At 45.6% G+C, this 211,155-nt stretch overlaps 3 protein-coding genes and 4 pseudogenes across 7 annotated transcripts in view; all 7 read left to right on the top strand.

Moving 5' to 3' along the window:
- The first annotated feature begins 7,094 nt into the window (after positions 1 to 7,094).
- LOC311593867 (deoxyuridine 5'-triphosphate nucleotidohydrolase-like) lies at positions 7,095 to 7,818 on the top strand (annotated as a pseudogene). The gene has a single exon. The product of its transcript is annotated as a deoxyuridine 5'-triphosphate nucleotidohydrolase-like (transcript).
- Positions 7,819 to 25,217: 17,399 nt separating this feature from the next.
- On the top strand, positions 25,218 to 25,993 carry LOC311593821 (spliceosome-associated protein CWC15 homolog; annotated as a pseudogene). The gene is made up of 2 exons: positions 25,218 to 25,444; positions 25,521 to 25,993. The product of its transcript is annotated as a spliceosome-associated protein CWC15 homolog (transcript).
- An 8,199-nt stretch (positions 25,994 to 34,192) lies between these two features.
- Positions 34,193 to 149,364, top strand: SLC16A10 (solute carrier family 16 member 10). Its single transcript, XM_084775108.1, has 6 exons — positions 34,193 to 34,720; positions 102,287 to 102,431; positions 106,423 to 106,876; positions 127,931 to 128,074; positions 142,052 to 142,280; positions 143,077 to 149,364. The coding sequence occupies exons 1-6, from the start codon at positions 34,387 to 34,389 to the stop codon at positions 143,307 to 143,309; spliced, it is 1,539 nt and encodes a 512-aa protein (XP_084631234.1). The 5' UTR covers positions 34,193 to 34,386; the 3' UTR covers positions 143,310 to 149,364.
- Positions 63,323 to 65,240, top strand: LOC311593689 (large ribosomal subunit protein uL23-like; annotated as a pseudogene). Its single transcript has one exon. The product of its transcript is annotated as a large ribosomal subunit protein uL23-like (transcript).
- An 11,918-nt stretch (positions 149,365 to 161,282) lies between the features above and the next one.
- LOC311593683 (sodium-dependent glucose transporter 1A) lies at positions 161,283 to 180,633 on the top strand. Its single transcript, XM_084775111.1, has 4 exons — positions 161,283 to 161,586; positions 173,062 to 173,230; positions 174,300 to 174,416; positions 178,384 to 180,633. The coding sequence occupies exons 1-4, from the start codon at positions 161,536 to 161,538 to the stop codon at positions 179,376 to 179,378; spliced, it is 1,332 nt and encodes a 443-aa protein (XP_084631237.1). The 5' UTR covers positions 161,283 to 161,535; the 3' UTR covers positions 179,379 to 180,633.
- Positions 180,634 to 182,665: 2,032 nt separating this feature from the next.
- Positions 182,666 to 183,472, top strand: LOC311593822 (solute carrier family 25 member 3-like; annotated as a pseudogene). The gene has a single exon. The product of its transcript is annotated as a solute carrier family 25 member 3-like (transcript).
- An 11,089-nt stretch (positions 183,473 to 194,561) lies between these two features.
- LOC311594904 (sodium-dependent glucose transporter 1-like) overlaps positions 194,562 to 211,155 on the top strand; it is a 16,719-nt gene continuing 125 nt past the window's right edge. The window contains exons 1-4 of the mRNA XM_084777112.1: positions 194,562 to 194,891; positions 204,979 to 205,147; positions 207,143 to 207,259; positions 208,618 to 211,155. The exon at positions 208,618 to 211,155 is cut by the window's right edge and continues 125 nt beyond it. Of these exons, the coding sequence (XP_084633238.1) occupies positions 194,730 to 194,891; positions 204,979 to 205,147; positions 207,143 to 207,259; positions 208,618 to 209,624 (1,455 nt within the window). The 5' untranslated portion in view covers positions 194,562 to 194,729 and the 3' untranslated portion in view covers positions 209,625 to 211,155. The remainder of the gene's footprint in view (positions 194,892 to 204,978; positions 205,148 to 207,142; positions 207,260 to 208,617) is intronic.

Raw genomic sequence — 211,155 nt, forward strand, 5'->3', positions numbered from 1 at the left:
TGTGTGTGTGTGTGTGTGTGTGTACCAATAGAAAGATGTAACTTTTTAATTTAATTTAATTTTATTTGGATTTTTAAAAAAATTTATTTATTAGGTACAGTGCTTTGAGTGCATGTACACCTGTACGCCAGAAGAGGGCACCAGATCTCATCATAGATGGTTGTGAGCCACCATGTGGTTGCTGGGAATTGAACTCAGGACCTCTGGAAGAGCAGTCAGTGTTCTTAACCTCTGAGCTATCTCTCCAGCCCCTTACTTGGTTTTTTGAGATAGGGTTCCTCTGTGTATTCCTGGTTGTCCTAGACTCGCTTTGTAGACCAGACTGGCCTCAAAAATCACAAGAGATCTGCCTGCCTCTGCCTCCTGGAGTGCTGGGATTATAGGTGTGCGTGCTATTGTGCCTGGCTCAAAAATGAATTCTTGAAGCAATATTTTATCTTCTTTACTGGATCGCCGCAGGCAACTGTCTAGAAAAGGTTACCAGAAGAGGAGGAATGGCTCTGCGTGAGAAAAGAAGTGCTGTGTGGGTGGGGTCCAAGAAAGAAGATTTAGGAAGGATGCTACCCTCCACAGTGCTTTACCGTCACCACAGATGTTTGCAATTCGTGGGAGAATTGGTTGTTCCCGAGTAGCCACGCCTCCTTAAGGGTTTCTTCATCTAGCCTGTGCCCATTTCTTGGCTCACCCGTTCTTCTCCGTTCTTTCTGGTTGGCAGCTCCAAATGCCATCGTCACAGGCACTATCCGCTGGTGACTGTTTTGTTTTTTCACCTGCGGGTGTGTCTGCACCTGTGCCAGATGTCCTTAGTTGGCCTCTACCTCCCGCACTGTAGTCTCCGTCAGTGGGTTATAGCTCAGGGGCAGGGTGTGGGTGAATCCTGGACCACATCTCCAAGCGCTGAATAAACAAACAGAAACTGCCTTGTTGGTATCTGCTGGCGAGCCGCCAGGGACATCAAACAGTCTGAAGTGAGTGTGAAGGTTCCCTGCCAACCCCACTGCTCGCTTTGTCCTCCCCGGTCCCTGTAAATAGGGCTACCGCCCACCTCGCCATCCCACCTGGGATCTCTGTGTCCACACTGACTCCTTCCCCGCTCTCAGCCCCTCTCTCCCTCCTCCTGCTCTGGCAGCTCTGTCTTCCTCCCACTCTCCCCTCACCCTTCAGCCTCCCAGCCTTCAGTCTGATCTATCGCTTATAAGCAAACTCTGATCACGAAGCTGAAGAAGTTAAGCTGGAAACTTTCATTTCACCTCCACCGAGGATGCATTCACATAATAGCTACATTTCTTGTGTGGTAGGAAAGATTTTCCATGGTCAGTTCCTAGCCTGCCCGTTTGCTCCTCCTACCACCGCTCAAATCCTACTAGCTCTTTCTTTCTCTTTTCTTATTTTATTCCTTCCTTCCTTCCTTCCTTTCTCTCCCTCCAACTCTTCCTTCTCCTCTTCTTCAAAGATTTATTTATTTATTATGTATACAGTGTTCTGCCTCCATGTACACCTGCACACCAGAAGAAGACCACATTATAGGTGGCTGTGACCCATCATGTGGTTGCTGGGAATTGAATTCAGGACTTTTGGAAGAGCAGCCAGTGCTCTTAACTTCTGAGCCATCTCTCCCGCCCTTCTTCTTTCTTTGAGACAGGGTCTCACTCTGTAGCCCAGGCTTGCCTGGAATTTGCCATTTAGGCTGGCCTCAAACTCATAGAGATCCACCTGCTTCTGCCTCCGAAGTCCTGGGATTATAGGTTTGTGCCACCATACCCAGCAGCTTATTAATTCTCCTAAAATGCTCTTTATAGCTCCCTGCTTTTTCTTCCCCAGGCATTCTCTCCAAGTACCTCGTCTGTGAACTTTGTAGAGGCTTTGATTTTTAATCTTTCTCACTTCCCAAGAGCAAGGGCTTTATCTTCCTCTTTTTTAATATCCCAGACCCCCAACCCAACCCCTTGTATTGCCTACTTATTAGTAGGCACCCAATACATTGACTGACGAATGAAAGATGTACTTAAAGTTTACCATTATTATTTGCATAAGTGCACAAAACATGTATATAAATGCACATGCCTGGAGATCAGAGGACAACTTTGTGGAGTCAGTTTTCATCATCCACCTTTACGTGGATTTCAGGGACAAAATTCAGGTCACTGGGCTTTTGTAGTGAGCCTTTTACCATTGAGCCATCTGGTCAACCCTGAGTTGTGCATTTCTTCCGAACTCTTTCTGTGTTCTGCTATCTTCAGATACTGTCAGCAGAGTTCAGACTAGGCCCTTTCAAGAAGAGAGCTCTCCTCTCACCGTCTTCCCTGTTTCTCCCCATCCTTCCATCCCCCCCGCACCCCCCAGTTGGCAGGCCTGTGCTACGTGGGTGATGGTATGCATGATAAAATATCTAAGCCTTTGATTGGATTCTGTTCTTAATTTTCATCCTGGTCTTCGTAGAGTTTAATAAATAAGCATGCATTGTCTGTCTTCATTGGGCTGCAATTAGAGCAAGAAGATTCTATTACAGCTCCGAATCGCCTGAACAAACAGGGGGGAGGCGGGACGACAAAACTTTGTGGGAGGAAAATGCTTTTCAGGGGCTTGGAAGACGCTTGCTTGTCCTGATCTTCTGGCTTTGATCTTTTAAGACTCCATTAAACAAGGCATTAGCTTTAACAAGCTCTTGTGCCTGTGCCAAAGGTGTATGCCAAAAGGTCATATTAAGGAAAAGGCAATCACAGTAACAATAATAACCACTGCACATTGCTGTGAGGGTCAGACAACCCATCTGGAGACGGGTCTTCTCAGCAGGGACAAGGCAGGAGGAGCCATGGCTGTGACCAAAAGACAGGCAAGCAGACAACCTCTGAGCATGGTTAACCCACATTCCCAGAGTAACACCTTCTGCTGCTGCTGTAGCAATAGGGAAAGTGGGGACAGGAGAGATGGGAGCTGCTCCTGCAAACCTGTAACACGAGTGGATCAGAAGGCGCTGTTGGCTGAGATGTCAGAGTCTCTCTTCCTTACTTGTGGCACTTGGGATTGAACCCAGCTTTTCATATGTGCCTTCTACCACTAAAGAGTACCCTGGTCCCAAGAGGCCCCACTTCTAAGCACTCCCCACCTTACTAATGCACACACTCACCGCTGCAGGTGCACACTCTTTCTACGCACTCTGCATCTTCCCAGTGCACACGCTCATAGCCTCAGGCACACGCTCCTTCCTCTGAGCCTCCGTCCACTTCTGGTTCACTGCTGCAAACTCAGAGAGAAGCCTGTAACTAGGGGTTGAGGAGATGGCTCAGTGTATAAAGTACTTGCTGTGCAAGCCCAAGGACCCAAGTTCAGATCCCCAACACCCATCTAAAAAATTGGGTGCTGTGGCATGTGTCTATAACTCGGTGCTGGGGATTAGAGACAGTAGATCCCTGGGGCTTGCTGGTCAGTCAGCATAGCACACACACACACACACACACACAGAAAGAGAAAGAGAGAGAGAGTGAGAGAGAGAGAGAGAGACTATAATTATAGAATTATAATGTAGATGTCTGATTTGATTTAATATACCTGGATAGAAAATGAAAAATATAAAAGTAATATTTTTGAATCCATGGGTGGTGGTTTGAATAGGAATGGCTAGAAATGGTCCCCATGGGCTCATATATTTGAATGCTTGCTCATGAGGGAGCAGCAACACTACTTGACAGGGATTAGGAGTTGTGGCCTTGTGGGAGGAAGTGTGTTACTGGGGGTGGGCTTTGGAGTTTCAGAAACTTAATCCAGGCCCAGTGGCTGCCTCTTTTCCTTCTGGCTTTGTATCTGGATATAGAACTCTCGCTGGGTGTGGTGGCACATGCCTTTAATCTCAGCAGAGGCAGGTGGATTGCTGTGAGTGTGAGGACAGGCTGTTCTACAAAGTGAGTCTAGGATAACCAAGGCTACACAGAGAAACCTCGTCTTGAAAAAAAAAAGTCTCTTTCTCCACCATTCCTGCCTGCATCTCACCATGCTCCCCCTGCATCTCACCATGCTCCCCCTGCATCCCAACCAAGGGGCCAGAAACAACAGAAATTTATTTTCTTTCTTTTTCTTTTTTTTCTTTCTTTCTTTCTTTTTTTTTTTTTTTTTTGAGACAAGGTCTCTCTGTGTTAGCCTTGGCTGTCCTGGAGTCACTTTCTAGTCCAGGCTGGCCTCGAACTCACAGCGATCCTCCTGCCTCTGCCTCCCAAGTGCTGGGATTACAGGCGTGCGCCACCACGCCCGGCTCAGAAATGTATTTTCACAGTCCTGCACCCAGAAGCTCCAAAGCCAAGATGTCAGCTTAGAGAGAGAATTTTAGTCTAAGTCCTTTGTTAGTGTCAGGGGCCCCAGGCTATCCTTGATAGTCTTGGTCTATTTATTTTATTTTATTTTATTTTATTTTTGAGACAGAGTTTCTCTTGTAGTCTTAGCTGTATTCTTGGTTTTAGATGCCTTGATCTCTAATCTCTTTTTAAAAATTGCAATAAACACACATCTACTTTTATTTTTATTTTATTTCGAGACAGGGTTTCTCTTTGTAGCTTTGGCTGTCCTTGACTCACTTTGTAGACCAGGCTGGCCTAGAACTCACAGAGATCCACCTGCCTCTGCTTCCCGAGTGCTGGGATTAAAAGTGCACATCTACTTTTAAATGAAGATGAAAGGTGCTACATGTTCCCCATGGGATGTTAAATAACCACCTCTGTTTTTACATATCCTTCTCCCTTCCCCGCATCTGCGTGTTTTCCCCCTTATATAACATTTTCTTGATTATTTGGGAGTTTCACATGATGCCCCTGATCACATTCACTTTCCAGTCTTCCCAGGTCCACACCCCCTTCCTTGTGACCTCCCTAAAGAAAGGAAGAAGAAGAAGAAGAAGAAGAAGAAGAAGAAGAAGAAGAAGAAGAAGAAGGAGAAGAAGAAGAAGGAGAAGAAGAAGAAGGAGAAGAAAATTACCTAGTCCAATCTGTGTTCCCCATATACTCACGGGAACACGATCCAACTCCTGGTGGCCAGCTCCTTAAAGAAAACTGAGTCTTAAGCCGGGTGTGGTGGCGCACGCCTTTAATCCCAGCACTCGGGAGGCAGAGGCAGGCGGATTGCTGTGAGTTCGAGGCCAGCCTGGTCTACAAAGTGAGTCCAGGATGGCCAAGGCTACACAGAGAAACCCTGTCTCGAAAAACCAAAAAAAAAAAAAAAGAAAAAGAAAACTGAGTCTTTCCCCACCCACGCCCCTGCTGGAAGCCATCAACTGTGAAGAGATACATTGCAGGCTCCTGATCAAGACTCTAAGAGTTCTTTTTAATGGTTTCCTGTCTAGACTGTTTATTTTGGGGAATATGGTTGGGGTGGGGGGAGAGGTTGTCACAGAAGCCTTCTATGGTCCTTATTCTCAGCTGTGAGTCTGAAGTCACCAATACCATGGCAAAAGAAGCTTCCTTGTCCTTTACAGTCAGTGGCAGCTTGGATCGTGGACTTCCACACGACTTCCGGCATCTGCACAGTCCACAGACACCATCATGGCTTTCAGACATCAACCAGCCACAGATACCAAAGATGGCAGCACAGACTACGGACATCTATATGGCCTCCAGTGGCAGCATGGCCCACTGGCATCAACATGTCTTCAGGTAGCAGCACAGACCCCAGGGCATCTCTATGTTTTTAAAAGAATAGCGGCTGGGCGGTGGTGGCACACATCTTTAATCCCAGCACTCGGGAGGCAGAGGCAGGCGGATCTCCGTGAGTTCGAGGGCTAGCCTGGTCTACAAAGTGAGTCCAGGACAGCCAAGGCTACCCCGAACTCTCATGAGAGCAGACAGTAAAGAGAAGCTACTTAAGAGCTCAGTGCAGTGAGAGAGCGAGAGAGTTTGTGAAGTGGAGTCCAGAGACAGTTTTTTTTTCAAGCAGAGCCATTCAGTGAGAAGCAGAGAGAAGCCAGTTTGAATCAGTCAGCCTGGAGAGGAGTTTTGAGCCAGAACAACTGAGTTGAACCAGCCAGCCAGAGTTCAGAAAAAACTAGAAAAGAGCCAGTTATTCAGCAGTAACTCTTGGAGGCTAAAAACTTTCAAAGTGTAGGCTAACAAATGGAGGTTGGAATCTGAAGCCTTTGAGGTCCAGGCTTGCAGAAGATTAGATTATATGGGGGCTAGAAGCTTCCAGGCCCTAGGCCTAGGGTTAATTAGATAGAAACTCTCTGGGCTCAGCCCAAGCCATGTATTTGTGTAAGAAGCAGAAAGCAAGCTAAGCAGGTGCACTCCTTCAATCCCAGCACTTGGGAGGTGGAGGCAAGTGGATCTCTTACGAGTTCAAGACCAGCCTGGTCTACAGAGTGAGTTCCAGGACAGCCAGAGCTATACAAAGAAACCCTGCCTTGAGAAACCAAAAATAAATAAATAAACATGTACCATAGCACCCATATTTACATGGATTCTAGGGGGTCAGACTCAGATCTTCGTGTTTGCACAGTCAGCGCTTTACTTACTGAACCATCTCTACAGCCCAGGAAGGAAAGGGTCATTGTGGTGTTTCAGGGTGGAGAGTCCATCAAGACCGAGAAAGCACAGCAGAAGGAGTGGGAGGCAGCGGTCACCCCGTGGCCACAGGCAGGAAGTAGAGGGCAATGAACAGTGATGCTTAGCTTGTCCGTGATCCTGTGGCAAGATGGGAGGTGGGCCAGCTTACTGGTGTATGCCTGGTAACACACACACACACACACACACACACACACACACACACACACACACACACACATCTCTTTGGTTGTGAGCCTACCCTTTAATGGCTGAGCCATCTCTCCAGCCGTACAGATCCTATCTCAAACAAGGTAGAAAGCAAGGACCAGGGGTTGGGAGAGATGGCTCAGTGGTTAAGAGCACTGCCTGCTCTTCCAGAGCTCCTGAGTTCAATTCCCAGCAACCACATGGTGGCTCACAACCATCTATGCTGAAATCTGATGCCCCCTTTTTCTGGCCTGCAGGTGTACATGCAGCTAGAGCACTGATACACATTAAAAAAAAAAAGTCAGGTTTTTTTCGGCTTACCAGCTCCTGTGCTCCCAGCATTCCGCCTTCCTCCCTTTTGCTGCCATGCTCTGCTCGGAAGACGGAAGACGCTGCTCTGTGAGCAAGAGGGCTGGGCGGAGGATGGCGCCTCACTACGCGCTTCGCGCGGCTCTCGGAGCACGCCACGGTGCCCACTTGCGGATCCGCGCGTGCCGCAGGCTACGACCTGTACAGTGCCTGTGATTATACGATTCACCCATGGAAAGAGCCGTTGTGAAGACAGACATCCAGACAGCTGTTCCTTCTGGCTGCTACGGAAGAGTAGCCCCACGGTCCGGCTTGGCGGTAAAGCACTTTATAGATGTGGGAGCTGGTGTCATAGATGAAGATTATAGAGGAAACGTTGGTGTTGTGCTGTTTCATTTTGGAAAAGAGAAGTTTGAAGTTAAAAAAAAAAAGGTGATCGCGCAGCTCATTTGTGAACAGATTTTTTTTTAATCCAGACTTAGAAGAAGTTCAAGCACTGGATGACACTGAAAGGGGCTCAGAAGGTTTTGGCTCCACGGGAAAGAAATAAAAGTTTGCTTGAAGTAGTTTGCTATTTCAGTGCTGTAAACAGGTGCTTTCATTCTGGAAGCATTTCATGTTCTACGTGATGGGAGAAAGGAGCCCTGCAAGGATCACATCGGAACTACGTCGTCTCTGGTTGACGGTGCCTGAAAATCTGCATTGTGAGGATTGCATTGACATGTAGACGTGTAAAACTAAAAGGACAATTACATTTGTTGTTGTTGTTATATTCTTTAAATTATAGCCCTCAACTGGTTTGCTTTAAAAAAAAAAAGTCTACCAGTAAAGAGTCAGCCTGTGGATCAAATGTGGTCCTTGATGACAAAAAGAAAGAAAGAAAGAAAGAAAGAAAGAAAGAAAGAAAGAAAGAAAGAAAAGAAAAGAAAGAAAGGACTGGTATCCACATTTGGACATGTGTGCTCCATCTCTCTCTCTCTCTCTCTCTCTCTCTCTCTCTCCCTCTTCCTCCTCTTTCTCCTCCTCTGGAAATCAAAACCCTTCTTCCTTAAATAGTTTTCATCCGATATTTTCGTCAAATCAGCAAGACAAGTTACTAATCGCAGTCTCATCCCCACACCTTCTTCCCCTCTTGGGGACACGCCACCCTCATTGACTGTATTAGTCACCTTTCCTATTGCTTTAAAGAGACACTTGAGAGAAGCAATTCAAAGTCCTTGGCTCACAGCTGCGTCCTTCATGGAAGGGAGGCAGACCTCCTCAGAGGCTGTTGAAGCGCATTGCAGAATCCCTCCTGTACCGGTAGCCGGACCAAGATGCAGAGAGAATCACAACCCAGAATGGGGGTTAGTTTACCCTCCAGCACCTAGCCTTCAGTGATCCACTTTCTCCAGCCAGTTTAGATCACCTCCCTAAACCCTACCATGAGCTGGGACCCAAGCATTCAAAACAGGAGGCTGTGGGGTAGGGGTGGAGGGTCATTTCACACATGGCTGGCTTTTCCTATCAACCTTGACAGCACAGTGGCTGAACTTATTTTGAACTTATCTTTACCTCCCGTTCTCTGACTTCCAGTTGCTTTGTCTGCACTTTCTTTCCCTCCATGCGGACACACCGACTTCTGTCGCTTGCTGCTCCTGTCATTTGCTAAAGGAAACCACACTCCAGGAGGACAGAAGACCACAACAAAACCTGTTCCCGCAGCAGGCGCAAATCGGAGGAGAGCCTGGCGAAGCTTTAAGCTTTACCCGAGCTTTGTGGACCCACCCTCCTTAGGCTCAGGAACGGATTCCTCCCTTCACTGAGAAAACTGAGTGATGAAGCGTCAAGGATCGGAATAACACGCACACAACCTCATCTCTCTTCCATCACAAAGCCAGCCTACCTGCTCGCAGCTCCCTGTGGCGGCTTGCTCCCTCCGCTTGCTCCGTGCTCCCTTCGCTTACTTGAATGCTTGCCATCCTGTGTTAAAACAAGTCCTGCTGTGACCCTGTTCCTTTTCAACTAATGCCGGTTTTTTTTCTTTTAGTAGCTAAACTGGGCCTTGGGGAGGGTGCCTGTAATCTCAGCACTCTGGAGGCAGAGGCAGGGGGCTCTTTAAAACTTGCTTGGGCTACTTGGTGAGAATTCATTCCTACCCTTCCACTCCCCCCCCTTCCACCTGTCCCCCCATCCCCCCACCCTCTCTCCCCAACCCCTCCCCCACCCCGTGGTCCACACTCTCTTTCCATTTTCCATTGTCTTAGTGTTTTCTGTTGCTGTGAAGAGACACCATGGCTGAGGCAACTCTTGTAAAGGAAAGCATTTAATTGGGATGGGGTTTACAGTTTCCGAGGTTAGTTAGTCGTCATCACAGTGGGAAGCAAGGCGGCAGGCAGGCAGAGGTTGCTGAGGGGTCTCTATCTGGATTGGATTGGCAGGAAGAGAGATAGGGAAGTCGGGTCTGGCTTGAGCAATCTGACACCTCAAAGCCCACCTCCAGTGACACACAAAGCCATTGGCCCTAATCCTTTCAAATAATGCCATCTATATGAGCCCATGGGGGGGGGGGGAGGCATTTCCATTCACGCCTCCACACCTATGCAGCAGCCACTTTCTTCATGGGGCAATCCAGACCCTTCAGGTGAACTCAGTTACTCTCTCCTCTATCTTCAATCCCAACTCTGTCTGTTCACTCAAGATGCCTGTCCTGGGCCGGGCAGTGGTGGCGCACGCCTTTAATCCCAGCACTTGGGAGGCAGAGGCAGGCGGATCGCTGTGAGTTCGAGGCCAGCCTGGTCTACAAAGCGAGTCTAGGGCAGCCAAGGCTACACAGAGAGACCCTGTCTCAAAAAAAAAAAAAAAAAAGATGCCTGTCCTGTTTGGCATTTCCATTATTTTCTACGCCAGGTTTGTAGTAGAATGAGGAGCAGGGTTTCTGACCTTCCACACCCCACCCCACCCCCAGCATTCTATTAATGTCTGCACTGTGTGTGACGACTGTGGAAAGCCAGCTGGTTCTGGGCCACACTGCATTCCACTCGGCCCTGCTGAGGTGTCTGTGCCCTCAGTGCAGCTGAAGCGCATGAGTGAACTACAAGGGCCTTGAGAGGCAGTGCAGTAATAACAAACAAACACGCTGTGGTCTCCCAGGGTCACGGCCTCCATGGCTGCTGTCAATGAACACCAGCAACTGGTGACAATTTGCCCAAGGTGACAGGGAGGTGAGAGAGGAGCTCTTCCAGTGGTAGCCGTGTTTCTTTGCTCACTTGAGACTAGCGTGGATACAAGATGCCATATGACCATGTGGGTTCCGATTCACGTGGAGTGTATGGGACCACAGTCAGAGGATGAGGGCCAGGACGTAACCCATCCACACCCATTCCGTTACCTCCTGTGTCTCCTCACACCCACCGTCAAGTCTCCTTTCTCATTTTCTGGGATACTGATTATTGAGTACCGTCAGGCCACAACAACTTATAGAAGAGTTTGTTCGGGCTTACAATTCCAGAGGGAAAAGAGTTTGTCATGAAGGGGAGGCGTGCAGTGGGCAGTAAGCACGGTGGCTGGAGAAAGATGGAGCTGGGAGGGCACATCCTTTACCATATGCCTGGAGAGAGAGAGAGAGAGAGAGAGAGTGAGAGTGTGTGTGTGTGTGTGTGTGTGTGTGTGAGAGAGAGAGAGAGAGAGAGAGAGAGAGAGAGAGAGAGACGGACAGACAGACAGACACAGAGAAACAGAGACAGAGAGACAGACAGAGAGAGACAGAGACAGAGATAGAGGGAGAGAGAGACAAAGACAGAGATAGACAGACAGAGAGACAGAGAGACAGAGAGAGGGAGAGACAGACAGAGAGAGAGAAAGACAGAGATACAGAGACAGGGAGAGGGAGAGAGACACAGAGAGACAGAGAGAGAGAGTGAGAGAGACAGAGAGAGAGAGGGAGAGAACAGATTGAAAGTAGGTAAAGGAAACAATGCAGGCTTCACTCTCAAAGCTGCACCCAGAGACACGCGTTCCCCCCCCCACTGACCCTCCCCAAACAGTGCCACTAGCTGGGGGCTAAATGTTGAAATGCCAGAGACCATGGAGTGCCTCTTTCTTTCCTTCCTTCTGTAAGGCTTTCTCTCTCAGCCAGCCTGGGAATATGACCCAGGCAAGCTTGGGAAAATGACCCAAAAAGAATTGAAGGCCAGCTCAGCTTCAGTTTCTGAGATCAAGGTGGCCAACTGAGATAAACAATTTCAACTAAGGTAAACAATTACCATCTGGAAACTCCCCAACACCCCTCCCTGCAATAGCCAATAACATTTAGACAATCACCCCTAGCGACCACCAGAGCCAACATAGGGCACGCAGCCCCTCTTAACCTTTGCGGTTTTAGCCTTTAAAAAAGTCTGTAACAGTGACTCTGGGTGTGCCTCCCTCCCTCCCGAGTGAGTGCTGAGGCCCCCTGACCCCTGTCAACAATAAACCTTGTGCTTTTGCATTAATACTGTGGTCCTCGAGTGGTTTCTCACGACGACCCCCGACTACCCGAGTGGACTCCTAGGGTCCAACACTTCTTACTCTCTTACATCCCCCCCCCCTTTTTAAATAAAAGAAAATTGAAGCCAGGCGTGGTGGCTCATGCCTATAATCCCAGCACTCGGGAGGCAGAGGCAGGTGGATCGCTGTGAGGCCAGACTGGTCTACAAAGCGGGTCCAGGACAGCCAAGGCTACACAGAGAGACCCTGTCTCAAAAAACCAAAAAAAAAAAAAAAAAAAAAAAGAAAGAAAGAAAGAAAGAAAGAAAGAAAATTGAATTATATAACCCACAGTGTTGAAGACTGACAGCCCAAGGCTGCATAAACTTTGATGACAAGTCTCCGATGAAGGACTTCTGTCTATGCCACAGCATGAATCACGGCATCACATAGCCGGCAAGAACAGCAGACTGTAGAAGTCACATAGCAAGACAAGCTATAGGCCAAGCAAGTACTGAGCTCCCGTGCCCCAGCTCACGTGGAAGCTCATTCTTTCTTCCAAAAATCGCAAGAACATGCCCAATTGTGATCCTTCCATGTGCCGATCACCTTCTACTAGATCTCACCTTTCAATATTCTTCTTTCTTCTCTCCTCTCTCTCTCTCTCTCTCTCTCTCTCTCTCTCTCTCTCTCTCTTTCTTTCTTTCTTTTTAAAAATGGTTTCTCGAGACAGGGTTTCTCTGTGTAACAGCTCTGGCTCTCCTGGAATTTGCTCTATAGACCAGGCTGGCCTTGAACTTATAGAGATCCACCTGCCTCTGCCTCCCAAGTGCTGGGATTAAAGGCGTGTGCCACCACTGCCTAGCCCTTTCTTTTTCTTTTTCTTTCTTTTTTTGAGACAGGGTCTCTCTATGTAGCTTTAGCTGTCCTGGACTCGCTTTGTAGACCAGGCTGGCCTTGAACACACAGCAATCCGCCTGCCTCTGCCACCCGAGTGCTGGGATTAAAGGCGTGCGCCACCACACCCGGCTTCTTCTTCTTCTTCTTCTTTTTTTTTTTTAAAGACAGGGTTTCTCTATGTAGCCCTGGCTGTCCTGGACTGGCTTTTTAGAATAGGCTGTCCTTGAACTCATAGAGATCCACCTGCCTCTGCCTCCCAAGTGCTAGGATTAAATAGCTGTGCCACCACACCCAGCAATATTCTTTTTTCCTAAATATAGTTTTTATTGAAAAAAAATTTATACAATATATTTTGATCATATTTCCCCTCCCACAACTCCTCCCAACTTCACACCCTTTCTTCCTTTCTCTCTTTAGAAAACAAATAGAGATGGGATGGAGAGATGGCTTAGGGCTAAAAGCACTGGTTGCTCTTGTAGAGGACCCAGGGTTCAATTCGCAGCATCCACATGGCAGCTCACAACTGGCTTTAACTCTAGTTCCCGAGGATCTGACACCCTCTTCTGGCCTTCTTGGGCACTGCATGCATATAGTGTTCACAGACACACATGCAGGGAAAACATCCATATACATAAAAAAATGATAAAAAGGGAACAAGTGGGCAAAGAATCACCAAACCAGAATTAAAAACAAAACACAAGAATATCTCTCTCTCTCTCTCTCTCTCTCTCTCTCTCTCTCTCTCTCTCTCTCTCTCTCTCTCTGTCTCTCTCACACACACAAACCCCATAAAAACACAATGAGAAAACCTTTCTTTTCTTTCTTTCTTTCTTTCTTTCTTTCTTTCTTTCTTTCTTTCTTTCTGGTTTTCGAGACAGGGTTTCACTGTGTAGCCTTGGCTCTTCTGCACTCAGTCTGTAGACCAGGCTGGCCTCCAGCTCGCAGAGATCCACCTGCCTCTGCCTCCCGAGTGCTGGGATTAAAGGCGTGCGCCACCACACCCCCAGCAAAAATCATTTCTTATTTAAGCCACTACAGACACTTACAACCTGCCAGGTCCTAAGGATCTGAGCAGCACTGCGTCGTAGCTGCATGCTCTGCCTACTTTGTATGGTCTCGATAACCCGGGCACACAGCCCTAGCATCCCATTTTACAGAGAAACGCACCGCCTGCGCTGCCCACACAACTAGCAAGCAGCAACACGCTTCCTCAGGCCCGCACAGTGCTCAGGTCCACGCTGAGAGCATTATCCCACATAGCCTTCCTCTCCCCAGCAAGGTCAGTGCGGCTCTTAGTTTTCAGGCATAGAGTTCTAATTCTTTCTCTCTTACGTGACTCACCAACTATCACAAAATACATGTGTGTGGGAGGAGGGCATTTAAGGGGAACCAGAGTGATTATAAAAGAGAGTGGGAGCTCCAAACTTTTGCTAGAGTCCATCTCTGTAGTGTCTGTAAGAATGTGCTGAGCGCCGGGCGGTGGTGGCACTCGCCTTTAATCCCAGCACTCGGAGGCAGAGGCAGGCGGATCGCTATGAGTTCGAGGCCAGCCTGGTCTACAAAGCGAGTCCAGGACAGCCAAGGCTACACAGAGAAACCCTATCTCAAAAAACAAAACAAAAAACAAACAAACAAACAAAAGAATGTGCTGAGTGGCGATGTCCACATTTCCAGCTCTCTGCCTCTGTAGGGACAATCCAGGGGCAGCTGGTACCAGTCCTCTCCCGACCTCTCTCCACTGTGGGCATTGTGGGAATGCTATGTCTGAGTGGTGCAGTGCTGTGCATGCGCTACACTTGGTAGAGCAATGTCTGATGCCAAAAGATGAGTAAGTGGGACAAGAGCGATGGATGACTCAGCAGCATTGAAATGATGACTCAAGAGCATTGGCCAAGCCTGGCATGGTGGCTGGTGGTGCTCGCCTTTAATCCCAGCACTCGGGAGGCAGAGTCAGGACAACCACTGTGAGTTCAAGATCAGCATGGTGTACAAAGTGAGTCCAGGACAGCCAAGGCTATCACACAGGGAACCCCTGTCTCAGAAAACTAAAAATCCCCAAGCCAAATCCTCCCCACCAACGACATTGGCTATTCTTACAGAGGACCTAGGTTTGGTTCCAAGCACACACGGCACATGGCAGTTCATGGCCTCTATAACACCTGTTCCAGGGGATCTGATACCCTCTTCTGGTCTTTTGGACAACACACACTGGGATATATATATATATATATATATATATATATATATTTTTTTTTCCAGGCAAAACATTCATATAAACAAAATAAAATGAATCTTAAAAAAAAATGAGCAAATGATTTTGGTAACTTTCACAGTTTTCAAGTCTGGGAACATGATCCAATAGCTCAGTGATACAGCAGTAGCCCAGTGTTAAGTCTCAGAATCAGGCGTGTGTGGCGCGCGCGCGCGCGCGTACACACACACACACACACACACACACACACACACACACACACACACACACACATACACACACACAGGTTCCTGTGAAGGTTTAATGTGACATTTCAGGCAAAACTTGAATAATCGTCAATAAAAAGGCGTGAAAATCATGAGCGAGCACAGGCAGGAAAGGACTTTTTTGTTTTGTTTTATTTGTCTATAGAGGTCTTTCAAAGTGATTCTCTGAAAAGTTTTAAGATCGGAATGATCTAAAACGTCCTTATAACTTTTTTTTTTTAAAGAGAAAAGTTTGAAACGATGGGAGCTGGGGGTGGCGTTCATCGGCGCAGAGCATGCTCAGTAGGCCTGAAGAGCAGAGCATGCTCAGTAGGGCCTGAAGCGCTGGCTTTGCTGCCAGCACGCACTCACTGCAAGAAGGCATTTCTGTCGAAAGCACTGAAGTATTTTTAGCAGGGTCTGGATGCAGTTCATTTCCTGAGTCTGCCTGCCAGTCTCCCGTAAGCACCAAAAGTGCATCAGCCTACCTTGTGGTATCCCCAGCTGCTCTCTAAGCGCCTCGGCTTGGTTGTAGATTTAAAGAGAAATCCTACCTAAATAGAGTTGTTTTTATTTTTATTTTACTTTTAATTTTTTTTTTCTTTCCCTTTTTTTCAGGGCTGAGGCCTGAACCCAGGGCCTTGCACTTGCTAGGCAATCTCTCTACCGCTGAGCTAAATCCCAAACCTTAAATAGCACTTTAATTACATTTAAAATTATCCTCTAACAGCCGCTAGGAGTGATGAACTTTAGATGATGGTCTACCTGCCAAACTCCACATCAAGACTTGTTTGGTTTTAAAAGAGGGGCAGGGAAGAGCCTAGACATCTTGTCGCCTCAGCCAGAGATTGCTCCTTCGCCAAACAGTCTGAGCGGAGGAGCGGAGGCCACCGGGGAGTTGTGGGGGAGGTAGAGTGTTGCTTCTGGCCACCGGCAGTATTGCTCTCCACAGGAGGAAGGCATGAGTAAGGGACTGCACAGCCTTTCCAGGCAACGAAAGTTAATGAGAGACACAGGGAAGATGTTTGACGGCGCAGATCCGAGGCTTTGTCGGGTCACTCATCCACTCTCTGCCTCGGCTATTAACGTAGTGTGTGCTGAGCAGGCAGATAACCTGAGGATGAGTCCTTTGGCCACGTGAGTCAGTGCTGTGAACTGGACTTGTGAACGGTCCAAGGCAACACGGTGTGGATTTGCCGACACTTACCACAGGGCAGCACGGAAGAAGGTGCTGGACAGTGACCACGGAGTGAGGGAACCAAAGAAGGCGAGGGGAGAGGGAGAACTGGAGTCCGAAACCTGCAGCAGGGGGAGTTGGTGCGACTGCAGAACACCCAACAACGGTTCTTGACTTGTCTAAAGAACTTCACGTTCCGGAGTCTTGTTTTTTCCCATAAGCATGTGACCTTGGATGACCTACCCCCATCCAGCTGCCTAGAGGGGTCGCAAGCATATCACCGGACCATGACTTTTGTCATGCCGTGGCCTGTAAAATTGGGATCCAGTCTAAAGTTTAAGAAAGAAGCTGGGGTTGAAGCCGTCTATTACTACTCAGTTGTAAATCTCTTCGTATCTCAAAGACAGAAACCAGATAACTCTGTTGAACAAACACTGTGTTTTCTGCGTAGGGATGTGGTCGCCTCACATGGGATCCGCTGGTTAAACTATAACCTTACATCTTGCGCCTCTGCGATCCACTCTTTCTCCTGCTGGCCTTCAGGAAGCTACAGGGACGATTTAGTGTTCGATTTGGAAACTAGTCAGGTTGTCAAGTTTTGGAAGTTATTAGTTTGGAAAGACTCTTAGTATAAATGTGCTAAACTTTCTCCCTCACATTTTAAAATCAAAACATGACTATTACTGAATGTCTTATGGCTTCTTTCTTTCTTTCTTTTTCCAAGACATGGTCTCTCTGTGTGGCCTTGGCTGTCCTGGACTCCTTTGTAGACCAGGCTGGCCTCGAACTCACAGAGATCTGTTGCCTCTGCCTCCCTGAGTGCTGGGATTGCAGTCGTGTGCCATATCGCTGTGAGGAAACACCATGACCAGAAGGACCCTGGGGAGGGAGGAATTTTGCTTATACTTCCACCTCACACACAGTTCATCCTCAAAGGCAGCCAGGGCAGGAGTTCAGGCAGGAACCTGGAAGCAGGATCTGACGCAGAGGCCATGGAGGAGTGCTGCTTCCTGGCTTGCCTCTTATGGCTTGTTCAGCCCATTTTAAAGCACCCAGGACCACCAGCCAAGGTTGTCCCCACCCATAATGGCTCTTGGACCCACTCCCATCAACCACAAAGTAAGAAAATGTCCTACAGGCTTGCCTGTCTCCCACCTGACCTGCTGAATGATTTCTCCTGAACGACTGTAGCTTGTGGTAAGTTGAAGCGAAAACTAACCAGGACAGTGGACATATAAATAAGAGTTTTTAAGGCTATTTGAGCATGGTCGAACTCCTGGTGGACAGCTCCCTAAAGAAAACTGAGTCCTTCCCTTTACTCATCCTTGCAGGAGGCCATCAACCCTGAAGAGCTACACTTCAGCACCCTTGTCACAAGCTTGATGAGTTCTGTTCGATGGCTTCCTGTCTTGAATGTTTCTTTTGCGGGTTGGGGATGGGGGAGAGAGGTGGTCACAGAAGCAGCACACATCATCTGAGACCCTGTCTCAAAAATAAAAAAATAAAAAAAGAAAGAAAGAAAGAAAAAGAAAAAGAAAAGCAACAGATGGCTGGTGCATAAAGGTGCCACAAAGACTGATGGCCTGAGTTCTGTCCCCTACACCCAGATAGTGGAAGGAAAAAAATGACTTCTATATATTGTCTGTTATGTGTTGTGACATGTATGTGCCTCCCTCAATAAATTAAATAATGGGGCCTGGGCGTGGTGGTGCATGCCTTTAATCCTAGCACTCAGGAGGGCGAGGCAGGCAGATGTCTGTGAGTTTGAGGCCAGCCTGGTCTACAAAGCAAGTCTAGGACAGCCAAGGCTACACAGGGAAACCCTGTCTCAAAAAACAAAAAACAAAAAAACAAAACAACAAAAAAACCCCACCCTTAAAAAAATAAATAAATGAGCAACAAAGGGAAAATGAATACTTTTGGGGGAATATATATATTCCTCCCCCCACCCATGGGGCAAAATATTTCTAATGGTAGATTAAGGGCAAGTTTCAGGGCCTTGAAAAGCTCAGGGAGTATTAGGAGTTGCACCAATTTTCAGTCATTGTAAAGAGAGAACAAAACAGGTTTACTTTTGGCCTTGGCATCAGCCAGAACTGAATTCAGGTGCTGGCTGTGGTTTCCTGTCATAGCTTGCTGGACCCCTTCACATCTCTCACCTGCGGTGAGGATGGGGCTGAAACCACACCCCGCTAAATTGTTTGCTGTGATAACAGAGCAGTCACTTCCTTTCTGTTGTTCACCCTGTGCTGCCTCCCAAACCACAGTGCTGCTGTGCTGTGTCCCTGTAACCCTTGTACTCTGAAGGTCGCAGGTGAGCCGGGCTTCCTGTGAGGTGCTTTCAAAGGGAGAGGGGATTAGGGATCTTCTGCACCAGGTTTCTGCTTTGTGGGGGAAAAAGAGAGAGAGAGAGAGAGAGAGAGAGAGAGAGAGAGAGAGAGAGAGAGAGAGAAATTCAGATCTTTGTGATATTTATTCTGAGGCAATACCCTTTGGTGCCTAAGATTGCAAATGCGTGGGTCTGCATCCATTGTAGCATAGCTGGTATAAACAAGGCCACATGGAAATAACCTCTGTGTGCCTAGCACTGGCTTGGTTGGATATAAGCTCTGCATATGCATCAAGGAGCATCATCGCCGACCACGGCAAAGTATGACGCCACGTGGGGAAACATTTTCAGCCAGGCTGTAAGCCTAACGCAGGCTTTCAAATCTTTCTTTCTTTCTTTCTTTCTTTCTTCCTTTCTTGTTTTTTTTTGTTTGTTTGTTTTGCTTTTCAAGACAGGGTTTCTCTGTTACCTTGGCTGTTCTGGACTCTCTTTGTAGAGCAGGCTGGCCTTGAACTCACAAAGATCTGCCTGCCTCTGCCTCCCGAGTGCTGGGCTTTAAAAGAGTGTATCACGCCCAGCTTTTTTTTTTTTTAAATTAATAGTGAACAGGGAGGGAAAAAAAAACTCTAAAAAAATATATATGGGTTCCAACAGTAGGATTTGAATAAAGTTAGCATTTCCTGCCCCTTTTCCCCCCAGTTTTTGTCATTCAACATCTCTGAGTTGTGAATACAGAGCAACTCAAGTATTTCGTTTGTTTGTTTGCTTTTGGGGGTGAAGAAGGGTTTATTTCATCTCACACTTACAGGTCACAATTCACCTTTGAGGGAGGCAGGGCAGGAGCTCAAGGGAGGGACCTGGAAGCCGGAACCATTGCGGAACACTGCTTGCTGGCTTGCTTTCTGGCTGGCTCACAGATTCACGCTTAGTTACTACAGCTCTGGACCGCTGCCTAGGAACAGTGCCACCCACAGTGGGCCAGGCCGTCTTGCATTAATTAACAATGAAGACTGTCCCTCACTGACAGGTCCACAGACCAACATCATAAAGATAGCTACTCAACCCAAATACCTTTCATGTGCTTGTAGACTGTGCCAAATTGATAGTTGGGCTTTTTTGTTTTTTTGTTTTTTTTTACATTTTTCTACTTTAATTGAAAATAGATTCTTTTCTCACATAATATATCTGGATTATTGTTTCCTCTGACTATAGTCCTCCCCCCAGTTCCTCCCTTCCTCTCTTCTCATCTGGATCCACTCCCTTTTGGTCTCTCACTAGACAAGAGTAAGCTTCTAATGGATAATAATAACATATCACAAAATAAAATATATCCTGTCAGAGTTGAATAAGACAAACAAATGGAACAAAAAGAGCCCAAGAGAAGCCACAAGAGTCAGCGACTCACTTGCTCACACACTCAGGAATCCCCTAAAAACACTATACTGGAGGCCGTCATATGTACGAAGAGGACCCGGTAGAGGACTGTGCGGGTCCTGTGCGTGCCGCCTCAGTCTCTGTGAGTTCACGTGTGTTAGCGCCTTGTCCTCCTGGTGTCCCCCGTCCCCTCTGGCTCTTACACTCTTTCTGCCTCCTCTTCTACAGGGTTCCCTGAGCTCTGAGAGGACAAATGTGATGGAGACGTCAAATTCGCGGCTGAGTGTTACAAGGTCTGTGACTCTGTGCATATTGTCTGGCTGTGGGTCTCTGTTTTTGTTCCCGTCTGCTGCAGGAGGAAGCTTCTGAGATGACGGCTGAGCGAGACCCTGACCTATAGTATATAGCAGAATGCCGTTAGGGCTCATTTAAAAAAGCTTTTTTAAAAAAAAAGATTCTTTGTGAATTTCACATCATGCAGCTCAATTCCACTCACCTTCCTGTCCCTTCATATCTGCCCTCTGCCCTCGCAACCTCTTCCCCAGAAGAAAACAATAAATAAATAAATAAATAAATAAATAAATAAATGTTTAAAAAAAGAAGCCTTGGTGTGTCACCACGGTATGTCACACAATATATCCGTTTGCCTAAACAGCTTTACTTGCAAATGTGCATTGCAATGAGTCACTGGACTGGTTCGAGGTCTCTGGCTTTAGCTACGCTATCAATACTGGATTCTCACCCAGGCTCCTCTCAGATGTCCTGTGGTGCCATTGAGATCCTGCAGGTCGTGCCATGGAGATTCTGCACATGCTCCAGGAGTTCACAGTTAGGATAGACATGCCGGATCTGGGACCAGATGGAAGCTGTGTTGGTCAGCCCACCAATTCTCCTGTGCTTTTGCCATCAGACCCAACTCTTCCGCTTTGCCCAGGTGATGGGTGGTGCCAGTTCTGCCTCCCTGTAGCAGCAGGTAAGGAGTTGACCTTTCTCTCTTGCACCCGTGCCATCAGGGCCAGCTCTCCAGCATTGCCCCGGGGAGGGACAGAGACAACCTTCCTGGACCCACACCACCAGGGCCAGCTCTACTGTGCAGCCCAGGCGAGGGGCGGGGCCTACTCTCCTGCGCGCTGTAGCTGGCGCCGGGTGGGGCCGTCTCTCCTGTCTGCTGCAGACCACCAGGGGCAGGGATGGGGGGAGCACTGCACAGCTGGTGAGTTTAAGATGTGACTACATTGAAACTCTTTGTAAAACAATGGGACATACTCCATAAAGAATGACTCTATAAATTGGGTGATGGTGGTGCACGTCTTTAATCCCAGCACTCGGAGGCAGAGGCAAGGGGATCGCTGTGAGTTCGAGGCCAGCCTGGTCTACAAAATGAGTCCAGGACAGCCAGGGATACACAGAGAAACCCTGTCTCGAAAAACCAGAAAAAAAAATGACTCTATAGACTGACTACGTGCAACATCTTTCACAAAGATGGGTTCTACAGATGGACAAACTCTTGATAAGAATCTGAGGGAGAATCCAATGTGCTCTCCAGTGGGTCGCACAGAGAGTACAAAATGTCACCAGGACATGGTTAACCATGTCCAGTCCCAGAGTTCTGGGCAGCTAACAGGTTATTCGTTCCTTCCTTTGAAGGAACAACCCTGCGTGTTTACCATTCTTGCTTCCCCCTAATGCTTATCTTGAGTGCAAGGACCTCGAGGCCTCCCACACTGTCTAGAAAAAAGATTAATTTTAATTTTTATGTGTATGAGTATTTTGCCTGTCTGCATATGCACCATGTATGCATGAGCGCCTGGTGCTCAAAGAAGATGCTGGATCCTTCCGGAAATGGACTTCCTGACAGTTGTGATCAGCCGTGTGGGTGCTGGGGGAACAAAGCCTAGTGCTCTAGGAGAACAGCCAGTGCTCTGAACCGTAGGGCCATCTCTCCAGGCTCCTTTACCCCACCAAGGCACTACGGTTTGTCATGCAAGTATGCTTGGCACAGAAGGGAAAATGTTTGCTGCTGTTTCTCTCTCTCCCTCCCTCCCTCCCTCCCCTCTTCCTCCACTGCTCTCTCCTTGTGGGTGGTGGAGAATCTTCTTGGTTTTTTTGGATTTTTTTTTTTTTTTGAGACAGGCTGTCCTGGGCTCACTTTGTAGACCAGGCTGGCCTTGAACTCACAGTCATCCACCCGCCTCTGCCTCCCTAGTGCTGGGATTTAAAGGCAAGCCCAGTTTGTTTGTTTTTCAAGACAGGGTTTTTCTGCGTAGCCTTGGCTGTCCTAGACTCGCTTTGTAGACCAGGCTGAGAATTCTCCCCAGTTGGCCTGCCTCTGACTCTCAAGGTATGCGCCACCATGACCCGGTGAGAATCTTCTTGAGATAACATCTCGCTATGTAGCCTAGCCTGGCCTCAGACTCAGTCTCCTAAGTGCTGGGTTTCCAGACTCCTGGCACCACTACTCCTGGAAGGGGCAGCTGCTTCTCCTCCTCCTCCTCCTCCCTCTCCTCTTCTTCCTCCTCCTTTTTTTCCTACTCATCTTTCTTCTTTTCCTCTTCCTCCTTTTTCTTCTTCTTTTCTTCCATCTCCTCTGCTTCTCCCTTCTCATTTCCCCAACCCCCTCTGAAAACACCTTTAACATCTTGTGGGCTTTCTGTCGTTCTTTTTTTTTTTTTTTTTTTTTTTTGAGACAGGGTTTCTCTGTGTAACAGTCCTGGCTGTCCTAGACTCACTTTTGTAGACCAGGCTGGCCTCGAACTCACAGCGATCCACCTAACTCTGCCTCCCGAGTTTTGGGATTAAAGGCGTGTGCCACCACTGCCCCGGCTTCTGCTGTTCTTAAATCTGCTGTGGAGCACTGTTTTGATCTGCACCTAGCCCAGGCCTCTTTGCTGACTGTGGTGTCTGGAGTTCACAGTTGGAGCTGATTTCTGTTGGTCTTCTGCTGTGGCTGTAACTCAAGCACACACAGAACGCCCATCAGGTGCCAGGGAGGAGCTGGGCTAGGTTCTGAAGAGACAGATGAACAAGACATACAAGGTGCTCTAGCACAGAGGGTACCATACTCCTGTGTGCAAGCTGTGGGGTTCTGGTTTCCATCCTTGGCTCTGGATCTCAAGTTTGGTGGTTTGAGAGTGATTGGAGAGGGGATGGAAGAGAACGAAGTATTGAGGGAAAATATTGTGAAGTTGAAAGGAAAAATAAGGTTGGGCGGTGGTGGCGTATGCCTTTAATCCCAGCACTTGGGAGGCAGAGGCAGGTGGATCGATGTGAGTTCGAGGCCAGACTGGTCTACAAAGTAAATCCAGGACAGCCAGGGCTATACAGAGAAACCCTGTCTTGAAAAATAAAACAAAACAAACAAACAAAACTAGACAGAGAAAAACAGATGCTGAAGAATAGTTTGGGGGCCTCATCCCTCTTCCAAGGTAGGCTCCTGTAAGCAAATGACTCCGCCATGGTCACACAAATGTGGAAACAGGAACTGGCAGAAACTGATTTTTCTCCATTCCCCTCCTCCTCCTCCCCTCCTTCCTCCCCCTCCCTCCTTCTTTCTTTTGTTCCTTCCTTTCCTCTTTCTTCTTCTGAGATGAGGTCTTGCTAAATGGCTCAGGTTGGCCTGGAACTTAGAATCCTCCCATTTCAGCTTCAAGTGCTAGGTTTACAGGCCTGCGTGTGACTAGGCTTGCCTCTGAGCTCATTTTGTGACACTTCTGTCATTAGAGCCAGGGCTCTTTTTGTGTAGTCTTGGCTGTCCTGGACTTACTTTGTAGACCTTGAACTCACAGCCATCCTCCTGCCTCTGCCTCCCAAGGGCTGGGATTAAAGGTGTGCGCTGCCACGCCTGGCGAGCTTGTGTCCTCTGTTGATGGAACAGGTCTGAGGTAGAGACATCGTAGAATCATAGGGCAGAAACATTTTCTGTGATTTTCCAGTCTTGCTAACCTGGGCTGGGGTCCTCTGAGAGCTCTTGATAGTAATAGACATACAGACATTTTCCTCTGTGAACAGAAAGCTCTGCATGAGCCACCAGAATATTCAAGTTGGCCCGGCAGTACATGAAATTATATTCAAAGACTGCAATGCAAGCTCTCAATTAGTTTCAAGTGAATTTGTTTTGACTGAATTACGCCCTGGTATGGGGGAAGTAATTAAGACTCAGGAACACAAAGAGCTGCCGACCAGACTCCTGGCCCATGTCGTTCTCCCTAGAGTGGAGGTGGCCAGAGTGCAGCCTGTGCAGTGTCCAGGGAGTCTGGGGCAGTCTCTGTCCTGGTCACCACAGCTCAAGGCTTTGGAAGCCTGGGAGAGCAGTCAGCCATAGGAGACCTGATTTACAGCATTTTGCTGCCAGACAGTTTAGATAAAAATCAAAGTATTTCCAGATACAAGTCACTAGTGGAAGTTGTTGGATAAGAACAAAGGAAATGTTGATGCTATTTCAACTAAAAGTGTAAAGCAGGGTTGTGGGGGATGGGTTCACGAATAAAGGCCCCTGAAGGGCTGATGCAGTGCTGGGGTTTGGATCTCTAGATTGCTTGAGAAACTCATAGCTTCAGGGAGAGACAGCCATTCCCAGGGCAAGCTGGCTAGTTATCCTAGCTGGAACTGTCAAGCTCTGCGTTCAGAGAGAGATTGACTCAGTAACTAAAGTGGAAAGCAACTGAAGAAGACATCTGTCATCAACTGCAGGCCTACACACACACACACACACACACACACACACCCAACCAAACAAAAAGAAATGTAAAAAAATGGGTAAATGTGTGCTTACAGTTAAAAACTTATCCATTTAAATCATAGGCTCTAAATAAGTTATAGAATATTTTGGATCTAATCTAAACTATTAAGTTGATTTTAGAAAAGAGCCAGCTTGTGATAATCATCTTAATTTTGTAAAACAGACTTTGCTGGAAATACTTGACTAGTTTTTAAAAATCTCTTAATTATAATCAAAGCACTGTACTTAAAAGTTTTTTTGGATGTATCAAAAATGTAATGTCATATAATGGTGGGATCCTATAACTACATAAAACAACATTGCTTTGTTGCTTAGCAGCAATTATCAGTTAGAAATTCTCATAGGAAAAAACTCATCCCCCTTAGACAAGAGCACAGAGCTATGGTTTCAACTCATCAGGCAGCTTTATGTTTCTCTCATTAATTTGAACCCATAATTTTAATTTGGAGGGGGTGGAGATATGGCTCAGCAGTTAAGAGCACTGTCTCCTCTTCCAGAGGTCTTGAGTTAAATTCCCAGCAACCATATGGTGGCTCACAACCATCTGTACTGGGATCTGATGCCCTTTTCTGGCTTGCAGGTGTACATGCAGCTAGAGCACACACACACACACACACACACACACACACACACACACACACACACTAAATCTTTTTTAAAAGAATCTTTTTGGTGCAGAGATTTCTGGGAGCTGAGGGTCGCATTGTTTTGTGGGTGAGCTTCCGAAGGTGCTGTGTCGGACCCACTGAAGAATAAAAGATGACAACAGCACCAGGCCAACGTTTGAACCCATAAGGGGTGGAAGACGAAAAGGAGAAGGGGATTCGAGGCCAGCTCTCAAAGCAGGATTCGAGCAGAGACCTTCCCTCGCACACCAAGATAAAATACAAACTACACAGGATGCCCCTGAAGAGGTTCGCAATCGTGAATTGAGAAGAGAGTTGGAAGAGAGAGAGAGGAAGGGGGAGAGGGAGAGGGAGAGGGAGAGGGAGAGGGAGAGGGAGAGGGAGAGGGAGAGAGGGAGAGAGAGAGAGAGATGCTGCTGCAAGGGGAAAAAAATAGGCAACTCAAGAACATACAACTTCCTCTTCAGTGTCAACGAAGCCTTGCTTAGAGCAGATTCCTGCTGCCAACCTTGGTGCCAATAATCTTCTCACAGAGGAAGAAGATGAGGACTTTGAAGAGGCGAGTGGTGATGGTGAGACTGTGGCTCTTCTTGCAGAGCGGAAGAGATCAAGAAGGAGAGAGCTGAAGAGCAGGCCAGGAAGGAACAGGAACAGAAAACAGAGGAAGAAAGAATTCGCATGGAGAACATTCTGAGTGGGGACCCTCTCCTTAATCTCACTGGCCCATCCCAGCCTCAGGCCAACTTCAAGGTTAAAAGAAGGTGGACGACGATGTTGTGTTTTAAGAACTGTGCAAAAGGTATAGAAGAAAGGCAAAACACTTGTAAACGATATACTTCGATCTGAATTTCACAAAAAGTTCATGGAAAAACATAGTAAGTAGTATAGTTTCATGTGCTTGATTAAAGACTGAAATGCTAAGAAGAAAAAAAGAATCCTTTAAGAAAAAAATTTTAATTTGGAATCAAAAGTCAATTTTTGTAGTGATACTATAAACTGTTTTAAAGGAGATGTACATTATTAGGTTGTTAACAACATGGCTGCTGTATTTCTCATGAATACATAATACATAATAATTTAAAAGGTTAAATGAGGAAACATGAGTGGTTCTGTAACAAACACTTTACCTCTATTGCTTTTTATGTTATCTGGTGTAACAAGATTGGGTCACTCCTGTAACTATAAAATAAGCACATCTGCACCTTTAATTACAGAGACTGGCAGTTTGACATCATCGTGCACCACATAGTGAGTTCCAAGCCATCCAGGATTACATAATGTGACCCTGTCTCAAAACAAAAACAAAAAACAAACAAACAAAACACATGTTGAGAACTATTTAGAATATTCCATCTGAAAATGTGGATTTTCTTCAGTATCATATAAATATGTATATATTGTCTTTGTATTTCTCTCTCTCTCTCTCTCTTTCTCTCTCTCTCTCTCCCTCTTTTCTCCCTAATTTTGTTTGAGATAGGGTCTCTCTATGTAGCCCTGGCAGTCCTGGAACTTGCTAAGTAGATCAGGCTGGCCTTGAACTCACAGAGATCTGCCTGCCTCTGCCTCCTGAGTGCTGGGCTTAAAGGTCTGCGCCACCACACCTGGTGTTAATTTCTTTTTTTAACCCTGGGGATAGGGTCCTGAGGGTCCTGGTGCAGCCTAGACTTTGTGCACCACCATCGAAATACATTTCCAGCCCAGTCCTGAGCTTCTTCAACTTATTCTTGAATTCCACTCAGTTTGTTTGAGCAGGTAACTGCTGTGGACTTACGTTTGTAAAGTTTTCAAGACGCTATCTGCCCTATCTGATAATTCCTGCTCTTGTTATAGGGGCTGGAGTGCCGCTCTGCCAACAGAAGGTTTCCATGAACAGAGTCTGCAAGCCTAGCAGAAAGGATCCATGAAGCCTTCAGAGTGATGACTCCCTTTGTAACGTTCAGCTTCCAAGATGAAGAGCTCATGATTTTGTTGTTGTTTTGTTTTTCGAGATAGGGTTTCTCTGTGTTGCCCTAGTTGTCCTAGACTCACTTTGTAGACCAGGCTGGCTTCGAACTCACAGTGATCTGCCTGCCTATGTCTCCTGAGTGCTGGGATTAAAGGCATGCACCACCATGCCTGGTCTATTTAACTTTTAAAAATATTTTATTTATTTATTTATTTATTTCATGTATGAGTGTTCTAACCTGCATGCCAGAAGAGAGCGTAGATGGTTGTGAGCCACCATGTGGGTTCTGGGAATTGAACTCAGGACCTCTGGAAGAGCAGACAGTGTTCTTATCTGATAAGCTATCTCTCTAGCCCAATGCTTTCCTTTTAGAGAGTTGTCATGGTCATGGTGTCTCTTAACAGCAATAAAATAGTGACTAAGACATTGATCAAGACTTTTCTTCAAAATAAAAAGGCCTTTAAAAATGCTGAAGATATAGTGTAGTACTTGCCTAGAATGTGTGAGGCCGTAGGTTCAAGCCTCACATTGGAAAAAAGAAGTTTTATCATTCAGAAACAGAGAAAAGGAGGCATGTAGAGGAATTTTAATCCAACAACATGGCTACTCTAGCTGGAATACAAAGATACCCTTAGCACACACTTTTAATCCCTCTGGCTGGAAAAGAAACACACCCTTAGTACACACCTTTAATCCCAAACAAAGGTAAAGTTAGTTTGTAGAAGGAAGCATCCATATTTGAAAGTAACATCTAATTGAGAGGCAGACAAAGTGATGAATCAGAGAAAGATTTGACAGACTATAGGAAATGCCCAACTCTCATGGGAACACACATGCGCACGCGCACACCCTCCCCCCCCACATACACACACAGGGAGAAAGAGAGACAGAGATGGAGAGAGAGAGAGAGAGAGAGAGAGAGAGAGAGAGAGAGAGAGAGAGAGAGAGAGAGAAAGAGACAGAGACAGAGAGACAGAGAGGCAGAAAGACAGAGAGAGAGAGAGACAGACAGAGAGGCACAGTTTTACCAGGACAGTTGTACAGAGAGAGAATGAACTAGACACAAGTGAAGATAGAACAAGTCAGAGAATGAGAAGGAGCCAGAAGACTAGAACAGATTGCTAGAGTAAGTTTGAGGCCAAGCTGAGAGAGCCAGACTGAATGAGTCAGCTTGGATAGGAGTTTGAGCCAGAACAGCTGAGTTGAACCAGCCAGCCAGAGTTCAGAAAGAACGAGAAAGGATGAGCTTATTCAGCAGTAAGTCCAAGAGGTTGAAAACATTGTAGGTCTATTTTAGATTGTACAGAGGCTAGAAGCTTCCAGGACTAGGCCTAGGTTAGCAGTAAACTTCCGAGACAACAGTTACTTCAGACCAATAAAAGATAGTTTAACAGAGGCAACTTGATGCTTTTATACTGCCATCAAGGCATATTTAGTTGTAAAGAACAGAAATTGATTAATAGGTCTGGCAGTCAGGAAAACCGAGACCGAGGAGCCAGCATCTAATGTGACTCTTCTTGTTTCATCCCGTGGCAGAGGACAGAAGCTCAAGCTAGCACAGGTCCATCCTTGCATCACCTAAGAGATGGAGATGGGAGGGGCATGAGTTACCCTGTTATCAGGAATCCTCCCCCACAATAGACATGAGCCATCACAGTCTAATCATTTCTTGAAGGCCCCACATCTCTGCATTCTTGAACAAAGAAAGGATGATGCTGATAACATATAAACTTTGGGAGACACCTCCGAACCATAGCGTGGGGTCATTTTGGAAACAGGGTCTCCAGAAAGTCCTGGACATGTTTATGCAGGGCCTGAAGTGAGGAGCAAGCCTTCAGGCTGCAGGGTAGGGTTTGAGGAGGCACAGGATAGAGGACCGATTGATGGGGGCACTCGGCTGGCAGCAAGGCTCGTTAGGAGAACATGACGGTCCATAACAATAGGACTGATCAGAGAACTTGCTTCTAGAATGAAAGAGGAGGGCTTAGTTGAACGGTCTTCTAGAGCTGGGGTTGACAGGATTGTATTTGGGGAGGCAGCAAAGAGGTATATGAAGGAGGCGCCTCATGGGTTTAGTTTGGACTTTAGGAAGTTGATAGGGGTTTACTAGAAGACGGGCAGGTTGAGGGGACTTTGGAAAGACACTAAGGAAGTAGAAACCGGTCTTGTTTCTGAAGAATAATTTTTTATTGTTGCACAAAATACTACACTTATCATTTATACAAACCAATGCTCAAGCACTCTGAGCATTTTTTTGTTTTGTTTTGCTTGAACCCAGGGCTCCACACAAGCAAAGTATATACTCTGCATTTCTAACCCATTCTGTGTATTTGTTTTATTTTTTATTTTTTGTCTTTGTGGAGTTAGATATTGAATGCAGGACTTGACAGGTGCTAGGCAAGTGCTCTCCAACTAATTAATTAAGTAATTTGATTAATTTTTAAGACAAGATCTTTCTTTAAAACAAATAAGTTATTTGTTTTTATTTTATGTGCATTGGCGTTTTGCCTGCATGTATGTCTGTGGGTGTCAGATCTTGGAGCTACAGACAGTTGTGAGCTGCCATGTAGGTACTGGGAATTGAACTTGGGTCCTCTGGAAGAGCAGTCAGTGTTCTTAACCTCTGAGCCATCTCTCCAGCCCAAAGTAGGATCTTTCCACATAGCTCTGGTTGTCCTAGAACTCTTGACCAGGCTGGCCTCTTCTTTCAAAACACTGTGAACAAAGGTATGCATCACCACACATGGCCCCTTATGCATGTGTTTTCAATCCAGGGAGTGTGTTTGTGTGTAAATTATGTAAAATCCCAGAACGTCAGGAGCATTCCTACCAAATAATCATCATTACAGTGCTATTATGAGTTGTATGACTTGTAGAGTGCATCACAGAAAAATTATCTTTTAGAATCTTTTCACTGGGCTATCGTGGTACACACCTTTAATTCCAATACTTGGGATGCAGAGGCAAGCGGATCTCTGTGAGTTCAAGGCCTTATGGTCCTGAATGAGGCAGAGAAGAGGCCAGGGCTGCACGGTCTTCTCAGAGGAAAGTCTCCATTGCTATCTCACAAGTCCTATTCTGGTTTATTCTCTGTTATGTGATAAACACGGTGACCAAAAGCAACTTGAAATAACAGTTTATTTCATCTTATAGCTTACAGTTCCTCATGAAGGTAAGTGAGGACAGGATCTCAAGGCAGGAACCCAGAGGCAGGAACTGAAGCAAGAGCCATTGAGGAGTGTGGCTCACTGGCTTGCTCAGGGTGGCTTGCTCAGCCTGCTTTCTTATATCCAGCACCACGTGCCCAGAGGTGGCCCTGCCCGCAGTGGCTTGGGACCTTCCACATCAATTCTTAATGAAGAAAATGCAACAAGTAATTGCCTACATGCTAATATGGTGGAGGAATTTTCTCTATTGAAATTTCCTTTTTCAGATGACCCTTGGTTTGTGACAAGTTGACAAAATAACCAGTGCAAGGCTATAAAAGTACTCCTTAATGTTTGCTCTGTTTCCCAACGGCATCACTAATTCTTAGAGTGAGAGTTAGACCTTCACTACATATGGTGATTTGAATAAGAATGGCACTTATAGGCTCATGTATTTGAATGCTTGGTTCAGGGAACAGAACTCTTTGAAAGGATTAGAAGGACTAGGAGGTGTGGCTTTGTTGGAGGAAGTATGCCACTGGAGGGCGGGCTTTCAGGTTTCAACAACCTATGCCAGGCCCAGGCTCGGTTTCTGGGCTTGCTGATTAAGATGTAGCTTTCAGCTACTGCCTCAGCACCATGTCTGCTTACGTGCCTATGATGATACTAGGATTAAGCTTTTTGAAACTATAAACAAGCCCTCAATTAAATGCATTATTTTATAAGAGTTTCCTTGGCCATAGTGTCTCTTCACAGGAATAGAATAGTGACCAAGACAGAAGTTGGCACCAAGAGAGGGGCACAGCTGTGACAGGCCTGACATCGTTGAAGAAATATAGACTTTGTGACTTTGTATTAGAAAACTGGTTGAATGCTTTAAGCAGGGCTTACTGGGCTATCTTTGTAGGAGCCTGGGACACCCTGCCGAGGGTGATATGAACTGTTGGGGTCCAGCTGAAGAAATTTAAGAGAGGAAAAACATTAGTAAATGGCTTATAGATGATTCATGTGATATTTTGACAAAGAATGTGGCTGCTTTTAGCCTTTGTTCTGTAAATCTGTCTGAGGCTAAACTAAAGAGTTTTGGATGGGCAGCCATGGTAGAGGTGAGTTTGAGAAGCCTAGTATTGAGTTTGTTGTGCGGTCATCAGCACTCACTCTCATGCAGCATGCAGGAGCAAGCTGGACAAAGAAAAATGTAAAATGTAGAGTTTGAAGAGAAAGGGAGCACCAGGAAGTATGCTGGAGCTAAAGGGAGCACCAGGAAGTATGCTGGAGCTAAGCCCTGTGTTCCAGGAGAGAGAAAGTGGAAAGAAAAAGCTAATGCTAAGTGGGATAGCGGAGTGGTGGGTGACCTAGGGGCCAGACCCCATCCAGTTTTGCTTCCAGTTTGTGAAAAGAAATGAAAGCTTAAGCGGTGAAGGAAGCTATCCCTAACAGGACGCTGGTGAAAATGTAAGTGAAGGAGGGGGCCAGGTTCCGGCCCCAGCAAGCAGCAGAACTTGGCAGCTTTGGCCACGTGGTTCTGGCTTTAGAGTCAGGGATATATGAAAGGACGTTGTAGAGTCTCATTCTGGGGCTAAGGAAAGTCACCGAGGCCAGGCGTGTGTCAGGGGTGTCCCTGCGTGGAGGCCCAGAGAGGCCATTGTGTGTTGGAGACCCTAGATGTTGAGAGATACCAGCATCATGGGTTATCTGCCAAGGAGAGCTGAGCAGCATGGAGCCAGAGAGAGAGAGAGAGAGAGAGAGAGAGAGAGAGAGAGAGAGACAGAGAGAGAGAGACAGAGAGAGAGAGAGACAGAGACAGAGACAGAGACAGAGAGACAGAGAGAGACAGAGACAGAGAGAGAGACAGAGAGACAGAGAGAGAGACAGAGAGACAGAGAGAGAGAGACAGAGAGAGACACAGAGAGAGAGAGAGAAGGGGGGAGGTTGTAGTCAACAAAGATGAAAGGAGTTGGCGCTCTGAAGAGCACTTTGACATCAGACATGGAGGTACAGAATTTGGGGTGTCCCCTGATGGCTTTCAGTGTTTCCTCACCGTGCCCCCTTCCTTCCCCTTTGGAATCCTATGTACATTTTGTGCCATTGTACGTTGGAAGTATGTGACCTGCTCTTTGAGTTGGATTTGACAGGGGTTCCAGTGAAGAGACTGCCGTGGGTCTCAGAAGAGACTTTGGACTGACTATTAAGCAGTGCTGAGACGGTGGTAGACTATGGGGCGTTTTACAGTCTGATGGGATGCGTGCATTGTGGTATGGTTACAAGCCTGTGGGGGCTGGCGCGTGGAATGTGGTGGTTTGAACAAGAATGGCCGCCGTAGGCTCATGTATTTGAAAGGATTAGGAAGTGTGTGTTACTGAGGTGGGCTTTGAGGTTTCTAAAGCCAGTGCCAGCCCCAGTCTCTTTTTCTGGGCCTGCGGATTAAGATGTGCTCTTAGCTAGGGCTCCAGCCTTACATCTGCTTACGTGCCACTGTGCTCTCTGCCCTGAAGATGATGGACTAAATCTTTGATACTGTAAGCAAGCCCCCAATTAAATGCTTTCTTTTTTAAGTTGCTCTGGTCAAGATGTCTCTTCACAACAATAGAATAGTGACTAGGACACCAAAGACAGCCTTTTGAGGCTAGTGTGCTATCTTAACTTTATCTCTAAAGCACCCCACATTTCAGCTATATTCCCAGATTCCTCATGAATACCCAGCTTCCATTTATTTATTTATTTATTTATTTATTCTTTTTCACTGACTGGAATACTCTTTCCTTGTCCTTGTCCACTGAAATCACGTGCTGATCCAGAGTTCAGCTCAGACTTATTTTCTGTAGACAGTGTGTATATATATATATATATATATATATATATATATATATATATATATATATATTTTTTTTTTTTTTCCTTTTGTTTTTTTGAGACAGGGCTTCTCTGTGTAGCCCTGGTTGTCCTGGAATTCACTCTGTAGACCAGGCTGGCCTCGAACTCACAGATATCCTTCTGCCTCTGCCTCCTGAGTGCTGGAATTAAGGGTGTGTGCCATCACTGTCTGGCTATATAGACACGATTCTTTAGTGTTTTTCAAGAACAGCTACTGGCCCTATTCCACTTGTGGTGTGCACTTATTTTAACACCATGGCACCTAACTTTGTATTTCCTGACTGTTTTACTTACTAGTTTAGGCCTGAGAGAAGCACAAATGTCATTATTGCAGTTACTGTGTAATCCACCACACTGGTAGGTACCTAAGTAACTAGCATATTTTGATTTTGGTTGGAGTGAGTAATTTAAATATCTGATAAATTAAGAGGATACATAGGCATGCCATGATTCAGGGGACCAGAGGAATTGTATATAAGTGCTGGTTCTTTGTTTAGTGTGAGAACAGCTTGTGTAGTTGAAAAGTATTGCTTTCTAGCTGCCCGTCAAAAATGTTTGTTAGTTGAAAAATTTATAATCACAGTCTGTCTTCCAAAAGTGAGCATCTTCAGTGTGCCAACTATTCAAAACGGTATATTCACGGAAGAGAACAGAATTGAAGTAATTAAACAAGGCCTCTGGTTCTTGAGTTGCCTTTTAAGTAGGTATGCGACATAAGGAATCTTCTATATTAAAATTAGCACCAAAAAGAAAACACACATGAAATCTAAAGAGTGTCAACTGTGACTCTTTGTTCCAGTAAGGCTAACTGACCCAGGGCGGCCAACTGGATCGATCACCCTCGTAGGTCACCCGTAGGAGGAGACACTCCCCAGAACTTGTAAGGTTAATACCGAGAGGAGGTGACCTACCCTGGTGATAGACATCGGGTAGCTCATTTGGCCTTGCGCCTTAAGCTCGCGCGCAGTCACTCCCCGCGGGTTGGTCCGGGGGGCGGAGCCCCCGCTCGCCGAGGCCCAATCATCTGTGGGCTCGGTTGGGAGGGGGTCTGGCCCTCCTCCGGCCACGCCCCTAGCCCGCGCGGGAGGGCGGGAGGGGCGCTTTTAAGAAGCGCCCGCTGGGGTGCGGACTCAGTCGGGCGCGAGGGGCCGCGGGTGTGTCGAGTCCTCCCGGCGCCTTGGGCAGACACCGCCGTGTGCGCCGCTTGCTCGCCGGCGGCTCCGGAGCCTTCACCTCGGCCTCCCTCCTCTGCCCGCGCGGCTCTCCCAGCCTCCGCGAGCCACCCCGCACCTTGCGCCCGCGAGCTCTCCCGGCGCCCGACGGGGCCGCCTCGGGCCATGGTGCCGTCCCAGGAGGAGCCCGCCGCCGAGCGGGAGGCGAGCGAGGCGCAGCCGCCGGGGTCCGCGCCCTCGGATGACGCCCCGCTGCCCGGCCCGGGACCCTCGGACGGCCCCGACGTATCCGCGGAGAAAGTGGAGGTGGAGCTGGTGAGGTCAACGGGCGAAGAACCCCCCGTGCCCCCCGATGGCGGCTGGGGCTGGTTGGTGATGCTGGCGGCCATGTGGTGCAACGGGTCGGTGTTTGGCATCCAGAACGCTTACGGGGTGCTCTTCGTGTCCATGCTGGACACCTTCGGGGCCAAGAACGATGAGAACATGGCCTTCAAGACAGGTGGGGCATTGCGGCGGGCCAGGGGTGGGGGGGGCGGCGCGGCGACATGCGGGGTGAGACCATATACCTTGGGAGCTCGGTGCGTTCTCCCGTGCGGGGAGGGTGTGTGCGGTGGGTCTGATCCGTTGCACTTGCAGCCTGCCCCTTGGGGCTTCCCTCTTCCGCCGCTCTTTGTGCGGCTCCAGAGGCAGGGACCGTGCCTGTGGAAGTTAAGTTGCAGAGCTGTACCTGCCGGAGGCTTGGGACTCCTCTCTTCTGCAGAGTGGGTGCCAAGAATCCACAGTAGTTTCCTCTTAATGTTGGAAAGCAAACGGAACGTTCCAGCACCAACAACATTGCATTACCATTTTTACAGTCTGTTTTGTGAGGTGGAGTGGTTATGTGCCTGCCGTGCCTCAGAAGAGAGAGAGAGAGAGAGAGAGAGAGAGAGAGAGAGAGAGAGAGAGAGAGAGAGAGAGAGAGAGAGAGAGTGAGAGTGTGTGTGTGTGTGTGTGTGTGTGTGTGTGTGTGTGTATTTGGGTAGATGCGGTGCGGCCCAGCGCGGGAGACTAGCAAGATGAAAAAGTATATCCCAAGGTCACAGGGAGTCCCAAAGGCAACCCATCAAAAGTAGTAGTCTGATGTCTCTCTGCACTCTGTACTAAATATAGGAAGCATAGGAGAAAGTTACCTGGGATGGTAAGAGGAAGATTAGGGGTTGCGCCTCTTGTTGACATTTTCCCCCCCTACGTTGTGGAAATAAATTGCAAAAGATGCAGACTCCGCATTTTCGTCATGCTTTTGCAGGACTTCTTGACTGATTACGCAAAAGCCAAATCTAGGATCCTGTGCATAACATCTCTTTCTTTCTTTCTTTCTTTCTTTTTATTATTTCATCTCATGCTGCAAGGCAGATGTTAATCAGCTCTGTTTCAGTGAGAAAACTGAGAGTCAGTGAAGTGTCTTAGTGAGGAACAGAATAGATAGGGCACGTCACCTGAGTTCCAGACTGATTCCCGTTGCTGAATCAAGCTACCACTGTCTTTTGGGAAACTTCTTAAGATTAATAATTTCTGTGCTTCTCTCTGCTCAGCCTAGCCTTGAACTCAAGGTCCTCTTGGCTCAGTTGGGATTAGAAGAAGATTCTTCACCATACGGGGCAATAATAGTCTTTCAAAACAACAACGGGGGCTCGATATGTAGTTCCTGGCTGGCCTAGAACTCAATATGCAGGCCAGGCTGTCCTCGAACTCACCACAGAGATCCGTTTTCCTCTGCCTTCTGAGCGATGGATTAAAGACATGTGCTTACCACAGCCTCACACAATAAATAGTCTTTCCTTTTTTAGTCTTTAGTTTTTTGTTTTAGAGTTTGTATTGCCTCGGCTTTTTTTTTTTTTTTTTTTTGGTGTGTGTGTGCACACACACACACACCAAAAAAATAAACAGGATTATAATTACAAATTGTAAGGTAAAGGTGGTGTGGAAGATTTTTAAATTGCTTTTTTCTTTCATTCTTTTCTTTAGTGCTAGGGATGGAACCCAGGACTTTGGGCATCCTGTTTGAGGTCTTTGGATGTGCTCGCTTGCCAGAGCAGCTATGTTCTGAATTAAAATTCCTGTTTCAAAAAACAAACAAATTCCAGTACAACACTAAAGCAGGACAGATAGGAGGACACTGCAATAGCAAACACAAATTATTTTGCACAGTCCTTGCTACTTCTGTGTTTACGAACTTCATGTATTCTATTTACAACCCTGAGACAGGCTTCTTTTTCAGATGTAGACATTTGGGCTCATGTGAATTTCAGCTGTGAGCAAGATTTCTACCTCAGGTTTGCTTGATGTTAGGAGTTAGGTTTTTGTTTTTGTTTTTGTTTTTTCCAAGACAGGGTCTCTCTGTGTAACAGCCTTGGCTGTCTTGGACTCATTTTGTAGATCAGGCTGGCCTTGAGCTCACAGAGACTCACCTGTCTCTGCTTCTTTGAGTGCTAGAATTAAAGGCCAGCTGAAATCTACTTTGAAAATGACATTCACACAAAATTCTGGTTAGACTGAACCATGCAGGGCAGCTCTTCCTGGCAGTGCCAAGAGGAGATTGCCTTGGGGTCATTTTCCTGAAGTGTATCTTGGTTTGTTCACTTGTTTTTTCTTTTTTCTTTTTTTTTTTGGAGAGAGGGTATCACTGTGTAGCTTTGGATGGGTCTCTGCCTCTGCCTCCAGAATGCCCCAGCTCTTCAAGACCAGACTTCTCGTGAGAGGGCTAGGTTCACTAGTGATAAAGGGCAAGATTTAACAGTAAACGCTGAGCTTTACTCCCACTAAAGTGTGCGTGAGTTCCACACCTGTTTGGATCTGCCCCGCCATCTTTCCCCCACCCCCTATGCTCCCTCTCTTTCTGTCAAGACAAGGTCTCACTGTGAAGTCTTGGTTGGCCTAAAGTCACTCTGCAGACCAGGATGGCCTTAGTTAGACTCACTGAGATCTCTGTCTCAGAGTTCTGGGACTAAAGGTACATACTACTCGGCCATATATATGCTTTTTTCTTCTTCTTTTTTTGTTTTGTTTTTATTTTTTGAGACAGGACTTCTCTGTGTATCCTTGACTGTCCTGATCAATTTGGGATTCAGCTAACTTCACGGAGATTTTACAACCAGAGAGAAAGGCAGAGAGACAGGCAGATTGCTGTGAGTTCGAAGCCAGCCAGGTCTACAAAGTGAGTCCAGCTCCCACCGTGGTATCTCAGATGCTGATGACATGATAGTGTCTCACACATCCTGACCTGTCAGAAGTTGTCTTGGTAGGTTAGAAGGAGTAACAGAGCTTGGCTGTGTTTTTCATTTCAGTTTTACCTGCTACCATGCGCAAGCTGTTGGCTGAGAGGAAGGGAATCAGACACTTTGGAAAAGACAATGGGTCCCACAACTAACTGGAGCGTTGCTTTCTGCTAGAATGTAACTTTGTTTTAATTCCCAGACTATGGAAAAGCACCCAGCTAGGTTTAGAGTTCTAGAGTTTTCTGTCTTCTCATGCAGTGCCATGGACAATCTTTGGGACCATTCCAGGGCAGTGACAAATATTTTAATGATGTGTTTGGTTGTCTTTTAAAAAGATCTATTAAAAACAGGTATATTTTTAGAATTCTCTTCTAGAATTCTGAAGTTTTTAGAATGCTAACCTTTTGAAGAAATTACTTCCCTTTTGAGCTGAAGGCTTGGTTTCTTTGAATAATTTCCCCAATATATTTTTTAAAACATATTAAAAATAGTGTGTGTGTGTGTGTGTGTGTGTGTGTGTGTGTGTGTGTGTGTGTATGTGTTTGTGTGAGGGTGTGCTCATGCCATGGTGTGTCTGTGGAGGTTGGAGTACAAACTTAGGTGTTGGTTCTCACTATCAGCTTTTACACAGGTCCCAGTGGCCCGAGCTCAGGTGTTCAGACTTGAGCAGCAAGTGATTTTACCCACCAGGCCATTTCCCTAGCCTCCAGATGTGCTCTCAAACTAACGGCCTTTCTTGGAAGTGGAGATCTGTGTTTAAGACTGAGAAGCACCACACACTATGCTTCTCTCTAGGGTATGTAAAAACGCAAGTCAACATTAATTAAAAAAAAAATCGACTGTCAAAAAGATGTGGAAGGAGAGGCTTTTTGTCCACAGCCTTTAACGTTACACCACTTTCCCTATATAGTAAAAGTACATTCTTTAGACGGCTATACCACAGAGTAGGAATTGGGTAGCATTTAGCAGTGGAAACGTGTTGCATCACCTCACCCCCCTCAGTCGCCTCTGAAACTACAAGACCTGTCAGTGTCAAACCCCAGGTTTTCACACTTACATTTCCATTGATAACCTACCGCAGAGTCTGGACTTTCCCTGTCAAACTTCACTGACTTGAACTGGCAGTGCACAGATTAACCAGAGAAAAAGCACATTTATTCGGCTATAGCTTCATTGTGACCTGGAAGCCTTCAGATGGCCGTCCAGAGTTAACTGCCCCATTTTCAGTCAGTCGTAGGATTGATGAAGCTTGGTCAACTGTGTACAAACGCTCATGAACAAGAGCGGTCTAATAGTAGCCGGCTGAAAGGGAAGCCTGCACGGACTGTCTGGCCAGAGGCTGCTCCGTTTTTCAGCTGCCGCGTTAGGGACCAAACAAAACAGGTGCAAGTGGTTCCTTCCAGGTAGCTCTTACTCAGGCCCTGTGTGTGTGGGGGGTGGTGGTGGTGGGGGGTCTTAGAGGGTTATTTTTAGCTTCCATGGCTGGCTTTGAGGAAAGGGGCCTTAATTGTTACCATCCGCCTGGGGATGCGAGGGAGCGAGTTCCAGTTGAAATAGTTTGCCTTAGGGGAAAGTGAGTGAGAGACAGGAAGGCAGGAGAGGGTCTGAGAGAAAGTGCTTTAAGGCTAGCTGCTTGGAGCTAATGTTCTAAGCCCTAGGGCTTCCGTGTAGGTTTGTGTTACACCTAAATTGCTGGGGATTTAGTCTGTCAAAGCCTTTGACTCTGGAAGTCAGGGTTAATCCTGTTGCTGTGATTTGCCTTTATCCTCCTCGAGAGGCTTGGTTGTCGAGGAAAGCTGCAGATACAACCAACAACGATGTTCCTCTCTTAAGGAAGTAAGTGATAACTTGCTCTGCTGAGGTGGTTACAGTAGATGATTGGCCTAGATTGTGCCCTATGCGTCTGTTACTGTAACAGCAATCATCTGAGGTAGAAAAGCTACGAAGGCTAACTCATGCCAACAGCTCATCTGGGCTACTAGCTAATAAGTCAGGAGAGCACTAAAGTGATTCGTGAAACTGGAAAATGGACCTTACAGTGTACACCTATAATCCTGGTGCTTGGAAGGTAAAGGCAGAAGGGCCACGTAGTGAGATCCTACCTTAAAAGAAAAAGGGGAAAAAAAAGGTACAGTCATTGGTTATTTCATTTCATTTCCTGCCATTTTAACTGCCATGTCAGTTAAAACTAAAAGCATGTCAGACTTTTTTTTTTTGGAGAAGTTTTGAGATATCCTTTATGATAAATTTGTTCTGGGCTTTTGTGTTCATAGCTTCGGTGCTGGAGATGAGGTCCAGGGCTGTTTACACGCTGGGCGAAGGCGCTTCCTCTGCTTACATCTCTAGCTCTGAGCTCTTGAGGTGACTTGCTGCATCTTTACATTTACCCGTCATGCTGCAGTTCCTCAAGGCCGAGTTTTGTGGTTATGTACTTGGCTTTTTCCGCCTATTCAGATGTTTCACAAACTCTGTGGCTCCAATTACTTTCTTGGGGCTGGCCTCGAACTCACAGCGATCCGCCTGCCTCTGCCTCCCGAGTGCTGGGATTAAAGGCCACCACTCCCGGCCTGGGGCCTTTATTTCTAAAGTTCAGATGAATGTTTATAATTTCTGGACAGTTCCATTTGGGTTCAACTGAACATTATACTCAGCTAGAGTGAATTTGCCTTTTAGCCAGTCCAGGCAGACTCCCCCATCTCCAGAAACATCACCACCCCCCCCCCCCCCACTGCAGACCCAGTCTTTACTGACCCTCTGCCCTTGTCTCTCTCCCTCCTTCCCTCCCTCCCCATTTCTTTCTTCTTGATCTTCTTGAGGCAGGGTCTCACTGTGTAGCCCTGGCTGGGTTATTATACACTGCGTAGAGTAGGCTTGTCCCACCTTCCTCTGCTTCCGTGCCTGGCTCACCTCTGCTCTCTTGTTGTTGGTGTTCCAGCTAAGCTGGTAGGCATGTACTTGTCCACATTACCTTTGTTCCTGTCCCTTCCTGTATACCACCCCTGTCCTCAGTTTGATTGTCAGTCCTTGTAAGATTATAGTGAAATGGTCGCTCCTTTCATTCTTTAGGCCCCAACACGGGAACTTTATGCAACAGCGGATCCATTTTAGGCACTTGGGATGATGGGAGCTATTGCATTTTGGCAATTTGAGACTAAACTCAAGTGAGTTATGAATTAAGCTTAAAGTGGAAGACAAAACTTGATTTTGCTGGGTGTGGTGGCACATGCCTGTAATCCCAGCAATCAGAAGGCAGAGGCAGGTGGATTGCTTGCTGTGAGTTCGAGACCAGCCTGGTCTATAAATCAAGTCCAGGACAACAGCCAAGGCTACACAGAAAAACCCCGATTCGAAAACCCAAAAAACCAAAAACCAAAAAACCCCCAAATAAACAACAACAACAACAACAAAACTTGATTTCAACCTATTCTAAGTTAATCTGCAATCTGTGAAAGGATTAAATTAATTATTCAATTTTTCTTTTTTGAGACAAGGTCTTGCTGTGTTCTGCCTCTGACTTCTGAGTGCTGGGATTGCAGGCATGCACCAAGTATAAAAGTCGCCATGCTTCACGTGTAAAAGGCACTTTAGAAATATCCATATTTACTTAAGTGGTAATTTGTATAGGCTTTTGCCATAAAGAGAAGGCTTTCATGTGTTGCCTTATTTTACATTTTCATTTATTTGGAGACAGGATCGTGTGGTGATGCCCAGGCTGATCTCAAACTCCTGGTCAAACGATCCTTCTGCCTCAGGTTCTTTCCTATCTGAACTGCACACACGTGTCACGTCATCTGGCTTATTTTTTGGAATGGCCCTGTCGTGTGTCAATACGTAGATAAGGAAACTGCAGCTTGCGGAGGTTAGGGTTGGACGGCATGAGAGCAAAGGGTTCACATCTCCTAAGCTGAGCTTAGCAGTGTCTTTTTACGTAGGGGCATTTTTAATACTTATATAACATTTGTTCTAAAGGTAAAACACCCTCCCCTCTTTTCCCCCTCAATACTGTTTTCTCCATATTTACTTATATTTTATCTAGCCCCTCAGCCATGTCTTCTGCTTAAGTATCAGAAGTGAAGTCATTTTTGGAAGAGGATTCCACTTCCAGTAATGATAGCTCAACCAGAAAACCGACCTCATATTCAAATTAAACAAACAAATCTCAGCAAAAACAAACTAAACCCCAAACATAACTGGAAAAGTCAGCTCACCAGAGCTCCAGGCACCTGCCTTGCCTGGCACCACCCACGCAGGAACTCTGGGTGGTGTTTTGTTTGGCAGGAATTCAGAATGGGCAACTCCAGTACACCCTAGAGTTGCACAGACCTACCTCACACAGGAGATTGCCTGCCAGAGCCTGCAGTGACAGAGGGAGGGAGAGCAGTGTCCCGGACGCTGCTGAATGTCCACGGTCACACTGCGTCTTCATTAACAGCCAAGCTAATTCCTCACCTTGCATAGGAAACCGAGGCAGGGGGCTGAGAAACCGAGGTGGAGATTGCCTTTTTTTCCAAGTCAGGAGTCTTTTTCATTTCGCCGGTCTTTGATTACCGAGATATTTGTGAGCTACTGGTTTGAAATAATGTATATGGACCATAGCAGTGTTTCCGCCCAACTTCCTTATTCCTTTTACTAAACGGAACAATCTCATGATCTTGACAGTGTCTGTACGAACCCTCAAAGGGTGAGCATCTCTAGTACTCAGAAGTCAAAGCCGTGGCTCTGTGTCACTCACCAGGCAAAGCTTTGCCAGGCTTTATTTTTACTTGTGTCATAGAAACAACTAGAATTCTTTAGTTTTTCTGTAATTACAAAGTTTTAATATTGAATGTACTTTTTATGCATCTCTGGAATTAAAAAAAAATTTTTTTTTTTTGAGACAGGGTTTCTCTGTGTCATCTTGGCTGTCCTGGACTTGCTTTGTAGACCAGGCTGGCCTGGAACTCACAGTGATTCTCCTGCCTCTGCCTTCTGAATGCTGGGATTACGGGCGTGCACCGCCACACCCCACGCCCATATCTGGTATTTTGATCTATTCATCCTATAGTCTGACTTGAGAATCATAGAGTGGACTCAACGCTAATTGGCAGGGCTGGGTATGAATCTCAGAGATACCCTATACTGTTTGCCCAGTGCGTGGGAAGCCCTGACACTCTGGGTTCCACCTCCAGCACCTCAGCAACAACAACTTAGTAAAAGTGTCGAGGTGTGCCTTAGATAGTTAGAGCTAAGTGAATGATAATTGGTTAAATTAATGTTAAAATTCAGGGAAATGAATCAAGCCTGGTAGTTCCCGCCATTAATCCCAGCACTCAAGAGACAGAGACAGGCTAGTTTGAGTTTGAGGCCAGCCTGTCTATGTAGGCAGTTCAGGCTAGCCTCTGCTACATTGCAAACTCAGGGCTACATCACGAGACCTGCCTTCTTCCCTCAAAGCTCAGGGAAATGTTCTAACATGGGTCGCCTTTCCTCTGGTGCCCCCCCCCCCCTTCCCCACAAGAGTAAATTGCTTCAACACTGTTCTGTAACAGTTCTGAAAGCTGAAAATTTATTTCGTTGCACACAGCAATGGGATTTAAATTCCAATTCTGTTACATCTTATAAAAATAGTCAACCAGGGGCTGGAGTGATGTGATGGCTCAGAGGTTAAGAGCACTCTTTGCTCTCCGCAGAGGGCCAGAGTTGCTAGCTAGCCCCTGCATGGCTGTCCACAACCGTCATGATTCTGGTCCCAGGGCGTCCCACGCTCTCTTCTGGCTTCTGCCCGCACTACATTCACTTGGTGCACAGACATACAGACGGACAAAGCACTCATACACTTAAAATCAAAATAAAGGTTGATTAAAAAAATTAAAAACAGAAAACTGTGGCAGAAGTGGTGGCTTGAGCCCAAATTCCCAGCACTCCAGGGGCTGAGGCAGAAGTACCATAGGTTCGAGGCCAACCTGGTCTACGTAGTGAGTTTCAGGCCAGCCAGGGCCATTTTAAGAAACTTCTTCTCAAAAAAAGAAAAGGTAAAGGAAACAAAATAGAAAACAAAAATAGAAAACCACTAGTTAAAGAATGAGTTTTCACTAGGCATGGTGGCACTGAGAGAGGCAGGCAGAGCTCTGTGAATGAATCCAGGACAGCCAAGGCTACACAGGGAAACCCTATCTTGAAAAACCAAACCAACCAACCAAACCAAAAACCGAGTTTTCTGCATAGATAAGTATTAATGCCTAGTCAAGCAAGGATTTTCTTTTCTTTTCTTTTCTTCCTCTCCTCCTGGAGGTTGAGCTCCTTGCCTAGAGCACCTGTCTCCACCACTGAGCCTGCCGCGGAGCCATAAGCCCTCAGTCCCAGGCAATGGCTTTTAATTGTAGAAATTTCTTTTTTTTTTAAAAAGATTTATTATTTGTTATGTTTATAATGTTTCGCCTGCGTGTACACCTCCACACCAGAAGATCTCAGTATAGGTGGTTGTGAGCCACCATGTGGTTGCTGGGAATTGAACTCAGGACCTTTGGAAGAGCAGTCAGTGCTCTTAACCTCTGAGCCATCTCTCCAGCCTCCAAGAAATTTCTTATCTGGTATATTATTTCTTATTTTTATTTATTTCGTTTTGACTTTTACTTAACTTCACGAGGGATTTCTAATGACAGCGCTTGGACGGCTTCACATTTGTCAGTGATTGCATAAGAAGGGTGGTCCACGAAGTTAATTGCTGTACAAGCGGTTCAGAGAGTTACTGTTGTCCCTAGGGAGATCTGTAACACCAGAAGTTTGGCAGTGGGTCTCCCAGCTCTGTGGTTATTAGTGACAGTAATAGTAAACTCACTATAAAATGTAGGAATGAATAAATGACAGTTCCCTAGAACTTTAGTCATGTAAGTATTATGTTTTCTTTCTTTCTGGAGAACTGTTCATTATGGAATAGATTGGAACTGTAATTTTATAGTTTTGGACTTTTGCTTTGTTTGTTTTTGAAACAGGGTCTTTCTATTTAGTCCTTGCAATCTTGAAATTCACTATGTACACGAGGCTGGCCTCAAACTCTCAGAAATCTTCCCGCCTCTACTTACTGAGTTCTGGGATTAAAGGTGTGTGTCACCATACCCAGCCTTAGGGACTAATTTTAAATTTGTCAATATCTTGATTTTGGATTAGAAGTGGGTATTTAATGTCATATACATAATTATTTTCTTGTATGTTTTTTAAACCAGAATTTCATGTAGCCCAGGCTGGCCTCCACTCCTTGTAGCTGTGGGTGCTGGGACCTGAACCCAGATCCTCTGCAAGAGCAGTAAGCTCTCAACCACTGAGGTATCTTTCCAGCACCAGCCATCTTTAGAAACTTTTGGGTTTAGGTTCTTAAAACTGTAAATAATAAGTTACAGATTAAGTTCCCTTCTGGGTTTATTTTTATTATTTATTTATTTGTGTGAGTGATCCCCAACTTTGGTGCTAGGGTCCAAATCCACTGTGCTTGCTACACAGTGCCTTGAGCTAAATTCCCAATCCCAGAAATATAGATTTAAAAAGAAGAACAAGTACACAAGAAGGAAGCTGTCGGTTTCTGTGCGTATTTTATTTTTTGTTGATCAGCACATTCTATTTACATAGCTATCTCTCTGTCTCAGAGGCCACCTACTTAATAGTTTCATTCAGTGTGGTACCACACTGGCCTACTCCGGGTTATCAAACCAGGCGCCTTGTGGTTGAGTTGCAGGCTGCGTTGTATAGTTTCCCTTGTTGTCTTTCCTCAGCTCTGTCAGCCTCCGTGTGTTGACAGGATCCTCCCTGGAGTTGAGGGTAGGGGTGGACGTTAACCATGCGGAGACTTGGCCCTGAAGGCGTCATGGTTTTTCCAGAAGGCATCCTGTCCTTCAGAAGCGGAAGTCAGCATGAGCCCTTGTGTCACTGCCCTCAATATCCCCTTTCTTCAGCCTCCTCTGGTCCCAGGCCGATGCTGTTGAAACATCTTTAATCAACTGCTTTGGGTGTGTGTATAATATGTGTCTCAATTGATTTTTTTTTTCTCCTCTTGAGAGATTATAAGGGGAGCGAGGATAACTATGCTGTTCATGCTATGGCAATAAAGCTGCAGGGTTTTCTGAGCTGATGGAAGGCTTCATGAAAGTGTACCTTTTTGGGCTGGAGAGATGGCTCAGTGGTTAAGAGCGCTGCCTCCTGAGTTCAATTCCCAGCAACCACATGGTGGCTCACAACCATCTATCATGTAAGCTGATACCCTCTTCTGCAAATAAAGCACTCATATGCAATAGATGAAATAAATAAATCTTTAAAAAAAAAAGAAAGTGTACGTTTTTTTTTAAAAGTGGCTAAAGATTTGGGTGACATAAATGTATGAAATAGGCTGTAAGGGTTGGTAGACGTTCTTCAGCAGAGTTAATAGATGAGGGCTCAGAGGCTAGTCTAGGGTGAATGTTTTCACGGAACTTTTCTATCAAGCCTTTGAGCCTCTGGATCCTGGGTCTTTCCTTTCCTTTCCTTTCCTTTCCTTTCCTTTCCTTTCCTTTCCTTTCTTTCCCTTCCTTCCTTCCTTCCTTCCTTCCTTCCTTCCTTTCTTTCTTTCCTTTTTTCTTTTTTGAGACAGGGTCTCACTATGTAGTTCTATGGCTAGCCTAGAACTTGCTATTTAGATAAGGCATGCCTCAAACTCACAAAGATCTGCCTGTTTTTGCCTCCGAGTGCTGGGGTTGAAGTCATGCACCACCATGCCCAACTAGGATCCCTAACTTTAAGGTTGACCACACTTGAGTTTTTATAAAGTTTGTGTCATTGGATTTGGTTGAGATACAAAGCAAGGTACCTAGTGGAGTCATAGAAGATGAAGCTGGTAACAAAAAGAATGTTGTAGCTAGAGAGTGGAAGATGAGGATGCTAACTTAGGGAGTTTGAATAGTGATGGACAGGCAGAGAGAGAGATATTGAGGGCTTCTGGAAAGAGTTTCTGAAGTGCTTTGGAAAGGTAACGGAATGCCAGAGATATAACTCAGCAAATAAAGGTGCTTGCCGCTGTTTAGTGGGAATTTTGGTTTCTGTAAAAGACACAGAAATATTATAAGAATATGTTTTCGTTTTAACCCAGGTGTGGGATATGGGGCTGCTTCAGATTGTCCACAGCAGTTGACTGTGATTTGCCTCATGCTCTAGAAGTGTCGTGATTTTTGCCAGTGGCAGATAGTTTCCATGAGCGTGTGACATTTGGAATTGTGGGGACTTTTCAGAGGGTATATAAATGCCAGGACCCCGAGAGGCGGGGTGGATTGTGGGTTGGTTGTTGGTTGCTGTTGGTTGCCGTTTGTTAAGTAATCATGCTCAAGGAAGAAACAAGAGGAAGAAATTGGATGTCCTGACAGTGAAAATCAAACTTGTCTCAAGGAGCTCAGTGACCCTAGTCAGCCGGAAGCTGTCCCCTCTATCCTTTTTTTCTCCCCTGTCTAGTGTTAGGGGGTTGAAAGGGTGGAAGAAAAGGGGTGGAAGAAAGAAGAACCAACAGAGTAGCCAAAGTCCGGCTACCCCACTCAAACTGACAACCTGAGTTTGATCCAGGTAACTTCACATGGTGGCAAAAGAGACCTAGCTACCACAAGCCCCCCCCCCCCACCATGCGCGTGCGCGCATACACACACACACACACACAGATACATTTTTAAAAAGATGGTTTGCATTTCAGAGGAAGGAAATGGGAGGGGCCCTATCTTTACAAAATCCATGACTAAAGAAAACTGGGTGAGATTTTGGGGGAGCAGCAGAAATGGGAACGATAGGAGAGTTAGATGTTTCTGAGATTCAACCGAGGGGAGTCTAGGAAATCATGGGTGCCGACGTGAAGAGGCGTTAGGCAAGTGTGGAGCTAGCGAGATGACTCATCAGCTAAAGGCGCTTGCTGCACAAGCTTGACCCGAGGTAAAGTCCCAGAACTGGCGTCAAAAAGCTGAGTGCAGTGGCATGCATGCGCAATCCCAGCACTTCTGTGGCAAGATACATGGACGCAGGAGACGTGACCAGAAGCTTGTCCACCAGCTGGGTGGAGGAGCCGCGTGGCGGAAACACAGGAGACCATGCTGCAACAAGTGAGAGTGACCCTTGGAAGGCCATCCTCTGACCTCTGCATGTGTGCTCAGGCACACGTATACCTGCATATACACTCAGTCACACACATGCAGACTGAAACTTTTAATACATTGTGTACATGTAGGAACTAATCAAAGAATAAAAATCTTTTTTTTCTAAAGATTTATTTATCTATTTATTATGTATACAGTGTTCTGCCTGCAGGTACACCTTCAGGCCAGAAGAGGGCATCACATCACATTACATTACATTATAGATGGCTGTGAGCCACCATGTGGTTGCTGGGGATTGAACTCGGGACCTTTGGAAGAGCAGGCGGCGCTCTTACCCACTGAGCCATCTCTCCAGCCCAAAGAATAAAAATCTTATTAAAAAAAAAAAACCCAAATACTTAACTTACTCAGCTAGAGTGTTGGGCCAGGATGTAGCGTCTGGGTAGAATGCTTGCCAGTGTGTATGAGGTCCTGGGATTGAATTTCTGGTACCTTAAACAGAAAAATGCCTCCTACCTACTCCAAACCAACTCAGAACTAAAGCCAAACCAGACTAGGAGTTTAGGCCATAGTTTGGTTGCCTCTAGAGTAGACAGTAGCCATGGTCTCTAGAAAAAGGTATAGTGCTGTAAAATCTACATTTCTTTGTATGTAACTTTCTTTTTGAGATTTAATTTTTAAGTGTGTGTGTGTGTGTGTCCAGGCCCATTCATGTCCACGTTGGAGGCCAAAGGCATAGGATTCTCTTGGAGCTAAAGCTTTGGGCAGTTGTAAGCCACCCAGCATGGGTCCTGGGAACTGAACTCAGGTCCCCTACAACAGTAGTAATTCATGTGAATCACTGAACCATCTCTCTAGCCCCATATGTACGTGTCTTAAAAAATTTAGTCAGGCATGTTGATGAACGTGCATAATTCCAGCATTTGGTAGAGAGAGCCAGTTTGAGCTCTGTGAATTCAAGACCAGCTTGATCAACATAGTGAGTTCAGGTTATATAGTGAGACTTTGTTTCAAAAAAAAATTTTTTTTTAGAGAAATATAAATGTTATGTGTAGAACTGTGTCTTAGTAATTTTTGAGCAGGGCCCCACAGTTTTATTCTGTACTGGAATCTCTAGATTGTGTCAGCCCTGAGCAGGACCAGGGGCACTGGGGCATGAGGAGGAACAGTTGTTGCCTTGGGAAGACTGGCTTGAATTTTTTTTTTTTTGTCCATGTTTTTTTGTTTGAGACAGAGTTTCTCTGTGTAGCACCCTTGGCTGCCTAGACCAGGCTGCACTTGAATCCACAGAGATCTGCCTGCTTCTGCCTCCCTTTTCTGGGCCACCACACCTGGTCCTTACCTGAATTATTGCCGAGTGGTATATTATTAAAGGGCCGAGGGCTTTAAGGAGGTGACGTCATAGATAACTGTGAATGAGGCTGGGCATGATGGCTTAAGCCTATAGCCCTAAAGCCTGAGGTTGAGACAAAAGAACAAAGCAAGGGAGTCATGAATCGGCAGTGTCTCAGCTGTGTTCAAGCTGGAGCTAAGCTGAGGCCAGCAGGAGAGCTTCGGGAGGAGCGTGCGTCTTCCAGGGGAGCACTACAGAACAGGAACCAGGGAATTCTGTCTTAGGCAGACATAGGAGTGCTCCTGTCTTAAAAAAACCAAAACAAAAAAGATCAAACAAACAAACAAACAAACAAACAAACAAACCCAACCCAAACCAAAACCCCAAAACAAAAAACCCAAACACGACTTATTTGTGCACATGCAGGTGCTGAAATTTGACCAGGAGAAGGGTGTAATTTTGTGGCACTCATTGGCTGAGAATGGAGCAGTCCTAACTAAAGTGACTGGTTGCTTGGCTACATACAAGTACACTTGACTTAGTTTCCTGTCAGGCAGCGAGCTGGAAGGCAAAGCAGATACAGACTCAGCACTTGGAGATGCTGGAGGAAGATGTGTCCACCACTTCTGTTCCTGAGCACATTGGCCCAGCGCCTGTCACTGGGTGGAGTGTGTTGACTCATGCTGTGTTGTAATCTCTTGGACTCAGGTCCTGGGTTGCTCTGTTGTGACTGACGCTCAACTGAAGGTGCTGGAAGTACAGTGACCCCGGAGGAAGAGCCACTCAAAGCAGGGGGTGGATGGAAGGGAACTGGAAGTTATGCAACCAGAGCATTTGCTTTTTTATTTTTTCAGTTTTTTTAAAAAAAATTAAATTTATATGCTCATAGGGTATCAAGTCTCTTCTTGGTAGCCTGCTATCCTTTCTCTGAGTGCCACCAGGTCTCCCCCTCCAGGGGACATGGTCAAATATGAGGCACCAGAGTACGTGTGAAAGTCATACCCCACTCTCCACTCAACTGTGGAGAATGTCCTGCCCATTGGCTAGATCTGGGTAGGGGTTTGAAGTTTATGGCCTGTATTGTCCTTGGCTGGTGCCATAGTTTGAGCGGGAGCCCTGGGCCCAAATCTGCCTATCATAATGTTCTTCTAGTAGATTTCTAGGACCCTGTGGATCCTTGTACTACAGGGGAAGGAAGTCCCCCTCAGGCACAGTCATAGGGCAGGGGAGTAAGGGGAAAGTGGGAGGGAGGGAAGAATGGGAGGTTACAAGGGATGTGATAACCATTGAGATGTAACAAGAATAAATTAATAATAAAAAATAAATAAATTAAATTCTTTCTACATATATGTGTCGATGTGCACATGCCATCGTGTGCATGTGGGGGACAGTGGACAACCCATGGGAGTTCTCTCCTTCCACCATGACGATTCCAGGGACTAAGCTCAGGTTTGGCCATTACCCACAAAGCCATTGTAGCACTTACCCCTGTCCTCGTTTTGTAAGCGATAACACCTCTTTCCCTTCAGTAACTGTTTTATCTTTTATTTTTGGTTGTGAGCCTAGCCTTTAATGGCTGAGCCATCTCTCCAGCCCCTGTTTTATCTTTTAATATCATTTCACATTAGTTACAAATTCCGTATGAAGGCAAATAGTGGCTTATGTCAGCATTTGTAACCCTCTGCTATTGTGCTTGCTGGGAGGAAGTCAATATCAAGTCAGTGTTCACGGGAAGGACAGTTAAGCATTTTTCTTCCCTTGAAGAGTTTGAGAAACAGAGGGCTGTGGCCTTCCTTTTTCACAATATATATTACATCTTTGGCTGGGAAATAAATACTGAGTTGTTTAAAACACACTAATTTTGGAAAAAAAATTTGGTAAAAATGTAATCTTTAATCAAATTAATCTGTCCTTTTCCTCCTAATTCATCATGATGGTGTTGGGTGTCTGGTGGCAACTGAGACTGGATAATGCAAAAATGTCAAAGCAATGTAATCCCCATTATTTACAGTCACTTAAAAGGATAAATTAATCACCAGGCACTAATCTTGGATGCTTACTCCATTGGCCTGGAAATATTCACTCCCCCCCCTTTTTTTTTGGGAAAACAAGTTGGTGCGTTAGTAGAGCTGTCAGAATTGATCAGCTTTTCTAAACCCAATAGTAAGTGACCAGAAGCCTTTCCCTTCCTGCCTCATAGGACGGCCATCCCTTTACTCTGGAAACTGGAGTGTTAGAACGCCTTTAATATCCAGCTTGTGGAGTAGCCAGAGCTCAGAGACTTACCTCTAGTTTAGGGATAACAAAGCTGCCTTCATGGTACAGACTGTAAAATGTACTTCTTGTTCTGTTTTTGTTTTTAAGAGAAGGCATCTCACTCTGTGGCTTTCACTGACCAAAAACTCAGCATGTAATTTAGGTTGGGTTCAAATTCTTGGCAATCATCCTGTCTCAGCTTCCCAAGTGCCGGGATTATAGACCTCTGCCACCCCTGCCGTTTTGATACTAATTCATCTGCCTATGTGTGCTTTGATAGAATGCTGGGAGTAAGGCAGGATTTAGGGGGGGGAGGCTCATTTACTGCTCACGAAGACGACCAGAGCTTGGGTCTCAGCACCCATATCAGGTGGCTCACCCACCACTGCCTAATGGAGGATCAAGCACCCCTTTCTGGACTTTCAGACTACCCACCTGCATTCACACATGCACATACAGCCTTCCCCACCCCCGCTCATAATTAAAACCAAATCTTAAACAAAACAAAACCAAACCAAAACAACCCAGGATTAGTAATTGTGTCTTGTTTCTAGTGAATTATTTGCATCATGATAAACCTAATACTACTTATGGAACTAATTCATCTTACACCAGAAATGTAAATTAAGATTTGAAAAGAAATGTAGATAAAAGTCTTAACTAGGAATCATTTTAGAAGTCTTAAGTTTTTTGTTTTTGTTTTTTTCGAGACAGGGTTTCTTTTGTAGTCCTGGCTGTCTGGGACTCGATCTGTAGATCAGGCTGGCCTCAAACGCACAGCGATCCGCCTGCCTCTGCCTCCTGAGTGCTGGGATTAAAGGCGTGCGCCAACCCGCCCAGTTTAGAAGTCTTAAGTTTTAAAGGTCAGCTTCATTGAGGGAGAATTTATGTTAAATAAGAGCCACTGATGTTAAGTGTTCGATTTGACTGACGGCTATCATTTTGCATCATAATCTAGAATTTCCCTGTCCCCCTTTGCACTCCTCTTCCCTTGCACTTTGGTTGTAGAAACCACTAATATCCTTCCTGTCAGTGTAGTGTTTACCTTCCCTGGACTGCCATATGTACATACATATGTAAGTGTAGCATCCAGTGTCTTCCTTTCTGTTTGGTTTTCCCCTCAACCAAGCTTCTGAGATTCTGAGATTCTCCTGAGTTGGGCAGCTATTAGCAGGTCTTACTTATGAGTATGCTACATTGAGTGACTGCATACGTTGCCTACACATGTTGAGTCATTTTGATTGTTTCTAGTTTTTGCCTCATGAGCAGCGCTGCTGCAAACATCCGTCTTTAAGTCTCTGAGTGGATATGTTTTTTATTTTATTCCGTATTTATCAATTTTAAATTTTCTAAGAGGATAATACTGTATTAATAAAAATCTATTAAATAAGACTGTGGGCCTTGGGGATGTAGCTTGTGGTAGAACATGGCCTCACGTGTGCAGGGCCGTGGCTGGGTTCAATCTCTGGCAACCAAGAACTTTTGGCTAAAGAAGGAAGTGAAAAAGTGGTCATAGATGAACTCGGAAAAGACTTTAAAAAGTGTTCGTGGATCCGGTAGCGATAATATCACTTTAGAGTTAACTACAGTTAATATTTCAAATCTTTAATTAAAAATGTTTTTACTGTTTGAGAATTTAATACCTGCAGATAATGTTTCGATCGAGTCCACGCCCCTCCTTTCTTCTCCTCAAATTCCTTCTTCTCCTGTCTTTCACAACACTTTTCTCTCCCAGCTTCTTCTTTTTTTTTTAAATCCAGCGAGTCCCCCTCATGCTGCGCGTACGTGCATGTATGTGGGGCCATCTTGTGGGACATGGGTTTCCTGGCCTCCAGGAGCGGCATCCCTGAAAACAGCAGACTCGTCCTCCTCTGCCAGCCACTGATCGCCAATGTTGTCTGTCCGCTGTGGTGCTGGGACTTGGGCTGACTTGATCTTTGCATGCAGTCACAGTTACCGTGAGTTCATGTGTGCAGTGGCCCCGCTCTGTCCAGTAAGTTCTGTTTTGCTGCAGACGTCCACTACCTCTGGCTCTTACAGTTGTGAAAATCAAGGGCTTTCTACACTCATCCTTGCTCCCAAGTAATGGCACGGAGACCTTTATATTCAGTAATAATAGCTTTAGGCCTCTCACTGGGCAGTTTCTCAGTTAGCTCAATCTAAACCAACCCGACTAATCCTGGCACTGGCCTACTTCCCAGCCATGTGGCCCATTATCTGTCATCATAGTCTCTCCCTGGCTGTTCCTGTTCTAACCATGTCCTCGTGGCAACTTTCTGTTTCCCACCTGGGACCCTTTCTGTCTCTCTGGGCCCTGGAAATCCTACCTTATCCTCTCCTGCCCAGCTATTGGCTGTTCAGCTCTTTATTAACCAACCAGAAGTGATGGAAAACAGTTTTTTTTTTTTACACAACATTGAGACCAGAGACGCTTCATAGAAATGACGGGGCGGGGGAGGAGGGGTAACAACATCAATATCAGGATTGTAACCATATCTCTGGGTACAGAAGAAATCAGCACTTGAATACACAGTGCACAGAAACATCCCCCAACATACAGTCTTTCCACATTTTCTTCTGCAATGATGCCTGCCTCTTGTGGGTAAGCAGTATGATTTAGGTGTCTCATTGAGAGCTGAATACTCCACAGCCTCTTACTCTTAGGTGCTGACCAGTTGTGGGTCTCTGTATTAACTGCCATCTACTGTAAAAAGAAGCTTCTCAGATGGTGGTCGAGCGTACACTAATGTATAGCTATAAAAATAAGAGCTTAGGGGGTAGCTTATTACTGTTTCCTTTAGCAGAATAATAGTGTTAGGTTCTCCCCTAGGGCCTGTGATCGAACTAGCCACAATTTCCCCCCTGTTAACTATACCAGACATGAGTTCCATTGTGTGAAGTGGGACTTAAATCCAACCAGAAAGTGCTTAGTTACTTCCATTCATATCGCTATTGCTCCAGTGGCCATGTCTTACCAGCTCGGTGAACATTTAGCTTGCAGTGTTCAGAGCTGAGTAAGACTATTTGGGAAAGATGCAACTTTCAGGTCTGTGCCATTTTGATTTGTCCATGTTCTGTCACCCACTATGTGGTGTCTTCAGCTATCGGGTCTTATCATCAAGTTCTGGAAGACAAGAACTGTGCTGTCTTAACTTTTCTATTGCTGCGATTAAACACCATGGCCAAAGCAAGTTCATGATGACAGAGTGAAGGCATGGTGTCGTAAACAAGCTGAGAACCCACACGTTGATCTGCAAGTAGGAAAAGAGAGACACACCGGGAATGGTGTGAGTCTTCAAAACCTCAAAGCCCACCCCCGGGAACAGCCTCCTCCAGCAAGCGCACAGCCCCCAGGTCTTCCCAGTTTCCCCATCTGAGTTCCAAGTATTTAAACGTGAGCCCCTGGGATCCATTCCTATGTAGGGGCAATAGCTTGCAGTGTTTGGAGTGGTCAACCATACCTAGCCACAGGCTTTTTATTTGTTAGCCTGTGTTTGGGACAGAGGCATTGTTTCTCCTGTTATAGGGTAACTCCATTTAATCCTTTTTTCATATGTGTATTTCTGTTTCAGGAAGCGGCTACGTTAGTAGGTTTCCAGATGGCATTTTCAGAGGTCTTTGGTGTTTATCCTTTCCCACGCACGCTGCTCTTTCCTACCCTCCTCTTCCCACCCTGTTAGCCCTTTCTGTTCCGTTTCTCCCCTGCCCCTCCAGGCCCTCTTCCCTTGAAATCCACCCCGGGGCCCCTTCCCGGAATCTCCACTTTCACATAAGCATCTAAAGAGTCAAAGATAAAATTTAAAGTCACATTTCTTTATTTATTTATTGTATGTGTATGCATGCTTGAGTGTAAACACATGGCTGCACAGGCTCACACATGTGTCATGGTGCATGTGTGGAGGCCACAGAACAATTTGCAGGAGTCAGTTCCTTCCATTAGGCAGCCTGGGCATTTGGATTCAGGTTGCCAGCCTTTGTAGCTTTGCCCCTTGAGCTTTCTCACTGGCCCCAGAGTTAATATTTTCCATGTCTTGATTTTTGAGACAGGGTCTCTCTGCATAGCTCTGGCTGTCCTGGAACTCACTATGTAAGTTAGACTGGCCTTGAACTCATAGAGGCCCACCTGCTTTTGTCTCCTGAGCGCTGGGATTAGAGATTTGTGCTACCGCACCTGGCATAGACTTCATATTTTTAAAAAAGACCCAAGGTCTGGAATTGGTGATGCAGGCCTATAAGCTGAGCTACTTGGGAAGTTGAGGCAGGAGGGTTGGAAGTCCAAGGCTACATAGCAAGACTGTCTAACAAAACAAAACAAAACAAAACAAAACAGAAAACAAGCAGAAACAGCAGGAGCCTGTAGGGAGGAAGAAGGTAGCATTGTGATGGGAATACGGTTTGTGAGGCTAGTGCAGCACGGCTGGAGGTGCGGGAGTCCGGAATCCGTCCGTCCTGGTGGGTGTTTGCAGGACCTGGAGAGGATGAAAAACCTTGAGCATATGCATTAGGCTTCCTGCTGCCGCGATGCCGACGGGAGGAGCCTTTACTTCTGGTTATAGAGCTGAGTTGAAGACAACGGCAAAGCATTGGCAGCTATGCAGTGCTAGAAGCAGGGTTGGGAATTCACGCAACTAGATGCACGCACGTGCAGGAGGACCAGTCTCTACTTCCTGCCTTCCCCTAAGCTGTGCTCAGCAAGCCCGCCAGACAGTGTGCCGCGTGCCGCCAGACAGTGTGCCGCGTGCCGCCAGGTGCCGCCGACAGAAGGTTCAAGAGACAAAGGCAAGCGGCTTCATGTCTCTGTTTTCATCTCTAGCGTGGCTTCTTCTCTCTGCCTATACGTTGTCACTGGAGACTTGGGCACACCTATGTATTTTAAGTTTTGGGTGATTAGACATGTAAAACCTTACATTTTTATCTTGATAAAAACTTTGTCACAAAACCTGCCATTTCAGTCATTTTAAGTGGCATTCGGTACATTTGCGTTGTGTGCACCTATCCTCGTCACCCTGAGCATTAATGTGGAGTGTCTCTGTGGCATCTCTCTTCTGCCCTTTGTGTCACTACAGATGCAATATGTTCTTTTACCCAGTAGAGCACTCATGAGTAGCGTTGAAACCGAGGCGTTGGTGACGGTGCTCATTAAGTTTAAGTTCCGGCAGGCACTATGCAGGGCACAGAATTATGCTGTGGCCGTGGGTTTATGGCTATTAAATTGTGGCACTGACTTTACAGCTGGGTATTGTGATTTTTGTCGCTGTCTTTTCTGTAGCTGTGGAGGTCCACAAGTGTGGAAGCCCTTATGTACAGCGTTTATGATGACGTCTGACATAGAGCATGGTGTGTGGTAGGCATGTGTGTGTGTGTGTGTGTGTGTGTGTGTGTGCAACCTTGTTGCCTTTCCTCAGAAGCCATCCACTTTGTTTTATGTGTCTTATTGTTTTCATTTTGTCTTTTTAGCCTTTGGTATTCGGTTTTTAGAGGCAGGGTTTCTCTGTGTAGCCTTCACTGTCCTAGACTTGCTTTGTAGACCAGGCTGGCCTCTAACTCAAAGAGATCCACCTGCCTCCATCTCCCTGAATGCTGGGATTACAAACATGCACAACTGTGCCTGGCTTTGTTGTATGTGTTTTAACAATATATTATTTTAAATTTAATTTCTGAGAATTTTATTCAAGTGTACAGTAGTTTTATCATGTTTAACCCCATTCCCCACTTTCCAGCTTCTCTGGGTCTCCCCATATCTCATTCCTACTTTCCTCTCTCTCTTTTTTAAAATTAACTCACTGAGTCCAATTACTGCTGCCTGTGTGTATGTGAGTGTGTGGCCATGCACTAGAGCTCGGTCAGCCTCCCAAGGGTCATACCCCTGATGAAAACCGCCTCCCCCTCTCCAGCAGCCATTAATGGTCAGTCTTCCATAGTTCGAAGTGGGGCCTCATGGAGGCCTCACGGGGCCTTTCTTCCATGCATGCTGAACGTTGACCGGGTTGGTCACATGCAGGTTTTGAGTAACAATCCCAGCTGCTGTGCCAAGGCCTGCCAAGCTCAGAAGGCACTGTGTTGCCGTAGTCCTCCTCCCGGGATCATATGAGGTGAAAATGTGAACTGGAGAATGCCTAGGCAGACGTCACTGCATCCCAATGTAAGATTTCCTTACGGTCTGCAAAGCAAGGGCAGAGCGAGTGTGGCTCACTTGCTAGGGTTTCTGCCTAGCATGCACAGAGCTATGAGTTTGGTCCCTAGTACCACGCAAACATAGAGGTGGTGGCACCTGCTTGTAATCCGAGTGCTTGGGGGCTGGCGACAGGAGGACCAGAAGTTCAAAGGCATCCTCAGCTACACAGCAAGTTCGAGGCCAGGCTGAGATACAGAAGACTGTGTCTTAGATGAAAAACTTTTAAAATAATGCAGTTAAAACAAGCAGCTTTGCCATGTTTCATAGACTGTAAAAGGTTGCTGATATGAAGATTCTGTTTTATGTACACTGACAAAGGGGCAGGACTGCCAAACTGTGATATAATATAACACTTGCTGTATATTGTAGATTTTAGGGACGCTGTGATGAGAAGTATGCATCTTAGAATAGAGGTATGTTATTAGTTCATTGGAATAAGTGCATAGAATCATGCATAAAATGGTATTTAGCCAACTCAAAATGTGGTTAGCTTCACGAAGGGAGAAGGGGGAATGATGAACGGGGCTGTACAAAGGACTTAAACCCTTTGTAAAGAATTTAAAGCAAATATGACTAAGTTAAGGTTTGACAGTCTGGGCCTCCCGAGTGCTGAGATTAAAGGCGTGCGCCACCATCACCCAGCCTGACCCTAATCGTCTACACCCATGAAAATGGAATATTTTGTATAGCCTCTTAATATCCTCCTAGCTTTTACACTGAGGTATTTAATAGATGTTGTTTGTTTATTATTGTTGTTTTATTTTATGTGTATGGGTGCACCAAATGAGTGCAGTCATTGTGGGGGCCAGAAGAGGATGTTGGGTCCCGTGGAACTGGAGTTATAGATGCAGCCACCATGTGGGTGCTGGGCCCTGGGTCCTGGTCCTCTGGAAGAGCAGCATGTTCTCTTAAAAGCAGAGTCATCTCTCTAGCCTCTTTGTTGTTGTTTTAAAGATAGGTCTTACTCCGTAGCCCAGGCTAGCTTGGAGGCTAGCCTCAAGGACACATCAGTCTTCCTGCCTCAGCTTCCCAAGTGCTGAGTATAGTCATGAATCACCACAACTGTACTTATTGTTAGTTAAAATGCTTGGCAAGAGCTACTTTAAAATATCAAATGCAGTCCCATCATTAGGCCCAGAATTGTGCTTCCTGGTATCTTGCCTAATGGAATGTAAGAAAGAAAAGGCTGACTGCCTAAAGTTGTTCACTACTCCATGACTTTAAAAAAAGTAAAACTCTTGAAATGCCTCCAATAGCAGAGCTGCTTAAATCCATGAAGTTCTACTGTATGTACTACGTTGTAACTGTAAATGATAAAGAGTTGCTATGGAGCACCATGGCAACACCAGATGGAGAAGAGCGGACTGTATCACATGACCAGAATTCTAAAAATGTGCATAAAAAGGGACCATAGAAAAATTTTAAAATAATGTATTGAGATGAAGGATTTCTCTCCTTACAATTTGTGGAAAATAATATATTTAGGTTTTTTTTTTTTGGGGGGGGGAGAGCCAGTTCTTTTAAAGATAAATTAGAATTTCTCCTTTTGAAAATGGCATTTGGTAGAGTAGAGGGTACTGGAAAACTAATGGTGACCCCTTTGACGTTAAAATGAAAGCAGTTTAAAACCAGAACTGCTTTATTTAGCAATACACACACTGACTATTTAATTTTGTCCTTTAGAACGGCCTCACACAATTGCTGGGAAGTTAGAATATTGAAGAGGATTGGTAAAAAAAGTGGGAGGATCAAAGCCAATGAGATTGGCTTATTCTTCTGCATTACCAAATAAACCAAGCTTTTGAACTGTATCTACTTTAGTCAATATTTGGGTATTTGCTTTGAAGCTATTTGTTTGCGATAATGCCATTAACATCCTGAACAGAGCCAAAGTCTGACCCTGAGATGGTAGAATCTTAACCAATCTTGTAATTTTTATAGCAATCGAACCCTCTGAGGACATGAAGTACCATTTCTTGAAACTTCTTGTTTTGAGTCTGGGTTCCTTGTTGATTTATAACTATCAAAACTCTATACATCCCACGCTTGATGCTGTCACCGTATCATCATCAGAGCTAGAGTGGAGCTGATGAGTTGAGAGAGAACAGGAAAAGGCAGCACACTGAAGAACTGCAGACCGTTGCCGTCTCACTGAACAGCCCAGCTCTTTCCTTTCTTAAAAAAAGATTTCTTTATTTATTATGTATACAATGTTCTGCTTGCATGTGTGCCTGCACACCAGAAGAGGGCACTTGATCTCATCATAGGTGGTTGTGAGCCACCGTGTGGTTGCTGGGAGTTGAACTCAGGTCCTTTGGAAGAGCAGACAGTGCTCTTAACCTCTGAGCCATCTCTCCAGCTCTTTCTGTAATGGGACTCATTAGTGACCTGTCTCTTAGGACTTCAGATCTACTTCCCTTCTGTTGCACTGCAAGGAGAGAAGAAAGAAAAAGGAGAGCACAGTCAAATAGTTTTCACGTTAGGGCCATTGTTTTTAGGTGTCATTACCAAGTTAAGTTGCAGAGGCCACCGTCCCAAACAAAAATACCTAAAAAACATGTGCAAACAGCTCCCCAAAGAAGAAATATAGCATATGAGATTATGTATAGTAGAATTAACTATAAGTAAGAAAATAAAAGTCTATTCTAAAGGTAAAAACATGTGCCTGTGGGGTTTATTTTCAGACTTCGGGCCTTGTAAAGCCTTTGCCTGATGCCCTACTCAGGTGATAGGAAGAGGAGAGGCAAAGCATGGCTTCATGCAGCTTGGCAGATGTAGATGCCTCTTGTGTTTTCCATGCCCTCCGTTGTCAAGGAGCATGCACGAGAAGGATGGTCTCGGGTAGTGTGTGGGCAGGTAGTGTTCAGGGTAGGTCTCAGCAGCTAAGCTCTCTCTCTTTTCCTGTCCCAGAAAAGCTGACTCACCTCTCACAGGGCCATGTCCTCACACCTGTTCAGAAGGGGCTGCAGGGCCCGGGCGATGGCTCAGCACTTAAGAGGACTTGTGGCTCATGTGGATGACCCAGGTTTGCTTCCCAGGACCCACATGGCAGCTCACAGTCATCTGGAATACCAGTTCCAGGAGATCTAACGGGCACACCCATGGTGCACATACATACATGTATGCGAAACATTCATACACACAAACTAAAAAGAAAGAAGTCTAATTAAAAAAAAAAAAAAGAAAGTACTTCAGGCCGCTGGGAGGTAAGTGAGAATAAGGCAGGACTGAAAGCCTGGAGGGGGTCTTCTCGTTGATGAAGACACAGAAATGACTTGGACATGCTTGTTGTCCCGGCCAGTGACGCCGAGGCTGAGGAGACTGTGTCAATGGGTTGCATGTCCACGGCAGCAGCTATAGTTTGGGTCTAAAGGTTTACATGGTTAAGGCTTGCTCCCTAGGGAGGCACGTTTAGCAGGTGATGGGACATGCTGCAGTTTGCAGCTCCCTGGAGACATGCCTGAGATGGGTACCGCGGGACCCTCATCTCATCATCCTCTTCCTCTGATGTGGTTCCTGGCCATCATGTAAGAAGCGTTGCCCTCCTGCCAGGGCATGCTGCTTCCTCCCTTTGCCACCTGATGCTCCTAGCTTCCATCCTCCCCCAAGTCTTTTTTCTGCTTTCATGTCTTACACAGGCATGCAAGTATGTTTCCTCACACAACAAACATGCGCATATCATCATGCTTACATACATATGCATGCACACATGTGCACACACAATATATAAATGGCTTCATATATCTCTATAAAATTTAGTATCCACACAGAGAAAATGTTAGATTTGTCCTTTTGAGTCTGCCTTATTTTGCTTAATATGATCTTCAGTTGCATCCTTTCTTCAAACAACAACCATAGTTTTGTTCTTCTTTATGGCGGACTAAAATCCTGTTGTATTTATATACCACATTTTCTTTATTCACTTGTCTATTGCTGGACATATGGGTGGATTCCCTAGCCTGCCTGTCATAAGTGCTGCTGCAGTAAATGCAGGTGTGCAAGCATTCTGTGGTACGTTGGTGTCCAGTCCTTAGGGGATACACCCAGAAATACTATAGCTGGGTTATATGGTACTTCTATGTAGTTTTCGGGTTTTTTTGAGGAACCTTTTCACAGTAGCTGGACCAATGCACACCCACCAGCTCTGTATAAGCCTTTCCACCCTCATCCTCACCGACATTTGTTGTTTTCTTTCCTTTTTATTGTTTATTTTGCTAATGAGTGCCATTCTGACTGGAGCTCGATGGAATTTCAGTGTAGTTTAAACTTGTGTTTCCTCAGTGGCTAAGGCTGTTCTTAGATATTTTTCCATATGTATTTGGCCATTTCTACTTCATCTTTTGAGACCTGGCTGTTCATTTGTAAGTTCATTTACTGACTGGGTTGTTTGGGTTTTGGTATTTCCTTTTTTGAGCCCTTAATATACAGATATTAATCTTTCATCAGATGCATAACTAACCCGTAGGCTGTTCCTTCATGAGATTGTTTCTTTTGCTTTGCAGACATCCTTTGGCCAGTCTGGGCACTATTTTCTGGCTGCTAGAGCTCTTGTCATACAGTTCTTTCCTGCGTTCGTGCTTTGCAGTGATGTTCACACACTTTTCCCCAAACGTTTCGGTTTCTGGTCTAGCAGTTGCAGCAGTGCGTGCCTTTAATCTAGTTCTTGGAAGAGTATTAGGATCTCGTCTTTCCGTCCTCGTTTACTTGACGCCCTAGTTGAGCAGCCTTCTCTGCTACATCCCACAAACAATGCTTGCTTAATGATATGTTGTTGACATCTTGAGAAAACATTTTCTAGGTTATTTTATTTTTGATATGTATGAGTGTCTTGCCTGCATGTTTGTGCCTGATGCCTGAGGAGGCCAGGAGAGGGTGTTAGATCCCCATAGGACTGGTGTTACAGAATGAGCCACTGTGTGGGTGCTGGGAGCCAGACCTCTGTCCTGGGAATCAGGGCAGCCAGTGCTCTTTAATCATTGACCCATCATCTTTCTGGCTCTGGTTCCTTTTCTTTCTGGTTTTCTTTTCTTTCTCTTTCTTCCTTTCTTCCTTTCTTCCTTCCTTCCTTCCTTCCTTCCTTCCTTCCTTTCTTTCTTTCTTTCTTTCTTTCTTTCTTTCTTTCTTTCTTTCTTTCCCAGACATGGTGGCGTGTGCCTTTAATCCTAGCACTTGGGGAGGCAGAGGCAGCAGATCTCTGTGAGTTTGAGGCCAGTCTGGTCTACAAAGTGAGTCCAGGACAGCCAAGGCTAACAAACCCTGTCTTGAAATACAAAACAAAGCAACAAAAAAGACATTCTGTTCTTTTATTTTTTTGGTAATTTTTATGTATATTGGTGTTTTGTGTGCATGGATATTTGAGTGAAGGTGTTAGATCTTGGAGTTACAGACAGTTGTGAGCTTCCATGTGGGAGCTGAGATTTGAACCTGGGTCTTCTGAAAGAGCTATTAGTGCTCTTAACTGCTGAGCCATCTCTCTAGCCCCCTCCTTGAAATTCTTAATCCTTATTTACTTTTTATTTATTTGTGTGTGTGTGTGTGTGTGTGTGTGTGTGTGTGTGTGTGTGTGTGTGTGTTTGGGGGCAGTGTAAGGGTGCAGCAGTGACTGCTGTGTGGGGCACAGGTTTCAGGAGTGTGGGCTTTTTCCTTCTACTATGTGGGTCTTGGGGATTGAACTCTGTCATCAGGCATATGTATCCACTGAAACTTCTTGCTCGCCTCACATCTTGACTCTTTTTGTTTGTTTGAGATGGGGTCTGGTTTGGAACTCACTATGCAGACCAGGCTGGCCTCGATCTCAGAAGTCCATGTACATTTTCTTCCCAAGAGTTGGGGTTAAATTCATGCCTGACAAAATTCTTTATATTTGATCTTGGTTTGTAATAAAGCCTAGTGGGACAATGGAGCCTGGACTGGTGGATTTGGACCTCAGTTCACACACCATTTGGTTCTCCACCTTAGGAAGTACTCTTGGTGTTGGCTTCTTGTTCCATGACACCAAAGGTCCTGTCTGGCTGCTTCCGTTTGTTTGTTTGTTTGTTTTTGAGACAGGGTTTCTCTGTGTAGCCTTGGCTGTCCTGGACTCACTTTGTAGACCAGGCTGGCCTCGAACTCACAGCAATCCACCTGCCTTTGCCTCCCGAGTGCTGGGATTACAGGCATGTGTACCACCACACTGTGCATTGTGTGCAAGTTTTGGCCTGATGAGTGATACTACCAGATGTACTGTATTTCAGCACATATGCCATATTCCTAGCATATGTGGCATTTTCTTCTAGAACCCTGCTTTAGTCTTAGCATTCTGTTTCCAAGTGAACATGTAACACTAGAATTCCTTTCTAGTCAGATCTGAGTTTCTTTCCTATCTTTGTGACTTTTGGCTTTTTGGTTTCTGATTCTGGGAGTCTATGAATCTTTTTGTTTGTTGTTGTTTGTTTGTTTTTGTTTTTGTTTTTGTATCTGTTTTGAGATAGGTTCTCACTATGTAGTTCCTGCTGTCCTGGAACTCACTGTCTATACCTGACTAGCCTCGAACTCAGAGAACAGTCTGCCTGAATCCCAAGTGCTGAGGTTAAAGGTGTATGCCACTATGCCAGGCTTCCCCACTCTCCCCCCGAAAAACTGTTAAAAGCCCCTATTGTTTGCTTTTGTCCTTGTTCTAGCTTTTTTGGTGGCTGTGATACAGCGTGAAGGGATCGCTCATATTATATCTGTAGCCAGGAGCTGAGAGCAATGGGTTTGTGTGCTGGGCTGAGCCCATGCCGTGCTGCCGCCCACATTTGGACAACTCCTCCACTTAATTAACTCAATCAAGACACTCCCCCACAGGCTAGTTAGCTCTAGACAGTTTTTTATTTGGATGCCCTTCTTAGGTGATTCTAGATTGTGTCAAGTTGACAATTTAAACCAACCATCAAAGGCCTCCTGTGTAATGGGGCCTTTGCTCATCCCTCTCATTGGGAGCCATTTTGTGTTGTGCCCTTACATGTCTTTAACCCCAGTAGCTTTTAATCTACTTCTTGGCATTCCTTAGCTGCTGCCCTGGATAGTTTTATGTCAACTTGATACAAGCTAGTCATCTGAGAGGAGGGAGCCTCAATTAAGAAAATTCCTTCACCTTTTTGCCAAGATGGCAGGGAAAGCGAAGAAGGAAACTCCTGCCCCTTCCAAAGCCAAAGCCAAAGCCAAAGCCAAAGCCAAAGCCAAAGCCAAAGCCAAAGCGAAGGCCTTGAAAGCTAAGAACGCAGTGCTGAAAGGCGTCCACAGCCACAAGAAGAAGATCTGCATGTCATCCACCTTCCGGCAGCCCAAGACCCTGCAGCCCGGAGGCAGCCCACATACCCTCGAAAGAGCGCACCCAGGAGAAACAAGCTTGACCACTATGCCATCATCAAATTCCCCTGACCACCAAGTCAGCCATGAAGAAAATAGAGGACAGCAACACACTAGTGTTCATTGCAGGTGTCAAGGCCAACACACACCAGATCCAGCAGTCTGTGAAGAAACTCTGTGACACCGATGTGGCCAAAGTCAACACCCTGACAAGGCCTGACAGAGAAGAAGGCGCATGTTCCGTTAGCTCCTGATTATGATGTCCTGGATGTTGCCAACAAGACTGCGATCATCTAAACTGAGGCCAGCTGGCTAAAAAAAGAAAAAAAAATAATGCCTTCATAAGATCAGCTGTAGGTGAGCCTATAGGGCATTTTCTTAATTAGTGATTGATGGGGGAGGGCCCAGCCAACTGTGGGTGGTGCCATCTCTGGGCTGCTGGGCCTGGGTTCTATAAGAAAACAGGTTGCTGAGCAAGCCAGTAAGCAGCACCCCTCCATGGCCTCTGCATCAGCTCCTGCCTCCAGGTTCCTGCCCTGTTTGAGTTCCTGTCCTGCCTTCCTGTGATGATGAACAGTGATATGAAAGCGTGAGCCAAATAAACCCTTTATTTCCCAGCTTGCTTTTTGGTCATGGTGTTTTGCCGCAGCAGCACAAACCCCAAGACAGCCGCATAGTCTAAGACAGATACGCTTTGGGATTTTAAAGATGGAACCCAGAGCCAGCAATGCAGTTCAGTGGTGAAGTACTCACCAAGGGTCTAATCTCCAGGACTGCAAAACACAAAGATGGTGGCTCAGCAAGTAAAGGTGCCTGCTGCCAAGTCTCGTGACCTTGGCTTCAATTCCCAGAACCCACGAGGCGGAAGGATACCGACCCTTAAAAGTTGTCCTCTGACTTCCTTACCTGTGCCTTGGCATGAACCCTCCTTCAAAGGAACCAACCAACAAATGCCAAAGTAAATAAGTGAACAAAGATGGAACCAGTAAGGCACTGTTACTCTGAAGGGAATAAAGATTGGGGCTGGGGCTGGGTCGTGGATCCCTCCCCAACCCCGCTCCACCCCCCCCACCCCCATCTCCCCCCCACCCCCCAGACAGGAGAAGCTTTAAAACTGTTTGGTCTGCCAGTGAGAACTCCTTTCTTCACAGCAGGCTGGCAAGAGAGGACTCCTGACTTTTAAAGCAGCTTGGTGTCCTCTAAAGTTGCCGGGGTACCACAGGCTCCTCTGGATGCAACCCTTTCTTTTATGCACACTAGCACCTGTTCTTTCCCGCATCAGCTCAGCTCAGCTTCTACTTCCCTAGAGAGAACTGGTGGCGTCTGTTTCAAGTGGTTCCATGTAGATGGCGTTTACCCTCAGTTTCCCCATCTTCACCCTGGGAGAGAGGTGCGCAGTGTAATCACTATTGTCGGTATTTACTCTGTTTTCCTCATTGCTAAGAACCACCGCATTTGGACAGTAAGCGTCCCCCACCCTGTTCAGCATAATGCCTCTACACTTGTCTTGCATGTTGCATTATTAACTTTCATCTTAGAAAGATCAGCTTGGTCTTGGAGCAAGTGTGATCTGGATCATATTACTTCCTGTGCATGTCTGTATTCTTAACGTACGCATATAAGCCACTCTGCCCTTCTGTCAGCATCCATCCCATCAGGCTGACAGCTGCCTTCTTCAATAGGCACTTTGCATTTGGTGTTCTTGCTTCTTTCCCTTGTCTGTCCTGCTTTCTCTGTCAGGAATGATTGTCTCACGCGTAACTGCATGGTAATCCTAACAGCAAGGCTCCTTCCACGCTTGGAAGTATAGTGAGTGTAAAAGAATCCTTTCCCTATCAACCGCTCATTGCTCTCCCCATCAATTATTGATTTACTTGTGTAATTCACATCCACTCTGAAGTGTGTGTTAGCCTAGCTCTAGATTTGCTCCCTTAGAAGGATCTCAGTCAGGTACCTGTGGCCTTTTCCCAAGCGTTACTTACTTAGCATCACCTACTTAGCATCACCGTGGAGGACCCATTGGCTGAGAGTTTTTGCTTGTTCTTTGGCCCATTACGGAGCCTCCAGCTGCTGTTGTCTGATTTGTGTTCACTCTGAGTCTGCAGCTGAGGGCCTGAAGGGACAGTGGCTGTGCGACTGATCCTCAACGCAGGTGCAGGGGCTTCCTCCGAACGGACGAACGGACGGACAGATGGACAGACACTCGCTGAATTGAAGTCCTTGTTCTTCATGCCGGCTTTTGTGAGCGTCTGCTCAGGTCTTTCTAACCTAAATGCCCTGCTGAAGGGAGTGGCCATGTTTAAAAGAAGACGAGGCGGGTTTATGTGATGGTACCTCAGGATGATGGGACTTTTAATTTCCTCCTTTAGTGAGTTTTCAGGAAGCCCCCAGGCACAGGTAGGAATGGCACTGGGCTCAGGTATTGAACTCCTGGGATTGCTGAGGGGCTGGGTGTAAAGTGAACCAACCTTCTGAAAGCCTGAAAAAGTAGCTTGCAGTCGGGTGAGCCCGTCATATCACGTGAGGGCCTTTAGCTGGCCGGAAGTCAGTAAGGTTCAGGAGAGGAGCAGGCCCTGTGTTTTCAGCTCTCACTGAGCACCACAGAATGCTTCTGTGTTGTGAAGTCCTCACAACTCTGTCTGGCTTAGGCTATTGAGTAGAAATGACAGAATAATACTTTTTGACGTAATCTTTAAAAAATACTTTATTTTGCTTTTCTGAGACAGAGTCTTGCTGTGTAGCCCTGTCTGGTGTTCTAACTTGCTGGGGATCAAACCCAGAGCTTCTTGCATGCTGAGAAAGCACTCTAAGCTCACGTAAAAAAAAAAATGAGCTAAGCTTGTTGTGTAGCCCAGGCTGCCCACAAATTCTTGCCCCGGCCTCTTGAGTCACAGTGTGCCTTCTTGGGTAGTCTTTAGTGTGATATAAAGACAAGTCTAAAATATGAAAGTAGAACATATTCTTTACAGACTTTCTATAGGAAAAAATGTTTATAAATTCTGCTTATCCACTGCTTTTACTCCTTCATCCATTAATAGCTATCAGGGTTCAAGTTCAGGCCACTGTACAGTGTGTGTTAGTAAGACTTTACACCAGGTGAAGTGGCTAAGCGTGCATTAAACATGGCTGTACCTCAACCTCAGGACAGTTGTGATGGAAAGGCAAACTACAGGTAGGAAAATATTTTCACCAGCAAAGGATTTTATTAAAATATCTTAAATTTTATCAATAAGGGCTGGAGAGATGGCTCAGAGGTTAAGAGCACTGACTGCTCTTCCAGAGGTCCTGAGTTCGATTCCCAGCAACCACATGGTGGCTCACAAGCATTTAATGCCCTCTTCTGGCCTGCAGGCATACATGCTGGCATAGCACTGTATACATAATAAATAAATAAATAAATAAATAAATAAACAAACACATCTTTTAAAAATGTTATCAACAAAATTAATTTAGTTTTTGGATTCAGTGACATTTTAATACATGAAGTTTTAGTACATACAAACTTACTTTAATTTGAAGGATATGTCATGCTTACATTTCTCCCAGAGAAGACAGGTGGAGCCGTGAGAAACATGAAGCCAGTCTGGCTGTACTCAGACACCGCTGTGTTTTGTGCTGTGTGCTTATGCATTTGAGATGCTTCTCGTAAATGTCAGTGTTACAATTACCAGTGCAGTACTTTAGGTCTGCAGCTGCAAACCACTCACTCAACTATTTCCTGTAGAACATCTCAGAACATGGCTTCTCTGGCAGCTGATCACATCCAAAGACCTTCTAGGTCTGTGTGATCCGGCTAGGATACAAACACGCCTTTCATCCAGGAGACAGAGGAAAACAGATCTGAGTTCAAGCCCAGTCTGGTATGGAGCAGGTTTCAGGTAAAGAAAAATGTAGGTTCAGGCCTGGTAGTACATGCCCTTAATCCCAAACAATGAAGGCAAAGTTAGTTGTAGAAGGAAGCACCTGTGTTTGAAAGTGATGTTTAATTGGGTGGCAGAAAAGGTGACAAATCAGAGAAAGACTGACAGAGTAGGATACGCCCAACTCTCACGAGAAGAGAGAGGGAAGGGAAACTACTTAAGGGGGTGGGGGGAGGCGGGAGAGGGAGAGAGAGGGAGGAGGTTTTACTGGGACAGTAATAGAGAGCCAGGTTGCAGAGAGAGATCTCAGGTGAAGACCAAATCAGCCAGAGAATGAGAGAGGAGCCAGAAGATTAGAAAAGAGTGCTAGAGTTAGTTTAAGGACAAGCAGAGCAATTCAGGGGCTGAGAGAGAAGTCAGATTGAATAAGTCAGCTGGGAGAAGAGTCTGCGCCAGAACAGCTGAGTTGAGCCAGCCGGCCCAGAGCTCCGTAAGAACAGGTATGGGTGAGCTCATTAAGCAGCAAGTCTCAGAGGCTGAAAACATTCTAGGCCTCAGCCACATTGTACAGAGGCTAGAAGCTTCCAGGACTAGGCTTAGGTTAGCAGGCAGAAGCAGTGAGCCTCTGAGCAAACAACTGAGACAGGAGAATAAAAGTTCCTTTTACAATTTCACTAAGAAGTAAAGTCTTAAAATGAAGGATTTGAAATTTTGAAGCTTGTACAAGTGATGGATGAGGAACAAGCAGGCTGACATCTGGATGTAGGGACCAGGTTGACTTTACCATCAGTAAGTAGTTCTTTGTGTTCGTGTGTGTGTGTGTGTGTGTGTGTGTGTGTGTGTGTGTGTGTGTGTGTGAGAGAGAGAGAGAGAGAGAGAGAGAGAGAGAGAGAGAGAGAGAGAGAGAGAGAGATATCTAGTTTTTAGCCCAGATGAGCCTTAAAGCTCTTAATTCTTTTGGCCTAGGCCCAAGTGCTGGGAACAGACATGTTCTTCCACTGTGTCTAGCGGTGTGTGTGTGCGTGTATGTGTGCGTGTGCGCACGCGCACTCATGTGTATGCTCATGGCCCCTGCCATGCTCTTAGTCCTTCTCCTCTCTCTCTTTTTTCTTCTTACAGGTTCTAAGCATGTAGCCCTTGCTGTCCTGAATTTTACTATGTAGACCAGGCTGGCCTCAAACTCACAGAGATCTGCCTGCCTCTGTCTTGCTAATGCTGGTGATAAAGGCACATGCTTCCACGCATGGTGGGTCTTCTTCTTCTTCTTCTTCTTCTTCTTCTTCTTCTTCTTCTTCTTCTTCTTCTTCTTCTTCTTCTTCTTCTTCTTCTTCTTTTTTAAGATTTATTTATTATTATGATACAGTGCTCTGTTTGCATGTACTCCGGCAAGCCAGAAGAGGGCGCCGTATCACATTACCGATGGTTGTGAGTCACCATGTGGTTGCTGGGAATTGAACTCAGGACCTTTGGAAGAGCAGGCAGCGCTCTTAACCACTGAACCATCTCTCCAGCCCCCAGGTCTTCTTTTTAGTGTATGCTGGTGCACTGGCTAACTGCTCCTTGTATGTTGGGCGTTTGCAGAGCCAGCTGAAGGGCAGGTGGGACGAGCAGACGTTAATTCAAGCTGCACTGTGTCGAGGAGTGTCAGATTCATGCTAGTACTCACAGCGTGCCAGAGATGGAGCATGAGATAATTCTGTTGGTTACCACATTTCTTCTTGACCTAGTTAGATTCATGTTAGGCAGTCTGTGGCTATTTTCGGATGTTGTAATACATCTACATAGTGCTTTCCAATTTGTTTTTACATATTTGCTTCTCATAATAAACCTGTTGAGTGAGATGACATGGTTGTTTTTGTTTCACATGAATAAACCAAACCAGGAAGCAGTATAACACTGTGGTCAAGAATACATGTTATATTTTATATGAATTATATGAACCAGACTAGAAGACCAGCTCTACCAAGTTTTTAACTTTGTTTTGCTTTTCTGCGACACAGGGTCTCATTAGCATAGGCAAGCCTCAAACTTCTATGCAGTTAAGGCCCACCTTGAACTCTTGATTTTTCCTGGATCTACCTCCTGGCTGCTGGGGGTTATGGGCATATGGGTACCACACTCCCCAGCCCAGTTCTACCAATTACTAGCTGTGTATCATTACAGCTGTCTCTCTCGTTCTCTGTCTCTGTTCTCTCTCTGTCTCTGTCTCTGTCTCTCTCTCTCTCTCTCTCTCTCTGTGTGTGTGTGTGTGTGTGTGTGTGTGTGTGTGTTTCTCTCCCTGTATCTCTCTCTCTGTCTGTCTTTCTGTGTTTCTCTCTCTGTATCTCTCTCTCTCTCTCTCTCTCTCTCTCTCTCTCTCTTTCTCTCTCTCTCCTTCCCCCTCTGTTTCTCTTTCTCTCTGTGCTTCTCTCTCTGTGTCTCTGTCTCTGTCTCTCTTTCTCTCTGGCACATGTGTAAAGGTCAGAAGACAATTTCCAAGAGTCAGTTTTCTCTAGCATGTTGGTCCTGTGGATTGAAATCAGGCTTGGTGCAAGCACCTTTATTTGTTGAGCCATCCTACTGTCTTATAACTTGTTTATTTTTTAATGTCTGTGTACTGTGTGTGTGTGTGTGTGCTGTACACAGAGGCCGGGAGAGTGCATCTGATGCACTGGGACTGCAGCTATGGATGGTGGAAAGCCACCATGTGGTGCTGGGAGCCAATCCTGGTCCTCTGCAACAGCAACAAGTGCTTTTAACTGCTGATGTGATCTGCCTCTCCAGTCCCCACACCCCGATTTTTGAGAAGAGTCTGTCATTGGAACCTAGGGCTTGCTGACTAGTCTAGGCCACTTGGCCAGTGGACTCCATGGGCCCGCTTGTTGCTTGGTTCTGCTTCCTCAGGGCTGAGGTTATAAGCACCTGCCAGCATGCCCAGTTCTCACCTGGGGCAGGCGCTTTACCAACTGAGCTGTCGCTCCAATCCCAGCACTGCTGGGCACTTTAGATGATGTGTTTAACGTAGTGGAAACAGACTTGCAAAATGGCTTAGCAGGAGCACAGGGTTTGATTCAAGGCATCCAGGCTCACAACCGCTTGCAAGTCTCGTTCTAGGGGATCTGACACTCTCATCTGGCTTCCTTACAAGCATAGGACATGTATGTGTGTGGTACGGAGACATACATGCAGGCCAAACACTCATACACACAAAAATAGTGGAAGCATGTAATAGGCACCCAACAAATAGTCATTTAATATTCATTTAAATATTTATTGAACTCAACAAAAGTTCAGAACTCCTATGTGCTAGCCGCCAGGAACACACAGAGATCTCGCATCTTAGCTGAGGTGTTCGAGACTATACTCGTTCGTGTTGTGTGACACAGCATGTGCAATGCAAAGTGCCCACATGCGTTCAGAGCCAAGCCTGCAAGAAATGCGGTAAGCACTGCATAACTCCTAGGGTTTGTCAAGCACCTGATTTCGAATTGAGTTTTGACCATTGCCTACGCAAAACCCTTTTCTTGTTCCCCTCCCCCCTTAACAGCCTGTACCCTGAGTTGCGTATCCCTGAGGGATTGTGAACTGCAGCTCAGGACGCCGTGCTCTGACAGAATTACATCTTAGTGGTAGAAATGGTGGTTGAGTTGCTAAGAATTTTATAGAGTGGCAAGGCATTTGAGAAGAGTACAGTGGAGTAGTACTTGAGAACGGTGTTGTCAACCAAGGCATCATTTCACAAGAAGTGACGTGTGACCTGAGACTTGAGGGGCCACATAATTACACAAAGCTTTGGGGGAGAGGTGAAGGCTGAGGTGTCGTCTGTCGTGGCGAGGTGTGGAGACCAGATGGTGGGGCTGAAGCTCGGTTCTCTTCTACGCGCTGCGTTTTGAACCAGGTGGTAGGCGATGCTCAAGTTGAGTAGACACTAGGCCGGAGCGGTGAAGGAAGCCGGAGGCGCATCTTTCTTGCTGTGACGGCTAGAGGCTTCTGTGTGCGGCAGGCCGGCGGCCAGCACAGGGCCCAGCACCCCTGCTTGTCTGCCTGTGCTCTAATCTGATAGTGGGGACGGATCATGGCTTCTCAGCAGTCATGCATGAAACAGCTTAGGTTTGGTATTATCCGAATGACTCTGTTCTAACTGCATAAAGTGGCCAGCGGTAAGGAGGCAAACGGACAGTATCTGAGCCTTGGGTACAAAGTAGGGGTTGGGTAGGAGGGGAGTAAAAGGAAAAAGCACGGGCGCTTAGTCCATGAAGACAGAGTTGCTGCCGACACCACGGCTCCTTCCAGTTGTCCCAGGCAGCTGCGGCTGGCCCATGCTGCTCTCCCCCTGACCACCAGGGGAATGCCGGCAGAATTGCTGCCAACACCTTTGCTCTGAGCTCTCAGACTCTTAGTTTCCTCATTTCCGCCCAAGGTAGATGTGACTGAGACACCTGTAAGAGCTATAAGAGCTCTAGCTCCTCAGAAGTTTGCTCCTTTAAATCACCCATGGGTTTAGATATTAGGGTTGATCAATTGGGCTTGTAATAAAATGTATAATTATTACAGTAACAAGAGTTTATTGAGTGCTTACTAAGAACTAGTTCCAAGCTCCTGTACTCCATTAGTCTATCATCCTTTCCCATTTTATTTTATTTTTATTATTATTATTTTTACCTTTCCCATTTTAACCATACGGAAAATGAGTTCTAGAGAGCGTAACCGATCTCCTTTAGGTCTGACAGTTGGTTGGTGATAGCAGCCTTCAAAACCATGTTTAAACACCCAGTAGAGACTATGTTCTTAACTGCCTCTTCACAGTCAGATAGTCAATAATTCTTATTGGCTAGTTAATGTTCTGATAAGGAGGGATGGTGCTTTTCCGTATAAAGAAGGAAACCCACTGGATGGAGTAACAGTGGGCTTATTTAAAGAAATAGAAGCCAGGCATACGGGTGTGCTCCAGCCCTGAACCCCAGAACTCGGGAGGTAGACGAAGAAAGATCAAAACTTCAGGGTCACCCTAGGCTACAGAGTGAGTTTGTGACCCGGGTTACATGAGGACATGAGACTCTGTATCAAAATAATGATGAGGGCTGGTGAGACTGTTTAGCAGGTGGAAGAAAGCTTGATTGGTGTACTGAGTTTAATTCCTAGAAGTAGAGATCTGGCTGGTATTTGTCCTTTGCCCTTCACATGCCTGCCATGCCATGTTTGTGTACACACACACACACACACACACACACAATAATAATAATAATAATAATAATAATAATAATAATAATAATAATAATAGATTTAAAACTTTAAAGGGTAACTTATTTTCCTTTTATGTATGAGTGCTTTACCTGTGTCTATGATAAGTGGACTGCATGCATGCCTGATGCCCACGAAGGCTAGGAGAGCGTGCCTGATCTTCTGGAACTGGAGTTAAGGGGATTTTATAAACGGCCAGGTTTGCTGGGAATTGAACCTCTGCAAGGATCTTCAGTGCTCTTAACAGTAGCCACTCTCTAGCCCCAAAAATGTATTTTTAAATCAATAATAAAGAAGAACTATAGAAGTCGATGCTGTAGCACTGTATATGCTATAGACACTGACGAGCCGTGTGTAGGCCACCGAAGTGCAGTGCGCTGGGGAGCCTGCTGATTTAGTGGAGAACTGTCCTTGTCTTTCTTATTGTAGTAGGAGGCTTTAAGATGACAACTGTGGTTACCTCTTCAGATTTACAGTAAAGATCTGTAAATTCAGAAGAATCTTAACTGACATCTTTAATACTCATTTCCGGTTCTCCTCTGTCTGTGTGCATCTAACGTTAGATAGATGCTCATGAGATACCTACTTATTTTCTGTTTAGCATTTTTCAAGATAACAGACTTTTGAGTTAAGCAGTCTCCAGTGAAAAGAAAAAGACTGAGCCATGCAAAGGTTGCAAGGCATTAATAGATTGGGGTGATGCTTACCAGGCAGCCCACGTCAGTTGTGCATCTGGCCTTGGAAGGAGCAGCTGTGTATTTGGACGCTGGAAAGTTCATCTTTCCAGACAGTCTGTCAGGCTTCCAAGAAAGTCAGAGGGAAATGGAAAAATACAGTGATTGAGAGCTCCTGTGAAACAAGCTGGCGGAGCTGGGAGACAAGAGGACGAGCAGCGCCCCTCATACGGTGTTTTAATTGTGGTTAAACTTTAACAAATATGCAGGGCCACACAGTTTGTCAGAATTATCACTAATTTGGTCTTTTTGATGATGACTTTATGGTTAATAATTTTATCAGGGTGCAAGAAAAATTCTTGACAAACAGTATTTTTTTGTGTGTATGTGTGTGTGCTAAAACTGTTACTCTATTTTTAAATTTATTTAACTAACTGAAGGTGGTTTTAAGGTTTCAATCAGGTCTGATTGGATACTGGCCATAAAGTATTCAAGCACTTGCATGCTATAACCCTCAGGATGAACTCTTACGTTCAGAAATGTCTCTGCTAGCTTCCTTTATCCAAATTGTCTGTAAGGGTTGTTTAGTTTTGAAAGTATGAGAGTGTGACACACACACACACACACACACACACACACACACACACACACACACACTCTACTTCCTCTCTGTGGACCCTGAAGGTTGCACTCAGGTGGCCAGGTGTCTAGTGCCTTTATCTGATGAGCCATCTTGCCTGGCTCCAATTCATTTTTTCTCTTAGGCCTTTGGTGTGATGAGGCAACTTTAGTGAAAAGCAGGAACAAAGAAATGTTAATTCTGCACAACACCAGTAAAAGTCAGGGTTTGTGTTGGTGTATGTGTATGTGCGTGTGTGTGGTTTGTGTGGTGTGTGTGTGTGTGTGTGTGGTTTGTGTGGTGTGTGTGTATGTGTGTGTGTGTGGTTTGTGTGGTGTGTGTGTATGTGTGTGTGTGTGTGTGTGTGGTGTGGGGGCTAAATCCCAGCACCTCATGCATGCCAGGCGAGCAAGCCTTCTCCTACATCTGCAGACTTCAAAGCAATTGTGGTTGCAATTTGTTTTTGCTTTTGTATTTTTGCTTTGATGCATTGTATTTGATTTTATTGAAATCATCTTGCACAATAAAACCTTGAGAAAAATAACTACAACTCTAAAATTAAGTTTTGTATTGAGTTAGGCATCATTACTACTTTAAGGAAACCTACATGGTTGGTGTTATGAATTGAAATATTTAATCCTGAGGCTCACCCATCACAGCAGAATCTGTAGTTAGCTTTTTTTTTTCCCCCGAGACAGGCTTTCTCTGTGTAGCTTGCTGTCCTGAACTTGATTTGTAGACCAGGCTGGCCTCGAACTCACAGAGATCCACCTGCCTCTGCTTCCTGAGTGCTGGGATTAAAGGCGGGTACCACCACCACCTGGCCTGTAGTTTGTTTTAGAACACTTGCTCCTGTAACACTTCCTTCCCCATTATAACCAAAACATGATTGAACTTTTAGGACTGTTTCATAAAAACAGGTCAGGGAAATGTGTTCTAAAGGAAAGGCTTCTCCCGAAGTCACAGCTGAGATTCCCAGGAAAGCAGGTCTCTGTTAAACCCATGGGCGTGACTTTTGTCTCTACAAAGAGCTTGTGGACATGGCCTCTGAGTGACAGCTGAGTCTTTGAATCGCTCTCCTCTGCCATTTCTTTTTTTTTTTTTTTTTTGGTGTTTGTATGTAAAAGTGCTTGGAGGAGTGGGGGATGACCCTTACGTGGAGAGAGGTGCTCCATATGTTGAGCTGCTGCATAGTCTGAGGTGTTAGTCTCACCTTGGGAAGGGTGCAGGTTAACCATGCAGAAAGGCTTGTGACTTGCTGCGCCTTCTTACTGGGAACCTCTGTCTTCCAGTGCATACAGACCACTTAGCTCTGGGTTCCACTTAGCTACATTCGCCTGCCATGTCTTCTCTGAATAGATCTGCCATGATAATTGACTGGCTCTTTCCCATCATGAGTATGTGTGGGTGTGCACACCTATACTTGTACATGGAGGCCAGAGAAGGACGTCCGGGTCTCTCACTAGGTCTCAATTCTCCTGTCCCTGCTCCACCTACCCCATAGCTGGGTTTACAGATACACATATGGCTGTACTTGGCTTTTACATGGGGTTGAATGCAGATCTTCAAGCCTGCACAGTAAATGCTGTTCTCACCTTGAGCTCCAACCCCAGCTCAAGAGTAGATAGGAATGTAAAGCAGCTGAGAACGTTAAGAACACTCCAGCTACTCTTTGCTGCTTTGTGGGTTCTTTTTCCCATTCTTCACTTGCTTTCACTAGATAAAGAAGAGTGAGGGGGGAGGGAGGGAGGGAGGGAGGGAGAGAGTGCCCCTTGACTCTAATTTCTTTCTTCTTGTTTCTTTGTTTATAACTGGTCTTTGCTACTTTGTGGGTTCTTTTTCCCACCCTTCATCTCTCCCTCCTCCCCCGTGTTCCACCCCCTATCTCTAAATAGGAGAGAAAGAAGGGAGGGAGGGAGAGAGAGAGAGAGATACATGAATCTACTTTCTTTTGTTTCTTCTTTGAGCACAGCTACTAACAAACTGCAACCACCCAACCCACCTACTGGGGTTCTAGCATCTATAGGCGCTCTGAAACGGTCCCAGAATTCCAGATGTCACACAATGGCAGACTGTATCTGCAGCTGACAAAACCACACCTGCGCTATAGCATGAGGCAAATCATAACCAGCTGATTTGAAGCAGTCCCACACCCCCACACCTGGCATTAAAATGAAAACATAGTTTTTTTTTTTTTTTAAGACAAGGTTTCTCTGTGTAGCCCTGGTTGTCCTGGAGCTCAGTGTGTTCCAGGCTGGCCTTGAACTCACAGCGACCCTCCTGACTTTTCTTCCCAAGTACTGGGGTTAAAGGCCTGTCTCACTGCTTAGCTCACAGATTCTTATATTATTTCTATGTTTTTGAAGAAACCCAAAATTCCAGAATTCTCACTACAGAACACCATCTAGTTTGTGGCTGTCTTGGCATCCTGACAGGGTTATTTACCAGTGGTGAGACCTTGAGCAAGTTACTTTCTCTCTGTACCTTGGTTTTCCTAGGCAAAGAGATACTGAGAATGCCTTCCTCCCAGGGTTATTCTAAGGATTAAAGGAATTTTCATTTGTAAAGCAGAACCTGCCTCATGGTAAAGCATAAGACAAACCAGATGCTTTTTTTTTCCTAATAATAAAAGTAATACATTGTTAAATATGTGTAGAATTCAGAATTGTTATTAGCAAGAATTTAGAATGAATGAACAGCCTTTGTGAGGGTGGCAGCAGTGTTTTGTGCAAAGAGATATGTCCGGGTTTTGAACCTTTAACTAGTTGTTTCATTCGTCAGGGTGGTTTGCTTAGGATAATTTTTTTTTCTAAATCCCTAGATCACTCTTCTGCCACTGATAGACCAATACATTTGGCCTATTTGGTAGTAAACCTGCAGAGAACCTTGTGCAGTTATTACTAACCAGCTCTGTGGCTGCTCCGTGGAGAATCGTTTAATCTTTGTGAACCTCTCTTATCTTGCCGCTGACATGTAGCTACTATTCCTCCTTTGCAGGCACCCATGTACGCAAATCCGGGGGCGGTGTGCCTGGCCCTTTGGGGTGTTTTTTGGAGTCTTTTCTGTTGGTTCACTTTAAGATCTGTTGCTGGAATGAAATTATTCTCTTCCTCTCCCTCTCTGGTTGCCTTGGGGAGGAAATCCAGGAATGTGTTCCAGGGTTTGCCTCAAGTCTCTGAAAAACTATGGGTAAGCAAAGTGAGTGTCCCTGCTGAACTTGGTCACAGGCTTGTTGGTTGCATGCTTGTAAAAACCAAGCCCATGTTAGGTGAGGCAGGGAGATTTCTCAGAAACAAAGCAAAAGGAAAAAAAAAAGAAAGAAAGAAAAAAAGGAATAATAATAATAATAATAATAATAATAATAATAATAATAATAATGAAAAAAAAAAGAAACAGCAAAGCAGAGTGAGCATACTTTCTGCTTTCCCACTTCAAGAATGATTATGAGCATTTTTTTTTAATCAAGAAAACATTGTGGGGCTGGAGGGATGGTTCAGCCTTTTAAAAATATTGATTGATTGACTGACTTGTTGATTGTGTATGAGTGTTTGTCATGCATGCATATATAAGACTTGGGTTCACAGCATCCACAGTGGGCAGCTCACTACTGCCTGTAACTCCAGCTCCAGAGAAATATAATACCACTGGCTTCCAGGCCATGTAGTTATGTGCATATACCGACACACGGACATGCATACATACATATAATTATAAATATAATATAATATATAATAAATATAAAGTATAAAATATAATGTAATATAATTATAAATAAAATGTAAGATATTTTCATGTCTGTGAAGGTACGTGAAGATAGTTATCCTATAAAATAAGGTATGCCAGTAGAGATGTATACACCTGTGTCAAAATACTTAAAGCTATTAATAAAAAGGTTTAAAATGTCAATTTGCATTTTGGACTTGGGGTCAGTAGTAAGAATGCCCTACAGAGCACGGACAAGGCCCTGGGTTCATTTTCTTAATACCACAAAACAATCAGAACCTGTTAAAATTTTTGTAACAAAATTAGAAAATATGTAAAAATTTAGTATATTAAGTAATTGAAATCAGTAAAATGTCAAAGATGGTAGAATTTAATTATATAATGTATTTTTGATTTTAGTATGCATATATATAGGTGAATAATAAAGATGATGTCTTGGAGGATGTCAAGTGACCCTTTCTCAGGGTCACTCAGATATTTACATTATAATTCATAACAGCAGCAAAATTACAATTATGAAGTAGCAACGAAAATAATGTTATGGTTGGGGTCACCACAACATGGGGAACTGTATTAAAAGGTGGCGTCATTAGGTAGGCTGAGGACCACTGTTTTTTTAACAGCCACCTGGTATGCTGCTGCTATGATGCTAGAGCCCTGAGTTCTAGCGCTTGGGAGGCAGAGACAGGCAAATCTCTATGAATTCCAGGTCAGCCTGGTCTACAATAGTGAGTTCTAGGCCAGCCAGGGCCTAGAACCCTGTCTAAAAGAATAGTGTTTAACCATTATTTTACTAAAACCACTAACCATGTCACTATAAAAATGGCATTTTGGTGTTCTAGTAACAGGACCTAGTTAGAGTAAAGATAAGTAGAAATAATCTATATTTAAAGTTAAAACCACAATGCCATTTATGTTAATTCTGGCAATAAAATGCTTAGGTATACACCTATGAAATTATCTGTAATATCTATATGAGGAAAACTGATGGACATTATCAGAGAGCCAAATAAAGGCAGAGATTTCCCCACAGTTGTGGGTAGGTTCAGCATCGTCTGCCTTAGCAGACACTGTGGCCAGTAGCTCTACACCCGGGAAGCAACACGAGCAAACGATGCACGTGCATTGTTGGAAAAGTAGAAACCGAACAGAGTGTCGTGTGTGCTTCCTAGGATGGCAGGGTCCCCAGCACTGCCAATGCTGGGGGGCCCTGGGACAGTGGGAGCTTCTCCTGGTGGGAGACATCGCTTGGGCAGAGAGTTTCTAGTGCTGCTTGGTCACGCTGAACATTTACCACCGCACAGCACCCTGCACAGTAGTGCTGCTTATAGCTTTACTCACAGCTGGCAGAAATGAAAGCAACCAGGATGGTTCAGTAGGTAAGTGAAGAAACAAACTATCATACATCCAAATAACAGAACAGTATCAAACACTACAGGAAGTAAGCTGTTGAGGGGCTGGGAGATGGCTCAGCCGTTGAGAGCGCTTGTTGCTCTGGGTCCAGAGGACCCAGGTTTGATTCTCAGCATCCACATGGCAGCTCGTAGTCATCGGTAACACTGGTCCCAAGTGATCCGATGCTCTCTTTTGGCTTTCATGGGCATTCAGACATGCACATGGTATGCAGACATGCGTACATGCAAACAAAACACCCAAACACACAAAACAAACATAGAACTATTTAAAAGAAATAAGTTGTTGTTGAGTTAGAAAGCACAGGGATACGCACGTAGTTTCCTGTGAGTGAAGTAAGATATGTTGGAAAGGCTTTATAGCCGGAGTCCCTCTGGACAGGCTGACCCTCCGGACAGCAGTGGACGGGTCAGTGGGTACTGGGATTGTAGTGGAGCTGAGTGAGCAGGAGCCAGAGGCTGTTGGTGCAGCCACGCTACTCATGTAGGGGACACGGATTTTCTCAAATCAATAGACTGCGCAATGCCTAAAGAAAAGCTTACCATAGGCTGTAGTCTTGAGATGATTATGACATGTCAGTGTAGGTTCATATTTGTAACAAATACACCATTTGTGTGGGAGATGGTGAAAATGGGGCGACAGTGCATTTGTGGAGACAGAAGGTATGTGAAAGAAAAGTGTTTGCTCTTTCTCTCAATTTGACTATGAAGGAAAAATTCTGAAAAGCTTGTGTTTAAAAGTGTTGTATTTAGCCAGGCGTGGTGGTGCACACCATTAATCCCAGTACTTGGGAGGCAGAGGCAGGTGGATCGCTGTGAGTTTGAGGCCAGCCTGGTCTACAAAGCGAGTCCAGGACAGCCAAGGCTACACAGAGAAACCCTGTCTCAAAAAACCAAAAAAAAAGAAAAAAAAAAAAGAAAAAAAAGTATTGTATTTGAGCTGGATGAGGTAGCACAGGCCTGTAATCCCAGCACTCAAGAGAGGCAGAGTCAGGCAGATTGCTGTGAGTTAGAGGCTAGCCTGGTCTACAAAGCGAGTCCAGGACAGCCCAGGCTACACAGAGACACCCTGCCTTGAAAAAAATGTTGTATTGGAAGCATAGTATCTGAATTTATTTATTTTTTATTTATTTATTTTTTATTTTAAAGATGGGGTCGGTCTCTGTGGCCCTGCCTGTCCTAGAACTAGCTCCATAGATGAGGCTGGCCTCAAACTCACAGAAATCCACCTGCCTCTGCCTCCTTAGTGCTGGGGTTAATGGCCTGTGCCTGGGCTTGAGGTATGGTTCAGCAATTATGAGCACTTGTTGCTCTTGTGGAAGCCTGGGGTTTGATTCTCAGTGACAACATGGCCCCCACCCATCTGTAACTCCAGTTCCAAGGGATCGCTCTCTTTTGCCCTTCATTTTCGGCAAGCACACACATGCTACACAGACATACATGCAGACAAAGCACTAATATACACAAAGTACATCTAGCTTTTTAAAAAAGATATTCAGCTCTGAATAATTTTTTATCAATGATATAAATTAGAGCAAAAATAAAAATGTGTATATATATACTCGTAGAGAATATATATGTACGCTCTATGAGTTCATATGTAAAAGTTCAAAAAATCCAAGGTAATCTACAGATCATCAGTTGCCTGCAGAGGGGCAGGAGGAAGTTGTATGACGGCAGGTTTACTGTTTTGATTGTGGCAGTGCTTGCCCAGGGCATATCATTGAACAGTTTATGTGCAGCTTACTGTGTAATCGTTGCATAAAACTATACAAACAAACCACATTTTGTTCTCAAAACATTTTTTTAAATATTGAAAATTAAGATGGGCAATTAAGCCAAGACTGCTCAGTGAGGTGAAAAAGTCTCCAAGTGATGTAACGAGGGGCGCTGGGACAACTAGAACAAAGACAGGACGAAGGACAGGTCAGACCTCAAGTGCATTAAGGACAAATTCAGGAGGTAAAGCTATACAAATATTATGGAAGAATATGTTTATGTACTGGTGACTTTGGACTAGGCAATGGTTTTTAGGATATGGCCTTGGAAGCTTAAGCAGGATTAAAATAGACAGTGCCTCATAAAGCCAAAAACTTCTGTGCCTCTAAGAACATCATTAAGAGAGTGAAGAGAAAAAGAAAAATTCTAAAAATAAAAATGAAAATGAAGAGAAAGCCAGTGAGATGGCTCAACGGGTAAAAGCACTTTTTATGAGAGCTTGATCACATCAGTCCGATCCCTGCAACGCATACAGCAGTGGAAAGGGAGAACCGATGCTGCATAGTTGTTCTCCGATTTCAGCGTGGGTACCACAGCATTCTGATGTACACACAGACACAGACACGTCCACACAGAGACATATAGAGACACATACACACACAGGGACACAGATGCACACACACACAGAGAAGGGGGGGGGAGAGAGAGAGAGGGAGAAGAGAGAGGGAGAGAGGGACAGGAGAGACAGGAGAGACAGACAGAGGAGAGAATTTTTTAAAAGTGAAGAGGATCCATAGACTGTGAAGAGTTTTGCAGGCCAGATGTGTTCAAGGACTAATTCGGAACATGAAAAGAATCATACAATTTAATGGTAAAACAATAACAGCCAAAGAGGAAGCAAAAGTCTTCAGTAGACATCTTCCCAAACAAGTGCTATAAATGTTCGCAAAACATATGAAAAGGTACATTAGTCATAACTAACATAATATTTCCATGCTACAATATGGGTAGGTCTTGAAAACATGATACTAACAGTAAAATTTCCCCTATCTCCAGGATCTCATCTTAATAGCACAATATAAGACATAGTTTAACATTAAAACTCTCAAATTCCCTAAAAATGTCACTGCTTTAATGGTGTCTGTAGAAAGAAAAACAAAGAGTAAGTTATAAACTTTCTTATTCAAAGAGCAAAGAACCAGGGCACAGTTACAGTCAGATCAAAGCAAACCCCCATATGCAACAGTGTAAATCAAACCCTGTAGCTCACAGGACCCAGCATCTGGGACTCACTCATGGTCTCCAGGCTCCAAGAAGCTTGGGTAGCCCTACTTCTCCACCTCTGCCCCCCACACCACGTCTTCTAAGATCAGAACTGTGCCACACCTGCTTTGGCACCATCCTTGGTAGGCATCCCGTGGTCCTGGAGTCTCTCCTGTAGCAGTGCCTTCTGGCCTCTCATGTACCAAGTCCCAGCTGCTCTGCATGACTTACGCCTTCATGCCTTCAAAAGCAGCACCATGCGGTCTCACGTCCACATTATTTGCCAAGCTTGATGTGCAGTCTCAGCTCCTACTAGACTACAGTTTCTGTGTGCTGACCCCCGAGGAACTATTTCCCAGAAGATTTTGTCTTCATGATACGGACCTCTTATTGATTGCCGCTTCTGTTGTCTCAGGTTTCAATTTCAAAGAGTCTCACCTGAAATATATCCCTGAGAGCCTTTGCTTCCTCACAAGCTAGGTCTCCACTGCCTGCATTTCTCTCAACAGTCTTATCTTTCAGGTTCCGTCAACAATAGCTTTTAAAGCTCTGAGCACTTCTAGCCCAAAGTTCCACATACTTTCCCCATCGCCCACCCCCGCCAAACCCCCAAACAAACAACAAAAATCAGCAATAACGTCCATCACAGCAGCGCCCCATGTTCCTGGCACTGATTTGTGTTCTAGTTTGCTTTCTCTTGTTATTATAAATATTATAAACTAGTACATCATCATCGAGGACAGCCAAGGCAGGAGCCAAAGCAGAGGCTTCAGAGGAAGGCTGCCCACGGCCTTGCTTGCCTTTCTGTTTTTTCAGCCTGCTTTTCTTACACAGCCCAGGACCACCTGTTCAGGGTAGCACTTCCTAGATGAATTGTGTTCTCCTGCATCAGTCATCCGTCAAGACACGCCCCAGGCCAGTCCAGGGATGGATGCAGTTCTTCAAATGAAGTTCCCTCTTCCCACCTGCGTCAAGTCGACACGCTTAGCCATCACAGTGGTCTTGGTGCCCTTTCTCTCAAGCTATTTTCCCTCCTCATTTACTCATCAGTTTACTTTGTCTTTTAAAAGATTATTTATTTTTACGTGTGTAGTTATTTTGTCTGCATCTGTGTCTGTGCACCACATGCACGCCTGGTGCTGGAGGAAGCCAGGCAAGGCTGTTGGGTTTCCCTGGAACTGAAGCTAACAACAGATAGTTGTGAGCTGTCTTGTGAGTGCTGGGCATCCAACCTGGGTCCTGGTTGGTAGGACCTGCAAGGTAGTAGGTGCTCTTAACTGCTGAGCCATCTTTCTAGCCCTAGCTTAATCTGTCTTAAGAAACAACTTTTAGGCTGGAGAGATGGCTCAGTGATTAAGAGCACTGGCTGCTCTTCCAGAGGACCCGGGTTCAATTCCCAGGACCCACATGGCAGCTCACACCTGCCTGTAACTCCAGTTCCAGGGGATCTGACACCCTCACACAGACATACACGCAGCCAAAACACCAATGCACGGGGGAAAAAAAAAAAAAAAGAAACAACTTTTATATTAGGTAAAAGATGGTTCTGATTTTATATCCACTCTCAAGGAAGAATTTGGCGGGAGAGGGGGGGAGGGAGGAGGCAGGGATGGCGAGCAGCTTGAACTCCAGTCTGCCTAGGTAGTTTATCTTGGCAGTTTAAATGTTCTCATCTCGTAGTTTCCGGCTATTCCGTGGTAGCTCCTGATAGCTTGCTTGTGAGAAAGAGTGCAGCTATCAGAGCGTAGCTGGTCAGCTGGTAATGCAGGGCAGGAGTGGTGGCTACTTGGGAGGCCAGCAATCCTGAGACATTTGCTTTACTAAGATAGAAATCTGTTAGATAGAAACTTGTCTGTGTGGGTTAAAAAGACTTAGTTAATAAGACTTGTTTGTACATGGCTATTTTAGGAGGAGACCCAGGAGTGTCTCCAAAGGTTTATTGTAACCTTGTATAGAAGGTGGGCTACTTCTGGTGGGGGTTGTGTGGATTCCAGTCCCGTGACTCCCTTGTCCCCTTTGGTGGCCTTGGACAAGTTATTTAATGCACGCTTTGCCTCCGTTTCATCATGAAGGTTAGAATACTTTGTATGGAGCTTGTGAGAGCTGGGGTTGGAGGTGATCCGGCTTTACAATCCTAGCACTTAGGCAAAGGCAGGAGAATCACACGTTTGAGGCCGCTTTGGTCATTTAAATGACTATGAAGCAGACGGGAAGTGAGACCCTGCCTCAAAAAAACCAAAGCCTTGGGGCTGCTGATGTAGCTTGGTGGTAGAGTGTTTGCTTTGCATGAACAGGGCCCCAGATCCCCAGAAGAGTGTTGTGAGGATTAAACACTTAGGAATAAATGCAAATACAAGTGCATAAAATGCTCTGAAGTAGTGCTTGGGGCGCGAGCCCTTGACAGATGTTACTTAGCTCTACGCTGGCATACAGAATGGACAGTGGTTTGAGATTAACAGGAAGTTTACCTTGGAATTTGTCCTGACCTACTTAAATTACTGTACTCAGGTAAACCCCTTTGAACGTAATCAACAGCCCTCACCAGTCTCTTGAAGGGGAGACTAGTGTAGCTGCCTCAAACAACGTCTCATTCTGTGTTTTGCCAAGCCCTGCAAGGTGTGATATTCCTTTTGAACTTTTGAAGCAGCACATGTGCCTGTGAGAGGGAGTACATGTGCCTGTGAGGGAACAGCAGGATGAGCCTTCATGCTTTCCTGAGATTCCACAAAGCAGTCTGTGAATACAGCCAGGCTCTTTCCCGGCAGTTCCTCGTGCTACTAGTTTAGCCTCGCAAATACTCTCATTTCTACGTACAGGAGCAACGTCTTTTGCCTTTCCGGGGTTCTGGCCACTTAGTGATTAAACGGTGATGCTGGCTCAGACCGAACAGCTACCAGCATGAGACTTTCGTCGTCCCCCACATCCACTCCCCCCAGGGGAAGCTATGCTCTGACTTGCCTTGAGGAATCTGTCTGTGCCTTGTATATCTGATCTACACATTCAGCCAGTTCCTAGGAGTTGCCATCACAGTTTCCAATCTTGAGACAGATTTTTATGACCCTTCGCAGTAGTCTCTGTGTGCTATTTGTTAGGCAGTTTTATTGCTGTGTTCCTGTGGTTTCCAAGACTTAGTCATGTACTTTGATTGGTTTCACTAACAGATTTCTTTATAAAATTAATTTTTATTTTAGTTAATATTGAGTATGTGTGCAAAAAAACCCCACAAAAGCTGTAAACACTTTTTTCAGTTGTCATCATGGACATCAGCATCTCTCTTTTCATTTTTAAGGAAGAGGCTGGTATAACAGTTAGAGGTGAGCTGGTCAGCTGCAAATCTTTCTTCCAGGCCTTGCCTAGTATGTTTACATTATAGATAAGAAGAGAACTTGGGCCTCCTGAGGACAGACCATGATGAAAAACAAGAGAAGCCCAGAGGGGCTGGTTAAACAGACACCCAAGGCACCAATAAACTAGGTCCTTTACCCCAGAGCTGTCACTGAGACTGTGGAGACAGTCCCTGCATTGGCACTGATGAGAAGCCTCCGGCTGGGTCAGAGGCCAATGAATGAGGGAGTTTTCATGTTACAGATCTCTTCTTGCGCAATATCAGGATGGTTGTTTTTAATTTGTTCTGTGGGCTTATGTTTGTGCTTTCCACAATATAACAGCTTACTGTGTTACTTTTTAAATTTTATAGCATCCCAAATTATAAATATGAGGTATCTTTTTCAGGAAAATTGTCTGTGTTACATTTCTCTGCTCTGTTGAAAGGAGTTCCTTCCAGCAAATAGTGGCCAAATCCAGCAACACCTTGAGATTGCTTCTGGCTTGTCTTCTGCCCCTAATAATCTGCTCAAGAATAGAGACATTCTCTGGTCTTGGTGACCACATCTGTAATCCTATCATTTGTAAGACAGGGACAGAGGCTTGGCACAGATTTAAGGCCACTCTGATCTATGTAGTTACTTCTGAGTCAACCAGGGTTACATAGTGAAATCTTGTCTCAAAACTAAACCAAACCAAACCAAACCAAACCAAAAAACAAAATGAGAAACTGGGGAGAAAGCTTAGTGCTTTTCTTTAAGACACAGGTTCAATTCTCAGTACTCACATGGTAACTAACAGCCGTTCCTAACTCCAGTTTCAGGGGATTTGATGTCTTTTTCTGGCCTCTGTGGACACCAGGCACACACATGGTGGTACACAGGTATACACGCAGACAAAACACCCTACACATTAAGTATATAAGGAGTTAATTAAAAACAGAGCAGCCCCCTTCAAAAACAACAAACACTCAAACCCCAGAAATTTATAAAATTTTCCATGATATAAAAAAATGTTAAAGAGAATTTAAAGGACAAGAGAGATGGCACTGCAGTTAAGAGCACTTACTGCTCTTACAGAAGACCCAGGTTCAGTTCCAGGCAGGCACTTGGTGGCTAACAACCATCTGTAACTCCAGTTCCAGAGAATCTTAACACTTTCTTCTGGCCACTGTAGGCATTTGAATGCATGTGATGCACAGGGATACATGCAAGGGAAACAACAGCACAGAAAAATGTTTAAAAAATTAAGAATTTAAAATTGTGTGTGTGTATGTGTATATATGTGTCTCTCTCTGTGTGTATATATTTGTGTGTGAGTCTGTGTATGTGCCTGTGAGTATGTATATATGTGACGTGAGTGTGTTTTGTTTGTATGTGTGAGTGTAGGCACGCACAACTTCAGCTGCTACTGTATTGTTATTCCTTAGGACTTTGTCTTGTTTTAGCCTGAAGCTTACCTACTGGACGAGGCTGAGTAGCCAGTGAACCCTAGGGATCCATCTGTGTCCACTTCTCCAGTACTGAGGTTATAAAAACTTGTGCTACCCCACCTGTCTCTTTACACTAGTCTGGGGATCTAACTCTGGCACTTTACCAACTAAAGATCTCAGCATTAAAATCATTTTCTCTATCTATCTATCTATCTATCTATGAATCTATCGATCTATTGATTGTCTGTCTGTCTCTGTCTCTGTCTCTGTCTCTGTCTCTGTCTCTCTCTCTCTCTCTCTCTCTCTCTCTCTCTCTCTCTCTCTCTCTCTGTGTGTGTGTGTGTGTGTGTGTGTGTGTGTGTGTGTGTGTGTGTGTGAACCAGACAGAGGGGGCTATCCAGTGTCCATCCTTTGTCTATAATTCTCTGCTTTAGTCCTCTGAGATAATCTGTCACTGAACCTGTGGCTAGACTGGCAGCCCCAAGCCCCGGGTATCTGGTCCCTATGCCTCTGCCCCTGTGCCCTCCTGCCCCACCCCTATCACCCATCATACTGGGCTTACAGTATGCCTTTTAGATGACGCTGGAGATTTGAACTCAGGTCCTCATGCTTGTGCAGCAGGTGCTCTTCCTCGTGGAACCTTCTCTTGAGCACTTGGCACACTTGTCCTCAGCTGCGCTTTAAAAGAGGAGTTTGCTTTATATTCAGCAGGGAGAGTAAGTTCTTTTGTTTTCAAACAAATTCCTCATCTTTCCTTTACCCCATTCCTGGATCTGCTTTTTCCTTTGTTCTTAGACCCTGCCTCCCACTGCCCATTGCCTTTCCCAGGCCCTTTACTGTCTGCTGTGTGTTTCTGCCTGCGGAATCTTCAGTTCTGCTGATACTTACATCCCTCATGCCCGTCCCTTCGGTGTCTCGCTGCTTCTGAATTGGGATCGCTGGTATTGTCATATGTGGTCCTCTGCTTTCCTCAAGCTTTCCATATGACTACTAGTTTTTTCTGCAAGACCAGAGTGAAGTTTCTCCAATGCCACCGAAGCAGGTCATTGCCAGGTTAACCAAGCATAGCTTTGCAATGACTCTGACCGTTTAAGGAACCATTTTCCAGACATTCGTTTTGCAGGTGCTGTTCCCTTCACATGGCATGCACATGCCTCTTCTTTCCTCCATTCTTTGCCCAAGAAACCCTGTTTATCCTTCAAGCTAGTTTGGATCCTGCCCAGAGGAGAATGTCTGCCTTCCCCTGCCTTCCCCTGCCTTCCCCTGCCTTCCCCTGCCTCCCCCTGCCTTCCCCTGCCTCCCCCTGCCTCCCCCTGCCTTCCCCTGCCTCCCCCTGCCTGCCCCTGCCTTCCCCTGCCTTCCCCTGCCTTCCCCTGCCTTCCCTGCCTGCCCCTGCCTGCCCCTGCCTGCCCCTGCCTCCCCCTGCCTCCCCCTGCCTGCCCCTGCCTCCCCTGCCTCCCCCTGCCTTCCCCTGCCTCCCCCTGCCTCCCCCTGCCTCCCCCTGCCTGCCCCTGCCTGCCCCTGCCTGCCCCTGCCTCCCCCTGCCTCCCCCTGCCTCCCCCTGCCTGCCCCTGCCTGCCCCTGCCTGCCCCTGCCTCCCCCTGCCTCCCCCTGCCTGCCCCTGCCTCCCCCTGCCTCCCCCTGCCTTCCCCTGCCTCCCCCTGCCTCCCCCTGCCTCCCCTGCCTCCCCTGCCTCCCCCTGCCTGCCCCTGCCTGCCCCTGCCTCCCCTGCCTCCCCCTGCCTCCCCTGCCTCCCCCTGCCTCCCCCTGCCTTCCCCTGCCTCCCCCTGCCTCCCCCTGCCTCCCCCTGCCTCCCCCTGCCTCCCCCTGCCTGCCCCTGCCTCCCCCTGACTTCCCCTGCCTCCCCCTGCCTGCCCCTGCCTCCCCCTGCCTGCCCCTGCCTCCCCCTGCCTCCCCCTGCCTCCCCCTGCCTCCCCCTGCCTCCCCCTGCCTTCCCCTGCCTCCCCCTGCCTGCCCCTGCCTCCCCCTGCCTGCCCCTGCCTCCCCCTGCCTTCCCCTGCCTTCCCCTGCCTTCCCACATCTAGAGCACACAGCCTTTCTACGAGGTCCCACGAAGCCCGCAGTTACCGCACGGCCCACTGTCTGGCTTTCTTGAATGGAGACTGACTCTTGAATGAGATTAGGCATTCAGGACCCCAGTGCCCAGCAGAGCCTGTGGCCCAAATGTTCCTTGCATGACCAACACTCTGTGTTCCCTTCCCATTCATAGCTGTACACTGAATTTACTGAATGCTGAATGTAATGCTCTTGCATTTTCACTTTTGAAGATTTTGTTTTTAATCAATTCAGCCTTCTGTTTATAATGGGGTTTGGAGTCTGATTTGCCAACCATGATATAATCTTTATTCTTAGCTTTTGTCCCTACATAGAATAGCACCTCTTTGTGGGCAGAGACTGGCATCTGTGTTATTCCCTCTGTTTTCAGATCTACACCAGTGCTGGCACAGTCACTCTTTACTTACTGAGTGAGTGAATGTGCTGCCTGAAAAATCTGGCGGGTGGAAGTTTTGTTATTTTTCAGCTTTTCTTGTTAGCTCCATCCAGTCCAACATCTTTACTAGACACAATTCAAAAGTTTTTCATGGCTACATGGGACTCTATTTTGTAATTCATACAACAGAATAAGGCTACATTGAAAAGTGCAAGGAAACCTTGTTTCATTATATGAGGGTTTCTTATGGTTGATCTCTTGTGTAAGTGTTCTCAGTTTTATGTGTAAGACATTTTTTGTGGCTTTGCAGAGCAAGTTGTTGGAGAGGAGGAAGAACACTGTAACTGTGGACAAAGGAAATAGATCTAGATTTAACCCTCTTTGGGAAAGGCATTAGGTATCCAGTAGTAACTTCCCTTTCAAAGACTGAAGAGATAGGATGGATATTTTTGTGTGCACATAGGATGTGAAGAATTAGCAGAGAGAGAGAGAGAGAGACACTCAAGGTATGGTGTAGCACTTAAAAAACTAAGATTTGAAGAGAAGTAATGAGTGCTCCCTCCCTCTCGTGTGTGTGTGTGTGTGTGTGTGTGTGTGTGTGTGCGCGCACGCGTGCGCATGTGCATATGTGTGTGTGTGATGAGTGTTGGAGAAGGGAGAACACTGAGGCAATTTAGCAGAACATTCTTGGAGTAAGCTGGTTCTGGTGTATTCCTTCACAGAAGGTGCTGTAAGCAGCTTTGTTGGGTCCTAACTAGCTACTTGAAAGCATTACTAAGTTGATCTTCCACATTTAAGGGGAGTAATTTTCTCTTTTAAAAAGTTATTTACACCTGGCGGTGGTGGTGCATGCCTTTAATCCCAGCACTCAGGAGGCAGAGGCAGGTGGATCGCTGTGAGTTCCAGGCCAACCTGGTCTACAAAGTTGAGTCCAGGACAGCCAGGGCTACACAGTGAAACCCTGTCTCGAAAAAACAAAAAACATTATTTACATATTCATTTGTTTACTGTTTTGTGTGCATGTGTGCACAGGAGCCATGGTGTGCAAAGCACAGCCTCTTTCCTTCCACCACACAGGACTCGGGGATTGAACTCGGGTTGTTAGGCCTGGCAACAGGCTCCTTTTACCCACTGAGCTATTTTCCTGGCCCAGAAGCTGTTTTTCTTGATGTTTGAGAATTTGCTGTATAAAGAAATTAACATTTAGGTGAAGAACAATGGAATATTTTTTCACTGTTTTGGAGAATGTTTTTCAATACATTTTATAAAAACTTAACCTGTTAACCACTTTCCCTCTATTGGTCATCGATCCTGTTATAATTTCAAAGATTAAAGAGATATAATAAGAAGATTATGTGCGTATTTATTTGTACCACTTTATAGTTGTCAGCTTAGGTGTGCTAACCAGAAGTTATAAAAGCTGCGCGGTTGTTTATAAGGAGTGAGGGACTGCACAGAGCTGGGCTTTGGGCCAGGCAGTCTCCGTGGCAAATCTAGAGTTCTCCACTTGAGTTGTTGCGCACGCTTCGGCGGATTGCTTAATCACTAAGCAGTGGCTACTTCCCTTGCAGCTGGTTAAGACTGAGTAGAGTGTTTGCACAGCGTCTGCCGCGTGGCAGGAGCTCACTAAATGTTAGTTTTCATCCTCCTTACAAAATCAGAGGGGTGTATGTGTGTGCTGTAAGTATCTTTTCAGAGTTCTGGTCGCTGTTAGCGACGGCTTTCATTCTCCATTTGGACCTTGTCCCATGGCAGCGGTTCCTGCACCTAAGAGGGAAACGTTTACCACAGGAAGAGAAGAAAGAGTGCAGCAGAGTAGGGCTTTGGAGAGTCTTCTGAGGAAACGATGTTCAGGCAAAGAACAATTTGTTGTTTCCTGTTTTGTAGAATAGTATCAAAGTTTTACAAGAACCTAGTGATATTTTTATATTTACTGCTTCCCCACTCACTATAAGGTCATCAATCTAGTTACTTTCTCAAAAATTAAAGAGCTATAGTAATAAGACTGTGTGTATTAATCTGTGTTAATGAGGATTCCACAGGGATCTGATGTGGTTTTCAGCATCAGAAAAAAAAAAAGATGTGGAATGTGATGTTCAAATAGGTGGAAATAACCCTTAGTATAAGCCATCGTAGCCACGTGGTTATGATAAGGCAACGACACAGAAATGGGATAAGAAGTAGAGCAGATATGGCCGCAGGTGAGAGCCAGTGAAAGTCAGTGCCTTCTCCTTAGCTTATAGCAAGTGCTGAGGACTGGGTGTTGTCCTTGTGCTAGAAGTAGCCGTACAGTTAGCATCAGGCTGCTGCTCCAGTCCCTGTCAATGAAAGCAGAGGCAGCAGCACCAAGGCGCTGGGTAATTGTACCTGAGGGCTTGGGCGCTCGGTAAGGATTCCATACCCAGAGTACGTGCACAGCTAAAAATGTTGTTTTGCTTTTTTTTCATGTGCTTTTTTATGTGAAAGTGTTAAGTCTGCATGTATGTATCATATCGTGTGCATGCTTGGTTCCCGGGAAAGTCAGGAGAGGACACCGGGTTCCCTGAAACTGGAGTTACAGATGATTGTGAGCCACTCACCATGCAAGTGCAGGGAGTCAACCTCAGGTCCTCCGCTAGAGCAACAAGGATGGTTTGTAACTGCCGTACCATCTTTCTATCACAGCTTTTCTTTTTAAAAAAATCATCTTGGCCGGCCGCGGTGGCACACGCCTTTAATCCCAGCACTCGGGAGGCAGAGGCAGGAGGATCGCTGTGAGTTTGAGGCCAGCCTGGTCTACAAAGTGAGTCCAGGACAGCCAAGGCTACACAGAGAGACCCTGTCTCGAAAAACCAAAACCAAAATCAAAATAAAAAAATTATCTTAAAATTTTTTCTATTTATGTGTATATATGTGTGCCTGTTTTCCTGGATTGCATGTCAAGTGTGCAATGACTGAAGAGGCCAGAAGGCATTGGATGACCTGGCGATGGAGTTACAGGTGACTGTCAGGTGCCCAGTGTGGCTGCTGGGAACTGAATCAAGGCACTCTGTGAGTGCAGCAAGTGCGCTTAGCTGCTGAGCCATCTTCCTAGCCCCTTAAAATTCACCTTTAAATATTACTGTTTTCAGTGAGACTTTTAAAAAAGAGGCAAATACATAAAATTATTGCTATTCCTGAGGAGGAGGCTACAGCACAGGAGAGACACAAAGTATGAGCCTCTCAATAGAGTTGTGGATAGCACTGTCCCGCGTGATGAGCATCCTGTTTTAGAACTGCACTGTCTCCGTCTTAATTAGAATGAAGTGGGACTATTGTGAGGTTGGTGTCCTGTACTGGGCATCGAATCATGACTTAACAACTGCCGAATGGAAGCAGGCAGAGGGAGTCAGCCTTCTACTGTAAACAGTAGTAAGGTTACAGCATTTGTTACCCTTAGAGGAATAAATCTTAATAAATGAGGTTTGCAGAAGACTAAACTGTATAGATCTAAGTGAAAAATTTCCCCAAAGACCAGCCTTTGTTTTTTGTAATGTTGTTATTTATTTATTTATTTATTTATTTATTTATTTATTTTTTGAGACAGGGTTTCTCTGTGTAGCTTTGGCTTTTCTGGATTAGCTTTATAGACTAGGCTGTTCTTGAACCCACGGCAGCCCGCCTGCCTCTGTCTCTGGAGTGCTGGGATTACAGGTGTGCGCCACCACGCCCAGTTAATGCTGCTAATTTCTAAGAGATATAGAGATGAACTGTAAAGGCTCAAGTGGGTAGAGGGTTGGTAGAGTGTGATTTATCTCTTTTTAAAACCCCAAACCTTAAGCTAGGTGTGGTGGTGCACACTTTTAATCCCAGAACTCAGCAGGCAGAGGCAGGTGGATATCTGTGAGTTCTGTGAGTTTGAGGCCAGCCTAGTCTACAAAGTGAGTCCAGGGCAGCGAGGACTACAAGGAAACCCTGTCTCGAAATGACAACAACAACAACACCCAGATCTTGTCATTTTTCATATTTTAAGGTAACATATGAAATATAAGTTCAGAAATCTATACTTAGAGCGATGTTGCTCTGGTCAAGACTTTCCAGCAGTGTAAATGGTTTTAAGTTAGCAGATGCTAATCCTTTAGCACCCCTCCCTCTGCCCTCATCAGACAAGGCTGTGAGCCATCATGCCCAACCATGAGCAATCTTGTCCATTTTACCTCAGTGAACTCTATAAATGTTATTTTTATGTGTGTGTAAGCCATGACCAAACACTATTGCAATTACAACTTCAGTTCACTTTAAAGCAGACTGTGGTACACATACCTTCGATCCCAGCTACTCCAGAGGGATTTTAAATTTGAAGCCTTTTTGGTCTACTTTGCAAGTTTAGGGCTGGGGTGGGTAAGTTAGCAAGAGCCTATGTCAAAATGCAAAAGGCCTGAGAATGTAGCTTGGTGAAACAGCACTCGCCCAAGCCCACACAAGGCCCCAGTTTCCATCTCCAACACTGCAACACGGCCATTGAGATTTGAATGAGGTCAGGATTACTTTGAAGTTCACTATTTCAAAGAGTCTTGATATTATGGACAAAGTAGTGTAGTTATTTATCTCAACACACAAATCACTTCTTTTACTTTTATAATCCTTCCCGTTCTCCCTCCCTCCCTCTTTCATCTTTCACTTTTCTTCTCTTCTTCCTCCTCCTTCTTCTCCCCTCCTCCCCCTCCTTCCCTCCTCCTCCTCCTCTTAGTCCCCCATCCTCTTCCCCTTCTTCCCCCTCCTCCCCCATCTCCCTCCTCCTCCCTTCATCTTCCTCCCCCTCCTCCCCATCTCCCTCCTCCTCCCTTCATCTTCCTCCCCCTCCTCCCCATCTTCCTCCTCCTCCTTCATCTTCCTCCTCCTCCTTCATCTTCCGCCTCCTCCTTCATCTTCCTCCTCCTCCTTCTAGACAAGGTCTCACTGTAAAGGTCTGGATTGGCATCAAATTTGCTATATGGCCCAGGCTGGCCCTTAACCTTACCGCTTCTGTCTTAGCTGCCTGATTGCTGGGAGTACAGGCATATGCCATCACACCTTCCTGACTTTCTGAGATGAAAAGTATGTTTCTGAGTTTTCACTGTTGGGATGAATGGTTCCAGTCAAGACAGGATGAAGTCTAGAGCAAGTCCTGTGATAATGGGGTTGGAAACACTGATGTTAATTCAAGGTTTACTCAGTGTAGCTGACGGTTACATATAGATGCATCGACATTTGATATAGTGCTAGACGCCTGCCATCCCAGCTGCTTGGAATGAGGTAGGAAGGTTCTGAGTGTGAGGCCAGTCTAGGCTACATAGCAAAACCTTGCCTCTACAATGTAAACAAATAATTCAAACTCAGACTTATAAAAGTGAGGACTATGTCAAAGAGTGACAGGGCCAAATGTAAGAGCCCTCAAAGAGTCAACAAGATTTAAATATAACCAAAACTGTATCACTGTTTTGAGCCTGTTACCAGTGTGAATACATATCTGAAGAAATGAATGTGGGTGAACACATTGATCTCCCACACGGAAGAATTCCAAAGTTTATGTAGCAGGTACTTTGCTCCCAAGGAGAGCTTAATTTTCACTCCTGCAGTGTGAGCTGTACTTAGTGACTTCTTTCTAAAAGTCCAGTATAACGAGGGGAAAGGAAGGCAACTTTACATTAGGGGACCCTGAAAACACTACTCACAGAGCTGCTCAAGGTGGTAAGTCATGGGGACTGTGTGCGGCTTCACGACTGTGCTGTTCCTTCGGAGCACTTGCTTCTCCACAACAGCCACATCTAGGGGCGTTCTACACACACCCGATACTCCCCAGAACTGCCAAGGTCCCAGGCAGACAGGTAGAGTCAGAAGGAGCCCAAGCACACATGTGCACTAATATAATGTGCTGTCCTAGACTGCATCCCAGAACAAAAAATGACATTAGGTAAGCCTAAAGAAATCTGAACAAGCCAGGCATGGTGGCACACATTTAATCCTAGCACCTAGGAGGCAGAAGCAGGCAGATCTCTTGTGAGTTTAAGAGCAGCGTGGTCTATAGGGTGAGTTCTGGGACAGTCAGGGCTTCACAGAGAAACCCTGTCTCAAAAAACCAAATAAATAAATAAATAAGAGAGAGAGAGAGAGAGAGAGAGAGAGAGAGAGAGAGAGAGAGAGAGAGAGAGAGAAGGAAGAAACAAAGAAAGAAACCAAAGGATACAATATCAGTATTGGCTCCTTAATGACTTGAAAATATCATACTAATGGAAGATGTTTTTTAAAAAAGAATCCAGATGCAGGATAGGACATGTGATTACAATCCGTACCTTCATTTTTATGTAAATATGAAACTTTTTAAAAAGACAGGCTCTATATAGTCCCGGCTGGCCTGGACCTTGCTATGTAGACTGGGCGGGCCTTGATTTCACAGAGATCCACCTCCCTCTGTGAAAGTAACATCTTTAAAATGTACAGATTGGTCTAATGCAGCAACTTTTCTACAATCCAGTGTCTCTCAGCTAATCTGACTCCTCCTTTCTGTTTATCACAGTACAATTGGATCTTTATGAATCCACACATAAACTAGATACTTACATTCCATACAAAATTAACAAAATGGCAGAACTCTCTCTTTTGAGACAGGGCCTCTCTACTATGTAGCTGAGGCTGTCCCAGCACTCGCTATGTAGACTAGGCTAGCCTCTGCAACGCTGGCATGGCTTGTGGCACCTGCTCTGCAGCCCCTGACCCTAGAGTGCTATTCTTTATTTTGTTGAGACAGAGCCTGTTTTGTGTTGCTCGGGTGAGTGCCAAACTAGCTGTGTAGCCCAGGATGATCTTGAAATAATGCTATCTTGTCTCTATCCACTGAGCACTAGAGTTAGAGGTGAGTGTCACCAGGCCTGGCTTACCGGGGATCGAATCCAGGGCCTGGTGCCTGACAGGCAAGCACTTTACCAGCTGAGCCCCAGTGCTTGAATTCTTTAGTTAGTATGTTGAAACTTTACAGAAAATGTGAGTTTCCAATAGCAAATAATTAATTCATCTGAAACTGTGATTTTTCTTAATTTTGATTAGATTACCCTAACTTCATCAATTGCTAATTATTGTTTTAACAAACAGTTAAAGAGTAGCCCATTGAAACTGCAGCAGAGGCACTAAGGTCCAGTAGTGTGGTCTCAGAAGTGACTGCTGGATTTGATAGGTGCTCAGGAGTTGGAGTGAGGCTTTAAAATAGCACTGGGAACTCTAAAACCCCTAGAAGGATTCCTGTCAGAAGGAACATTTTGGGAGCTTTCTTCAGAAGTTCATGTTGTGGCCTCTTCCCCTTATGCATGGCAGACACGGTAGAGTAGATGCTCTTGAACTTGCTGTCTATCGAGTCTCCAGGGCACCTCCATCCACTGGGGGCATTGAGGCCCGAGGCAGCCCCTGGAAACTCTCCAAGAGGGGCCCTGGAGAGATGGCTCTGTGGTTAAGAGGATGTGAACTTTTGATTCTCGGTACCACACAGCAGCTCCCTGTTTGTAACTCCAGCCCCAGGGTACCGTCCCTCTGGCCCCTTCCAGCACTGCGTGCACAGGGTGTACAAATATACACGCAGGCAAAATGCCCACACACATAAAATAAATAAATAAATATCCAGCAAGGAGAGAGCTATTGCTAGCTAGCAGCTCCCCACAGCAAGAGCAGTACAGGAAGTGGCCGGGTTGGGATTTGAGAGGACTTGTGTGTGCTTCCTACAGATCAGAGGAGGAGGTGAGAGGCAGCCCCACAGGTGTTCTGACTCCTGCCAAAATAGACTTCCTAGAAGGGTGGTCCAGCTCCAATAGTCCTGTGAGTGACAGCCCAAAAAGCTGCTGGTAGAGCTATAGCTAAAAGGAGCTCACAGGTAGGATTGGGAAGACATGCATCTGCGAGAAAGGCAGCTCCATTCACCGTCATCTCTCTGTTGCCACTGATGGCTGATGTCCTTGCTCTCTGTACCCAGCCTTGGCTCTCCCACACCCACCTTGGAGAGAGGGCTGGGAGAAATAGGGTGCAGCTGATCCCAAGTCTATCCTGCGTCTAGAAAACGTTCAGTTACTAAAGGAAGACTGGCTTGTTGGCTGGAGTGGAGTGGCTGCAGGCTTTCTGTTATTTAACATGGACAAAACCCACACAATCTGTTAGTGCTCATCCAGTGACAGAGGAAACTGTTTCCTCCACAGATAAATTTTAAGAAGATGATCAGGAAACGGTACATGATTATATCTTGCTGTTGGTGCTGTTTAGCATAGATCTTGTGAGATCACTCATTTCTTTAGCACAAAATTATGATTATTTAATGACTATTATGCCTACTTAATACTTCATTTTCAATTTCTGGCTTTCTTTGTATGTCTTCTTACAGAACCAGCAGGAAGGTATGATTTCTAATTTTCAAGATTTTTTTTCCCCTTGGGAGAAATAATATATTTTTAGAAAAATAAGACCATGTATAGTTTTACCAAAATCTATAGTAGTCAGGCTTTTGCAAAGGTTTTGTTGTGTTTGTGTTGTCTTTATTTTATCTTTTGGGGGCCAGAGTGTACGTTGATTCATGAACATTACATGTAATGTATGCTCTTAGATTTCTTGACGCGGTTTACTATTTGATGTTAGTACCTTGAGTGTAAAAGTGACTTTATCTAAGAATGGATGGCAGTGTTCTGTCCTGCTGGATTTTAATAGTGTATTGTTTTTTCATCTTACTTATTTATTTATTTTTGAGACATTGTCTCACTTTGTAGCCCTGGCTGGCCTGGAACTTACTTTGTAGATCAGGCTAGCCTCAAACTCTAGTGATCCTCCTGCTTCTGCCTTCTGAGTGCTGGGATTAAAGGTGAGCAGCACCATACCTATCCCAGTAGGTTGTTTTTCTTTCTTTCTTTTTTAAAAATCACCTGTAATCTTTTTTTTAAAAAAAGATTTATTTATTATTATGTATGCAACACTCTGCCTGCAAGTGCAGGCCGGAAGAGGGCATCAGATCACATTATAGATGGTTGTGAGCCACCATGTGGTTGCTGGGAATTTAACTCAGGACCTCTGGAAGAGCAGTCAGTGTTCTTAACCTCTGAGCCATCTCTCCAGCCTGTAAATTGTTTTTCAAGCATTGTATGTTAAGATTTTTTGAGTGGGATTACATTAGTACTATGAGTGTCTTATTTTTTTTTGAAGGACAGCGTCTTTGTAGCTCAAGCTGGACTTGAACTCGCAGTAGTCCTCCTGCCTCAGTCACCCAAGTGTTGGAATTACAGGTGAGCCATCACACCTAGCGAAAACCTTTTGTTCTAAACCACAAGTAATTAGCAGATGGCCATGACTGTCCATGTTTCATTAAAATCACATAAAACCTAGATAAAAATCACAGATATTTCCTCGAGAAAAACTATAAAAATTCAACCACAGTGTGTGTAAATGTATAAAATGCTGAATCAACTTTATATATGGCTTCCAACATTAAATCAATATTTATTTTACTTGAAGATGATGAAAATTTCTAAAAAAACATGAGTCAGGGTGTGTGTATGTATGTATGTGTGTATCTGTGTGTGTGTGTAATCCAACTAGTAGAGTCCTAAAAATTAGCATTCCCAAACTGATAAGTAAAAATAGCTTTGAGAAGTTGTCCCAAGAAGTACATAAAATCAACCCAAAACTTACACAGCTCACTCTCCCCTGCTGCCTGCAGACTGAGTTTCCAGCACCTTCTTCCCACTTGCTCTTCCCTCAGAGCCTCCACTAGCGGTTGCTCTGGGTTGGCTTAGCAGATAGGTGTTTTTCTTGGTACAAGTGCAGGCTGAGTGGAGCAGGTTTCCTTGGCCAACCACCCTGTGGTCCCCTGCTTAATTACTTTGGGTCCACCTTGCTCTTTGTTGTCTCTGCAGATGTTTTCTTCAGCATGCTGAAGTTGGTGCAGCAAAAATAAAGCAACAGGCTGGAGGGATGCCGCATGCCCAAGAGATCTTGTGCTCTTGTGGGGACTGAGTTTGATCCCAGCACCCAAAACATGTTTTAAGATAACAGTCTTTTTTTTTTTTTAATAAAGGAAGAAAATTAGAACTGTGACTATTTAAATATGTAATATATATACTTTCAGAACAATTTAGCCAGGTGGTGGTGGTGGTAATGCATGCCTTTAGTCCCAGAACATGGGAGGCAAAGGCAGGTGGATCTTTGAGTTCAAGGCCAGCCTGGTCTACAGAGGGCGTTCTATGACTGCCAGGGCTACAAAGAGAAACCCTGTGTCAGACCAAAAAAAAAAAAAAAAAAAAAAAAAAAGGTGAAGTTTAAACCTAGTGTTAAGAAAAGGGCTTTGCACAGGAGTTGGCCTCTGTGCCTCTGCTGAGGAGATGTAGACACACGCCAGGAGACTTGTGGAACTGAGTAGAGTAGAGAATACCTGTGTTCTTACCATTACCAAGGCTTTAACTTAGGAACTATGGTGCCAGGCACCGAGGTTCACTGACGTCTAGTCTGTTTCCAAAGCCAGCTCAGAAGGGACCTGGCCTCTCAGAGACAGTCTTGTCATAGGGCTTGCTGTACAGCCACATGCTTTTTGGGAAGACTTTCCGGGCTTGATGACAGATCACCCAGTTCTTAGACACACTGTTATGATTATTTGTACCTAATGATTTCTGCTCTTGTTTTGATTTTTATAGAGTCAGAACCAGAATCTATGGCTTCTGATTCCTTCTACCGCCCCCCGCCCCTTTTTAAGTTGTGGAAAACAACATACTTGTAGAGAAGAAAATAGAGCAGTATAGTTTTATAAATAATGATAAAGTAAGTACTCTGACGTTATCATCCGGGTCAGAAATGACCTATTACGTGTAAGTCATTTTCTCTAGGACAAAACCAAAAACCCCCAAGAACCTGAGCCCAGGTGTTACACAGGTGGTCACTTCTGAGCCCAGGTGTTACACAGGTGGTCACTTCTGAGCCCAGGTGTTACACAGGTGGTCACTTCTGAGCCCAGGTGTTACACAGGTGGTCACTTCTGAACTACTTGTTCCAAAATGAGCGAACTCTTTCTCCACTCAAGTTAATCACAGCCAGACACAGTGGCTCACATCTATAATTCTAGGAGACAGGAGAAGGTAGGTAAGTGTGAGGCCAGTTATTGCAGCATAATGGGTTCTAGGCCAGGAGGGGCTGCAGAATGAGATCCTGTCTTAAAATAAAGAAACATCCAAAAATAAAGAGTTATTATCACTATCCTCATTTCAGAGGTCACTTCTTTGCATTTTGACTTCCCTGGTATAAATTCATTAAATAAATAAATAAATAAATAAATGTGTGTGTGTAGGGGGGGGGTCGACTCAAACTCACTTTTCTTCTTCCATAGTGCTGGGACCATAGGTGTGCTTCCCCATGCCCAACTTGCTGTTTAGTTTAGTTTTTTTTTCTTTGTTTGTTTTTTTTCGAGACAAGGTTTCTCTGTGTAGCCTTGGCTGTCCTGGACTCACTTTGTAGACCAGGCTGGCCTCAAACTCACAGTGATCCACCTGCCTCTGTCTCCTGAGTGTTGGGATTAAAGGCAGGGTTTCTCTGTGTAGCCTTGGCTCTTCTGGACTTCGTAGATCAAGCTTGAATTTGGAGATCCGCCTGCCTCTGCACTCTGAGGGAATACCGGCCTGTGCTACTGTGCCTTGCTTTTTAATTTTTTTTTAATTTAATGAATTTTGTTTCATAGATTAGAAATTGATTAAAACTACAGATAGCAGTTAGCCAGAATGTTTAATTAATTTATAAGCACAGGCTTTTCAAGAATTCAGTTGAATACAGTTGCTCTATAAATCATTACTGGCCAAGCAGTTGTGCTGACCTTCAGGCGTGCTGCCGACTTACTGCAGTGTCCCTTGGTTGTCCGTGTGCACGGCTGCTCTTCCTCGCTGTGTGTTAGCCACTCCCTAAACACAGTCGGCGCTCGGTCACGCTCTCCGCTCTTCCTTCACAGCATGGGTTGGCTCGCTGTCCATGGGCATGATCTTCTTCTGCTGCCCCATCGTGAGCGTCTTCACAGACATGTTTGGTTGCCGGAAAACGGCTGTCGTGGGCGCTGCCGTGGGATTCATCGGGCTCCTGTCCAGTTCTTTCGTAAGGTAAGGATGTAGCTGATTCACATTGCTTGGAAGAGCTGTTAAACACCTTCCAGAGATGCCGGGCGTGGTGGCGCATGCCTTTAATCCTAGCACTTGGGAGGCAGAGGCAGGCGGATCGCTGTGAGTTCGAGGCCAGCCTGGTCTACCAAGTGAGTCCAGGACAGCCAAGGCTACACAGAGAGACCCTGTCTCTACAAACAACAAAAAACAAAAAAACCCAAACAAAGCAAAACAAAAAACACCTCCCAGAGACGTCACTGTTTACAAGGAAAACCCCCTTAAAATCTTCACATTCCATAGATCAGAATTGTCATTCACAGTATGCAAAAGGCTGACCGTTTAAATACATTTGCTTACAGTGTCCAATTTTAGAGGTCAGGATATACATGTTCACTGGAGCCAAGAAAAATGTGTCTCCTTTTATTTCAATCTATTTAATAAAACCCCTAAAGGAATCAAGTTGTGTCTGTGAGTTATCTAAAGCTATGGCTTCGGTGTAAAGTCACTGCAATCTTAGATCTAATGGGTTCAGTAAGTGATTTTGTTTGTTTCTTTGGTTTTTTGAGATAGGGTTTCTCTGTGTAGCCTTGGCTGTCCTTGACTCACTTTGTAGACCAGACTGGCCTGGAACTCACAGAGAGGGAGGGAGGGACAGGCCTATGAGGTAGAGAGCCTGTGGAGCCTGGTGCCCAGCTCAGGAGGAAACCACACAGACAAACACCAAGCATTTGTTTTTCAAACCCTTTGACTTGTAACCCAATTTGTCCCTCTTCCTCCATCTCTGTATCTCAGTGCAGGAGAAGCAATTCTTGAGACCACATTGACCTTTATATACATAATATCCTCACATGACCCAGTTTCATTGTTGGACCTGCTAGTCAGAGGCTGTCAGCCCATTGCAGAGTATCATGGAGAGAGCTGGTGTAAGTTACCAGCGAGAGGTCCGCTTTTCCTGTGAGTCCATGTCTGCTTTCTTAGGAAGCCTTCTAGCACACTGGTCACACCAGTGTCGTGGCTCTGAAGCCTTTGTGCATGATTAGAATCCGGTGTCTTACTGACTTAGACTTCAGTTAGATGTCAAACCTCAGCTGTCGCTGGTCTTTGCTACTTTGTGGGTTCTTTTTTTTCCCACCCTTTGTCCCTGCAGTTTCACCCCCTTAATGCTAGATAGGAGAGATACAAGGATAGAGGAATTAGGAAAATCCCTGAATCTACTTTCTTTCCTTTTGTTTCTTCTTTGACCACAGCTACTAACAAACCACAACCAACCTCCCTAAGCGACCAACAACCTATGGGTGTTCTAGCATTTATACACCCTCTGAAAAGTTCCCAGAATTTCAAATGGGACACAATTGCAGAAACTATCTGCATTTGCCAAAACCACACCTCTCCTAGAGAATGAGGCAAATCATAGTTAGTTGCCGTGGACAGTCCGAAGCAGCCCCATTAGCCCCACACATGGGATTAAAATGAAAATGCATTTTAAAAATATTTGTGTGTTTTTAAGGAAATCAAATTCCAAAATTGTCACTACTCAACCACTGAAACCAGCTGTTTGTCATGAGGACAGACATACGTGACAGAAGTTCTGTGGGGACAGTGGCACAGAGGCACCAGGAAAGATATGAAGCCAGTCTCATTAAGTGTATGAGATTTCCAGTCATGCTCAAAAGAGTGCTTCTGATTTACATTCGTGGCTATCTGGTTTTATCATCTCCATGGTGTGGAGTAACTACAGCACGTGATGTTTGTGATAATGATGTTATCAATACTATTTCTAATGTATGCGTATTGTGGGAGGCAGAGAAATGTATAATAGATTTTTATATTTTTTTTCTTTAAAATTCTTTAACATTTTTGAGTTTTCAAGAATTTGCAAGTGTTTGGAAAGCTGCTTATGTGGAAAGTTTGGTAGAGTGAAGCATCGTGGATGCGAGGCTAATCTCTGCCACAGTGAGAGACTTTGTCTAAAAAAAAAACACAGCAGGCAGCTCCCATCTCCAAGCAAGAAGAATGAAGCAGGGGCTGGAGAGATGCCTCAGTGATTAAGAGCATTGGCTATTCTTGTAGGAGACCTGGGTTCGATTCCAGCATCCACATGGTGGCCCATAACTGTCTGTAGCTCCAGTCCCGGGGAATCCAATGATTCCAGCATCCACATGGTGGTCCATAACTGTCTGTAGCTCCAGTCCCGGGGAACCCAATGATTCCAACATCCACATGGTAGCCCATAACTATCTGTAGCTCCGGTCCCAGGGAACCCAGTGATTCCAGCATCCACATGGTGGCCCATAACTGTCTGTAGCTCCGGTCCCAGGGAACCCAGTGATTCCAACATCCACATGGTGGCCCATAACTGTCTGTAGCTCCAGTCCCGGGGAATCCAATGATTCCAGGATCCACATGGTGGCTCACAATTGTCTGTAGTTCTGGTCCCAGGGAACCCAATGCCCACTTCTAGCTCCATAAACATCAGGCACACACATGGGACACAGATTTAGGCAAAGCATCTATACACATAAAATAAAATAATAGTTAAAATATAATTTTAAATGAATTATATCTGTACAATTCTTGCTGGGAATAGAGATAGAAATATTCCTTTAAGCAGACTGAGTAACTTGAACACACACACTTTCCCACCTGATTAATGTGTCTATTGAATCAAGAGTAGAGATTTGGTAAATAGTGGTCAGAGTGAAGTGAGATTGATCTGGGAAGGCCTAGAAGTAACTCTAGAAGGTGGTGCTGGTGCGAATTAGTCAAGGGTTAGGGCACCCAGAGGCTTGCCGACATGCCTTCGTTTGATGAGATCTGAGTCCCTTGTGATTACCTCAGCATATTAAGAGCTGAGCATTACTGTCCAAGATTTAATTATTAACCAGCTTTATCTATCTACTGATAAATAGCCTTTTGAATTGGACTTTGAAAAAAAGAAAGAAAGAAAGAGAGAGAAAAGGAACGTGACTTCTAACTTTTCTTTTAGTTCGTACCTCAATTCAAAGCACACAGCCCTTCCTAAGAGATGTAGTTATCTGATAAAAATAAGAATTCTTACATTCTTTATCATTCTTTTGAGACTTAAATAACAGGTTACTTTAAAAGCTTGCGGACTGAAATTACTGCTGAACACACTTAATTCAGTCTTAATGCAATCTGAATATGATTTCTTCTTCTCTTGCACAATGCTGGGAACGACGCAATACAGGGCAAAGGTTGGTTGACAGCCCTAGGGCCGTGGGGGGGGGGAGGGGAGCACAACTCTCCATGCAAAGGTTCCTGACATAGCACTGAGGAGGCAGCACCAGGCAGTCTTTCCTTAGACTACATTGCTTAGTAAGCACCTGGGAAAATGCCATAAAAATGAGTGTGCATAGTTAAGTTGTAATTTGACAGTACTATTGAACAAGATTTTATTGTCCCTTCCTGGCAGCTGCTGTCTTTATTTCTGAGCTGTGGAGAGCCTGGCTCTTACCCAGTGCTGTGTGTGGTTCACCAGAAACCCTTGGCAAGGAGAAGGGAACTATTTCACCAATGACCTTAATGTCCATTTTTCACACATTCAGATTAAACTAAAGTCTTTTACTGCTATATTCTTGATTTAGTAAGCCTTCCCCTCCCCCCTTTATTTTATTTTCTGAAAAAAAAATGTTGACAAAGTCTGATTTTGGCTAAGGGAGTCCCTTTTAAGATTTATTTTATTTTATTTTTTTACTTTATGTGTATGAGTGTTTAACTGCATGTATGTGCACCAAGTACATGCCTAGTGCCCACAGAGGCAAGAAGAGGCCATCAGATGCCCTGGGACTGGAGTTATGGTGGTTGTGAGCTGCCACGTGGGTGCTGGGAACCCAGTCCAGGGCCTCTGTGGGAGCAACAGATGCTCCTCACTGCTGAGCTGTCTCTCCAGACCCCCAATATGGTTTATTCTACCAAGCACCATAAAAAAGATTAAAGTGCCTTTCTGTCCTTTTCTTTTCTCTTTATGCAGCTCCATCGAACCTCTGTACCTCACCTATGGGATCATATTTGCCTGCGGCTGTTCCTTTGCCTACCAGCCTTCTCTGGTCATTTTGGGACACTACTTCAAGAAGCGCCTTGGACTAGTTAACGGCATCGTCACGGCTGGCAGCAGCGTCTTCACAATCTTGCTACCTTTGCTCTTAGGGAATCTGATCTGCAGTGTGGGCTTCTTTTACACGCTGCGAGTCCTCTGCATCTTCATGTTTGTGCTCTTTCTGGCTGGCTTTACTTACCGACCTCTTGTTCCCAGCGCCAAAGAGAAAGAGAGCGAGGGCAACAGGCCCTCCTTCTTTTCCAGGAGAAAATTTAGTCCTCCAAAAAAGATTTTCAATTTTGCCATCTTCAAGGTGACAGCCTATGCAGTGTGGGCTGCTGGGATACCGCTTGCCCTTTTTGGATACTTTGTGCCTTATGTCCACTTGGTGAGTATGCATCTTTGGCCCCATTTGTAATAAATATCATCAGGTCACACAGGGAGATGTAGATGAGCAAGACAGGTCAGGCTGAAGCCAGACAGTGCCCTGTTGTGACCCCAGACTGGGAATTAAAGGTGTTTCAAACAGGAATAGTTCCCCCACCAGACAATTAAACAACGGATCTGATGGTATGCTTCAGCATTTAAAAAATCAATTTACAAAAGCAGTTTTTATTTTATTTATTTTATTTATTTATTTGTTTATTTATTTATTTATTCATTCATTCATTCGTTTATTTATTTTTTGAGACAGTATTTCTCTGTGTAGCTTGGCTGTCCTGGGAATTGCTTTGTAGACCAGGTTTGCCTTGAGCTCACACTTCTGCCTCCCGAGTGCTGGGATTAAGGGCATGTGCCACCACGCCCAACTCAAAAACAGTTTTTAAAAGGGCGACTTAAATCTTGGAAGGAATTATATCAAGGTAAGATATTTGGGATGGGTAAGATGGCCTCGTGGAGAAAGGCCCTTGCTGAGAACCTGAAGGCCTGAGTGTGATGCCTGAAACCCCCACGGTGGGAGGAGCCCAGCGACTCCTGAGGGCTGGCCTCTCACCTCCACTGCAGCGCCTGTGAACCCCCTCCCCACCCCCACCCCTATGAATATTAATACTAATAAATGTGAACAAATGAATGCAGAAATTAAATGGTTAACAAAATGACAGTGACTGACACAAAAAAATGTGGGGTACTTCAGAGAAGTGTTTGAGAAATGATAGGGATATCCTAAAAGAGAGAAGAGCCTTACAGTTTTATGGGAAATTAGGATTTTTAAGTGCTCAAGCAGTTTATATTGTTTTCTTCAATGTCAAAATTCAGCCTAGCTGGGAGCAGTGGCGCACGCCTTTAATCCCAGCACTCGGGAGGCAGAGGCAGGCTGATCGCTGTGAGTTTGAGGCCAGCCTGGTCTACAAAGGGAGTCCAGGACAGCCAGGGATATACAGAGAAACCTTGTCTCAAAAAACCAAAAATAAAAATACACAAGCAAACATAAATAAATGAAAAATATAAAAACTCCCAACTTCTGCCTATTTATACTGAGACACTAATAAGCAGTGTCAAGGTATTTGCTCTTGGTAAAATGTATTCAAAGGTGCCTCTCTGTTCTTTTCTTCCTCTTCCTCCGCTTATTTTTCTTCTTTGCTGTTTGTGGTAGAAAATAAATACAGTTCAATGATAAACAAAACAACAAACAAAAACAAAAAAAGAGGCATTTGCTCTCCAGTTTTTCTTTTGTGTATGTATTAACTACATGGGTGGACTTTGGTCTTCTTTTTCTTTCTTTCTTTTTCCCTTATGCAGTTTGGCATATCTGCAATTTTTCTTTAGTTAAAAGTTTTGCTGAAAGTATCAGTGGCTCATACAATTGCTGAGCCTACAGGGTCAGCTAATAATGGCCCCACAAGTCCTTCATAGCCTCCTGTGCACAGTTTAGAAAGTACTGAGCCAAGGAAACTGTGATGTGCTGTCCTCTTGCCAGGGCAGTGGAGGAAGCAGCTGGGCCGGAGATGAAAAGGTGTGGGCAGGACTAGGGTGATCACCTGAGCAGTGTGGCATTCAGAGTAAGTAAAACCTGCTCTGTTGGGCCTTCCTCATCCTTTCATGTGTCTCTACAACCACTCAGTTTGTTTCTGTTGGAATATGGGTCTGTTGAGAAAGAGCCAGCTTTACCAACCTGCCTGTTGATAACATTCCTAATTACTTCCTAATAATCCCCATCACTTCCCGTCTTGACAATTCCGAGTTGGGTTTTGTTTGTTTGTCTGCTGTTTTGCTACGCTTCTCCCTACTCTACCCCTCACTTGAGCATGCCCAAGTCTTACTCTTTGATCCTTTTGATCTGTGTCCACTGGGAGTGTCGTCTAGTCTCCTGAGTTCAAGTAATACACATGTCAGCGACTCCAGCATCTCTAGGCCAGCCCCTTCATTGAATTTTCCCCAGAGCTATATGCCAAATGCTTGCTTTAGTCTCTCCATCTGCGTGACTCCTGCTGTTTCAGACGTAACACGAGCAACCACAAAGCCCTGACCTCAGTCCTCCAACTGTGCTCTGTCCCTTGCTGTCCTCATCTTAGGAGATAGCAATTCTGTCTTTGTAGAGAGTCACACCTCAAACCTTGAGTGTTCTTATCTTCCCCTCTTGTATATCACACCCTGATAGAGTCAGGAAACCCTGCTGGCTTGCCTTTCCGTGGATATCTGGAATCTGACCGCTTCTCACTGTCATCAGTACCAGCCCTCTAGTCCCGGTCACCTCTGTGTGGAGGTCAAAGGGCAACTTGGAGGAATTAGTTCTTCTCTCATGTGGGTTCCTCACATTGGACATGGCCTGTCATCCTTGGCTGCAAGCACCTTTCTGACTGAGCCACGGGGAATGATGGCCCCCTGCTTTTACTTGTTTCATCAATGTTTTCACCCACTTGTTGAGTTGATATGTGATGCACAGATCGATCTTACACTTTTATTGTTTTTAAACTGTATGGTCTGTTTCATAGGCCCTACAATGTCTCAATTCCTCTGTCATGGTTGCCAAGGTAATTAAGTTTGTATAAGGCAATAAGCTGCTGCCAGTTCTATTTTTGTTTTATAGGTCCTGGATTATATTTGTGTGCTGACATTAGCATGGCTGTGCTTTTCATAAGAGAATACTAACAGGAGCTTTGTGATTGGATCTTGGATGTTTATTACAGGAGAATTAAGTGCTTTTAATGTCCATGAAGGCAGCAGTTGCAGGATTAACATTCTTGTCCACTGTTTACTACCGAAGGGCCCCTGTTAATATGCTATACTTCCTACTTTCTGCAGCTAACTTTAGAGAGAGTTTATAAGAAGTTAATTCTGATGCAGCAGTTTAAATGAGGGATTTTTGATCAAAATTCTTTTAGCATTTTTGCCTACAGGGGATAGTTTTAGTATGCCTACAATTTATTCACATATTTTTCCCTTTTTTAATTAGAAATATACATCATGTGCAATCCTAAAAGGAAAAAAAAATCTAATGACCTTAAAGTGGCTTACAAGATTCTCCATGATCTGGCTTCTCCTGCCTCTAGAGACTCTCATGACTTGCCTGCCTTGCTCACTGAGGCCTGTGTCCACCTTCTCTCTATTTACACGTGCACAGGCAATAAACTGCCCAGAGTTCCATGGTAACCTGGCTACAAGTGAAGATTTCTCCCCCCCACCCAGCATTCCCAGAGTCCTCACACCTGCTCTTCTTCTTCTTTTTTTCTTTTTTTTATAGCACTTCATAGTTTCTAACCTATTTTAATAATTGCACATTTATATAATTTGCTGGGATATAAATCCCATGGAATTAGGCTCTTCTTCTGTTTGACACAAAGCAAATAGCACAGTGTCAAGCATACAAAAGGTGCTCAAATATTGGCTGGATGATGAGATATTTTATACGTAAGTCTAAAGGGACGCACTGAGAGTTATAGTCTTACCATTTTACTCTTTAATCTCCTCTACGTTCGTGCCGTAGTGATATTCATTCAGTACTAAACTCATAAGCTCAAACTCAGAAAACCTCAGAACAACAAGATAACTACCAGTGTTGTCAGTTCACAGGAGGGGAAAAAGTGATGCCCAGTGCTTGGATGTTCACTTCATACATCTATACTGAAACTACCAGATAAGTTAAGGCACTGCTGTCTCTATAGGAGCTGTGTCTTCATGACGTCTGGAAGGCTTAGAGTCTGTAAGAACTGTAGTATGGCAACAGATCAACATAGCTTGGGAGGTGTCAGTCTGGTGACTGATGACATGTCTAAAATGACAGTGACTTTGTAACTTTTCTTACTGCTGTGAACCAGTCCATCCTGAGTATGAAGATGACAATTTAGTTTCAGTTGCTGTCATCGTCTGTCATCATGCCACACTTTGAAGCTCAGCAGTCCAGTGCCTGTTTTCTTTGACTCAACACTGGTCATTGGGTTGAGTTGTTTTTAGACTTGAAATCACAAAAATCTTTATCAAGGATTTTACATGTTGCCTTGTACATTGAAAACCTGTACTATATTGTTCATTATTTATATTATAAAATGTTATGAGATAAGATCTTTCTTTTTTCTTTTTAAAAATTTATTATTATTTTTAATATTTTAATGTATTCATATTATATCTTAATTGTTAGCCCATCCCTTGTATCCTCCCATTCCTCCTCCCTCCCACTTTCCCCCTACTCCCCTCCCTTATGTCTGTGATTGAGGGGGACCTCCTCCCCCTGTATATGCTCATAGGGTATCAGGTCTCTTCTTGGTAGCCTGCTATCCTTCCTCTGAGTGCCACCAGGCCTCCCCATCAAGGGGACGTGATCAAAATTGGGGCACCAGAGTTCGCATGAAAGTCAGACCCCTCTCTCCACTCAACAGTGGAGAATGTCCTATCCATTGGCTAGATCTGGGCAGAGGTTCGAAGTGTACTGAACATATTGTCCTTGGCTGGTGTCATAGTTTGAGCAGGACCCCTGGACCCACATCTGCGTGTCATAATGTTCTTCATGTAGGTTTCTAGGACCCTCTGGATCCTTCTATTTCCCCATTCTCCCTTGCTTCTCTCACCTAACGTCCCAATAGGATGTCTTCCCCTTTGACCCACTTTCCTGGTATGTGAAGACTTTCATGGGACATGCCCCTTGGGCTAGTGTCTCGATGTAAGTGAGTATATACCATTTGACTCTTTTTGCTTCTGGGTGAACTCACCCATTATGATAATTTCTAGTTCAATCCATCTGCCCACAAATTTCAGGAATTCCTTGTTTTTAATAGCTGAGTACTATTCCATAGTGTAAATGTACCACAGTTTCTTAGTCCATTCTTCAACTGAGAGACACTTAGGCTGTTTCCATGTTCTGGCTATTATGAATAAGGTCGCTATGAACATGGTTGAGCATATGTCCCTGTTGTATGCTGGAGCATTTTCTGGGTATATTCCAAAGAGTGGACTAGCTGGGTCTTGAGGAAGCCCTATTCCCATTTTTCTGATAGACAAGATCTTTCTATGTAGCCCTGGGCTGGTTTCAGATTGTTTGTTTGTTGTTTGAGACAGGATCTTTCTATATAGTCCTGGCTCTCCTAGAACTCACTCTGTTGATCAGGCTAACTTTGAACTCACAGAGATCTGCCTGCCTTTGCCTCCCAAGTACTGGGATTAAATTTGTGTGCCATCACCCCTGACTCGGTTTAAAAATTTTAATCTTTCTAGTTCATCCTCCCAGATATGGGAGTTATAGGCACTAGTTGTTGTTTTGTAAAGAAAATTATGTGTTAATATAGATATGGCTTGGTTTTGTGGCAGATAGTTCCAAAAGAAACTCTGACCTGGTAGAGATATCCCGTTCATGTGCTGTGAGATTAATGATAGATCATTTGCCTGCTAACGTGGCAATTAAGTGGATTCCTAAGTCCACTTGTAATTGGGAATAAACAAGTTGTACTTTTAAACTAGAATCACCTTCCAGGGCAAAGAAGCCCATAAGTGGGGAGTGTAGTTCATCAAGAGCTACTTTTTCGATTTGGACAATGCCAGATGGCATCAGGGTGTCTCTCTCATGCCTATGGCATGCCTGGGACACTCGAGTGGCCAGCCCAGCAGCCCTTTTCACTCAGCTCCAGCAAGATCGTGTGATGCAGAGCCATGCAAGCAGGTAGAGCAAATAATCTTTCATTTTTTTTTCCCCTTGGCTTCCCTAAGAGGAGGCTCAGGTCAACTTTACGAAGAGTGGCTTGTGGTGGGCATTTTCATGAAACACATAGCAAGCCCAGTGAATGTGGCAGGTAACACAGAGCTGAGGAAGTACATCCGGAAAGCTGTGCTTTTTTTTCCCCCCCGCGGACATTCACTGAGTATGCTCAGAACTGAGATTTGAGCTGGGTATCAAACGCGGTAAAGCCCACGCTCACTCTGTGAGACAGTCTGGAGGTGCTCTTTCCAGACACACTCGGGTGACACCCTTTTTATTTGTCTTGCAGATTTCTTTTCACTCAAAACAGAACACTGGCAGTGGTCACCTAGCTGCCCTAGTGCCCAGTGCTTTGTTTGCAAGAAGAGAGAGGACTCTGAGGGGAACAGCTCTTGTCCTAAAACAACAGGAACAAGGGGACCCATGTGACCTTATTCCTAACCCTCAGATCTTCTATATGGGAAAATTAAGTCAATATAAAGTTACTTTTCCCAGCTGTCCCAAGCAGGATATGAACTACATAGTAATGTATGTTCAGTTTTGTTTTCTCCAATAAATATTAACCATAACAAAACAAAAATAGGCACACACACACAAATTTATAGTAAGAGACATAGCCTAAATTTGATTAACAGATAAGTATTGTAAGAAAGTAAATGGCCTCAGTTTAGAGCCACATGTGTATCTGAGGCCATTGGCCTGCAGCAAAGGGCCCCGCAGAGTTAGTGTGTTGGGAAGACAGCTGGTGTTCTCTCTTGCTAGTAAGTGATTTCATTAGTCTTTGGGTGGTGGAGAAGATTGTTTAAGCTGAGAATATGTTTATGCCAGTTTATCCTTATCTCCCAAGTTATAGGAATTTTTTTTTTTTACAAGTTCTTATGGTCAGCAATCTAATTCCAAGGAGTACAGAACAGAAGGAAAGGAGCCTTCCTAGGAATTAGAGCTGTGGCCAGTCTTTGACACCCAAAGAAAGTTTAAAAGCCTTTAACCACCCCCTCCCACCCCCCATCTATTTTCCACTGTATCTCTCTCTTCTGTCCCTATAATATCTTGCTATGCTGTCGCACTTGGCAGCTCACTTAAAAGCAAGGATTCACATTCCATCATAACACATTGGAAAAATGCTCAACTTGGAGGCATAAGCTGAAACATGGACAGTTACTCACTCCAGCTGTCTGCAGCCAGGTCAGTTGGACAGATTCTTGCCATGACGTGGCAGGAACAGCTGCAGGACCTAGGCTTCAGAGTACAGCTTAGTTAATTCTGCAAGTCCGTTCTCAGAGTCAGGCAAGGATTTGCTTTAAGCCAGCGGTGTCTTTAAACAGATGTAACATTGATTGATACTGGTTTTCCACATTTCTTTTTTAAGCCCTTGTTCTTATTAAGATTTGGTTTCCACCCTGCTGAAATGTATGCACGGCATCAGGGCAAACTGGGTTAGTTAGACAATGCTCTCAGGATTGCCACAGCCCAGAGCTAGGCTGGGTATTCTGAAGAGTGTGGTTTTTAAATGAAACACTTAAATACTTGCCAGAAATACATAGCAGTGATGTAGGAGGGCCATAGAACTGTACGCTGCTGCTGTGTAAGACAGGAAAAGGAATGAAGGCGCAGAAAGGTAAACTACTTGCCAAAAGTCTCATAGAAGTAATGGGACCAGATGTAATGTTTGTTCGGTTTTTAAATCTATTGGGGGGGGGGGGATAGAGCCTTATCATAGCCTACACTGTAAATGTGTGCATGTGGAAATGGGGCTGTCCTGGGTGAAGCTGTGCTTTCATCTTGCCTTGGCTAGCTCAGCCAGAACGGCCAGCGCTTCAGTGTTGTTGGTAGCAGTTGCCTTGTTCTTCTTTCCTGGGTATACTCAGAGCTCAGGCTGCTGTGTGGTAGATCTTCCCAGAGGACACAAGGCTCACAGTAAGACCCTTCAGTTGCTGCTTTGTTTGTTAGTCACTCGTGTGTGTGTGTGTGTGTGCGTGTGCGTGCGCGTGCGTGTGCGTGTGTGCGTGTGTGTGTGTTGCATGCTCGTGCATGTGCAGGTCAGAGGATAACTTTTGGAAGTTGTTTTTCTCTTCCACTGTAGCTTCTGGAGATCAAACTATGGTCATCAGGCAAGTACTTATAGCCACTCAGTCATTTTGCTGGCCAGGAGTGATTATAGTGAGGCTTCCCTTCTCCTTTTTCTGTCTTCTTTATTTTCCTTCTCCCTCCCCTCCCTCCCTCCCTCCATCCCTCCCCCCTTCTTCCCTTTCTTTCTTGTTTGTTTGTTTTGAGACAGAGTTTCACTATGTGTTCCTGGCTGTCTGCAACTGACTGTGTAGCCGAGCCTGGCCTCGAACTCATGGAGGTCCCCATGCCTCCCTTCAAATACTGGGATTAGGGTCGTGTGCCGCCATGCTTGGCTAGGCTTACGTTTTCTGCCTTCGCCCAGGTAGTAACCGTTTGTGAGGGAAGCCCCGCGACCGCCGCTTCTCTCACCGATGGACTTTGAGGACATGAAGCTCCGCTTTGCTCACAGGTTGCAAGATTCTGGCTACACTGGAATGGCTTTAAACTAGACTTAGGGTAGGTCTTTCATTCTGTCAGTGCCATTTGTCCTTGCCTAGGTGACTTGTTTTAATTACAGCTTAGTTAGACAGATTCGAGCACTCATGCACTGAGCAGAAGCAGAGTTCCTGGTGTGTGCCCGCAGCACTCCAGGTGTGTGGCTGGCTGTCAGGCATGATGGATACACTGTCTCTCACGGAGGTGGCTTTAGGATGGAACATTCTGTGTGTGGTGTTAGTGTCTGAAGCACTTGGGAAGCCTAGGACATAGAATTTCTGTAGCCGGTCTCTAAAGTCAGTGGTCAAAATTTTTTATTCAGCTTAATTTTTCCTGCTGTATTATATTAAAAACCTGAATGTTGAAATTTCAAACTCTTCCCCACTTTAGCTCTAGGATCTAAGCACTGTGCTCTTCTCCATATATGTGAACTCTTCCAAAAATACCCTTGTATTGCTCATTTCTTGTTGATTACTACATGACTGGCCTCTTGCTTCGTCCCTGCATTTTTCAGCGGTGCCGTCTTTGCTTTTCTAGCTTCCCTGACCCTGCACTTATTGCCCTTCAGATCTCAACATCTGCTGCAGTTTGGCTTTTCAGGTCAGTGCCAGTTTGCCTCCCCCTGCCCCTTAGCTTAACGACATGGGCAGCATCTGCCAGCGTGTTCTCCCGCTTGAGAAGAATAAGACTCCCGACTCCTTTGGGTACTGTGGCTGATTAGTGGAGAAGTTATGAATTCACAGAGCATTCATCAAAACAAGATAGGCTTGGGGCTTAAAAAAAAAAAAAAAGAGTATTTAAAAAAAAATAAAATACTGCCCAGTATAGGAACTTGGTAGGAAGGGGAGGTGTGATTAATTAGTGTGGAATCTAGGAGTAGATGCAAAATTAAAACAAACTTGCTGCATTCAGCAGGGCAGAACAAGTGTGTCATGTGCCCCAAATTCTGGTTGACCGAAATAAATACAGCAATTTCTGCAGTAGTTTTTAGACATAGTGCATGGTTTACTCTGCCATGATGTTACCCTAGGAAGTAGGTCCCAACCTCTAAATGACTTAAGGTTGGTCGGGGGGGGGGGGGGGGGGGGGAGGGGGAGGAATCTACAAGTGATTTAAAGTATCTAATTTTAACTTAACTCAAGACACTGGAGTAGTGTAGTAGTTTTGTTCAGTCCTTGAATCGTCTAGTCTATTTAATGTAAACATGAGAAAGGCTGGTTTAACTGATTTGTCTGCATAAATATACTGGGACTTTTGTGTGTAAGCGTCCATCAGGAATTGGGAAATAAGAGACAGGGAAGGAACATGGTTGTCCCTGCCATTAGGTCAGTCCCCTGGTGGTAGCTGCAGACCCCTGCCTAGCATATGCCTGGCACCGATTTTTTTAAAAAATAGATTTTCGGTTGAGCTTACACACAGGCTTGTTGCAGTGCTGTAATACAAGGCCTGTGCCTGTCTCTACTTAAGATGCCTTTACATTTAATAATACTCTATTTTCAGTTTTTCTTTACCCTTTGGTATGTAACCCATGCCCTCTCCCAGGGTTATTTTCTCTCCATTCTATAGAGGAAGAACTTAGTAAGATTTAGATTAGTTCCAAATTTAGAGCATTTTAAAGCTTTACAAACGGGACCCGTGGGATGGTTCAATGAGTAAAGGTGCTTGTCACACAAGGTAACGACCTGAGTTTGATTCCCAGACCACACACACAGGGGGACAGAGAGAAGTGACTTCAAAGTAGCACCGTGACCTCCACGTGTGTGCTGTAGCGCGTGCACCTACCCACACACAATGCACACAGCAACCATGATGAGTATATCTCTTTTTAAAAGGGTATATATATGCATGGCAAGAGACATATAGTCTTGCTCAAGTGAAGTACATGCCCTGGACCTCCCACCTTCTCCCAGCTGCGTCTAGAAGATCCGGGGTGACCACAGCCCAGCAAGGAGGCTAAGATGCCTTTGTTTCCCCCTTCTCTTACATGTTAATCTGCTTTACACATACTGGACTTTTCCCCATGATATTGTTGATCAAGATCTCAGCCTGCTCTGGGACTGTGTGGCAGGGGATGACCTTGAACTCCCAATCTTCCTGACTCTCTTACTCCTGGGCACTGAGATTACAGGTGCTGGGAATGGAACCCAAGGCCTCCTGCAGGCCAGGCAAGCACTCTACCAAGAGAATTGCATTCCCAGGCCTTAGACAAGGTTAAAAAAAAAAAAAAAGAAGTTGAACCTCTAACATTAGAGAAAAGATTTTCTTTTCTTTTCTTTTTTTTCCTTTTCTTTTCTTTCCTTTTCTTTCCTTTCCTTTTCTTTTCTTTTCTTTTCTTTATGACATGATGCTCAGTGAAATAAGACAGACACAAAAGGACAAATGCTCTCCATCCAGATGAAGTAGTCAACCCATAATGAGACGTAGAATGGTAATGTCCAGAGAACTAATGTCTAATTTTACTTAAAGTAGGAAAGCCTTAACTAAATAAGACTTTAATAAACTAATAATATTTATGAATCTTCTCATTCAAGGAGAAATAAAACTAACTTGGAGGGTTCATGTGATAATCTGGCATATTGATGTCACTGCCATGAGTAAAGTTAATGTTTCCCTGAATCCTAGAAACTTGGTAGTGAGCTCTGATTTCATCCTTTCCAATTTTCACACGAAGCCTGTCCTAGCTTCTAAACGCTAATTTCATCTGACCAATTTTTTGTTGTGTTTATTTCCTTTGGACCATTTTTCCAACTTTGTATGAATCTGCCATTGATTAAAGGTCCCATAACCATACCTGTTGGTTTATTTAGCCAGTAGAAGACTTTATCACCAGATAATAAAAATAAATTGAATAAAAATAATAACTTGAAAGAGCATATTCCTTTCCTCTCCCCTCTCTTAATAAGTGTGAAATGTAGAAACTTGTGATACCCCCACAGAGCCTGGGTCACCCCAGATCCCTCTCTACAACGTCTTCGTGGCTGTTTTGTATTCTTGGAGTAGTCTTCCTTAGAGCCTGGCTGTCCTCTGTGGCTGGGCTGGGTGCTATCTTGATAGTCATCATAGAGGCAGGCCCCTTCTTTCACAGACTAACGGTTGAAATTCACAGCCCATTGTGTTGTGTACACTAGCTAGGCACCGGGAAGGCAGGAGTGTGAATCTGATGGGCTGAGAATGGACACCAAGAAAGAAACTTTGCAGGATCAGAACTAGAGGTGGGTGGGATCAATGACTCTATAGATCAATAGATTACACAACTTCCATTATTCACAAGGACCTAGAAATTGTGGTTGTGTTTCCCCTCTGAGGTGGGCATGCTGCATAGCCCAGGCTGCCTAGATCCCACTGCCTGAGCCTCTGAGTGCAGGGACCACGGTGTGAGCGACCATACTCAGCTCAGAGTACTTGTCTCTTTGTCTTTGATAACTTCCAAAATATCTGGCATAAATGTTGACAGAGTAAACAATATCAGAGTACGTAAAAACTCTAGTCTGTTTTCCGTTTTAATGTGAAGTCTTTAAAAAAAAGAAAAAGGAAAAAAAAAGGTAAGCACCATCCACAGTCTGCCTTTTGAAAGAACTTGTTTATAACAATAAAATTACAAGTTGGGGAAATGCTTTAAGAAAAGATGCCATCTTCTTTAAAATTGTAAAATTCAAGGTGACTTAAAATCCCAGGTTTTTTATCATTTACCTTCCTGCTTCTGGGCATTTCAAATGCTAAGCAAGTAGTGGCCACCAAGCTACAGTTAAAGGCTATTTAACTAGCAACCTAAATCCAAATTGGTTTTGGTTAATAACTCAACCAGAGACATTTTACTAAATCTTGATAATATCTAAGTTATGCTGTAAATATATTTAGTTGTTTTTTTTTTAAACCTACAGGGAAAAAAATTTAAAGACTAGCAGGGGCGAACTAGCAAATGCTTTTAGAAGAATTTTTAGTTAGAAAGTGTTTTTCAGAATTAGACTTGAAAAACAACCAGTTTTTCTTTGCACCCATTGGTGCCTATTAAGTAATGTTTATTCCAGAAAGGTGGTTTTTTTTTTCTCCCCAGTTGTTTTTCCTGTCTTAATGGTGCTCTGTCATTATCAATACCATGGAAACCCATTTTAATGAAATGGAAAGAGTGGTTGTTCAAAAAACAAACAGCATCAGCAGTGATGCCTTCTGGAGTCCAGCAGGCCAAAGGTCAGCTTCCATCCCAGTGAGCTGCTGAGGAGGCAGAAAACAACTCCCTGGCAACCTAAAGATGTTAGTCCCTAATGTGCTAGCAGGCAGACGGCGTCCCCTCTCAGCACATCTGTGTGCTAAATCTCAAAGTACAGCTGGTCTGACGTAACAGACCAAAATGACATTTGGTGGCTTATCAGGTCCTCGGCTGTCTGTTCTGTCCACAAAGTTCTAGTTCAGTGATTGGTATAAAAGGTTTAATTTTATCAGCATAGGTTTCTGCACTTACTTAAACTCCCAGCGTTGCAGCCACTCCAGGTGCCTGGCTAGTAGGTAGTGCTCTTGTCAAACTTCCTTTAAACTTACTTTTAAATCTCCCCTTTTTAAAAAAGCAAAAACAAGTTTGTAAAAAAATAAATGCTAAGCTTGTTCCACTCAGGTTTCTGACAAGCCTGGAGTCAAAGGGTAGCGTGAAGTCTTGTGTTGTGACTAATCCCGAGATTAACTATTAACAACTCCAGCAGGCTGTCTATTCCCTTTCAAAGGTCCAAGTTCTGTTTTAAAGGGTCCAGGCTTTTTTCCCTTGACTATATCTGTTAAAGAAGTAGTGCAGGCTATAATCCCAGAACTCAAGAGGCAGAAGAATTCGAGTTTGAGGATAGCTTGGATCATACGGTAGAACCGTGCTTGCCACCCATGCCAAATTCATTTAAAAAAGAAGCTATATTTAAACCAAAATGTCTTCTAGAGTTAGAAGATGTGTTTTTAACATTTTAGGTGGTGATGCACATACTTATGATTCTTTTTTTTTTTTTTAGTTTAAAATGTGTTTATCTGTTAGGTTCATTTATTTTCTGTGTACATATGTTTTTCTTGCAAGTATGTCTATGCACCACTTGTATACCTGGTGGCTGAGAAGGCAGAAGAAGGCATCAAAAGATCCCCTGGGACTGGAGTTACTGATGGTTGTCAGCCACCATGTGGGTGCTGGGAGTGGAACCCAGGTCCTCTGCAAGAGCATCTCTTTAGCCCCTCGTTCTGGGTGTTAAGACCAGGACTCTATCCATGACTGGCCTGAAACTAAGTAGACAGTACTGGCCTTGACGTGGTAGCAGTTCTCCTGCTTCTGTCTCTCCCAAGTACTGAGATACAGGCGTGTGCCACCTGGCCCGGCAGGATGAGTGTATTTTTAGAAATTCCTCTCAACCACATGCAAACAAGAAGCAGCAGGCGCATGCTACTGGTCTCTGGTGTGGATAGCAGTGAGGAAAAAGGGGATTGCTCCAGGAAGTAGGGAGTTGAAGTCCGTATGAGTTCCGCAATCACCCAGACATTTGGCGTTTGTTAGCCCAGTTTTGGACATGCCATGCAAACTAGAGCTAAGAGTCCTCCCCCTACAAAGAATTTATTCTAGAAGTTAAGCCAGTGTGCGTGCTGACCCCGCTCTTTCCAGTTTGATGATGCGTATCTCAGGAGCAAGGACAGATACTGATAAAGGAACCAATCGCCACAGACATGGTAAACAGTGACAGGTGACCAAAATATTTTTTTCTTCCAGAGAACACAGTGAGCAGCTGGTGTGTTTGGAAGGTTCTGTCCTTTGTTGTGTTTTTCAAGGATTATTTTTTTCCTCTCACGCAGCCTGCAGTGTCCACTGGTGCTGGTCTTGTCATGTTTTCTTACCTCCCCATCCTGCCCTTTTTAACACTTCTTGGTGAGTCAGTTCACTTCAAGTCTACTGTCCAAATTGTTTTTGGTTTTCCTTGTTTATTCTTCCAACAATGTGTGGTCTAACTTACAGACACTAAAATTCTTCTCTCACATTCTTTGTGTGACATGTTATATAAATATTATATGGAAAATTGTAGGCAAAAGGCACTTAAGCCCGTGTGTGTGTGTGTGTGTGTGTGTGTGTGTGTGTGTGTGTGTGTGTGTGTGTGGTCATCAGTGATAGCTAGTGATCTTGTTTCATAGCCAAATAACACAAATGAAGAAACAGTAGGTAATCGTTTGAACCTTCTTGACCTGTGGCATTTGCGCTGTGCAGGTTTGGGCAGCTAATGGATTTTGCTGTAGCACCGCTGGGTTGTACAATGGCTTACCCATTTAGTCTTCTTTCGTGACCGAGCGTCTGAGAACCAAAGCATTCTGCTGTGTTTTCTCAGCACCTCTGTCCCGCGTGTCTTGCGTGTGACTTCCCTGCAGGAGAGGAGAAGGGAGGGCGCCACAGCAGAGGCTGTGCTAATGAGAGAACTGATTTTTCATGGGCTGCTTCCCTTGACCCCTTCAGGAAAAAAAATGGGGTCTATTTTGCCTTCAGTTGTCAATCGGAAAAATGTTTTCAGTTCCGAGAAGGAGCCACCATTTAGTCAAGTTGAAGATGGTTAGAGGAAGAGTGAAGTGAAGTACTTGGCCTTGTTGTCTCATGGATATAGAAGGAGCACACATTCTAGGATGTGAGCTCTTGCTTTCTTTGAATAGTAAGACAATAAATTTCATAGCACGTAAAAGCAGCATCTGTGGTCAGCAAAAGCGCTGTTGCGTGAATGGCGGAAGAATATTTTTATGAGCAGATGATGTGAGATGCTTCCAGAGGTATCTAGTTCTACGTTATGCTTGAGATCTCAATAAAAGACATGTCTCTCCCCTACTTATATATACAGACAGAGTCTAAAGCTGAAGCCCAGCATGGAGTGCAGCAGACGGCTCAGCGGATCAAGGCACTTGCCACCTAGCTTGATGACCTCAGTCCCGTGCTCCCCCCGCAACCCACATGGTAGAAGGAGAGAACTCACTAGTGAAACTTGTCCTGTGACCTCCACACAAATACTGTGTGGCTCCTGCCATACATACATACAATTAAATATACTATTATTATTATTATTATTACTACTACTACTACTACTACTACTATTATTTAAGGATTGGAAGTTTAATTGGAAGCTAGTCTGTTCCACATGGTGAGACCCTTAAAAGAAGATTTACTTACTGGTGTTACAGATTACCCCTGTTCTACCATTGAACTTACACCCCTTGCCCCCAATATAGTTAACTTTAAACAACTGATCTGAAAACAATATCCCTTGGATAAATACTAGACTCTAGTATTAGTTTTATGTTTGCTTAAGAAATGAGTTGAGTAAAATATGAAAGTATCTGTTCCATAATTTTCTGTCTCTGCCCACATGAGTATTAGAAATACGAGTTTGAGCCAGGCGTGGTGGTGCACGCCTTTAATCCCAGAACTGGGGAGGCAGAGCCAGGCCAATTGCTGTGAGCCTGAGGCCAGCCTGGTCTATAAAGCGAGTCCAGGACAGTCAAGGCTACACAGAGAAACCCTGTCTCAAAAAAAAAAAAAAAAAAAAAAAGAAAAAAAGAAAAAAAAAAAAAAGAAAAAAAGAAAAAGATACCAGTTTGACCCTATGCCATGATTTGTGTTAACCAGAGCACATGACAGTATGCAGAAGATGAGAGGGGACAGAATCTGTAAGTCAGACAGCAGCAGTTCTCCTTAGGTCAGGCCAAGGCTCCTTGGTACTGCTACCTCAGTGAGGAAGGACACAGACACAGGACATCACAGAGTAGCATCATCTGCATTGTACAGTCCTCACCGAATAACCAAAAATACTTTGCTGTTCTTGTGGGGCACATAGAGGGGGAGTTTTAAAAGTTTACAAATTTTATGTAGTAGTATCGTTTATCATTAAAGAACTAAGCTTCCAATTAAGGTATAATTTTAATTTCACCAATTTATTAAAAATATTATTGCATATTCATTGTACAAAATAGTGGGTTTTTATCATGACTGATCATGTGATCATATTTTGTATACTCTTAACATTTTCACACTCCCATTACCTTGCCTCTTTCCAAAAAAGATCTCAAATATTTAAATATTTTATCTTTTTATTCCTTATAAAGTTTGTAAAATAGATTGAGGGACGGTAAAAAACTCAAAGGAAGAGAGAAATTTATTAGGCTCCTATTCTTAGTTTCATCAAAATAATGACTGATAAATTTAGTCTTATGAATATTAAAGAATGTGTCTAGCCGGGCGTAGTGGTGCACGCCTTTAATCAGCACTCAGGGAGACAGAGGCAGGTCAATCACCGTGAGTTCGAGGCCAGCCTGGTCTACAGAGCGAGTCCAGGACAGCCAAGGCTACACAGAGAAGCCTTGTCCCGAAAAAAAAAAAAGAAAGAAAAGAAAAACAAAACAAAACAAAAAACCAAAAAGAATGTCTCTTTGAAAGCTATGGTAAGAGCTGGTGGCGTTGCTAGGCACAACACTTGCTTGCTGAGGCCTACTGAGGCCTTGGCTTTTCTCCTCAGCATGGGGTGGAGAAGGTAGATGCTCTGGGTGCTTTCTAAGTGTTCCTAAAGAAAGCCTGGGAACACACACCCCATCGTAGCACATCCAGGCTACACGGGCCATTTTCCTCCAGAATGAGATCCTCAGTTAGCTTTGTCTGAAAGTGCCTGGTCCCTTCATGTGCTTGCAACAAATGAGTTCTTCAAGAAACGCAACTCAAGCCACTTTGTCATTTAAGCTAGGGCAGTCTAAGTTATGTATAGTAAAATAAAAAGAAATAAAATGAGTTGTTATACAATTTTACTTAGCTATACAGCTGAAGTGTTTATTGTTTTAACAGGCACTCGGTAGTATGCTATTTCCCATGCCTTCTCTCTGATGGCTTCTGACTCTCTGCATGTTTGTACTCATAACATATCTCAGCTTACTCTTGCCATGATTCAATGCTCAGTTGCTCGGTACAGTGTAAGTATGGTCTATCTACAGGGGCAATTGGCTCGGGACAGTGTCAGTATGGTTTATCTACAGGGGCAGGTGGCTTAGTACAGTGTAAGCATGGTCTATCTACAGGGGCAATTGGCTCGGGACAGTGTCAGTATGGTCTATCTACAGGGGCAGGTGGCTCGGTACAGTGTAAGCATGGTCTATCTACAGGGGCAGTTGGCTCGGGAGAGTGTCAGTATGGTTTATCTACAGGGGCAGTTGGCTTGGGACAGTGTAAGCATGGTCTATCTACAGGGGCAGTTGGCTCAGGACAGTGTCAGTATGGTTTATCTACAGGGGCAGTTGGCTTGGGACAGTGTAAGCATGGTCTATCTACAGGGGCAGTTGGCTCGGGACAGTGTCAGTATGGTTTATCTACAGGGGCAGTTGGCTCGGGATAGTGTCAGTATGGTTTATCTACAGGGGCAGTTGGCTCGGGACAGTGTCAGTATGGTTTATCTACAGGGGCAGTTGGCTTGGGACAGTGTCAGTATGGTTTATCTACAGGGGCAGTTGGCTTGGGACAGTGTAAGCATGGTCTATCTACAGGGGCAGTTGGCTCGGGAGAGTGTCAGTATGGTCTATCTACAGGGGCAGTTGGCTCGGGACAGTGTGAGCATGGTTTATCTACAGGGGCAGTTGGCTTGGGACAGTGTAAGCATGGTCTATCTACAGGGGCAGTTGGCTCGGGACAGTGTGAGCATGGTTTATCTACAGGGGCAGTTGGCTCGGGACAGTGTGAGCATGGTTTATCTACAGGGGCAGTTGGCTCGGGACAGTGTAAGCATGGTATATCTACAGGGGCAATTGGCTTGGGACAGTGTAAGCATGGTCTATCTACAGGGGCAGTTGGCTCGGGACAGTGTGAGCATGGTTTATCTACAGGGGCAGTTGGCTCGGGACAGTGTGAGCATGGTTTATCTACAGGGGCAGTTGGCTCGGGACAGTGTAAGCATGGTCTATCTACAGGGGCAATTGGCTTGGGACAGTGTAAGCATGGTCTATCTACAGGGGCAGTTGGCTTGGTACAGTGTAAGCATGGTATATCTACAGGGGCAGTTGGCGCCGAGGCTACAGTAGAAAAGCAGAGGCCATTAAACTTTAGTCTAAAAGCTACAATCCCTGAGGGCTTGTAAGCTTTAAAATGTGAATTTAGGATGTTTAGGAATGGGGGTTCAAACAAGAAGCATGTTAGAAGGCTGCTATAGTGGGCCAGGGAAGGGCCAACAAGAGCCTAAACACAGGGACCACAGACCAAAGGAGGCATGTGTGAGTCACTTAGCCAGGACACCATTACCATTTGGGGGCAATCTGATGTGAGGAGAGGAGCTGGAGTAATCTAAGATGGGGTGATCTAAGATGCCATAGGTGAGCATGGTACTGTTAACCAAAATGCAGGAGGGCGGGGACAATTAAGGGGCGGGTGAATGCAGTCTGAGCTGTGTTGACTTTGAGGTGCCCTTGAAATAGGCACAAGGGTACTGCCTGGTTTAATGTGAAAAAGAGTGCTCAGAGAATTTAGCCAGGCTGGGTAGAAACGCGCCAAACTGAAGGCGCACAGGGGCAGTGCTAAGCAACAGCAAGAAATTAGAGAACCGAGGACACAGTGGAAGGGAAAGGACACAGCAGCGTGTGCAGTGGACATTGTGACAAAGCTGTCCTGCTGAGCTGGCTGCGATTATCCTGGAGATCAAAGCTGGCCTCCACAGCTTGCAGCATTGGGTCATACGGCATTCTAAGTTCAAGTTAGGTGCCAACTTCTGTGCACAAGATCCAGATTTCACATTTCTTCTAAGTTATTTATTTTTAGTAAAAGAAGGCTAGGAGGGAGAGTCGGCAGCACAGGCAGGAATGGTCCTCTGGGATGAGTGCCTTTTCCCATGTGCATCGTATTCACTGTTTGGAGGCTCTGTAGGCGTTTGAGCCAAGGATCAGTAGTTAATAAACATTCAAAGGTAAAGCAGTAACAGAATATGGAGAGCCTTAAATACCAGACGGAGTATAGAAAATAGGCTGTAACAGGCAACCTTTGAAGACAGGATTGGTGGGATTAAAATCCCATTTATGAAGGTTATTCTGAATCAGTGTAAATGAAAATGGAGAAGTTAGAAAAACTACCACATTTTTAATTAAAAGTTTAAATTATTGCTATATGTGTAGGTATTTTTGCCTGCGTGTATGTCTGTGCACTGCGTGCGTACCTACAGAGGCCAGAAGAGGCTGTCAGTCACCTAGGACTGGAGTTAGACACAGTTGTGAGCTGCCATGTGGGTGCTGGGAATTGAACCCACATCCTCTGGAAGAGCAGCCAGTGCTCTTACCTGCTGAGCCATTTCTCCAGCCCCAATTTTTAATGAAGAGAAATGAGATGATATAAAGATATATAACTGGGTTTAGAAAATGGAAAAAAGTTAAATGGAAGTGTCTTAAGCAGGGAGATGCCATCTAAAGAGCCCCCACTACATTAGTTACTTGGGCTGTTGAGCTTGGTGGGAAATTTGTTGCACTCTCCTGGAACTCCAGTGGATCTTGGCATATAAGGGACAGTGACTGCTAGAGTCATCATGGAAAAGTCAAGCAAAACATGCTTGCTAGGTATCTGGCCCAGACGTCACTAACAGACACTGTTCTACTAGACTTTAAGTGGAGAGAAAGATTCTTTTTTGTTGTTGTTGTTATTGAGACAAGGGCTCTCTATGTAGGCTTGGCTGTCCTGGACTCGCTTTGTAGACCAGGCTAGCCTTAAACTCACAGAGATCAGCCTGCCTCTGCCTCCCAAGTGCTGGGATTAAAGGTGTGCACCACCACGCCTGGCCCGAGAGAAAGGTTCTTTATCCTCCCCATCCCCCACCCTACACTCCAACTACTTCAAGATCCAAGAGGTCCTTCATAAAATGGGTGGCCAAAATTAGTATCTGATTATTAACCGTTTGCCAGCCATTCTTCTAAGGTGGTGTTAGTGTTGACCGAACCAAGGGCTTTACACATGCTGGGCAGGTGCTTTGGTGCATCCCTATGCTCTCTGTGAGATGTCTTAACCCTCATAACAGCCTTGAAATGGATACTGTTGCTATTTCCATTTTGTAGACAAACCTAGATCATAAAAAACAACTCAGCCTCAGGGCTCAATAGACCAGGACCAGTGTTTGGAACTGGCAGTCTGAGGGATTTAATTGTAAATTGTTTGTGTGTCTATATCTGTTGGCATGCCACACAGGAACCATACACTTACATGCAGGAAACTCTGGTAGAAAGTATTGCAAGGACATCAGTTTCTTTTCTGGTCCCCCAGAAGAAATAAAACCCCAAAGATGACCTTTAGCCATCTTCCAGGGGCCCGGGATACACCAGGTCTCCATTCTCCTTTGAGGACTGGCTCATTGTTAGTGTGTGCTGATCTGTTTACTGAAAAAAAAATAATTACAGTAAGAACTCGTCTTTTGAAATCTTGGTTTTCTGAGTCAAGGTCTTGCTACATGACCCAGGCTGTCCTGAACTGTACTGTGTAGCCCAGGCTGGCCTTGCATTCCCAATTGTGTACTAATCTGTCAAGAGCTGGGATTACAGGTGTGTGCCAACACACTCAGAAAAGCCACTCTTTTTATACAAGCTATCTCATGATGGGGTTTCTTTATATATCCTTCTAGAAAATTATCACAGGATATTCTTTTAAATATTTAAATTTAAATTTTGAAGTGGGATTGGAGTAGCATTGGTGGGGGGGGGGAATCAAAACACTTGGTGCATGTCTTCAACCTTGTGAGGTTTCCCTACCATATTCAGTGTGGTTTCCTTTTTCTTGACCTGCAGATGAACCATGTAAAGGAAAAATTTCAAGATGTAAACAATAAGGAGGTGTTGTTCATGTGCATTGGCATCACTTCGGGAGTTGGACGGCTTCTCTTTGGCCGCATTGCAGACTATGTGCCCGGTGTGAAGAAGGTTTACCTACAGGTACTGTCGGGCTCTCCTTCCCCTATAGATGGAGGTTTACCTACAGGTACTGTCGGGCTCTCCTTCCCCTATAGATGGAGGTTTACCTACAGGTACTGTCGGGCTCTCCTTCCCCTATAGATGGAGGTTTACCTGCAGGTATTCTCGGGCTCTTTTTCCCCTATAGATGGAGGTTTACCTGCATGGACTCTCGGGCTCTCCTTCCCCTATAGATGGAGGTTTACCTGCATGGACTCTCAGGCTCTCCTTCCCCTATAGATGGAGGTTTACCTGCATGGACTCTCGGGCTCTCCTTCCCCTATAGATGGAAGTTTACCTACAGGTACTGTCAGGCTCTCCTTCCCCTATAGATGGAGGTTTACTTGCATGGACTCTCGGGCTCTCCTTCCCCTATAGGTGGAGGTTTACCTGCATGGACTCTCGGGCTCTCCTTCCCCTATAGATGGAAGTTTACCTACAGGTACTGTCAGGCTCTCCTTCCCCTATAGGTGGAGGTTTACCTGCATGGACTCTCGGGCTCTCCTTCCCCTATAGATGGAGGTTTACCTGCATGGACTCTCGGGCTCTCCTTCTCCAGCAGACTTTTTCTTGTTCCTGTTGGTGCGCTTGTACTAAATGTACCTATATGAGTACACACTGTAAAGTGTGAAATATTGAAATAGACTCTGCAGACAGGTTTTCTTTTCATTTTTGTTTTTTGTGACAGGATTTCTCTCTGTAGCCCTTGCTTTCTTTGAACTCACTCTGTAGATCAGGTTGGCCTTGGACTCATAGATCTGCCTATTTCTGTCTCCCAAGTGCTGAACTTAAGGCATTTGCCACCACTACTGACTTGTAGACAGATTTTCACAGACAAAGTAATCTGTTATGACCTTGAATTTTAAATATTAGAGATTAACAGTCAAATAGCAATCTTTTCTGTTTTGTTAGGGAGCTCCACCAAACAAGAATATTTTTGCCTGTCGTGTCTCCTAAGACATTATTATTTTTGGTCTACTTTTCAGTTACGTGCGGATCTAATGTCATTTGTAATATTTTGTGAAATTTGGGTATATGTTTTTGACTTTTGAGGTGCTTTCTTGCAAATTGCCTAAGTATTATAGGGTGTGCTTAAACAGATCCTAATTTAAAGATTATTATTGATGACCAGCACACAGCAGAGTGTGTCCTTCAGTACAGTCCATGACACCCGGTTGGAAGCTAAAAGTCATGGGGGACAGGATAGTACAGTGTTACAGCACAGTGAGATAACAGTGCCCTGGGGATAGGATAGTACAGTATTACAGCACAGTGAGATAACAGTGTCCTGGGGACAGGATAGTACAGTATTACAGCACAGTGAGATAACAATGCCCTGGGGACAGGATAGTACAGTATTACAGCACAGTGAGATAACAATGCCCTGGGGGACAGGATAGTACAGTGTTACAGCACAGTGAGATAACAGTGCCCTGGGGACAGGATAGTACAGTATTACAGCACAGTGAGATAACAGTGCCCTGGGGACAGGATAGTACAGTATTACAGCACAGTGAGATAACAATGCCCTGGGGGACAGGATAGTACAGTGTTACAGCACAGTGAGATAACAATGCCCTGGGGACAGGATAGTACAGTATTACAGCACAGTGAGATAACAATGCCCTGGGGGACAGGATAGTACAGTGTTACAGCACAGTGAGATAACAGTGCCCTGGGGACAGGATAGTACAGTATTACAGCACAGTGAGATAACAGTGCCCTGGGGACAGGATAGTACAGTATTACAGCACAGTGAGATAACAGTGCCCTGGGGACAGGATAGTACAGTATTACAGCACAGTGAGATAACAGTGCCCTGGGGACAGGATAGTACAGTATTACAGCACAGTGAGATAACAGTGCCCTGGGGACAGGATAGTACAGTGTTACAGCACAGTGAGATAACAGTGCCCTGGGGACAGGATAGTACAGTATTACAGCACAGTGAGATGACAGTGCCCTGGGGGACAGGATAGTACAGTATTACAGCACAGTGAGATAACAGTGCCCTAGGGGACAGGATAGTACAGTATTACAGCACAGTGAGATGACAGTGCCCTGGGGGACAGGATAGTACAGTATTACAGCACAGTGAGATAACAATGCCCTGGGGGAAATCTAACTCACTAGTGAAGGTCTGAGGAGTATAAAGAGAGAAGAGCTAGTTAAAGACCTGGAATGTAACAGTGGTAGAGAGCTTGCCTTACTCCCACAAGGCCTTGGCCTTTTTCACCCCCAGCATCGCTAGAAAGTAGTTTTCTTTAAGTGGGTAGATAGACGGATAGACAGAGAGAGGCAGATAGAAGGAAGAAAGAGAAGAATGTCCCATGCAGGGAGAACACATGGACCACAGATGTGTATACATGTATGCCTGGGAAGCTGGATATTTGGGTGGCATAAAGGAAGAGCAGTCGAGGCTATAGCTGGAGGAAGGCCAGTTTAGAAAACATTTATGGGCATGAAACATGGTGAACTTCCATCAGCGTAAGTTCAAGGCCACAGCCTGCTCTACATAGCCTGCTCCAAGCCAGCCGGGGCACCCAGCAAGGCCCTACTTCAAAAAGCCGAGCCAAACAAACATAAAAATGAAAGGGGAGGAATTTTATTCTTTAGCCTATCTCAAGCCATTGAAGGGTTTTAGACAAGGGACTGACTGACATGGCTAGTGTTTGGTGAAGATCAGGCTGGCAGCTGGAAGGAAAGAATGGAGCGGAGGATGGGGCAAGAGCTGAGATAGTTACAGAAGGCCACACACTGAATGCTCCTCATATTTCACTGAGCTAAAATGTCTAGAATAGGCAGATCATTAAAAAGGTGAATTAATGGTCATTGGGGGTTGGGGAAAGGTGATGGTGAAAATAGTCTAAGCTAAGATATGAGCGGCAGTTTAACATAAGGCAGGTAGATTTTAAAGCATTAGTTAGAGGCAGTGGTGCTGGCTGGTGGTGCTCTTCACCTGCCAGAGGCTTAGGTTCCATATCTGGCGGGTCAGTCCAGGCTGTTTGCTTTCAGATGGGAACACGGGGGACCTCAAGGTCAAAGGTCCCGTTTCTCTAAGGAGCAGCTTAGCGTGCTCAGGGCAAGGCCCATGAGCTAGGTGGGGGGCTCCCGTTCTCACTGGGGGAGGTAGAAATGAGTTTTCCACAGGTGTTAGAGTTAGCTCTTTTAAAGTGAGATTGCTGGTGTCAGGCAGCAGTGTAAACTCAGGAGTTCCAAACGCCTGTGATGATAGCAAAAGTGTCACTGCCCTTTGTTAAGGTGCCATATGCTCAAAACTGGTTGGAAGGCAGGTCAGGTGAGACACAGGCCCTAGGGTGGGGGTTCCTTTGCCAGAGGTCAGCACCAATCTCAAGGCGATGGAGCAAGCTTCAGTGGCTGCCAAGGCAGCTCTGCCATCACTGGCAGTCAAGCCCCAGCATCCAGAAGTGATTCTTCCCCAGAATAAATAGTGAATTTCAGATGGTCCAGGTGGAGGAGTGAGAGAGCAAGCCAGCTTTTATTTGTGAATTTATAAGCCTTGAGCAGTGGGGAGGGGTTTGAGGGTGACTGTCTGATTCCATAGGGCTGGAAGAGGTGCCAGGGATACTTGATCTACATGTAACGAAACAGCCCTATCGTAAGAGGTTAAAGCAGGACTTAATTATCTTATGAGTGGGGGAGAATCTTCAGGCACCGCTAAAAGGTCATTGGTTGAAAGCCAAGACACAAAGGCATCTTATTAGTGTAGGATGGATGTCTCCAGGGATCCCCACATGCTTGCTGAACAGGTTACTTATCAGGAAATGGTTTGGCCTGTAATCTTTCCTGAGGGCTGAGTGATGTTCTTTAGGAGATCTAGGGTCTCCCAGATCAGGTAAAGAGGGGACCACTCTGAGAAAGGGAGTCTATCATTTCTATTTATTTATTTATTATGTATAGAGTTTTGCCTGCATGTATGTCTGTACACCAGAAGAGGGCACCAGATCTCATTATAGATGGTTGTGAGCCACCATGTGGATGTTGGGAATTGAACTCAGGACCTTTGGAAGAGCAGCCGGTGCTCTTAACTTCTGAGCCATCTCTCCAGGCCTGAGTCTATCATTTTTATACCGAGCTCAGAAGCAATCCGGGAACTCTAGACTTCAACGTTAAAAAGCAGGGTTCCACAGGCTGGAAACCACTGTTGTAGTCTGGGTAGGAAAAACCCAAAGCAAAGACATTGGGATCCAACAGCAAATCAGAGGCGCAGAGGACAGGTGCCCGATGGAGCCGTCATGCTGTCTGAGGTCTGCTGCCTGCCTAGTGGTGGGGGTGGTTTTACCATCTTGTGAGATCAATAATTCAGTAAGTCCAGGCAAGACAAGCTTTGTTTTTGCCACATTCATGTGTGGTGCTTACAAAGTAGCCAAGTTGAGCTTGGAGTTGGTGGGTGGGTAAGAGCATTGTGGGACTACTTGGGCCTTCTTGTGCTGCAAGGAGACTGAAAAGAAGTGACCAGGTTGGCAGAAATACCTGGGGATGGAGTGCTCCTGGGACATGAGTGGGTAGCAGTATCAGGAACTAGAGAAGTGACTGCAGTAAGTGGCCTTTGGAGACCACCCAGATGAGTCCATGGGGCTGTAGACAGCTATACCTAAAGGACAGAAGAGGAGAGCCAGAAAGATTTGGACATTAATTGTGAGACATAGCGTGAGCAGTCGCATTCCAGAGGTGAAGCTGGGAACGGGAAACTTCGTGGAATAGCTGCTTATCGCAGCTAAGACAGCTTCCGTCAGTTGGCTGTACGTCACGGCAGGCACCCACACACTGAGCACATTGAAAGCTAGGTGATGAATTGAGCACTCCTCATGCACCATCTCCAGTCCTTACCCCAGCCCTTCAAGGAAAGTACACTTCTTTGCTTCTGTTTATAGACGTGAACACTTAGGAACAGAGTCGGCCTCGCTGTGGGGTGCAAGCAGACAGTCACAGGCCAGAGCCTGTTACCCAGCTAGAAGGAGGTGGAGACAACTACTGGTCTTCCTCTCCTCCTCCCAGCAGTGCTGGGAGTAAAATGGAGCCCCTCACTCATATGTATGTACTCTTTTATAAAATGGAGAACCAAGCTGGGCATAGTGGTGCACACTTAAATCCCAGCACCCGGCAGGCAGAGGCAGACAGATCTCTGAGTTCAAGGCCAGCTTGGTCTGCAGAGTGAGTTCCTGGACAGCCATGGCTATGTAAGACCCCGTGTTCCATGCATGTACAACCCTCTTCCTAGGCATCCCCACTCCCGCTACGCACACACACTAGTGATCACTGCTGGGCATGGGAGCTCACACTGTGATCCAGTACTCATGAGGGAGGAATGCCACAGGCATGACGTCAGCCCGGGCTTCAGAGGGAGACCCTGCCGCAAACACAACAATGGGAGTATTTATGTATTTTATGATAATCATCCCGCCCTCCATAATACCTCATGGTAGGCACACTTACCTAGCAATTTGCTGACCTATTGGTTTTGCTTTCTAATGTCAAGGGGCCCTCTTCTGGACATCTGTTGTACTGAAGACTTGCATTTTGTTAAAATAACTCTTAATACTTCCCATGCTCTTAGATATTGGCCCAGGTAGACAGATACAAACAAGACAGGGTCCCTAGATTCCTAGAATGTGTGTGTGTGTGTGTGAGTGTGTGTGTGTGTGTGTGTGTGTGTGTGTGTGTGTGTGTGTAGGATGAGTAATAGGGAGGGAAGTAAAAGTAGGAGAGAAAGAGCACTTGCTGTTTGGGGCTTTTTTTTTTTTTTCTTCCTTGTTCTGTTCAATTTTCATAGGTTGAGGTAGTATTTTGTTATTTTTGAGTCAGGCCTTGCTATGTGGCCTTCTATTTACTGTGCAGCTCAGGCTAGCCTCATTTGCTTCAGACTTCACAGTGCTTGGATTACAGATGTGTACCAGCCTGACTGTGTGTGATGTCATCCTGATGACGAGGCGTCTGTGATCCAGTAGGTGACAAGTGGATGATTATTTCAAAGGAGACAGGGAAGAAGAACTATACTGTATCCAGGTTTGTTTGTTTGTTTTTTTTTTTTAAGTCTGTGAAGGGTTTCTTTCCCCCCTAATTTAGGGTTGGTGGCTGATTGGCACACAACTGTTGTGTAAACATGCTCAGATCTGCCTTGAACTTGTCTTGGCGCTGGAGGGCGAGGTAGAAGCCATCTTGGAAGTTCACCACCTTTATTACCTAGATAGGTCTCTCGCCTGCCTACCAGGGAATTTCTCTAACACCTATCCCTTGTATGGACGCCATGTCCATATGTGTGGACACAAATGCCCTGGGACTGTCGGGTGCACATTCTGGATGGAGTGCAGTGTAGGCTGAGGGTGAGAGAGATTGAAGAGAGCCACGAACTACTGTGTGCGTTTCTCCAAGGTGTGAATTGTTAGGAGAACACATTCATGGGCCTCATATGTAATTAGAAAACTTAAAACCGTGTTCTCTTCTGTTGAAACAGACTGAACTAACTGGTCAGTGCTGCTTATGCTGTTTTTCATTTTACTTATTACCAACATATTACATGAAGGTATGGACTTTACCAAATATTTTAAGATAATATTCAAATAATTAACTTTCCCCAGACCAAATAAAGGACCAGAGGCCCCAGAGTCTCCTCTAGACTGGCACTGCTGTGAATGTGGCCTGTTCTGTGGAGAAAGACATGTTCCCCTCACTCTCCCTCTCGTGTGAAAGACTTTAAAAGGACTGAAGGCCCTGATGGGTCAGCAAAACCCAGCCATTTGGTCATGAGGCCTCAGCAATTCCGTCTAGTTAGCCTAGGCTGGCCAAGATGGAGCTGCTTTCTCTCTTGGTGCCTGGCTGGAGGCTGTGTTAAATAAGTATACAAAGGGCAGCGTTTGAATGCAACTGTGCCCACTTATGTGCCTGTGCCCCAGAACACCTTATGCTTATGCAGGTGTCACAGAGCTTCCTCCTGAGTCCAGTACCCAAGCAGGATGGCCAGGGTTGTGCCTCCACCACTGTGCTTAGGAGAGCAGAAAAGGCTCGTGCAATGGCCCAAATTATTTACCTTTCAAACTGGGTTCCATATTGACAGATCATTATTTGATCTTTTATTTGTACTTGGTATTTATTTGAAAGTGGTGAGGAAGTACTGACACTCCTCTGTGGACCATCTGTCAAGGCTTGACATGTGCTTCCTGTGGCCCAGGTGTCCGAGCACATAAGGGACAAATATTTATTCCTCTCAGCAGTTACATTCTAACCAGCTTGGACATGCAATCTGGCAAGGGGCGTTGTTTCTCATCACTGTAGTTACTGATGATGCCTCAGAGAGAGTAAGGGTGCATTCTGGAGCCAAGCATGAGCCACCCTGGTTCTGGAATATAGTTTGGGTTACTCCAAATCCTGTGCTCCAAAGTGGCTGTGTTTGGTGAGGTTTTTACGGTAACAGAACTGTCTGAAATCCAGTCACTTTTCAGATGCATTGGAAACATTAGGCAGGTGGACTAAAGCAAAGTGAGAGAATAGAAGCTCCAGGCCTCAGGACCTGCCTGACGGCATTCTTAGCATTTGGTCAGTGGTACTGGTACCCAGAGGAGCATTTACCCAACAGCCACAAAGATGTTATCTCACATACGGAAGAGGGCAGGACGTAGCTACTAAAGGCCTAACAGTGGCCTAACGTCATCTGCCCCTGACTTGTAACATCCTAAATTCGCCAACATTGTTAAAGTTCTAGTAAGTTAGTCGGCCTTGAATGTTCTGAGGTATGGGGAGACGGCTTTTTCGCAAGAACTTTCCTTCAATACAAATAAGGTGAAAGAAACTAGGTATTTTTCGGAAATGCTTAAGGAATATCTGTGTGAATCGTATTAAGGACTTTAATCCTCAAAGGAAAGTTAAAAACATTATTTCATTAAATTAATAAATCTTATCTTTTTTCATTCTATATGCATGAATATTTTTTTCTACATGTATGTCTGTGCATCACATAGATGGCTGGTGCCTACAGAGGCCGGAGAGGGCATCAGAGTCCCTGAAACTGGACTTACACATTATTGTGAGCTGTCGTGTAGGCACTGGGACAGAACCCAGGTCCTCTGGAAGAGCAGCCAGTGTTCTTAACCACTGTGCTGTCTCTAAGTCAGTTTCAAGTTAATAAGGTAGGCGTATGAGTGCATGTCTGTATTCCTGTACTCAGAATTCTGGGGCAAGGGGATTTCATGTCTGAAGTCAGCCTGGGATGCATTGCTACACTGCCTCAAAAGAGCAGCAGCAGTAATGAATCTTGTCAAATAACTGAGAAAAAAAGAACATAAGTCAATACAATTTAACTTAGGTAAAGGTTAAGAGATGTCTCAGATATATAGAGATTTAAAAATCAGACAAACAAGCTGATGAAAGACAAAAAATATTTAAGAGGCAAAAAATAGAGAAATTGGGGAAACCACCAAAATTAAAGTGCCTGGATCTCATTATGCTACATTAAGTTTTCCATGAAAACATTTCTTATTAAGCAAAATTGAGTATGCCAGACACTGTACAGGATTGTCAAGTGCCAACTACTTATTAGCTGCCGATGTGCTAAGTTTAAATTCCAGAGCTGGTTTTCTTGACAGAAATTAGTATTGAACAGAATAGGAAGAGAAATAAGATGTGTATGTCTGTCCTTTCTATTGTAACTATGGTGAGGTGGCTGGAAATTTGGTCTATGATTTTACCAGTGAAAAGCATTGAGTTTGAAGCAGGCACGATAGTTCCTACCTATAACCCCCAGCACTCAGGAGATGGAGGGGAATGGTGAGGGCAGGGCCAGTGCAGGGCAGGGCAAGCGAGACAGACCAAAATTAATTAGGATAGTTTAACTTTCCTGGAGTTTGTTTGATTGCGACTGTTTCTAAGACTGTTCATATTTAGGCCAGGCAGTGGTGGCACATGCCTTTAATCCCAGCACTTGGGAGGCAGAGGCAGGTGGATCGATGTGAGTTCGAGGCCAGCCAGGTCTACAAAGTGAGTCCAGGACAGTCAAGGCTACACAGAGAAACCCTGTCTCAAAAAAACAAAACAAAAAACCAAAACAAAAACACTGCTCATGTTTATATTCTTTCACAGTTATGGACAGAGCAAAATATATCTATGGCTAAGAATAGTAGGCGTTGTCCACCGAGTCTGCTTCGTCTCCCAGTGCCTGCTGCTGCTGCGTCTTCTTGAGTAGAGACGAGAGGTTTTATTTAGCTCACCGTTCTGGAGACGGTGAAGTCCAGGAGTGTAACGTCAGCTCCTGGTGTCACTTCTCGGTACATCTTAATATAGCAGAGGCATCACATGGTGACAGAGCCTGGTTAATTTTTTTGATTAAAAAAAATCTCTACGTCTTCACCTACTTGCTACCTCCTAGACATTTTGATTGCATTTAGGCCTTTCTGTCTGAAGTATGAGAAGGCCTTTTGCTTGCTCTGGATCGTAGAGCTAGAGCCTGGCTGTGTTGGTTGGTTTTAAGTCAACTCGCTACTCTCGGTTGAGAAACTGCCCCTGTGGCGAGGCACACCTGACAGGAGGTGTCTTGACAGGTGATGTGGGCAGTGCCCCCGTGGGCGGGTGCTCGTGGGTCGTGTAAGCTGAGCAGGCCAGTGAGCAGCGCTCCTCTGTGGCTTCTGCTTCAGCTACTGCTCTCCTTGCTTTGAAGGGCACTGTGATAGGGAACTGTAAGCTGACATAAGTCCTCCCTTTCCAAGATGCTGTGGTCCATGACATAAGAGAAAGCACAACTAAGACGGACTGAGACAGACCTCCTCGGCCTGATTCCTTCAAGTCCAGTAATTACTCACTACTGTGAAATTACACACGTGTTTTCCTTGAGAAAAAAATATGATGATGATGATGATGATTATTATTATTAGTTTTTCGAGATAGGGTTTCTCTGTGTATCTTTGGCTGTCCTGAACTCGCTTTGTAGACCAGGCTGGCCTCACACTCACAGAGATCTACCTGCCTCTGCCTCCCAAGTGCTGGGATTAAAGGCGTGTGCCACCACCTCCCAGCTGATATTTCAAATTTTTAAAAACAGGAGAATAGAAGATTGTTTTCTTTCAGAAAGTTAGTATGGCGGTGGGTTTGGTGGTACACACTGTACTCTCAGCCCTTTGGAGGTGAAGGCAGGTAGACTGTGTTCAAGGCCAGCATGTGTATTCTCACTTGTCTGGTACCTGTCCTACCTTAGGTATACAATTATGGCAACATCAAGACTATACCATGGGATCTGCCACCATTCCCCTCCAAAGAGAAAATGTCAGTATGAAGTGGCAGATTTATTTTCCAACAGCAAGCTCGGAGTCTCAAGCCAGTCATAATGTTACTATAAAGCCATATTTTAGTGCTGAAGAAACATACTCAGCTATATGATACGACAGTGTCAGAGAAGTAACTAACCTGGACTGTAACTGTCTTTAAGTGCGTTTCTCACTGCTATGTTCTTGGGTAACTTACGGTAAAGGTATGAAAGCTGCTTTTCCAAAGGTCACTTTCAGTCATCGTTCTTCAGGGGACAGCTAGCCCCCGAGATTCTGTTCCTGCCTTCTCACCACACACTGCCAACCGCCACACCAGCTCCTCTCTCATGGCTGCAACTGCCCAAGTCAGGTCACTTACCAGCTGAACTCTCTCTGTCTGTCTGTCTGTCTGTCTGTCTGTCTGTCTGTCTGTCTGTCTCTCTCTCTCTCTCTCTCTCTCTCTCTCTCTCTCTCTCTCTCTCTCTGTCTCTGTCTCTCTCTCTGTCTGTCTGTCTCTCTCTCTCTGTCTCTCTCTCTCTCTGTCTCTCTCTCTCTCTCTCTCTGTCTCTGTCTCTGTGTCTCTGTCTCTCTCTGTCTCTCTGTCTCTGTCTCTGTCTCTCTCTCTCTGTCTCTCTGTCTCTGTCTCTCTCTCTCTCTCTTTCCCTCCCTCTCTCTCTCTCTCTCTCTCTCTCTCTCTCTCTCTTGAAACTGCCCTCCATGGATCCTGCTCCATTCTCAGGATGGGCATCCTTAGTGCCTTAAGGCTGTGAGCAGCTTCCCTGATATGCATAACCAAATTTGGTATGGTGACAATTTTTGTCAATTTGACACAGCCTAGAGTGGCCTGGGAAGAGGGAGCCTCAGGTGAGGGATTTCCTTTGTCAGATTGCTCTGTGAACATGTCTGTCGGCATTTTCTTGATTAATGATTGACGTGGGAGGCACTCTGGTGCTCCATATTTGACCACCTCCCCTTGGTGGGGAGCCCTGGTGGCACTCAAAGAAAGAATAAGCAGGCTACCAAGATGAGACTTCATAGCCTATGACCATATAGTGGGGGAGGAGGTCCCCCTCGGTCATAGACCTAGGGGAGGGGAATAGGATGAAAGTAGGAGGGAGGGAGGAATGGGAGGATACAAGTGATGGGATAACAATTGAGTTGTAATCTGAATAAATTAATAAAATTAAATTTTTTTAAAAAAGAAAAGAAAAGTAGCTAAGCAAGCCAGAGGGGAGCAAGCCAGAGAGCAGCATTCAGCCGTCCTCAGCTTTAGTTCCTGCCTCCAGATTCCCGCTGGAGCCCTTGCTTGGCTTCCCTTAATACAAGAAACCAGGCCCTCACTTTATAATAACAAATTTAAGAGGCGTCTAGTGAACATAAAGCCTAATGTACCATTCTGCAGAAAGGGACATTATAAAGGAAAGGCAAAGTGGCTGGTGTGCCGATGGGTGCAGGGCAGTGGCTCTTAGAGTTCCTGGTCTCTAGAACTCCCTGTTCTCCTTTTCCCATCAGCTGCCAGCTCAGGACACAAAGCCTTAGTTAGTGAATCTTCTGGGACACTGCCTTCAGCTTCCCAACTCTGAGAATTCCAAGACAAGCATGCAGGTGCTGGACCGAGAAGGCAGCACCTCTTGCTTTTCTGTGACTCCTTGATGAGCTCTAAATGCACGCATACTGAAAATAGACCAGAATGATCTGCTCCTCATACTGCTGATTGTTTCCTGGAGTACAAGCCAAATGAAGCCTTTGCTCCCTCCGGGTTGCTTTGGTCCTGGTGTTCATCACAGCAACAGAGAATCGAGGTTGGACAGCTGTATCCTCTAAGTGTGCCAGTAAGGGCCTACAGGAATCAGAAGTGACGACACAGTGATGCCCACGGCTTCTGTTTGCTTCTCATCTCTGTGTTGCCCCATTGTCACTGGAGGGCACCCCACAGGAACCTCTGTCCACTCTGAGCTGCTGTGCGTGTGGCGTGGGCCCAAGTTCTAGGCTAGTTCTGTCTGTGTGCCTCGGATGTGTTGACTTTTCCCAGCACTGCTGTCTTTGCAAATAAGACAAGGTAATGTTCTCACAGAGTGATGTGGCCAATGTAAACTGGTTAGGGTGGTGCCTGGAGCTTGGCAACCTATAGTGTGTGCATAAACTTCTGACCATCCACTCTCTGCTATGTGCAGGTGCCTTCTTCTGAGTGTCCACTCCCTGCTATGTGCAGGTGCCTTCTTCTGACTGTCCACTCCCTGCTATGTGCAGGTGCCTCCTTCTGAGTGTCCACTCCCTGCTATGTGCAGGTGCCTTCTTCTGACTGTCCACTCTCTGCTATGTGCAGGTGCCTTCTTCTGAGTGTCCACTCCCTGCTATGTGCAGGTGCCTCCTTCTGAGTGTCCACTCCCTGCTATGTGCAGGTGCCTTCTTCTGACTGTCCACTCTCTGCTATGTGCAGGTGCCTTCTTCTGACTGTCCACTCCCTGCTATGTGCAGGTGCCTTCTTCTGACTGTCCACTCCCTGCTATGTGCAGGTGCCTTCTTCTGACTGTCCACTCCCTGCTATGTGCAGGTGCCTTCTTCTGACTGTCCACTCCCTGCTATGTGCAGGTGCCTTCTTCTGACTGTCCACTCCCTGCTATGTGCAGGTGCCTCCTTCTGAGTGTTCACTCCCTGCTATGTGCAGGTGCCTCCTTCTGAGTGTCCACTCCCTGCTATGTGCAGGTGCCTCCTTCTGAGTGTCCACTCCCTGCTATGTGCAGGTGCCTCCTTCTGAGTGTCCACTCCCTGCTATGTGCAGGTGCCTTCTTCTGAGATTGTCCACTTGCTACTATGTACATGTCCCTTCTTCTGATTGGTTGTTCAGGCTTTCCCAAGGCCGAAGACAACTTCCAAGAATTGTTTCTTTCCTTTTCTCATGAGGTCCTGGGCCTGGAACTCAGGTTATCAGCCTTGGTGGCAAGAACTCATCCTGGCTGAGCCATCTCACTGGCTCTTTGTTTTATTTCTGAGCCCTCAGCATATAGCTCAGGCTGGCCTTAACCCATTGATTCTCCTGCTTCCATTTCTTGGAAATAAGAGTATAGGCGGCACACGCAGCCAGTTGGCCAGCTTTAGCTATTTCTTTACAGGTCACTAGTGTCGGCTCTCCCTATTTTCTGTGCCCACTGCACTTTACATATATGACTATGGCATCATCTAAATATTTCATTTGTACTTATTTATTTAATTGTCCTTTCCAGAACCTAAGAGAAAGAATTAAGCTTATTTGCTGCGTAAACCTCTATATAGCATAACGCTTACCAAACAGCAGGCAAAGTCAGGAGTTTGACTGAATTAATTACCTTAACCCTAAGATGTCTGGTGGCTGAAAATAAATATTCTGAACCTTAATGCTGAAGTGCCCAGATATAATATGTAGTATTTACCTATAAAGCATGATGGTGTCATGGGTTAAAAAATAATCAAGGACTTGAAGAATAAATGTGGGCCAACAGCACTGACCTCTAAAAGCTTTACAATATCTTGTCTAAATATTAAATATATGCATATATAATATATTTATAAACTAACGAGTGTGCAGGCTGGGAAGGAAAAATTACTATATAAAATGGTTACATTCTTGTTCCCTCGTGAAAGCAGTAAGGAACAACGAGAGGTGCTCAGACAAGTTGATTCTGTGTGGACTCAGGAGGAAGCAGCGTTAACGTGAAGTCTTGTGCCCTAGGTCCTCTCCTTTTTCTTCATTGGCCTGATGTCCATGATGATTCCGCTGTGCAGTGTCTTCGCGGCCCTCATTGCTGTCTGCCTCATCATGGGCCTCTTCGATGGATGCTTCATTTCCATCATGGCCCCCATTGCCTTTGAGTTAGTTGGTCCGCAGGATGCTTCCCAAGCGATTGGCTTTCTACTTGGATTCATGTCTGTACCCATGACCGTAGGTCCTCCTGTTGCAGGTAAATATAACAGTTCTATAGCCATTGTACTTATTCATGGCGCTTTCTACGCTGGATCCTAAGCCTCATTTATTTTTGTAATATATTTAAACCTCATTCATTTAACATTTAAAATGTTACATACTAATAGCCCATTGTATGCTTCTCCTCATTGTTTGTTTGTTTTGTGTTGTCTATTTGTTTGTTTTTCCAGACAAGAGCTTTTCTGTGTAGCCCCGGCTGTCCTAGAACTCATTCTGTATATTAGGCTGACCTCGACCTCAGAGATCCGCCTGCCTCGGCTTCCTGAGTGCTGGGATGAAAGCCACACGCCACCCGTCTTCTGGCTCCTTCTCAATTTTAAGAAGACTATCTATTGACAGTGGATTGAAAACGTTTGCTGGGGAGTATTCTTGGAGTCATAGCCTTTCATGTTTGGCAGTTCCTTGTTAAAGCTGAGTAAGATCAACTTGAGGTGTGGGTAGTTCAGAGAGCTTGGCTCTGCGTGATCCGCCCTCCTTCAGCTGAGACAAGAGCTGTTACACCATGTGTTTGAATATCCCGGGTAGCCTCTGATAGGCTTGGGAATGGCAAAGTCTAGTTGCAAATATTTTCCACAAGTGGTATTTTGGTACAACCTATATATTGTGTGGTAAAATTTAAAATAAGAGGTTTTCTTCTTCTTCTTCATCATCATCATCATATCTGAAAAGGTTTGCATTTCAAATCTGTCCTCTGAGCTGGGCCTGCTGTCACTGTGACTGATCTGAGAGCCAGACTTTCCTCTCTTTGTGACAGCTGCTGTCTCCGTTTCCAGGGTTCCTTCATGACAAACTGGGCTCCTACAACGAGGCCTTTTACCTCGCCGGCATCCCTCCCTTTCTTGGAGGCGTTGTGCTGTGTTTAATCCCGTGGATCCACAGTAAAAAGCAAAGAGAGATGAGGAAAGCCACCAGAGGGGAGAAGATGGAGAAAATGTTGGAGAACCAGAACTCTCTGCTGCCAGGCTCAACTGGGATCTTCAAAAAGGAATCTGACTCTATTATTTAATGCCATATATACCTCCACCTGGCTGGATTTGCTTTTGAACTTTAAGCCAGTTTTCCTTTTATATGAATTTCAAATTTCTTATTTTTTTAATCATCCTTGAAATAGCACAAATGGGAAATAATAACCTTTATGACCACAAGGACTATTTTCTCTCCCCACATAGCTTTGATATTTTTAGGAATCTGACAGAAGAGACTGTTACAGGCAAACATGCCTGAAAGCCAAACGTGAGCATTCAAAGCTCTCTCAGTAAGGAGCAGCCTTGGAAGCCTCAGCTGCTGTCAGCTGCAGCGTCCTAGGAGCCGCGCTGGGTGGGGGCAGCAGTTTGGTGCACACCGGAAGCATTTTGTTGGTTGCTTCAGTCTTCAGTTCCAGTTGCTTTCTAATGCATTTTGGAACTTTTTTTTTTGCAAAATTTAAGCCTGGATCCTAGATAATAAGAGGCCAACCTAAACCTCAAGTCTGTTAAATGATTTCAGCTATGAAATTCGGAGCTCCTGACGTGCTGCAGTGTCGAGGGACCTGCTGGGAGCAGATGCTACTGCATGCCCACAGAGGACGCGGGAGATGGCAAGTGTCCTCTCACAGGCAGCAGTCAGGCGTTGCTTCCACTGACCCTCGTTCCCTTTGGTTTGTAGTGTGTTTTACTCCCACAGCCGGAGACACCCCACATTTCTGATTTTGTGTAAACAATATAGTAAAGCAGAATGTATGGAAGAGATCCTGACAATTTGAACGCAGAGTTTTTCTGACTTCTGGATTTATTAGCACTGTATCTAGGCGTCTTATTGAGCATGTCACCAGCTGGTGGGATGGATACAGCTTGTAGGTAATGAAGAACTGTTCTATCCATTAGAAAAACATCTGATAGAAATAATTGCTTAAACTGACTTATGGAATGAATGATTTTAAAATGTTAAATATACTTATAGAAACCAACCCCTAAATTTTCAAAAAAAAATGCTTAGCAAAAATTTACATTTGTGTGTACAATGTTGTGCCAGTGACAGGGTTATATTGAGGGGCAGGGGCAGGGGCTTTCACTCTCCGGACGTCGTGGAGTTTACTTCACAAACTGAGAAGAAACTCCAATGTTACCAAGCGATAGAATCTCTCGATACATATTGTGTATGCACCTCTTCTGTGACTGGAAAATTAATGTATTTATTTGCCATGTGCTCTGTATTAATTCCCACCATTTCCCCCATTTGTGTCCAGACCGTTGAAAGCAAGCTGTTAGCTTTGAGGACCAAAAATTAAAAACCAAAGTTGGCCTGTGACCATTACTCACTTATTAAAACAGGAATACATTCTTATAGCTTTGAAATTATATTTTAGACCTTTAAAAGTTTGAGTTTAAAGTATATTTAAATCATTAACCTAGATAGATATTAAGTCATAGCTGAATGTAGCTTGCTGGTTCATATGAAAAGAATATTATTTTTCCCTCGACATTTCCAGGAGCTGTCTAATTCTTAGTTATCTGGAAGATGAAACTTAATCTTATTATCTCACTGCCTGGTTTTTCCCCTTCTATTGCTGTTAAAATGGCGGTCCTTCCTCTCTGCCCCTGTGGACAGATGGGGCTGCCTGGAGAGAGTGTACACTTGTTCTTGTTGGGAGGGAGGGCAGAGGGTGGGGCAGGCAGGGCTGTCAGTCGAAAGCCTGAAGCCTTTCTTCCTGGTAACAGCTCTCTTGCCTATCATCTTGGGAGAGGTCACAGCCTACATGCTAAGTGTACACTTTGTTTTAATGGGTTTAGGGTAATTGTAATTTATTTATTATTTATTTATTGTGAGATGGAGTCTAAGTACATCAGACTGGCCTTCAACTCTGTCCCGCGGCTTCAGGCTTGTGTCAGGATTGCAGGGGTGGGCTGCCATGAGTGGCTATAACTTTGATTTTTGAAGGCATAAGCTTACTGTGCTATATACACAGGTGTTTTCTTTGTTAAGACAGGGCCTCACTAAGTAGCCCAAGCTGGCCTGGAACTCATGATGTAGCCCAGGCTGGCCTCAAACTCACAGAGCTCTTTTAGGTTTTTTTTTTTTTTTGAGACAGTCATGTTGTGTGGCCCAGAAGCTGAGACGTCAGAGCCTCTGACTTCAGCTTCCTAAGTGGAGGAACCACAGGTGTGTGGCACCGTGCCCAGCTCCAGCCTACTAGTCTCAGTTGTTTTTCTGTCTTAAACTGAAGGGTCGACGGGCGTGGTGGCGCACACCTTTAAACCCAGCCCTCGGGAGGCAGAGGCAGGCAGATCGCTGTGAGTTCGAGGCCACCCTAGTCTACAAAGTGAGTCCAGGATAGCCAAGACTACACAGAGAAACCCTGCCTCAAAAAAACAAAAACAAAAACAAAAACAAAAACAAAAACAAAACCCCAAAAACTGAAGGGTCTTTGACAGTTTGTTTGCAAAAGGTTCTCTTTCAGGAGGAAAGATTTAATTTTAACCGTATTATCCTTTCTTGTTCTTTTCTTTCTTGTTTTAGACAAGGTTTTGCTCTACAGCCCCTGCTGGCCTGGAGCTCACTGTGTAGACCCTGCTGACCTTGAGCTCACAAAGACCTGCCAGCCTCGGCTGGGATTTAAACATTTAGAGAACAATTTGAAGCCTGCTGACAAAGTACATTAGTAAGCTTTCACTTATTCCTCCTCAGTTGCCTGATGTCATTTTTGTTAGTGCCTTAAAAAGCGAAGGCCCTGGAGAGTTGGCTCTGCAGCTAAGAGCGTTTTCTTGCTTTTAGAGAAGACCAGAGTTCAGTGTCCCCCAGTTACACGGTGGCTCACAACTGCCTGTAACTCCATTTCCAGGAGCCTCAACATCCTCTTCTGAGCTCCTGCATACACATGGCTCACATCCTTACACTCAGGCATATACACGCATACGTAAAAAGAAATATTTAAAAGTCAACAGAAACGTGCAACTGAGATCATTGAAGCTGTCATTATAAAACATTAGGGGTGAGGTTTATTGGTTTGGGGTTTTTAAAAAACAATTTAGGGTCTCGTTCAAGGGTGGCAGTCTATTTAACTGAGCTGTACCCTCACCATAGGGGTTAATATAGACATTGCTCTGCCTCTAATTTTACGGAGGGAGCAGCTCTAAAATGAAAATCTTACATTGTAAAGATTTTTAAAATGTTTGCCTTTCAAACTTGTTTTGTTTTTGAAACAGGGTCCCAGTGTGTCTACCAGGCTGGCCCAGGGCTTACAACCCTCTTGTCTCCGTCTCCTTCAGTGGTTTCTGGTTTGCCTGTTTGCTTTTGTTTTGTTTTGCTTGTGAGACAGGGTCACCATGTAGCCCTGGCTGTCCTAGAACTCACAATGTACACCGGGCTGGCCTCGAACTTACAAAGATCACCTGCCTCCGCCTCCTGACTGCTGGGATTGATGCTGTGCCCTACCACTCCTGGCCTCTGTCTCCCTGAGTGTTGAGATACAGTCATGTGGGGATAGCACGTAGGAGCGAGGTGCTGTTTCCTGAGATGTACAGGGACCATCACAATGCGTTCTGTCTTACAGAATTCTTTCACCTCGTCTAACAGTAGCATAGGCGGCAACCCACAAGTCTCTAACCTCATCTAAACACAGGTGCCTTTCAGTTTCAGTGAGTTCTGGAAGAGGAGTAGCTTGACAGCAGAGTCACAACGCAGCTTGTACGCTGTCGAGACTCTCAGCTCAAAATAATGTTGAGACACCGTGTTAGAACTGAGAAGCCAAGCAGGAGCCTGGGAAGGGTGGTTACTCTACAGTATGTAACCTTTCTCAGCGGCTATTGACAACTTTAAGTTATTTTTAAAGATTTTATTGTATTTATGTATATACATGTTTCTGCAGGTTCCCACAGAGGCCAGAATGGGCCACCGTAGCCCTTGGAGCCAGAGTTTCTGGCGTTTGTGAGTCGCTCCATGTGGGTGCTGGGATCTGAACTCTGGTCCCTCTGCTAGAGAAGTGAATGTTCTTTCTCTTGCCGAAACAAGGTCTCCCTATGTAGCCCTGGCTATTCTAGAAATCACTGTGTAGGCCAGGCTGGCCTCTAGCACAAGAAAGGTATTTGCCTATGCCTTTCTTGAGCTGGCATTTAAGGTGTGTGCCACCACACCTAGCTGCTGTAAGCACTCTTACCTGCTGAGCCATCTCTCAAGCCCCATTAAGTGTTTTGGATGTGTGTGAACATGTAAATGTTTCTACCAAGATCTTCCCTAATGGGTGAAGGTGACTTTCATAATATAGTCTGTACCCACAATGTTGTCTTGAGGACCTAGGGTTTATTAATAGTGTTGTATTTTGACTTCTCACAATGCTGGTGCCTCTAGTAAAAATTGCTATAAAGTTTCATATTCCTTTCAAAATGTTTTCAAGTAAACAGTGTGTGTGTGTGTGTGTTGGCTGCATGGATGTGTGTACCACATGCATACAGTGCTTGCAGAGCCAAGAGAAAATATCATATGCCCTTTGCAGGAATTGTGAGCCACCCTGTGAGTGCTGGGAAAAAAACTCGGGTCCTTTGCTAGAGCACTATAACTATCAAGACACCTATCCAGCCCCCCTGCCCCTCTTTTTTTCTTTTTAAATACACGTGACACAGTGGAAAATGTGTGTAAACAACAAAACCATACACGTATTTTGTACATGCATCTGAGAAATTTTGCCTCTGAAGCTATTGCTGGTTTTTGTTAACACTTAAGATTTAAGTTCTATTTACAAGAAAATGCTCGCCAAATTGTAATGAACATAGCCTCCCAAGAGAATAACTTTAAAGAAAATACCATCTCAGTGATTTCTAGCAAAGAGTGGGCCATTTAAAATTATTCATGGATTGAGGAGCTAGCACAGTGGTAAGGCGCTTACCCCGCATGCTCAAAGCCCCAGACTCACTTCAAGAAGTAAAAGTAAAAAGAAAAAAAAAAAAAAAGGCAAGTAATAGCTTTTAATTGGATTTGGCCAAGGAGATAGTTTGGTCATTTGAGCTATTTAACTGTTTTTCAGCCTAAAGTCTGTTCTCTGGAGTCATTGGTCTTAAAATTTGGGTGAGTTACTTGCCTAGTTTTTTTGTTTTGTAATTTGGAAAAAAAAATCTTATAACTATGATTGCTCATCTTTTAGATTTAACATAGACTAAAGCTGTCCACAAACCTCAGCACCGTCCTTGTGACAGCGTCAGACTCACCAAGGAGTGTGTGCAGGTCCCAGTCCACGTGCTCTGTAAGCAAGATTCAGACAACGGGACGTCATGGGGTTTAGTTCAGCCCTCCTTTCTTTCACAGACTTTGCCTCAACTATTTTTTATAAGAATGGTAAAAATAACTCATTACCACTGTTGCCTTTATACCTAGAAAGGCCATGTGCTCTCAGCTGACTCTGCTGGGCACAGGCTGATCATCATGAGTTCCGCGTGCTGGGGTCTTACTGGCTATATTTTGTAGTTCCTCCTGCGGCAGCCATGAAGGCACCGCGCCATGCTGGATACCTTTGCATCGTATCAGCTTCTTCCACCGGTCCATTTGAACTTGAAAGTTATAGCTACAACAGATTGAACTTTGCAGTATTAAGAAAAAGCCTGGGCGTTCTAAGTTAATCTTGGCATCTGGCCTTCTTGTTTACTTATTTTATCTTATGCTGATCTGAAAAAAAAATGTTTAATTATTTTGTATGTTTTGAAAGTTCAGACTCTCTTGGCAAAACCTAATATTCCAAATGCACCTATTGCTTCATGTGTGAGCCTTCTCCCTCCCTTCCTCCCCACACCTCTCTCTCCCTCCTACAGCGGGTGCCAGCCTACCCAATAGCTGTATAAATATAGCTGACTGTGTGAAAGGGTCCTGCTGGATTTGACCAGCGTGGGGATTTTCCTAGTTTTGAGAAATTGTTCCTTTTAGAATAATATAATTTATAATTGATTTTTTTTAAAAATGTGATTTATATATTTAATATATAGATAACCAAAACCTTTTAAATGAAGAGTGCTTTGTAATTTGGAGAATACAGTCCTTTTACTATGGGGAAATGTGATTTTCTCAGTAAATGCAATAAAATTTTTACCAAATTTCTGTAAGACCTTGTGATTGTGTTTATGGAATTCTGGGGCAGGGGAATTACTGAAATGAGCAGTTGCGTTGAAGAAAGGTAAAGTGTATGTGTGTTTTTATGCTGTGTCTCCCCAGTATGTTTTGCTATTGTCATTTCTCAGGGGAGGGAGGGATTGCCTTGACGTGCTCTAACAGTGCTGAGGGTACTCCCAGGCCTCACCTCCCACTGCCTATGCCCAGCCCCGGCAGTTACTTTGAATGTCTGGTTTTATTTCCGTGACTAGCATGTGGCCTTGTGGCTCAGTTCTGTACCTCTGAATTAGGCTTCCAGAACACCAAGCCTACCTGTTTCTTCTGGTTTCTGACCACTCCTTTCCTGTATCCTATTCATCCTCTGAATAGTGGAGTCACATCAGGACCTAACCTTGGACACACAGACTCCTTTGAGACAGTGTTGCTATTTTGAGACAGATGCTCCCTGAACTCATGCTGGGTCCTGCCTCAGTCTCCCAAGCAGCCAGATCACAACATGTGCCACCACGCCCAGCCAGACATCTCCTTTTTGAATACCTTCATATCCTCTTGGCCTCAGTTTCTGTTTGCTGGCATAGCCTCTCTTCCTTGACTTCCCCAGCCTTGTATTTTTCACATTGACTCAATAACAGAACTATCAAGAATAGTTTAATCTATGGCTGCCAGACTGAGCTCTTATGGTTGTGTCTTTCATTTTGTGGTGACTTTACAATTGTGTGGACTGAAAGCACCCACCTCGGCTGCCATATTTCTCTCACATCCACTAAAGGTACACCAGCAAGCCCTGTTGGCTCTGTCCCAAACATACCCAGAATTTCTCCCCTCCCCATGTGGAGGCAAGTCATAATGGATGTGCTTTGCTTCCCTATGGTCTGTTTGCTGCCTGGCAGCCAGAACGATCCAATTAAAATGTCAGATAAAGTCATCTTGGCCCAAAAATCATTCTCTGGTCCCTGTTTCCCCTTAGAGACCAAAGTCCTTGCAACATCCTCCCATCTTCTGTCTCCTGCCCTTTTCTCCTGCTCTCCCCTCCTGTTTCACGCTGGCCTCCTGTCTGGGAGGGGAGGGAGGGTCCTCCCACCAGGGAGCCTCCTGGATTCACCCTCATTCTTTGGATCTTTCCTCAAAAGTCTCCTCTGTGAAATTCTCAGTGAGCAACTCCTGACAAGTCACATTCCTTCCCGACTGAGTTTGTCTTTAGCAGTTGCCACCAGCATATTTTTATCTTTTTATTTACCTTTCCCACTAGACCGTTCAGTTCTCTAAGCCTAAAGCTTTTTGTCAGTTTTATCGTTTTTATCTGCAGTACTTTGAAAAGGACCTGGCACGAAATACGCACTTAACCGTTTGCTGGTATATGTCTCTCAACTTCTCCACGGGAGTTTGTTGGTTTTGTCTTGGTGTTTTTAAACATTTCCTGGGAAATAGCCACAGTGTGAGGGGTCAGGACCACAGAGAAGGTGGTGGCATGCCATTTCAGGGCCAAGACAGGATTGCTTCTCTCTACACAGGTTAGGGACAGGAAATATACTGTGTTAAGGAAAGTCGGAGCTAGGTCTCTCACTGTTGGAGAAAGAGGTTCATAAGGAAGGTGGAAGGCTAGAACCAACACTGTTGATGAGAATGGAGTCCTGTGCCTTTATTACCTGTGTTTCTGTGTCTGCACCAAGAGCCTGGAAACAGTGGCACTCCACAATACAGAAGCAAATAATATCCCTCCGTATTGAACCTAGTAACAGCAAGACTCAGGCTAGACTCTCAATAAATGGAAGGACTTCCCTGAATGTGGATAGGATCTTTCCTTTGTTACTCCTCTCTGGAGATGGCCCCGCAGATGCACCAAGAAGTGGGCTTTCCAAGCCTCATTGCCTGGTTGGTCTAATCAAGTAGGCAGGCAAGACTGACACAAGGCTGTCTACCGTAGGTGACTGTGTTGTGGGTGGTTGTCCTCTAGGCCTGCCTACCCATAAACGTGTCCAAAATTGGGCCCATTAACTTTCTGGCATGATGTAGGGGTGGGGAGCACAGTCTCAGAAGACCCCTGTACTCTCCTAGGAGCCATCCAAAGTTAGTGGTTCCTTGGACGCACCTTCCTCGGTGGTATAGCTGTTCGTAAGTGCTCCTGTAAGCCACCCATGTTCCTGTCACCATAAGCAGGCTAAAGTTGGGTAGATTCTTTGTTTTTGGTTTGTTGTTGGTGCCCTGTCTTGGGTAGGTAGATGTTTGTGCATCTAAGAGACACAACAATGAATTTGAGAGGAGTGTTTGCAAGGCCTTTGCTGTGGGTGAGACCACCTGTGCCTGAAGTTAGGCTGTCTGACTGAAGGTGCAGCTCCCACAAGGGAGACCCCTGTATGGCTGTTACTCCCCAGGTCGTGTTGTTGCCACAGCGGCAGTTGCAATTGCTCCTGCTATGGGTGAAAGACATAGGTGCCTGTCTTCTATGTGGTAAGACATAGCCAGCCTCTTTGATGAATGGGGCTAAAGAACGTATCAGTTTGTGAAAGTGTCACATATGGGGTGGGATTGTGAGTGAGCTATGTGACATCAGTCACATGATTTTTTTGTTTGTTTGTTTGTTTGTTTTTTGTTTTTCTGTTTTTCAGGCTAGATTTCTCTGTGTAGCCCTGGTTGTCCTGGAACTCAGTCTTTAGACAAGACTGGCCTGGAACCTGGAGATCCGCCTGCCTCTGCCTCCCGAGTGCTGGGATTAAAGGCGGCAGTCACACAGTTCTTGCTCTGGGCAGTAAGCCTTGGAACTGAGGCTGAGCTGCTTGCCCAGAAGGAACTTGTTTGTGCTCATAAGGGAAGAGTTGCCTCTGAACCGACAGAGGAAAACTAGAGAGGGAGGAGGGAGAGCGCTGGCGTGCTGTTTCTTATGGCTTGGGGGGCGTTAGAAAAAGAGTACAAATTAGATCTGCACTAACAGCCCTTCCTGGGATGCCAAGCCTTAGAAGCCATAGGAAGAACTGGACAGTGGGGAGGGAGGCTGCAGGGTCACGGTAACAGGGACGTTCCTCAGGACTGGCCTCTAACAGGAGGGGAAAGCCATGGTACAGCATGCCCCATAAGAATAGATCCAGACAGGAAACGATGGTAGGGAGTTTTCTACCAGCAAACTGCTTGAATTAGAAAATACTTGTGAGCAAGGAGTAAGAGCCACTCACAGCCTGGCTAATGAAGCTGACACAGGAGACAGACAGAACCAGTCCGAGTGCTGTGGACACAGACAATCAATATAACGACTTGAGACAAAGGCTACGTGTTAGAGGTAATATGAGGAAAATCAGGCAGATGCACTGGCTCATCTGAGCCATTAGAGGGCGTTGTTGACAGCTGAGATTCCCATGAACATGAGGGGCTGGAGGACATAGAGGGAAGGCAGTGTTAGAAACAGCGGGTTTTTGTTGTTGTTTTTTGGGTTTTTTTTTTTTTTTGTGTGTGTGTGTGTGTGTGTTTTGTTGTTGTTGTTGTTGTTGTTGTTGTTGTTGTTGTTGTTTTAACCAAAGGTGCCTAGGCTGCCAAGGCCCTATCCCCAACTGCATAAGATTTTCATACAAATGAGATCAAACTTTTTACTCTCCCGCACCTGATGAGACTCTTGTTTATGCGAAGGCTGTGCTGTGGTCCTAAACTTGATCATAGCAGTCACTCTCTTCCCGTTTTCCTTTGGAGCTGCTTTCCAAACTAGCCAATTGGGAATAGACCAGGTGGGGGTGGGGTGGGGGGGTGGGGGGTGGGGGGTGAGGAGGTGAAGGATGAACCTGAGCCAATAAGAAACCCCTAAGCTCCCTAAAACAATTCTTTTAAACAGAGGCCATCTTGGCTGTGGGTATTTCCTGTTTGCCCAGTTTCCCTTTTTACAAGAAGAAATTACCTTGCTATTGTTTTTTGTTGTTGTTTGTTTTCCAAGTGTTTCTTTGTGCAACCCCAATATTCTTTTTTTGTTTTTGTTTTTTGTTTTTGTTCTTTGAGAAAGGGTCTCTCTATGTATCCTAGGCTGTCCTGGGCTCACTTTGTAGACCAGGCTGGCCCCAAACTCACATCGATCCACCAGCCTCTGCCTCCCAAGTGCTGGGATTAAAGGCGTGCACCACCACGCCCAGCTTTTCCCAATATTCTTTTTCTAATAACAGGAATTCTGGGGAGAAGCAGGCATGCGTAAGCAGTGTTCATTGCTCGGTTTACTGCAAATGAGACTGCTTAAGGGTGGGGGAGGGGTGGGGTGGAGTGGGGGCAGGGTGGGGTGAGGGAGGGGTAGTTAAGAAAGAAGTTGGCTCAGCAGAGACCTAGGGGCTGGCACCAGCTTTGGTGGCAGCGCTGAGCCCCATGGTGGGATCTGATCTTTATGGAGCGGGAGAGGCTCTAGCAGATTTGGATGATTTAGACTGGTGTGGAAATTGGGTTCATAATGTGCTAAAGAAAAAGTAAAAGGGAACGGGAAAGGGAAAAAGGAAAAAGCAGGCGAAGGGCTTCAGTTACTATGAAGGAAAAAAAAATGAGATAAGATTTGTAATGACCTGGAGTCTCTGAATTCAGAGCTTCGGAGCCTGAGGGACTGGTTAAAGCCAGCACGAAAGTTCAGTGTGGAAATAAAGGATAGGGTTGTACAGTGGAGACACTAAGCACATCCCAGGGGCGGGCAGTGGAAATCGTTGGTGAGTCCAGGGTCCTCTCTGCAGCCATGTAGCCAGCGGCAGCAGCTGGCCACAGCTTGGGCCAAAGACTGCCAAACTCTGTATGGCATAGCAGGTGAAAGCATAGCCATGCTCCCTTCGGGCCCAGGGTGATCAGAGTAGAACAAGCCCAGCTCGCCCAAGCTTGCTGGAGATGGGAACACTTATGGAGGTCCTGTGGCAACCACCCAGATTGAAGAGGCAAGATGGATTGTGGAGAATGTGGGTTGTGGAGAGCTTTCTAAAACAGAGCTTCTAATTTGTGCTGCTGTGTCCAGCATTAGTCTTTATGTAATTTTTAATTTTCACGTATGTGACTCTGTTTACGTCATTTCTACCCCTCCCCCCTCCAGCTCTTCCCATGCCCACCCTCCCCCCACACCTCCCCCGCCCCCCGTGAATTCATGACTTCTTCTATAATTAGTATTATTGCATCCCAACATTAACTCTGAGGAAGCAATTGATACAAGCAATGGAATCTGCCATGTCGTGTTGGACCTTGCTGACATTTTTCTTATCTTTTTAGCTCCTGGCTCCTGAGAGCAAGTGGAATGGTGGTGGGCCTGCCACAGTCTTGTTCACCATTTTCATAAAGTTTTTAGTTCCTAGGTGATACACTGATAACCCCTGAGTACTTTGTTGACTTAGCAAAGCACTGGAAAGACATGCACAGATGGGAAACCAGCTCACAGTGTATGCACAAACCAAGCACAGCTGTGAACATCTTGACAACTACATGGTTGGCTAAGACACAGATGATACCCAACACGGGGGCGAGAATCCTCCAATAGCCAATGCCTGTTAATATAGAAACAACAGTGTTGGAAAGATGGTGCCCTGCAGGGCGGTGGTGGCACACACCTTTAATCCCAACACTTGGGAGGCAGAGGCAGGTGGATTTCTGTGAGTTCCAGGCTAGCCTGGTCTACAAAGTGAGTCCAAGGCAGCCAAGGCTGCACAGAGAAACCCTGTGTTGAAAAACCAGAAAGAAAGAAAGAAAGAAAGAAAGAAAGAAAGAAAGAAAGAAACAATGGTACCCTAAACCAGGCATGATGGTGAACACCTTCATCCCAGGACTCAAGGAGGCAGAGGCAAGTAGGTCTCTGAGTTTGTGGCCATCCTGGTCTACAAATCGAGTACATGACAGCCAAGGCTACACAGAGAAACCTGTCTCAGAAGAGAGGAGAGAGAAGGGGAGAGAGGGAGAGAGAGAGAGGAGAGAGAGATGGGGGGGGGCAGTGGGGGTGAGGGTGAGGGTGGGCTCCCAGAAGCTATAAGATTATTAAATGAAAATCCCAGTGCTATGGGATGGGGGATTGGCTACCTCCCTACAAGCTTTTGGCCAGAGGCTGCTTGCTGCTCCTGCTGCTGGTTGCCCACCAGAACTGCAACTTTACAGAACTGGACATTACCCAATTCCGCTATCGTCCATATAAGTCTATTAGACCTTCAAATTTGATGTCTTTTGATGAAGAGGGCAGATTTAGAGATAGCTATAGAAATAAACTTGGCAGGACTTGGTGATACATTGAGGAGACGGACAGAAGGAAGCATCAGGGTGGGGACAGCATGTGGTACCCACCTCAGGTGGGAAAAGGTTTGCAGAAGGTGAGATGAGCTTAGTTTGAGGCACAAAAGGTGAGTTACTGTGAAGCTTGATGTTCCTACAGAATAGCGGCCTGTGTTAGACCTCCGTACACAGGAGTGTGTGGCTTAGTTCCAGCAATCAAAGCTACTGCAGTGTAGACCTAGCCAATTTCTCCCACATCAGCTCCCATTCTGTTTTATACACCCTTTATTTCACTGTTTTCTGAAAGGCGCCTTTCCAAAGACCAGTTAAAGTAGCTGCCCTTACGTCATAGCTTCTGTCTTTCTCTCTAATGCAATGGTTACTAAGCTGTATAACCGGTCACTTAAGGCCAGCCTTCTCTATCGCCTGAAGCAGCAGCCCTGTACCTCTTCCTGGCGTGGCCTGGCCTGCAGACAGTGTCCTCACGTCTCTCTGTATATTTGCACTAGTTGTTGCTTTCTCTCACCATATTCTTCATTATGTATGAGCCACTTAACCTTCAAAAGCCCATTTGAAACATCACCTTCTCTAGAACATTCTAAAACCTTCCCAAGTGGAATTAGTCCCATCCTTTCAGTTGTCCTGGTGGCTCTTTACGTTGGCCTCAGCTCTACCTTAGCACATAACCCTGTAACCAATGATTGCACTAAGTGCTTATCCAGCCTCTGGGAGACCCTGGGTTTGATCTGCAGTCCTGCCAAAAAACAAAACAAAAACAACAACAACAACAAAAAACCAACTGACATATATGCTTCAATTAAAATAAGTCCCAGGCTACTCTCTCCCCAGAATGCCAGAATCTGGTTTTTTTACTTTTGCTTTTTGAGAAGCTTTTCTTCCATAGCCAGCACCGGCCTCAAATTCATGATTCTTTTGCCTCCGTCCCCCAAGTCCTGGGATCTGGCACAGGCCACTGAAGCCGAGCAGTTTTGAGGGCCTTGTTGTCAATCCTCACCTTGGTGTTCCAGAGACTTCCACTGAAAGTTTTAAGGCGGGCTTTAGACACCACGAGCTGGAAGAGTTGTTGTGACAGACTAATCGAGATCTGTGGAGGATGAGGACTAAGAAAGTGGAGGGTTGGGAACTGATGAGAAAAACTGGGAAGACAGGAATGCCAAGCAGCTGAAGCTGGAAAAGCGAGATGCGCCAAACGCGGAGAGGCTAACGTTCTCACGCTGGGAACCTACACGGGGGAGAACAGGAGGAGGATGGAATTGAGTGGTTACAATTTTTTTTTAATTAAAAAAAAAGTTGTTTGATGGCTTTTGTGTTGTTTATGTTTGTTTTTGTTTTTGTTTCCCATGACAGGGAAACCTTGTGTAACCTTGGCTGTCCTGGACTCACTTTGTAGACCAGGCTGGCCTCGAACTCACAAAGATCTGCCTCCCAGAGTGCTAGGATTATAGGCGTGTGCCACCATGCCTGGTTTGGTAGTTTTTCTTTTTCTCTTTTGTAAAATGGAAAGAGATGAACCAAAGCATTATGTGTTTTTTATTTAATTAATTTATTCAGATTACAACTAAATTGTTATCCCACCACTTGTATCCTCCCATTCCTCCCTCTCTCCTGCTTTCACTCTATTCCTCTCTCCTAGATCTATGACCGAGGGGGACCTCCTCCCCCTCTATATGGTCATAGGCTATCAAGTCTCATCTTGATATCCTGCAAAGCATTATGTTTTATGTTTATTTTCCCCAATTTGTGAGAAATTTATATACAGTTCATATTGTGTGGTTTTGGAAATGAGTCACTTGGGAGAAGAAAACTGACAATTAGTACCCAATTGTGAGCCCACCATGCTCCAAATGATAGTTCCAACCCTTATGGCCACAGAGAGTCCTGGTTAAAATCAGTGGGTCAGTTTCCTTAGGCCCTACTGGGTTATTCTGCCTCTTCCTGTGCTCTTTCCTGCCCCCCTCCCACCACCCTCGGAGCTGTAACCTGCAGCTTCCTTAGGTCCTCCTGGGCTATTGTGTCCCTCCTGCTCTCTTCCACCACTCTCACCTTGGAGCTGCCTGTAAATCCCACAGTTCCTCCGGGCTCTCGCAGCTTTTGTGACTCTGTCCTCAACCCATTCCTGAGGATGAGACCCTACTAATAGAGCTCAGTTTTCATCCTCACCTCTATGAAAGAAAGCCCTGGTGCCTTCAGCTTAGTCAGGCTAAGCTCCTGACCCTCACTGAGTGTGGTGCCCACCCACTGAACGGCTTAGTTCTCATTTGGTCCTCGATGAGTCCTGGGGATGCCCACGACTGTAGGCTACAGGGACATTTTCCTTCCCCCTTTCCCATCCATGATAACGGTGTCTTCCAGACCCTCTCATTTCCCCGTTGGGATGTCTCTTAGAAACCCTCCAGGCTCTACACCCAGAACTTGACCTGAAGGGCCCACATTTCTTTGAACAGGCTCTGGCCTCTGACTTCCTCTGTCTCTTCCTAAATCCAAGCTTATACAATACATAGGTGACCTTCTCCTTCGTAGTCCATGCCTGCAAATTAGCCAGGCAGACACCCCTACCGTATTAAACTTCCTGTCCAGCTGGGGATATAGGGCCTCACCCTCCAAGGTCCAGCTGTTGATCTGAGTTAAAAACTGAACCATACTTTGTAGGGATGGGTTCCTTGTGGGCAGGCTCTGGCTGCAGCTCAACTTCCTGGATGCAAATCAAAAAGGCTCGTGCCACCTACTACAGTTTTCTGCTCTCACCACCTACCTGTGCCATCTCCTAACACGCAAGGGTCTCCAACAGCACCCATCCAGAGTTTTCTCTCTCTTCAGGTAGCATAAAGTCGAGGGTGCTACACTTACCTTTTTCAGCCACGTCCACAGCCCAACATTTCAAACTGACTCAAGTTACTGACTTGACTCTCTTAAGGTTTGTACGGATCATTTGTCTCTGCTGGCTTCTGCCACATATCACATTTGTTCCAAGTTCTAGAATCTGCCTCCCCAGCAGCTCCCTCCCTCTGCCTGCCCTAACCATTTGTCTCTCCTCGCCTACTGGGGAAGGAGCCTTTCCCTGGCTCCCGGAGCCTGCTCCATTCCCCAGAGTCTCACCCTGTGGGCAACTCTCCAATTATTAAAACACTTGCTCTTCCCCCTCTATTGGAGCCAGGCTCCCTGTTTGCTGGCCTCCTCCCCCTGGGAGCTGCCTGCTCTTCTTCAGTCCCTCTGGGCCCCTGTGACCTTGTCTCTCATGTTTCCTGGCTCTGTCCTGGAAGTCTAACAGCTTCTCCATGCCCTCCTGGGATTCTTTGCCTGGCAGCTTTCAGCTTTGGAGCTTCTAGAAACTCCCTCAGCAGAGTTCATTGTGCGACCCCTTTCTCTCCCTCCACAGTCTCAGATTTTATTACAGCCTCACTCTATTACCACAAACAGCTTGGCCTCAGTACAGCTCAAATGGCCAAAATTGGCATGCTCAGTTTTCAATGATGGCAACTTCTGTCACTGCACAAACAAATGATTAAACAACAACAACAACAAAAACAAAAACCCTTTATATCCTAATTAAGGACCCACAACACCCCGGATGTGGTAAATGGTCCAAAGCTCCTCAAAGACCCTCACATCTCAAATATCCCTCACATTCTTTTAGATAATGTTGATCCCACTTCCTTGTCATACTGTTTCTTGTTTCAGACCTTAACCTCTGCATATCGGCTAGATTTACTAACGGCAGAGAGAGGGGGGGTCTTTGTCTCTTCCTTGGGGAGAAATGCTGCTTTTATGTTAGCCAAACGGGTAGAATAAAAGACAGGATCCGACAGCTTCAGAGGTAAAAAAAACAGCTCGATGCCTCTGGCCAGTGGACCGCTGAGAGGCCACTATGGAACCAGATACGACCCTTCTTAACCATGTTTCTTCTCCTTCGCTTAATCCGACTAATTGCACACTGCCTCATATAAACTTATCTAAATTTCTTCAACAACAGATACAAAAGATTTCTAATCTGACTTTTGTTTTGTTTTGATTTTGTTTTTGTTTTTGAGACAGGGTCTCTCTGTGTGGCCTTGGCTGTCCTGGACTTGTTTTGTAGAGCAGGTTGGCTTTGAACTCACAATAATCCACCTGCCTCTGCTCCCGAGTGCTGGGATTAAAGGCGTGTGCGGCTTTGCCTGGCTCTAGTCAGACTTTTAATCAGTTGTTACTACAGGATCACTGACCCTTAGCTATGGAGCCAGAGGCCTGCAATACCCAATTATACCCTGACAGCCAAGATCAGACTTGCCTCAAATCCCTCGATGCTGCAGATCACCAGGAAGTAGTTTCTGATAATTCTGTCCCCCATTCCAAGCTCCCCTTTCTAACACCCCCCATTGTTTATTAGTAATAAACAAAGATGGGGAACGTAGTCCCGAGCAGCACACCTCCCTCCTGCCTGCCCTGCACCTACTGTAAGGTACAGCCACAGGAGCTGTCAAAATGGCATCACCTGTCAAAACTGCACCCGCCTCCTCAGCCTACAGCTGTCAAGAGGTACTGCCACAGGAGTGGCTCCTCTTCTCTGGCCTCCCTGAGCAGCTCTGAAGCAATGGTGCCTCAGCCAAAGTCACCTGTGGCTGGGAAGGCCTTCCCATCCTAACCCATGGGCCTGATGAAGGGGAAAGGGGGTAAAAACAAAACAAAACAAAAACAAAAACAAAAAAAGCCAGGAGCTCCCCAAGGTCAGGACTTGAAATCCTATCAATCCTCACTCTGGAAATCTCTGCCCTGGAAAGCTCCTAAGACATCCTATAGAAGCCCTGTCCTTTGTTCAACTCCCTGCGGTCCCTCTCCAGGGAGCAGGGGCAACCAACCATGGATTTGTCCCTCCACACCCAGGACCCTCCCAAGAAATCTCTTTTATGAAATGTGCTGCTTGGTGCGACTCTCTCGTGGGAAGACTCCAAGAAGCACACGAAGAGAAAAAGGGAAGAAGCAAAGAAATGGAGGCGGGTTGAGGCTCCTGAGCTCCTCAGCTCAGCTGGGGGACACCCTCCCCTGGGAGCTGCAATGCCTCTGCCGTGAGGGGGCTCCCATTTCTCGGGATGTCCATCCATTGCGACACTGTCCCACCTCAGAGCTGTGTAGTTCCTGGGCTTCCGAGTCTCAGGACACCTTTTCATCAGAGTAGGAAGGCCAACGGCCTTTTCTTTCTACGCCTGGATTCTCTCTGGATACTCAGGCGGAGGTGAGAGAAGGGTATGGGCAGGATTGATAATGCTCCTGGAGCCTGGTATAAGGGCATCAGCAAGTGTCTGTCACTCGACCCAAGCGACTCCGCAAGATGGAGAGTGAGCATTCTTAGCGGCCCGCTGTGGCCAAAGTCGAAGTCCAGCCGCCTGAGGCCTTGATTCAGGACGGTCCCCGGAGACAGGTGATACAGCCAGGAAAGCTGAGGTGTGGACGCAGGACAGGGGTGGGCGCGCGTGTAAGGACGACCTTCCAGCCGGTGCTAGCCTGTTCTCTCGAGCATTAGCAGCACACCCGTTCTAGAGGCTGTTGCCAGGCTGCAGGAGCACTCGTTGAGCTCGGTTTCCTAGGCAACCACCGTGACTTCCGGTTTGGCTCTCGCTCTTGGTTGGCCAGAGGCCTGATTCCGTCACTCGAGTCAAGCGACTCCGCAAGATGGAGAGTGAGCATTCTCAGCGGCCCGCTGTGGCCAAGGTCGAAGTCCAGCCGCCCGAGGCCTTGATTCAGGACGGTCCACGGAGACAGGTGATACCAGGACAGACCTCGGAGCCTGGAGGAGCTGAAGCTCAGAGCCCCGGAGGGTCCATCCTCACCAAGAGCTCTCTGCAGCCGCCAAGCTGGAGTTGGACTTGAAGATCGGGGGTACCGAGCCGGTGGCTGCTGCACAGCGGCTCCACCAGGCGAAGACCCCGGCGGAGAGCGAGCCGGCCACGGTGGCCTCCCAGCGGAGCGGCCCGGCCGGGAACATGCTGCGCTGGTTCTCCACCGCTGTCCTGTACGCCGCCTTCCTAGGGCTGGTGAGAGCTGAGGCTGCACCCCTCCCAGGCTGGGCGCCAGCCTCCAGCAGGGGACCTAACCCTTTTCCAGCTGGACCGTCACCTTGGCTGCTTGCGCTGCCCGCATGTTCTGTGTGATCTTGGGCACTTTAGTTAGTCCGCCGCCGGGGCTTCGGTTTCATCAGCTAACACACTGGCACAATTCTAATCATGGAGATTCACTGTCAAGAACACGGTTGATTTTTGCCTAACATGCCCCCCCCCTTCAGCCTGACATTGTAGGATCCCCCTTAGAACTAGGGAGACAGTTTAGAGCCCACTGCGTCTTAACTATTACACAGAGAAATCTACTTGGGGGAAGGGGAACTTTCTCTTTCTGGTGGCTTGACTAAATTATGTCAACTGCTTGATTTTACAGGTAGGGAAATAATGACGAGAGAGAGAGAGAGAGAGAGAGAGAGAGAGAGAGAGAGAGAGAGAGAGAGAGAGAGAGACAGACAGACAGACAGACAGACAGACAGAGAGACAGACAGAGAGAGACGGGGGTGGGGGGAGAGACAGGGGGGGGGGGAGAGAGCACTTTTCTGGACCATACAGCAGGTGAGGCCAAGAACACCGCTTACTCTGCCCGCCACCCTCTTCAAATCAACGCCTCTGTTGCATAAGTCATTTTCACGGAGGAAAGCGCAAGGCTATTAAGTGCTTTTTGCAAAACCTTGAGCTTTCCCGCAATTCAGTATCTGTGGCAAACCACCCCATCCCCCAGCACTTCGTGGTTGTGATCCAGAGGAGTTGGGAGTGGGGGTCCCCTGGAGAGGGTCATTCACTCTGCGTTAGACGGAGCCACAATCATTTCTTATACTGTACTGATGGGGTGGATAACGAAATCACTGCAGGTGCTTACTGAGCACTCACTGGGCTGGGATGTGAGGCCTTTGAAGACTGGAAGTGTTTTTACTCTGCTCCTGGGAGCTACTTGCTGTGCACCTGTGCTCATTCTGGTATTTAGTCCTGGACCAATGCCGCCCGGTGCACACTTGCCTTTGAAGCAGAGTGGTGCAATTACAATCAGTAGTTCTTGAAATGTAAGTGAATTGAAAACTTTTATTTATGGGTCCAAGGAATTTACTCTAAAAGCCGGCTTTTCAGCCTTTAGGTCTTACTGCACCTATTAAAAAGACAAAGCTGGGAAGGTTCATTTTTGCTCTTTACACAAAGTAGTGTGGCAGGAACATCGGCGTCAGTGTCTATAGACAGAACAAGGAAGGCAAGGCAGGAGGAGCATTTTTATTGTAGCTCATTCACCACCGTTGCCTGGTCCTGGGCCATGGCAGTCCGGTGAACCGAGTGCTCGGTCCCTTTTTTCCACAATCTTCTCTCAGTTTGCAGTTTGTTGACATGTGCTGGTGGGTTACAGTGTCCCAGCCCAAGAAGCAGTGTTAGGCGCTTTTTATTCCCATTTGAACGGCTGCTTTGGTCCATTTGTGGAATTGAATATGTCAAGGACAGGTTGGTTTCTGTAGTTCCTTAGGTTTGCTTCATGTTTTTGTTATACAAGTTTCTATGGGTATATAAAATTATCCATGGCTCTGAGGTGATACAGTGTACCAGGGAGTCAGTTATGACGGCCACTAGGAGGACAGTGACAGAAAACTGAAATGGACCAAGGTAAAAAAAAAAATAGAATCCCCTATTGGTCTTTGTTGGTATGGTGGTGACTAAGGCTGTAACGATTGCCTGATGTAAAGCAGCATCTGAATTTGGTGTGGTGGTACACACCTGTAGGGAGTGAGGCAGAGGGTTAGGGATTCAGCAACATAGGGAGTTCTGGGCCAGCCTGGGCTACATGGGGCTTTACCTCAAAAACAAAACAAGAAAGGCATCCTTTGTTTTCCTGAAGAAACTTACTAACATAGTAAGGTCCGCAGACAGCACAGCCTCACCAAGATTGCATTTAGTCTGAAGTCCTGTGCACACTGGAGTTCAGAACAGTAAGAACCAGCCTGCAGCACGGCCAAGGAGACTGCAGTGCGTCTGTAAGTCCACAGTAAGATACGAAATTAAACTAGGGTGTAAATACCTCATAAAAGAAACTGGGGAGGGGAGAGTGTTAAGACAGGGTTCCTCTGTGTAGCCCTGGCTGTCCTGGACTCGCTTTGTAGACCAGGCTGGCCTTGAACTCACAGAGGTCTGACTGCCTCTGCCTCCCTGAGTGCTAGGATTAAAGGCGTGCGCCACTAGGAGTGGCTATAAAAGAAACTTTTAAAACTATTCATGGCAAGCTAAAAAGTAACACTTAAGTTTTAACAAATTTCAATACTACTGTGGTATTTTTTTTATCAGACTAGACTTTCAAATACTGTGCATTAATTGCAAATAACTACACTGTTCCCACCACCCCTGACCTCCACTCCCTGACCCCCCCCCCATACCCCCACACCCACATCAAGGTTGCCCAGCACTTTTATGTGGCTACAGAATTAAACCTTTAAGAGGTCAGAATGTACTCTACATATTACACTTTTGTGGTTTTTTTTTGCCTTTTGAGACAGGGTTTCTCTGTGTAGCCTTGGCTTAGACTCACTTTGTAGACCAGGCTGGCCTTGAACTCACAGCAATCTGCCTGCCTCTGCCCCTGAGTGCTGGGATCGCAAGTGTGTGCACTGTACCCAACTCATATTACATTTCCTTATGGGCCATGCTACTATCTTCCATGGCAAGATGCCAAAACTACTGGGTCATTCATTTTAAAGTCATTGACTAGTTGCTGGAGAGACAGCATGGTGCCCAGCTCCTGCAGAGGACCTCAGTTCTTTTCTTAGTAACCAGGTCAGACTGTTTATAACCGCAATAACTGTAGCTATGGAGTGGTCTGATGCCTTTGCCCTCTATGAGCACATCCCACCTTCACAGCACACACACATACACATAATTAAGGAAGAAAACAAATCTTAAAAAAAAAAAAAAAACAGGCAATTGATTCCTTGGAATTAGCAGTTAGAAAATCTTCCAAGATTTTGTAAGGGGTAATTCCTTAGTTTCAAGGTTATCTTCAAGAGGGAAAAAAACATATTACAAATTGACTACTTATGTGCCTTCGTGATCTCTTGATAACTAAGAAAAGTCTAAACAAATTATGAATCATGTTTCCTGCATTTAATAAAAAGCTAAAAGAAAAATTCTTTCTTTCTTTCTTTCTTTCTTTCTTTCTTTCTTTCTTTCTTTCTCTCTTTCCTCCTCCCCCCTTCTCCTCCTCCCCAGGCTGGTCTGTCCTCAATCTGTAGCTGATAATGACCTTAACCCCTGATCCTGCAGACCTCGGCTCCCAGTGCTGTGATGGCAGGTGTGTGCCGCATGTCCTGTTTGTGAAGTGCTGTGGACGAACACAGGCTTCAGTGAAAACTAGGCAAGCACTACCCATTGAACCACACACCCAGCCCCAAAGTTAAAAACCTCCAAACCGAGAACTAACACGCTAACCAAACGCTATTAACTTTGAGGCATTCGGATGCTTGCAGCTCTTCAGAACCTCCCCAGAAGCATGGCGAGTGAGCTATGCGTGGGCGCTCTGCTGAAATCTGTCCAGTGCTTTGTTTCCAACTGGTCCACCCTACACCACCCTTTGGATCATTTTTTAAAGAATGGCTGTGACGTTCTGACCTCCGTTCGGATGCCCCTTTGTTGGTCTTGGCTTCAGCACCACGGTTTTAAAGCCCCGCGTGTTTGTAAAATCCCCAGAGCTCCCAGCCGGCTGCTCATCCCCCACAGCAACAGGCGGCTCATCGGAGCACTGTCCAGCACCTTGCTGCTGAACCGCAGGCTGTCTAGAAGCTAAGCAGTCAAGAACGGAGAACACAGTATGCAAAGACCCGCCCTGCAGTACGGGTCACTCACCTCCACGCGTGCCCGAGCAAAGCTCTAAAGATGCTACACTAACAAGCCACAGTCACTCCATTGGTTCTAAGAGACAGGATCCAATTCCCTATGTCACTATTCCTGCAGGGAAATTCTCTGGAAAGGCATCTGAAATTCTAGCTTTTAGAATACTGTCTTTCAGTTTAGTTTGTGCGGGCGTGTTTGCAGCATGGCGTGTAGTCAGGGGACAGCTTCAGGGAGTCCATTAACTTCTTCCCAGAGACTGAATTCAGGCTGTCAGTTTTAGCAGCAGGTGCCTTTACCTGCTGAGCCATCTAGAAATAGCATCAGAAATCTCTTACATGAGGCCATTGCAGATTCCTTTAATTTACATGGCAAAAACCATACAATTAAGAGCCATTAGCTGCCAGGGTTGGGGGTGCACTCACAGGTGGATTGCTGTGAGTTCAAGGCCAGCCTGGTCTACAAAGTGAATCCAGGACAGCCAAGGCTACACAGAGAGACCTTGTCTCAAAAAAAAAAAAAAAAAAAAAGCCATTAGCACAGGACCAATGCTTTTCTGTATTATGCCATAGAGTCAGACTGTCACAGCGGCTGTAACTTATCCTGAAACTTCAATGCTTCAATAGCATGTGTGGGAAAATGTAACTTCTGTTCTTCTTTATCTCGCACAAACTTTACATTTTACAACCAGAATTCAGTTTTGGTGTGCCTTCAACAACTCCTTTATTCCAAATTCATCACAAGCAGTGTGAGCTGTAGGCAATCCATAGCAATGACGGAACACAATTTACCAGGATGGAAAAAGCCTCAGTAGTAGAGTGGGCAGAGAATGGACCATAGGCTCAGCAGTCAGGGAGCCATAGGCTCAGCAGTCAGTCAGGGGAGTCTTTTTTTTTTTTTTAAACAGGGTTTCTCCGGGTAGCCTTGGCTGTCCTAGACTCGCTTTGTAGACCAGGCTGGCCTCGAACTCACAGAGATACACCTGTTTCTGTTTCCCGAGTGCTGGGATTAAAGGCGTGTGCCACCACACCTGGCTGGGAGTCACTCTTATGAATCTGATTAGTTCCTTGCTGCTCTCCACTGGTGACCCAGAGGTCTCCATGTTTTTTTTCTCTTCAGTTTGTCTGGAAACTGGAGCCATATGATCTAAGACAACCACTTAATATAAGCACTTGAAACCTTGACAAGGCAAGCTTGACATCCACCATGCCCTCTGCCTGCAGACCAACGGAGTGCTCCCATGAAAACATCATGTGGTCCTTTCCCTGGGAAGTTTCCTTAACGTTTGCAGGAGCATGTCTAGAGAAACAGCAGGGTCATCATAGGGGTGCTAGGGCTAAGAACTGGACCTCCTGTGTCTTCACCCCCCACCCCCTCAGGGCATCTTTTCAGTTAGAGCCGCACTTTGTGCAGCAGTGAAAGCGAGGGAAAGGAGTTAGACACACCGTCCTGGTTTCCTTGTCACCATACCCCAGCCCCCAACACAGAGGGAGGAAGTCTGTAACACTGAATTTGTTCCCTTGGTTGTGTGTGAAACACTAATGTTCTCACTCATTCTTCAGAGCAGCTTCTCCCTCCTCTGAACCCCTGGAGCATCTAATTAACTGTAAAGTTCATCTTTCCCCAACTTAAGTGTTTGTCGCAACTGTCATATAACCAGGACTGCAGAGACCAGACACCAGGAACCCTGTTAGAAACGTCTTCCCTGGAAACTAACCTATTCTTACTACTTCAGGGCAGGTGCTAATTTTACATACTTTGGCCTCTGATTAGCGGAAGGTTTGGGAACTCTCAACGAGACCTACTCAGAAGGTGGAAAATAATCAGGCTAAAAACTACAAGATCCCGCCAAGCGAGCGGCTGAAGGTGGTAGCAAAGCTCTCCACAGACCCAGGAGATGAGTCCGTGGTAGTGGAAGAGTTTGAGCAGAACCCTGTTGGGCTTGTTCAGCCATCTGCAAGTTTATAGACCTAATCAAGGTCTGGTGACAAACATCTGTGGTCCTTTCGGCACACTGTGGGGTACAGCCTTCTAGCGGAATGGACCTTACTGTGCTGTATTGACATGAGTGGGCTTCTGCTTGAGCATGCAGAGGGAATTCTCAGCTCCTAGGAGTGTGCACGCAGGTGCCATCTGCAAATATCACTTGTTTTCTATTTTTTTATTTAAATTTCCTTTTGTCTATGTTTGCTTGCATGTATATATGGGCACCGCATTCATACCAGATGCCCATAGAGACCAGAAAAACTGGGCTTACAGAATATTGTGATCCACCACGTGGAATCCAGGTCCACGTCAGGCTCAGCAAGTGCTCTTAACTGCTCAGCCCTCTCTCCAGCCCCTTGTTTTCAACTTCCCCTGGTGACCAGGTTATTATAGTTGAAAAGGTCATGTTATCATTTCCAGGGAGCATAGGAAGCAAGGAGCAGAGCCGTCCGGCCTGTCCTTCGGCATGTGACAATGACTCACTGTTAACATGGAACAGCATTGGCAACAGTAATGTTTCCTGGTTTGGGAGCCCCTCGCTCACAACCCCAGCGTTGCTCTGGTAGGGTTTGCGACAGCATTAGTTTTTTTCTGTAAAAATACATCATGGTCCCAGATATTTCCCTCAAAGGAAATGGGAGGGACTGGGATACCAAGTATTAGAGAAAAAGGGGGCTGGGGATAGGTTTTAGCAATGACAGAGATCTCACCGATGATCTTAGGGAAGTCAGCTATAATTTATAATGGTGTCTGATGTCTGAAGAGACATGTCTCTGATCAGCTTTTCCTTAAGGTCTCCAGCACAGGCCCAATTTGAGCAGACAGGGACAGTCCCTTCCACTCAAGAGACACAGAGCCAAAACTGCAGGCCCGGAAGTTTGGCTGCGGAGAAAAGCTTGGAATAGTCCTCTCTAACAAAGAGTGGTGACTTCCAGTCTAAAAGATCCACTCTCCAGGTTCTAAATCATGGAAATTCTGGCTTGCGTGTCTTGGTGGGTGTGGTGGGCTTTTATCGTGGTATAGTTTGTGAGAGTGTAAGATCTGTGAGTCTCTATCACCAGGGGTGCAGTCCTTTTAAAAACAATTATTATCTATGTTATGTGGGCATCCCTGTGTGTGTTTGTGTGCACCACGGTGTGTGCAGGTGCCCATGGAGTCCAGAAGAGGGCGCCAGAGATCCCAGACCAGGAGTTACAGATGATAATGAGCCATATGATATGGGTGCTGGGAACTGAACCTAGGTCCTCTGCACAGGCAGCAAGCACTTAACCACTAAATCCTTGCAGTCCCTAGGGTGCAGCCTCGGAGTGATTCTTTCACAAGGGCTTGGTTGTTGTTGCTCTGGTAATACCCATGCCTGAGGCCATTTAGCTGGTTCAGGAGCTCGCCCTAATGCCACAGTGCAGTGAATGTTCCACAAGGAAAGCTTTTTTGGTTTGGCTTGGATTTGGGTTTCGGTTTTGGCTCTTTTCAAGACAGAGTTTCTCTGTGTAGCCTTTGCTGCCCTGGACTTGAACTCACAGAGATTCATCTGCCTCTGCCTCCCCACGTGCTGGGATTACAGGAGCGCTCATCCATTCCACACCCATCCCCCTCCCCCATCCCTGGCACTTTTTTTTTGAGACTGGTTTTCATGTAGCCCAGGCTGGCCTCAAACTCACTCTGTAGCTAAGAATGATATTGAATTTTTGATCCTCCTACCTCCATCTCTCAAACGCTAAGATTCTAGGCCTGTACTACCATACCCAGCTTATGAAAAGTAAAGTTTATATCACAGATATAGATATATATAGATATATATAGATATATATATAGATATATATCTGTGTGTATGTATATGTGTATGTATGTATGTATGTATGTATGTATGTATGTATGTATGTATACGTGGCACCTAATTATCACTGCTGTATAGCACCAGACGTTCTGTTTGGCAAAAGCCTCTGCACTGGAGAGTAAGCACTCTTAAGAGTCAAGGGAACACATCGTCCACACTGTTTAAAGCATGCTGCTTCTGGGATCATATCACTTAAAGGCCTTTATTATCTCAACCAAAATTAAGGGTTTGACAAACCAAGCACTGGGTAGAAGCCTTTTTTTTTTTTCATAACCATCTACAGATGTGTGCTTATGTTTTGGGTCATCTCAGCTCCTCCACGCTGAGCCTTGGAGCCCAGAGCTTTTGTTGCAAGCTTTAAAGACTCAGCGAGCCCCAGGCAGCCATCCAAGTCCCCCCCTGGGCCGGAGGTTGGCAATGGATTTCCATCCCCTTAAACACCAGCTTTGCTTTTCCACTTCAGGTGCCTAAAACTGTTCATTAAATAGATTATGGTGGGTAATTAGACTTGGATCAATCTTGTGGAGCTCATTCAGACAGCACAGCTTAATAATTTCACCACTGGCTACTTAGCATGAAAATCTGCCAAGTCATTTCCTTGGTACTTAATTCTCACTGCGCTTGATGCTGGGTTAAACATCAGCTTGATGTTTACGAGCCGCTGGGTTCTTCATTAGAAGCCTGAGAATTCCTACCCAGTCCAGTGAACGATCTTAAAGTCACAGAGACCCGTACTTGACAGAGCCGTGAATGTCCTTGAATGCCAGCCTGGTAGTGGCTTCATAAAGTACCACCCTAAACAACTGTAGCAACAAGACCGGCCTCAGGCAAAAACCTGATGAGAGTTAGAACAGTGATGCCCTTGGCAAGTTGGTCATGTCTGTCAGGTGCAGCTTTTATGCGGTGGATCCTGTCATGTTGCCCAAGTTGACCAAAACTCATGGTCGGCCTTGAGCCTCCTGCCAACCTCCTGGTCAGCTAGGACTACAGGCCACTGTGCCCAACTCATGTATATAACAATTAAAGACACCAATTAGGATTAAGATCGATGATGCTCTACCAGAACTGGTGTTTTTATGACTTACACAATTGCTGAGGCAATAACACATCCCTATAAAAATAACTAAAAAAATTATAGCATTACTTACTTTTTAGCAGTGTTTCCCATGTAATTTAACATAGCAAAGAAACCCAATTAATTTAATATATCTATTTTTGCAAAGCAAATTATCTCTTTGAGCTATTCTAACAACCTATCTGGAAAACCTGTAAATTAATTAATTTGTGGTCGAGAAGAGTATTTGGAGACTGGAGAGATGGTTCAGCAGTTAAGAGCACTGGCTGCTCTTCCAGAGGGCCTCGATTTGATTTTCACTATCCACACGGCCCCCCCATCTATGATACATGTTACACATCATAGTTACATGTATGTAACTCCAGTTCCAGGGGACCTAACACCCTCTTCTGGCCTCTGAGAGCACCAGAAATGCAAGTGGTGTACAGACATATAAGCAAGTAAAACACCCATGCACTTAAAATTTAACAGAAAAACATATATTTAATTAGGTTTGATTTGGGGAACTTCAGCAAAACTTCAAAGGTTTAAAGCACTTATTCAAGATCAGATCAGAGGTCATAGTAAACAACAATCCCCCTTTAATAAAAGTGACATTAGCATTACAAAGCCAGATGCAAGAAAAAAAAAAGAGGTAAGTGCACTATTGGGTTAATTTAGCTCTTTTACAGAGCCCTTGGTTTCTTCTTGTGAACAAAATCTTAGCAGTAAAGCAGGAGGAAACGGAAATCTTTTTTTTCCTAGCCCAACTTCTTCAAATTTAAAATAAAATCCTCCACAATATCTTTTTTTAATTGTTTTTTTCTTCTATATTTTTATTTATTATGTATAAAGCGCTCTGCCTGCATATATGCCTGCATGACAGCAGAGGGCACCAGATCTCATTCTAGATGGTCGTGAGCCACCATGTGGTTGCCGGGAATTGAACTCAGGAAGAGCAGACAGTGCTCTTAACCTCTGAGCCATCATCTCTCCAGACCCCTTCCACAATAGCTTATTAAGACTGAGCCATGCTGCCTGGAGAAGGCGGTTGTAATGCATAAGGCTAATACACTAGTATTAAAAGGAAAAGGGTGGGGGGGGCGACAGGTTAAGGAAACTGTATTTACTGTTTTAACAGATAGGACAAAATTGTGGTTTTGCAGTGTACGTCAGACGCTGATGCTCAGTTTTTAGAAAACTTTGTAAGTAGCTTCCTTCTAATCCTGCAAATATGGCCGCATGTCTGCAACCTCCCACAGAGTTCTTATCCGTTCGAGTTTTGCCACATTTCCTCTTCTTATTTTTGAACCAATCATGCTGCTTTAGTAGAACAAATATCTCCCTTTTCCCTTAAAAAAAGGGCACCAGCGTGCTTTGTAGGTTATCCTGACCAAAGCACGGTGTATCCTTCACGTACTCTTCTTGTTTTGACTAGTTTTAATGTCATACATTAATTAAACTTTAATTTTTAAATTATTTTTAATTGTGCCTATGTGTGTGCACATGTGGGCATGTGCAAGGGAGCGCAGGTGCCTGGGGGAGCTGGAGGTGTGCAGTCCCTCCAGAGCTGGAGTTTTAGGCAGCTGTGAGCTGCCCTCTGTGGGGGCTGGGACCAAATGTGGGGCCTTTGCAAATCTTAGACTCTGAGCTGTCTCTCCAACCTGCTCATGAATTAATTAGAATTTTTAACCTTCCTTTCTCACATTCTGTCCACCCCATATTTTGAGACGAGATCTCTCACCTGGCTTGGAAATCAACAACGAAGCTGGCTGGCCCGCAAGCCCAGCTCTGGAATTACAAACTGGAGTTATTAGACACAGCGTTTTTCTTTTCTTTAATCTTGTATTTACTTACTTACTTAAATATTTATTTATTTATTTATTTATTTATTTTATTGAGACAGGGTAGCCTTGGCTGCCCTGGAACTCACTTTGTAGACCAGGCTGGCCTCGAACCCAGAGATCCACCTGCCTCTGCCTCCCGAGTGCTGGGATTAAAGGCCTGCGCCACCACGCCCCGCCAGGCCCAGCTTTTTAACATGCGAATTCTGGAGCTCTAACTCCTACTCTCATGACTGCGAGGCAAGCCCTCTACCCCCTGAGCCCGGTTGTCCTAATTTTGAGGCATTGTCTCTCTGAATTACTCAGGCTAACCTGAACTCACGCTAGTCCAGGCAGGTCCTGAATTCTCTCCCGCCTTGTTTCAGCCTCTGGAGTTGCTAGGCTTGTAGACCTGCGCCTTTAGGCCAGGGTGAGGAAATACTTTCATTCTTAACATCTGCATAAAGTACATTTGAGAACATACAAAACTATTTCATGACTATGACATATAGAATAACACTTTAAGGAAAAATCTGTAAAAAAAAAAAAAAAGGAATTATGTAATTTTTATATTAGGAATGGAGGGCCGTACCTGTAAACCCAGAACTAACAAGGGTCAGGAGTTCAAGGTCATGCTTGGCTACACACCGAGTCTGAGGCCAGCGGGGGCTGCACAAAACTCTACCTCAAAATAGCTATAGTCATGTTTTAAAAATCAAAGGCTGCACATAGACAAAGCCCAGACAAAGCCCTAGCACTAATTGTATTGCCATTGTAGAGTTGTCTAAATTGCGGAACTTAAAAACAACCACTGTCCTTTCATCCCTTTTTTTGGCAGAACAATCTGTTACCACTCTTCTAAACACGATTTTGAATTATTATAACTAAAAAAGCTCCCGTGTTTTTAAATTTTTTAGGGGATGAGTGTTGCTATCCTGGGACCCACGTTTCAAGATCTGGCAGCGAACGTGAACAGAAACATCAGCAGCTTGTCGCTCATATTTGTGGGCCGCGCCACCGGCTTCTTGTGCGGCACCATGATCGGCGGGGTTCTCTTTGACCACATGAATCAGTTCTTCCTCTTGGGTGAGCAAACATTGTCCTTTGCTGCTCTGCACCTCACCTGACTTTACACCTTGGCTCTGTGTGGAAATCACACCCCACAGAATGCCTGACAACAGAAGTGGGTGGTCTCTCCTGGCATCTTACCTTGGCAGAGGGAGGGAGTCTGTACTGACCTCCCCCCTCCTCCAGGAAATCTGGGCAGCCCTCAGGGGGTGAGTGTTGGCAACCGCGCCCCCAGCAACGCTGCCCTTGACTTAGGCGCCACGCCACGCACATGCGCACTGATTGCCCGCGCATCTCTGCTCATCTGTGGTGAGACAGGGCTTCTGGGGCCACAGGGTCAGAATGAGTTGCTGCAACCCGGCCAGGCTCTGTGGATTCCGGACTGAACATGAAGGGGCAGGGGCTTGTAAGAGAAATGATGTAGACTACGTTTTTGTCCCTGTTGTCCGGTGTCACAGATGACACCCGGACTGTCCCTTCCACACCCTGAAAAGATGGCAAAGGTCTTAGCATAATTTTTCCAAGAAATTGACACAACTAAGAAACACTTAGATGACTAAGACACAAAGCAAGGAAATGATATTGTTGATGAATAAATAACTGGCTCTTCTTATATTTCCCTCCTTACTACCCAATACTAATTAAAGAATATTTAACCAGAAACTATTACAATAAAGCATTGTTTGTCCACATCTAAAAATTCTCTCAGATTCTTACATGTGATGAATAAGTAAATAATTTCTGGCCTGTCTCCTTTGCTATTAAACTTTGCTTTGCTATATAATTTATTATGATTAATAATAATAATATAATGCTGTTTAGTAATTTATATCTTACATTACAAAAGCCTTACAGAATTCACATGCTATTACATAACCACTGTAGAAGCTGCAATTGTGTTAATTCAGTCTTATTTTTATATTATTTTAGGTTTTTATGATCTTAAGGGATACAGTTTTTTTTGTAGCTTATTCTCATTTTTTTAATATGAAAGTTTATTTTTGCAGTGGGGCTCACACATGCTAGACAAGCTTTCTGCTCCTACATCCCCAGCTCCTACATCTGAGTCTGTCCCCTCTCTTCCCAGGCGTGTCTATGGTGGCGACAACAGTTGGCCTTTATTTCATCCCTTTCTGCAAGACAGCCGTCTTACTGATTGTCACCATGTCTGTCTTTGGGGCTTCCGTTGGCGTCGTGGACACAGGTGTGTGGAGCCTGCAGTGTTATCGCTAGGGGTGGGAACTCTACTAGAAATGTGCAGTGAAGAGTAGCAACTGCCCCTTGCATGCTTTTGAAATGACACAGACTTTCTGACTTGGTCACGGGGTTGCGCAGACGGACACCCTTGTAGCAGCTGACTTACAGGAGCTAAGCTGGGAAAGGCCCCCTTCTGTGGTGGACAGTGCAGGTGAAACACACTTTCATTTGGGGGGTTAAACTTTATCATTGTAAAGCAAAAGGAATTGATGGTTGAAAACAACATGAGCCATCATTCAGCTGAGGAAGCACAGAAGAGAGATACAGTTAAAATACACCCTGTTTTCTCAGCAAGGAGAAACATGAGCTCTGTGCTACTCTCTTTCTTTCCTACTAACTTCTCTTAGAAGTTCTAAGTCTCCAAAGGTATAGCCTTTCCATATGTCAAGATCTATTTGAAAACCTACTAAATCCCATACACAATGCGGTCTTTCCTTCAATTCTTGCTCTCTAGTTCTTTCTTGGGGTTCTTTTTCTTTTTCCTTTTGTTGAAAATAGATTGTTTTTCTCATATAATATATCCTGATAACACTTTGCCTTCCCTCTGCTCCTCCCAGTTCCTCCCTACCATCCCTCCTACCATCCCTCCCCACCATCCCTCCCTTCCATCCCTCCCTACCATCCCTTCCTCCCAGCCCTCCCTACAATCCCTCCCTTCCATCCCTCCCTTTCCATCCCTCCTACCATCCCTCCCTTCCATCCCTCCCTACCATCCCTCCCTTCCATCCCTCCCTACCATCCCTCCCTACCAGCCCTCCCTTCCATCCCTCCTACCATCCCTCCCCATCCCTCCCTCCCTTCCATCCCTCCCTTCCATCCCTCCCACCATCCCTCCCTTCATCCCTCCTACCATCCCTCCCCACCATCCCTCCCTTCCATCCCTCCCCACCATCCCTCCCCACCATCCCTCCCTTCCATCCCTCCCTTCCATCCCTCCCTACCATCCCTCCCTTCCATCCCTCCCTACCATCCCTCCCTACCATCCCTCCCTTCCATCCTCCTACCATCCCTCCCCACCATCCCTCCCTTCCATCCCTCCCTTCCATCCCTCCTACCATCCCTCCCCACCATCCCTCCCTTCCATCCCTCCCTTCCATCCCTCCCTTCCATCCCTCCCTTCCATCCCTCCCTACCATCCCTCCTACCATCCCTCCCTTCCATCCCTCCCTTCCATCCCTCCCTTCCATCCCTCCTACCTTCCCTCCCATCCATCCCTCCCTTCCATCCCTCCTACCATCCCTCCTTTCCATCCCTCCCTTCCATCCCTCCTACCATCCCTCCCTTCCATCCCTCCCTACCATCCCTCCCTACCATCCCTCCCTTCCATCCCTCCCTTCCATCCCTCCTACCATCCCTCCCTTCCATCCCTCCCTTCCATCCCTCCCTTCCATCCCTCCCTACCATCCCTCCCTTCCATCCCTCCCCACCATCCCTCCCCTCCATCCCTCCCTTCCCTTCCCTCCCCTCCATCCCTCCTTACCATCCCTCCCTTCCATCCCTCCCTTCCATCCCTCCCTTCCATCCCTCCCTACCATCCCTCCCTTCCATCCCTCCCTGCCATCCCTCCCCTCCTACATCCCTCCTACCATCCCTCCCTTCCATCCCTCCTACCATCCCTCCCGTCCATCCCTCCCTTCCATCCCTCCCCACCATCCCTCCCTTCCATCCCTCCCTTCCATCCCTCCCAACCTCCGACCTTCACTCCCATCCTCCTTCCCCACCACCCCCCCTTCCATCCCGCCCTGCCACCCTCCCCAACCTCCCATCCCGCCTACCAGCCATCCCTCCTACCAGCCCTGCCGTCCATCCCTCCCTTCCATCCCTCCCCACACCATCCCTCTACCATCCTCCTACCATCCCTCCTACCATCCCTCCCTTCCATCCCTCCCTTCCATCCTCCTTCCATCCCTCCCTTCCTGCCCTCCTACCAGCCCTCCCTTCCATCCCTCCTACCATCCCTCCTACCATCCCTCCCTTCCATCCCTCCCTTCCATCCCTCCCTACCATCCCTCCCTTCCAATCCCTCCTACCATCCCTCCCTTCCATCCCTCCCTTCCATCCCTCCCTTCCATCCCTCCTACCCTCCCTCCCTCCATCCCTCCCTCCATCACCTCCCTTCCATCCCTCCCTTCCATCCCTCCTACCATCCCTCCTACCATCCCTCCCTCCATCCCTCCCTTCCATCCCTCCTACCATCCCTCCTACCATCCCTCCTTCCTGCCTCCTCCATCCCTTCCATCCCTCCTTCCATCCCTCCTACCATCCCTCCTACCATCCCTCCTACCATTCCTCCAGCAAGCCCTCCCTCCCTTCCATCCCTCCTACCATCCCTCCCTTCCATCCCTCCCTTCCATCCCTCCTACCATCCCTCCTACCATCCCTCCTACCATCCCTCCTACCATCCCTCCTACCATCCCTCCTTCCATCCCTCCTACCATCCCTCCCTTCCATCCCTCCCTTCCATCCCTCCCCACCATCCCTCCTACCATCCCTCCCTTCCATCCCTCCTACCATCCCTCCCTTCCATCCCTCCCTTCCATCCCTCCCTTCCATCCCTCCCCTCCATCCCTCCTACCATCCCTCCCTTCCATCCCTCCTACCATCCCTCCCTTCCATCCCTCCCTTCCATCCCTCCCCACCATCCCTCTTACCATCCCTCCTCCCTTCCCTCCCTTCCATCCCTCCCTTCCATCCCTCCCTTCCATCCCTCCCTACCATGCCTCCTCTCCAGATCCTCTCCCTTTCTGCCTCTCATTGGAAAAGAAAAGGCTTCTAAAGGATAATAATACAAATAAGATAAAACAAAAACCTACACTTTAGAATTGGACAAAACAAACAAACAGAAGGAAAAGAGCCCAAGCGAAGGCACAAGGAACAGAGACCCACTCAGCCATACACTCAGGAGTCCCATAAAAACTCGAATCTGGAAGCCATAATACATACGAGAAGGACCTGGCAAAGACCTGCTCGAGCCCAGTGCATATTGCCTCGGTCTCTCTGAGTTCATGCCTGCTTTGATTATGTTTCTTTAGAGGGCCTTGTTTTCTTGGTGTCCTCCATCTCCTCTGCTTTCACACTTTTTACTTCCTCTTCCCAGTGTCCCTGAGTTCTGAGGGGAGGGATTTGATAGAGGCATCAAGTTTAGGGCTGAGTTATCCAAGGAATGTGTGTGTGTGTGTGTGTGTGTGTGTGTGTGTGTGTGTGTGTGTGTGTGTGTGTGATGTCTGGCTGTGGGTCTCCATGTTTGCTGGAGTGCCCCTTCTGATAAATCATGAAATATTTTATAACTCAGGTTTCATTCCTTTGCAAAGTTACCAAGACACACTCATCTCAAACACGCTCGTTTGGTTAAAATAAAATAGCCAAAGGCTTGATGCTACTTAGGGCTTTCCCCTTGCAGGTGTTGTGAGGATTCTGAGAGGAGTTCCTGTAGCTGGAACAGCAAAGCTTAGAGCATTCAGGTTCCTGATGGAATGTTCTACATTTATTTCATCCACAATGTTCAAGATGGCTGCCAGAAAGCTTTTGTCATCTGGCCTCTATCTGATGATAAAGTTTTGCCTAGTAAACACATGGACTGCAAACATTTGCCATGGTCTATGGTATTGCTCCCCAGTGTGCTGTCGGCACTGTGTATAACAGTCCTTTGCTAGCGTTCCTGGCTCCAGGGGGTAATGGCTCACCAACTCCTAACATTTCCTGTACGAGTCTGATATATTACAGAAGTTCCTGGCACGGTCCCTTAATCAGAACCACATGGGGCCAGTGCTGAGTTACTCGTTACTAGGAAAGTCACAGAATTCCCACCATGTGACACAGGCTCAGCCTCTTTATCATAGAAATGACGAGTTGGGTTTTCCCTGGCCAAGTTGGCAACTTAACTTTAACCATCATTCCCCATGTTTCATTGGCAGGTGCAAATGTCCTCATCTTGGCTCTTTGGGGGGACAAAGGAGCCCCTCACATGCAGGCCTTGCACTTCAGTTTCGCCCTGGGTGCCTTTCTGGCTCCCCTGCTGGCTAAATTGGCCTGGGGTACAGCAGCATCTGCTCAGAACCACACAGAGTCCGACTTTGAGCCTCCAATGCTGAACCGATCCTCTGAAGCCGACACAGGCTCTCTGTTCGCGGTTCCCGATAATATGAACCTGCTGTGGGCGTATGCCTCCATCGGCACCTATATTTTAATAGTTGCTGTGTTTCTGTTTGGTCTGTTTTGTAAGAAACGCTCAAGGCAGAAAAAATCCACAGGCTCTGCGCAGGGAGCTCGAAGGGCTAAATACCACAGGGCGCTGCTCTGCCTCCTCTTCCTCTTCTTCTTCTTTTACGTGGGAGCTGAGATAACATTTGGCTCTTACGTTTTCTCCTTCGCCACCACCCATGTTGGCATGGAAGAAAGCGAGGCTGCTGGCTTGAACTCCATCTTCTGGGGCACCTTTGCAGCCTGCAGGGGTCTGGCCATCTTCTTTGCAACATTTTTACAGCCTGGAACCATGATTGTGTTGAGCAACATTGGCAGCCTGACCTCATCTTTCTTTCTGGTGCTTTTTGACAAGAGCCGTCTTTGTCTCTGGATTGCAACTTCTGTGTATGGAGCCTCGATGGCAGCCACATTTCCGAGCGGCATTTCCTGGGTCGAGCAGTACACCAGCATAAGTGGGAAAGCTGCAGCGTTCTTTGTGATTGGTGCTTCTCTGGGAGACATGGCCATTCCCGCAGTGATTGGAATTCTTCAGGGACACTACCCAGATCTGCCAGTAGTTCTGTACACGTGTCTGGGGTCAGCCATCTTCACTGCTGTTTTATTTCCTGTGATGTATAAATTAGCCACCTTACCCCTGAAAGGCCAGCACAGAGGAAAAAAAGAGAGAGAGGACCAGAAAGCTTTGTCCACTAGTTCTAGGCTCTGAGGAAAAGACTAAACGTGAGCTTTAAAAAAAAAAAAAAAAAAAAAAAAAGAAACAAACAAAATTTGAAGTGGTTGTGGTGAGTGGTCCACGAGGCCATCTGTAAGGGATACGTCTAGAGATATTGTGATGGAGCCCACCGACGTGCCTTTCTCTTCAGCTCCTCTGCAGTAAATAAAGGCAATCCTCCCCTCCCCCGAGACACACCTGGACAGAAGGACTTTATACTTAGAGAGGACAAATTACATAGCAAATTCACTGAATAAAGTATTCAATAAACTGGAGAGTGAAGATTTTCAATACCTATTAACATCCAAGCTCTTCTGGGTCTACCTGGAGAGAAAGCTAGAAAGTTTAGAGGCTTCCTGTGGTTCTAAGTCATCCATTAACTACCAAGTGCTCCCATACAGTAAGATCTTGTTGACAGATGGGTGATCAGGTGATGTTTATGGTCACCATCTTGCAAAGCCTATGAATCCGGGGGAGGCTGGGAAGCTGTGGGCATTCCAACATATCAGATGGGCTTTCTCGGCAGTGACCACCCACTCACTTTCTACCAAGTGTTCAGGGAGTATTTTTTGTGAAATCATCTTTGCAAGCATCAGATGTTAAGCCAGGTGTGGTGGCACATGCCTTTAATCCCAGCACTTCAGAGGCAGAGGCAGATGGATCACTGTGAGTTCAAGACCATCCTGATCTACAAAGCGAGTCCAGGACAGCTAAGGCTACACAGAGAAACCCTGTCTTAAAAAAAAAAAAAAGGAATCAGATGCTTCTATCGAGCTGGGTCAAGCATGCCAGTGACAATAACTGATTTCTGCTTTTTTTTTCCCTGGTTTTTCGAGACAGGGTTTCTCTGTGTAGCCTTGGCTGTCATGGACTCGCTTTGTAGACCAGGCTGGCCTTGAACTCACAGAGATCTGCCTGCCTCTGCCTCACGAGTCTGGGATTAAAGGAATGCGCCACCACGCCTGGCTCTGATTTCAGCTTTTTATTGCTCCAAAGGAAACACAGAGCAAGATTTAAGTCATACGTAGCTTCTCAACATGACTGCCTTGCAAGTCTTCCCTGGGGCTCTCAGCACAACCTGGATGTCTTCTCCAGACCTTCGATTTCTAAAAATGGAGATGAGATGATTCCCAAATTGAAAATCTATGAGTTGCAAAGTTTTCGCAAGATGTCTCGTAGAAATCAAATGTAACCTCTAGCCCAGTTTTCATTGCAAATGCTAAATGAAATAAAGATGATACAAATCTTATTAAGAGTGTGATGCTGATTGCATGTGTCATTTATTGTGCTTACTGCTTAATACTCTGAAGAAAAATACTACTTTCAGTGAAGAATGAATCCATCCTAAGGTGGATGGATCCATACTTTTAACATGTCTGAAATCAGGATATATCTTACAATAAATGGTCATTTAAAATTGGGACAAAGTTACTTGACAGTGTTTTCTCAGATACATATATGAAATAATGATCCATCCACTATTCCATCCAGTAAAATAGAATCCAGTGCAAAATTCTCTGTCGTACTTCAGAAGCCTCAGATATCTGAAAAGTTTGCTCAGAAGTCTGAGCTCAGTGTCTGAGACTCAAGGCAAACCTGTGGCCACGAGCTTTCCTCAAAATTGAAAGAGACAGGCATGGCAGTTCATGGTAGCATGAGCCTCAGGTCAGCCTGAAATACAGCAAGATCCATCTTTTTTTAAAAAATCAATATACTCACTTATATCAGCATACTAGCCCAAGGGCATGTCCCATGAAAGTCTTCACTTACCAGGAAACTGGAACAGAGGGGAGGACATCCTATTGGGACTCTAGATGAGAGAAGCATGGGAGAATAGCAAAGTAGAAGGATCCAGAGGGTCCTAGAAACCTACAAGAAGAACATTATAATAGACAGATTTGGGCCCAGGGGTCCCGCTCAAACTATGGCACCAGCCAAGGACAGGACATTCTCCACAGTTGAGGGGAGAGTGGTGTCTGACTTTCACATGTACTCTGGTGCCTCATATTTGACCATGTCCCCTAGAGGGGGAGACCTGGTGGCACTCAGGGGAAGGATAGCAGGTTACCAAGAAGAGACTTGATACCCTATGAGCATATAAAGGGGGAGGAAGTCCCCCCTCAGGCACAGTCATAGGGGAGGGGAGTAAGGGGAAAATGGGAGGGAGGGAGGAATGGGAGGATACAAGGGATGGGATAACCATTGAGATGTAACAAGAATAAATTAATAAAATTAAAAAAAAATCAAAGACCCAGCACTCTGGAAGGCAGAGGCAGAAAAATCTCTGTGAGTTCGAGGCTAGTCTGGTGTACAAAGCAAGTCCAGGACAGCCAAGGCTACACAGAGAAACCCTGTCTCAGGAGGACAAAAAGAAAGAAGCTTCCAAATTACAATGGCAGGGAAGTCACATTAACATCTCCAATGGAGCAAAACCAAAACAAGACAAATCCATGAGGGAAGCCACAAAATCCTATAGCCCCGTGCTAAGCCTATGAGGCAAGCCGTGGACCCCCGTATCTTGGATTTACTGTTTGTAAGACACACAGGTACGCCCTCCGGCTGGATCTTTTCACTTCCTATGGCTTCGTATGTATTTCATGCTCTTGGCAGGCTACGAGTCCCTGTGGAATCTTTGATAGCTTTGCCTTCCCTCCCACATCTTAGTGGCACTGCCCTGTAAGATACTACCTGCCAGCCTTCTGATCCTTCTGCGCATGCCCTGGACTCCCAGGCTTCCCTTTGAAATGTTGCTGGAAGCCCCAGTTGACCCATAATTCTGTCATTCTGTGTGCTTGCGAAGTCAGCATCGCAGAACTGATGCTGAGGCCTCCTGACACCATGAACGATCCCCGCAAGTCCGTATAGACCCAAGCTATGCCAGCCTCTCCTGGCCAAACGTCGGAGTTTTAGTTACTTTGTGTGTTGTGATAAAACGCGCCGACAAAAGCAACTTCCTTACAGACAGGCTGTCTGTCTCTTTTGGCTCACAGTTATGCCGTGGTTGAAGTCTGGAGTTCAAGGCAGCTGCTACATTGCACCTGCAGCCGGGAATCAGGGTGCTGGGTGCTGGTTCTTTGCTGTGTTTTCTCCTTGTTTATTCAGTCCAGGACCCCAGGTGTGGAATGCCACCCAGGTAAGGTGGACTGTCCTACCTCAGCCTAACCTGGGTAATCCACACCATCATGCCTACCTCCTTCTAGGTTGACAATCAAATCAACCATCACACTAGGTTAATCTGTGGGCCCCTTTGAGTGCAGGGCTCTTAAAAGAGTGCTGGGCTCTGTGAGCCATAGCCTTGCCCAGCAAGCGGTTGGGTGTTCGCCATTTTAGGCAAGAGGATGTACTCGTCCGTGGCTCACCTGGCGCGGGCGAACCCCTTCAACGCGCCACACCTGCAGCTGGTGCACGATGGGCTTAGGGTTCCCGCAGCGCCCCACCACCACCACCCGGGGCCCTGCCCGGGCGTTCTCACCACCTGACCGCCCAGCGGTGGAAGAATATAGTTGAGAATTTGGCTCCATGAAGTATTGTGCATTGTGTGGCTTTGGTAGGGTCTTCAGTCGTGGGCTGACACACACTGCTGTTGTTCCCCTGGACTTAGGAAATGCCGCATGCAGGTGGATCCTCAGAAGTACAAGGGAATATTTAATGGCTTCTCCACCATACTGAAAGAAGATGGTGTTCGTGGTTTGACTAAAGGATGGGGCCCAACTTTGATTGGCTCTTCCGTGCAAGGGCACTGCAAGTTCGGCTTTTATGAAGTCTTCAAAGCCTTATGTAGCAACATACTTGGTGAGGAAAACACCTATCCGTAGCATACATCACTATAGTTAGCTGCTTCTGCCAGTGCTGAATTCTTTGCTGACGTTGCCCTGGCTCCTGTGGAAGCTGCTAAAGTTCGAATTCAAACCCAGCCTGGCTATGCCGACACACTGAGGGGAGCCATTCCCAAAATGCATAAAGAAGAAGGCTTAAATGCGTTCTACAAGGGTGTGGCTCCTCTGTGCATGAGACAGGTTCTGTACACCATGTAGTTCGCCTGCTTTGAATGCACTGTTGAAGCCTTGAATCAGAGTAACACAGACTGAATCTGCCTGTTGATCAGTGTTGAAGAAAGTGCAAAGGAACGTTTATATATTTTGACAGTGCAGAAAATGGCCTGTTCCTGATATAATTACTGTAGTACCTTTGCTTAAAGCAAGAGTTTCAAACTTACTGCTAAGTTACTGAAAAAAAGAAAGAAAGAAAGAAAGAAAGAAAGAAAGAAAAGAAAAGAAAAGAAAAAAGTCTTGGAAACAAAACTGCACTTCCACACCTTTGAGTCTGTGTTATTGGGTGGCTTCCGGAGATTCCTGAGGTGGCCTCAGACAGCCCCACCAGGGCCACCAGAGGCAGACCAGAATTCCAGCAGGGCTCCTTTTTCCTTCATGGCCCTAAGGGGACTAACCCCATTCTAGCTTTGCCAGAGGGAGAGATGGCACTGATTCCAAGGCCTGCTTATGCAAGGTGGTCCAGCAGAGCAGGCAGGGGCCAGAAACGAGCTCCACTTCACTCTTCTCTTGGCATCTGGGTCCTATACAGCATCTTTCTGCCTCTTCTTCCATCCTTCCTCCTTACCCAGTGATTAAGTTTGTAATGCAGGGGGTCTCAACCTGTGGGTGGCAACCCCTTTGGGAGGCAAATGACCTTTTCCCCGAGGTCACCATTGGAAAACACAAGGAAAACATTAGGATTCATAACAGTAGCAAAATTCCAGTTACGAAGTAGCAATGAAAATACTTTTATGATTCAAGAGACACCACATGCTGGTGAGGATGTGGATAAAGAGAAACACTCCTTCATTGCTGGTGGGAATGCAGACTAGTGTAGCCACTTTGGAAATCTGTCTGGTGCTATCTCAGAAAACTGGGAATAGGGCTTCCTCAAGACCCAGCTATTCCACTCCTTAGAATATACCCAGAAGATGCTCCAGCATACAACAGGGACATATGCTCAACCATGTTCATAGCGGCCTTATTCATAATAGCCAGAACATGGAAACAGCCTACGTGTCCCTCAGTAGAAGAATGGATAAAGAAACTGTGGTATATTTACACTATGGAATACTACTCAGCTATTAAAAACAAGAAATTTCCAAAATTTGTGGACAAATGGATTGAACTAGAAATGATCATAATGAGTGAGCTAACTCAGGAGCAGAGAGACTCAAATGGTATATATATACTTATAACTGGACACTAGCCAAAGGGGCATGTCTCATGAAAGTCTTCATTTACCAGGAAAGTGGGATAGAGGTGAGGACATCCTAAGGTGAGAGAAATATAGGAGATAGGGAAATAGATGGATACAGAGGGTCCTAGAAACCTACAAGAAGAACACTATGATGGGCGGATCTGGGCCCAGGGGTTCTGCTCGATCTAAGGCACCAATCAAGGACAATACATGCAGTAAATATCCAACCTCTACCCAGATCTAGCCAATGGACAGGACATTCTCCACAGGTGAGTGGAGAGTGGGGTCTGACTTTCACACGAACTCTGGTGCCCCATATTTGACCATGTCCCCTTGATGGGGAGGCCCGATGGCACTCGGAGGAAGGATAGCAGACTACCAAGAAAAAACTTGATACCCTAGCGTAATATTCAAGAGGAGGAGGTGCCCCTCAGTCATAGTCATAGGGAAGGGGAATGGGGTGAAAGTGGGAGGGAGGGAGGAATGGGAGGATGCACGGGATGGGATAGCAATTGAGATGTAATATGAATGATTTTATTTTTCAATTAAAAAAAAAGAAAGAAAAAGAAAATACTTTTATGGCTGCTGGGCAGCACAACGTGAGGAGCTGCATTAAAGGGTCCCAGCTTTAGAAAGGTTGAGGACCACTGCTCTGATGCCTGGCAGAGGAAGGAATCAGCACTGTAGGCCAGGGCTCCCCTCCTGCCTAGGTGCATGCCACCCTCTCTGGCACTCTTCTCTCTCCCTGTTGGGCCTGTAACTGTCTCCCAGCAGAGCCCTGAGGCATGCTTCTGGATACAAAGGAATGCCGCTGGGTCCTGGCAGAGTCCCAGCTTCCTTCAGGCACTGTCTGTGGAAATCCTGCCACAAAAGAGAAGACTCCTAGGCACAAGGCATGGCTGTGAGCTTGTGCCCTGGGCTGTACCGTGGATGTTCTCAGCTGTTCCACTGTGGCAGGGAAATATACAGAGCACTACATTGTTGTTGTTGTTGTTGTTGTTGTTGTTTGTATTGTTTCACTTGTTTGAGTCTGCAGGCCAGAAGCCCATCTCTAGTGTCACAAGTCGTTACAAGGTCAATGGCGTACATCATCTTACACTGTGTGCATTAGAGAGCAAGTTCCCAGACTTCCCGGGCTCTCAAAGATTAAATGCCAGAGATGCCAGGAAAGTTCTGGCTTGGGATGTGGAGAGGAGGGCGAACCAGGTCAGAATTCCCCTCCCCACCTCCTTCTCAAAGGGTAGCACAATTCTCATCTCAGAGGGAATAAGAGATTGGGTAGGGGTGGGGCAGTGAGACTGAGTCTTCATGTGCACCACTGGCTAGCCTGACACTATATAGCTCAGGTTAGTGTTTAGCCCTCAGTGATCCTCCTGCCTCAGCTTTTCCAGTGATAGGATCACAGGTGTGTGCCTCAACATGTGGCCGACAGATAGTCTCTTCTTGGGCAAAATATGAGTGACAATGGCCCCAGAATTCACATTTCCTAAACAACTTGTTTTGAATGAAAATAGCCTTATGAAGATTTCACATGACAAAAGAAGGTCATAAACCAAAACATCTTGGGGCTGGAGAGATGGCTCAGTGGGTAAGAACACTGACTGCTCTTCCAAAGGACCCGGGGTTCAATTCCCAGGACCCATATGGCAGCTTACCAACTGTCTGTAACTCCAAAATCTGATACACTCACACAGACATACATACAGGCAAAACACAAATGCACATAAAGGAAAAATAAAGTTATATATAAAAAAAAATCAAGACATCTTTTAAAATACATCCCTGAAAACATCAGGCAGGCAGGCTCAACACAGTGAGGGGCTCTCTTCCTGGGGTTTTCATACCCTAGCAGTGACCACGTTAGCTTTGAGATTGTGGAAAACAAACTATCTACTGATTTAAGGCCTTCCAAGAGGTCTCACCTGACTGTCCTAAGGGCCTTAGGTCAGACACAGGTGAGGGCAAAGAGTGTGTAGGAAGGAGGTCTGAGCTTGCAACATTCCGTTCTCACCATCTTTCCAAACAGTCAGCCTGGTAGCACCTTTAACAGGGGTGTGGTTTTCATTGCCTTTCTGAGAACTTGCGTTCACGTAGGCCACCCTGGGAGATCCCTTCTTGGAGAGTTCCAGAACATGGGGCCATTTCAATTCAAGCCTACATGGTATCTCACCGTGGGACTTGGAGTATTAAACTCCAGAAGATCCAGATTTCCAACCGAGAGAAACTCAATCTCTGTCTTTTTGCCAGTAATGAGAAATCCCATTGGGATTCTTTTAAGTTAGGTGCTAAAGAGGCCAGGGCAACAGCCAGCAGCCTTTACACCATCCTCCAGATAGATCATTTTTTTATGAAAGATGAGTAAAGAAAATGGTCAGAGGTGCCCCGTAGGCCTTTAAGGCTTTAAATAAAAAAGTCGCCGGGCAGTGGTGGTGCACGCCTTTAATCCCAGCACTTAGGAGGCAGAGGTAGGTGGATCACTGTGAGTTCGAGGCCAGCCTGCTCTACAGAGTGAGTCCAGGACAGCCAAGGCTACACAGAGAAATACTGTCTCAAAAAACAAAAAAACAAAAAAACAAAACAAAACAAAAACCAAAAGTCCAGATGATATCAGGACTATCATAACACCCCTGTCATCATAGCCTGCATAGGGTAGAGTGTCTGCTGCTGAGACCTCGAGGAAACCCTAAAAACAGCTGAGCACAGGGGGCAAGGACCAGCAGGGTCCCCCTCCTTGTATGCTTCAAATTCAGTTTTCTGGGTTGCTTTCATTATTAGCATTTTTGTTTTGTTTTAAGAAAAAGAAGGCAGAAGAAACTATCAAGTAGAGAAAATATTTTTGGTTAAAAAATAAAAATAAAGAGAAAAGGAACCAGCCAAGGACAATACATACAGTAAACTTCAAACCCTTATCCAGATCTAGCCAACGGACAGGACATTCTTCACAGTTGAGTGGAGAGTGGGGTCTGACTTTCACACAAACTCTGGTGCCCCATATTTGACCACGTCCCCTGGATGGGGAGGCCTGGTGGCACTCAGAGGAAGGACAGCAGGCTACCAAGAAGAGACTTGATACCCTATGAGCATATACAGGGGGAGGAGGTCCCCCTCAGTCACAGTCATAGGGGAAGGGAGTAAGGGAAAAATGGGAGGGAGGGAGGAATGGGAGGATGCAAGGGATAGGATAACAATTGAGATGTAATATGAATAAATCAATAAAATATATTTTTATAAAAAGAGAAAAGGATATGCTTTTTGATGAGAAAGGATCTTATATCATCAAATAAGATTTTATTCCAAACTAAAGATGATTACACAAGGGCAAAAACAGAAGGAACAAAAAGGTCCATGATAAATGAAAATTTTGTTTTGTTTTGTTTTTGTTTTTGAGACAGCCTCTCTGTGTAGCCTTGACTGTCCTGGACTCGCTTTGTAAACCAGGCTGGCCTCGAACTCACAGCAATCCACCTGTCTCTGTCCCCCAAAGTGCTGGGATTAAAGGCATGCGCCACCACCACCTGGCTGATAAATGAAATGTAAGAAAGATGGTCGGATTATGATTAAGCTTGTTATAATATTTTTTCACATAGGGTCAAAACTTAGTGGGTTTTTGTTGTTGTTTGTTTTTTTCAAGACAGGGTTTCTCGGTGTAGCCTCGGCTGTTTTGGAGTTGCTTTGTAGACCAGGCTACCCTGGAACTCACAGCGATCTGCCTGCCTCTGCCTCCCCGAGTTCTGGGATTACAGGCATGCCCCACCACGCCCAGCTGCAAAACTTAGTGTTATAATGTAAATTTGAAATCTATTTCTGTTTTAAATGTTTTATTTACTTATTATTTATTTAATTATTGAGGCCTGTTCTCGTCTTGTAGCCATGACTAGGCTGAAACTTCAGAATAGTCTTGGTGTCACAGAAATCTGCTGGCCTCTGTCTCTCAAGTGCGAAAATCAAAAGCACATGCTATCACACCTGGCCAGATTTATATTATTTTAAAGTATGTGCATGCCCATGTATCTGTGTGGGGTATGGGCACCTGAGTGACTGTTGGATGCCAGAAGAGGGCATTGATTGATGCCCTGGAGCTAAAGTTACACGTGGTTGTGAGTTAGCTCCCTGCCTGCACTAGGGAAAAAAAAAAAAAAACTCAGGTCCTCTGCAAGAATAGCAAGTGCTCTTAACCAACCAGCCACCTCTCCAGCTCATAAAGTCTTTCAAATAATCACTTTAAACTCTTGTTAGAGCCTGGCCATGGTGACACATGCCTTTAATCCCATCACTTGGGAGGTAGGTGAATCTCTGAGTTCAAGGCCAGCTTGGTCTACAGAGCGAGTTCCAAGACAGGGCTACAGAGAGAGACTGTGTCTCGAAAAACTAAGAACAGAACCCAAAACCCTAGTTAGATACATAACTTACTTCAGGTGGTCATGGCATCTTTAGTGCTATATGCATCCTTAAAACCATGTGTACATCTAAAAGCTAAAGGTGCCATGTGTCTAAGTGTCATTTAGATGCTACTCAAAAGTAAAAGCCAGAGCCACTAGCTCCTACTCAAGATTGCAGACACTGACCTAGGTATCCAATAACAGAACCTTCAGGGCAAAGACAAGAGGAGGTGTGTGCTCGCTCTGCCCACTCTTTCTTTCCTAGACTCACTGGGTACTCTCTAGGCATTTCTAGGGAGCCATTGGCACTCTACTCTCCCAAAGGGTACCATCTTGTCCTTGGACACAGGCCCACTCCATTGCACATCCTGTTTTCACACATTCCGACCTGACTCCCAATTCCCAGTGCATAGACAGTATCACCAAAGAGCCTCTGTCTTAGGGTGCATGAATCTACCAGGAGTTTCTATTCACAACATCACTCACGCCTATAACAGGTGAGGGACTGCATCAGTTTTGAATGGCATGGGTCTTGCCTGTGGGGCTGGAAGGGCTCTAGGATGGACTTACCTACTGTGGACAAACACTCCCCACGACTCTTTAAAAACAGCCACAATTGAACATGTGGCACACTTCTAGAACAAAATGGTGAGTTATGGCCAGCCTGTGCTACATGAAATTGCCTTGAGGAAACAAGACAGAACACAGACGCCTTAGCCTCCTTCCTGCAAACCTGAACTACCTTCCTTTGATGCACCAACCAGTGTTGCCTTAGACATTGATCTTTTAGCACAGCAAGGCGGAGTCTTGCTGGTAGCAAAGTTGGGGGAAAGGGGAGCTACACCAACACTCCAGGAATAGAGACTGATACTCATGAGGTTTATAGTCAGGCTCCCTGGTTCCATGAGCTCAGCCAGGGCTCTGAGCCTGACTACCTTTGCTTTAGGATCAAGAGTTTTAAACTGGGGGTGGGGGCTGGGGTGGGGGGCAGTGTCTGCAAAGCTAGTTCAGTGAATGGAGTGCTTGCTGTGCAGACCTGTGCTCTTGACTCTCTAGTGGCCTTGTAAGAAGTTGGGAGAGGCGGTGTGGATTCCCCGCTGATGACAGGTAGAGGCAGGAAGATTCCTGAGAGTCCAGAGAGGGACTTTCAAAAAGCAGACAAAAATAAAATCAAAACAACAACAACAATAACAACAACAACAACAACAAAAAACAACTGGGCATCTTCTGAGGAGCCACACCAAAAAGGGCTTCTGACTTCTACACACAAACACACACACACACACAAACACGCACACACACACTTACACATGTACTCCCCTCAACCCCCCCCCCACAAAAACATATATGAAGTTGGCAATGAGGCTCCGTGGGCCAAGGCCCCGAGTTCATCACCAGAAAAAGAAAAGAAAAGAGCACGGAGTTTTCTCCTTACTTTGCTCCTATCTGTTCTTGGTTTCTGGCCACTGGGGGGTTAGGGGAAGGAATAGGGTGTTTGCTTAACATAATAGTTTGTTTCTTCTGCAATCTAGAAAGTTTACACCCTGAGGACAATGCAGTAGTGATATGGCCACTGCTATCAGACCAAGGGCGCCAGCTGCTGAGCCGTTCATCCTGTTCACCCGCCACCACAGCAACTGCTCTTAATTATCGAGGAATGATGGGCCTTTATGATTAATTCATTTACTCTGAAAGCCTCAGAGCAAAAGTATCCACTGCTGAAATTTATGAGGCATGGAGAAAGTTAGAAAATTACAAATAAAGGGGTTGGGGATTTAGCTCAGTGGTAGAGCACTTGCCTAGAAAGCGCATGGCCCTGGGTTCGGGGGAAAAAAGAAAGAAAGAAAGAAAGAAAGAAAGAAAGAAAGAAAGAAAGAAAGAAAAAGAAAGAAAGAAAGGAAATTACAAATAAGGCAGATTTTTACAATTATTATTATTATTATTAATTTTACTATTTTTTAAAGATCCTGTCTCACTTGTCTATGTGTGGTGTGTGCATGTGAGTGCAGATGGCAGAGGATGCCCCCCCCCCAAGCTGCAGTTACAGGCCGTTGTGAGGCACCCAGTGTGGAGTTTGGACCTAGGCAAGAGCTGCTGATCCCGCCTCTCCCTCCCAGGAAACAGATTTCAAGCACTAGAAAGGAAAATCTCTAAGCTGGCTAACATTCCCTTGTGGGTTAAAAAAACGCACCAGCCTGCGAGGGAACGATAAGCTGCCTGGGACTCGCTGCGGGTTGAAGATAAACCAGCGAGGAGGTGTCACTGGCCACAGGACCAGTTATCCAGCCAAAGCAGCAAAACAGCCAGCAGTTCCTTCTTAGTCCAGCGCTAAGGAGACTAGCCGGTGGCCCGAAGATAATAAACACAGTGTGTTTACTCTTTCCTGCCTTCAGAACTGAAAGGTAAAGCCGTGACTGAAAAAACTGGCAGCCAGCTTTGACTCCTTTCTGTCTTCGACCCAACCTGAGTTCTCTCTCAGCCGCACAGAGCAACTCTTAGCTGATTACAAGGCTAGACCAAAAATACTTAGGTAAACTAGTTCCTCTCTGCTTGGCCCACAAGTACAGAGCCTAATGCCCTTGCCAGGGAACAACATTCAACAGTTGATTCTGATTCCTTCCCCCCACGGATCCTGGGAACCAAACCCAGGTCATTGGGCTTGCATGGCAAATGCTTTCCACACACGCCTGAGACAGGGTTTCATGTAGCCCAGGCTGCCCTCAAACTCCCTATGTGCCCAACAACGATGACTTTGCATTTCTGATCTCTCTTCTTCTACCTCTGAGTGCTGAGGTTACAGGCCTGTGCTACCAAGGCTAAGAAGAAATGGTTGGCTTGAGGAAAGACCCAATAAAATGCAGCCTTAAGTTGGGTCTGGAGGCCGTAACACCACCATCAGGAGGCTGATGACGAATTGCCAAGAGTTTGACACCAGCTGGGCTGCAGAGTAAATTCCAGGCTGTCCTGGGCTACAGGATGAGACCCCTTTTCTTTTCTTTTCTTTTCTTTTCTTTCTTTCTTTCTTTCTTTCTTTTTTTTTTTAAGATCTGCTTTTCCTCAGGTGGTATAACTCAGCAAAGGCTCACACCAATGCCCCTTTCCAGTTCCTCACAACCCTGAGATTTTCTGCAGGAACTGGGGCTAGTGTGTGTAGCTGAGACCCCAGCTAATGAGTTAAGTGTTTTTTCAGTCCTAGGTACATAAGCCAGGGTCTTGATCATGTTGCGTAAGGAACCCAATGCTGGCCCCAGCCAAGATTTTCCTCATGAGCTGCTAGTTCACCGTCCATCCACAGCCGGGGATTCGCTGGCCACAGTCCTCCTGGCTGTACAGGGCTAAAGTGGACGCTGGGTTGGGAGGGTTGATATGGGTACATTTGAAAGCTGACCAACGAGGTTCAACCAGTACTTGTAGCAGATTTAGAAGCCCAGATCTTGATGGACAGGACCAGGAATTTTGGGGGGGGTGTCCTGTGCAGTGGGACATTACTATAGCTTCTCTGCTCCCAGATGTCCTGAATCCAAGAGGCGAGTCCTCCTCCCCTCCCCCCTTCCCCACCCCCGACACCCCCCCCCCTGCCGTACAGCCTTCATTTCGGCATCTTACCTCTTTTTAAAAACATCACAAATCTTTCATAATTCTAGTTATTGGGACATTAGTTTTGAGAGCCGAGGTTAAGTCTCGTGGCTAAACCTAAGCATGACTGACAGTAAGCATAATGACTCCACGGTCCTCCTCTGCCACGCCCTTTGTCCTCCTCTGGGCCTCCATTCCTGTGATTTACCCACTGCCTTAGTGAAGCCATGCTTACCACGGCATATGGGCAACTAGCGATTTTGTTGTTGTTTTCACACACCTTTTCAGCAAGAATTACTTCATTTTCAGGCCTTTCTAAATCCAGAAAACAGGATAGCTTCTCACTCGGCCCAAGTACACAGAAGCTTAAAAGGGTTTGACAGAATAAGGTCAAGAAATAAAAGAAATAAGGTCTGGGATATAAAATGTCCTATTACTTCCTGATGTAGGGGTCCTCTCCGGGACACTAGCATTTGGAGTTCCTGGAGCGCCTGTTCAGAGCTTGCCGGTGCTGTTACAGCTGAGCTGAGACTGAGCCCTGGCAGCCTGACAACCCTAGGCTCAGCCACTGGCCCTCACCACCCAGTTAAAAAGAGTAATGGTGAACCGCAGCGAACAGAGATTTGTTTTCTCAGGGAGGCCACATTAGGAAGAGGAACAAATAGTGTTTCCATGCCCTTCCAGTTCGTTTTTGGGGTCCTGACAAAAGGCTGAGGCTTAAATGGAAGGCAGACACAACGCATAAGTAAGCAGTGATGGTCAAGTGATGGCCGTCTGTCATTGCATCGTCCATCTCTCAGCCCTAGTCTCTCCTGCAAGTGGTCTGGAAGTTGCCAGAACGATGTGAAGAGAGACTCCTCTGCATGGCTCTAGGCCTCTTCTCCCAGCGCACGATTCCTGAAGGACAGTCCAATTCCTTAGAGAGAGACCTTTGTTACAATAGTATGAGAGCCAAAGGGAGGGATGCAGTGGATGTTTCTTCACTCCTGGGCTTAGGTAGGTACAGCGCTTGCCTGGGACACTCGGTGCCCTCAGTCCGCAGTACCAATAAGGGATCTAAAACATGGCTGCTTGAGATTGTTCTGGAACCTAACGATTCATGCTATTCCATACTGAACTCGTCCATCTCAGCCACAGGAAATGGTGTCTGGCTAACTGCACAAAACAGCTCCTCAGGCCTAGCAAAAACGGCCCAGTGAGTAAAAGCGGTGCAAGAGTTTGGTCCTTGGGACTCACACACTGGAAGGAGAGACCCAACTCCCTCAGGGTGTCCTCTGACCTCTGCTCTCTGAGGCATGCGCCATCCCTCATAAATAAGTAAATGTAATGGAAAAAAATGTTATAGCTACTGTTTCCGTTTCTGTGTTCTGCATTACGCCTTTAGCTCAGATCATGTGCCCCTGGATTTAGAGCCACTTTTGTCTCATCAGCCTCACTGTTGGCTTCCAGATGCTTCGGGGGCCTTGCTTAAAAGTCCTCTGGTGAAGTACACGGAGGTGCCCGGACCAAGCACCATTAGCGATTGTTGTCTGCTGCCTGGAGAGAAGTTGGAACCATTAGGGACACAAAAGAGCTGAGAACGTATCCCAGAAGACAGTGTTGGATGCCCTGGAGCCGGAGTTACAGGTAGGTTGTGAACCGCCCAGTGTGGGTACCAGGAATCAAACTCAAGTCCTCTGAAAAAGATCAGCAAGCACTATCAATGTCTGTGCCAATTCTCCAGGGCCCAAAGCCTCCTGACTGGACTGTTCTAAGGCTGCACCTCCAGCTGTATCCGCCTCAGGGTACTGGCGTGTCCATCAGCATGCGCTTAGATAAGAGTGATGCCGAATGAAGCCAGGAAAGCATGCGTTTTCCAGGCAACTATGTTTATTTTCCTCCAAGAAGCTGGGTCCCCGGTTGCTGAGAAAGGCCTATTTCTGCCAAGTTATCTTCTTAGGAGCTGTGCGAGATGAGTTCAAATGTCGGCTGCTCTTACCACGTGCCCGACAGTCCAAAGTGTAAATTCCCAAGGCCCTGACTCAGGACTGTCCTTGTAGGGGTGAGGAGGCACTGGAAGGAATCCTCTGGTGAGAAGGAGCAGGGGCTCAAAGCTCCAGGGACCCTGCCAAAAAGCTGGGCTGAATCAAAAACCCCTTGTCTGGAGCTGGAGTTGGAAATGATGGAGTCCCGCGGGTCCGGGGCCACGGCGGTTGGACAGCGTCTCCTCCAGGCTGAGACCCCTGGAAAGAACCGGCCCCAGGCGGTGTCGAGTGGGCAAGTGGGAAGAGCACTGCGCTGGTTCACCACTGTGGTGCTGAACGCTGCCTTCCTGGGCATGGTGAGAGCTGCAGTGTGAGCTTCCTGCAGGGGACCTGCCCTTCCAGGGAGACGTGCACATGGCGTGGCCTTTGTGCAACATTATTGCAACTGCAGGGGGTGGGTGGGGGGTGGCTGCGGTTTCGTCATAAGGAAAATGGATGCAGTTTTAACCAAATGTAAGATTGACTCTCCTAGTGTTTTCCAATGGCAGCAAACCTTATGTGGCATCTGAATGAGAGAGAGAGAGAGAGAGAGAGAGAGAGAGAGAGAGAGAGAGAGAGAGAGAGAGAGAGAGAGAGAGAGAGCTGTGCTGCTGTGTACTAACGGCCCTCACCTTTCCAGGTGGTTAGACAAAAACATGCCATCCTGAGAGTCCTTTGTGCCCTGACCAGATCCAGCTAACAACTTAATTTCACAGCTAAAACTTAGGCTCTGAATGGGAAGTGACTTTTCCCAGGTTGCAGAATTGGCTAGGTGGTAAAGCCATTCTACGAAAACCCTACTTAAACTGAGCCTTCAGGTACCTAAGTGCTGTTGTTGTGGTTTTGTTTGTTTGTTTTGTTTTTTTCTTGGAGCAAAGTCCAAAGCAAGAAGTGACTTTTACTAGTTTTGTAGACTCCTTTTCAATCCACTCTTCTCGATGACCTCCATTTTGTCCTTGGGTAATTGTGACCTCGGAGAGATGAAAGTGAGTTCCTGTGGAGTAAGTTCCGGTAACTAAGAATCTCAGAGATGGAATCAGAGTTGGGTTTTGGTGAATGGGGAGGTGGAAGAAGTCACTGCAGACGCCGGGCAGCCCCTCCGTGGGCCAGATCCTGCTGTAAGTCCTTCTGGACACATGAAGCATTTGGGTAGAGGTTCTGCTTCGAGCCTCATACTCACGTCTTGCCATGCACTTGTGCTCACCCAAGTCCCGGGTCCTGGGCGGCTTCTGCCTGGGTAAGGGGCACACCTTGCCTTGGAGCAGAGAGTAGGGCAATTAGAGAGTGCCATTCTCCAAATGTAGCCGAATGAGAAACTATTTCTTCTTAAGTGTCCCAAGGAAGTCCCTGGAAAGCCAGCTGCTAACGTTTTTGGTCTCGATACCCCTGTTGAAAAGCAAAGGGTTACTCTTGTTGATTTTAAGTTTCTTTGCACAAAGAAATGAACCGGGAACTGGCCAGGGCCTGAGTCAGAGAAGGCGGAGAAAGCTCTATTCTGTAACATGGGCAGGTAGAGCCTGTAGCTGAGAGGGTGTGTGTAGATAGCGTGATTGTGTGCAACTCACTCCCCTTCTTTGGACATTTCGGGCAGTATGCGTCTGTCTAAGAATATTCTTATTTATGCTGCAGTCATTGGAATCCTCAGGTGGGTCACAGGAGCCTACACACAGAGGTAGCTGTAGGCTGATTTAGAGCAGCTTCTCGGTTTGAAATGGGTACCAACAGTACTTTCTGTATCCATAGTCATGGCCAGTGTAGTCCAGTTATAGCATTCATAGTGGACAGTAACAGACTGGTCAGGTCATCCTTTATGCCTTGGAAGGCTGAGCGCATAAAAACATCTACGACTCAAGGGAAGCTAACAGGTACAAGAGACCTCATTAGCTTATCTCTTCAATGGAGAATACCTTTTATTTTGCTTTATTTTGGGGGTTTTGTTTTGTTTTGTTTTGAGACAGAGTTTCTCTGTGTAGCCTTGGCTGGCCTTGAACTTGATTTGTAGACCAGGCTGGCCTTGAACTCACAGTCATCCGCCTGCCTCCTCCTCCTGAGTGCTGAGTCTACAAGCATGTACCGCCATCCCCGGCTGAGACTAACATTTTTATCAATGTCAAAGGTGGGCACTTCTTTTAAATACTGGCTGCTTTGATTGTGGAAGGTATAGAAACTTCCAGAAAAGCAATTCAGAAAGCAGAGTGTGCTATGCCAAACAGATTTACACAGGCAAAGACACTGAGTGAAGTCTTCAATGTCAATAAAGGCCCTTGAAGTGGAAAAGATCGCCACCTGGTGGCAATTGATTAAATCCGCCTGGATTAAATTCATTCACCTCTCAGCTTCCCAGGAAGCAAGGTCTGGTGGGAAGCTGCCTAGCTTAGCTGCCTAGGTAAGCATCTCACTGAATGGCATTAAGTTTGGCTTAACGTGACACCACTCAAGCGTTTGTTTTTACCCATAGTAATCCCTAGGTCTTGTGCGTACAATGCCTGGGCACACAGTACACTTTTTACAGGCACGTATTTGGCTGTGATTGGTCAGCAATTGGACAGGTCATTCCAGTGAGTGTATCCCAAGCCGCTCTGATGACCAGAACACCAAGGAGAGCTTTCCACTCTGCAGTTCTAGTCAGCTCGCTAATGACACGGAGGGGCTTTGACAAACAGCTTATCCAAAGATGACAGCATTTCCTTGTGTTTTCCTGCAAGCAGAGGGAAGGAATGACAGACTCTCTCTCCATGTCTCTCTCTCTCTCTCTCTCTCTCTCTCTCTCTCTCTCTCTCTCTCTGTGTGTGTGTGTGTGTGTGAGAGAGAGAGAGAGAGAGAGAGAGAGAGAGAGAGAGAGAGAGAGAGAGAGAGAGAGAAGCTACTACCTTCAAAATGACAAGGGAATCATAGCCTATGATCTTGGGAGATTTCTGTTTGTAGGATGGTCCTAGTGAAAATATACTTGGATTAGTGCATGAAAGCCTTGCCTACTGGATCGTGTCACATTTCACGTGGGCAGGGGGACTCAGGTGGGTGCTGTCACTATGGGTGCAGCCTTGAGGTGACCATTAACAAGAGCTCAGTCTATGCTCTGCAGTGGGAGCGGATGTGATTGCCCTCCCTTGGAAGTGCTTGTGACTGAGGTCACCTGGGTAATTCAGGAGCTGGGCTTCCTACTGCCTTTGTGTCTGTGGTTTCTTACTTAGCTGTTAGACAACTTGTGTGATGATCCAAGAGGCATCGTGACCAGAGATTTCTCCAGGAATCCTGCTAGGAAAACACAACTTGTAATTTAACTGTAGCGCCTGGTAAGGTGTCAGCCTTTCGCCATGGGACACCCTCTGAACACCTGGAATGTGAGCACTTTCCGGTGGCCAGCGGAAAGAAATCTGTGTTTGACTCATCAAGTTGCTAAAATCACAGGACTTGGAGCTTTTGTTGTCTTAAAATAAAATGATGGGATGGCGAAGCAAGTACAGGTTAAAAACCCTTTGCAGTGAAAAGACATGTGCACCGATGTTTTGTTCCTTCCCTGCTACTGTGTATCGTAGAGTGCACAGGATTTAATTCTAGAAGCTTTGAGGACTGAGCGAGCACCAGGAGGCCATCCAAGCTCCCCATGGGTCCACGCTTAGCAGTGGATTTACATCCATCCTCTGAAGTTCAGGTCCAGTTCTGCCTGCTAAATAGGTTCTGATAGGTAACTGGACTTGGGCCAGTCTGTGGCATTCGCTCAAATCCGCACAGCGTAGTAATCTCACCACTGCCTAATTTAGCATAAGAATCTGCCAAGTCATTTCCCTCGGTCCTTAGTTCTCACTGTGCTTGATGCTGGGTTAAACATCAGCTTGATGTTTACGAGCCGCTGGGTCTGGGAATTCCTGCCCAGGCCAGTGGGACTTAATAGTCCTCTCCGTGATTGACCTTTCAGACTAAACAATTAACTGCAAATGGCTAGACTTAAGATGGCCGAGGCCAGCAATCAGATGAGAGTCCAGTGCGACAGGAGTGCATTTAGCAAGCAACGTTGGTTGTGTCTGTTGCAGACAGGTTTTATGAGGTGCGTCTTGCTATGCTGCCATGCGGCTATGCTGCTATGCTGTCCCTCACTGCCCGTAACTCCAGGCCTCAACTGATTGTCCTGCCTTGGTTAGCTAGGACTATGGGGAGGGTCGCCAGGCCTGACTCTTGCATATAACACTTAAGATGACAAGTAGAGGGCTGGGTTGCGGCTCAGTTGGCGGAGTACTTGCCTGGTACATATGTGCACACACTGCGTCCTGAGGTAGATTTCCAGCCTAAAAGCGTACTGCACTCAGGAGGTAGGGGCGGTAGAATCTGAGCTCAGCTGCATACGGAGTTCATAGCTGCCCTGGGATACAGGGGACCCTGCTGCCGAAGAGCAAAGGTAACCATGGGAATTGTGAGTGCTGCTCTTATACTTATGACTGCTGTATTTTTAAGAATTTCACACACTTTCTGAAGCACATGTTAGGGACGCACCCATTGTACAGAACTCAGTGATTTTGCATTTCTTATTACGTCATCACGGTTCCTGCATACTTTCATGCATCCTTTATATACATTTTGCATTTATTATTATTTCATCATACTTTTAATATACATTACTGTATCAAATAATAGATATGAGTTTAATGTTTCTATTTTTATAATGTACTTTGGAGATATTCCAAGGGCCCATCTGGAAAGTTGTTTAATTAACTCAATATCTTAAAAAAAAGAGAGAGACTTATTTAAATTTTTGTTTGTTTGTTTGTTTTCAAGACGGGGTTTCTCTGTGTTAGACTTGGCTGTCCTGGACTCACTTTGTAAGCCAGGCTGGGCTAGAGCTCACAGCAATCTGCCTGCCTTTGCCTCCCTGAGTGCTGGGATTAAAGGTGTGTGCCACCACACCCAGCTGATTTATTTAATTTGATTTAGAGAAATTTATTTTTTAAAAAAAGTAAAGATTTTTGATATCTGATCAAAATAAGATTGATTTAGGCAAACCACAGTCTTTCATTTTCCAAAGTGATACAGCACTTCAAAGGCAAATACAGAAAACGACATTATGGTTTTGTTTTGAGACAAGGTCTTAATATGTAGTCCCAGGCTGGCCTGGACGTGCTGACCCTCAGACCTACTCTCCAGTGCTGGGGTTAAAGGCATGATCTTAAGTCAGAAAAACCCAATAAGGATATCACAGTACACAGGCAATTATCTTTGTAAAACCCAAGACTTGCGAATGTGTGTGGTATCGAACACCTTTAATACCAGCACTCAGGACTTTTAGGCAGGTGGATCTCTGTGGGTTCAAGGCCAACCTGGTCTACAGAGCGAGTTCCAGGACATCCAGGGCTGTTGCACAGAGAAACTGAGAAATCCTGTCTCAAAAAAATAAAAATAAAAAATAAAAACCAAACAAAAACAAAAACAAACAAACCAAGAAAAACAAAACAAGTAATAATATAAATGTATATGTAAAAAAAATAATAAAACAATACAAAAAACAAAAACACAGGATTTTCATTTAGTACGCCAATTAACCCAAATTGCAAAGAAAAATCCTTAACAATATTTCATAATATCCTTTTCAGAGCCAGCCATGCACCATGAAAAGTGTGTGTGTGTGTGTGTGTGTGTGTGTGTGTGTGTGTGTGTGTGTATAGGGGGAGCTTTGTGTGTACAGCACCTGTGTGTCAAGACAACTCGCAGCGGCTGGAGTGATGGCTCAGAGGTTAACAGTACTGACTGCTCTTCCAGAGGTCCTGAGTTCAATTCCCAGCAACCACATGGTGGCTCACAACCATCTGCAATGAGATCTGGTGCCCTCTTCTGGTGTGCAGGCATACATGGAGGCAGAACTTTGTATATATAATAAAATAAATAAATCTTTTTGAGAGAGAGAGAGAGAGAGAGAGAGAGAGAGAGAGAGAGAGAGAGAGAGAGAGAACTTACAGGAGTCAGGATTCTCCGTCTACCATGAGTTCTGGGCCTTGAATTCAGGTGACAGGCTTGGTGGCAAGCACCTTTACTCCCTGAGCCATCTCGTCAGCCCAAAACCTGTGGGGGTTTGTTGGTTTTAGACATATTTTAATTTTTTATTTCTCTCTCTCTCTCTCTCTCTCTCTCTCTCTCTCTCTCTCTCTGTGTGTGTCTGAGAGAGAGAGAGAGAGAGAGAGAGAGAGAGAGAGAGAGAGTGAGAGAGAGTCTGTACACACCATGTGTGTACAAGTGCCAGAAGAGAAATGTCAGCTCTTTGGAGCTGTAGTTACAGGTGCATGCTGGGAACAAAACCCCAATGTTCTGTTGGAGAGCAATTAACACTTTTGGACACTGTGCCGTCTCTCCAGACCCTGTTTTTTGTCTATTATTTGTTTAATTATTTTTTTAATAAGGAAAGCCATATTCTATTTTCACATTGTATTTTATATGGTAATACTCATTTTTAAGAAAAGCTTGTGAATAATTTCCTTTTAGTTTCAGCAAGTGTGCTAATGCATAAAGTTTATTTCACAAAGTTCATCTGAGATAAGACTTCTCACCTCCCACAATGCTTTAGGTTTGACCTTCGGTTTTTGTTGCAGTGGTGGTCCTTAGATAGGGTCTCTCGAAGCCCAGGCTTACTCTGAATTCAGCACCTAGCCAAGGATGACCTCGAACTTCTAATCCTTCTGCCTCTAGTGCTGAAATGACAGGTTCGTATCACCACACTCAGCTTCTGCTGGGCGTTGAGCCCAGGACTTCCCCGCACCCCGGAAGACACTGTGCCAACTGATCTGCACCCCAGTGCCTCTGCAATGTCCCCATCTATTCAATTTTGTTCTGCATCTTTCCTTTTCTCATTTTACAACTGACCTCATCTTCCTTAATAAAATAAAGCACCATTATATCATATAGGCAGGCTTTGCCTAAAGCATACGTATCAGCCATGGAGCCAAGCCTCATGAGGCTCAGCAGCTAGGCCTGGGAACCCACCTGCCCACGTGCTGCCCTGGGAGGGGAAGGGCAGGACTGAGACAGGTCCTTCCGGCAGGGGAGGCAGCAGCCAGGGCACCCTCCACCTGGGTCAGCACTGAAGGGTCCGCCAAGCTCCTGAGGCTGTGAGGGCTGTGGGTTCCCTACTTCCTAAGCATAAGAGAGAGGTTCAAACAAAGAGTAATAAAATAAATTTTAAATGAGTCAGTGACCCCCCTCCTATGACATCCATTGCAAAAGGAAAAATAATCTTAAATATCTTCTTAAATACTTAATTTTCTATTTGCTTATGATCTTGCTAATGTGTAAGAGGTTTCTTCTGTCTCTAAACGCTAAAGTACGCGCCACCCACAATGTCTCCAGGATGCTCTGGGGCCCTAAGGGTGGCCACCCCCTAACTCACACTTTCTGAGTTGATCTGGGAATGGCCGCCCCTCCTTTCTATCACTATGAGCCCTTTATTTAAAATGGTGGTTCTCAGCTTGTGGGTCCTGACTCCCTTGGGACCAAATGACCTTTCCTCAGGAGTTGCCCAAGACCATTGGAAAACACGGATATTTACAGTAGCAAAATTTTAGTTACGAAGTAGCAAGGAAAACAATTTTATGGTTCGGGAGGGTCACCACAACATGAGGTACTGAAAAGGTCGCAGCAGCATTAGGAAGGTTGAGAACCACTGCTTTAAAGAGTGCAAGGCACTGATTTTTAAGGCGTTGGACTCTTTCCCAATGTACCTCTCACGTGAGCAATTTCATCTAAGTGAAGATGTCACCATCCTAGCCTGTTGGGGGTCGGTCTGGTGCTGTGTGTTCTGATGCTAATCACTGGCCCCCCACATCTGGTTGCTGCGGAGACGAGATGAGCACAGTCCTAGTGTAAACCTTGCTCTACTTAAAGTTGATTGGTTAATGAAAAATGCTGAAACTTGGGATTTGGCAGAAGAGAGGGAGGCAGAGTTTGAAGGTCACAGGCTTGGGGTCAAGGGACAGACAGGGGGGAGGAGAGAGAGGGGGGAGGGAGGGAGGAGACAGTTACAGGAGGAGGAGGAGGAAAGAAGAGGTTGTGATGGGTTAGTAAGGAGAGAAGCACCTGGCCAGATCGGCATGGATGGAGGAAGGCAGCCCAGATGGAGAACGTTAGCGAGTATTTTGGGATTACGGCTGGGAAGTAGCCCCGATAGGAATAGTTAAAGCAGATGGCCTGGGGTGGGGGCTGGGAAGTGATAAGGATAGTTTATCAGGTAAACATCTGCCCAGCCTCAGGTAAAATGAGGCTATTCTAAAGTATAACAGGTGCCTGTGCCTTTATTGATTATGATAGTGGCTTAAATAACACCACCATAATAATTATAGGCTAATTTTATAATAAACCACATTAGATATTTTTATATTTACTACAACACTAGGAACTAAAGTTCGAAGGTATCTTAATAAAGTTAACTTATACCTGTCCCAGCTTCCATACCTACACAAGTTCCAGGCCCCTAACTTTGTGACAATAATAAGCAAGTGTCCTTAAAAATCAGACTCCCAGACACTTAGCCCAAAGGAACCCATTCCAAAAGCAGTCCCCTGTGGACACCGCCTGGCCCCTCTCCCATCAGTGGTCCTCTGTCCGTGGTCTCCTCAGCGATCCCCTTCAGGGGTTCAGTGAGTTATCACAGCACCACAGAGGACCCAGCACAGATCCTGAGAGCTCAAGCCAAGGAGACAACCTGTGGTGACCTCAGCTGCTGTGCTGACACACTTGTGTGACCATTTGATGCCGGTGCCATCACTGGAGGTCTCTTTCCCACCGCACAGCTGATGCCAAACTCTTTAATTTGGCAAAATGTTATGGGGGGGGGCGGCTGGAGAGATGGCTCAGCAGCTATGAGCACCTGCGGCTCTTGCAAAGGCTTGGGTTTGCTTCTTAGCACCCACAGCAGGCGGCTCACAACCACCAGTCCCAGGACATCCTGCACCCTCTTCTGGCCCCTAAGTACTTGGAGCACACATACACATAATCAGGGGTCGACACAAAAAAACATAAAATAATATAGCCGGGCATGGTGGTGCACACCTTTAATACCATCATTTGGGAGGCAGAGGCAGGCAGATTGCTGTGAGTTCCAGGCCAGCCTGGTCTACAAATCAAGTTCAGGACAGGCAAGGCTACACAGAGAGACCCTGTCTCGAAAAACCAAAACCAACCAAACAAACACAAAACATAAAATAAAAAACTATTTTTAAAACTTTTTCTTTGAGCAAAGGGAGATTCATAAGCTGCGCGGCTCCAGAAGTCAACGAAAATAGACAAATCTACCCAGCAATGTGGGACAGAAAGATTTATAGACAGAAGGAAGTGATGTACAGAAGTAGCTGTGATTGATGCAGCTTAGAATTAGTCTTATTTGGACAAAACTGCAGGTGGTGCAGCCCCTAAGACTGTCCATGTGTTATGAGAGATACACTGGGAAGGTTCCAGAGTGCTGGCAGATGGATTAGAGTGCCTTAGATACTGAGGTACTTACAGATCAAAGTTACTGTGAATACTAAGAATGCTAATCCTTAGCATTTTATTTATTGTTAAAGTCATGTACCTGTGCCTGTAACATTTTGCAAGGAATGTTGACATCTTGTGCTTCTGACGGCGGCAGAAGGCTTCTTTGATGGAAAGAAAGTGCAGATTTGAGTAAGCGCACATGATACGTATTGAACATGTGTCTCAGAACCCCAAACGCACCAGAAATAGTTCACTTCTAATAATAAAAAAATTAAAACAATCTGGTATTTAGAATTTTGATATGTAAATAATCATATTGGTGCTTATAACATATTTGTAAATACTGTCCTAAAAACTTATTTCAAATATAGCATTAATGGTACATCTTATAAATTATTATTATTATTATTAGGATTGGTGGGATGGTTCGGCAGTTTAATGTGTATGCCAGCAAGCCTGATGACCTGAGTTTGACCCTCAGAAGCCACATGGGGGAAAAGGAGAACTGACTTACACAAGTTGTCCCTGGACCTAGCCATGCACACAATGGCATACACGTGTGTGCATACACACATACTAAATAAATGAAAAAAATAAATGATTATCAATTGTTGTGCTAGACATTAAGCTTGTATTGGTGTAGGCAGGGCAAGCAGTCTACCACTGAATTACACCCCCAGCTCCATATTAGCCTTTAATACAGAGTAGCCTTTTAAAGTATTGTCAAATAGGAGAAGTTGCAAGAAAACGAGAAAGAATTAAAGAGCTTTTGAAAAATTAAGAGGTTTAAAGCAAAGTAAAGCAACTTCGGTGTTAGTGAATATTTCTTCTTTGCCGTGAGCCTTAAAGTCACTCTCTGACTTGTAACCGCTCCCCACTATTATTTTTTTACAATTATAAATATAACTGGATAAATATTACTTTGTAAGTAAAAGCTTTCATTTTTGTAAATTGCAGGGAGTGAGCGCTGCCGTGCTTGGACCCACATTTCCAGACCTGGCAAGAAATGTGAACCGGAACATCAGCAGCCTTTCCGAAATATTTGTGGGCCGTGCCCTCGGCTCCCTGTGTGGCGCGGTGGTCGGCGGAGTGCTTTTCGACTGTATGAATCATTTTCTACTTTTGGGTAAGCTAACAGTGATTTTGGTTCATTGTTTCTGTCACTAGGTTTGCAATTTGTCTCGAAATATGCTATATTTAGCTTGTGATTTATCAAATGTAGCAGTAGCCTGGAGGTGCTGACAATCAAAGAATGGCTGTGTTTTGCGGTCCCCAACCACTGGTTGCCCGAATCTATTGTCCCCGCGGAAGTGACAGGGAATCATTACGGAGCCCTCTGAAGATCTGACTAACCCTGCGATGGAAGTGTTGGCAGCCGTCACCAAATCTTGCCAACCTTCCCCAAAACGCAGGCTCCACTCCACAAGGACTTTGCCCCCAGAGCTGTGCTCAGGCGAGGCGCAGCAGGATTCCAGGGGCGGTAGAGGCAGGAGACAGCTGCCCTTGGAACCCGGACTGGACAGGAAGGGCCAGGGCAGGTGGATGGGCTAACACAGACTGTATTTTTGTCTCTTCTGCCCCCCGTCAGCCCCTCTGTGGCTTTATCACACCCTGGAAGCAGATGGGAAAGCCTTTATCAAAACAGTCTATTATTCCTGGTGAACAAATAAGTGATCCCTCATTTCCAAAGTAGACTGAAAGAATACAGATAAAGAAATATATATATATATATATATAATTATATAAATGTAAGTTTTGTTTGTGGAGAATCCTGTCACACAGTTGTTCTACCACTGATCTAGACCCTAGCCCAGAACTATATGCCTTGTATTTTCCTCCCAAGTCCACAAACTGACTTATTTGAAACTTTAAGTATAAACTATTAAACTAATCCCTCCTTTTGGCCTTTTTGTTATTCCTTATTTAAACATCTCTTGGTTCTTGGGTTTTTATTTTATTTGTTCTCTCTGTCTGTCTGTGTCTCTGTCTCTGTCTGTCTTTCTCTGTCTGTCTTTCTCTCTCTGTCTTTCTGTCTCTGTCTCTGTCTCTCTCTCTCTCTTTCATATCCCTCTCTCTCTCTCTCTCTCTCTCTCTCTCTCTCTCTCTCATCTCTCTCTCTCTCTCTCTCTGGGTGTGTGGTTTGTGTGTGTGTGTTCATATTCACAGGTGTGGGCCCTCTGTGCAGTCAGGTATGTGTGCGTGAGTATGGACACCAGATGTGTCTCCTTTGATCATGTCTGCTTTCTTGCCTGAAGCAGGATCTCTCACTCTCTCACTGAACGCACAGCTCACTGATTTGACTAGTTTAGCTAGCCAGCTTGCTCTGGCGAGCCAGCCCCCTAACCGCTGGGATTACAAGCGGCCACCATGCCCACCCAGCTTTTCTGTGGGTGCCTGGGGACTCTCACCCCCACACACGCACGGCACGTATTCAGTTCTCTCTAACTCTCTAACTGCTTCCCTCCGCTTGGTTGTTTTTTGTGGTCATTAAGATATATTTAATTAATTATTGTGCACGTTCCAGAGCACTGGTGCGGAGGTCAGAGGGCAACTCTCAGGACCTAGGATTCTCCTTCCCCGTGTGGGTTTCCTGGCTCTAACTCGGGTCGTCAGGCTTGGCAGCACTGCGCCATCTTGCTGGGCCTCCTTTAGATCCGTAAATGTAAAACATTGGAATAAATAGCTTTTTCCTCTGTGGTTATAAAACTCAGCTTCATGATATGACTTATAGTTCAATTCTGGCAGTGAGAGAATTATATTTATTCCATAACCTTTTGCTTTGTTTTGTTTTGTTTTTAGAGATAGAGTTTGTCTGTGTAGCCTTGGCTGTCCTGGCTGGCCTTGAATTCACAGAGATCCGTCTGCCTCTGCCTCCTGAGTGCTGGGATTGCAGGCATGCGCCGCCACGCCTGGCTACACTCCATAACCTTCTATATTTTGTGATCCATAAAGATTATACAGGACGTAAAGGGCAAGGCTAGTTATAGAAGATACCACTGTCCCCTTCACAAGGCTACCCTCTATTAATTTGATCTTATTTGCACTTGGGAGTTGTTTTTACCTTAACTTGACTCCTGATGAACACTGCTTTTTACAGCTGACTTCAACCTTGTTTCCTCAGGGCTGTCGAACGTGCTCACCTCGGTCGGTCTTTACCTCACTCCTTTTTGTAAGACGGCAGTTTTACTGACTGCCATGATGTCTGTCACGGGTGTCTCATTTGGCATTCTGGATACAGGTTAGTGTATCAACGTCATATCTGGGACTGGGACACATTACTAAAAATAAAGTGGAGCAGAAGGTATTAAATTGTTCTCTGTGGTGGACTTGAAATGACAAGGGGCTAATGGACTGGCCGTGGGGTCGTTGACTCAGAGCCACCCTGCTAGCAACTGCTCTTCCTGTAGATTAGGGCATCAATTTCCTAAGTGCCTGACTATGAGTGATCTTAGAGATTGCGCCCTATGAGAGATTCTGGGTTGTTGCTATCAGGATCCAGAGAGGGAAGGCCAAGAGCCTGTGCGTTGTACTTTCTTCCCATTTTTTTTTTTGTTCTTTGTTTTCTCAAAACCTCCCTCCACAGTAACGTTTCTGCATACGTGTGTTGATGCTTTTGAAAACCTATGGGGAGGGGGGGAGGTGACGTGGGAAGATCCAAGACCTCACTGGCCGTCTAGCCTAGCCCAAACAGCAAGCTTTCATATTAGTGAGACATTGTCTCATGACAGTAAGGCAGGGGATGGATGAGAGAAGGCACTGGACAACTTTCTCTGGCATCTGCATGTGCGCACACATCTGTGCATGCCCTCACACTCAATTACACACACACACACACACACACACATACACACACACACACACACACACAAGCCTACTATAGGTGGTATTTTATTTACTTCCAAATTTCAACCTTCTGTCCCTTCCTTCTTCGTCTAATGTTAGCTTATAGATGTAGAAATATTTTATCCTTTGGTGGCAAACTCAGAGTAGAATGAAATACTTCAATCATTTTTACAAAAAGAGATCGCCACGGGCTTGATGCTTTGCCCTCTCATCTTGTCGGTCCTCTGACAGCATTAAGGGCAGATTCTGAAATATATATTATTTCCTGTAATAGGCACTCCAGGGCCCCCTGGGTATTCAGGATTCAAAATGGGTATATTCTGCCTCTGTTTTAAACATACAAAAATAGTATTCTTATTACTGCAAATACAAAAAGAATTGGTAATACATCTAAAGTATGTGTATGCATATATGCATATGTGTATTATATTATATATGTAAAATATAATTGTATCAAATAAAACTCCCAGTGAAGTGTCAGCACATTTTATAAAAACCTTTTGTAATATGACTGGCTCTAAGAGGTTGATCAGATAGGTGAATGTCGTCATGTGTCGTCATGTGTAGGTGTGAGCTGGTGTATACAGGGACCCTAGATGACAGAATTGAATCAGGTGCAATTGTTGAGATTTTTAGAACATTTTCTTCCTCCAGCCATGTAAAACAGACTTGTATACTTGGTGGGGATTGTTAATTAACACACATATTACCTAAGTTACTGTGTTCAGTTTAAATCCTTTTCTTCATTGCCAGGTGGGAACGTCCTCATCTTGGATCTCTGGGGGCACAAAGGAGCCCCCTACATGCAGGCCTTGCACTTCAGTTTCGCCTTGGGTGCCTTTCTGGCTCCCTTGCTGGCTAAATTGGCCTGGGGTACAGGAGCATCTGCTCAGAACCACACAGAGTCCGACTTTGAGCCTCCAATGCTGAACCAATCCTCTGAAGCCGACACAGGCTCTCTGTTCGCGGTTCCCGATGACATGAACCTGCTGTGGACCTATGCCTCCATTGGCACCTACGTTTTAGTCATTTCTGTCTTTCTGTTTGGTTTATTTTGTAAGAAACGTTCAAAGCAAGAAAAATCCACAGGCTCTGCGCAGGGAGCTCGAAGGGCTAAATACCACAGGGCCCTGCTCTGCCTCCTCTCCCTCTTTTTCTTCTTCTATGTGGGAGCCGAGGTGACCTATGGCTCTTACGTTTTCTCCTTCGCCACCACCCATGTTGGCATGGAAGAAAGCGAGGCAGCTGGCTTGAACTCTGTCTTCTGGGGGACCTTTGCAGCCTGCAGGGGTCTGGCCATCTTCTTTGCAACACTCTTAAAGCCTGGAACCATGATTGTGTTGAGCAACATTGGTAGCCTGACCTCATCTTTCTTTCTGGTGCTTTTTGACAAGAGCCGTCTTTTTCTCTGGATTGCAACTTCTGTGTATGGAGCCTCAATGGCAGCCACATTTCCCAGCGGCATTTCCTGGGTCGAGCAGTACACCAGCATAAGTGGGAAATCCGCAGCATTTATTCTGGTCGGTGCCTCGCTGGGACTGATGGCTATTCCTGCATTATCTGGAGTTCTTCAAGGACACTATCCAAACCTTCCAGTAATCCTGTACACTTGTCTGGGGTCAGCACTATTAACAACTGTTTTATTTCCTGTAATGTATAAATTAGCTACCTTACCTCTGGATCGTAAGCAGAAAAAAAGCATCAACAACGAGGGCCAGAAATTTTTACATTCTAGTTCTGGGCTCCAAGGGAGAAACTGAACAGATTTAAAAAAAAAAAAAAAAGCAATTAAACCGAAAAACCAGGGACCAGGAGGCTTTGCTTTCTATCTCTGAGTTAAACAAGGAAGCTAAGTGAAGGGAGAGGTGAAAGGTCATGGGGGAGGGGGGGCAGCAATGGATTTTGAAGTGGTTAAAATGAAGAATGAGGTGTTCTCTAATAGAAATATAATAGAAATGTATTTATATAACCCATAGCTGAGGTCTCCAAGCAACTCTCCTGAATGTTTAGTAGCCCGTGACAGTGAGCATTCAGTTGTGAAGCACCAGGCGGGGTGAAGGGGCCGACAGGGAAAATGGGCCCGTGACTGACTGCCCTCACTGAGTAACTCCTAAGGAGCCAGTCAGGGCTGAGCATTAGACTTGCTGCATGATTTGGGGGATCAAATTCAAGCCCATTTACAACCGGTGGTAAAATGTTGGGAGACGTTCGAATCTCAGGGTCCCCCACGAGCTGTCAGGTGATCTTGTTCTGGCCCTCATGTTTGGCAGGAAGCTAAGTAATGTTTTATGATCGCCACCTTCCAAAGAGCTCCACGGAAGACATGTGGTGGCATTTTGTTTTGTGACAGAGTGCTGCCCTGTATCCCAGGCTGGCCTCAAATTCGCAATCCTCCTGTCCCAGGCTCCTGACTGCTGAGGTATCTGAGAAGTTAGGTAGCTCTCTAATAAGGGAGAAGCCACAGCGTGGCATGTGTTTGCTGAGCAGGTAGCCAGTTTTCCGTATTCCACCTGAAAAGTTGGGCGTGCGATTTCATGTCCTATAGACAATGGGGAGGCGTTTATAGTCATTGCTTATTTTGCCTGCCTCCCAGGCCTCCTGAAACCCTTCACACTGCCACTGTTAAAGTTATCTGCCCAACCCATGGTTCTAGAAAACACAAGGACTCCCAAATTCAAGTCCATGACGTCTACAGTTTCTGTGAGAAGTTAATGTAACTGGTCCCTCGCTCTCTGCTGCATCTTTACCCCTGTACATCCTACAGACAGGGTAAATTTTGGGTCGAAGGTTTTGTGGATGAGTTGGTGTCCCCCTCCCTCCACTGGAAGTCCCACCTGGCTGGAAAGGTGGCCACTTTAGTCTCCATGGCCCCTGCAGCTAGGAGTCTCAGCTAGAGGCATCCCCAGATTCTCCCAGGAGCCTCCCAACTTGTCTCTCTCAGAGATGTCTCTCAGAGTTTCCCTTCTGTCTCCCAGCTCTCTGGCCTCCCACCCCTGCTCTCCCCACATCTGACCCCCACCCATGCCCCCCCCTTACCCTCTCCCACTCAGTTACCTCTCTCATCCACTTTCAACATTCATTCAATTTCCCGTTCTCAGTGGGATTCAAGCATCCTCCCTTGTCCCCTCCTTGTTAGTTTATTTGGATCTGTGCATTGTAGTATGGTTATCCTGTGCTATATGGCTAATATCCACTTACAAGTGAGTACATACCATGTGTGTCCTTCTGGGTCTGGGTTACTTAACTCAGGATGTTCTTTTTGCCTGCATGTTTCATGATTTCCTTGTTTTT

Source organism: Acomys minous (assembly GCF_964271855.1).
Source record: "Acomys minous genome assembly, chromosome: 3".
NCBI classification, from domain to species: Eukaryota; Metazoa; Chordata; class Mammalia; order Rodentia; family Muridae; genus Acomys; species Acomys minous.

What these genes read in the sequence shown, in the direction of transcription:
- LOC311593683 (XM_084775111.1), top strand. Translation starts at nt 161,536, where the DNA reads ATGCTGCGCTGGTTCTCCACCGCTGTCCTGTACGCCGCCTTCCTAGGG. An exon ending in ACGCCGCCTTCCTAGGGCTG is followed by an intron (nt 161,587 to 173,061) that starts GTGAGAGCTGAG and finishes TAAATTTTTTAG; the next exon opens with GGGATGAGTGTTGCTATCCT. An exon ending in CGTTGGCGTCGTGGACACAG is followed by an intron (nt 174,417 to 178,383) that starts GTGTGTGGAGCC and finishes TTTCATTGGCAG; the next exon opens with GTGCAAATGTCCTCATCTTG.
- SLC16A10 (XM_084775108.1), top strand. Translation starts at nt 34,387, where the DNA reads ATGGTGCCGTCCCAGGAGGAGCCCGCCGCCGAGCGGGAGGCGAGCGAG. An exon ending in CTGTCCAGTTCTTTCGTAAG is followed by an intron (nt 102,432 to 106,422) that starts GTAAGGATGTAG and finishes CTCTTTATGCAG; the next exon opens with CTCCATCGAACCTCTGTACC. An exon ending in CGTAGGTCCTCCTGTTGCAG is followed by an intron (nt 142,281 to 143,076) that starts GTAAATATAACA and finishes CTCCGTTTCCAG; the next exon opens with GGTTCCTTCATGACAAACTG.